This window comes from Pongo abelii, chromosome 2, assembly GCF_028885655.2.
Source record: "Pongo abelii isolate AG06213 chromosome 2, NHGRI_mPonAbe1-v2.0_pri, whole genome shotgun sequence".
Classification (NCBI taxonomy): Eukaryota; Metazoa; Chordata; class Mammalia; order Primates; family Hominidae; genus Pongo; species Pongo abelii.
The window spans coordinates 26,885,698-27,174,055 of NC_085928.1; the positions used below are offsets into that span (position 1 = coordinate 26,885,698).

At 36.9% G+C, this 288,358-nt stretch overlaps 1 protein-coding gene and 1 long non-coding RNA gene across 4 annotated transcripts in view; one reads left to right on the forward strand and one right to left on the reverse strand.

Moving 5' to 3' along the window:
- Nucleotides 1-55,075: 55,075 nt before the first annotated feature.
- NECTIN3 (nectin cell adhesion molecule 3) lies at nucleotides 55,076-188,242 on the reverse strand. Of its 3 annotated transcripts, none has more exons than XM_024244520.3 (9): nucleotides 187,616-188,242; nucleotides 147,464-147,805; nucleotides 140,916-141,212; nucleotides 137,631-137,748; nucleotides 133,549-133,700; nucleotides 114,830-114,968; nucleotides 112,690-112,771; nucleotides 64,052-64,114; nucleotides 55,076-63,264 (listed from the first exon to the last, which is right to left on the reverse strand). In XM_024244520.3, the coding sequence occupies exons 1-9, from the start codon at nucleotides 187,773-187,775 to the stop codon at nucleotides 63,085-63,087; spliced, it is 1,533 nt and encodes a 510-aa protein (XP_024100288.1). In that variant the 5' UTR covers nucleotides 187,776-188,242; the 3' UTR covers nucleotides 55,076-63,084. The 3 variants fall into 3 exon arrangements, with proteins under 3 accessions (XP_024100288.1, XP_054407517.1, XP_024100287.1); XM_054551542.2 differs by lacking the exon at nucleotides 187,616-188,242 and adding an exon at nucleotides 187,283-187,388; XM_024244519.3 differs by lacking the exons at nucleotides 55,076-63,264; nucleotides 64,052-64,114; nucleotides 112,690-112,771; nucleotides 114,830-114,968 and adding an exon at nucleotides 123,249-126,220.
- Nucleotides 188,243-285,557: 97,315 nt separating this feature from the next.
- The window catches only part of LOC134760991 (uncharacterized), a 3,129-nt gene continuing 328 nt past the window's right edge, over nucleotides 285,558-288,358 (forward strand). Inside the window, exon 1 of the long non-coding RNA XR_010139142.1 lies at nucleotides 285,558-286,149. This is a non-coding gene — a long non-coding RNA (uncharacterized LOC134760991). The remainder of the gene's footprint in view (nucleotides 286,150-288,358) is intronic.

Here is a 288,358-nt window from a genome sequence, read left to right on the forward strand (position 1 = left end):
CAGTAGTGGAAAGAGATGAAGCAGGCAACTGAAGACTCTTTAAAAAATGTAAACTTGTTCTAGCAATTATTTTTATCTTCTTTCCTACCAAACAGCTAACTATCAACCAAATAGACTGATCAGCAGTTTGCATGTTTACTCTGCCCTGATTTATTTAATCAATATATCACCTATTGATAAAAAGAAGAGAAGAAACACTCTTAGTAAGGGTAAATTTTAAACTGTCTATAGTATCCAGATTATCTTGATAATATTTGTACTTTGAAGCATAATGAATTCAAGAATTTATGAAACCAAAATTAAACTATGAATTACAGAATAAAAGAACACTGCATAACATGGAGAATATTATTTTTTAAATGAGATTCTGCTATTACTGCAGATGAAGTTATTACCCTAATGCAATGAAAAGAACATGGACATTAAAATTGACAAAATGTAGTCAAAACCCAAGCTCTACCACTTACTAGCTGTGTGACTTAAGGTATTACCAACCTCTCTAACTTGCCTTTTTTTTTTTCTTATTTGTGAAATTAGGATTAAAGTAACTATCTTGCTGGTAGCTGTGAATCAAGTGAGATCACGTGGATTATGTGACTACCTCAGTGCCTAGCTTATAGCAGGAGCTAAGGATAGTGTTAGGTCCTTTCCTTCTTCACCCTTGTATCTTTTGATTCTCTTGTGTTGTGGCTCATTATTATGCTCAAGTTATCCCCAGCTTTTGATAATGAAATTTCTTCTCAAAGACTGAACCCTGACATTTCATAGTAATACTTAAGGAACAAGTGATGCCTATCAAGCATAGATACTCCATTTCCAGGTTATTGTTGACAAATAAATCCTTCTGAATTAAATGCAACTCACACATACCAAAACTCATTTAATGTTTATTCTTTGGAATATTAATAAATGGAGAGGGATAGGTAAAGAAAATGGAGGTTGGAAAAGTGCTTATAACCACTGACAACACGTACTTCATAGATCTGTGGGTTCATTCTCATAATCTTGTAAAGTAAATTATCTCCCCTATAACCTTAAGCAAAATTCCCTGACTAATGAAGTGAAGCTCAAAAGTCTACTTTTAACCTAGTTTCAGCCACCAAAAAATTCAGAATAAAGGGAGCAGTAAAGTGGTTGTCTCCTTGAAAGAGAGAAGGGAAGTGGTAGCTATAGATCAAGAAGCAAGAATCTGGGTTTAAGCCAAGGTTGGAGGCTCTGCTGATTCCTTATCCATTTTGCCCTCACTTTTGTATTTTTTTTATGATTGGATAGAAGCAAAATATCATTTTAGGATGCATCTGATATATGACCAAACACTAATAATGTGCATGACACAGTACAGAGTCAGAAAACTCTAATCCATTTATAAGTTTCTGGTTGTTTGTTTATCACGGTGTATATGGTCGATTTGTTACAATAATGACTTTCAATGAATGACACCTCTCTATGTCCCCACCTCTTTGCAATGTGACTTGCCATTCCTCCCATCAAGAGTTAGTCTGTTTCCCCATTATTTGAAACTGAGCTGGCCTTGTAACTTGCTTTGACCAATAGAAAGTGGTGAAATTATTGTTTGTGACTTCCAGGGCCAAGCTTGAAGATACTTTCCAGCTTCTGCTTTGACTTTCTTGGAACACTTTTGCTGTCATGTAAAGATGTTTTTTCATATGGAAAATGAAATATGCATATTGACTATGATTCTCAGAATTATGTTTGACAAAACTGAAAACTTTTGGAAATCTCTTAAGGGGTCTTAATATCAAGAGATTTCCCACCTGACTGAAATTTTGCATATTAAATTCCACTCAAAGTATTTTACATCTTCACTGAGTAAAGCAAAAAGTGGGAGAGTACTATTCTTATTGCAAACTCAAAGATACCAGATGAATATAAAATTCAAGTTTGAATACTCACATATAACTTGCTGCTTAAATACCTTTTTGTGATCCTCACTTAAGTATTCAAGGATGCTTCTGCCAGTTCCAAATATGAATTTACATGTAACTCTGGGCTTCAAAGAGTGAAATAAAACAATAATTTCAATTTTATAAGTCCTTGGAGTGAAAACAACTGAGATGTAGCTTTTCTTTGGCTGTTGTGTCTTCCAATCCCTGCAGGCCAATTAAGTTCTTTCAAAGCCCCAGCAAAGGCTTGAAGGTTAATTAAAATGTGTGATTTTTTAAAAATAAGAAAAACCAAACTGAGAATAATATATAGTGCACATATTCCACAAGCTGCCTTGGAATCAACATTTAATTAACCAGCAGTGAGCCGCAGCACCTGTTTTTTCCTCCATTTCTGTACAAACACTGTGGGTGCAACCACCAAAGTCTCTGTGGCTGATGTTTGCAAAGACTCCTCTCAGTCTATTTCCTCCCCTTAGATGGGACCCTGCTTTTTGGTGACTTTATCATTGCACCATCTTAATACTCTCTCCCATAAATAGATTCTTCCCCGCTGTCCCTCCTCCCAAACTCCAAAGAAAATTTTTTCTTGTACCTCCTATCAACCCTCCACACACAACTTACCCATATATGCTCTGCTTTTCATGGTTGCAGCTACTTGGTTAATTACCAAATGTCCTGTGATATGCTAACCCTCTCTGGAAACACCTGCATTTTAACTGAAGATCCCATAGGATTGTAAAGTCCACCAACGGCAAATGTGGTAGCCAGCCTCAAAGATGACCCCATTGATTTCTGCTTTCTGATATTCACACCTTTGTAAAATCCCTTCCTGCATTTTTTGAGGGTTTATCTGGGTGACCGATAACATGACAGAAATAATGGTGTATGACTTCCAAGATTAGGTTATTATTTTAAATTCCATTTTATCCCCCTTCCTCTACCGCTGACACCCCCTTGTTACCTGATACTTGCTCTAGGGAAAACCATACTCCTGGTAGGTCCATGGAGAAGCCTCCATAGCAAGGAACTAAAATTCAAGTGCACGATCTTGGAAGTAGCTCCTTCATCTCATTAAGCCTTCAGAGACTGCAGACTTGATCAATTCCTTGGCCAGCTTCATGAGAGATCCTAATCCAGAACTACCCAGCTAACTCCCTCCCAGATTCCTAACCTACAGAAACTGTGAAATAAACATTTTGTTGTTTTAAGCCACTAAATTTTGAGGTAACTTGTTATACAGCAATAGATAACTAATATAGAAAGTTTGGGTCTTTCCCACATGATGGAGCCATTTAGCAGCACACTGAGGTGACCTGATGCAGTAGAGCAAGCTGTGCTCTCTTTTCTGGGTGATTCTAGTAAGAAAAGAGAAGGAAAGCAGGCATTTAAGGAAATGTACCACGTGGTGTGGAGACCAACAGGAGAGTGTTGCTGGGCAGACTCAGCTAGGACTGGAGAAGGGAGAGGGAGGTTGAGTGTTCGGGGGTCCAGGGATTTTGCCTTGTCAGGTTTGACTTTGAAGCCTCCTCTTTTCTACCTTTTCTCTCTTTCTCCCTCATAAATAGAATTAGAGCCATTATAAAAAAGACCCCAAAGAATGCCCTGATTTTTTCACCACACAAAGACACAGTCAGAAGATGGCCATCTATGAATCAGGAAGTGGGTCCTTATGAGATATGGAATCTGCCAGTGTCTTGATCTTGGATTTCCCAGCCTCTAGAACTATTTGAAATAAACTTTTGTTTTTTATACACCACCAGTATTTTGTTTATAGCAGCCTGAATGAACTAAGACAAGAGTAGAGAGTTTGTTGTCAGACTAGACAAATTTGCAGTCTCAATTGCATCATTAATAGCTGTTTCACTTTGGGCAATGTCTTAACTTCCCTGAAACTTTAATCCCTTTTCTATCAAATGGGGTTAATAACAGCATCTATCCCATAGGTGTATGGCAAGCACTCAATGAATTAAGGCATAGGAAGCCTTATCCCAGACCTGGTCACATGGTAAGTACTCCATAGAACACCAGCCCTAATTATTATTGCACAGCTCCTCTCTCTCAATATGGTTCATAGTCAGCCAACATCATTTTAGCCACTCTCAGGCTATAGATAGACCAAGTGTTGCTGTCAATCTGTTTAAGATGGCCAGTCTCATATAATCTCTGTTAAGGTGTGCGTCTCTTTTCTTTCTCTGAAAGTATTCTTAAAGGGCCAACAAGATAAAAAATAAACCCTGTGGTGCTCTTGGACTTGGTCAAACCCACAGTAGATACCCTAGTGTTTGTGTTTGAGAAATAATTTGCTACAGTTTGAAAAGCATGTTTTGGCACCAGATGCCTCTGAGTCCAAATGTAGCCTCTGCAACTTAATAGCAGTGTTAGGTGGGTTCCTCTGAGACTTAGTTTACTCATCTACAAAATGGGGATAATATCTAGCTCATTAGCTTGTTAAGTTCATTAAGTGATATAATATACATACATCTCCAAAGACCATTTCTGGCTTCCAGAAAAAGCTCACCAAATACCAGTATACTTTCCTTCTATTCTCCCATGTGAATTATTCAAATCAATGCTAATAATTCACAGAGATTAAATCAAGGTTGGCTGGGCGCGGTGGCTCACGCCTGTAATCCTAGCACTTTGGGAGGCCAAGGAGGGTGGATCACCTGAGGTCAGGAGTTTGAGACCAGCCTGACCAACATGGAGAAACCCCGTCTCTACTAAAAATACAAAATTAGCCGGGTGTGGTGGCGCATGCCTGTAATCCCAGTTACTCGGGAGGTTGAGGCAGGAGAATCACTTGAACCCAGGAGGCAGAGGTTGCAGTGAGCCGAGATCGTGCCATTGCACACTAGTCTGGGCAGCAAGAGGAAAACTCCATCTCAAAAAAAAAAAAGAAGAACTTCAAGGTTCACTGTGTGATTCAAGAGGGAGTAAGGGTATGTTACGACCAATTTGGATGTGCAGTAACTTGCAGAGAAAGAGGAAATCAATTTTATGCCCCAACTTGTATGTTACTTGTGCTCTACCACCAGATAGTACTTAAAATATGCATGATTCGAATAAGTCTTTACAAGGTATGTAAATCACAGATGAAGCACGGATGGATTTTTAACTGTTACTTTTGTAATAAGAATAATCTTTATTAAAAAGACTTAGAGGTGAAAGGCAACTCAAAATCTTGACCACCTTTTAGAGACAGATGGTAAAGAAATGCCTAGATTCAAATCCCAGCTCTGCCCCTAATTAGCTATATGACCTCGGGCAACAAACTCTCTGAGCCTCAGTCCCTTTACCTCTAAAATGGGAATAATGCTCATACCTGACTTCAAGAGTTGTTGTGAGAATTAGATAGATAGATAGATAGATAGATAGATAGATAGATAGATAGATGGATAGATAGATAGACAGATAGACAGATATGTAAAATGCTTATACCAATGCCTGACAATGACTAAATGTAAGGAGTCACTTTTAAGTGTCCCCTAGAGCTCTAGGTTGCAATTTTAGAGACAGGGAATTCAAGGCCCTAAAAGACAGACCTTTCATTGCTGGACAGTGCCAGTTCTGCCCTGTGGGTCAAAATAAAGCAAGGCTACTCTTTATCCAGCAAGGCAGACCTCCTGATAATCAGGGGCAACTAGGTCCTATCTGTCTTGTGCCTCTTACGGTGAAGGGTTTCTAGATCCTCCATTCTCTGGCTGCTGTCCTCTAATTGCTCCCAGTTTGTCAGTGATCTTTCTGGTGTGTTGCATGCAGAATTAATGCAGTGCCCCAGATGGGACAGGGTAAAATGGGACTAGGGTTTCCACTAACAAGGAATAACTTGTTCTTTAGTAACAGCATCTCAATGTGTTCATTTTTGTGTTGTTGTCTTGTTTGTTTATATATAATGTTATAAAATTAAGCTTATTTTGTACTGAATATAGGTGTTTGTCTCTTGAGTTTTACCTTATTGGTTTGATTTCAGCCTTCTGTCCATTCTATCTTACTAACAGCACTTTGAATTCTATTTTTCCCAATTTTGTGTCAGCCACAAAGCTACAAACCAGACAAGAAGTTTTCACTCAAGTCATGGGGAAAATAACATTTTCTTAAATTGCTGATAGTGGCTGGGAGTGAGGGGGAGGCAGGAATTGCTCTGTCTCAGTGGATTGAAGAGAATGAGGGTGTTGGGCATTTTTGAACCCAACTATCCATGTATGATGTGGCCCATACTGGCATAATCTCTATCAGCCAAGAAAAGCCATTGATCAATAGCAAAATGAATGAATGAATGAATAAATTGTTAGGAAGGCACTTGGAGGAAGAAATACTCAGGCTAAAATTTGCACAGAGCTAGGAATGACCAACATCAGATGCTCCTTGAGAAATGTTTTATGGGAAGAAGGTGGCTTGATTCCTTAACAGGGCAGGGGGGAATAAATCATACAAAACAAGATAACTGGAAACATTCAATAGAAACTTTAGTTATTTCACAATTCACTGGGCTCTACTAATACAAGCAAGACTTTTCTAGAAACCTTGGAAGCTTTTTATTATTATTATAATTGTTTTATTTTTTCTTTTCTTTTTTTTTTTTTTTTTTTGAGATGGAGTCTTGCTCTGTCGCCCAGGCTGGAGTGCAGTGGCGCGATCTCAGCTCACTGCAAGCTCTGCCTCCAGGGTTCACGCCATTCTTCTGCCTCAGCCTCCTCAGTAGCTGGGACTACAGGGGCTTGCCTCCACACCCGGCTAATTTTTTTGTATTTTTTACTAGAGACAGGGTTTCACCGTGTTAGCCAGGATGGTCTCAATCTCCTGACCTCATGATCTGCCTGCCTCAGCCTCCCAAAGTGCTGGGATTACAGGCATGGACCACGATGCCCGGCCAGGCTTTTTAAAAAATTTCATAATAGATATAGACTTCAGGTCACATAATTTAGGTCTTCTGTATATGCAGATAACTATGTTGATATAAAATGCATAGATTTTTTCCTTAAGGAATTTGCTTTAGAATTAAAGAGAGGGAATGAATACATGTAAGTAGAACATAGAAATATTAAACACAAGAAGAAGCTATGGGAGACAAAAAGAAAGAAAAATGGAAAGAAAACCAAAATATTATTGAGAGTGTATTGTGTACTGAGTACTTTCAATACGTGATCTCTTTTATTCTTCTGCAAGATTTTTCAGTGTAAATAACCCATTTTTTGTAGAGGCAAAAACTGATGCTCAGTGACTTTAAATAATTTTCTCAAGGCACACAGGTAATAAGAAGCTGAATATGATTCAAACCAAGTTTGTTTGTCTCCAAATCCTACACTCCCTTAATGCAACACATTGTCTCTTTGGTTTATAGTCTGTTTGGGGAGAATAGATATATATGTAAATTGAACAAAACAAATTATACCAGAGAAAATTGAATTGACAAATTGATGATTGATAATATTGATAATCTCATAATACAGATTGAAAATAGTTTTGGAGTTCAAAAGCAAAGAAAACCAAAGAAGTCTAGAGATGTCAGAGAAGTCACCTTTGCAGAAAAATTGGCCATGTTTTGTTAAGCCTTGAAGGATGGGGATGGAATTTGACTGGGGGTCAGGGGCTAAGAAAGTATGGGCCATTTTAGGAAGAAAAAATAGGAATTTCTTAAGAAAATGTGTTAAGACCAAATATGAAGCATGATATGGAATGTAAAGGATAAAGAAGTGTAATGGTGTAACCACTGGAAAGGGTCAAAGGAAATAAGAGAGAAAGATGATTTTAGGTGAAAGGCAATAAATTGTTTTTTTTAAATTGTTGAATCTAGGGTAACAGTGAATTGTACAAACTAAAGTATTAGTAAAATAAACAAAATAAAATTGATGAGAAAATAGGGCTTGGGGTAGAGACCTGAGAGGTGCTTCAACATTGAGATACTAATTGAATTTAAGCATCTTATTGATAAAGATAGGAGCATAGGACAAGAGACAGAGTATGCTGAAAATCCAGTTTCATAATTAGAGGATCTAGTGAAAGGTCATCAGAAACCTAGGAAGAGACTCAGAATGATGTGGAGACACAAAAGCCAAAGTAGGAGAGTGTGTTAGACATGACAGACTGAAGGAATGGCTTCAACTCTCCACCACTACCTACATCTACACTTTTACCTTGGCAATGGTTGTAGTGCTCCAACCTTAAACTTTGGGTTTATCCATGTGACTTGTTTTGGCCAATGTTGTGTGTAAAGAAGTGATTGTGCTAGCTCCATGCCTAGCCTTGTGAGGCTTTACATGTTTCCACTCAGTTTTTGTATCTCTACCATTTCCATGAGAAGAACATGCCCCAACTTGCTTGTTGGTCATAAAAAGAGGATGTGCAGAAGAGCCTCCCTGGATGGCATTAACATAAAGCAAAGCCACCCCAGCAGCCATGAGCTGAAGCAAGAGCCACCATAGAAAGTTATCCTATATCAACCAAATCCCAAGCAACCTACGAAAAGAATGAGCAGTAATATGTGATTGCTGTTTCATGTCACTGAGTTTAAGGTTGGTGTGCTATACAGTTACACTAAGCCTCAGGATAGTCGACTTTGGCAAATATGTCAGAAATGATATACAGAAAAGACTATTAAGTTTGTAAACAGGATAGTCACTATAGAGCTTAGAGAATGAATGATGACGTTTTAGGAAAGTAGCAAGTGCAAAAACTAGATTTCAAGGAATTAAGCACAGCAGAAGTGTCCAAGAAATAAAGTCATAAAAGGAGATCACATAGTTGAGGAATCCTGAGGTTAAAATAAACAAGAACATTTATATGTTAGTATCACATACTATTGGAAGTGTCCTAATGCAGAGGGAAGGATTCTTTGTGCAGGGGTGAACGGCTTAGGGAGGCTAATGACAGTTTAACGGAGAAGAGTTCTCAGAAATCAAATAGGAATAGAGTACAACACAGAGAATAAAATCAGTGACTTCTGCAATCACCAAGGCGATATAATAAAGGAACTGAAGTCAGGCAGTGTCAATAGGCCTCATTTCATGAAGGAGGTATTTTTTTCAGGAAAAGTATCCAACTCTGTTGATTGCCCATTACAAAGTGTAAAAGAGTATCATATGCTTGTCTCTGAAATTTCTGTTGTCCTTACATTGAAGAGGACCCTGAAGAATCAAATTTGTAATCAAGACATGCATTCAAAAAGTCATAATACAGTTTTTGTGATGAGAGAAGGAAATTGACATACTCTATAAAATTCAAGTCCGTTGCTCTGATTTTAGGATATTTCTAAGTGAGTAATCGTAATTTCAAATTGGAAAGTGAAAGATCAAGTTGGTCACTATGTGAGGAAAGACACATGTTGTGCTGGTATGTTGGGAGGAAGTATGGCGCACAGATGTTGTTTCCTGTTGCCGGGCCACTCCAGGCTAACTAGAATGCTGCAAACTTAATGTTTCTATTACCTGGAAGTTCAAGATATTTTCTTTTGTTGAACTGACTCACAATCTCCAGTCAAATATATGGGCAGTATCTGTCTGGAAGCCCTTTAACATGACATAGTAGGACTATGGAAAATGCCTATAAGCAATTTATAGATGAGGCTGGTTCTATTTTTGAACACTGGTTTCCAATGATGTGCCTCAAATGTATTACAGTCGTCTGTGCAAAATGGAATGAGAGCCGCCTTCCTAAGATGTATTCTCAGCAGGGCTGCTGCTGACTCACCAGGAGAGAGAGTGAGCCCCACATCAACCATGCCATCATTGGCAAGTTCTTCTGCCTCATTTCCTTTCTAATAGCAAGTCAGGATAATATTTACTTTGTCTGCTCTCTTCCCAGTGGGGAGTTATGAAACCTGCCCCATGGTGCAGCACCCCTTCCTGCCTACATACCTCAGGCTATATCTAGATCATCGGTGAAAACTGGAGACTCAGATGTATGGTGCCACTGGCCCACTGGCTTCAGCCACACCTGTAAGCAACTGAAACCTGGGTTAATGTATCCCCAGAGCATGGTCAGGTGGGAAGAGCATACTTGTTAGGGAATGGGAGAGAGTGTGGGAGGGTGAAGGAATCATCTCTTAGGAGTTCCAGTAAAGAAAATACAAATACATTCTGCAATTGAAAGAGATGAGAATTCAGCAATCTTGCATACTCCTAGACAGTCATCTCCAGAGGCACATTTGGAAGTATTACTTGGGGCAGGAGAGAGGAGTGCAGGATGGATCTTATGATGTTAGGTAGAATAACCCTAGGTCCCCCAGGATGAGATTTAAAATTTTTCCTTTGCAGATGTCAGATCGCTGATGACTGGCATGAATAAACTATATAAATCATAAAATGAGAGTAGTTTCCTAATCAATGAATAGATAATCTGTGCTGGATATTATCTGTTAAAAATCAGAACCACTCCATCCTTCTAAGCTCTGCTCTATAGTGCAGAGTTGAGAAGCTCAAAAACTGCAGTTCCCATACTCCTTTGGGAATCTAACTGTAGAGCCCAGTGAGATTTGGCCAATGAGAAGCACTTGTTTGAGATTTTGGGGATAGAAAATATGAGCTTTGTTCCCTAAGCTGTAGATCAGTGTGTAGATATCCGCAGATGGCAGTTGTGGCAGGGATTTTACCTGAGGCCTTCAGGCATTCTCCTGAGAGCCACCCAATTCTCCACACAGGAGTCAGCTGAGACCACTGATGACAGCTTCCTAAAGCCTGTTCTTCCAGGTTTCCTGGAAGCAACCTTTCTTACCTTTGCTTCCCCAGCCTCTCAACGTAAATCTCCAATTGTGCTGGACTTTGATTTCCTTGATTAAACTTCTTCTTACTTTAAATACCTAGAGTAACTTCTGTTTTACTGACTAAGCTCTGACTGGTAATCTATATGCTTCTGATTTTAAAATGTTTATAAATGTTAGAATATCCTGGTTCTTGACCCAAACTAAGTACAAGCAAGCCACATACTCATCTGGGTTGAAAAAGCACAGTTCATGCTCATGAATTCATGAGTACTATGCCTTCATTCATGCAAATAATATTTATTGAATGCCTCCTAGTGCCAGTGCCATTTTAGCAGTAGAAGGAGTTTACATTCTAGTGAGAGAAGAAAGATCGTAAACAAGTAAAAATACGATGCATCAGATGGTGATGGGTGCTATGGTTTAAAAGGGGAAGTAAAGGGGGCATGGTGCTGTGGGGAGGGGGTTCTTTAATATGTGGCAGTTGAGAAAGGCCTCATTGATAAGGTGATATTTGAGCAGAGATCTGCAAGAAATGAGATAGTCATGGAACTGTCTGGAAGAGGAGTTTTCTCTCAGTGTAAAGTCTTTGAGGCATGAACATGCATAGCCTAAGTGAGGAAACAACATGCCTGGGGCAGAGTGAGCAATAGGGAGAAGAGAAAGAGATTGGGTCAGAAAGGTGACAAAGTCTTATAGACCATGAGAAGGATTCTGGCTTTTACTCTAAGTGAGATGGGAAACTGCTTCACTGCATAGTTTCAAGTATGTATTGCTTTTATGTGAAGAAGACAACAAACTAAAAGACACCTTTATTTTAGAAAAATAGAGGTTGAGAAAATATAGATACTCCATTCTATCCTCAAAACTACACTGCACCATGGTACCCACTGGTCAACAACTCCTCAAACATAATCCTACCAGCTTCTTGATTTTTATTTGAAAATCCCAGTTTTGTCCATCCTAACAATCTGGCTTTTAAAGTGATTATAAAGGAATTTTCCATCTAACCTTTTCCATAATTTTCTGCAAACTGCAAAATAAAGGCTGAGTTCCTTGGAGGGATACAAGATAATGTTGGATTTAAGGAGAGACAGGAGGCTGAAAAATAATAATAACTTAAAGCTAAGAGAGAAACACATGTAATTTGGCTGAGATGACTTCCCCGGGAAGAGTGCCTACTTGATATTACAGTGTCTCACTGGAGGGAGCTGCGGCACAAGTAGCACCATGAAAGCTTTTCATAGCTGCACTCCACATTCCACTGTGCTGAAGAAGACATCAAGAGGCACTCCTCCCTTGGAAGAGTTCAGTTCAGTTCTTAAGGGCTAATCACAAATACTGCACTAAGACTTGTCCAAGCTCAGGGACTCCAAGCAAACCTCCTGAAACAAGCAGCTGAAAGCCAAATGGGTATTGGAAGAAAATGATGGAGGCATCTGGGGAGGAAGAAGAGGGGAGGGAAGGAGAAGAAGAGAAGAAAAAGAAACAGAATGTTTCCTGTCCGAGGCAATACTCAGCATCTATTGTGAGGGGGTGAAGGGAATCCCTCAGCAAAACACTGGGAGACAAAGAGAGAAAAATAGCTCAGTTTAATTAACTGAGCTTAGCTAGTAACACAAGAGGAATTCTAGTTTGGCTTTAGAAACATTTTTAACTCAAAAGAATGGAAGAGGTTATTAGAGCTCCTATTTGCTGTTTGGTTCAATCAAGCCCTTTTCCTCATAAACACCTCATCTAAAGCCTCATTTGGGAAAATAACATACATCCAATAAAAAATAAAAACCATCCATCTCTATGTAGACATGAGAATATTTTAAAATATCAATTGTACAGCCAGAATTCAGAGGGTTGTTAATATACAAATAACCATATTTTTAATAAAGGCACTCCTGTCTCTAATAGCTCACCACATCAAGACCCTCTTCCCTATCCCCAGCCTTTCTCCTCCCACCCTACACACACACACACACACAATGCACACCACACTTTTTCACTTCACTATCCACTTTGGGTGTCACATATTTACACATCCATACACACAAGGTTGTCTTTCTCTCATCTACTTCAGTACTGGACACATGTCGAATGGGGATGTTCAACCTCAGGGCCATTATTCTGCTTCAGTTATTCTGTTCCTGGCATGTATATTAGTCAGGTTCTCCGGAGAGACAGAACCAACAGGATGGACAGCTATACAGATGAATGGATAGATGATAGATAGATAGATAGATAGATAGATAGATGATAGATAATAATGATGGAGGTGATGGGATAGATGATAGATAGATAGATAGATAGATAGATAGATAGATAGATAGATAGATAGATAGATAGAAAGAGGGGATTTATCATGAGAATTGACTCATGAGATTATATAGAGTTTGAGAAGTCCCTTGATAGGCTGTCTGCAAGCTGGAGACCTTGGGATGCCAGTAATGTGGCTGAGATCAAGTCCAAAAGCCTCAAAACTGGGAGAGTTAAAGGCCTGAGAACTCAGGGGTACAAGTCCCAGAGTCCAAACACATGAGGACCTGGATTTTCAATGTCCAAGTGATGGCAGTAGCTGCTTCAGATGGCCTGTTGCTGCCATCAGGCCAACTGCAGCAGAGAGATGCAGTGAGGCTGCATGCTCCCTGGAGCTGGCAGGAGCCAGGGACAAGTGAGAGCCCTGCCCCTTCCAAGTTGGGGTGGGAGCTCCCCAGGTGCCACTGTAACCGCCCAAATCATGGCTGCAGACCTGGGTCTCCCAGTCCTTAGAGCCCAGGAAAGAGAGGCTGCAGCTGCCCAAGTTGTGGCTGCAGAAATGAGCCTCCCTGTGCTCTTGGGGGGCCGGGAGCAGGCAGGGCTGCCCCCACCACCCACAGCTGCACCCACTCAAACCATGGCATCACTGCACTCTTGGGGGGCCTTGGAAGGCCCCCCACCCTCACAGGCTTTGAAGCACCTGCCCCCACTGCCTGGCTTCCCCCTGCTGTCAGTGCCTGCTCCCATCTCCAGGTGAGGGGCACCATGAACAGCAGGAGGAGGTAGACAGATTCCTGGGTGGAAGCAGATGGGTCCCTGATGAGACCCCACCTTCAGGCCTAGGAGGGCCTGAAGGCCGAGGGTCAGGCTGCCTGTCCCAGGGACCAAAGTGGGAACTTGTGGTGCCTTTTCCAGGCCCACCCATGGCCACCAGTGGACCAATCAGCATGTTCCTCCTCCCCTCTGAGGCCCATAAAAGCCTGAGGCACAGCCAGAGAAGAGCAGATGATGGGCAGACCTGCTGCAGAGAGGAGCTACCCTGTCTGCTGATAGCAGGAGACATTAGGATGACCAGCAGCAGAGAGGAGCTACCACTTCAGGGCCTCCTCTCTGCTAGGAGCTGGGGGACAATGAGATGGATGGGATGGCTTGCCTGCAAAGAGGAAAAAACCACCCCAGGACCTCCTCTCTGCTGAGAGCTTCAGAGACCACAGGACAACCTGTCTGCAGAGAGGAACTTCCCGCTCCAGGGTTTCCTCTCTGCTAGGAGCTGAACACTCATAGGGACACCCTGGCTGCAAAAAGGAGCTGCCTCCTGCAGGTCTCCTGTGAGCTGTTCTATTGCTCCATAAATCTCTTCTTCATCTTGCTCACCCTCCACTTATCTGCATACCTAGTCACAGAACAAGAGCTCTGGACCTGCTGAATGGTGGAGCTAAAAGAGCTACAATACAAACAAGGCTGAAACATGCCCCTTGCTCCCCACATTGCAGGTGAAGAGACAAGGCTATGGCCTCTCAGGGAGCCCAGATTTGGGAGCTCCCAGAGCCAGGACTGTGACTCTTTCTTTGGGATCCTGCAGTACCTGGCATCTCTGAGATTCCAGGCTCCACTGCATTCCCCAGTGCCAACCAAGGAAGCTGCTTGCAGTTCACCTGGTCCAGCTGCAGCCTTGCAGAGAGCTGGCACCCATACTGGCACCTGGAGCTGCCCATCCAGCTGCAGCAGCCAGTGTGTCTGACTGTGCAGTGACCAGACTCCATGTTCACTCACACACCTCTCACGGCTCCATGCCTGACTTGCCCTTGGCAGGCGTGGGATCCAGGCTGGTAGCATGAGCCAAGTGCAGTTGTCAGACAGAGTGGGTGAAACAAGCCCAAGGGACCTGAGCAAAACTCAGGCAAGTGTACCACTGACCAGAGATTTCAGGCCAGAAAACTGTCACACCAAAGATCCTGTAACACATGGGCAGGAGAATGATGTGCTAGTTTCAGGAGACAGAGAATGTGAATTCACCTTCCCTCTGCTGTTTTATTCTGTCTTGTTCCTAGCCAATTGCATGATGCTCACACACAATGAAGAAGAATGTTCCCCACTCGGTCCACCAACTCATATGCCAACCTCCTTTGGAAACACCCCCACAAATACACCCAGTTATCTAGGTATCCCTTAACCCAGTGAAGCTGACACCTAAAATTCACCATTGCAGCATGACTTGAGAAGCATTGAAAGCCTCCCTCCCCAGGAGAAGGAAATAAAGGGTATTCAATTAGGAAAAGAGGAACTCAAATTGTCCCTGTTGCAGATGACATGATTGTATATCTAGAAAACCCCATCATCTCAGCCCAAAATCTCCTTAAGCTGATAAGCAACTTCAGCAAAGTCTCAGGATACAAAACCAATGTGCAAAAATCACAAGCATTCTTATACACGAATAACAGACAAACAGAGAGCCAAATCATGAGTGAACTCCCATTCACAATTGCTTCAAAGAGAATAATATACCCAGGAATCCAACTTACAAGGGATGTGAAAGACCTCTTCAAGGAGAACTACAAACCACTGCTCAATGAAATAAAAGAGGATACAAACAAATGGAAGAACACTCCATGCTCATGGGTAGGAAGAATCAATATCGTGAAAATGGCCATACTGCCCAAGGTAATTTATAGATTCAATGCCATCCCCATCAAGCTACCAATGACTTTCTTCACAGAATTGGAAAAAAACTACTTTAAAGTTCATATGGAACCAAAAATGAGCCCACATTGCCAAGTCAATCCTAAACCAAAAGAACAAAGCTGGAGGCATCACACAACCTGACTTCAAACTATACTACAAGGCTACAGTAAACAAAATAGCATGGTACTGGTACCAAAATAGAGATATAGACCAATGGAACAGAACAGAGCCCTCAGAAATAATGCTGCATATCTACAACCATCTGATCTTTGACAAACCTGACAAAAACAAGAAATGGGGAAAGGATTCCCTATTTAATAAATGGTGCTGGGAAAACTGGCTAGCCATACGTAGAAAGCTGAAACTGGATCCCTTCCTTACACTTTATACAAAAATTAATTGAAGATGGATTAAAGACTTTAATGTTAGACCTAAAACCACAAAAACCCTAGAAGAAAACCTAGGCAATACCATTCAGGACATAGGCATGGGCAAGGACTTCATGTCTAAAACACCAAAAGCAATGGCAACAAAAGCCAAAATTGACAAATGAGATCTAATTAAACTAAAGAGCTTCTGCACAGCAAAAGAAACTACCATCAGAGTGAACAGGCAACCTACAGAATGGGAGAAAATTTTTGCAATCTACTCGTCTGACAAAGGACTAATATCCAGAATCTACAAAGAACTCAAACAAATTTACAAGAAAAAAACAACCCCATCAACAAGTGGGTGAAGGAGATGAACAGACACTTCTCAAAAGAAGACATTTATGCAGCCAAAAGACACATGAAAAAAAAATGCTCATCATCACTGGCCATCAGAGAAATGCAAATCAAAACCACAATGAGATACCATCTCACACCAGTTAGAATGGAGATCATTAAAAAGTCAGGGAACGACAGGTGCTGGAGAGGATGTGGAGAAATAGGAACAGTTTTACACTGTTGGTGGGACTGTAAACTAGTTCAACCCTTGTGGAAGTCAGTGTGGCAATTCCTCAGGGATCTAGAACTAGAAATACCATTTGACCCAGCCATCCCATTACTGGGTATATACCCAAAGGACTATAAATCATGCTGCTATAAAGACACATGCACACGTATGTTTATTGCGGCACTATTCACAATAGCGAAGACTTGGAACCAACCCAAATGTCCAACGATGATAGACTGGATTAAGAAAATGTGGCACATATACACCATGGAATACTATGCAGCCATAAAAAATGATGAGTTCATGTCCTTTGTAGGGACATGGATGAAGCTGGAAACCATCATTCTCAGCAAACTATTGCAAGGACAAAAAACCAAACACCTCGTGTTCTCACTCATAGATGGGAATTGAACAATGAGAACATATGGACACAGGAAAGGGAACATCACACACTGGGGACTGTTGTGGGGTTGGGGGAGGGGTGAGGGATAGCATTAGGAGATATACCTAATGCTAAAGGATGAGTTAATGGGTGCAGCACACCAACATGGCACATGTATACATATGTAACAAACTTGCACGTTGTGCACATGTACCCTAAAACTTAAAGTATAATAAAAAAAAAGCCTCCCTGACCAAAACAACACATCTCAATTTTAGCTAGCCACATTTCAATTACTTAATAGCCACCTGTGACTAGTGGCGTCAGTCTTGCTCTGTCTCACAAGGTTGCTGTGTATAATATGATAACTTACGTGAACACATCCTATAAGCTCTGAAATGCTGCTATATGTATGGTAGTCACAAACTCAATGATCATTTCATTCTGACAGGTGCTATGTCAATGATGATGGGCTCTATTTCCCCATTCTACTTTCTTTATAATGGTGAGCCAAGATCAGGACACAAACAATGCCAATGCATTTGTAGTTGCTACTACATTTGTGGTCTCATGGAAAGAGCAGAGGATGTGGAATCAGTATGCACAGAGGTGAGTTCTTGACCACATCCTCACTATACAACTTTGGGAAAGTCTTGTTTCACTTTTCAGCCTGTTTCCTTATCTGTAAAAAGGAAAACAATACCTCTTCTATGTATACCACGAAACTGCTGTGGAGATAAATGAATATAATAGCGAGCAAGTAAATGATTATATATTATAAAAGGCTGGGTATTGTCATTCTTGTATTCTTTAAACCTAGGATACCCTCACATAATTATTGCTTAAGTACAAAGAACATAGATAACTACAAAAACTTCAAAATTTTATTTTTTAAATTTTTAAAAATATTTTAACTTTTATTTTAGGTTCAGGGGTACATGTGCATGTTTGTTATATATGTAAATTCATGACTCGGGGGTTTAGTATACAGATTATTTTGTCACTAAGTATAATACCTAATAGTTTTTTTTTCCCTGAACCTCTCCCTCCTCCACCCTCAAGTCGGCTCTAGTGTCATTGTTCCCCTTTTCTGTCCATGTGTTCTCATTGTTTAGCTCCCACTTATAAATAAGAACATGGGTATTTTGTTTTCTGTTCCTGTGTTAGTTTGCTAAGGATAATGGCGTCTAGTTCCATCCATGTTCCTGAAAAAGACATGACCTCATTCTTTTTTGTGGCTGCATAGTATTCCATGGTGTATATATACCACATTTTCTTTATCCAGTCTACCACTGATGGGCATTTAGGTTGATTCCATGTCTTTGTTACTGTGAATAGTGCTGCAATAAACATACATGTGTATGTGTCTTTGTGGCAGAATGATTTATATTCTTTCAGGAATATACCACAAAAAACAAACAACCTCATTAAAAAGTGGGCAAAGGCCATGAACATACAGTTTTCCAAAGAAGACATACATGTGGCCAACAAACATATAAAAAATGCTCCATATCGCTAATCATTAGAGAAATGCAAATTAAAACCACAATGAGATACCATCTCACACCAGTCACAATGGCTATTATTCAAAAAGCCAAAAACTAACAGATGCTGGCAAGGTTGTGGAGAAAAGGGAATGCTCACACACTGCTGGTGGGAGTGTAAATTAGTTCAACCATTGTGGAAAGCAGTGTGGTGATTCCTCAAAATTTTGAATATGTTTCCTATTCATTATCTTCTCTAACCCAGAACCACTTTCAAGGTTTGGTGTGCTGGGCTGTGCTCTCAGATGTGATACCCACAAATGTCCTCTATGCTGAAGAATGCATTGCTTTTGCAGGGAGTATGGGGACAGTGACCCAAGCAAATTCAGGTTAGAATGATGTTAAGAACATGGGATTGAGTGAGAAATAGCCAGTTGTGGATGTTTGTCCTGTTACTTGCTCTCTCGAGTTATTTTCCTTTTTGAACCCCAGTTCCCCATCTGTGAATAAAGCTACTGCCTGGCATTGTTATGAGGCCTACAGGAGAAAATCTAGTAAACACCTAGCACTGTACTTGGCCCATAGTGCACCCTCTTTAATCTGTAACTTTTTCTATCATCATCTTGGCATACCAGATGCCTGACACATCATGTTGGGAGAGTGAGACAGCTTTTGGTTCCAGAGTGGCCTGGCCATTTACCTAATTTGGTTTTTTTGTGTGTGCAGAGGCTGTTGGCAGATTTGTTTAGTGGGGACAGTCAGTTGGCACTCAGCTTTATAACTTCTAGTCATTTAGTCATATCCTGCTGGACGCTGGACACTCATTATTTCTGAAGAGCTAGAGAAGCAGCTCACAAGACTGATGGCTCCTTCCAGTCTGGCGCATTCTATGGGGTCTCTCTCACAGCACTTGGCTTCTCAGGGAGAAACTTTCTCTTTGATAAGCTTGGGCAGATTGAGCCCTGCCTCACATGTTCTCACATCTGCTATGCACTCTGTGAGGTTATTTTAGCAATGATCATGATTCTGGGTGGATAGTTGTATGAAGCGCTTTAATCCCATCAGATCTCAAATGACTTTCCATAGCTCACCTATTGTGAGGGGCCTCTTCTCTAGGAATGATATTGTTCCAGAGGCAGACACTGGGAGCACTGGAGGGAATGGCACAGGGCCAGAGCAATGACGTCTAGCAGATGTTTATCATTATGACCAACTGTGCCTTCAATGATAGAAGGTTGATCGATCTACCATCCCAGTTTGTCTGGCACTCAGGGGGTTGCTTGGAATGCAGGACTCTCTTCAGAATGTTGAGAAGCCCATCCTCAAGGGCAGTAGGGTAGAGAAGCGCTTTCCAAACTTTAATGTGCATAAGAATCACCCGAGGACCTTGATAAAATACAGATTCTGATGCAGAAGGTCTGAGGTGAGCCCTAAGATTACTCATGTCTAACAAGCTCCCAAAGTGAGCCACGCTTTGGACAGTGCTGGTTTAGTGGACCTACATGAGGCTTTGGAAAAACCTGGGTTGGCATCCTAGCTGCAGCTCTTCCCAGATATTATTCTCACTTTCCTTATTTGCTCCATCCTCCTGCCCTTGAGGATCCAATCACTTCCTACCAGGGCTCACTTCCAACATTGGGGATTATAATTTGACGAGATTTGGGTAGGGACATAGATTCAGACTATATCAGAAAGCCAAGAGTTTGGCCAAGCAAACATTTGCTAAGATTAGTATAGATAGAATAAAGGCAGATGCTGTAATTCATCAGGACAATGGAAAAAAAGACCCAGAAGGCATTTCTGAGAACTTTGTGGCTGCCACACCTATCACAGGCCCAGTGATCCAGGGTCTTGAGGACAGAATGGTTTCAAGGAGGAGCCCACATTGCTCTGGAGCCTTGAGGCTCACTGCCCAGGGTCACCTGAAGTTTCTTCTCCACACATTACGGAGGAGTTCCTTGGCCACCCCAACTATGGCTCATGTAGGCCAGGTTTAGCTCAGGCTGATCCTTTAGAAGGCGCAAGCACTAAACCTTAGTGACATCTACACAGTGCCAATTCTGCAGCTGTGCAGACTGCAAGAGCTGGGCAGGCATGGCTACCTCCACCTAGATTTCAAATTGATATCTCAGGGAGCCTAAGGACATAGGCTGAGAACTGCCACAGGATCAGGGCTGCCACAGAGAGCCCCCAGTAGAGAAATTCTTAATGGAGCCATGGGGCAGGGCTGCTCTCAAGATCCCAGACCTGTAGTCACAGCAGTGTGTAACTCCAGCCTGGGAGAGCCACAGGCACCACCAGACTCCAAAACCTGAGACCTGTGGCATAAGCTGTGTCCAGAAAACCTGGCTGTCTAGGGTCTCGGGGGCCCAGCTCTCACACCAGGGTGTCTAGAAGACAAGACATGGAGTCAAAGAAGATTATTCTCAAGCCTCGAGGTTGCCCTTTTGGGTTCTGAATTTGGTCAGGATCCATCAATCCTTTCTTCTTTCCTATTTACCCTTCCTGAAATGGAAATGTCTCTCCAAAGCCTGTCCAACTATTGTATTTTAGAAGCCTGTAACTTGTTTGATTTCACAGACTCACAGTTGAAGAGAAACTTGCCACAGGATGAATTATACCTAGAGTTTCACACATATCTGATTCAGATAAAATGTAATTGAGACTTTGGACTTGAACTTTAAAGTTGATGCTGAAATAAGTTAACACTTTTGGGGCTATTGAGATGGAGTGAACATATTTTGTAAGAAGGAAGGACGTGAACTACGGGAGGCCAAGAATGGAATGCTATGGTTTAAATGTTGTGTGCCCTTCAAAATCTATTTGGAAACTTTTCACTTAATCCCCAATGCTGCAGTATTAAGAAGTGAGACCTTTAGGAGATGATTAGGCCTTGAGGGCTTTGTCCTCATAAATGGAATTAGTGCTTTATAACTGGGTTGGAGGGAACTAGCTAGGACTTTTTTCCTTCCACCCTTCCACCATTTGAGGACACAGCATTCAACCCTCTGGAGGACATAGCAGCAAGGCACCCTGAAAACCAAAAATAAAATTCTAATCTCCTCAACTTATTGAATGGATCTCTCTCTTGGCCAAGGTGATCCCCAAGAAACCTGAAAAGCTAGTTCAATCCATGACTGGAAGTGGGGATTGAACATGCCTCATTATTTCCTTCTCCTTTATGAGTTTAGGCACAACTGATTAGCATTAACTTTAAAACAGAGATCTTGGCCAGGCGCGGTGGCTCACGCCTGTAATACCAGCACTTTGGGAGGCCGAGGTGGGTGGATCATGAGGTCAGGAGATGGAGACCATCCTGGCGAAACCCCATCTCTACTAAAAATACAAAAAATTAGCTGAGCATGGTGGTGGGCGCCTGTAGTCCCAGCTACTCAGGAGGCTGAGGCAGGAGAATAGTGTGAACCTGGGAGGTGGAGCTTGCAGTGAGCCAAGATCGCACCACTGCACTACAGCTTGGGCGACTGAGTGAGACTCCGTCTCAAAAAAAAACAACAACAACAACAACAGAGATCTTAAGGCTAACAAAGCAGGCTCTTCGTACCATAAATATACAAAATTCCAACTTGACTTTGGTATAGCATCACATGACAGATAGTAGGCCCTGAAGCAAATCACGTATTTTACCCTAAAATATATTTCTTTGACATATTTTGAAATGGCCCTGCAAAGCTGTCTCTTGTGGGAGAAATTTGCATCCTGTAGAGAATCGCCTCCTCTTACTAGGTCTTTTCCAGAGAGTCTGGCACCTTTTAAAGTCCAGTAAGTGACATTTACCGTCTATTCTCTCTGAAGTCTGCTACCTCAAGGTTTCATATACATGACAACAACCTTGGTTTCTACAACTTCCTCTTATCTTAACTCAAGCATTTCCTTATGCTGACTTCAAACACTTCAGGCAAAGTTTGACACTTTCAACTGACTGCAAATTGGGAAATCTTTGAATCCACCTATGACCTGGAAGGCCTCACTTTGAGATGTCCCATCTTTCCTGGCTGAACAAATGTATACCACACATATATTGATTTATATCTTGGCCTGTATCTTCTGTGCCCCTAAATGTATAAAACCAACCAATTGCCTTGGGCACATCTTCTCAAGACATCTTGAGGTTATGTCACAGGTCATGGTTCTAAACATTGCCAAAATAAACCTCTAAATTGACTGATACCTGTCTCAGATACTTTTTGGTTTACAACCCTCTTGGAAGCAGGCAGCAAGTACTTAACAGACACCAAATCTGCCAGAACCTTAGGATCTTTGGGTTTTCAGTCAAAATAATTTCATAGCTATCTCTCATAACTGTGAGAAATAAATTTCTGTTACTTACAAATGACCTAGTCTAAGATATTTTATTATAACAGCACAAACAACTAAGTCACCCACCAACACCTACTCACATCCATACAAACTTTCTGTTCCTCTTCCCTGCTTTATTGTCTCTCCCAAGCACTTATTAACATCTAAAATATTTTATTTATTTATTTTCTTTTTGTTTGCCTTTCTCTTCTGGAGAAAAAATTCTGGGAGGTCAGGCATTTTGTCTATTTGTTCAGTGTTCTAGCCCCAATACCTACTAGAGGTTCTGACACATAGTAGGCCCTGAATAAATATTAATAAATAGATAAATATTGTAAAATTTTTGATATATTAAAACCTTCTATATAACAAGATAATCAGAGTTAGCCAGATTGAGAAACATATTAACCACAAAACTAAAATGTATTCTGACTTCTATTCCCTTTATAATTTTTTTCTGTAGTATTTATGACTTGAGTTTGAATGCTTAAAAATGCCTAGGCAGGTGTCTATAAATTTTCACATGTGTACCTGGGCACAAATGCACACACATACACAGAAAGCTTAATACAGACTACAAAAAATATGCACTATAGATGCTTCTTTTGTGGGAAAGTGAATTCTTCATGAGTCCTGAAATGCAGCATGGTGCTAATTGCCTTAGCAGAAAGCAGGAGAAACTTGTCTTGAAAAGAAAGGTAGTCCTGATTTCTGTATAAAGCAGAAAGATAGAGAAGAAAGAGTATTTGTGTCTAAAAGGCTTCTTGACTGTTTCGTGATGGCCTTAATTTAGTGTTAGTGGTTTAATTTCCAGGTTACACCTCCTCCCTTCTTAAATAGCACTTAGTGTAATTGATGCCAAGTTGATCACTGTGCTGCCAAGAGAAATGTCCATAGGGTAGGAACCGCATGCTGTTTTACCTGTGCTTAAAGAGGAAAATGTCACGCATCTCTGAAGAAACAATGTTGACTGAAAAATAGCACCAAGTCTCAAGCAAGATCTTTGTGAAAAATAAAGCATGAAGCACAAAATGAGTAAATCTTACCATTATCTAAGAATTAAAATGATGATTAAGGTGATTATCTTTTTCTTCTTTATTTTTAAATAGTTTGTAAAATTATAACAATAGGTATGCATTATTTTATAATTATTGACAACATGGTGTTATGTAAAACAAAGTGTAAAACAAAGAATATTCTCAATTTTATTTGGAGCTATAAAAAACTATAAGACTATGCAGAAGCACAATAAAATGCTAACAGTGAATATCTCTGAATAGTGGGATTATTGCTAAATTTTATCCCATTCTCCTTTGCTTTTTATTGTTGTCTAAATTTTGAGCAGTGAGTGTATGCTACCTTTGTAATTTAAAAATAAAGTTGGTTAATTTTCTAAAAATTGTTACCACCCTCTATTTACAATGACAAAGCATTTTGTTTGTCTGCCTTGGGTTTATTTTTAAAAAGTTTCATCTTCTTTTCTTGTGTCATACTAATAAGAGGAGAAAAGGTTTAATTTAGGGGAAATAAAGGAGTATTTCCCTTAAAGTATATCACCTTTTAGAAGAAATCTTTCCATCCCACCTTTTCCTGTGATTCTCCATCACAGGTTGAGAAAGTGCAATCATGAAGCTTTGCACCCCAGGCTTACATTCTTTTGAATCTAGGGCTACAGCATACTTCAAGATCAACCAACACCATCTCTTTCACAGTGGAAGAAAGAGAGTTCCTGGGAGAGAATGGGATTTGTTCATGGTCACACAGTGTTATGGACATTATAACAAAGCCAGGTCTAGAACCCTGGCAAGAACATGCGTCTCTGTTTTCTATGTGTTTATTCTGCCTATTCTTTGCATTCAAAAATAGAATATGAAAAGAATTCCAAGTGTAGTGCCTTGTATATAGAATACTCAGTAAGTGAATAATGAATGAATAGGTAAATTAACTAAAAAAAAGTTGAACATCAATAATCACTACTTTATATAGTGAAAAAGAGGCTCTGGAAATAAACATCAATTCCTTTTTCTTGTCTTAATAAGAAAAAAGAAAACAGAGAAAGAGCTACCTTAAAAGTAGAAAGTCTGCCACTGTCTGTGGCACATGTTGGTAGTAGGTGCCCAGGATTACCCTCAGAGAGGCAGCCCAAATACCTCTAATGACAGAAATGCATGGAAAGACCCACATATATCCTTCCCTGAGTTTAAGTGGCCCAAAGAACTTGGAGGAAATATGAAAGTGTCTATATTTTCCTGGCAGGTAAAGAGAAAACTTGATTCGGTAGTCACAAGGGAGTTCCTGTAAGAAATTGATTGAAGCACCTCTAAAACCCAATGGGATGTTGCTTCACTCAGTGGAAACCAAAGTGGCTAACACATGACAAACTTCAGGTAGGAAAGGGAGGTTTAAATGCACCCTGGAGGCCTTAAAAGGAACAGAAAACATTTAGTCTTAAAAGCAGGGATGGTTTTAGAACCAAAGACAACATTTTCAGAATTTAGTAAGACTTACTAATAACAATGCACAGGCTTCTCAAATGATGGCTCTACATAAAATGCAGGGCTTGCTTTTCTTCTATCATATTCAAACCAATTAAATTTTCCTCAGTTGCTTGGCTTACTCTATAAGGCATACTCATTTCATACAACTTGGTAAGCCACATCATTCACAAAACATGGCAGCTGTCAGAGTTGACAGAAAATTCCCTACCATCCTCATTTCAAGATGCTCCAATACCACGCTTCATATTTGTCCATCCAGAGATACCTTTTCTGAAGATTTTAAATTGTCTTTTTTTCTTTTTTAGAGGAAAGGTCTTGCTCTGTTGCCCAGGCTGGAATATAGTTACATGATTACAGCTTTCTGCAGCCTCAGACTCCTGGGCTTAAGTGATCCTCCTGCCTTCGCATCTGGAGTAGCTAGACCTACAGGTGTGTATCATGAGGCCTGGCTGTATTTTTAAATTTTTTTGTAGAGAAGGGGGTCTTGCTGTGTTGCCCAGGCTGGTCTCAAACTCTTGGCCTAGAGTAATCCTCCTGCCTCAGTCTCCCAGGGCACTGGGATCACAGGCCCTTTTTTCATTTCTACAAATTATGGTTGTGTCAGTCTATTTGTGTTACTTGAAAGAAATACCTGAGACTGGGTAATTTATAAAGAAAAGAGGTTTATTTTGGTTCAGTTTTGAAGGCTGTACAATATGGCATCAACATCTGCTCAGATTCTGGTGAGGCCTCAGGAAGCTTACAATTATGGCAGAAGGCGAAGGGACAGCAGGTATATCACGTGGCGAGAAAGCAAGAGAGAAGGGGGAAGTAATCAGATCTCATGTGAACTCACAGAGTGAGGACTCATTTATTACCACAGGGAGGGCACAAAGCCATTCATGAAGGATCTGCCCCCATGACCCAAATACTTCCCACCAGGCCTCACCTCCAATATTGGGAATCAGATTTCAACATGAGATTTGGAGGAGACAAATATTCAAACCATATTATTTGCCCCTGGCCCCCAAAATCTCATGTCCTTAGTTTGCAAAATAGAAATTGTACCTTCTCAATAGTCCCTAAAGTCTTAACTCATTTCAACGTCAAGTCCAAAGTCTCATCTGAGACTCAAGACATGTTCCTCCCACCTATGAGCCTGTAAGATCAAAAACAAGTTATTTACTTCTGAGATACAATGGTGGTACAGCCATTGGGTAAACATTCCCATTCCAAAAGGGAAACATCAGTCAAAAGAAAGGAGTAACACACCCCATGGAAATGTGAAACTCAGCAGGGCAGACATTAAACCTTAAAGCTCCAAAGTAATCCTTGACTTGATGTCCTGCACCCAGGGCACACTGAGGTATGGGGTGAACCCCTCAGGTCTTGGACAGCTCGACCCCTGTGGCTTTCCAGGGTACGGCCCCCAAGGCTGCTCTCATGGGTTGGAGTTGAGTGCCTGCAGCTTTTCCAAGCTCAGGGTGCAAGCCATTGGTGGATCTACTGTCCTGGGGCCTGGAGGGCAGCAATGCCATTTCCACAGCTCCAGTAGGCAGTGCACCAGTGGCAGCTCTGTGTGGGGGCTCCAACTCCACATTTCCTCCAAGCATTGCCATAGGAGAGGCTCTCTGTGGGGGCCCTGCCACTGTGGCAGGCTTCTGCATGGGAACCCAGGCTTTTTAATACATCCTCTGAAATCTAAGTGAAAGCTGCCAAGTCTCCTTCACTCTTGCATTTCGTGTGTCCACAGACATAATACTGTGTGGAAGATGCCAAGGCTTATAGCTTGTGCCCTCCAAAGCAGCAGGTGGATCTGTACCTGGAACCATTTTAGCTGAGGCTGGAGCTGGAGTGGCCTGGATGTGGAGAGCAGTATCCCGAGGCTACACAGAGCAGCAGAGCCCTGGACCTGGCCCATGAAGCCATTCTTTACCCCTAGGTCTCTGGGCCTGTTATGGGAGTGGCCACCGCAAAGACTTGAAATGCCTTCAAGGTCTTTTTCCCATTGTCTTGGCTATTAGCATTTGGCTCCCTTGTAGTCATGCTGATCTCTCTAGCAAGTGGTTCTCCACAACCCACTTGAATTCCTCCCCTGAAAATGCTCCTTCCTTCTCCACCACAGGACCGGACTGCACATTTTCCAAACTTTTATGCTCTGCTTCCCTTTTAAATATAACTTTGAACTTAAAGTCATTTCTTTGCTCCTGTATCTGATCTAAGCTTTAGAAGTAGCTGTGGCCCATTAAGTTCAACCTTCCACAAAGCTCCAAGACATGGAAACAATGCAGCCAAGCTCTTTCCTAGGGCATAACATGGGTGACCTCTGCTCCAGTTCCCAGTAACTTCCTCATTTCTGTATAAGACCTCATCTTACAGGTCTTCATTTCAATAGACCTCACTGTTCATATTTCTATCGACCTTTTGGTCAAAATACTTAAAAACTCTCTAAAAAGTTCCAAACTCTCCCTCATCTTCCTGTCTTCCTCTGAACCCTCCAAACTCTTTCAACCTCTGCACCTTGCCCAGTTCCAAAGCTGCTTTCACATTTTCAGGTATCTTTATAGCAATGCCCAACTTCTTGGTACCAATTTTCTGTGTCGGTCTACTTGTGTTACTATAAAGGAAAACATAAGACTTGATTATTTATAAAGAAAAGATGTTTATTTTGGCTCATGGTTCTTCAGGCTGTACAATCATGGCACCAACATTTGTTCATCTTCTGGTGAGGCCTCAGAAGCTTACAATCATAACAGAAGGTGAAGGAGGAGCAGGCATATCACATGGTGAGACAATAAGAGAGAGAGGGACATGTCAGGCTCCTTTTCAAACAAGATCTCACATGACCTCACAGAGCAAGAACTCACTCATTACTGTAGGGAGAGCAGCAAGCCATTCGTGAAGGATCTGCCCCCATAACCCAAACACCTTCCACCAGGCTCCATCTCCAACATTGAAAATCACATTTCAACATAAGATTTGGAGGTGAAAAATATTCAAACCATATTAATGACACACGTGAGAAGTTTTGTTACATATACATAATGCATAGTGATCAAGTCAGGTTATTTAGGGTGTCTGTCTCCTGAGTACAATACATTTTTGTTAGGTATAGTCACTCTGCTCTTCTATAAATCATTGAATTTATTTATTCTATCTTACTGTATGTTTGTACCCTTTAAGTCACTTCTTTTCATTCACACTTTCCTCCCACTCACTCTTCCCAGTCTCTGTTATCTATCATTCTACACTCTATCTACATGTAATCAAATTTTTTAGTTCCCACATATAAATGAGAAATAACATTTGTCTTTTTTTGTGCCTGGATTATTTCAGTTAAGATAATAACCCCCAGTTCCACACATGTTGCTGCAAATGAGATGATTTCTTTTTTATGGGTACATAGTATTCCATTGTGTGTATGTGTGTGTGTGTGTGCATCACATTTTCTTTATCCATTCATCCACTGATGAACACTAAAGTTGATTCCATATTTTTGCTATTGTGAATAGTACTGCCATAAACCAGTGAGTGCAGGTATGCATTTGATATATTGAGTTCTTTTACTTTGGGTGGATACCCAGTGGTGGGATTGCTGGATAGTATAGTAGTTCTATTTTTGTTTTTTTGAGAACTCTTCATACTATTTTCTATAATGCTTGTACTAGTTAATATTCTCATCAACAGTGTATAAGAGTTCCTTTTTCTCTACATTCTCACCAACAAGTATTATTTTTTTGTCTTTTCAATAATAGCCATTCTGACTGGAGACTGGGGTAAGGTGATATCTCATTGTGGTTTTGATTTGCACTTTTCTGATGATTAGTGATGTTGAGCATTTTTTCTAATACTTGTTGGCCACTTGTATGTCCTCTTTTGAGAAATGTCTCCTCATGTCCTTTGCCCACATTTTACTGGGATTTTTTTTTCCTGTTGAGTCATTTGAGTTCTTTGTGGTTTTGGTCCATTTGCATCACTGTAAAGGAAAACAGTGCGATACTGAAGCCATTTAGATCTCAGAAAGGGTGTGGGCCAGAGCACAAGCTCCTTCCTTGGAGCAGTTCCATCCCATCCCAGAGTATCCCAGAATTGGGACTGCAAATCTGTTCTGTTTCCCAGAAGCTCCCTATGTTAGTAACAGGGGTAGGGAGAGTCAAGTGATTCTCTTGTGGCCCAGATCACATAACATCATAATGGGGATGTGAGCTGCTGGAAGTCTCTCATTCACCCTTTCCACATGTTGGAAGCCACCCCCAGCTCCCAGCCAATACTGGCCAAGCAGGCTACCTCTCTTTCTTCCCCTTTCCCACTTTTGATGTTTCTTGTCACTTTTGTGTTAAATTCCAGTATTCTCTTGGATAATGTATTCGAAGTGTGACTGTCCATATACTATTTTGGTTCTTCCAAGTGGAGGAAGTGGGCATGAAATACTTCTAGTCAGCCATCTTGAAGCCCCTCCCACAAATTACCTTTTTAGGAATATTTTAACTTCAACTTTGACCCAGGTGAACCAGAATGTGAACAAGATAATCAGGCTTGCTTTCTTTCTCTCTCTTTCTTTCTCTTTCTTTTCTTTTCTTTTGAACTTTTTCTCTCCCAATTCTGAGATTTTGGTCTTGGATTTTCTTTATGGGATGAGAAAACAAGAGGTCACTAAAGAATATTGTGGCATCACTGTCTTGCGTATTATCAGGTGGGTACAATGGGCAACAATATGCATCTAGTTCTCATAAAGCTTCAATTTACTTAGATGCCTCTGTTATTGAAAAATAGGCTCCTTTCCTCAAAATGGCCTCCACTTCTTTACATTTGCTAAAACCATTAACTAGATTTGTTTGTTTAAAAGATGTTTTCCAGACATAGTTGTCCGGGCTGGAAGAAAATCTATCATGAGCTTTCACCTTTTTAAAAAAAGCCTTATGCACAGAAATTGCTTAATATGCATCCATTAGATACATAACCCATAGAAGGCAGAATAACTACCTGACAAAAGTGTTCAGATCCTAATCCCTGGAACCTATGAAAATGTAACCTTACATGTCAAAAGAGACTTTGAAAATGAGATAGTTTAGGATATTGCAGGAGGGATATTATCCTGTATTTTGTGGAGGAATTCAATGTAATTTCAAGGGTTCTTATAAGCGAAAAATGGATTCAAGAAGGTCAGAGTAAGAGAAGGTTTGAAGATGCTACCCTGCTAGCTTTGAAGATGAAGGAAGGGCCATGAGCCAAGGTGTACAGTTTTTAGAAGCTGGAAGAACAAGGAAATAAATTTTCCCTTCAAGCCCCCGGAACAAATGCAGCTCGGCTGATGCCTTAATTTTGGCCCAGTAAGACCCATTTCAGACTTCTGCAGAGCTGTAAGATTCTAAATTTGTGTTGTTTTAAGCCACTAAATGTGTGGTAATTTGTTACAGCAGCAATTGGAAACTACTACATAATCCAATTGAAAAGAAATATTTGAGAATCACTTTTCAATATTCCTCACTCTTTTCTTTAAAGAGATGATTAAAAGATGGGAAAAGCAATCCCAGAGATTTCTGATATGGACTCTTCCACTAGACTCTTCCAACAAAACCATGCCCCTATGACCCACAAGAATAAGCACAAAGAACCATGCCCACCTTCACTTTGGCCAACATGCATTTCACAAAGCTATATGCAATCACAGCAATCAATTCTAAATTAGAGAGTATTTTGCTCTGAAAATCAGCTCTCTGGCCTCCTGTTTAACTCCAGATTATAACAAATTCAAATACCTCTGTAGCACATGAAACAAAGACATTGCCTAATGTGTAATTTGGGAGGGAATTTAATGATACATCTGTCTGTTTTGACAAAGCACAGCCTTGAAGTATCTATTTAAAATAAAATCAGCAGATTGGCAACAATTAAAAATGAAAGCCTATAAAAAGTTTAGGGAAAAAAAGCATTAAAGTCTAATAGCTCTTGGTTTATGTGCCAGCACTATAGTAAATATTTCCAGCACCAAATTTCTCTACTGAAATCTTGGCATTAGCTACTGCAAAAAATACCACCATTAAACACATACACAAAATCCATCTTTTATAAAGAATAGGCAGTGAGTCCATCTGGGATCCAATAAGACTGAGAATCCCTAATATTTCAAGGTATTTTATTGGATGTTGCTAAGCATTATCTTTCAAATCAGTAAGGTAGTAGAAACACGCTATTACTTTGTATAAAGTTCCTTGAAGCCTTTCGGATACTACACTAATGTTATTTTACCTGAGCAATTTACTAAGAAACTTTGGAAGTTTGTGAGTTTAGGATATTTTAAATGATCTTGGAAATATGCTATATAGCCATAAAATGTATCTATATTTTTTCTCAAAATCTTTAGAATAATTACACCTTGAAACAATATGCAATGACAAGAGACAGATACTGCAAAATGAACTTTTAAATGAAGTTGGTCATAAAATTGCAGAAATTGTCAGTGACTGAATGATACCTGTGAGAACTCTGGGGGCAAAAGTTACTGCCTATGCAGCAGCCCCAGCCCCAACACCTACTCTGCCGGCCTCTGAGACATGAATTATACCCCAATGGCAGACCTCTGTTCCCTCTTGACATTAATTCTTCTCTGCTGTCTGGCTCTCATCATACTTTGTGTCTCATTAGGTCTTCTGCTTCCTTTTCTCAAATTAACTTAATTAATTTACTAAAATTAACTTACTAAAATATATCTTATCTGGTGTCTACCTAGTGACGTAAATTCTCTTGGGTGGGCATGGCGGCTCATGCCTGTAATCCCACATTACTTTAGGAGGCCGAGGCGGGCGGATCACGAGCTCAGGAGATGGAGCCCATCCTGGCCATTATAGTGAAACCCCGTCTCTACTAAAATTACAAAAACTGGCTGGGCGTGGTGGCTTTCCCTTGTAATCCCAGCTACTTGGGAGGCTGAGGCAGGAGAATCTCTTGAACCCGGGAGGCAGAGATTGCAGTGAACGGATATTGCGCCACTGCACTCCAGCCTGGCAACAGAGCGAGACCCTGTCTCAAAAAAAAAAAAAAAAAAAAAAAAGTATCTTGCACAAGTTCCTTATGCTATGGTGAAGGCTTACACTCAGTGACTCTCCCAAGAATTACAAATGGGGACTTCCTAAGAATTCTGTAGTTTTATGGAGCTAATGAACTGTGTAAGTGGCTAGAGATGATTTGTGGCATGGCATAGGACTGCAAATGCAGACATTTATTATCTCTATTATCATACCTACTTCCTAAGAATATAATTGTCCAGGCCTCTCCAAGAAGAAAGTAGAAGTAGAAGAGAAACTGATAAAGGAAATCATGTGTATTCATTTTTTCAGTCAATATTTATTGTATACCTACTATGTTCCATGTCTTGTGCTGAGTATTGGAAATACAATGGAGGATAAGATGGACACAGTTGTGGCCCTTTTTTTCATGGTTAAAATAAATGCTAGAGATCCAGCCATTATATATACATTCCAAGAAGTAGGGAGGGATAAAAAAAAAAGTGCATATCTCTTCCCTTTAAGAGAGGAGTTGCCTACACTTTCACTTAAATTCCATTGACCAAAATGGAATTTTCTTAGCTTTGTTGCAGGACAGTGTGAATATTATCACATATTTTAGCTGTCGGTCTATGTCCAGCTCAAAATTGGTAATTTTATTTCTATGAAAGAAGAAATAGATTCTGGAAGTTCACTAGCATACTCTGACACTCCATCTTTATTTCTTTTGTATTGAATAGCATGTAACCTAACTATAAGCACAGAAAATATTTTGTTTGTATAATAATCAAATGTGACAATGAAATATATTTTGTAATCTATAAAGCGTCACATAAGTGTAGAGTATTATTACTGAAGATAAAAGTCTATTAGCTGTTAATTCAGAAAATTGGTACTTTCAACACCCATTGTCTGAAAGGTGTATAGTAGGGAAGGACAAAGATCAATTACATTATTTATCGACCTCTTCCCTGCTAAACTAGCAATTATTTCAATTTCAGATGTATTTGGTTGTTAATTTGTGTTATTTTTATTAACAGATTGTTTTTAAAATATTTAGTTAGTGTTTTCATGCAGAACATCTGTTCTCAGGAATTTCTGTCTAGAATGCACCACATACATTTCTTATTTGTTAAAATGATTCAGATATAAATTCATTCATTCACTCATTCAACATATGTCTACTGAATGCCTATTTTGGGCAGGTACTATTTTAGATCCCAGATGATAGAGCATTCAATATTTTAAAAATGCAGTGATGGTTAATTTTAGGTGCCAATTTGAATGGATTAAGAAATACTACCTAGAGAAGTGGTAAAGCATTAATTCTAGGTGTTTCCTGGAGGGTATTTCCAGGGTAGACTGGCATGTGAGTCAGTAGACTGAGTGAAGAAGATCTGCCTTCAGTGTGGGCAGGCAACATCCAACTGGCTGGGGGCCAGGATGAAACAAAGGGAGAGGATAGGATTTCCTCTCGCTCCTTGAGCTGAGACACAATCTTCTACTCCTGCCCTTGGACATCAGGACCCACAGCTCTTCAGCCTTGGGACTCCAGGACTTAATAACATCAGCAGTCCCAACTCCACCTAAGAAGGTTTTCAGGCCTTCAGCCTCAGACTGAGTGTTACACCATTGGTTTCCCTGGTTCTGAAGCTTTTGGACCTGGACTGAGCCACTATACCAGCATCCCAGGGTCTCCAGTTTGCAGTTTGCAGAAGACCTGTGGTGGGACTTCTCAGTCTCCATAATTGCATGAGCCAAATCCCCTAATAAATGCCTTCTTTTATATGTATCTATCTATATCTATATCTGTATCTATATCTATATCTATATCTATATCTATATCTATATCTATATATCTTACTGTTTCTGTCTTTCTAAAGAACCCTGACTAATACACATGCTTTTATATTTTAGTGGTGGAAGAGGGGGAAAAATTAGAAAAGATAATCTTTCTTTTTCTTGCTTTTCAATTTGTGTGGGTGATACGAAAACAAAGACACAAACAAGACCACTTAATGCCTCTTCTATAATGATAAAACAAGGATAACAATGGTAAAATTAAAGGCGATACCCAGAGACAGGCAAATTTGGAGGATTGCATGAACCAGTTGAACAAGTCACTACTTTATGGTAAGAACAGGAAAAACAGTAGAACAAGAGAAAAAAGTTGATAAATGTTAATTAAAGAAATAAGCCCCCCCACCCCCCAGCATCCCATTCCCAACAAATGGTAATAGTGCAGAATGTTTTGCTCATGTGGGCATGACTGGGGATGAGAACAGCTGGAAGAGCAATAGCTTGCTTTTATTGTCCTTTGATGTCCTACCCAGTTAAAAAGCTCATGGGCTAAGTGAGCAGAGGCAGTGCCACCCAATACAGAAAAGAGATGGCATCACCAAGTTGGATATGAATGGGAATTTATTTATCCATCTAATCATTGTGCTACTAGGGCTACAGATAAATAAAATAGACATAGTCCCTGTTCTCATGTAGTTTCTAGTCTAGAAAGATTATATACATTAAATAAGAACAAGTGTATATATATATATATATATTTGTGTATATATATATACTTGTATATATGTATATACACACTTGTATATATACATACACGTGTAAAAAATATATACTTGTTCTTATATATAATATATATTCAGAGAATTAGTTATAGGTATATATAATATATATAATATATATTCATAAATTATATGAATTATGTAAATATATGAATTATATATATTCATAAATTATATACAGTTCTCTGAAAGAAAAGACAGTGATAAAGAATTATAACATGTGGTTCTGACTTTAATTGGGGATGGAGAGTGGTCAGTGGAAACTTTTCTAAGAAAGAGATATCTGAGCACAGATACGGGTGAATAGATGTTAATGGGAGAAGAGTGGGCCGCTTCTGGGAAAGCAATAAACATTAGAGGTTACTGCTGAAAAAAATAGATTTTTGAGACCAAAGTCACTCAAAAACTCACAGTGTGTCCATATTACAGATGATTCATTTAAATTATATATTGTAGAGCATTTTCCATTAGTTCAGTTTAATATGTCCCTAGCACTGGTGTGCTGGAGCCAGCTCGTACGGACTCACCAGAACCTATTCTAAGTGTTTTTCCCAAAACCTGCATTCAGTGGCATCAAAATGGTAACATGAAATCGGCCATAGCAGGAGTATTTACATTATGGAAATAATTGTAAAATTGGCAAATGCTACAAATCAGGGCTTTTCTTTCCCCCTCCAGAAAGCTAGCTGTAAAACATTTATTCCAGGATGTCCAAGTGAGAATACCTGGAGAAAGGCAATAAAAAGCAGTAATTAAATTAAATAATTCTAATTAATAAGTTGATACAATATTTTTATATTTCCATAGTGGTTTAACATCTTTATAGAGAAAGCATCAAGGTGATTTTGGGAAGAAAATAGAATAATCAGACATTCAATTTGCTGTATCTATTGTAAACTGATTAATAAAAATGATTCTAGAGTATACCAAGTCTGATAATATCACTTCTAAAGAGAAAGTTGGTAATTTTTTGACAGTTTTCAAAACTGTCACTGATTCACGTTGCCTTTTATCTATTCAACTCTAATCATTCAAAAACCATTTTCTAATTACTAAATATTGTGCCAGGTTCTGTGAGGAAAATACCAAAGGAAAATAATCCTAGGATGCACAGAGTTTTCAATTTAGTTGGAATGAGACTTTAAAATAAAAAATAATATTTAAATATTAGAAGACCACAAATGTGAATGAATGGCTCAAATATTATGAAATATAAGATAGAACTGAGGACAGATAAAAGTAATGAGGGAAGGATAACCTCCCTGAGAACTTAAATTAAGCTGGGTTATCAAACATGTGTGGAATATCATTTTATTGTTATAAAAACAATATAACATATTGCTGGTAGAAATGTAAAATGGTGTAGCTATTCTGGAAAAGAGTTTGGAAGCTTCTTACAAAACTAAATATGTGCTCACCATAAAACCTAGCAATTGTATCTTTGGGCATTTGTTACTGAGAAATGAAAATTGATGTTTACCCAAATATCTGTACACAATTGTTTATAGTAGCTTTATCCATAATAGTCCAAAGCTAGAAATGAGCCATAGTTTGTTTAATCATTTACTCTTCAATGGAGTAATGATTAAACAAACTGTAATAGATCTATACCAAGGAATACAAATTGGTTAGATCTCAAGGGAATTTTACTGAGTTTAAAAGCCAGTCTCAAAAGATTACATATTATATGATTCCATTTATATAGCATTCAAAAAATGGCAAAATTATAGAGACGGAGAACAGATTAGTGGTTGTCAGGGGTTAGAGACTGCGGAGAAGGAGGGAAGTGGCTGCAGCTCTAGAAGGGTAGCCTTAGGAATCCTTCTGAGGAATTGTATTTGACTGTGGTAGTGATCACAGGAATCTATACATGTGATAAAACTGTATCAAACTAAATGCATAAACACACAAGTGAATACAAGTAAAGCTAGTGAAATCTGAATTAGGTCCATGAATTGTATCAATGTGAATTTTTTGTTTGTGATATTGTACTACAGTTTTTCAAGATGTTACCACTGGGGGAAAGGGGATAAAGGGTATATCTTCTGTATTGTTTCCTCCAACTGCTTGTGAACCTACAGTTATTTCAAAATAAAATGTTTATTAGAACGCCATAACATACCATAACATAATAGTAAATAGAAAAGAGAAAATAGTTTCCATAATGCTATTCCATCACAGTATTATAAAAAATATGGCCATTCCTTTTATTCATATGGATAATAGTCAGATAAACACAAAGAATGGGAGAGGGATTATTAGAATATCCAAATAATAATGTGTGATTCTAATAAGACAAAAAATTTCAGTCTTATTATGTACAAATATAGACTATGAGGAGAAAATAGTACAGAACTGCATTACTGACTCTGCTTTATTTCTTATTTGTCCTATCCCACCTTTGATCAGTATGCCATACTACCTGCATCATCCTTGGCTCTCCTGAGGGATACAATTTCAAGATTCATAGCTAGAACATCTGATTACCATTTAGAGCAGAATGCTATACAAACTGTTAGCTTCCTTCCCTGCCTCCTCTTAATTTTTAAAGATTCAGTGACAATCAATACCCCTATAGTGACTGAATCCCAAAGTCTTGGCCTGCTGTTGCGTTGGAATGTAAAATTTCAGGCTCAAAATGGCAGTGAACCATATTTTTTGTCAGATAACGTACAAACCTATGCATTAATCTGCCCGTTTAGTTGTAAATCAGAATCATGGGGATTGGATTTTTATATACGATACTCCCCTCCATCCTCTCCCAGCCACACATTCAAAACATGCATGTTTTATGTTCTTCTTATAAATGAATATAGAAAATTATATAAAACTTACTGATAAAAACCAAGCCATAAATTTGACATTTGAATGCTTTCTCCTGTGTAGCCCCAGGTAACATCCAAAAGTCACAATTTAATTTTAGACCCAGAGTGAAAGGTTTATGACTATGTTATTCAAACAAACACATGTTGCTGTGAAATACCACCCTGGCCAGGCCATCTGTTTATCTGGGCAATTTCATTTAGCACACAGATCTGACAGATAAATCAGCTGCTTTTTGGACTACCAGGAGACTATAGAGAAGCCCAAAGTCTGTAATTCAGCTTTGGCTCATCATTGGCCAAGTAAGAAGTTTTAACCAGAATCAGTGGCAAGTGGCTGATTTGAAACAGCAGGCACTATTTCTCTTTCTATTTCTGAAATCTCTATAGAAGATCCTTCAAGTTCAAGTTGACATAATAGTCATATGTGTGATCCAACCAGGTATTATGTTGAGAATATTAATTATATTATTTGTCCCTTCAGTTATTTTTTATGTGATTGTTTTCAAAGCAAATATGCGTACGGTCTTAGGTTAAAAGAAAGTAGTTAGGGTTAACTGACTATTATTTTGTTGTTTAATGAAGATCTCACAGGTAAATTTAATAAATATATCTAAAAACTAAAAATATGGAAAGCAAAATAAATTCAGATATTATTCATTTGCATTTCGTAGTGTAGAATAGTGAAAGGAATACACATTGAGCTCAGACACATATTCAAATATCCACTCTCTTTCTTAACTAGCCGTGTAGCCTTGGGCAAGTTACTTTACCTCTCTGAACATCACCTCTCTGAATCTGTTTCCTCACTTGTAAAACAGCAGTAAGGAAAACTATTCCTCAAAGTTTCATGAGAAGTGACTCAAATGAGTGTTCAATGAATGCTCACTGAAGTGTTTTCATTGAGATTTACTTGAGTAACAGAAGTTTTTGGATTGTTGTAAGAATTGGCCCAATTAACTGGCACACCATAGGTGTTCAATAAATGCTTGAGATGATTGAGATTTTTTTGGGTAACAGAGTGGAACCATTGAACAGGAACTACCTTCAATCCATGGTGTGTATGTATACTGGTTAAGAGTACAGATCCTGAAGCAAGACTGCTAAGCTGTAAATACCAGCTCTGCAACATCTTATTTATAGGCTTGGACAAGTTATTTCATCTGTCTATTCATCAGTGCCCTCATCTGTAAAGTCTGGATAATAATATCCTACTTACCTCATAAGAATTAAGTGACTTAATATAAACACAAATGTAAAGCACTCAGCACAAACTAGGTTTGTAGCAAACACTGGGTAAGTATTGATTCTCAGTATTATTATTACTGTATATTGTTTAAAATGCATATTTCATAGCTTATATCTATCACTAGTCAACTATTTTCAAAGACCTTATTTTGTTTCATTTCCTATCGATCATTTAATAAAACTACTTTTTTTTCTACCGATTTATATTTTTAAATGCTTGGGTAATTCTAGCTCTCTCCCTTCCTTTCCTGGTTCATCAAGTCTTCCTGGGTGATTACATTTCAAACGAGAGAATCAATGACCTTTATGAATCTCTCAGGAAGTAGAGCAGGTTCTAAGATTCTATTGAATGTCTGATTTTTTTTCTCCTGGTAAGCCTTAAGGCTTGACATTCTCTAGGGTTCCTTCCTGCATTAAAATTCAGTGGGGAAATTCCTTTCCACTCTTGGAGATGATTAGGGAGAAGGAAACAAGTTTATCTAAACCTCCATGGGAAATAAATGATGAAAATGGAACTAAGACATTGTTTCTCCCTCCTCTTCTTTAATGGTGACTCTATTAATATACTTCAAGGCCATTCTGTCACAATGGATTTAAAAAAGAAAACCTTTTATTTGGCTTTCCATTTTATAAAACAGAAAATTCAATGGTTTTAAATAAGAACTTCTAGAACCTAGCTTCACAGCAACGTTCTCCTTTGCAGTGAAAAAGGTGCCACTGCTGTTCTCCAGCAGCAGGACAAGTATTTTGAGTGAAGTTTACCCTGGGGGATGGATTTGCACTTCTCCTGAACACTCTTAACATTCTGTCTCTCTATGCTCTGTCTCTTTTTGGTTGCCTCAGGCTAGGAACATGGGCTTTCTCCATAGCCAGGGCACAAGGCACAGCTGCCAGCCTACACCATCATCAAGCCCCTGAGGTGGTTGCGACAGTTCTGTGCTTTATCGACCAGCTCAAAAACAGTATAAGCCAAAGGGAATGGGGCAACAGCTCATCTCAGTACATTTGGCTGAGAGCATCTTCATCTTCTAAAGTAAGGGGACCAAGATAAGAAACTATCTTTAAAAGAACATCCTGAGACGTTTCTCCTTCTTTCCTAAGAAAAATTCTTGAGTTCTCATTGTCTTTCAGATCCTGCGTCACATCACATCCAAGAGATATTTGAATCTTCCTGGAATTCAAGAAAGAACAGTTCATACTTTGAAGATCAAGATCTTAGAGATAAAGGAGACCTTATAAAGAAGAGGGGGTACTTACCCACCCAGTGTGGTTCAAAAGGCTCTGGGAAGCCCCCTGAAGTTTCTCCCTCTCTGCCTACTCCACAGTTAGAATTGATTATTTAGATATTTGCTGCAAGTAATTTGTAGTTTGAGATAAATTGTCTTTAATTGACCTTTGAAAAAAATGAAACTACCACTGATAAATAGGAGAGGACAGATCTAATTTTTAAAAATGGTCATCAAATATATAGAGTGTTTTAAAAGCTTAGAAGTGAAAACACTAAAGCTCCTTTAGGAGTAAGGTTAGAGATGGCTGAAAGCTGCCAGCCTGCTAGTCCATAGATGGTAAAGTAATTATGCACAAAGTTATCCAGGAGCAAGGGCATCAGAGGGAAGACTGCTGCCAAATTTAGGTTGGAGTAATTCAGCCTGAGTTGAGAGGGAATCCCGAGCAAGACTTCATGGATTCTCCAGGGCTTTCTCAGGACAGTCAGTCATAAGTACAGTGCTATAAGAAACAGATGTGCTGGGACAGCTTGATTTCATGCATTTTTTTTTTTTTTACTCAAAAGAAGCATTTTACTAAATATAAGTAAATATGATCTAATTTGTATATTTTAAAGACTTTTCCAAGACAAATTGAGGAAAAGTATCCTTATTCCACATGTTCTGGTTTGAGGTTAGGTAAATATAGCCTTTATAGTAAAGAATGCATAATTCAGAGCTGAGCAACTCTGTGCCAAGGGAAAAGGACTGATGTTGGGCTACAAGCTGAGGCAAGTGTGGGAGTCCTAGGGGTAGAGGATGCCTCACCTAACTAGAATGTGGGAGAGAGGCAAGGAGCTCAAAGCCTGCCTGCAAGGCCTTCCAACTGGAGCAAGTCAGCTGCAACAGGGAGGAAGGGAAGATCCTGGAGCAGTGTTTTACACTATAGTTGCACTGTGGCTCAAAACACCAGACCACATGTGGGCCCAACCCTGAAGGCATTTGAGGTTTGCCTCCTTTCTTACTTGAGGACCTGACTCCTCCATCCAAATATCCATTCTCTTACTCTTCACACAAAAGACTCCAGGGCAGTTTTTCTAGGATTTTACTTAAAAAAAGTTTGTTTCAGGGAAAATGAAATAACTTTAAAATAGTCAGAAGACACCTTTTGTTCTTGAAGTTCAAAATTACTTTCCGTCTTCCTGTGTATGTCTTGAGTCCATTTGCACTTCCTTTAGTGAGAAGCTCCACAGTTTATGCCAATATTTTCATATCCAGAGAGGGAGGACCTGATATAGTGAGCCTACTCTGTACACTTTTCTCTGGAACTCTAGCAAGAATCATGAGGACATGATGGTCAAAGTTAGCTGTTCAGTTTAAATTCTAGCACTCTTATTGCATGGGTGTGTTAGTCTGTTCTCACACTACTATAAAGACATACCTGAGACTGGGTAATTTACAAAGGAAAGGTTTAATTGACTCACATTTCTGCATGGCTAAGGAGGCCTCAGGAAACTTACAATCATGGCAGAAGGGGAAGCGAACACATCCTTCTTCACATGATGGCATGAAGGAGAAGTGCTGAGCAAAAGGGGGAAAAGCCCCTTATAAAACCATCAGGTCTCGTTAGAACTCACTATCACAAGAACAGCAGCATGGGGGTTACCACCCCTATGATTCAATTACTCCCACTGGATCCCTCTTATGACATGTGGGGATTACGGGATCTATAATTCAAGATGAGATTTGTGTGGGGACACAGCCAAACCATATCAATGGGTTCATCTCAACAAAGGCAATTTTATACCACTATGATTGTCATACTGAATCCCTTGATAGTTTCCCTTTAACACGAAAAAATAAGAGTTACATACATAAGCTAAGAAGCTGAAAGGTTGTAATAACCTCAAGCAGTGTAACAAGAAAACTCACTGGGAGATGGACATTACTATTTTACTTGACTATTTCTCCTATCAACCGCTGGAGGATCCATGACTCAACAGCTCCAGTAGCTAAAAATGCTTACATTGAATTCAAAGTCTAACTATCTATGTGTTTTTTATTCTATTTTTGAGGTTATAAATGTAATACATGTTTATTATAGAAAATATGAGAAAACATAGAAACATAAAAATAAAATAAAAATCTATTTTAACCCCATAAAGGAGTGCTGTTAATGTTTTAATGTAGGGACTTCAGCCTTATTTATAGAATATACACATACACAAACACATGAACACACTGTACCACTGTGACATAACCAACATCATAGAATATAGCATTTTGAATTTTACTGTTTTCACTTAATATTATTAATATTTCCCATGCTTTAAAATATTATTTGAAAACATTTCAATGGCTGCATAATGTTCCACAGTATAAATGTATCATTATATATTAACTTTTCCCTATTAATGAGTTTTTGTATTATTTCTCGATATTTGCTATTTTAAATAATAATTTAATAAACATCTTGATACATGAATCTTTGACTGTTTTGCTATATCCTTAGGGTAGGTTGCTAAGTGGGAAATTATTGGGTCAGAGAGTATGGGCTTTTCAGAAAAATGTGTTAGTTTATATTCCTAGAAGCAGTGTATGAGAGTTTATATTATCCCATTTTCAATACTTAATATTATAATATAAAAATTCTTTATTACTACAAGGAGTGAAAAATGGACAATTCATTATTGTTTAAAGCTTTTTAGTTTTAAAGAGGTTTCCTTTTCATAGAGGAGAGAGTATAGTTGAGTGTATAGCATATTTTCTTCAAACCATGTATAGTAGGCCTACCCATAGGGCTTCCCTTAAATATCATAAATGGAACCATTTGGTAGTAACTATGATACTCTCAGTGCAAAGCACACCCTCAGAGTTTCAAGAGAAACTTACCAGACTCTGAGAGTGTGCTTTGCAGAACCAACACATCAGAATGTCAGCTGCAAAAAAGAAGAAGATGGGGCAGTTCTCAAGCCCAGGGTATCACCATGGAAAGGCCAGACTGTAGTCAGAACTCCTGCTCTAGCAGGAGGACTTTGGACACTGAGAAAGAAGATGCTGGAGGATAGAAAATAGTCTTAGAAGATGTGGAAGGAATTGAAACAAACACTGTTTAGTAGCTCCTTTTGCTGAAGATGTTCCTATTGAGAAGAAAGCTTACGAAGTTTGCTAAAGTAGGCAGAAATCATCAAACACTCATATAGCAGTGGGTATCAGAGTGAGACGCTTGCTGGTAATGAAGCAGGTCAGACCTACTCATCTGGTGAGCCAGCCTCCTGTCAAGCAGCAGATGGTAGAAAGATGTCCATCAAGGAAGGCACAGCATTCCATCTGGAGGATAAGGTGGCAGCTCTTACTCAAGCAGACAGTACTTAGCAGGGAGGAGTATCTTGAGTGATCCCTGATGGGTGTATATGACCCTAATAGGGCATGGAGAGCTAAATACACTGTCTGCCCAAATGTGAATCTAGGTCAGGGTGTTTCAACATGCAAAAGCAGACCCTGAGCCCTTGTCTGTGGCTCACGAGAAGGACCAGCAAGGGTAAGGGGGACACTGGATAACCTGAAGATCTAGACCAGTTATCAGGTCAGGTCCTTGGGTCCAGGACATCCAAACAGTAGGCCAGTTACTAGTGTTCATGTCAAGCTACAGGCTGGCAGAGGATATCCTCAATACGTATGACATTGATTCAACACGTTCTACTGCCAAGGCCTGAGATTGGGCCCAGAGCCTGCAAACAGGTGAGGGATGAGAGGTCTCAGCTACGGTATCTGAGAAGACTGAGATGGCAAGACTTAGGACTGAGAAGACTGAATTGGCAGGGAGCCAGGAATGTCTTCAGAGAAAACAAGGAAGCTGCTATCAAGGACACCCCAGATGAAACTCAAAATATTGCATTTCATTGTCACCATTCGAGCTCCTGAAGAACTGCAAACTTCAAATGATAAAATAAATTTATGGGTGAGGAAAAAAAATAGGTATATTAGAAGAGGTCCAGGAGGGATTGAACAAAAACTGCAAATGTTTAGTAGATGAAGAGGAATGAAATGACCAGCCAAAATGAAGTGTGCATTAATACCAGCAAGGGGGGATTAAAAGCAGGAGATGGATTTGTAGGGACACATTTTTTTAAAAGCCTGCTAGCAAATCAAGAGCATGAGATTAATGATGACTTTAAAATGGCTAAAGTATTGAACTGATTTCCTTAATCTGTCTTTAATAAGAGAAATGGAACCAAACAGCTATTTCAATTAGGTGGTAATGTAGAGTTTGCAAAAATGTCCACAGCTGGTAGGGAAACCTGGAGCCTGTATAAATATACAGCTCAGCAGATGTTGATGAGATTCATCCTTGAAAGTGATGCCTGCAAATAATCCACACAAGGCAGAAAAGGGGTAGCCAGAGTGGGAGAGAGCAGGAAGAATGGGGAAGGAATGAGAAAGGCAGCCAGCTATTTGGCACCTACAGGAGTGCCATACAGGGTGCTGGAGGAGATAGTTATTATGTATGTGAAATCTATAAGATATCTTCATTACAGTCCTAGAAGGCAGGCATTAAAGTGTGTTACAATCCCAGGAAATACTCATTTGGAGAAGTAGTTCAGAACACAGGTAAGGAATTGTAGGTGGCAATTAGCATCACCATGTTTTTCTATGTGTCTTTAATATATTCAATAGGTTGCCAGGTCACTATGACAAAGCTTAGTTTTGAACACTATATGTTAGATTTTGTGCTTTCTAGCAAACACTTGCCAAACACATATTACATGTTTCATCTGTGTAGGGTGGATAAAGAATGCAAAAGTATATATCCAGTCCCAGCCTTTGTGAGCTTATGAACTTATGGAAGCACTAAATAATAAATCAGCAAATAGTGCAAAACGATGTAAGCCAAACTGTGAGCATGTGAGGTGCAGGTTCACAGGGCCAAGCCAAAGAACGAAGGTGCTCACACTGGCTTTCAACATTAGAGAAGATACAGAGCAGGTGGCACTTGAAATAGGCTTTCAGGATGGAAAGATCTAGGCAAAAAAGAGAGGGTGGGCTTTTCTTGCAGAGGTTAGATTAGCAGGTAGTATGTGTGGGGGAGGGAGGAATAAAATAAATGGACTGGAATAGAGAGTTCATGCTGGGAAGTGGAAGGGGACCAAGTAGAAAGGAAGACTGCCAAGCTGCAAGAGGAGTACTAGAAAAAACAACAGAACATGATTTGGTCAGCAAGGAGTTATCTGGTGTTCTGGAGTAGGAAAGCAACATGAGAAAAGTGGATTTTTAGGAAGACTGAATCAGCCCTTGGGAGGCAGAAAGGATTAGAGCATGGATTGTTAGGAGGGTATGCCTTCAAAGTAAACTCTTCCCTTTTTCTGCTGCCATTGTGATCTAAATTACCACAGTCTCAGCTAAATGCTTGAACTGGTCTCTTAACTGGACTCCCTGCCGCTGTCACTTCCACCTTTGGTCAATTTCAACAGGACAGCCAGAGTGATCCTGTTAAAGTATAAGTAGATTACATCCCTCCTCTGTTAAGAACCCTCCAATAGCTCCTCTCACACTCAAGGAGAAGCCCAAGTCCATACAATGCCCCTCAAAGGAGTACCTAACCCAGCTCCCACCTCCCATTCCTTCCCAGACCTCATCTGCTATTTGTCCCCTCAGTCCTTGCCATTCTTCAAATATAGTGGGCCTAGCCCTGCTGCAGGACTTTTGCACTTGCTGCTCTGCTTAGATAATTCATAATTCTTCCCTCAAATGCAGGACTCCTCCCCCTCTATCAGGTCTTCATTTAAAGATCAACTCATCAGTGAGGCCTGCCCTGACCGCCCACCCCCACCCCCCATCTAAAACTGTTTCCCCTTCCCTTGTTTTTTGCACTTATTACTCTCTAGCACTCTCCCATGAGTTTAAAAACTCCATAATCCATGGAACGACATATGCATGTGGTTACTCATATATATATATATATATATATATTTTTTTTTTTTATTAAACTGTTTACTGTCTCTTCCCTCCACTGCCCTGCTGAGACAGAGATTTTTGTTTGTTTTGTTTGTTGCCGTATTCTCAGTACCTAGACAGGAACTTTGCAGGCACTCAATCACATTTATTGAATTGATGGATGAATGAATGCAGGAAAATCACAGTAAGGTGAGAATGGTTGCAGATATAAAGTGGATGAGAGCTGAAGAAGGGAGGCAAGGGAGGTAACTACAGAGAGATTGCATAAAGATGCCAGAGGCTTTGAATGACTTCAGGAAGAATTAAGAAAATGCATGTCTCTTCAGCAGAAGCACTACCATTACTCAACACGTCTGAAAGATGGGCTGATAAGGCCAGAGTTTTATGAAGGGGAATCATCTCTGAAGCATGATAAACATCTGAATGAGACCCATTAAATGACTTGCTATATGAATAAATCTCAACTTTTTCTTTCCAGGATATTCCTAATGAGGTTTTGAAACACGTACTTTCCCCCATTCTATCTTTAATTCTGCTTGATATCACTGCACAAGCACTCATTTTAATACTAGTTAGAATTCTAAAATCAATATTAGTATGTTTTCACTTTGAGAGCTCATTTTTAAGGTAGCATTTTGAGGCTTTTTATTACAAGTATTATAATTCATTGTTTTACAGTTAGAAATGTCAAGGAACCTCACATATGTGGAACTTGAAAATAAAAAAATACATATATGAGATGAGTAATATGAAGGAAAGGAAAATGAATGTGAGAGTGAAAAATATTGAGAATAAAACTAAGAATGGATGGGGCCAATTATTTTTCCTAAAGTGCTGTTATAAACAAACACTTGTGGGACTGGAATTGAGGTTAGATCAATGCAAGAAAAAGCAAATGGGATGGGGGTGGGGGAAAGTGTGCTCTGAGATGGAAGGAGAGGACCTAGGGGGAGGCTCTGCATCAAATGCTTACCATCCTATCAGCATCTTCTGTCAATATATGGTCCAGATGGCCTAAAGACAGACTGGGAAGCTTAGAGGACCTGACGAATTAAGAGAAGGGGTAGGGATGGAGGTACCAGCACGATGGCGCCCTCTACGTATGTGAAGCAGGGTTTTAATCAGCCCATACACTTAGGTGTGCAGGAAATATCACATCTCTTTATTTTCTCCTACTAAACTTCTTCTAAATCCATGCCCCCATACAACAAAGTGAGCTGGAAATCCAAAGCTATTCTTGCAGCAATGTTCTTATGCTTACCTTTTCTATTTCAAGATTGTGCCAGAGTCCTGGGATCCCACATAACACGGTGGTGGGGTGGCAATTGGAAATTACTGCTCAGACACCTGTGTGTCAGCCCATGTGTCTCTTTAGGTCAACCACTGTGTAGTTTCCTGGCCAGGGACTAGAACATAGGACAGCCCAGCCTTCTATATTTACTCAGTAACCTCTCCCTCTGAGGCTCTGCTACATACACAAGGAAATAGGGAAATATGAGACAACATGCTTGTCTATATTTCTTGTGAGACCTTTTATTTAGTTCCAGAGAAATTGTTTTCTCTTCAAACTCTATTTTCAGGACAATGGCTTTAAGATCGGGGGGAAATTAAGAAAGGAATGGGACAAATATCTCCTAAGAGGAAACATAAAAGAGGGAACAGGTAGGGAGAAAACATAAGTTAATAAATTAAATGTCATTTTGCCATTTGTAGAATCTCCCTATCCTGTAAATAAATTAATAGTAGCCCAACAGAATGAAAGTAGCTCCAACCTCCTTGAGTTCCTCTACTGGTGTGGTAGACATGGAAATGCGCCAGCTCTCAGCCCTTCCTGTGGTAGCTCACATCCAGACTAAGGGAGGCAGGGGTATCAAAGTCTGGCTATTTCAGCCCAATGTGGAACAACTCAGATGGGCCATACCTGCTCCAGAACTCATTGCTGGGGTGGATCAGGGCCTCATGGACCTGTACCAGTTCTTCTGTCTCTCTGCCTAATCTTGCTTCCTGACCCTCCCTTCCACAATTGTTTATCTGTAGAAAAATATCCTTTGTGCCACACTCCATTTCCACATCTGCTTCTTGAGAACTCAACCTAAAAACATTTAAGAATGGCCCCAGAAAATAACTAAAATGATGGGATTTTGGAGCCAAATCCCTACCCACCTAACAGGCAATGAGGACCTAATCGATGATAGATAAAATACAGCCATCCCTTGGCACTAATTGACAGTCCAGTGGGTGGTCAAATGGAATAGTATGTCTACAGAAGAGAATGTACTAGCAGGTGAGATTTATCAGGTGTACGAGAAGTGAGAGGGAAATAGTAACTCTAAGGACAATGGGATTACATGAGTATTGCTGAGGGCCATTGATATCCTCGATAATAAAAAGATGCAGGCAATAGGCAACTGAGAGCTAAATATGTAAGCCATGAGATTTCCCTGGTAGTTTTCAGAGAGGTGTTCATATCCTACAGCAGGAGGGTAGAGGAGCTGAGGGTCGAGCTCAGAGCTAATACTGATTTCTAGATACAGTTAAACGCCCAACTATGGCAGAACTGTTACTCCAGCCATGGCTGGGGAAAAATAGGACCCTGACACTTGGGATAGGAACATCTAGGACGATTCCCTGAAAATGCTGAATATTAAGGTGACAAACTCTCTTGGTTTTCCAGTGACAGGGGAGTTTCCTGTGATGTGGGGCTTTCAGTGTTAAAACTGAGGCAGTACTGGGCAAACTAGGGCTGTTGTTCACTCTACAATGCCTCCGAATTCTGTGAGCCTAGAGAAGTGGCCTATCCTCCCTACTTAAAGCTAGCATTTCCTTCTTGCTTAAAAACAATGCTGTCTCTTTCCTCCAAGACAGCACATACCCCACTCTCAATATCCGCCCCCGCCTCCACCTCTCCTCCTGCCTACTAGGTGTATAAGTAGGATTAATTCATAATCAGCCCAGGACACGCTGAGCCTGACAAGGGAAAAAAGGCACTCTATTCCAAAGAAGCTGCAAGTCCGAGCCAATATATACTGGCAGATGCCAGGGCAGTACCAGTGGGGCTAGATTTTGAGACTGCTTGACCAAGAGGAGTTGGAACATAGGATTAGAGAAGGGAAAGTTTACTGATTTGGGAACACTCTCCGGAGACACAGGATTTACACCTTGGCCTTGGCAAGGCCCCAGGAAATGTTGTCACCTTGCTACTAGGATGGCTCCTAGCAGCATGGAAAAGGCAATGGCCCATACTAAGCAAAGACGGAGTGCCAGAATTTCCCTGGCAGATGGAAGAATGGCTTAAAAGGCTCAGGGAAGTGGATATATTAGACTGGAAGTATTATATATTTATGTGAGGCCCAAATACCATCCAAAGGACTATGTTTCACAGAAAGGCACAAAGGACACACCATTTACTAAGGCCATGAGGAATACACAGGTGAGGGGGTTCAGCCTCACTAAAATGTTAAGAAATGAGGAAAGGACCTCAAATGGATAACAAGCAGTGGTGATAGGACCCCAGTATAAGAGGCCAGGTAATGATGTGTAACTGCCTGAAGCAAGGCACGTGGATACAATTATCCTAATGAGTGGCAAGGTTGGGGTGGCAGCAAAAGGTGCCTGATGTGCAGTTATGGAGATGATTACAGTGGTTCCTAGACCAGCAGCATCACCACCTCCTGGGAACTACTTAGAAATGCAAATTCTCAGGATCCTCCCCAGGCCTATGGAATCAGAAACTCTGGGGCTAGGACCCAGCAATCTGTGGTTTAACAAGCTCTTTAGGTTATTCCAATGCAAGCTAGTTTGAGAACCACTGAATTAATAGAACATGGCCTCTCAAAGATTACAAAGGTAGACAGGTAACAGAATTTGTCATTTTGTACCATCAGAAGAAATTGAGGGATATTTAATAAGGAAGCTGGAAGCTGATAAATAAAAAGTTAAAAGGTTTTGCCATTTCTGAACTTGAGACAGTTTTCAGACCTATAATTTACTGAATGACCACAGGTCTCCACGATGAAGGACCTTGCAGAATCACAGCAAGTATTTATAACAAGAATTTCCCCTGTTCTTGTCCAAAGAAACATATGGCTATTTATTTAGGCAGCTGTACACTGTGGACGCCAAATATTTCAAGGACTCTTGGGCCCAAGTTGACATTGATAGTTGGAGTCCCTAAGTGTCATTACACCCTCCCTTCATTAGAATGAGCACATACAGGAAGCTGGTAATCAGTGCAGCCCTGAAGACCCACTTGATGGTCACTTCCCCAGTCAAAGGTATAGACACACCTGATAGTTGGCACAATATCCACATAGGTCCTTGGCCTGTGATTAAGAGTTAACATAATGAGGAAGTCAAAATGGAAGTCCCTAAAACTGCCTCCCTGCTGAGTCAAATAGTAGATATATAATAATATTGCCTCCCATGAGAGATGGCAGAAATTGTGCTACACCTAAGCCTTTAAAGGATGATGGTCCCTATCATATTTCCATCAAATTCACCAGTCCAGTTCTTGAAGAAACTAGATGGACCCTGGAGGATGACAGTAGACTCCCACGAACTCAGAGTAATATCCCCAATTATATCCATTGTGCTAAATGTGGTATCTTTACTAGAGCAGATTAATAAGGCATATGTGGCATATGTGGCCGTGGATATACCAAGTGTTATTTTCTATTCTGATCAAAAAAGAGGATCAAAAAGAGTTCACATCCATGTGGAATGGGTGACAATATACCTTCACAATTTTGACTCAGGACTATATCAACTCCACTGTCTGTTTCATAATGTAGTCAAGAGAAACCTGGAATCATTGAACATCCCAGGGAATACCTCATTGATCCACCATATCGATAGTGGGATGGGCTTAGAATTGGCATGACACATGTACTCCAGGGGGTGGGAGACAAATATTCCAGAGCCTGAAATGTCAGCAAAATATTCAGAAATGTGACCAGAGGTAGCTAGAATATTTCCTCTAAAGTGAAAAATAAATCATTGCCTCTTGCACCTTCCAGCATAAAAAAGCAAGTTCGAGGTGTGGGAGGCCTCTTTAGGTCCTGAAGGCGCATATTTCACACCTTGGAATACTGCTTTCAGCAGCTATAGGGAGTGGAATCCTCTGTGGCCAGAACAAAGAATGGGAGAGCGGTGGATGTTTCTGTAAACCAACTGCAGGAGAAAATAAGATTGCCTGAAAACACACCAATGCCACAGGCCATGCCTTCATATTACACTAAATCAAAAGTAGTGATTCTTTGGATTAGGGTGTAGGGCACAGACCTTGGGTGTTGAATTCAGCACGGTGACAATCACTCTGACATGCTCCAGTATTTACAGGGATAACAAGGCTGACTTTGGAAAGCAGGACTATGCCAGGAAATCCAGGACATCTGGCTGATTCACAGCAGGGCACATCTGTGCTAGAATGTCCTTTGCATTTTAGAAAAGACTTTGCTTTTTCTTTGGCCAAGAGAAGAACAGGATAGTTTGCAGATAAAATAACAAATTGTTCAAGTCCCTTTGCCCTGCATATTCCTACTTGGGAATTTACAAATTTGGGAAATCAGTAATTGAGTTCTGATTAAATGATCAGGATGTCTCTTGACAATAAATAGTTCTACCTCTTCTACACTGAACAAGGTAAGATAATACTTCTGCCCAGTAAAGCTGCTTCTATCTTTGCTTTAATTTAAATGGACAAATATAGGTGAAAGCATCAATCCTTCACTGAACTTTTGGCTTTAACACCAGTAGGAAGGGAAGTACTTAGAAAAGGTTGTGGGAGCCCCAAGAGATTGTGGATAAAAAGGATTGGTTATTCTTAAATACAGAATATGAATCTCCATTTAGAAACATATTAGACCAGAATTTCAAAGGGCTATTTAATTTTTATTTTTTAGAGATAGAGTCTCACTCTGTCACCCAGGCTGGGAGGCAGTGGAGAAATCACAGCTCACTGCAGCCTTGATCTCCTGGGCTCAAGTGATCCTTCCGAGTAGCTGGGACTACAGGTACATGCTCCCATACCTGGCTAATTTTTCTTTTTCTTTTTTTTTAAAGATGAGGTCTTACTATATTGCCCAGTGCCCAGGCACACCTTGACCTCTTGGGCTCAAGCGATCCTCCCGAGTAGCTGAGACTACAGGAACATACCTCCATACCTGGCCAATCCTTCCTTCCTCCCTCCCTTCCTTTTTTTTTTTTCAGAGATAGGGTCTCACTATATTGCCCAGGCACACCTTGAACTTCTGGGCTCAAGTGATCTTCCTGCCTTGGCCTCCTAAAGTGCTGGGATTACAGGTGTGAGCTACCTTGCCTGACTTCAAAAGGTTATTTAAAATATGAGATAAAAACTTTATTTTTTGGATAATTCACCCTCTAACCTCAGGAACTTTCTTGCAGCAATTTCAGAAGGTGTAGAACAATTTTTTTTCCATGCATATTGCTGTTTTGGTAGGAACAGAAGTCTAAAGTTGAGGCTTTTCCTGGAACCTCTGGAAAAAAGAAACTCACAGGCAAAATGTCTGACTGCATATTGCATATCTAACTGCTCAGACAAATCTTCTCCAACTTTTGACTCTCACTGTTGAACTCTTGCACAAACCATCCATATGTACGGAATGTCTGTTCTGTTGCTTGCATGGCCGTTTACCATCTATTCAACACCCAACTGCAGGGTAAATGCACATGAAAGCAATAACTTAGTGTACCCTGAGAATGACCATGTATGGCATATGTACCTGAATGTGTTTGCCAAGCTAGAAAATCCAAGAGTGGCCAACCTGGAGATTTGTTCCTTGTCTATGAGGAACATCTGAGCCCCTAACCCATCCTGTGGAACACCAGCCATACAGGGGATTGAGGCCCTAAGTTTGGGTTGAATGAATTTGACAGATGAAGGTCGTTAGGTAAAGGGTACTAAGTGAGAATGTTATATAAACACCTTTTGCAAGCAGTTGCAGTTCTTCTGCCCAGCCTGCCACTCTCTTCCCAGTATGTAAGCCCCAGTGAAACCCCCCGTCTTGTTTGTTGGCTCCAAGTCTCTTCTTCAGCCTCTTGAATGTGGTGCCATCTCCATTACAGTCAACAGGGGTTTGGCACAACACCAAGATACATGTTCCAGGAAGTTTTCTGGATGGATCAGAACACGTTAACTTCTGTTGCTTTGCCTTTATTCCAGTGTGGTTTTTTGTTTTTTAAACATTTTTGGGAGGATGCACGTTTATATACTTATTTTACCTTGTGGAAATGTAGTTATGATTCCAGAGTAATGAAGGCTGAGAAAAAGCAAAAGGCTATCTGGGAGTTTCATAATACAATGAGAAGAGGTAAATATTCTCCCTCCCACTGGATGCTTGTAGGAATGGAGAAGACCAACGACAGCTTTGAAGATGTTAGCTATGTTTAGTGATTACTATATGTCATGCAGTCAGAAGTGGTTACACCAATAATGTGCTAGAGTCAGCTGGGACCAGCTTGCAAGTGCTGATAGTGCACATCCCTTCTCAGCTTGAGGTTCAGTGATGTCAAGCTGGTAGCTTAAAACTGGCCCTGGTGATATCAGGTACACCATGGAAATCAGCAAATGATGCAACTCAAGGTTTTTGTTTTTAAACCCAGCAAGTCGATTTATCAGCACTCTACCTTGTACATTCTTTTTAGTCTTCCATATCTATCTTTAACAGGTTCATGCTTTCTTCTATATTTTTTAACATATAGAGTGTACTTATGATACCTATTTTAGTGTGTTTGTCTACTAATTCTATCCTCTAGGTCAGAGGTTGGCTAGCCATGGGCCAAATCCAGCTTACAGCCTGTTTTCATACAGTTTATATTTATAAGCTAAGAATGGCTTTATCTTCTTAATAGGTTGTAGAAAACAAACATCACTAGCCATCAGGAAAATTCAAATAAAAGACACAATGCAATACCACTTTCCACTTATTAGAATGGCTATAATAATAATTAAAAAAAGAGATAATAACACATGGTGAGAATGTGAAGAAAGTAGAGCCCCCATTCACCGTTGGTGGAAATATAAAATGGTACAGCAGCTTTGGAAGACAGTTTGGCAGTTCCTCAAAAAGTTAAACCACAGAGTTGCCATATGATCCAGCAATTAGATACCTAGGTATAGATGCAAGAGAAATAAAACATGTGTTTACCCCAAAACTGGTACACAAATGTTCATAGCAGCATTATTCATAATTCATAATTATTTCCAAAAAGTGAATGACCCAAAAGTCCACCAAGTGATGAGCAGATAAAATGTGATATATATCCATACAATGGAATATTCTTCAGCAATATAAAGAAATGATACATACTACAACATGGATGAACTTTAGAAATATTGAGTAAAAGATGCCAGTCACAAAGAATTATATAGTATCTGATCCCATTTATGTAACATGTCAAGAATAGGCAAATCCACAGAGATGGAAAGGAGATTAGTGGTTGCCAGGGACTTGAAGGAGAGGTGGATGACTGCTAATGTGCATGGGTTTCCTTCTGGAGTGATGAAAATATTTTAAAATTGATTGTGGTGATGGTTGTACAACTCTGTGAATATACCAAAACCACTGAATTTAACACTTTAAAAAGATGAATTCTATAGTATCTAAAAAGTTATTTTTAAAAAAGCAGTCCCTAGACTCTGGGATTTCTAAGACCAGTAAAACATCCCCAAATCAAAGTTCAGGAATCTATTATAGATGCCAACTTTTCTTTTTTGGGGGTTGGAGTGGGGGAGGGGGACCAGTAAATGAGAACATTTAATGATCATTAAGCACCAATATAATTTTATAAAAGAAAAGACATTTTAACTCCTAAGGATTAATCAGGAATAAGCAATAATTATTTAAGTGGAATAAATGTAGCTTCACTAAAAAGGTATTAATTGTAAGTAATTACAATAATAAGTAACATCATATTAAAAAAAATTTCCAATGCTCCTTGAAGCATAAAAGCATTTCTACTATTATTTTAAAAATCTTTTTAAAAAGGACTAAAGTATAGAAACTTGGTTGCCATAAAAGATGTTGTTTAAATCTTAAATTTAAATTTTATAGTCATGTAATTAGGTTAATTTTTACATGTATTTTAATTTACTGATAATAATGTAAATGAAAAATCTTAGTTGATAAAAACTTTATTTAAAACATGTAGAGAATCATATAGTTCAAAGCTGCAAAAATAAAAGACAATTTCTTGTAACTTAAAAATAAAGTATATATCTAGAAACCACCACATTAACATCTACTATTTATAGTACAATCTCCAATTCAAAGCTAATCTTTGTATTTCTGTATTTTGCAACTTTTGAGCTAGAATCTTCCTCCCTATCCAACTATACTGTTATGTAACCCCATTGTTTTAACATTTAACAATACAACTTGGGTATTCTCTGACAAGCAAGAATATATACTATTGATCACTTCTATACACCAAAATAAAAACAGTTCAAATGACTAGAAACTAATTTTACAAAAGAAAAAAAAACAGGTTAGTAAAACATTTCTTTTGAAAACAATGGGTGAATTAGTATTCTGAATTGAGCTAGAGCACATTTTTGCTTGAAGACTCTCCATATTAGGCACTATGCATTTATATAGTACAGAACACTTGCAAAATGCTTTTCACCATTTATTAGGACTCACAACACCTGGGCGCTGGGGAATAGCCAGATTACCTCAGTTTACACCGGGAGAACCAAGGCACACTGTGAGATATTGCCAGGGCCAGAGTGAGACTTCATTAGCTTCTGACTTCTTGTAGGAAGAGCCAGATGTTTCTTTGTGGAGGACATTAATTTGTTTAATGATAGGAGTAAAAGTATGTGGGATTTGTTGTGGGAAAATTAATTTGGGCTCCATAAATAAAAAGTTCAGAGCATGGATAAGGTAGAGATTTCACTGTGAAAAGGGTCAATGAGGAGAAGTTAAAACCAGATATAAGGCTCTTTTCAGACAGATCACTTTTCAGAAATAAAAATAGCAAAACGAGAATAGGAAAAAAAAATAGCTATAGAGTTTCTCATTTCTAACCCAAAGGGCTTTGATAAAATCACTTTAAAAGAAGGATCTCTCTCTTAAAACAACCCTTAAACATCTTATTTTTTCCTCCTCATAAAACTCCTGTGAGGTAGAGAGCACTTACAGGGATGAAGCTAAGAAGCAAAGAAGAGTTTAAAACCACATGGATAGTGAACAGGCTGGAGCAGATGTTATGTCTTAAAGCACTGGCTTAGAAATAGAAACAGAAGGTAGAGAATAAACAGGAACTTTTATGGATGGACAAGTGGAATAATCCAGGGATCTAGCAGCAACACCAGCTACTTAACATTTCTTTTAAAAAGGACTTGGAATTTCAAGTATGCAATGAGGCCTAAAATGACAAACACTTGTCTGGGTATTGAAATGCTCAGCTGAAGGGAATATATGCAATATGTTCTCATAAGACCATGTGGGAAAAAGCAGAGGCATAAAAGAGCTACAACCTGGACAAGTGCAACCTAACACATTTAGGACAAACTGCTGTTACCTCTAGTTAAAATATAATGGGCACTGAGCCATCAATAAGGCTTGAAAGAGGAACTTAATTTAGCCTGATCAACATGCTAGGATAGGTTTTTAAAAAATACCAGTCATTACTGGAAAGGGTATTTAAAACCAAAACAATGGCGCCCATTCACTTGGAAAATCACGTACAACTCTGGTATTCATGGATCCACTGTGAGTTATTAGGGGAAATTAACTTCTGGAAGAGACACATAAACATCTCTTCATGGCTGACAGACACATCTGTAGTAGGATAGGCCACAGTTCTAAGCCAGCATAGCAAATCTGATATTCTGGATCTCCAGGGAGGCTTTCCCTCAAGGTCTCTAATCAAATTCACAGTCAAATTCCACACCATGATAATAAATACAACCAATTTAGGTCATGGTACTAAGGATCCTGCTGGGTCATAGGGCACCTGATTATAGGAACTTTATAAATTGTATTGCTGGGAAAAACCACAAGAGGACAACTGTTTGGTTTCCCATCTTTTGATGCAGCAAAAGAATGATACAGCTCACCTGGGTTTTGTTTATTAAAGATTGTGTGGGATGGCATTTATAACCTAATCATCTTAAGTCCATGAGTATATCTCCTTGGGTCCAGCCGATATGCCTCTTCTATAAATCATGTGCTAGTGGCAGCTGTAAACACAGATACAGAATGGGAGCTTTTAGAGGACAGTACCCTGCCCATTTTCAACTCATGAAAATGTTGTTTTCAGTAAATATATATGGTAATAATATTCAAAACGTCTATTCCTCTGAAATTACGGAAGTTAATCCTAAACCTCACAACTTTAAGATACAGAATGTAACTAGTACTTTTTGACGTAGGGAGGCATGTTGTTTGATATATATCATAACCTCAGCCCCCAAACACTGACTAGAATATTCCAGGGGAAGGATTAATGGGATGGATTTATTCATAACTAACGGAATGGAGAATGTTTTTGTCAATGGTAGTTCCTCTCTCCTTGAGACCCAGAGGGAACTTATATGTCATTGCCCCAATTGAAAACATATGACAAAATTTTTTATGTTCTTCTGAATTGTTTATGTTCCCTTTTATCTTTAGTCTACTCTGCTTCAAACTTCTACAGTCAAATTAAAACTTGAGTAGAGAAGAAAAACTCAAAAATAGAAAAAAACATAGAAGTAACCTAATGTTTCAAGTATTGAGAGAAGTTTGCAGGAGTGGGATTCTCTTGTACACGTGAACTGCAAAATGTTTTTTTGAGCTGCAAATTTTAAGTAGACATTTCTTTCTCTCTTACACACACACACCTAAGAATGAACAGGCTATCTGTCACTAAGGATAAATGCCAGTTCACCTCTACGCAGCAGGTTGTTGAGTTTAGAGTGGTAAAGAGCTCCACCCCACCCTAGTGTGAGGGTATAATAACCTGTGAAATCTTTAACAAGTTCTGTTATACTTGATATAATTTTAAAAAATTATTTTGGCATATGTTAATCAGTCATAATAGTTACTCTGGGGGTGCCTGCTTAACGTGTGACATATCCTAATTGGGAATACAACTTCAGGGCTATTAGCATTTGAAAAAAATTCTAGTCACTTCAGACACTACCACAAAAGCTTTATCTGTAGCTTAACACAAGAGACTTTGTTAATACGTAAATATTTCCAATGATTCATATTAATGGTGTTAAAGATATGTGGATTGGCCCAAATATTGTAGGGCACCCTAGACCTTCCACGAGCAGTGTATAAGAATCTGACAAGCCCAGCAGTTTGGGATTTCTAACTTATTCTTTTAGAAGTGAAACTAAGAATTGACTCGGCTGACTGAATCTGCTAGAATATTGCTGGATTCACTTCTAATAACTCTTCTAGGTAGGATAATGTTGGGTTGCACAGAAGGACAGAATTGGGACTTTTTCAACTTTTTCAAGGACAGGTTGCATGACTGTTCTGGTGCCTGCTTGCTCATAAACACACATGACGCAGCACTTGGTCTAAGACCTGATTTCAGTGTAAAGTACCACCTGGTGAGGTTGGGAGCCCTATAGCCCTCACACATTTCTATCTACTGAAGGCTACCAAAACAACCTAATAATTGTGAATGCCCAAACTGGCAAAGGCCAGGTTATAATTTTCTCTAGCGGAGGAAACCCAATACTTTTATAGATATAACAACATTAATCCAGTCATAGTCTACAGTTGAAATAAGCTTGCAAATAGCAGCTTCTAGTTTAACGGGGATGAAAGTCCCTGGTCCTGCTATAAGGTCTGCAAATGACTTCGGAATGAAGGAAGGTCCTTGTCAGCCAAACACAGGAAGAAGAGAACCACAGAGCTGAGCCACGGGTGGGGACTGTGATGTTTCTATTTGACGCTTTTCTATTCTTCTGTCTTTTTGGATTCTTTCCAGTTGTCCAGTATAGGAGTGTCACCACTCCTGGGAGTTCAATAAAGGTGAAACAAACATAGCAATGAGCATATCGAGCACTAAATTGAGGGAGAGATGTTAGAGAGAAGTTTGTGCCCACTAAAATTGACCCAACTGAGATGGAGTGGTTATAATTATTTGGTTGGTTGTTTTTACAGCTATGGGTAATCTAATGAATATGAGAGTCTGAGCATTTGGCTTACCCATAGTAAAGTAAAAACAATGAGCATATGTACTTGCTTTTGTCTTAATAAACATTTCTCATGGTTTTATTCCATATACTGTCTTATATCTCTGCTTTAAAAATAATTTAAAAACTATATTCCCCACTCCCAAAAATAGATTTGAAAGAAGTAACAGCCAACTGATACTCAGCATGCCCTATGATTGTACAGCAGGGGAGTATGAGCCTGTCCGTCCCACAGGAGCTCCTGGGAAGAGGGCAAAACAGGAGTCTGGTTCTATTCTTTGAGACGATTCATGTAAGGTACTTGCCCTAGAACCCAATCCATACTACGTACTCAATGATGTTACTTGTTATTAGTAGAAATTTTTAAAATAAGAGCAAATACTGGTAATAGTAACATGCATTTTCAATTCTAGCTAAAGCCTAAGCAGCTAAGATTCAGACAAAAAGCTTTTCACATGACAATTATTTGTTATAGTAAAAGGAACTTCTCTAACTTGCACTTGGCTATACATGAATTTGATCAAACTGAATTTTTCATTTTGCCACTTGGTAATCCCTAGGGAAACTACAGTACTCTAAATGCTGGCAAGGGCCCTGGACGTTTAGGTTCAATATGCAACAATAACAGAGTCACAGGCATTTGTCAGTTTGAAGGAAAATTACAATTCTCCAATTTCCCATCCATTATCATCTTCTTTAACTCTCACCACAATTCTGAGAGGTTGCAAATGATACCCCGGACAGGTTAAGTGACTTGCCTGTTTGAATGGCTAGAAAGAGGTGAAGCTGGGAGTGCCTGTTTTGATTCTTGGTAAATGGTCTGTCTTCCAAACTCCAGGGAATGAGGCTTAAAGGAAGGCTCTACCGTATATAAAGAATAGCACCGGAAAACCAGCATAGTGCAGGAAAAGAGTGAAAAATGGAAAACCGAATAGTGAATTTTAGACTACTGTGAAAGAGGTCTTAGGAAATCATTTGCAATAGCAGGATGAAGAAACTATCTTGTCCCTTTAAGTAAACAAGCCCATAGGAAAGTAATGGGGAAACCAGTTCATTGTAGTTTTCAGCACATTTCTTAAGTATCTATTATTTACACGTTACACAGAAGCCTAGCCCAGGTAAGAATTTTATATTACATGCCCCAAAGAGCATGGACTTCCTATACCATTGCACGTGGTGTGCAAAGAACACAGTGATCTGCTACTGTAGCAACAATGCATACTCCTGGAGCTTGGGCTGCCTACAAAATAGGCAATAAAGGCTGTGCGTTTAAGGTAAGCATGCACACCCCACCCAGAAATGCAGAGCTGCAACCATAAGTAGATAAGCGCTCTGGGGATTTATTTCTGTTTCAGAGTGTTTTACTAAACAAGTTATGGAAAGAGTATCTAATATCAGCTATGGATTATTCCCTAAACCTCAGTCGCTGACCTTTAAGAACCTAACTTCCAAATTTAAATGGCATCATCAAGTAGTCTAGGCTCCAAATTTAGAGATCAACAGGCTACTTTTGGATGGCAATTTTTGGTAGAGAGGGCTGGTTATCAAACCCTTTTAAAGCTGCTTACTATTTAGCCCAGTTTTTAGAGAGAACAGATGGAAGGCACCAGGATAAGCTATTATAGAGCTTATATGACCTGTGTAAAGGGCCAAGAGCCATAACATCTATCAGTTTGTTAAAGAAGTATCATAGCTGACACAAAGGCAAAGAAGATATTGAACTCACTAGCTGCAGGAGAGGTGAGACTACATCCTGAAATTTCTTTTCCATAACTACACTGAGAATTTTAAAAGGTAGACAGTGGGTTCCTCAAGGTATGGAGGGTGCTGAAGACAGGCCACAGGGCTCCTGAGAACCAGCATTCCCAGATCCCTTTCTCTGGTGCAAATGAAGACAGCTACTCCCCTAGGTCTATAGTATGCTTTTGTGAACTAGTTCAACAATTTGCTTCCCAGCAGGACCCTGGAAACCATCCCCAACATGTAAGACATTGACATTTTTAAAGCTTTCTAAAGGAGCTGATGTACTCCCTTATTGCCTCCATAACATCTAGTGTTTATGAAACACTTCCCTGTCAAGCAGAGCTCTGATCACAGCCATCCTCCTATTGGAAAACAAATGCCAGGATTCCTACACCTTCAGTTATACTAACTCAGTGTTGGCCTTCCAAATAATAAAGTTGGATATTTTCTTTGCTACAAAGGGCAGTACTCTCCTACTCTGAGGTAGCACAGTAGCAATGGGCGTCCTCGAAATTCACCCTTTGATCCTTACAGCTACAGACTTTAAAACTGCTAATTACCTAGCTAAAGCATTGAGTTGAAATCTAAGCATCCTGTCTCCCAGAGTTGCTGGTCACTCGTGTAAATGGGGGAGAATATATTTCTGCTGTAGAACTACCTAGATAATTTGATAAAGCATGGCAACTAGAAAGAAGAAACAAACACACAAAGAAGAACTAGAGCCAGCACGACATAAATCATAACGTATCTTTGGCATCTCATTAGAAATCTATGCTAACATTCTCCTCTACCCTTGAAGTTAGGCTGGAAATATAATTTATGTATTTTATTGCTTATGTCACTCTTTCCTAAACACTCTGTAGTATTTTCTATACCTCTGACACACCTCTAACCTTCCAGAATACAAAGTGAGATGCTTTCCTTAAAACGTGAGAGAAGCGATGGACATTCATGTGAAACTACATTCCCTCCACCTCTGCTCTGTAATTACCTCACTGTAATTACTACTGTCAATCTCAGGAATGGAAAGCTGGCAAAGGGAGATGAGAAAACTCAAGACACATTTACAGACACTAAAGTGTTGCAGGATACCCTAGTAGATAAGTCATTATATTATTTACTTTTTAGCATCTCTTGACTCTTGGTGACCAGGTAAAGTAGGGGAGAAGGGATAAAAAACATGTCAGTTTAACATACATGCCATATTGAGTGCCTTTTAAGTTTTCTAAATTTTCACCTGGCTTTTAAGAGCAGAAATTATTTCATGGTGACTTGCCAGCAGGCTTTTCTGAGGTAGATAAAACATGGATGATAAGTAGTCTGAAGAATGCAGAAGGGGAGGTGAAGACTGTATGGCTGGGATTAGTTTGAAAGAAATCTCAGAAGTGAAAGCTGAGCCTGTCATGTACAATATTAGAGAAAAGAGGAACAAGGTTAAAGGCTGTACACCATTTAAACAAGGTTTTTAGAATTTAATAGGTGCAAAATAGGCTAATCTAGCTAGTAATGAACAGGACTGTAGGTACAGTGACAGAGCAAAAGAAGAGCCTTTGTTACATACAGCTAGTCAAAAGTAGGCAGAAAACAGCAAGAGATATGTATCCCTCAGGACCTCAGTGTTCAACAAGGAATATATATCATAATAACACGAAGGTTTAAAAGCAACCAACAGGCTTGAAGGTTTCAACTGCCTTTTGTTGCTGTTTGGATGAAGAGCAAATTTTGCCTCTTTCCTCAGGCCTCTGTTTGTACACAGGTATTGTAATTGTATTAAGCATGTCAGGGAAATCCAAATCCCAGCTAAATAATTAGTGAAATAGATTCTGAACTCATTTTTATGCCCGTGTGAATTACAGATGAACAGACTAGCATGCCTGAGACCCAATGAGGTTAATAGTACCAGCTGGGGCCTTTCTTTCTGGAGAATCACTGCAGTTATCACAGGCAGATGCCGTACTGTTAAATGAAAATGCCATTGTAGGCCAAATGTTAGCAGTTAAACACCATCGTCACAGAAACACACAAAGCTATAGTCAAGTTCACAAACACAGCTGGTGGTTAAGAAACCCTTAATGAAGAAAAGAAATTTGCTATTGGCTTTACGTCATTCATTAAGACTTCCAATACCCTTAGAGTGGGACTGTTCTTATATGAGAGACAGTAAAATAACTATTGGCCTTAGTTTCTCTCCCCAATGTAAGAATAAACATTTGTTAGAACGTCCATTGGAAAAAGAGAAAAGTCACACATAATGTTCTCGTGGGTCGATGTAGACTCTCTTAGGGTCGTTATTTTGATGATGTTTGCCAGGGCTCCGGTCTTGGTAGCACATCTGATTGTAAAGGGGGTACATCTGCTGAATGCCATCTTCCCCAACTGGATTCTCATCTTCATAGTCAAAACTCCTGCTATTTAGTCCATTCTAAAAAATTCAAACATTGCTTACATTAGCAGAGCAGCTGTTTGCATTTTTCTAGCACTGGTAAAAACAGGCAAGAATAGAATTCACTACAGTTTAGTGTCCCTGATTCATTACGCCAAAAACTATTGAATGGCAAGGTAAAGTTCAACAACTTATATTTTCCAGTCATTTGTTGCTTACAATACCCTGAATAAGAATAGTAGCATCTCCTAAATACAAAATTGTGACTAATGGGGACTGGGATCAGTTTCACATTTTAAAATTTGGAGTTGCTATCAGTTAAGGTAAACTGGAGAAGAACGGGGTTATAAACCTCAGGAGTCTCTCAAGCAAGGCTCAAGCTTGAAATGAACATATGAGACATACAGAGAATTAAGCCAACCAAACAAAAGAAACCTCACCTCAGCTCTGGGGAACTGGGGAAAGGACACAGCAAAATTAACTGGCATTTGAACATATGCCTGATAAAACTGAAAAGAAACTCTCCCAAAAATATCCTCTTGTCTTGACCTTTCCTTCTGGCTTGACCTTGCCACAGCTAGCACTTATAAAATGAACCCCCCATAATGTTCTGTGGTGTCTCTGGGACAGACTCTTCTGCCCGTTATTGGTTTCATAAAACTTGATTACTTCTAAGAGTAAAATTCAAGGACTACCAGATCTTAGCAGAGACACTCAAATAGGGGAAAGATGAATAAAATGAACTTGTATACAATTAAATGATATTTTAATAAGCATGTTAGCTACCAGCTCCACCTGGGCTGATACCCACAACATAGTTACTTACAGAGTGCTGAAGATTGCCAACTTCTCTTTCTTTGAACTGAGTCTGTAAAGGCAAGTGTTCAGGCTGGAAGAAAACACAAAAAGATGTGCACTGTAAAACACATGGCAAAACATATCAACCACTAAGATTCCTATTTTTAAAAGAGCCAATCATGTCTTGTTATAAATGTCTACCAACTAAGCAAAATGTTCCACATGAGAGTAAGAAAAGCAACCATATATATATTTTTTAAATTATACTTTAAGTTTTAGGGTACATGTGCACAGTTCTTACGGGGAATGCCAGACTCTTCCTTTTGTAACCTTGGGAGATGGTCAGTTTCTTATCAGGAATGCTAGAGTCCCACTTTAGCAACCTTGGGAGACATTGTTCAAGGAGGTAAACGTTAGGCTTTGCCTTTTATGGTTAGGAATTCAGCTTGGCTCGGTAAGTTAGGAGGGGGCAGCTTTCTGCTATGTGACTTGGGTCAGCTTGTTAAGGGAGGTAAGAGGGTAGGGGAGGAAATATGCCCGGACATGTGAGGCCCATGGAGATCCTGAGCTCTGTGTCTCGTCTACCGGGACCTGTGCTGTCTCAAGAGGAACACTGACAAAGCCCTGAAGGAGAAGACTGAAACCACTCATTTAGAGGAGAATGTAGGAGGGCTAACAGATTATTTGAATGTGTGATAGGGAGTAGATATAGCAAATTAGGGACATGTTGATTTTGAGATCCCTATAATAATTTAGAAGTAGAGATGTTCAGTGTTTTTAGGTCTCTGTGATATAGAAGTAGTATAAAAATATGGCTTGAGAGCTTAGAATGGGGTTTGTGTTGAAGATGTGGATTTTGCTAATCAACATATTGGTGCCAGTGTGATTCATGGATGTGGATGAGGTACTCTTGTGAGAGTACATGGGATAATAAGAAAAGAGCTCTGGGGGCAGACAGGCAATACTGGAAAATACTGATCAGTCTTTAGAGAGTCCAGAAGAGAATTGGGACAAAGTGGTATACTGGCAGCCAAGGGAGAAAAGAGGTTTGATATCTTTATAAAATTTCTTGCATGCTTTATAATACCTGTTGCATAGTCTTAGAGGGATTTAACAATCCAGTCATTAAAGGAAATTTCTTCTCTGAAATCGGCCACACTTGATGCTGATCCTCGTTCTGTCACCAACAATATTACTTTCCTTTTAGCAATTTATTTTTTTATTTTTATTTTTTATTATTATTATACTTTAAGTTTTAGGGTACATGTGCACAATGTGCAGGTTAGTTACATATGTATACATGTGCCATGCCGGTGTGCTGCACCCCTTAACTCGTCATTTAGCATTAGGTATATCTAATGCTATCCCTCCCCCCTCCCCCCACCCCACAACAGTCCCCAGAGTGTGATGTTCCCCTTCCTGTGTCCATGTGTTCTCATTGTTCAATTCCCATCTATGAGTGAGAACATGTGGTGTTTGGTTTTTTGTCCTTGCAATAGTTTACTGAGAACGATGATTTCCAATTTCATCCATGTCCCTACAAAGGACATGAACTCATCATTTTTTATGGCTGCATAGTATTCCATGGTGTACATATGCCACATTTTCTTAATCCAGTCTATCATTGTTGGACATTTGGGTTGGTTCCAAGTCTTTGCTATTGTGAATAGTGCCGCAACAAACACACATGTGCATGTGTCTTTATATTTATAGCAGCATGATTTTATAGTCCTTTGGGTATATACCCAGTAATGGGATGGCTGGGTCAAATGGATCTCTCGGCAGAAACTCTACAAGCCAGAAGAGAGTGGGGGCCAATATTCAACATTCTTAAAGAAAAGAATTTTCAACCCAGAATTTCATATCCAGCCAAACTAAGCTTCATAAGTGAAGGAGAAATAAAATACTTTACAGACAAGCAAATGCTAAGAGATTTTGTCACCACCAGGCCTGCCCTAAAAGAGCTCCTGAAGGAAGCACTAAACATGGAAAGGCACAACTGGTACCAGCTGCTGCAAAATCATGCCAAAATGTAAAGACCATCGAGACTAGGAAGAAACTGCATCAACTAATGAGCAAAATAACCAGCTAACATCATAATGACAGGATCAAATTCACACATAACAATATTAACTTTAAATGTAAATGGACTAAATGCTCCAATTAAAAGACACAGACTGGCAAATTGGATAAAGAGTCAAGACCCATCAGTGTGCTGTATTCAGGAAACCCATCTCACATGCAGAGACACACATAGGCTCAAAATAAAAGGATGGAGGAAGATCTACCAAGCAAATGGAAAACAAAAAAAGGCAGGGGTTGCAATCCTAGTCTCTGATAAAACAGACTTGAAACCAACAAAGATCAAAAGAGACAAAGAAGGCCATTACATAATGGTAAAGGGATCGATTCAACAAGAAGAGCTAACTATCCTAAATATATATGCACCCAATACAGGAGCACCCAGATTCATAAAGCAAGTCCTGAGTGACCTACAAAGAGACTTAGACTCCCGCACAATAACAATGGGAGACTTTAACACCCCACTGTCAACATTAGACAGATCAACGAGACAGAAAGTTAACAAGGATATCCAGGAATTGAACTCAGCTCTGCACCAAGCGGACCTAACAGACATCTACAGAACTCTCCACCCCAAATCAACAGAATATACATTCTTTTCAGCACCACACCACACCTATTCCAAAATTGACCACATACTTGGAAATAAAGCTCTCCTCAGCAAATGTAAAAGAACAGAAATTATAACAAACTGTCTCTCAGACCACAGTGCAATCAAACTAGAACTCAGGATTAAGAAACTCACTCAAAACCGCTCAACTACATGGAAACTGAACAACCTGCTCCTGAATGACCACTGGGTACATAACGAAATGAAGGCAGAAATAAAGATGTTCTTTGAAACCAATGAGAACAAAGACACAACATACCAGAATCTCTGGGACATATTCAAAGCAGTGCGTAGGGGGAAATTTATAGCACTAAATGCCCACAAGAGAAAGCAGGAAAGATCTAAAATTGACACCCTAACATCACAATTAAAAGAACTAGAAAAGCAAGAGCAAACACATTCAAAAGCTAGCAGAAGGCAAGAAATAACTAAAATCAGAGCAGAACTGAAGGAAATAGAGACATAAAAAACCCTTCAAAAAATTAATGAATCCTGGAGCTGGCTTTTTGAAAAGATCAACAAAATTGATAGGCCGCTAGCAAGACTAATAAAGAAAAAAAGAGAGATGAATCAAATAGATGCAATAAAAAATGATAAAGGGGATATCACCACCGATCCCACAGAAATACAAACTACCATCAGAGAATACTATAAACACCTCTACGCAAATAAAGTAGAAAATCTAGAAGAAATGGATAAATTCCTCGACACATACACTCTCCCAAGACTAAACCAGGAAGAAGTTGAATCTCTGAATAGACCAATAACAGGATCTGAAATTGTGGCAATAATCAATAGCTTACCAACCGAAAAGAGTCCAGGACCAGATGGATTCACAGCCGAATTCTACCAGAGGTACAAGGAGGAACTGGTACCATTCCTTCTGAAACTATTCCAATCAATAGAAAAAGAGGGAATCCTCCCTAACTCATTTTATGAGGCCAGCATCATCCTGATACCAAAGCCTGGCAGAGACACAACCAAAAAAGAGAATTTTAGACCAATATACTTGATGAACATTGATGCAAAAATCCGCAACCATATTTTTTTAAGAGTTTCACTCACTCTCTCCTGGCTCTTGACTTCTGGAGAGAAGAAAATATAGGGCTGGGCACAGTGGCTCTTGCCTGTAATCCTAGCACTTTGGGAGGCCAAGGCAGGTGGATAACTTGAAGCCAGAAGTTTGAGACCAACCTGATCAACATGGTGAAACTCCGTCTCTACTAAAAATACAAAAATTAGCCAGGCGTGGTGGTACACACCTGTAATCCCAGCTATTTGGGAGGCTGAGGCAGGAGAATTGTTTGAATTGGGGAAGCAGAGGTTACAGTGAGCCATGATCGTACCACTGTACTCCAGCCTGGGCTACAGAGCAACCGAGATTCGGTTTCAAAAAGAAAAGAAAATATAGACAACATCTGCTGCAGAAGTTCTCATGCAAACTTGTTTACATCTTACATGAGGGTGAGCTCACCACAGAAGGTCTCCTGTCTTTTCTCAGAAGGGTCTGATATTTTGAATCAGGTAAAAGTGGTTTGGGGTGGTAATGAGACATTATTTTTTGTCTTTATACATAGATTTAAAGGATATATGATCAACCTTTTCTTGCTTGCTACTCTCCCATCCTTATCCCCACCCTCACCCCCCACAGATTATAAAGGGAGTTCATTTTCAAACCTCACCCTAAGAAGAATTTTTTTCAGTTTTCCTCGGCTTACAAACACATGACTTACCCTTGAGACTTCAGTTCAAATATCATCTCTTTCATGAAGCCTTGCACAACACCCTTGAGCAGAGATGGCCACCCTTTTCTGTGCTTTCATAGCATTTATTATCACATTTATAAGTCTACTTGCTTTTCTCCTTTTCCAGATTGAGAGTGCTGGTTGAAGTGTTTCATAAACATTATCTTACCTAATCTTTATACATATAATACTTCAACAAAACTAGTATCTTTATTTTACAGATGACTAAAACTGAGGCTTAGTTACGCAAGTTGTCTCCAGTCACACAACTGGTAAGTGGTAAATAGTGATTCAAATGTGGCTTTGTCTAATTCCAAATTCTGTATTTTCACATCCCTGCTTTCATTTTAGTGTCTGGAAAATAGATGTTCAGTCAATATAATAAAATAATGCCTGAATGTCTCCACATGCAGGCATATCTATCAACAAGCTCTGCATTTCACTGTCTTTGCTCATACTGTCCCTTTTGGTTTGGAAGGACGAATCTCTGGGAGTAGAAATTCTACCTGTCCAACATGGCCTGACTAAAGTCATTCTTTTTTTCACAAGGCTTGTCCACATTGCCTGTCAAAGTTAATCTCTTTACTCCTAGGTTTTCCTATTGTTCTTGTTTTTATCTCTATTATAGCACACATCATGACTGTCTTGTTTTATAGTCCCTAATGTAACTTTCAACTCTAGTAAGTAGTGAGCCTTACTTAGCCATTGCTAATGGTCTGAATGTTTGTGTACTCTCAAAATTCGTATGTTGAAACCTAATCGCAATGTGATAGTACTAAAAGGTGGGGCCTTTGGGAGGTGAATAGGGTATAAAAGTGGAGCTGTCATAAATGGGATTAATGCCCTTACAAGGGATTGAAGAGATCAGAGCTCTTCCCTTCCTTTTTATGAAGTTATAGTGAGAAGACAGCCATCTATTAGGAATAAGGCCTTCGCCAGACACTAAGTCTGCTGATACCTTCACCTTGGACTTCCCATCCTCTAGAAGTATAAGAAATACATTTCTGTTGTTTGTTAGCTACCTAGTTTACAGTGTTTTGATACAGAAGCCTGAACAGACTAACATAGTCATCCTCCTCCATCCCTCTACCTTAATGTGGGTTTGTGCAATAAGAATAGTTCACTAATGAATTTATTGGAATCTAAACTATCATCAATTCTTGATGTCTTATGTCAAGGTTATCTATATCATAAATTATGTGACATGTTCACTCCTCCTGTCAAAGTCAGCTTAATTCTACAGTGCTTCCCACATGATCAGGTGATATTAACAGTACACACTGGTAAAAGTCCAAGGCAGGGGCAGTCATGGATGTATGGCCAATCACACAGGGCCCCTGGGGTTTAATGCTTTTAATACTTAGCAGTTGCCATCTAAGATTTCTTAATAATTTCACTGTTAATTTCTGTTGTAAGTGGTCTAATGAGACAAAAAAGCATGCTTCAGGGACTTGTAGGCTAGGCTCACAGGCATCCCTGCCTCCTGCTATCTGTGTGGTTCTTGGCCACTGCTACCCCATCTTGCTGCCCCAGGTCCTACCTGGCCTCCCCCTCCCTGTCCTCTCTCCAGTGACTGCTGCTGTCCTCAGCCCAGGCAGATATGCCTGGGCATTGGTTCAGGTGCACATGCCCACAGTCATGGTGCATATGGCAGGTGCCTGGAGGCCATGTCCCAGTGAAGATGAGACTCTCATTCACCCCCTATCTAGGTACCTAATAATGCCATCTTGACAGCCTTAATTTTTGAACATGGGGCCCAGCATTTTCATTTTGCAGTGTGCCTCAGGAATTATGTAGCTAGTCCTGGTCAAAGGAAAATAGACTTGGGAAAAAATACCTTATATTAAAATCAGCGTTTTCATTTGTTTCTTTGCCATTTATTATTCTCCATCCATTAATACAGATAATTAAGAAATGATTTCATATCACTCACTGCTGCATCTAACTTGACAAGAGGTGGTGTAATCAGAAGCTTCTCTGTAAAGGGGGTGGATGTGAATTTCCTAAGCCATGAGAAGAGTTAATCCATTTTTTTTACAGTGGTATCTGGATATCTTTAAAAAATCAATTTACAATCTCATTTTCTCCCACTTCAAGTTTCCCTTTATTATAATAATAAAACCTAAATACATTTGTGTTGATTCGTAGGACAAGTCAGTAGAAGCCATCATAACCCACTACCTCTTTTACCAGCATCAAGGAACCTCTGACAGACATGCCACAGTCTGCTCATACCATTTTCTTCAGCAGTCCCTCATGTCTAACAGTGTGACTTAATTTCTAAGTCTGACACTTGTAGAAGGAAAAGGCAATTTAAATGATGTTCTAAGCAACCTTGGCTTCCAAGAAGTAAACAGTAGCTACCAAATGGAGGGCAATCAAAGATTTCCGGTGGTTGTTTCCATTCCTTAACAGTAGTACAATCATGTTGAAAAGTTAAAAAAAAAAAAAGGAAAAGAAATCTTGAACATAGCCTCTGGTAACAACATAGTCCTTGCCTATTCCTTGTGGCAGTGTGGGGGAAAGCAGGGGTACAGTCAACACTGAAAGGCAGCATATTCTAGGAACACAGTGTTTATGGCCTCAAGAGTTCAAGGGAATATTTGGTTGGAAGATGTGCTGTTCTATGCTTTTATTTAAAATTCCAAATGGTAAATTTAACATGACCAGAAAATAAATGATCATTCACACTTTGCTGAACACCCTGGGTTAAGAACTGTATTTGGTCATCACCTATTAAATGTGGTAACAACTTTCAAGTCTCTGGAAGTCAGTAATGTAGTGTCATAAGTAACAATATAACAAGTATTAATAGTATTTGAGAACTACAGAGATAATCTGTCTATTCTGCTTCAATACAAACAGATTTTAAAAGCCATAGCTTTATGAGTAATAACAACATTGCTGTCTTTTTCTCATGGTAGAAGACTTTTTTAAATAGCCAGAAGTGGGTGCATTTGACAATAAAGGACAAGAAGCGAAAGTTCTCAGACCTGAACAGGAAAAAATGGTGCCTGGACACTACAAACAATCTTCATGTGCACTGATTGGACAATAAGTGAATGGGTTTCTTTTCTCTATCCCATATTCTGAATCTTCATCATTAAATCATTGTAACTTTTGTAATATAATATTTAGTAAAATTGTGTATGCAGAAAAGGACCCAACACACCCTAAAAAAGGCCCTGCATTAGGGAATTGGGCTATGGAAAGCATTATGTATCTGTTTCTGCACTGTGTGGCTATCTAATCTCTGACAAGATTTTGTGACATTGGCTCAATATATAAGGAACTTAAATCTAATGGCAGATGAGTACATGCTCTTTCTGTCAATCCACAGACCACCTGAAATGTTGCATATACTAGCGTCTCTTTTTATTTAATCAACTTTATTTTTTAGTGGTTTTAAGTTCACAGAAAAGTTCAGTGGAAAGTACAAATAATTCCCACATATTCCCTGCCCCCATGACACAAACTCCACAACTATGAACATACTTGCACCACAGTGGCACATTTGTTACCATTGATGCACCTTCTCACACATCATCACTTAAAGTTTATAGTTTACATTCGAGTTCACTCTTGGTGTTGTAACAAACGGATTTTAACAAATGGATCACGACACGATCTACTCTTCTAGTATCATGCAGAATAATTTAACGGGCCTGAAAATCTCCTGTGTTCCACCATCCTCCCTAGCCACCCAACCTATAGCAATAACTTATCTTTTTCCAGTCTCTATTGTTTTGCCTTTTCCACAGTATCATATAGTGGAAATCATTCAGCATGTAGCTTTTTCAGATCTTTCACTCTGTAATATGCATTTAACGTTACCCCATGTCTTTTCATGGCTTGATGGCTTATTCCTTTTTAGCACTAAATAATATTCCATTGTCTGAATATACCAGTTCATTTATTCATTTGCATATTGGTTACTTCCAAGTTTTGGAAATTATGAATTGAGCTGCTATAAACATTCATATGCAAGTTTTGCATGAACGTAAGTTTTCACATCATATGGGTAAATATTAAGGAGTGTGATTTGCTAGGTTATATGGTAAGAGTATGCTTAATTGTTGTTTTTATGTAAAGATAGAGTCTTGCTCTGTCACCCAGGCTGGAGAGTAGTGGTACAATCATGGTTCACTGCAGTCTCAAACACCTGAGTTCAAGCGATCCTCCTCCCTCAGCCTCCCAAGTAGCTGGGACTACAGGCACACACCACCATGCCTGGCTAATTTTTTCAATTTATTTTTTGTAGAGACAGGGTATTGCTATATTGCCCAGGCTCATCTCAAACTCCTGGTGTCAAATGATCCTCCCACAATGTTGGGATTACAGGCATGAGGTATATGCTTAGTTTTTTAAGAAAATGCCAAACTGTCTCCCAAAGCATCTATACCATTTTGTATTCCCACCAGTAATGAATGAGAGTCTCAGCTGCTCCATGTCCTCAACAGGATTTGGTATTTAAAAAAAAAAAAATTAACAAAATATCTATATTTGAAAAGTGTCTTAAGTAATACTGTACATATGTTTGGTGACTAATATATATGTACTGAATAAAACTATAATACTTTAACTGATGGATACACAGCATATATTATTCTATTATTCTTGTATCTTTTCCTAGAAAGCCTTGGGCTACTCTAAATCTGTAATACATATTTCAACTTCTCTACTTACATGTACTATATTATAGCAATTTCTATTGAGTTATAATCCATATTCACTCTCCTGATTTGCTAAAGTCACAGAGGCTTTCATCTCTAGTTTCTAAAGTGCTAATACTAGTTTTTTTCAGGCTTGTTTTTAACTTTTAAGTTCAGGGGTACATATGCAGGTTTGTTACATAGGTTAATTGTGTATCATGGGGATCTAATGTACAGATTATTTCATCACCCAGGTAACAGGCATAGTATCCAATAGGTAGGAGTTGACTTTTTGTATAACGTGTAAGGAAGGGGTCCAGTTTCGATTTTCTGTATATGGCTAGCCATTTACCCTAGCATCATTTATTGAATACAGAGTCCTTTCCTCCTTGCTTGTTTTTTGTTGACTTCGTCAAAGATCAGATGATGTTAGCTGCACAGCTTTATTTTTGGGCTCTCCATTCTGTTGTATTGGTCTATTATGTTTTTGTACCAGTACTACGCTGTTTTGGTTACTGTAGCCTTGTAATACAGTTTGAAGTTGGGTTAACATGATGCCCCTAGCTTTGTTCTTTTTGTTTATGATTGCCTTGGCTATTCAAACTTTTTTGGTTCCATATGAATTTTAAAATAGTTTTTCCTAATTCTAATTCCTTCCCAACTCAAGCAGTTTCCCAGCTTCCCTGTCACATCCTTGGGTAATTTCCCACTGCCACTCACCGCATACTAGACATAATTAAATATTTTAATGTGCACTCACTGTTTTTTTATGAAGTACAGAGTATATGAAGAAAGTATAAATAATGAATATGTTACTTAATTACTTTGATTCTGGTCTCGTGCCTTAGAAAAAAGGAACAAATTACTATATACTGCTCTCCTATGCCTGTCAAGAAACTCTGAATCCAAGTTATAATACAACATCTTATAATTACTCTTTCCTTTTTAGTTCACTTCTATTTGTGCTTCTGCTATTCTCCCAATTCCACTGTTGACCAGGGAATTGTATCTCTTTTCTTTACCCACCCACCAGAACTTGAGATTAATACCTAGGATTCTTGTTGAAATTATTTTTCATTCAACCCTAAACAAAGAGATTTCTGGAATTACTGGATCATAGAAAACCCAGTCATTTTCTCTGCTGAGTCTTTGTTCCATGACCTTCCTACTTCTCCCTTTCGTTTATTCTCTACAAGGTGGTCTGCATCTATCTGTTGGCATTTTCCCTCTCTTCTGCTTATAACTCCACAAGGCACTGTAAAAGTTTCATTTGATTGATATATCTTGCCTTAATGCTTCTTCCTTATACTGACAAGTGATACATTTTTACTTCTGCTTCCAGCCATGATGGAGAACTAATACCAGACTAACCTTCCTGTCATAAACTAATAAAAAATTGGACAAAATATATAAAACAACAGTTTTCAGACACTGGATAACTGTGTTGTATAGGACTGGGATCCCAGATCATGGAAAAATACATATACACAAAATATCCACACACACTCGCACACACACATGCACATGTGTTATCTTTTGATAACTCTTTTCTTTTTTGGTGGCGTAAGAAGAGAAAAATTCAAGAACAGCACAGGATCTTGCTGAACTGGGGAGACAGAGTTCGGCATTTAGGAAAGTTGAGGTGACTGAAATCTGTGGAACAGGGTCCTGAAGAAGAGAAAGACACACATAGAAAAAGGTCCAGAAATCTGCATGAGAGTTCCCTGGGCGGGATACTAGGCTGGGCATGCACAGAGCAAAGAATAACTGTTTGAGAAAGAAAATTTGCTAGGGAGCTGTTATCTTAACAATTACCAGAACTTGATTAGAGTTGAGTGACACTTATTGATCCAACCAGCTGAAGTAGAAAATCCTCACTGAACATGTGAGACATCCAGCAGAGACCCAGGTTCACACCTTAGAAGGCTAAAGTAGCTCTAGAGGATAGGCTATTCTATAACCATCCTAACAAAACTTAAAAACAAACTTCCAGAAGATCAGGTTCCAGAAGATCAGGTTGATCTTGAAGTAAATTAACTGACTTCCAGAAAATAACTGAATTCTTATTAAGAAATAAGAGCAAAATTCAAACAATTGAAAATATAACATTCACAGTGTCCAGCATCCAATTAAAATGTACTGACCATGATAAAACAAAAAAGTGGGAAAAAATAAGTATATAGAAACTAAACCAGAAATAACATGTCTTAGTCTGTTTTGTGTTGCTATAACAGAATACCACGGACTGGGTAATCTGTAAACAATAGAAGTTTATTTGGCTCATGAAGGCTGGGAAGTTCAATATTAAGGTGCTAGCATCTTGGCAAAGGCCTTCATGTTACATTATTCTACCGTGGAAAGCAGAAGGCCAGGCAAGCATACAACACAGAGAGAAAAGTGGGGCTGGAGTCTCGAGATAACTAGCCCACTCCAAAGATAATGGTATTAATCTATTAATGAAGGTAGAAGGTGATTAGATCAACAGTATTACAATGGCAATTAAATTTCAAAATGACTTTTCAAAGCATAACATAACATATGATGGAATTAGCAGAGAAAAACTTTAAAATGGCTATTATAAATATGTTTAAGGCTATAAAGGAAAACATGAACACAACATGAGAGTTGACAACTATAAAAAAGACCAAAAATAATTTTAGAGCTAGAAAAAAATACAATATCTGAAATGGAAAAAGTCACTGGATGGCCTTAGTAGCAGAGTAGACACTGCAGAAGAAAAAATCACTGTACTTAAAGGCAGAGTCTATCAATACAAAAGAACAGAGGGGGAAAAAGGCTGAAAAAATTGAATATAGCCTTAGTAATCTGTGAGATAATATCCAAAAATCTACCATTTGTATAACTGGAATCACAGAAGGAAGGGAAAACTATAATATTTGAAGAACTGCCAAAATTTTCCAAATTTTACGAAATATATAAACCTACAGTACTATGAAGCTCAATGAACCCCTAAAATGGTAAACATAAAGAAAGCCACTCTAACACCTTTCAAAATCTAATTGCTAAAAACTAACAATAAAGAGAAAATCAAAGATGTAGCTAAAGGGAAAAACAAGACATAGTTTAATCAGAGAAATAAAGCATTATCACTGGCTTCTCACTAGAAAAAAAAGGAGTACAGAAGACAATAAAACTATAATTTTAAAGTGCTAAATGAAAAAAAAAAAACTAGAATTCTATCCCACAAAATATTCAAAAATAGGCTGGGCATTGTGGCTCGTGCCTGTAATCCCAGCACTTCGGGAGGCTGAGGCGGGCAGATCACTTCAGGTCAAGAGTTTGAGACCAGCCTGGCCAACATGGTAAAATCCTGTCTCTAATAAAAATACAAAAAAATTAGCCAGGTGTGGTGGCGGGTGCCTCTAATCCCAGCTACTTGGGAGGCTAAGGCAGGAGAAATACTTGAACCTGGGAGGCAGAGGTTGCAGTGAACTGAGACCGAGCCATTGCACTCCAGCCTGGGCAACAAGAATTAAACTTTGTTTCCAAAAAAAAAAAAAAAAAACAGTGAAATAAAGAAAAAAATTGTTTTATCAGTAGATATGTACCATAAGAAATGTTATGGAAAAGGTATTCAGGTTGAAGAAAACAGACTTCAAACATAACTTTATCAGTTTGTAGTTTTAAAAAAAGATACATTATGGTTTAAAACAAAAATAGTAATAATGTATTGTCAGGTTTGTAATGCAGGGAGAAATAAAATGCATAAGATGATAAGAAAAGAAGGAAAGAAATTGAAATGTATATTAAAATTCATCTTATATATGAAGTAGCATTATGTAATATTAAGGTAGATAGTGATAAGTTAAAAATGTGTATGCTAAACTCTAGATAAATCACAATAACAGTAACAACAAAGTGGTACAGCTAATAATTCAATAGACTAAATAAATGTATTTAAATTAAAAAATACTAAAAATACTAAATCACTCAGCTAATTTAAAAGAAGGCAGGAAAAGTGAAAAAAAAGGACAAAGATCCAATGGGACAAACAGAAGACAAATAACAAGATGATGGACTTAAGCCCAACCACAGCAATAAATAAGTTAAGTAAAAATGGCAATAAACATAAACATAGCAATTTAAGGTAAGGATTTCCAGATTGGTAACAAGGCAATACCTAACTACATGTGACCAATATGAAAATTATTGTAAATATGTTAAGACATAGATTGGTTAAAAGCAAAGGGATGGAAAAACACACACTGTACACAAATCATAAAAAAAAAAAAAAAGAGAGTTTGAAAACCAGAGTAGCTATAGTAATATCAGACAAAGTAACTTCAGGACAAAGAAAATTATCAGAAATCAAAAAGGATCTTTCATAAATGATAAAAGGATCAGTTTATCAAGAAGACATAACAATCCTAAATGTGTACATATCCAATAAGAGAACTACAAAAATATATGAATAACCGACAGAACTGAAAGGAGAAATGGATATATTATATTCACAAACGTAGTAGAAAATAACATTCCAATCTTAGTTACTATAGAAATGAAAAAGGAAAATCAGTACATATTTATAAGACTTGAACAACACTATCAACCAACTTGACCTAAGTGTCATTTATAAACTACCACATCCAACAACTGCGTTAACATACATCAGTTTCAGTACACATAAGAACATTCACTAAGACAGACTATACGATGGGTTTTAAAAGAAGTCTCAATATACTTAAAAGATTGAAGTCAAACAGATATATTTTCTAACCATAAAAGAATTAACGAAAAATCAATAATTAAAACATTTGAAAATTTCAAAATGTTTGTAAAATAAATATACTTATAAATAACTCATTGAGCAAAGAAAAGATAAACTAGAAAATATTTAACTGAATAATATCTTAAAAAACCAAAGTTTGCATAATTTCAAACAAAGAAGTGCTCAAAGGAAACTTTGTATTTTTAAATGCTTGTATTAGAAAAGAAGTTTTCAAATTAATGATCTAAGCTTAAGAAACTGAAAAAAGAAGAACAACTTAAATCCAAAGGAAGTAGAAAAAAAGAGTGAAAAATCAACAAACAAGCAAAACAAACACACAAACAATGGAGAGAATTAATAAAACCAAAAGCTGTTTCTTTGAAAATATTAATACAATGGGAAAACCCCCTAGCAAGAAAAAGAGAAAACACAAATCAATATCAAAATGAAAAAGGTGACATTACTGCTGATCCCATATAAATTAAAAGGATAAAAAAGTGTATTATGAAAAATTTGATGCCAATTAATTTGACAACCTAGATGAAACCAACAAATATACTGAAAGGCACAATTAAAATCCTTCCACAAAGAAACTCCAGGCCCAGATGATTTCACTAGTAAATTCCACCAAACATTTTAAAGAAGTAATAACACTGCTCTTAAAAATTATTTCAGCAAATGGAGAAAAAGAGAAGACTTTGAAACTCCTTCTATGAGATTAACATCATCTGGATACTAAAACCAGACAAATATATTACAAAAAAAGGAAAAAGGTTTTTTTCTTCACAACATCCCAAAACTTTAAACCAAAATGGTCCTCAACAGATGAATGAATATAAAAAATTATAGTATACTCATAAAATGGGACACTTCTCAGCAATAAAAGAAAGTTTATTCATGCAATAACATGGGTGAATCTTAAAAACATTATACTGAGCAAAAGAAACTGGACGCAAAAGAGCACACTGGGATTCCATTCATGTGAGGTTCTTTTAAAATGGCATAACTAATATATTGTGATAGAAATCACAACAATGGTTGACAGAGAAAGGAGGTGTGTGGGATGACGGTGGTGGGAGTGGGGATAATGATGGTGGAGGGTATACATGAGAAATTTTTCAGGTGATGGAAAAGTTCTTGCTTGGGGCAATGGTTACATCCATGTACACATTTGGCAAGGCTATCAAAATGTACACTTAAAATATGGCATGGTATTACGTAAACTCCAACTCAATAAAGTTTTTTTAAAAAAACTCTAACTTGTCATTTTATTATAATTACTCCGTTTTGGAGAAACATGAGTAGGGAGATTAAGTAAACTGAGAAGTCACTGACATAGTCTGGAATCTGCTATGATAAAAGTACATATTAAATTCTTAATAAATACTTTACAACAGACTGTCCCTGATGCAGAAGTTTCTCCCTTAAAAAGTATCCAATTACTTATTTGGATGACTGAGTTTCTAATCTACAGAGATGATTTCTCCACACTAAAGGAGCAACACATTAAGAACTGGCCACCATATATAATTCACAAAATATGGATTCTTCAAGGCATGTAGGATATTACACTGATACCTATTAAGTACCTCTCTAAAAGAATTAATATAATATTATTAAAACTGTGAACCAAAGATTGATTTCCCTTTCACTTTTTTAAATAGTTATGAGAGAGGTCTACTTTGTTTCAGGATCAGCAACTATAAAGATTGTATCCTCATCAGGCAAAATTTACAACAACATTAATTAGGCAGCTGTTTAATGAGATACATAATTGTTATTATTCTCCAAGATAATTACACATATGGGTATGCTAGTCATATGAATGTCTCTTATTATTTTAGCAGACCCTTAGTATTCACAGATTTAACATCGCTGGTTCCAAGCATTCATGAGTAAGCTTAAAAGGTTTATGACAGGTAGTAATTTGTAATTTTGTTGAGACATAAATTGGAATCAAGACCTGGAAGGTTTTCAATATGAGGCTAATCATTTAGCTATATCCACCTCTCAAGGTGTCTTTCATTCTCAACTCTTATATATGAGTTTTATAAAAGACAGGGGTATTTAGTAATGCAGGGTTTCTCAAAATTCTATGAAGTATTCTCTGTGAATGTCAATGGGGTTGCTGTATTATTAATCAAGTTTTTTCTTTTAAATTTGAAATTTTGTCTTTGTTATTATTTAAGTTAATTATTAGTTCTCTAATATCTACAATCAGTTGTGATCAGTGCAGACTGCCACCACATATTATACAAGTTAAATGTGTAAAGTCTGCCTGGATCTTTTTTTTTTTTTTTTTTGAGACGGAGTCTTGCTCTGTCGCCCAGGCTGGAGTGCAGTGGTGCGACCTCGGCTCACTGCAAGCTCTGCCTCCCGGGTACACGCCATTCTTCTGCCTCAGCCTCCCGAGTAGCTTGGACTACAGGCGCCCGCCACCACACTCAGCTAATTTTTTGTATTTTTAGTAGAGACGGGGTTTCACCGTGTTAGCCAGGATGGTCTCGATCTCCTGACCTCGTGATCTGCCCGTCTTGGCCTCCCAAAGTGCTGGGATTACAGGCGTGAGCCACCACGCCCGGCCAGTCTGCCTGGATCTTATTCCCCAAGACTTGAGATTTATTTGCTTATAGTTCCTCTGTCCCAGTGTCTTCTGTCCATGTATTACATCCCATAAATCCTCTCCTGTTAACCCACTAAGAGAATGACAGATTTCTTCCAAACCACACATGCTGCTATTAGAGTAGGTGCTCAGTAAACACTTACTGAAAAGCTATAATTGCATAGAAACTGACTCTCACTTTTAGTCAGAGGTCCCCACAGATATCTTGGGTGCTAGATTTATTGAGAAACCTGTGTCAGCTGGACTAGAAATCTTGAGGTCTTAATTACTACTTGCAAAGAACAGGGCAGAGATAGGTCTGAGATGGCTCATAGGAAGGGAGTGAATGCTGTGAAAAGACGTTCTAGATCCTTGGGACTTAGATAGACTGGAGGAGAGGTTCTAGCATTTAAGAAAGAAGGCAAGAGAACATGAAAGTTGGCTCAATAATGGCAACATGATTAAAACAGACAGTATTAGGCTCAGCTTAGGTAAAACTACAATTACAACTTATAAGGACTGACAAAAGATTCTTCCCTTACTACCTGCCTTATCCATTAGCTAATACTCCTTTTTAATTTTTTACTATACAATCTCAGGCTAAAAGCTTCAAATACAAATGTCTCAGAGATTTAACATATCAATATAATTACATTTTCCTGAAAGTATAATACAGCCGAGTTTTATTACAGCCAAGATTTATAGTAAGACAAGCACTGTTTAAGATGCTTTCGTTATACTCATAGTCTTGCACTATGCCCTTGAGGCAATATCACTGTCCCCATATCACAGATGAAGAAACTGAGGCTTAGAATAATTGAGCAATGGTTCCAAGTATGTAGAGCTAAGATTCAAATTCATCTTTATGTAACTCCAAAGTCTGTGCCTTAAACCATCACATAAAACTTCTCATTTTGAGTATATCCAGTCTCTTAATCTGCTTGCAGAAGGGGGCTAAAAAATGGGAAGACAATGAACATTTGAGAGGGCAGATGGCATATAAGTGAGGAGAAAGACTAGTGACGCTCAAGACTGGCAAGCTTTGCCACATGCTCTGGTTTATTGTCATCTGTACGAGTCTAAGTTACTTCACCTCCTGCTTGAGCTCCAGCCTCAATTAGAGGAAAACAAAGGCAAGGCTTTTCTCAAGCAGTAATGAGACTCTGAGAGTTTCCCATTCTGCCCCAGACCAGGGCTGAACATACAGTGATCATTTGTTGTAGGATAATGCCTTAAAAATTTATTAGGAGGGCATTTCCCCTCTCTTTTTGAGTGTTTGTTTGTTTACACTCACAGTGATAAAATGCAGTACCTGAAAATGCAATGTCTAGTCCCCTAATTTATATTATAGATTGTAATGAGTCAGTTAAAGAAGAAATGACTATAGAAAGAAAGTCCTCATGGCAAACTTTCCAAACACGGGCTACTATCATGAGGTTTATTTGCAAGATAGAATATTGGATATTTTATCCCACAAGGTAGCATTGAATTTTTCTCAAGTCACCACAGAGTTGTAACAGCTTAGTTGTTGAAAATGCTGTCTTAACCAAAAGGAAGGCAGTGTTTCTTGTTATCACTGGTAAATAAATTTTATTACTTCTACTGAGTATACATTCTAGGTTTTAATTTTTCAAAGCAAAATTTGATATGACACATTTTAATGAAATTTCTTATCTTGGTTTATGGTCTTGCTTAATTCTCATATTAAAATACACAAGAAAGTGATACTTTACCTAAATTGTAATATATATGCAAAGCAAAGTATCTAATTAAAGCAGATAGATGGTAAAGGTGATGAATTATTTGCAGGCAAATGATACCCAAATATAATTCCAAGATGTTCTTAATCATAAATCCTAACCATTTCTGGGGTACAAATGCACATATGCACTGTTTTCCATAACTAATAAATGCCTACACATTTTAGCACCAGAAAACCATGCTGTCATTTTCACAAGGGGCATCTCTGCTCTTCAATGTGATGCCCTAACGCTGTACCTAATTACCCACTCATACCATCTTATCTCCAAATTTTCCCATAAGGTAAACCTTAGTTTCATCCACACACCCAAACACCCTCAAAGATGGTAGCTGTCTTTTCTGTATCAAGCACAGTATAGTCACAAAGCCATCAAGTACAGAAATATCACCTATCATCATACTACATAGTATCTTAAAAAATACATGTCTTGAAAGATGTGTTCTCAGAGAAGCTATGCCAAAAATCATTCCATTACTGCCTAGATGTTGTAATGATCAAAATTTTACATGCTAAAATAAGAACCAAAATTGAATTCCTCTCTAGAGATCATTAATATGGGCCTTCCCAAATCTCATATTTAATCTAGCATCTAAGTTCCTTCTTGCTTTCATGTCTTCCTTATCTACATGTATAATAAATATCGATTAGAGAAATATTAGATATATATTTTTAAATAATAAATGAATAAAAAGGTAAAGGTATAGATAAATGTGTGCTTCCTTAAAAATGCCACCTTATTTCATACATTAACTCAGTTCTTCTTTTTAAAAACTTAATTTTTATGTCTTTTTTAAATAACCATAAGTAATTTCAAAGCTGACTGCTGACCCTTAACTCAAAGAACTAGAAAAAGACACTCTGTTAAGATTTTCTATGTGGTTAATAATTTATGCCATTTTTGCAAAAATAAGAGTAAAAATTAAAACAGAAAAGGTCGGCTAAAATCTTCAATACTGAATGTATTTCAGATCCTAAAACAACAGGCTATATACTAAGTGAAGAATGCCAGTTCCCTTATATTCCTTCCTATTGAAAGATGAGACAATACAGAAATAATTTCCCTTGCCAACAATCTATTTTTCCTATTGAGGGTGTAATAGAAATGTAGAAAATGAAATACAAAAGGGTCTCTATCCATTTACCTAATGGTTACTTTCTAGAAGCCTTCTAAGTTATCTCTTGAACATACTTAGTTAATACTTACATGTATTTTTTTGGGGGATCTTAAATTTAATTGAATGATATTTTTCAACATTTTCCCAGAAGAAAAAAAGAAATAAATAAAGGTAACATATATAGTTTCTCCTTCTGAAGAAAAATAACCTAATAATGGTTAAGAAGGTAAAATACAAACAGAAACTGTCTGCTATGGAAAGTTAATATTAACTTTCAGGAACACCAATTTTGTAAATATAAAACCCAAAGAATATAGTTTTATTTGAATTGAGAATAACTGTAGTCTCAATTTGGCGTTTTCCCCCACAAAGACACTAAAGTTTTAAGTGACCTGCACAGAGGCAGCTTGAGCTAGAATTCAGTTTATGAGTTTAAGAGAGCCAGAGTGCATCAGTGATTAGAATGAAGGTTCACAGCACCAGTGACTTTAAAAGGAAAGTGAAGCAGATAATACAAAAGCTGGAGAATCCTTCCAGTGAAGGTAGGTTGCATGACTAATAAAATGAGTCAAGGATTTTTCTTATGTTTTCAATGCACCCTACAGTGTCACTATTTAATTTTTACATAGTGTTACTGACTTATGCTACTCCATGAGGCAAGAACAGTGAAAACTATTTTCTCTTCATGTACACGTAATTCATATGGCCAAATAGAGTTTGGATATTTTCTTCTGGACCCTAAAACAGGCTAATAACTACAAATAACAGGCCATCTACTTAGTGTGGAATTGGTAAATGTCATTGCAGGATGACATTCCTTGACCTGATGGTGAAAGGAGTCACTCTGTTAAGATAGGAACATTTTCACTGTAATAAATAACTAAATGCAGACTTTTGGAAAAATAGCAGAGGAAATAAATTTTTTAAAATACCAATGCAAAAAACATTTAACAGTTAAAAACATTATTTTACCTACTCCCTGAACAAACTGGATGGCCCCACCCTCTGGATGACCCTGGCTGGAATTGGTAATACCTATGGAGACCACCTTGGTAGCCATCAGAGGTGTTACTGAAGCAGAAGCAGCTCTTCACCCTGTCCCAGGAAGTTAGTTAAAACACAATGAGAAGTGTCATCATGTTTGCAATATCTAGTTTGAAATCTGATGAGAATTGTGGTTCTGTGTCTATGAGAACTGAGCTCTACAGAGGTGAATGGACTGAAAATTAATAATTTGATGTTCTGAAATAATCTCATCCTAAGTAATATCTACTTGTGAAAGAATGTATGGGCCCCTGTCCTCCAGGAATTTATAATCTTGTTTCATGTGGCTTGTCATTCAAACGGTTAAACAACAAAGCGAGGCAATTTGAACACAAGTGGGAGGTCTTTCTATGCTTTTACTTGTCTTTATCTCCCGTGGTACTGATACAAACAGAAGACACTGGGTAGAAGAGGGTGGTTTCCTGGCAAAGTTCCCACCCTCAAGCCTGGAGACCAGCGGCCCTATATGGGGACAGGCATTCCTGTTTTCATGCCCAAGAAGTTGCCTTTTGGCCCACCGTGCCCACTATCCTGTACCCGTATAAACCCGAACCCCAGGCTCCAGAAGCTGACCAGCAGGCAAGGAGAGGAGGGGACAAGCAGATGGACGGCGGAACAATGTAGCAGAGAAATAGAGAAGAGGAGCAACATCTGAACACTGGGAGGAGTTTGGCTGGGGGTGGTGGAAGAGGAGTTTGGCCGCTGGATGGCCAGGCTCCAGGGGAAGATCATCTTCCCACTCCATCCCCGCTGCCAGCTCCCCATCCATCCCATTGAGAGCCACCCCCACCACTCAATGAAATCCTGCATTCATCCTTCAAGTCCGCACTCATCCATTGAGTCCATGTGTGACCCAATTCTACCGGGACACTGGACAAGAGCTCAGGATACAGAAAGTTGTCACTCTGGCCTTCTGCCCTTGCAGAAAGGTAGAGGGTCCACTGAGCTGGTTAACACTCAAGCCGTCTACAGACAGCAGGGCTAAAAGGGCACACTGTAACACTTGCACACTTGGGCTCTTGCACCTGTCCGTCTGCATGTTTGCCCCACCCCCCACCCCCCAAACCTCAGTGGTTTGAGCAGCAGTGGCGATGGAACAGGCAAGCCACAACCCTGCTGTATGTCCTGCAAAGGGGATCAAGGAACCCTCCTGTTTCAGTACCCAGTACACTGTAGACATGTAACTATCTGCTGACCTAGTATTATTAAATGGCTAAATCACTACAAGTCCACAATCTCTCATCTGAAACTCTTAGGACCAGATGTGTTTTAGAATTCAGATTTTTTCTGATTTTAGAAAAGTGATAGGTACATATTCCATATATTTATAAAGCACCTCCCGCAGGATATGGTACAGAACCCCACGATCAAGCACATCAATATATCTGCAGTGGAAAATTGAATGTTCATATTAAGTGAGAAAAATGATTATAAATAACACTGTGAGAATCAGTAGTTCAGCTCAGATTTGAATGCAAAATGGGTTTGGAAAAACTTGATTTGCTTAGAGAATTTTGAAATTGTAGATAACACACTGAAGACTTATAATACAGACTACAGAAATGACAGGGGTTCAGAGGCTAGAGCAATCAACATAAGCTATGAAGAGGTAAAGGTTAACCAGTATTAGTGAGGACTCACACTTTATTGGTTGGATGGGAGAACTCACTTGAACATACTGGGAGTACTGGGTTAGGTATGGTGGAGTCAGATCACATAGGGCTTGACTGAGAGTCCCAAGCCTCCAGAGCCACCCAGATCCTAGGTGAAAGCAACACAGTGAGAGTAGGACTTGAGAAACATTAATCTGGATAATGATGATGATGATAATGATGATGATGATAGCTAGGTTCTCAAAGCCCAGGAGAATCCAGGATTTTACTATCAACAATAGGGAGTGAAGAAGGGGAAAAAAAACCATGCAAAAAATACCAATGGACTGTAATCAAGTATGCAGAAGCTGCAGGTGTACAAAAAAAAAAGAGAAGAAATAAGAATAAATGTAGGCTGTACACTTTACTAAAGGCTTGTGAGACAAAAGGATATTATTTGTCTATGAAAGGATAGCAGTGTGGATAATAAAAGAGATTATTACTATACAATGAGTCTAAGAGTGAGGAGGATCATATTCTACCCAGGAAATCAGAACACAGATTTTTCAAAACAACAATAGGCGGAGAAAGGAATACCAGCTCAACTGAAGAAAGGAATGTATTACAGGGGCTGACTACAGGGAGAAGTGATTGTTCTTCAAGAGAGGACAAAGACTGTAAATTCCCTGGGTGGTGAGTGAGCAGCTCATATTACAGACATTGAACCAATTGTGAGGTTCAGGGAGGTGGAGCAGAAGGTATAGGACTGCCATGAACTGAAACAGATGCGTAAGAGTTTATAAGCCCCTGCAGAGGATCTTGACTGAAAAAATCATGTATGATTACAGGTAAGAGATCCAGAAGAGGTGGAAGCTGTTCATGTCTTGATAATGAGATGTAAGAAAATGGGAGGGGCTAAATGTTATCACCTGGAGGAAAAGATCACTGGTCTTGTAAAGATGTGGAGCAGATGCAGGTTCAGAAATAGATCTTCCTTGTTCACAGAGATGAAGCATCTTGTATTAAAGGGGAGTGACATGCTCTTGGAATAGGAGTCATGTCTTCCTAACAGACCCAGAAAGGGTAACACATCAAAGAGAATATGTACCATCTGTGTATTAAAGAGAAAGGCACAATTGTTTACTTTTGATTGTTGCCCTGTTTCTAAATGAATGTGGCATTTGTATGAAAGTTGCTTGGAGGAAAAAATGGAAAGTCATACCGGATATGTGACTTCAAAAGCTGTAAAAAATCTTCTATCACTTTTTTTCCAAAGCAGCTTGGAATGATTTGCTGCAATCTCATGTTTAGCTCAAACCTGAGGAAACTGGATAATATAGGGTAGAACACAAAGGTTCTTAGAACAACGTGTGCAGGATTTCACAAATAAGTCTAGGTGCTATAAAGTTAGAAAACTGAGGCCTCCAACCAATGTGCATGGTAAATGGCAGATCAAGGAAACAGGCCAATAGGAAAAATATCCACTTGATAACAATTTGTGGGCGGAGAATTCTATAATGAGTATTATGTCACCATTAAGAACGAAAATTGGATTTGTTAGCATGTTCAATAATTCAACTTTAGGACCCACTTTCCTTTTCTTCCCTTCTATTAATAATATCATTTTTGAACTCAATACCATCTTACATTTAGTAAGGTTTGAAGAAATATAAGCTTTTAAAAAATGAGCACATAAAGAATCTGAGTTAATCCAAAGTTCTGTAAAACAAAATCCAAGACAACTCTAGACACTTTAAATGTGTAAAAGTAGATGGAAATGATATTATTTTTATTTCTATCCTTCCTCATCCAAGATCTAAACATGTTTATGACACCTCATATATATCTTAACATAGTATCATTAAGCCTTCTGCATCAAAGTGACAAGTGCCCAGAATAATATATGATGTGTGGGTATGCTTGTGTGCACATGCATGAGTGTATGTGGAGCTGGAAGTAGGGGAGTGATGGTGATGAGAGGCACTAAAATGAGGAAGTTAGAAGGAAGAAAGAGGATCATGAAAGGAAGCAGCTGCTACAAACACAAGGGAAAACGACAAGCACTAAGATTACAGGGCTTAAAAAATCTACTTGTAGAACTCATGGAGAAAAGTCTTAAAATATAGCAAGTGTCCATAAGAAAAAGGAGTTGTGACAGTACAAAGTATCCAATTTCTTTATTTTAAAATATCATTTTAGTTGAATCTGCCTATTGTTCAAAACAAGAAGATGCAGAATATTTAGGTAACTCTTGTCAGTAAAAATGCCTCAATGTTTCTTTATTTCATAAAATGTTGAAAATAATCTACTTCAAGTACTTGGCTACAAATCTGTGTAACAGACGTTTAGCAGGGCAAGTTGGATAATGAAGTGAATTGTTCTAAGAAAATATGTGAACTTTACATTGTAACTTTTTTTTTTTTTAACTTACCAGGAGATGACATGTGTATCTTTGAACTGTTTTGAAGAGTTTGTTTTTTTTTTTTAAATGAGGTCCCACCCACATGTGCAGTAGGGTCATATAATATCTCTATAAACAGGTTTCAAATGTCAATATGCACTGGTGTATGGAGCTCTGTCCCACAAAGATGTAAATGCACCTGATGTGTCGGGAAATGATGGTATATTAAATTGCAGAGGTGAGCATCTTCTGGGTACAATCCCAGAGGCTGTGGAATAACATAACTACTAAAGTCTAAGGTTATCCTCAACAACTGATGAATGAGAAGTAGCACACTTGCTCAACCCCTTTCATTGATGAACCTAAAATGTTAGTGCAAGTAGTCCCTCACGACTATGGAGAAACAAATGCCCTCCTTTTACATGAGGAAACAGAGTTGAGGTGAAAGGATTTCCCCCAAGGGTTCACTCATGACGGAGCTGGGACACAAATCCAAATCCATGCTCCTTGACTGGTAGGCCAATGATCTTTTCAGTACTTGAAACCCATTGTAGGCTCTTGAGCTAGACTGCATGGGTTCTAATTCTGCCTCAAATAGATGGTGGCACTAATGAAGTGATTAACTTTCTGAGCTTCAGTATGCTCATCTTAAAGGTGAAGATAATAATGGTATGTGCTTCACAACGTTGTTATGAGAATTTCATGAGGTAATATGTATAAAGAACTTAGAACAATGCCATACATTTAGAAAATGCTAAATAAATATAAGCTCTAATTAGTATTGACATATGTTCTCTTGGTTGGTATGCAGCAAGGAATAGAAGTTAAGAACCCAAATTCAGAAGCTGTATATTAAAGATGATCCTGGTAAAATTACTTAATCCTTGACAGATTCCTTGCTTGGCCAAACTTGAGTCTTCTGAACCTTCTTCAAGGCCCATCTGTCCACTTCCTCATAAAATCTGTGTTTCAGCAATCCCTGCTAAGTTAGTTTAGCAAGAATCTCCCACCCTCAATATATGATCATCCCAGATAGCTCATCAGGTGCTTCATCCTCCACTACCTCCCAGGTAATGTCTGATCACACTGCCCTGTCTTCAACAGGAATCCTGTTATGTTGGTTTAGTCAGAAGTTCCCCTTACCTCTGATGTTTCCTCTTAGTAATTTTTCATCCACTGACCCCCACTCTGCTCCTTTGCTATAAATGCCCACTTGTATATGCTGTATTCAGAATTAAGCCCAATCTTTCCCCCCTATTGCAAGACTCCCTATACCTATTTCTATGGTCCTGAATAAAGTCTGCCTTACTATGCTTTAATGAAAGTATCACTGAATGTTTTTTTTCCTTAATATCCCTCAGAGCCTTGGTTTCCTCACTGATAGAAGGGAGAAACAGTAATTCCTACCTGAGGGGTTGACTGTAAGGATTAAATGAGACAGTTCACATAAAGTGCTTGTAACAATGCCTACCATATAAGTAGCACTCAATAAATAATAGCTATTATTCACAATATAGTAATTCAATAAAAGCTTTAACTTTTTATCACCAACCTAATTCCATCCTACCCTCACTTACTGTCCCCCTCTACCTTTCACTTTTCTTCATCTTCATGCCTAATAAAGAAGAACAGAGCCGGAGATCTATGCTTCAACATTAAATATGGGAAGGAAGAATAAAAGTTTAAAGAGGATTTCACTTAATATGTAAACAGCCAAATTTATCCAACACATCAGTGGATAAGAGCTCACACTTTCGATAGAGACAAAGAGGGGCACACAACATTTTCAGCTGGCCAGTATATCACTTAGTAGCATAGCAATGGTTTTGTTAAATGCCAAGCTAGCTTAGTAACTAAAGAACATACTTTCCTCTCATGCTATCAGTGGCAGTGTACATTGGTACAAAGTATAAATTCATTAGCAATGACCATCAAAATTAAAATCTATGTATCCATGAGTTTTCACTTCTAAGGGATTCATCTGATTGGTATGCTTCCATATGCATTAATATTTATATTTGCAATTTCATTACTGCAGCTGAATATAACACTGTTGACCTAATTCTTAGTTTGAGATTTTAGGCATCTTTCCAGGCGTTAGTTAGGAGATAAATAGAATGTACTTGTCGCTGAGTGTTTTAATGGAGAAAGGACACCTTCACATTAGACCATGGAACTGAATGGAATAATCATCAACAACTTTAAAATGTGCTCTAGTAACTGTGCTTACAATCTATTAATTTTCTATGACAGTGCATTTTACTTATCCTTGAGCATAATTTAACAGGCAAAAATATTTATTGACAATATCCCAATATCATGTTGTATTATGCTTGATGTCAAATTTTGATTTAAAACATCAAGCATCTTGAATATCCAACTGTGCTCTTTAAAAAAAAAGTTTGCACTTGTAATCCCAGCACTTTGGGAGGCCGAGACGGGTGGATCACGAGGTCAGGAGATCGAGACCATCCTGGCTAACACGGTGAAACCCCGTCCTAATAAAAATTACAAAAAGTTAGCCAGGCGTGGTGGCGGGCACCTGTAGTCCCAGCTACTCGGGAGGCTGAGGCAGGAGAATGGCGTGAACCCGGGAGGTGGAGCTTGCAATGAGCCAAGATTGCGCCACTGCACTCGAGCCTGGGCAACAGAGTGAGACTCCGTCTCAAAAAAAAAAAAAAAAAAAAGTTTGAATAGTCCTGATATACTAGTATAAGCTACATTTGTCCTAGGATTTCCTTTCTTTGTGAATAAAGAAAAGTATATGTTTTCTTTTCCCTAATCATTATTCTAGTAATCCGAAACCCCAGTACAAGGTAATATAGGGAGGACTATAGAATTTAGAGCTAAATGATATAGATTTTTAATAACTGCAGATCTAACCATCTATCCACCAATGTACTGAATGCCTAATGTGTGCCAGACATATGCTAAAAGGCAGCAGTAGAGGATTCAAATAATTAAGGCATGCTCCTATCCTCAATTGTGATTAGCTTTGAAAACCTATACTCTTTTGGTAGTCCCTGAACTTTCCTTTGCCCAGAATCTGCTTCTGCAAATTATCCTTATAGCAGCTTGTGAATTGTCCTCCCAAAGTATAAGATGATGTCACTGCCCTTCTCAAACACCTTTGATTGATTAATCCACTCAATAAATATTTGAGCACCAACCATTTGCCAGACACTTTTGTAGATGCTTAAGACAGGGCAGTGCTGACAAAAAAATCCCTGTCCTACTGTATTCTAATAGTATAGAAAAACATTTATATATATATGTGTGTATATATATATATATACACGTGCACACACATATATGTTAGTAATAAGATATAAAAGGGAAAGGGGGGTAGGAAGTCTGTGTATGTATGTGTGTATGAACATATCTAGCTTATTCTTATCTTCCTGCCTCTGCTCACCTATTGGCTCTTTATGGGAATGTCTTCTGCTTCTTCTCTGCCTACTAAAATTCTTCCTATTTTAAAAACCTACTTCAAATTACTCTCTCTCTTTGCAAAGCCTTCGTAGATTCCTAACTAGAATTAATGACTCTATCTTCTCCTCTGTATTACCACAGCTCTTTGTATTTCTAGCATGTTATTTTTTCCCCTTATCTGGCTGTTCATCCAAGGTTACTACAAGTTGAGTATCACTAATATGAATATCTGAAATGCTCCAAAATTCTAAACTTTTCGAGCACTGACGTGACACTCAAAGAAAATGCTTTTTGGAGCGTTTCAGATTTTCAGATTAGGGATGCTCAACTGGTAAGCACAACACAAATATTCTGAAGTCTGAAATAAAAAATCTGAAATCCAAAACACTTCTAGTCCTGAGTGTTACCTGTATGGAGTGCCTAACACAGAAGCTGGTACATAATGTCCAAAAAAAAAAAAAAAAAAAAAAAAAAAAAAAAAAAAAGGTGAGTTGCCTAAGATTATAATGCTGTCCTAATCTTTTTGTTGTGAAAAGGGGGATTTTTCCCAATGACAAGTTACATACACTGATGTCTGTGGCCTCTCTGCTCACCCTGGAGCAGATGTGTATACAAAATTTAGACACAAGATACCACCAACAAAGGAGACCACTCACCTCCAAAGGTTCTAATGCCCATTTACCTACCAGTCCCCAGCATAGTCTCTCATTATTTCCCATAACTCACAGAATTATTTTCACCATCTTCATCAACCTACTCTAAGTTGTAACTACAACGCATCAGCTTTTATACTCAAATAAAAAATTGAGCTTTTATTGTTTCTTTTTGTGATTATAACAACAAATATAAAGAATAGGTCAGTTTTTGAGAGGAACTCACTTCATCCTTCTATTTATGGCTAGCATAGGCCCTTTTACTCAGGAACAGCTAGTGTCTTATTACAACTCTCAATATTAGAATAAATTGCATGTTGTCTCAGATAGTAATTATGTACTTAAAAGAGGAAAGGGGGCTAGATAATGTGCTTTCTGAGGTCCCTTCCAGCTGAAAATGCTGATTCTAATGCCTTTCTTAAAATAGTACTAACCAACTAGTCTGCTAGTCTTTATTCTTGAACTATTTCCCAGCTGCAGAAATATCTCCAGATGTAGAGTTATCTCTTTAAATATCTTTTGACTCGTTGCAAAAATTCACTTCTAATTGACGTTCAATTTTACAAAGTGAATGTGGTTACAAAATGCAAAAGTCACTTAGCTCAAATGGGTGAATCACCTACATGTGCAAAAATTCACTTCTAACTGACGTTCAATTTTACAAAGTGAATGTGGCTACAAAATGCAAAAATCACTTAGCTCAAATGGGTGAATCACCTACATGTACATCTGGTTCAGTCACTTATGGGTTCAAATCTATCTACCTACCTACCTACCTACCTATCTTTATTAAATATTATAAACACTATTTACTACTTATATATTATTCCTACATTACATGTATTCACATATACATAGTATATAGTTTTAGTGATAAAAATTCTAAATAGAAAGATTACTAAGGCTTGTGATATAGCCAAAGAGAATGGACCCAAAGCTTTCGATCATTACTGTTAAGCGAATATCATTTCCCTCAGGACTATCAAAGCCAATATTTATACACATCTAAGAATCCATATTCATGCTGCACCCAGGAGTTCTGTCTCTTAAAGGCAGACCTTAATCTAGATTGATACCAGATCTCAAATTAGATAAACATCAAGTAGGCACAGAAAACAGGATAATATAAGAAAGTCATTTATCTTAGGCTGATTTCCTAGTCTTAACTATTTCCCTTAACTCAGGGTCCTATCTGAGACTTCTGCAGGTTCTACAAAGGAATTAGGTAGATAATTATGAGTTTAGTTTGGGGATTATTCAATTTCCTTGCTGCTCATTGTTTTCTTCGGTTGTGTATCATGTCACAAGAAAGTGGACAGGGATCAGAAAAGGAGCACGGTGGACATAACATTGTCCACTGGTATGTTGTTCCCCTCTGTCTAGGTACTTGGGAGGATTATATAACCCATCCCCCTTGAAGTTGTGTGACGTGCTTGAGCCAATAGAATGGGAGAAAGACAGACAGCACTTGAAGCTTCAAGTATTTAATTGCTGGGGGTCAATTCTCCAGCCTTCCTTTGCCCATTCCAGTGACTGTGGAAGCATGTGTTGACATGAAACTGCTACTCTAAATTGGCAAATGGAGAGAAGCTACCCAGAAGCATCACCAAAACTTGCAGCAGACCTCAGGCATCAACTTGTTTTAAATCCCTGAAATTTGAGGATTGTTGGTTCTTGCAGCATAACCAAGCCTATCCTGACTGATACAAGAAGCACCTAATTTTGCCACATTTAGCAGCTCAGGAAAACTTTTTTGAAGAATGAGTTTAGGTTACTGGTTTCTGAATTACAGCTGGAATTCAGCTATCTCTCTTTTACTTATTTTATTCATATTTGGCTACAATTCAGACCAGGCAATTTCCCAAATATTGTTCTTGAAGTAGAGTATCTTAATAATTACTAATTCATTATTCTATAACTATAGCCTCCCATTGTGCAACTAATATAAGCTTATGGAATAGTGATACTCATGCAAAGTAGCCAAGTTACTTATCTGTGATGGCTTTTTAAATTTTACAGGCAGGGTGGGCATCCAAGTTTGCCCTCTGGGAAAATCAGAACTAAAAAGACTTCCTTTGTGCTTTGTCAATGGCTAGTCTGTCAATTCCACACCGTACTCAGGCAGTATGGGGCAGTTTCAATCTTCTCCTTACATTTCCTTATTATTTTCTCTACTCATACATATTCTGGTTCTTTCAGGAAAGTCATTTTGAAGAAATCCATCTCATTCTCTAAGTAGTAAAGATCTAACATGTCATGTGAACAACTTTTGGCTGAAGAATTTCATCAGTTCAGGTACCATAATGTGGACAGCAAAAAGAATGCTTTAAAAAAAAATCTGGCCGGGCACGATGGCTCATGCCTGTAATCCCAGCACTTTGGGAGGCCGAGGCGGGCGGATCATGAGGTCAGGAGATCGAGACCATCCTGGCTAACACAGTGAAACCCCATATCTACTAAAAATACAAAAAATTAGCTGGGCGTGGTGGTGGGCGCCTGTAGTCCCAGCTACTCGGGAGGCTGAGGCAGGAGAATGGTGTGAACCCGGGAGGCGGAGCTTGCAGTGAGCCGAGACCGAGTGGCACTCCAGCCTGGGCGACAGAGCAAAACTCTGTCTCAAAAAAATTAAATAAATAAAAAATAAAAAAATAAAAAAATCTGCATTCTGATTAAAGTTAAGCTTAGCTGTATTCAATAGTAAAATTTTGACAATAAAAGATGAAACAGGCATGAAATGTCCTGTCATTTCAACTTGCCTTTGGCATTAAGTCTAGTGCCTGAGTTACACGGTGGTGTGTGTTGAACTGTGTCCTCAAAAAAGTTATGTCTAAATTCTAATCCTGGGTACCTGTGAATGTGGCCTTATTTAGAAACAGGGAATTTTTGCCAATGTCATCAAGTCAAAATGAGGTCATGCTGATTCGGGTGGACCCTAGTCCAACGACTGGTGTTCTTGTAAGAAAAAGAAAATGTAGTTATAGAGAGGAAGAACACCATGTAAAGACTATAAGCCAGGGAATGCCAAGGATTCCCAGCAACCAACGGAAGCTAGAAGTGAGGCATGGAAAAGATCTCCCCTCAAGACCTTAGACACCTTGCCAACACCTTGATTTGGGATTTCTGCCTCCAGAATTGTGAGACAATAAATTTCCATTGTTTTAAGTCACTCAGTTTTTGGTACTTTGTTAAGGCAGTGTGGAAATATATATCATATTGTAATTTATTTCAGTCACAGTATTTGCTAATGGTAGTAACATGAGGAAAGAAACCCCCTTTGAAGGCTGACTATGCAAAACCAGCGCAGGACATGATAGTCTACAGTTGAGAGAAATAAAGTTGAAAGATTCCACATGGGAGATAGCTTCAATGCAAAGCGTCTAAATATTTAACAAATATAATTATATTTGAGGAAATTAAATATTTAAATTTGATATAAATGATATATCTTGGTAACCAGACTTTTAAAAGATGACAAATGGACACAAGGTAAAGATTGACAAAAACTGGCTCTTAAAACTATGGCATTTTGCTAACTTTCAAATCTTAATTCTAGTTAAAAATTTCACAAACATTTGACTGTCAATATATCAATTATGAAATAAAAATACTTCGCACATTTGGTACTTTTCTTTTGTACTTAAGTTTCCTTTTGGTTTCACAAATAGTAATTCTTGTTTCTTATTTGACTTTTTTTTTTTTTTCAGATTTACTTTGATAATATTCCCAGCTGTTACTTGTTTCACCTTGTCACTGGGAAATCTTTTCTTGATTCTGAATTCTGCATTTACTTTATAGATCTGATCTATCCATATATAAAAATTAGGAAATCCTCTTTCTCAAAATATTATTTATCCAAGTAACTGCAGTCATGACAATGCATAAAGAAAAAAAATCATTGTGACATAAAAATATTAATGTATTAACCACCTATAAAATGAATCTTCCCTCTCATAGCCTTCTCTAATTAATTCTTTCCTATTAGCATTAAAATTTTACTTTCAGTCTTTCATTGGTCAGCAGATGTTACGACCATCCAATGATGTATAACAATCCAATGCAAATAAGGTAAATGAATTATAAAGTGACATTACAAACCTTGCAAAGATTTACTGACCTCTATTGATATTTACCCTGCATTTTAGTTTTATATTTTCATGTTTCAAAACATTCTGGATATATGACAACACACAGAGGGCACAGATTGTATTTTCCAAAAACTGCTACAGCATTATTTCTAGTCACACAGACTTTCCAGGATACTGCCACTCCCCCATTAAGAAACGGAGTTTACATAACCTTGCCTTATGAGTGGGCCTTTGTAGTTGCTTCAACTATTAAAGTATGGTGGAAGTGATCTTTCACTCGCCTCTCTCTCTGGGAACATGCACCCCAGGAGTCCTGAGCTGCCACATAAGAAGTCTAGCTACTAGGAAGCTACCATGCTGGAGAGATCATGTAGAAAGACTATAAAGAAAGAGACCCTTGGGCAGTGGGAGTGTAAACTGTTCCAGCCCCCATCTGTTTGTGTTTTGTTATCCCAGGAACCAAACAAGTGAGTAAGCATTCAGATGACTACAGCCCCAGCCACCATCTGACTGCAACTTTGTGAGAAACCCTAAGCTGCCCAGGCTTCTCACAAAGCACCCTGTCAACTTCAGAATCATAAGAGAGAGTAATAAAATGGCTGCTGTTCATTTAAGCCACTAAATTTAGGTTGCTATACAGCAATAGAAAGCCAAAAGATTTTTACTCCAAGAAGTAGAGTGCTGCTATAACAAAACCTAAAACATGTGGCAATAGCTTTAAGACCAGGCTATGCGCAGATGTTGGAAGGGCCTTGAAGAGACAGCTAACAGAAGAAGCTTGATGGCTTTCAAGGAGGCTGTTGGTAAAAGCTTAAAGGAAGATCAGGAAAATATTAACTGGAAGCTGAGAGAAAGGGAATCCTTATTATATGGTAGGAGAAAGTTTAACAACACTGCTGGCTGTGGTTCTGTAAACAAAATTATATATATAATGAATTGGTGAATTTATCTGAGATTTCTAGGCAGTTTGATTGTATTAGTCCATTCTCACGCTGCTATAAAGGACTGCCCGACACTGCGTAATTTATAAAGGAAAGAGGTTTAATTGACTCGCAGTTCACATGGCTGGTGAGGTCTCGAGAAACTTATAATCATGGCAGAAAGGGAAGCAAACACATCCTTCTTCACATTAGCAAAAGGGGGAAAAGCCCCTTATAACACCGTCAGGTCTCATGAGAACTTACTACCACAAGAACAGCAGCATAGGGAAACCTGCCCCCATAATTCAGTTACCTCCCACCAGGTCCTTCCCATGATGTGGGGATTACGGGAACTACCACTTGAGATTTGGGTGGGGACACTGCCAAACCATATCAATGATATAAGTGCCAACTATTTCCTTTTAACTATGACTGAGATTTTTTTTTTAAAGGCAGTGTTTAATTTTCAAGGTCTATGTAACCCAGAGGTTAAATCACAAAGCGTGACCCACCCCCTAAGAAAACCCTGCAAAGATATTGCCAAATTAGAGACAGAAACCTTAAGAATCTACAAGGAAAGGGATCCTAAGGGGTTGGGATCAGAATGGAAGGATCATAATGTTGACTTAAAATTTGTGTATACAGATCTGCTAAGTTGCGATTCTCGATTCAATGTATTAGAGTGGCTGGTAGTGGCTGTAACAGGTTGGTTGGCTGACTGAAATCCAGGCCCAAAGGTGGACTACACTAAATGAAGGTGAAATTCTATTGATATACTGTAGAAGACACAATCCAAATGCTTAAGGAGATAAAATGCTAAGGTGGATTTCTCTTATGTAAGATCTGTTTAATCACCTGTTAACTTTGTCCCCCAGAAGAGTAGTCACCAATCTTTTTGGAATGAGGGATGGCTTTCATGGAAGACGATTTTTTCCATGGATCAGGGTACAGGGGATGGTTTTGGGATGAAATTGTTCCATAAGGAGCATGCAACCTAGATCCCTTGCATGCGCAGTTCACAGCAGAGTTTGCGCTCCTATGAGAATCGAATGCCACTGCTGATCTGACAGGAGGTGGAGCTTAGGCGGTAATGCTGACTCCCCTGCTGCTCACCTGCTGCTGTGTGGCCTGGTTCCTAACAAGCCACAGACCAATACTGGTCTGTGGCGTGGGGGTTGGGGACCCCTGCTCCAGAAGGTCTTGAGAACATTCCCTTTACCAATTCTGAGTGAAATACGTTCATGAGGGGAGATCTGGCATCCTTGAGAACTCACTGGTGGCTATTCTCTGTAGGCCCAAGCATGGCAGTGGGCTAAATTAAATAAATGGCACTTTGTGGTGACAAAGGCCAAGTGGCAGCATTTAACCACAAGAAACAAGGTGGATGTGGTGCCAGACTAACCCTGAGAGAGGAATTTCTGTTTGAAACTCTAATTACCTCATTAGTATAATATGCCTTATGTCTCCAGGTTGTGTTTGAAAAGCTTCAGAAGCTCACATATATCTAACATTTCTCCCTACTCTACTTTTACTCCATACCCTCACACCTATTCTTACTTTCAAGATTACTACAGATTTATTCATTCTCTAATTCTGTTCCCAAAACTCATCTTCCCTAAACTCCATCCTTTTTTTTTTTGAGACGGAGTCTCACTCTGTTGTCCAGGCTGGAGCGCAGTCGCGCAATCTCGGCTCACTGCAAGCTCTGCCTCCCGGGTTCACGCCATTCTGCCTCAGCCTCCTGAGTAGCTGGGACTACAGATGCCCACCACCACACCCGGCTAAGTTTTTGTATTTTTAGTAGAGACAGGGTTTCACTGTGTTAGCGATAATGGTCTCGATCTCCTGACCTCGTGATCCGCCTGCCTCAGCCTCCCAAAGTGCTGGGATTACAGGCATTAGCCACCGCGCCCAGCGCCTAAACTCCATTCTATTTTATTCTCCCATTAGTTCCAATTTTTCCATCAGAAATAATTTTTAAAATTGGAAAATATATGATCATCACTTTGGCTGCAAAAAGAAAAAAAATCTATACAGTGCGAAAAATACATAAAGTTAAAAAAACATGTAAAAAAGAGATGATGTGAAATATGGGTAAAAATAGCAAGATACTGTCTTATAACTGATTTTGATAATCCAATCCAACTGGGTTTGGCCATTTCCTTTTACTATTGTTTTGAGTCTCATCACTTTGGTTTCCCATTTTTCACATCAGTTCAGGGCACTAGAAAAATCAAAATTTATGAATCTTGACTGTAAAAAAAAAACTGGCAATAAAGGAACATTAATCTAAAAGAAAGGTTAAATTTAAGGGAGAGAAACACAATTGGGTTAACAAAATGAATATATCTGTATGGAAGATGTCTGAATTGACAGGGATTTTAAGATATTAGGAAGGTAGCTAGCTGTGAAATATATATACGTACATGCAGAAATGGAAGCAGATAATTTTAACAGAAGTACAGGGATTAGAAAAGAGAAGGTTATAAATTCATTTGGCACTTACCACCATGGAGTATTCTATTTTGTTCCAAACAACATATTTCATAAGGAATATTAGAATTCAATGAAATAGAGGGACCAGTGAGGGGAGATAAACTACATTATATAAGGAATGGTTAAAAATAATGGGAGTACTCAAGCTGGTTTAAAGAAAATAGTGAGAGCAAGTCAGAGAACTTTAAATATTTGAAAGGCTATCAAACAATTCCTGAAGGACTGTTGCAAGCATTTAAGGTATGTATAAAAAATGGGTTAAAAAATTTATGTTCTTAATAAATGTAGCTTAAAATGCTTAAGAGATTTTTAAAAATTACAGAGATCATAATCAGGGCTAATTAAGTTGAAAGGAAGGTAGAGTTCTAATTTGCTAGCAATTTGGCCTACCAAAAAGAAATATAATGTCTTGTGAGGTAGTAAAATTGTTAATCAAAGTGTTTTAAGCTGAAAGCTAGATGATGACATTTTAGGAATGATGTTGGAGGAAATTTCGCCTTGAGTAGAAGACTGAGCTTTGAGACCTCAAATGGTGTTTTCAACTCCAGGGCAATGACTCACACTTGCCATGTGCTGCCCTGACAACTCTCTCCCTTGTCAAGTTAGGTAATTCATAATATCACATTCCTCACTTAAAAAAAAAAAAAAAAACTACAGTGGATTACTTAATTAATTCCAGTTAGTTCATCATGGAAAATTACCATCAAGGATAGGATTACTCAGTTGCAGAGGACTTTAAAATAAAAATATAAACTTGAGTCACTTTTTGTGAGCCAAAAACCATATTCATTATAAATTTCTGTATACAAGAACTATAATGGGAGTGGAAGTGAAGGAATATTCCCTCAGAACAATATTGGTGTTTGGCCTTATAATTACATGCAGTATTTTGGGACATAAGAATAGAAAACAATAAAATATAAATCTACTAGAGCAAAAATAGAAAATAATAAAATTAAGTATAAAATGTAAACTAAGCAAATATAAAAATAGACTTACAAAAGATAAACTGGAAGCTATTAATTATAATATCAACAATTAATTCACTCAGTCTTAATGTTAGCAAATCTAATGGATGTGCAGTGGCAATTCGTTGTGGTTTAACTTGTATTTATCTGTTGACTAGTAATGTTGAGTATCTTTTCATGTGCTTATTGGCCATTAGTACATTTTCTTTGACAAAAAGTCTAAATAAATCTGCTCATTTTAAAAAACTGGGTTGTCTTCCTATTGAGTTGTAAGACTTCTTCATATATTCTGGAAGCAAGTCTTTTGTCTGATACAGCTGTTGCAAATTTTGTTTGCGTCTGTGGTTTGCCTTTGCTTTCTTAATGGTGTCTTTCAAAGACCTAATGTTTTTAATTTTAATGAAGTCTGACATCACTTTATGTTTTATGCTTTTATGTTCTGGTACAATTAATTTGTGTGTGTGTGTGTGTGTGTGAACATGCACACATGGTTTAACAATTATACATGCAGTTCATATCTCAATGGGAAATAACCATAGTAAAATTATTCAACTCTGTAAATACCTTTTCTTAAATATAGTCTGCAATTTCTCAGGTTCTACTTAAAAGTAAAGCTACTATTTTACATCATTTTTCTAAAAAGGTATTTGTGGTTTCCATGGGAACACATACATCAATAATAAGGCATTTGAAAGGTTTCAAACAAATACATTTACATGCCATTTCTTTTCATAAACAGGATTGATAGTCTAAAGAATTACTGCCTGCCAAACATCTGAAATTGAGATTATTACGTTCTGTAAAGTGCCAATGAATTTAAACTAGGAATCATCATAAAGCTAAGCATTTCCTTTTAAAGGCCTTTAACGAATCTCATTCTTCTAAAGTTACTTATATACAAGAAATATTCCACCAATAGCAAGTTTTATATCTCATCTAATATTCATTGTGGTTAAAGCTACTGTAAAGATATCATTCAAAGTGCATTTTAAGCTTCTAGTATCTATGTGAGCTGTCAGTCATAATTGTAAAGCAACCATAAGACAATGTTTAATTCACATTTTTAAGAAGAAAATCTTGTTCTTAAAAAAAGCAAAAAAAAAATTGAAGTAATTTTTGTTTACTGTTTTTTAAATTCAATGTTATGTGGATTGGCAACAGTTCTTAAAATGAAATTCAAAAACATCTACAGAATAGTGTTGGTTACTTCTACCGTGTGTGCTTTTATAATAACCCATTAGCTAACTAATCAACTGTATAGTTAAATGTTACACTAAGAATCACATGAAGATATCTATGTAGAACACTGGTCTCAAGTAATACCAATGTTACTTTTCAATTTACTATCTACATTATTTTCCCAGGGGAAAAAAAGGAGTCAAGATGTAGAACTGGAAGGGGCCTTAAAACTTAACTTTATTCCCAATGCAGAAATGCTTCCTATAACCTACTACAACAGACAACAGCTGAGTCCAATACACAATGTCAGTATTACTTTGCAAGGTATCAGGCCCACTATGAGACAAACCTAATTATTGGAAACATCATCTTTATACTGAATATTCTAGTCTACCTTCTTGTGACCTTCATCTTGCAGTTCAAGTTCTGTTTTTTAAAATTATAAAGAAAAACTACACTCCCCAATCAATGGAACAATAAGAAATCATCATGGAGTTTGGCTCTGTGGAAAAAACAGACAAACTATGTAGTCATAGAAATGTTAAATGAACTCAAGCTGGATCTCTTGAAAAACCAGAAGTAGGCCTAAAAGAACTTAATGTATTTTAAGTTCTAAGTTTTTTGTTTGGTTGTCATGGAAACTCATCATAAAGAATGATCCTGAATATGAATGTGTAACACATGTATTTTGCTATTAATCAAAGGTAAGGAAAGCAAGTTGTGACACGTTAGTAAATATGAAAATGATTTTAACAGGCCTAATGCGTTTTGAAAAATATTTGTAAAGCAGTATCAATGATTGAAACTAAAGTACCACTCCAGATAGGTCCCCTCACCTAAAACAGAGGGTCTTACTAACTTTTCAATAATAAAATGCTGTTTAGTCTGAATTTGCAGATTAACATTTTAATTTACCTGCCCAAGAATAAACATATGTCATTGTGGGGCTTATTTCTCAGAATAAGATTCCCAAGTAGCAAGTGATATATATATTTAAAAAGATGGAGTTACCAACTGGCTAACCGCTTGCCCTGAACACATTCCCAAATAACATACACCAATAAATCAAATAATGGGATGTTATTATACAAAAACCTAAGTGGATGAACATCTTGGTTTGAAAATATGTTCTAAGAAATCAGCAAAATAAATTTGGAATCATGCCACAACCAGATTTAGCCAGTGGTGAAAACATGTCTGTGGGGAAAGAGAGAGGTAACTGTGTCTATTATCATGCCTAGAACAGGAATTTGAACTATGGTAGCTTGGTAACTATGGAAACTTATTTGACAGGCTGCCAAGGCAAACTGGGTTAAAGATTCCCATTCTCATAAGAGAAAATGGAATAATTTGGTGGCTGCAGATAAGGTCAACTCAACCAAGAATAAACTGCGGTCATGACTACTTTGCCCAAAACAAATCCTTTTGAATGTTTTTCCATTTACTCAATTATTTTTAAAAATTTCTTAATTTTTGGCATTTTAAATCTTTCTAAACCAAAATGTATGTTGAATTTAATCTAGTATTTCTAACTTATTTGAAAACTGTAGCATTTTAAAGAGTTATGGTCTTTTTTTTTTAACCAATGAACTCTTCAGAAACATTTAAATTAATTCATTCTAACATGTCTTCAAACTTAAGATGTTTCTAAATAAAAATTTTATTTTAACAAAAATTTTAATTCTAATTTCATTTTATTTAAGGCATCTGAATAGATTCAAAAACAAAAGTGTGCTAAGTATTCAATAAATTTGTTCTAAGACACTTCCAGAGTACTAGAGAAGAACCTTAGAGAGCTTTAAGCACCAGTGAAGCTGGTTATTTGAGATAAAAGTCTAAAAGAAAAGTCATGTTTTCAGTGGAAATACTATCACAGGAGTTAATATAATACCACGATTATTCAGCAACTCAAAGTCAGGCTACATGGACTTAAATACATACTGGCACTAGGACATAAATATGTGAAAAATCAGGACAATCCTGGACATTCTAGGATATAAGATTACTGTGCTAATATATAAGGAGGGTATCAATAGCCTGAGATAAAGTCTCCCCATTGGTATTTTCATGTAAACAGGTAGTAACGGATATTATTAATCTGTAATCCTGGGAAGTAAGGCAGGGACTGAGGTCTCACTGGCATTGCTCATGTCACAATATGAAGATACCTACCTTGGACAACTCTCCATTTAGGGCAGCCTTAATTTAGCCTAATTTTTATTCTCTCAAAAGTCCATATATAGACCAATTTTCTATTTTTAACATATCAAAAGAACTTCAACAAAACCATCTATCCAGAATAAAATCAACACTAAATGGCCAAATTTAAAGTTAAATTAGATTGATACTGGCTATGTAAAATTTAATTCACAAATAATATGTCCATTCTCTGACAACAATTTAGTTGCTTTGTTCTAAACATTTATAATAGTTCAGCTCTCTGTCCGGACTTCTTTGTATTTACAAAGGAACTGCTCCCAATACATAAACATCGTGCTTTTATAAAGAAAGCTACCAGGTGCTGTGAAATTGGGAGGCAATTTCATTGTACTTGGCTTACCACATTAAACTTCAATAGTTCCTTATTTCTGTTTACTCATGAGTCAATCAAGTTTTAATTAAATAAAATGACAACTAAGAAAAATAGGTCCTCCACTCCCCCATTCCAGAGGTAAAAGCATGGCACTATATTGTTATCATATAATCTGAACATCATCAAAATTAAGATTTTCTCAAAAGTCACTGTTGGCTAGGCGTGGTGGCTCACACCTGTAATCCCAGCACTTTTGGGAGGCTGAGGTGGGCGGATCAGGAGGTCAAGAGATCAAGACTATCCTGGCCAACATGGTGAAACCCTGTCTCTCCTAAAAATACAAAAATTAGTTGGGCCTGGTGGCACGCACCTGTAGTCCCAGCTACTTGGGAGGCTGAGGCAGGAGAATCGCTTGAACCTGGGAGTAGGAGGTTGCAGTGAGCCAAGATTGCACCCACTGCACTCCAGTCTGGCAACAGAGCAAGACTTGTTTCAAAAAAAAAAAAAAGTCACTGTTAAAGAGAATGACAAGCAAAAGAATGGGAGAAAATATCTACTAATTATATAGCTGACAAAGGACTTGTATCTAAAATACATAAAGAACTCTCAAAACTCATCAATAAGAAAATGATCCAATAAAAAATGAAAAATTTGAACAGATATTTCACCAAAGAATATAAACTGATGACAAACCAGCAAATGAAAAAATGTTCTACATATTAGTAACTAGGAAAAATGCAAATTTAAACCTAAATAAAACATAACCACACAACTATTAGACTATCTAAAATTTTTAATGTCTGACCATAAGTGTTGGTAAGGGTATGAAGCAACTCACATGGCTAACAGGAACATAAATGGTAAAACCATTTAGGATGACAGTTTGGCATTTTCTTAGAAAGCTAAACACATACTTACCATATGATCCAGTCATTCTACTCCTAGGTGTTACCCAAGAGAAATGAAAGCACATATTTACACAGAGACTTGTACATAAATGTTCATAGCAACTTTGTCTGTAATAGTCCCAAACTGGAAACAAAAATGTGCATCAACAGATAAATATATAAACAAAATGCAGTACATTATAGCTACGTAAAGGGAATGAACTACTGATCAACACAACATGAATGAATCTCAAAATCACTATGAAAGAAGTAAGACCAAAAGAGAGAACATATTGTATAAAATTTGTGTAAAATTTGGGAATATGTAAACTAATACATGACAGAAAGCAGATCAGTGGTTAGTTTCCCAAGGATATGAAAGAGAAGCTGGTAAAGGACTAGAGGGGATTACAAAGGGACACTAGGACTTTTGGAAATGATAGATATGTACAATATTTTGATTGTGGTGATATTTGCCAGGTATATGTGTGTGTGCGCACAGTATACGTAAAACATATCAAATTTACATTCTTAATATCTGCAGTTTACTGTGTGCTAATACTTTAATAAAGCTCTTCTTAAAAAAGGAAGAAAGCTGTCATCATAGGTACTGTCCATTCATTAGTAAAATGTAAGCTTCACAGACAATTTTTTTTCATCTTTTATTAACTACATATTCTCAGTGCTGGCACATATTAACTATTCAAGAAATATTTATTTGATAAATGAATGATAAAGAAAAAAACTAAACACTACTATGAATCAAAAAATGTAGACTCCATATATTCTAGTTTCATTTCAAGCACTACTAAGCTTATAATAAAGGTATGGATATTTCTAAAAGAAACATATGCTAAGTTTAAATAAATCAAAGTAGCATCAGCTTTGTTTTTCTACTGAAATAATTTCACTGGTTAGCATCTTTAATATTTTTATCAAGAATTATACAGCTTCTTAAATAACAATAACAGCAAATGCACAGTAATTACTGTGTGTCAGGCACTATTCTAAGGATGTAGCATATATTAGTTGATTAATCCCTATAAAACCTTATAAAACAAGCTTATCTTTTTCTCATTTATAAAACAGACAGCAAAAGCTTTGATATGATGAAGACGTCAATCTTTTATACTTCACATATTACATCTGTATCTCCTTTAATTTTATGATTCTTGACAAATATTTTTAGATATTTAGATTTTTAATACTTCTTTTTGCTTTGAAGGGCCCTCCCCAACTAAAATTAGTTTATAAATCATTATTTTATCCAAGCTTTGTTGATCACAAAATTTTTTTTCCACCTCAGAGCAGAATAAAGCCCCACAATTCTTTCACTACTTGTCTCAATAATTGCCACTACTTACTAACTGAAGGCAATATAAAAGATGAAAACATTTTTCTACTCAAGGGGAAAACCATGCTAGAAATACTCAATCCTTATTTGAATAATCCACTCAGTCATATACTTCCCTATAATTTGGAAAAAAAATGTTAACTCTTCTATCATATTCTTCTCTCCCTTCCCTAATCCCAAAGATCATAACTACTGGTAGTGTCTGGAAACATGTTAAAATATTCAGATCCTGGGAGAAAATAAGACCATCAATGATTACTAACAAAAGCAGCCTACCTAAAAATTATTATTGGAAGATGGCAATGATGTATTAGATAAATGACTTTTAAAAAGATATAATGATGGGTTCAAGAAAGGTTTAAATGAAATATGGCCTGATTGTAACTGAATACCTGGAGAGACTTATCTCTTGAACTTACATCCTTAAAACCACAAAGTTTAGCAACATTTGAGCTCCAATCATAATTGTTTTGCTTTTCTAAATCTTCTTATAACATAAACCAGTGGAGATACATTATTCATCTTACTAAACTGTTTTTGCCACAGATTTGGATACCATGGAGCAATGCACATAAAATTCATGCTGGAATCAAAACAAAATATTTTCACATCTACTTATAAAACGTTTAGAAGTTCATCACAATTTTGTCCAATAAATAAAAAGACAAAAGAATAACAATTTGCAGGAAAACATGGCTTTTTAAACACTTGAAAAGATGCAGAAACCCACTAAAAAGACTGCAAAATTACAATTATATGTACATGCCATTCCTATCAGATTAGCAAGAATCAAGTGGTATACATATACATACTACTGGTGATGTTGTGGAGAAACAGGTATTTTTATATATTATTGGTAGAAGTGCAAAATAGTACAATTCTTATAGAGGATTATTTGGCAATATCTATCAAAACTATAAATACATTTACTGTTTGATGTAGCAAGATAAAATTTAAAAATTTACCCTGCAGATTATACTTGCATACATACAAAAGAGCATATATACCAGGCAATTCATTATAGCATTATTGGTTTATTAAAATCTTTTGACATTACAAACTATATAATATACACACATTACAATACTACGTAGACATAAAAAAGATTGAGAATGCTCTCTGCATCTCAGTAATAAAAGATCTCTAGTATATTTTAGGAGAAAATGGCAAGATATGTAACAAGGTATATGTATATATTACTTTTATACAGGGGGGAAATAAATTAAAATGCACCTGAGTGTGTGTGTGTGTGTGTGTGTGTGTGTGTGTGTGTGTGTGTGTGTGTGTGTGTGTGTGTGTGTGTGTGTGTGTGTGTGTGTGTGTGTGTGTGTGTGTGTGTGTGTGTGTGTGTGTGTGTGTGTGTGTGTGTGTGTGTGTTTTCTTGTCTATGCTTAAAGAAACAGTGCCAAGACATAAATTAATAGAAGTGGTTATCTGTAGATGGTGGGTAGGGTAACTAGGTATAAGAATGAGAAAACACCTCTTCATATTGTTTTGTATGTATTATCTATACACTTAAAAAAATGTAAAAACATTCTTTCTCTACTAACACTGTCATGAATATTTACAAACATTTACTAAAGAATGCAATATACTATAGTAAATTATTGGAAAGAAATTCAGTTTTTTCAGATAGTTAACGGTGCTGACACACTGCATAACCAATATGACCAGCTTAACATTCCAGGCCAGTGACTCAGGTGTTCAACAGATCTCTATTTTCTTATGCTAAAAGGCTACTTACAGAGGCGGGGAAAGGCATTGCAGAAAAAACAGAAACTACAGAAAATATAACAAAAATAATATTCACTGAGAAGTCTATTACAAAGATAACTGCTAACATTTAAAAATATTTCTATAGTCTCTTTTTCTCTGTTCTTTTTCATACATTATATATTGATATCTCATACTTGATACAGTGATATTATAGACACTGACATTAAATATACTGAAATATAGTATCTGTGATATGGATATTATAAATGATGCAGAAATTTTCACAGATTATAATCTGAAGAGAATATAAAAAAGGGCTTGATTCCTTTACCTACTCATTCAAAACCTGTTTATTGGAATATGTAAGGTAATGCATACGTTAATTTGCTTAATTTAGTTATTCCACATATATTAAAACATCACGCTGCATGTTGTATATCATAAAAATATACAATTTTGATCTATCAAATTAAAAAAAATTATCAGGTACTTATACGTGCCAAGCACTGTGTTATGCACTAAGAATATAGTACTAAACAACAGTGACATGACCCCTGCCTTCATACTGCTTACAGTTTACGACAGCAGTTCTCAAATTTTTGGCCCCAGGACCCCTTTATGAACTTTTACATTTTGAGGACCCCAAGCACTTTCACTTATAGGAATAATAGCTATCTATATTTATCATGTTATTCATTTAAACTAAGAGTTTTAAAAATTTTAATTCATTTAAAAAGAATAGGAAACCTATTACAGGTTAATATAAACAGTATCTCCTAAATTTTATAAATCTTTTAATATCTGGGTCAAAAGAGGAAAGTTTGATTTTCATATCTGCTACAGCATTCAGTCCACCATAATACGTTGTTTAGTTGAAGTACATAAAGAAAAAAAAAGCTTCACGCAAATACATTAGTTGGAAAAGGGAGACTATTTGAATAGTCCTGAGATAATTAGAAAAATACTTCTGCAATACTAAACTAAAATGTTACAAGTGGTAGTTTCTTAAGGTTGGCTGCTATGTGGAATCTAAAAACACACTAATAAGCTTTTTATATTCTGTGTCATTCATACAAGTACTTTATGCATATATTACATTTCATCACATAGAAAAATTATACACACATACACAAATATACATATTTGTGTATATATAAACCAAATGTCTTAAGTCATGAAAACTTATATGTGTTCTTATACATGAAATACTGTTCATAAAACGGTTTTAGGATTGTTAAAAATTAAAAATTTACCAAAAATCATCTGACAGATAACTACTGTGAAAATAGGTATCAGGAGAGAAAATCTCTTGATAGTTCAAGCGATTGAAAAGCTTTTATTAATATGATATGTCAGCACTGTAAAAATAACTTCAAAAGCCTCGTTCCCCATAATATTGCTGCTAGACTGAAATTCCTATTATCATTCTCAGTAGAGTCAAATAAATATCCATTTCACGGAATCTCCTGATCATGATTTCTAAGATTAAATACTATTTTAGCTGAAACACAGAATATTCTAAAAGATTTACATTTTCATTCAGATTTTTCCATATCGGAAATCCAACTATATTCAAAATACTAGATATGTTTTCCTGAAAATGTTCCCTAGATCATTTTAGTTGGTTTGGAAAATAGTTTTCACAATGTTTTTAATTCTTCAAAATCAAGGCTAAAAAACAGCATTATTCATAGAATGCAGTGTTTTCAAAAATTTTAATGCAAGGAAATTGTATACTAGTCTTCGATTATTTCATATCAGATTTAGAACTGAATGACATAAGGAAGCCCCTCATATTTATTCCCCTGAAAAATCACAATATGCAAGGGATAAAAAGGAGAACTGTCATTTGCAGCAGATAGATTATATTCCTAAGAAATGTAAAAAAAAATAAAATGAAAAACCATTAGAATGAATCAAAAATTTGATAAAAGAGGCTGCATAAGATTCATATTTTTAAACAGGCATTTCTATATGCTAATAGCCAATTTCAAAAGTCCATGGGAGGAGGGTGGAGAGAAATCCCAGTGACTATCAAAATACTTAAAATGCCTAAAGTAAACCTAATAGGCATGTGGAAAGCACATACCAGAAAAGAGATTCTATTCCAGCATGCATACATACATACATACATACACACCACACACACACACACACACACACACACACACACTACCTACCAGAATAGAGGTTTATCTGGTTTCTAGATGGGAAGAAATGACATTATTGTAAAGTTGTCAATTCTTACTAAATTAATTCAGGAGTTCAATAGAATTTTTATGGAATCCGGGAAGGTAATTCTGAAGTAGACAGAGAAAAGAAAAGTTAAGAAAAATTTTGAAAGAAGAACAGAGATAAGGGAATTTACTGAATATCAAATCATATTATAAAACAATAGTAATTGAAATAGCAGTATCTTGGTTTAGGAAGAGAAAGACATAGCAATACAACAGAATTAAGAGTTCAGAAACAGACCTAATATGTATGAGAATTTATTTTAGGATAAAAGTGCTCTCAAATCATAAAAAAGTATAGGTAATTCAAAAGTATTTGGACAACTGGTTATCCCATTGTGAAAAATGGGTCTCTACCTCTTTATCAAGTTTAATAAAGTTTCAGATTAAAATGAAACATAAACCATAAAACTATTAGTTTTCTAAGACTTTTTTCTACACTCTAGCTCAAGGAGAGAGAAGGAAATGAAAGGAAGCCATTTCAGACAATACAGAACTTCCAACAAATACAAGGAAAGAGACAAACAGATTTTTACCACATAAAAATGTAAAATTTTCTATATGACACTATAAGGTTAAAAAATAAGAGATGAATATAACACAAAAGATTACTATCCACATCAAAGAGTTCCTAAAAAACTAAGAAGCAAAGTTCAAAAAGTAACCAAAAATCTGAAAAATGATACAAAAAGATAATTTACAGAACTATTAATACCTATAGCCAATCGATCATGAAAAGCAGATCAACTTCATCTAGGAATCTACAAAACGTTTTAATGAGCTACTTTTTCAGTTATCTAACGGGCAAAAGAACAAATCCAGACCAAAATCAAAACGGAAACAAAACAAAACAAAATACAACAACAGCTCCAGCTAAGAATTTTATGACATTTCACACCGCTTGTCAATTTCATTTATTTGCCAAGAGATGAGACTACACTCTTTATGTGAGAACAAAAGGTCTGAAAACATGGCACATCTTCACCATCAGGACATCTAACTGTGTAAGATGACAAAGCTAGTGCCCACTGACAGTAAGCCCATGTGCCAGGGAATGCTCCTTCCTGCCCCATTCTTGGACAGTAGACTGACTATATGGTCAGCTGAGGAACAAAAGCTGAGAACATCTTGGCAGAAATTCCTTTAGAATTTTTCCACCAAATTAAATCAATGAATTGATGGGCTAATGATTTGCCTTATTCAGGCTGAAGATACAGGACATATTTTAGGAGGAAAGTATTATAGACTATGCCTCCAGAGGTTATACAACCCCAGTACAGCTTAGAGATCCAACATGTTGTATGGGTGATGGAGAAAAAGACAAAATGAACATGCAAACAGAACCACTAAAGTTGAGAATAAAAGAATTCAAATATTCTGATAGTTTACAACTTTCCCAAATACCAAATACAGCACATTAATCCAGGTATAGAACACAAGATAGAAGCACTGAATCAATACTTTCACATGAATTAATAATGTGAACTGATTCCAAAATAGAATAAAATATAGTACACTCCAAGGAAAAGAAGCCCTTCATGCTACTCAACAGATATTCACTTTCTACTTTATATTTTACAATAAATCTGTATGTCAATAAAACTGTATTAACAGTAAGTCTTCAACAAGTATTTAGTAAAAAGCCTAATATAATGTTGATTTGTCTTATCTATACTGGCCATAACTTCTTGTTTGTTGACAAAACTTGATCTCTTAAATGTTTCAGAGAATGACTGAGCATGTTAAAACTTAGGTATTGCTATGTAATCTTTAATGCATAATGACTAAACAACATTTTGAAAGAAATAATACAAATGGCTTAGTATTTTTTTTATTGTATCTTACATTACCTTAAGTGTACTCATGAACACATACCTGAAATAGGTCTTTCTGAGGCAAAGGTGGGGATCGTTCTTCATACACAGGAGGTGGTTTATGTGTGGGTGGAAGGTCAATCCTGCATTGCAAAGGTTAAAACATGTGATTGTCACATTTAGGAAAAAAAAAAAAGAAAAAGAAAATCAAGGTTCTCATAAGTTTTGAGAATATTTTCCTCATATTATATAGATAATATACACTCTAGCCTACCTGTTTAATTCAGTTCTTACATTGCCATTAATCTACCAAAGATCAAAAATAAAAGTAAACATTGGTGTTAAAGGTTGCCATATGGAGAACCAATCATGTTTAAAGAAGGAATTAAAATAGAAGAATTGAAATTAAGTAATCCAGTATATGACTTTACTTTAGTGCATGTTTTAATATTTGACTATGTCTATCACATTTATAGTCTCACTACACTTTCCTCCAAAGTGTCATAATGAGAAATGTTTACACTGTATTTTAGAAATACTTCTAAAACTGATTTTCAAAAGCTCTAGTCACTCTTACAATATTCACCAATTATATTTTCAACGTACAGACCATTATAAATCTTTCCATCTGAAATAAACAAAATAACCATTACATTTTTAGGGAACACATTTATTTTTTCCAAAGTTACATGAGCTATCAGAAAATCAACACTTTCATATATTTTAAATATTGTTTACTTATAACAAAGATAGTTTTAATATACCTTATAGCTCTCTGCATTTTACAAAATTTTATAAATATAGTCTCATGCTTTTGAAGATCACAGATAACATTTTCAGTACTTGTGCTTAGAAAATCAAAAAGTTATCTATATTAAAGGATAAAGGGAATGAAAGCTATAGATCCTGAAGTAATAAATTCTCTGTGGTCTAATAATGTCCCAATGAGCATAAACTAGTATTTTAAATGATTAAAACTTAAGTGATAAATAAAATCATTACATTAATTTGTTAACCTACCAGTAAATTATGTTTTTGAAATTATAGAAAAGCCAAGATAATCTGGGAATTAAGTTAACCACATGCTAGTCACTCTTGAAAGACTGAAGCACTCCAGTCCCACAAGTATTATACTGAAAGAGCATTTTATCATCTTTTATTTAAAATAATTGTTTTTTCTAATCTAACAAAAATCACAGCAAATTTCTAGCTCCAAGGTGCCATAGGCCATTTAGGTGAAAAAAATGAGGCTCATTGAGATAAAGTATTTGTTCACAGTCATAGTACTAATTTGATCATGACAGAGCTGTAACTGACACACAAATGTCTTTGATGCAAAGACTAGTGCTATAATTGTGCCAAATTAGAGAGCAAAGACATATACAAAGCGTTTATGAAGACAGAAGAACTATATTCTTTGAAAGTCAACCTTATGTCCTAACATAAAAACATTAATAAACTACATAAGAAATAATGCCGTTTGTAAAGAGCTTCACAGTTTATAAAATATTATCTTATTCTACTATCATCTCAACCATGTGAGGTAAGTAGGAAGAGCATTATTCGTATTTCTCAGATGAAGCAACAAAGCTGTTGATAGAATTAAGAGAACTGAGACACCGGTCATCTGATTCTACAGCAAGGTGCAATTTCTGCCTTACAACTCTATCTCAATGACTAGGTCAAAAATATTGCTTACTCTTTAAATAAGAAGATGTATATTTTATAAGTCACCAAAAAAAAGTATTTTTTTTAAGAAAAAATTTTTAAAATTCAATGTATTTAATAACTTGATAGTTCAGTTATATCTATACATAAGACATGCATATACAATATGAAGAAGCCATTAAAACTTCAAAGATATTTTTATATGTCTTTTGGTTACCACTTCATGAAAGGCCTACATTTCTATTCAGAAGGCAGGACAATATAAAGTATTACTATGTTACCCTTTAGAAAGATGTCTAATACGCTCTAGGTGAAAAATGTAAAGCTGTTCTATACTTCTAGCAGCCCCTTGACAATGTTCATTTACCAAGATATAGTTTGAGATATTCTGATGAAACCAGGGTCATCTAACAAAGGCCTAACATTATCCTTACTTCTATCCCTTAAGTTCTTTATGAGGAGCTGTAAAGGTAAACATAAAGATTGACACATACTGATATTCATAGTTGAACAAAGGCAAAAAAGTTACCTACACTTTGTCAAGATAGGATGGTCTTTTTTTTCGAGGAGTCAGCAGCACAGTCACAAAGATAGCAATGATGAAAAGGGCAAGAACAGCTCCAATTACCGCTCCAGCTACAGCTATGGAAGAGGTCTGCTTAAATGGAACATCTGTAAAGTAACAAAAATTAGGCTTTTCAAATAATCTTAAAAATAATTCTTGAAATTGCATACCTTTTCTACAATGTGCAAACTATTTGACTGAAGTATGTTATCCAAGAGCCAGGTTAGAGGAGCCCAAATTTCATTCATTAGGTTTAGTGGCATTATGCTAAAACCCTTCCTTCTTTCTTATATTACTTTAATACCTCAGCTTAACTTTTTAAAAATTATGTAAATATCCCCAAACATCACCAAGAGAATATATTCTTGATATGTAAAGAGTACCTGGAGAAGAAGAGAGAGAAAAAGATGAAAGTAATTTTAAGTTTGTACTCTAAAAGGTAATTTTAAAAATCAGTATTCTCTAATATAAACGACCAGTAATACAGATATTTAGCACTTTTATTCTATTAAAATAAAAAAATCTATTAACAAAATTGAAAAACAGGCGCAAAACAGAAAATATCTCAGATCAAAAAAACACTGACATTGGACACTGTAAAATTTGAAAAATATTTTTAAATATTAATATTAAAACAGGACTTGCACAAAATTTCCCTTAATTCATGCACATTTAATACAAAGTGCACTAAAAATAGCTTCTCTACTACAACATTTAAATAGAAATTCTTCCTATCTCCTGGCCATAGACATATGTCATTTCTGAATACCAACTTCTCTTTCCCACACTGCACCACAATTTTTTAAGAAAGGATTTAAAAAACATTTTTGGCTGTTAGCATTTCACATTTTCCCAAAAAATTGAATCACAATTTTATGAACTCCCAAATAAGGGAATGTACTAAAACTATTACAAGTACTACATACTTTCAAATGTTAAGTATTAAGGAATGTAACAAAATAATCTTTACGTGTAAGTATTACTTTGACAATTTCAGCTATATTAAATCCAGTAACTAAATTTTGTGGAATTTGTGAATTACAAAGTTCCTTCACACATCTGATTTTGTTTTTGTCTTTCTTACAAATAAAAAAATACTGAGATAACATTCTACAAAGATATTGCAGTTCTGAAGTTAAATAATCTGCCAAGACCATTCAATCAATGAATAGTAGAGAACACAGAGAGAAATAAAGTTAGGTTGGAGCAGGGTAGAAGCCTCCACTATTACCCCTTGTTGGAAGAGAAGAATGTTTTTGTTAACATATATAATGTAGACTAATGAAGAGGTCTCAGTTTTACTTAAATTGACATAATCTTCACATATACTCTTAAATAATTGCAATAATTGTTGGGACCCAGACACGGCAGAGTTACAGAACTAGCACTACTGGTTTTGAAATATGTTTCACCTACTTACCATGATAGTATTCCCATATAAATACATATTTATAAGTATTTTCCAATTCTGTTTTTATTTAAATGTGGGTAACATGGTAGTTTAGATTGCCAAAAAGAATGTTTTACTTTCTTTCAAATTATAAAAATGTCTTTAGAATACTAACAATCCTGAGTTTATTAATGGCTCATTTTGTTCAGCTCATTTTGAAATAAAAATCTAACAACCAGTAAGTGCAAGTCACTCATTTCAGTAACGTTTCCAATGAATAGATTCTGAAACATTATAACTCAGTCATTCATGGTGACCTTCATATGCTAATACCAGCCTGGTTTATCTATTGTTCCTCAATTTTCTAATCTATCTCCATTTGAATATGTACTAGATAAAAAAAAAATTTGAAACCCAGTACAGCCAAATATCATTCTGCACTTGTAAATGTGAGAGAGATTTGGGATGACTTATGGATAATCTATATTATCATTTTCCCCACCATATAGATTATGACTTTGACCACTGAACACAGCCATAAAGTAGATGGTCCTACTCAATCCTTAATAATAGGCCAGTTGAAACTATTAAGGTTATGCAATTTGACCAAGGTCATACATCTCTAGTCAGTGGCACAAATAAAAAATACTAATTGTCAAGTACGTTATTTACTCCACACCAGTTATTCTAAAGGTCTTCCTCTCTTGGAAATTTTTCTTTTGCTAAAGAAGACATATCATGTTTGCCCAACTGTACAGAATTTAAATTTTTGTTATTTTGATGACAATGTTAATACCGTAAGGGTTTTTTTTTTCAAAATTACTTTTGAAAAGTTCATGTTACTCTTTGAGTGGGGCTAAATTAAGATTCTCAATCTAGAGGTCATTATAAATTTTTTATCAAACTATACATCTCCTCTAAGAAAGCCTTTAACTTCAACAATAATCTGAGGTTTGGTAGTGCTCTGTAATAAAACCACATAATGTAGACTTTTAATCTCTTAATTCCCAACTTTAAATAGATACTATTTTTAATATCTTGAAGTAATGCTTGTCTAAATATATATTCTTAAACATTTTAATTACAATCTATCCAATTTTGTCACACCAGTCTTATAATTGCTAGCTCTAGGATTCTACGAGAGTTGACTATATGTATATCACAACACTTCCTTCTATCTTAATTTGGACATCTTCATTTCACCTGGTTCCATTCATTCTTTTCTCATATGTATCCTCTTTCTCCCATACCTCTTTGTAGTATTAGAATAGGCTGGTAGCTGCTGAAATGAGCAAATGGAGGAAAAACTAAGTATGAATCTATTTCCCCACTAGATAATCTACTTCACGTAGGTCAATTGATTACGCTAAATATGCATATGGGATATATTTCAGGTTTTCTTTTCTGATTCTAATTGAGAAAAAAAAGAGGTAAGTACTTAAAGTGTTAGTAATTTAAGGGTATTAACAGTTGATGAAAACCAGTATGAAAGCAAAGGAGCGCGAATCTTTTGCATTCAAGTATTTTGATGAAAATTGGTAATTTAGCCCCAACACTGTTTCGCACATATCCCAGCCCAAATAAACAAGTATTTTGATGAAAATTGAGAATTTAGCCTCAACACTGTTTCCCCCTTTTCCCAACCCAAATAAACACATACATACTACATAGACTCTACATCCCAATAAAACCACTACAGAGGAAAAAAAATTAAGTGACCAAATGTATAAACATGGCATTTTTGAACACTAAGGTAGTTTACTGAGTGAATGACATCAAACAGTACCATCGACCTAAGGAGATGATCTACTAAGAGCAATATATGCTTACAAGAGGCAGAAAACAAGAAAAAACTTATAAAAGATTTACCACTAAAAGACTGGTGCATGCATTTCTAAAAAAAGACCAGCTTGCTGTTATCACAGTAGTAATGGTAACTCATATTCACTGGAAACTTACCTCCAAAAATAGAAAAAGAGCATTCTCCAACACAACAAGAGTATACTGCCACACCTAATTAAAAGATAGCATGCACATGTCTTCTGGGGAAGATGTTTAAAAATCAACTAGTTATCAACCAAAAAAAAAATGAATATGGATATAAGAAATAACTTTCATTACTTTTTGGAAAAAAAGTACAAAAATATTATAAATAATAAATTGAAGTATTTTTATCATTCAAAAACAAATAATTTTTAAAGTAAAGCTATTGAAACATGTGTACACCTAATTCACATCTAAAACTGAAATATGCCCTATTTTTTCTCTTCAGACCCTTTGACAAAACTTTAGTGATGACATCACAGGTTTATGTGTTGGCCTACAAAGTTATCTTCCCACCTTTGATTCGCTCCCATACTATATATTATTGTATTACGAATTTTTCCCCATAAATAATCCCATTCTTCATTTGTAATAGCCCCTTTAATGTTTATTTTCTCAGTATGACTTATTAGCTTTTATATCCATACGAACATTTATGTCTCACTACTTTTTTATTAAAGTGCTCTATTTGGATCAGGTCAGTCTCCTCGGCCTCTCATCCAAAAAATTACCCCAAGCACCTAGTATGTGTCAGGCCTTGTGCTAAGTGCCAGGAATGCAGGAATGAATTTTACGTGGTAATAGACAGCAAAATCCCCCAAAGTAGAGTCAAAGAATCCATGAAATATATGTCACCCAGGAAGTATAGAAATATTACCACTTATCTTTAAAAAAGACATTTCATGAAAATAACTGTTTACTAGTATATAATACATGGATTGGCACTGGTTGCTCCTCTTGTCCAAGTATCAGGTGTTTTCCTGCCACACAGAGCACCCACTATATCTATGGGGAGAGTGAAATGAGAGAGTTCCACAAGAAAATTAAGTAGACAGCCCTTCACTTGGTTATTCCTTCACATCTTGTAACACGATTTATGAGAGCTCAGCTGAGTGAACTAATAACTTATCTAGATTTAATCAGTAGTCAAAAATGTAAAGGAAGAATTGTATGAGTGTCCCAAGTAACAGGTAAATAGCTAAGACACATGGACTCTGTGGAGATATCAGTGCTAATCTACATATTATATACTAGTAAGCGTTTATTTGTAGTATCATTCCTGCAAATAATTGGCAAAAAAACCCACATAACACTAATAATACTGGTACTAATAACTGGCAATACAAATATCTTACTCTTAATACACAAATTTTATCAGTTAGCTACAGTATGAAGTAAAATTTGCATGGCAATCTAACCAGATATAACAAGTTAACCAAAAAAAAAGATCAAATGCATCAGCAGACCAGTTAAAATATATTTACATTTACTAAACCTATAATGTGCTGAAAAACAGTAGCTAATGTGAAGGAGAAGTTATTGATTAGCAAGACATTGAACAACCAAATATCTAGAACTAAAGATAAACTCTAAAAATACTGGTTGGGATGAAAACTGTTAACATCCAAACAATCTACTTCTTCCATTTAAATCTATTTGTTTTTGAGAGGTGGCATTTTAGTTATCACATCTAAAAACCAAGTATCAACATGCACTGACCATGATATCAGACCTTTCAATCACTGAATCAAAAAGTATAAAATTGAAAATAAAAAATGCATGAAGAACATTCAATCATGTAGTTTTACCAAAAATGTTTTAGTAATAAAAAAGTTAACTTTTAAAATGAAATGCAATCATATTGTTTCCCCAAGTCTTAGTTTTAGTGAGAAAAAATTAACATGTTAAATATATTATCAGATAGCTAAAATTTCCACTTTTGAATATTTTATAATGCATGTAGGAAACTGCTGTAGTAGCACATGTATAATAGGAGTACAGACTAATTTTGAACTGGGAGGTACACTTAAAGGAGTTTTCACTGATCTGGAGAAGAGAAATAAAAACCAGAAGAAGATGTGAGGTTATGATAGATAAAGTTGATAGGAAGCAGCATGACAATTATTCAGACATCTAGGTATATGATATGGTAAAAGAACAGGGTTAATAGATCTAGGCATCGAGTACCAAACGGCAGCTAATATCACACACAAAAAAGTAGGCATGTGCTTTCTGATGGAAAAACAGCACCACTTATGTATGATGTAATCTTGCCCTCAAATTAAACTTCAATCTAACCAAGGCTCTAGATCTCACTATCAATTTACAGAAAATACAGAGGGATGTGTGTGGGATGCAAATGGCAGAATTTAAACTGGAAAAATTTAGAACAAATGAAGCAGTTTCTTTAAGAAATAAATTGCAAGGGAAAATGGGGTGGGGGTAAACAGAGTAAAAGCTATTTCCAGCAATCACATGAATGGATCATATTTGGAAAACCTGATTAAAACTGCAAAATACATATGATTAAAAATTTGAATGCTCACTTGACAGAATGTTAGGGAATTATTATTAATTTTGGTGTAATAATGATACTGTGGTTACTTTTTAAAAAGTCCTTATTTTTCAGAGCTATATAGTGATTTATTTACAGATGAAATAATATCAAGAGGGGTTATGTAGGTAGGGGTCTAAATTGAATAAGACTGACCAGGAACTGATGATAACTGAAGCTAGTACATGGAGGTCCATTTCATTATTCTGTCCTATTTTTATATAATTTTCCATAATAAGAAGTTTTTTGTTGTTGTTTTTTAAGAAAGGCCAAGTCACCTAGATCCTACCTTTGGCTTTTAGATAGAACTGTCACTTTACAATTAGGTTTTCCCTGGGATATTTCTCATAATTGAGACTGTACAACTTGCATATCATGTCTATGTAGCAATATTATGCACATAAGGAAATGAGGCTCTAAAACTATTCCCATGTTTTGAAGATTACATTTTAAAGTTATTGCTCTAAAAGGTCATTGCTCTAAAAGGTCACTTTCAATCAGCTTCATTAGCAACCAGCCAGAAAAAAACAGCAGCTATTAAAAGGCAAATGAAACAAGATATATCCCAAAACTGAATCATGTTTTATCCTTCTAAATTGAAATAAACATAACTGTCACGAACGTTCAAGAAAATAAATGATACCTAAGGGAATACAAGGTAAAACTTTTGTAAACAATTTTGGTTTCAAGCTCTTGATAAACACCTAACACTACTCAAGTCAAAGTGTCAAGTCAAAGTATATATGTACTTTACAAAAAAGCAGATCACTGGACTACAACAGAAAAAAAAACCCAGAAATATATAAACAGAAAGCATTTTAAAAAACAGATGAAAGTTGGTTTACTGTGCAAACCCCTCAAAGACTGTTTCATGCATGAATTTTTTTTTTTATTGGGATACCAAGAAGGGAACAAAACAACCCAGTCTAACTGTGTATTATCAAAGAAAAACCCAGGTCAAAAATCGTTTAAAAAATACAATTTAAAAAGCCAGAAATAGGAAACAAAGTGATGCATCACAAGGTGATTATAAACAATTCAAAGCAATGGCATTTCTAATCAGAGTAGCTCACAAAAAGTAATAAGTAAAAAAACACTAAATGTCAACTTAAGAAATACCTTATGAAATGTGTTAATTCCAAATTGAAAGCCAATATATAAAATTTGGCTTATGCCAAAGTAGTAGCAAAAACATCTAAAATGGGTTTTAACAGCTAGGGCTAAAGAGATAAGATAATTTATAACTATGGAGAATGTTAATTCATGATTGGGAAAGAAATGGTTAATTAAAAATATTATAGTTAATGCATGCTGGGCTTAATACCTAGGTGATGGGTTTGTGTAGTAAACCACCATGGCACATTACCTGTGTAACAACATGGCACATTACATGTACCCCTGAACTTCTGAACTTAAAAGTGGAAGAAAAAAACCCAACCACCAAAAAAAAAAAGGAAAAAATTTTATAAAATTTTATAGTGGCCAACATGCCAACTATCCTCAATCTGATATTACAGTCTTGTTTTAGGAAAACAGGTTTCTGATTCCCACAAATCATTAATTACATTTTGATAATTAAAATAAACTAAGTTACACACACATACACACACACTTTAGTAAATCTGAGGACAAAGAAGGTAACACAGAGCAATGAACTTATTATGGAAATATGCCTCTAAAGAACTTTTTTAACTTTTATTTAAAGATTTCATGCAAGGCTATTGGGGCTAACACCTAATACACAGGTTGGTTAAAAAAAGAAAACAAAAAACAAAAAACAAAAAAACACCAAACTCAACAAAACCAAAACTTAGCGCTGGTACAAACTAAAACACAAACACAAACACAATATACGAAAAATTTGAGAAAAGAGCTGTTTATGAAGGATGCATTTTCTAATCAACAAGTAAACAGGAAAGACAATTCAATCTACAATCTACTCCCCTATTAGAATTAAAAATTCAAAATGGGTACCATTTATTCCTTTCTTATATTTTACATTGATTACTTTCATACATAAACTTCTTACTTGTTCATATACTGTGTTTTAGCAGTATTTATCAAAAACTCAAATAAGATGTTTTCACATATAAAATGACTACATTTCTCTCAATTTCTGTACTTATACGCTGTACTCCTACAGCTCCTTAATGCAAAATATTTAGCTGTGGGTTATCTTATAAAACTTTCCTGTATATGGCTATTAGAAGCAACACTTACTACTGAAAACCTTAACAGTTTCCTCAATGTTAGAGTTAGCAAATAGAACCCTACTAGGCACGTGGTAAAATACTCAATCTTTCAACTCTAAAGCACTTCTCAAATATCACTTCTAAAGTTAACCCCTAGCCTACTTTAGTTTCAATGTATTTTAATAAAAAATAGCAGAAAAATAAGAGTTGCATTCATCTTCATTACATTATTGAAATATTTTAACCAGTATGAAAGAATACTCTCAAGTGAATTTACAAAAATGCTAAAACAGTTCAAACCATATGAAAGAAATAAATATAAATATGGCCAAAAATAGTACAAATATTCTTTCATTTTTTTTTCACGATAGTAGAATTTTCATATATACCTGTCAAATAGCTATGAATGTCACTGGTATTCAAAAACTAATTTAACAATATGTTTATTTAATGACTATTCATGTTTTCAAACAAGTCTCTATGTACAGTAAATATACATAAAGTTCTAATAAACAACAGTGCAATGCTTCCCAAAGTCTTAAGCACTAGTATCAGATTCTTAAAACACAGAAACCTTTTAGTTTGCCAAATGATTGGATTAAGGATACAGAATATGTCAAATACTCACTTGTGGCTTTCCAGGTCACCCTCTCCCACCAAACAAACACAAAAGAAACAAACAAAAAAACCTAATCGCACACATAACCACAATATAAAAGAAAGTTCATAATCAGTATTTATATTTTTCAAATATATTTCTTAAAATACATTGCTAATTTCCTTCAGATTATACTCCAGTTGAGATTTATATAGAATCCTAAATGTGATTATTCTGTTCAGATCCATACAGTATTTCAAACCATTATTTTAAAAGATGAAATTTTGATTTTAAGAAAAGCCATAGTTTTACATCTTTCATGGGAGAAATTTTAGACCCATCTTTCTTCTGGCCACCTCATCATTTAAATTAAAAATAAAGTCACATCAATCACAGTGTTTTATCAAAAAGTTTTCTTCCAAAAACTTGCACTAAAAAGTTGTAGTATTTGTATGTAAGTGATTAACCATATTAAAACCCAGACATTTGTAAGAAGATATAAGTGAACTTTATTTAACTGTATCCTTAACCTGATACTACAGTCTTATAATAAGTATTACTTTTGGGAAGAGAAATAAAAGAGGTTTCTAATTTCCACAAAATAGTGCTAGTTAAAATGAAGAAAACTAGTTTATAATCCTTCAGAATAAAGCTTTCACTATTTGCAAGACACCATGAACATGTTAGAATTTTGCCCCCTAAATGTTTTAGATTTGATGAATATTGAGAAAGGGCTGGTTGGGAGGGTTTAAAAAGTACCTACTACTTTGCCTTTTTATTAACAAAATAATATATTTAATTTATGATTCTCCTACTAACTTCCACTTCATTTCACTGGCAAAATAGTCACTTTTTCAAATGACTTGGCAATAGAAAATCTATCCTTTCGGCTTCAAAACAGTTGTCATAATAATTTTGTAAGCCTCCACTGTAGAAGCAATTTAATTACCTCACAAACAAAAAGCACATCTGAAGTTTAGGTAACATTTCTTTCTCAAAAGATAAATGATTCAGAAGGAATATATGTAATTATGTAAAAAACAAAAACAAAAACCTCATGTTTCCAGTTTTAATTGTAAAAACAGAAATCTTAAAATACATACATACACTTAGGAGGAAAAAGGAGATGAATGCCAATGTCCATTAGGAAGTGTTACCGACTAATTCTATAACCTAGATTTTTCTAGTTATATCCAATGTTTTCAAGTTTACTCTAAAATTTTCTTTCTGTACATTTACCCATTTGAACAACATCAACATTAAATAACTAAAACAAGATGGTCCAGAAAATTCTTTCTATAGATTGTTGGCTGAAAGTCTCATTTCTAAAACTAGTACTTCAGTATTCTGAAATGCTCTCTCTGAGTCTTTTCATTTCTATTAGTATGTTTAGGACATAAAACATTAAAATAAGGCTACTGCTAATGTACCAAAATCCACATTCCAGAAAGGAAAAAAAAACTAATAATTATCATGTTTGAAAGGTATGTATTTTATTACTCTTGCAGGTATTTGGACAAAAATATTGACCAGCTAATTATGCTCTTCCACACATCATGTTCACTGAGTTTACTACCACAGTTTTAGTGCAACAAAATATCTTTGAAAAGCCACTCTACAGTAATTATGGCAAGGCTCATTAATATGCAGAGGTAAAGATTTCATTTGTATAGAAACTTAGAAAATAATGTTTGAAAAGGAAAGCCATTCCATCAGGCTAAATATTTTTTGTATATTAAAAAATATATATAAATATTTCTTGAATTAGTTTTATAGTCAATTTTGATGCAGTGTCATTGAGTGGTGATAAATTTTGAGAGGTATATGTTAAACAAACATCATACTTGAGATTACAGTCTTAGGTAAACATTTAATACACAATGTCAAGGTAGTTCCCTTTTTTAAAAATTTTTGTACCAAATAAGTCATACATTTAATGTTGACATTTCTTCTTACCTGTGTGCCTCACACCAATAAAGTACTCTGCATTAAAATTTAAATCTTGAGACAGTAGTACAGCATTGAAAAAAAATTGTAAAGCAGCTTAGATACACTGAACTCAGATTTTACATTTTCATTTGTCAGATTAGAATATAAAAAGTAAGGTTGAAAATCAACTTGAAAAAGCTTATTCTTCCTCAAGAAAAAGTATGAACAATCTGAAAATGATCAACTAGTGTGAATGAACATTGTACATAGTTAAGTCACATTCAGTGGTTGCTAAACATACCACTCCCTCCTGGAAATTACGGAACCATCTACATGTGAAACTAAGTCATCTTCGTTTTCATCATAATGTTCATCACTGACGAACTTCATTCCCATTTTTAGATCTTCATAATAATCCATTGGTCTTTCAAACCTATTGAGATTTTCTACATTGTTCCACTGAGTTTTTTCAGGCTCTTCTAAATAGTCTTTACGTATTAGATTGTTCACTGGATTTTTGTTTTCTTTTTTTACACTGTCTGGGTAAGAATCAAGCTCATCTTGTTGAAGAACATCTATTTGTGATTCTTTTTGCATATCTGATGGTGGAATGTAGTTCTTGGCAAAGTAGTCTCCACGAAACGTCCGTCTTCTCCTATAGCAGAATATTCCAGCCAAAACACTTACAAGTACTATGAAGAGAGCCCCACCCACTACACTAGCAATGATCGTGGCAATTGTGTCATCCTTAATTGTTGCCAAAGTTGACAATGGGAAGGGCAATTTTTTAGGTTCTGTTGCTAGATCCTCGATGTCAGCAGTTGAGGGATGCCACTGAATTGTAGGCTGAAGGGTGGTAGTAGTAGGAGGATCTAATGGAAACAGTAAAGATAGAGAAGACACAGAAAGGCAAAGAATGTCAATGCAGGCTGATTCAGCAGCAAGTTGACAAGACAGCACAGTTAATGAATATATATTCATAGTAACAATAGTTTTTCATTCTTAATCTGATTAAGAGCAGAATGTAGTGGTACTTATCTATTTAAAAAGAAAACACTGACATTTAGTCAGTCACCAATAAAGAGAAAGGAATAAAACCTATGGTGTAAACCTATGTTGTAATTCTTCCATTCCAAGTTTATGAGTGATATTGTACTCCAGAAAAGAGGTCCTTATTTTTTTAATGAAGAGTATTACTTAAGTGTCCTATTACATAGCAAGCTTAATAATTACTATAATAAAAAAGTAAATCAAGTAATTCAAATGTACATTTTCTTAGCCAGTAGCTCAAGAAAATAAAAAGAATAAAAAAATTAAAGTTTTTCTTAATATCCATTTTACCTATTAATAATATGGTTCATTTTTATAAGAGATGAGCATATCTTTAAAAGAATGAAAAACTATAGACTCTTGTTAAGTGGGCACAGTATAAGCTGTTGGTTTAATAATTCTCTCAAAAATATTTTCTTTAAATAAAAAAGCTCAAAATTTTTGGAATGAGATATATAGTAAACACTATTATCTAGTAATTTAAAAAAATAAAAAAGCATATGTTTAAACTTATGTTAGCCTGATAGGCTATTACCAAAGGAAACTAACAGACAAAGTAGAAATATGTTATAAAGTAATAAAAATGTCATCACCATGTCTAACATCCTATGGGCAAGTTATCTAAACATTCAGAAATTTTAAAACCTCAACTATATCTGCAAAATTTAATGTCACTACTTTAGGATGGAGTCTCAAAAAGAACAGCTAATATTTTAGAGAGAACATTCTAATAATACTTAAATATTAGATGCAAATGAACCTGTGTATTGACATTAGATAACAGAGTAAATAGCCAGTAATATTAAAAAGCAACTAAACATAAATAGCAAAAATTAAAGACTGGTTAATTATCAATTAAGTAGTATTTATAGGTCATGTAACACAAAACTGTAGAGTTTGAAGAAAGGATAAGTTTAAAAATATTGTTTCCTTCACAGTGAAAGAAATAAATGACCCAAATGGTAATCTCCTATAATTAATTTTTAAATGAGTGGTACTGATAGAGCTTTAAAAAATGATTGTTAGAAAAATACTAAATCTACATGGGGTAAGTTATTCTAATATTACAAGCTAAACAAAAATACTTACTGAACAGGTTTCATCACGGAATGCCATATGTATAGAATGTGGTAAAAATTTAGCAAGTACAGTATAAAATTAAGTACAATATAACTAATTTTCTGAGTTTAAATTTATAACAGGTAACCCTGTCAAGTACTTTGAGATGAATATTAGTTATCAGAGTATATTTAAGTGAATCAAAGAAGTTTTAATTTATGAAAACATTCACTAATGGAACTAATTCAACCCCAAGAAAACAAGTGTAGAATTGAAGGATCGTGTCTAGTATAGAAGTAGTAAAGTCTCACGTAATTCAACTTCACAGCATTAGAACATTAAAAATATAGACTAAAAATTAAATAAGACAATTCATGTATTTTCTGAGGAAGCAGAAGTACCAGGAAAGTCAACTTTAATGCACTGAATGTCATCTTTATGATTCGCAAAGAAAAAAATATTATAATAAACTGGCATCAGCATATTTAAATTAAAGTAAAAATCATCTAATTATTTATACTTTAAATACTTTTCTGCCAGTAGAGTTTTAAAGTTTTTCATGGTTCTTTATATGCTAGTTTTTTTCAGAACAGTGACTATATTTGAGCTCTCACCAAATATGACGCATTTTTACCAAGTATCCTAAATAATGAAACCCTGACATTTATTACTTCTACTTGCAAATTTCTTTCTATGAACACAAATGGTCATCTATTGTCCATTTCACCCAGATTTAACAAAATATGGCTTTGAGAAAAATCTAACCAAAAGGGTTACTTTAAAATCTTATTTTTGTTGATGGTTCTAGAAATGTTTCAACCCACCATCCCACTCCTTAATCAGTGTTAAAAATAACTGAGCCTCACTAGTAATATCATTCCATGAAAGAGAGGCCATTTAATAGTTCATTATTTTGCATTTTAAGCAATGGAAATATGACAATGCATGCAAAATATTTTTTCTGTTTTCTAATTTACAATGACAGTCACAATTATTATAAGGCAGGATTATTTTTAATCACCATATCATGATTTTAAATCCTTCCCAAAAGTATTCCTCATTTTTCAGTTAGATATTATTTTTCATACTCTTTGCTGACTGTGTGATAAATGAGTATATAATGGATATAATGACTTTTATAGTTCTTCTCACCCAAATGAAGAACTTTAAGTTTCCTTTTCTAATGAGTTCTGCCAAACCGTAAAACAGTCATGTAATGCCCCGTAAAAGGCATATTTTAGTCTTCTAAGGTATATTTTTAGTGTCATAAAAATTAATTGGCTTATTTTTCTTTTAGACTTCATATGGGTTGTTTAAATATATGAAATAATGCATTTTAATGTTTAAGGATTGCTAAGTAAGCAAATTCTTAAGTTTGATACTACACTTGGATCCTAAAATCAATATGACCTGAAATTCAAGTTGTGCACAGGAATAAGGGTTTTAGACATGGGGCACTTATTTGACATATCAAAATTTGCTTTTCTAAATTTAAAGATAAGAAACAGGTATTAGTTAAGGGAAAAATATACATCAAAAGCAAACCAGAAAAACACAATTTCCAGTAGTCAGTAAGTACTAGTGAAAGAGCTACTATACCTCTTGAGAGTATTACTATTATATAATAGAGTACAATTTAATAACTGAGATTGAATATTGCAATCCTAAATCAAAAACCTGTTATCCAAAATCTTACATTTATCAATGTGGGAAAATGTGTAACAAAATTAAGAACAATTTCCCTCAGAGTTGCTTATTCTGTTCTGAGCAGAACTTTTCATCTCTAGTCCTAAGATGCATTTATTTTACATATATTAAAAATAATTTCTCAAATTTTTAAATATCTATTTTAATACTGAGGTAACATTTTTTTCCTACAGGAAAATGTGTACATGTAACAATGAAAAAGATTAACTGGTCATTTATTTTGTGAATTATGGCTTCTTACTCTTGTAAAAGCCTACTAGGTTTTACTAAATAGTCATTCTGGAAAAGCAGCATTATACCTAGGATACCTGACATACTCCAAGCCGTTGTTAGATGAGTTAACCAATCTCAGGATAGTATGCTATGTAACAGACTCTGGATAGAAAAGTAAAGTCTAACTACTGATTACCAAAAAAAAAACATTCTCGGCAGGGTGCGGTGGCTCATGCCTGTAATCCCAGCACTTTGGGAGGCCGAGGCAGGTGGATCATGAGGTCAGGAGATCGAGACCATCCTGGCTAATATGGTGAAACCACATCTCTACTAAAAATACAAAAAATTAGCCGGGCGTGGTGGCGGCCACCTGTAGTCCCAACTGCTTGGGAGGCTGAGGCAGGAAAGTGGCGTGAACCCAGGAGACGGAGCCTGCAGTGAGCCGAGATCACTCCACTGCACTCAAGCCTGGGCGACACAGCAAGACTCTGTCTCAAAAAAAAAAAAAAAAAAAATTCTCTGCTGGGTGCGGTGGCTCACACCTGTAATCCTAGCACACTGGGAGCCTGAGGTGGGTGGACTGCCTGAGCTCAGGAGTTCAAGACCAGCCTGGGAAACACGGTGAAACCCTGTCTCTTCTAAAATACAAAAAATTAGCCGAGCATGGCAGCGTGTGCCTGTAGTCTCAGCTACGTGGGAGGCTGAGGCAGGAGAACTGCTTGAATCCGGGAGGCAGAGGTTGCAGTGAGCCAAGATAGCGCCACTGTACTCCAGCCTGGGCGACAGAGCGAGACTCTGTCTCCAGAAAAAAAAAAAAAATTATCTCATATAATGCCACTTCTTCGAAAGTGCTGAAACTGTGATTTTGCTCATATTTACTCAAAATTTGATTTCCCTTTTTAAAGAGTTAAGTTACATAAAAGCAGATTCTGGATCTGTAAATTGATTCCTGATTGTTTTATTCCCAAATTTATTCATTCATGCAACAAAACTGTATTGAACGCCTATCATATGCTAAACATCATTGTAGATAATGGAAATATAGCAGTAAATTAAAGCAGCCTTTATGTTTAGACTTATGTTCTGAGGGTAAAAACAGACAAGCATATAAAACAATAAAATATGTAAACATTTTACATATTTACATGGCAATACATGGGGTTACATGGCAATACATGCTAAAGAGAAAAAGAAGAGGACCAATAGTAGCAAAGGGGTGAGAAGGGAGGGTATTTTATTTCAAATATAATCATGAAGGAAGACGTCACTGAAAAAGGTGAAGGTGAAGGCCTTAAGAAGTGAGGTAAAGAACTCTGATGATACCTGGTAAAAGCATTTCAGGCAGTGAAAACAGCAAATGCAAAAGACTCTGAGGTAGGAATGTGCCTGCTATGTTTGAAGAACAGCAAGGAGTCCAGTAGTGACTCAGCCAATGAGCAAAACATATAAGAAATGAAATTAGAGAGATCATCTGGAAGGAGGGCATGTACAGAGCCTTGCAAGTCATTGTAAGGATTTGGTTTTCATTGTGGGTAAAATGGGAAGCCCATGGAAGGTTTTGAGGAGAGGAGTGACATTAGCTGACATGTCCTTTAAAAGAACTACCCTAGCTGCTCATTTGCTGACAAACTGAAGGGGGACAGAGGCAAAGTAGGGAGATTAAATGGTTATTGTAATAGTGAAATAAGAGTGGCTTATGGCTTAGACTAGTGTAGTAGTAGTAGTAGAAGAGTTGAAGAACTGGTAAGATTCTATATTTAACATAATGGAAGAGCTGGTATTGATTTGTTAATGAATTAACTAGGGTGTGAGAGAAAAAGCAAAATCAAGAATAACTATCAAGGGTTGTATCCTGAACAAATGTAAGGAAAGAAGTACCAGTAACTGAAAGAAGGAAGATGAGTACAGAAATATGTTTGGTATCAAGGAGCAACAGAAAGATCAGGACCTCGGTTTTGAATATGTTAAGTTGTAAATACCTATTAGACTACTACATAGAGTTTATGATCATTAATAGGCAATTGGACACACAAGTCTAGAGTACTGAACACTGGACTCAGAATGATAAAAGAGTATAAATTTAGGATATTATCAATTTAATCAGTACATACAAGAGTGTCCAAAATGAGCCTTGATATTTATTTATTTTTTATTTTTTTTTATTTTTTTGAGACAGAGTTTTGCTCTGTCATCCATGGCACGATCTGGGCTCACTGCAATCTCTGCCTCCCGGATTCAAGCGATTCTCCTGCCTTAGACTCCTGAGTAGCTGGGATCACAGGTGCATACCACCATGCTGGCTAATTTTTGTATTTTTAGTAGAGACAGGTTTTCACCATAGTGGCCAGGCTGATCTCAAGCTCCTGATCTCAGGTGATCCACCTACCTCGGCCTCCCAAAGTGCTGGGATTACAGGTGTGAGCCACCACGCCCAGCCAAGCCTTGATATTTAAACGATTACATAGACATATTGAGTCTAAGGTTTACAAGTAATATCCCACACCAAATTGTGCAACAGAAACAAAATAAACAGTCCTTAAGTATATTTTAACGATGCATTTCCCTGGCTTATTCTCTAACTAAAGAGAGAGTAATATACTAATATGTAACCTCATTCAGATTTCCAGCCAAGCACAGTAGCTCACGCTTGTAATCCCAGCACTTTAGGAGGTTGAGGTGGGCAGATCACTTGAGCTCAGAAGTTCAAGACCAGTCTGGACAACAGAGAGAGACCACCCCCATCTCTACAAAAAATACAAAAATTAGCTGGGCTGGTGGTGCGTACCTGTAGTCTCAGCTACTGAAGGCTGAGGTGGGAGGACTGCTTGAGCCTGGGAGGCAGAGGTTGCAGTGAGCTGAAATCACACCACTGCACTCACTCCAGCCTGGGTGACACAGCGAGACCATGTCTCAAAATAAAAAAAAATACAGATTTCCACCAAAGTACTGATACTGGCAGAAAGGGCTAGGGATGTATACAGCTCTAAGCTTCTTTCTAGAGTCATGCGAAAAAAAAAAAAAAAAAAAAAGAAAGAAAGTTTGCACCTCTATCGTGTGCCAGGCACAATGCTCACTGCTAAGTATACAGTCGTGAATAAAGCAAGCACAAATTGCTGAATTGTGAAGATAAATAATAAGCAAAGAAATGAGCACACAACTAAAAACTGTGGTGAGTGCTGTAAGACAATATAATACGTGGTACTTTTCTTAGACTGATCACACAAGGACTGAGAATATAACACTTAAGCAAGCACAAAATTTCACCAAAACCTCTAATTTATCTAGTTTTAGATTTGAACAAAGATAAAACCCTTAACTATTTATTCCATAATTACCATACAAACCTGAGTTTCTTAGGTTCTCTTCCTTTTCCCTCTTAATTTTCCATTTGCTAGACAGGAAGATTGCTACATTCTTGTAATCAGTAAGGAGATGCTCAAAATATTTTATTGAATTTTTATAAATAAGCATTCTATTGATAATTTATTACTTGCAGCCGCAACCAGGAAAAGATGTATTTTTAGCTCTCTATTTTACGAATGCCAAAATTTACACTCAGCCAGATTAACAAAAATATTCACAGTGAAACAAACAGAATGTGAAAAATCTAAGCTATTAGTAGTTTTAGGACAATAAAAAACATCATAAATTTTATTTCATTAACACATTTTCAGTAGCATTCCTATTTCACCTCTCGGTAATACAATATGGTATAGTCCCATATTAAGTGGGGAACAATGCCATTTAACAAGCCAAGTCATCAAATTTAATATTCCATTTTATTTACCAGACAACTGTGTACAAAGTGGCCATCAAAGCAAAAGAAAAAATCACTATTTGTTCTTAGTGTAAAGATAAAAGAATCTAGAAAGTCATACTATGTATTAAAGAAACAGTACTGTTGAACTGAAAAATTAACTATATGTACAGGCATCAAAATGTAAATAAACTTGTTGCACAGACACTTTGACATTTCAATAAAGGATGCCACATTACATACCTATCTCAGGATAGGATTCTTTTATCATATTCCTTTTAGGTAATTTGGAAAAACTTCACACTGAGGAATCTGTATCTTTACAAGTATAAATTATTGCTTAGGATCATACTGTTATTATGATTATTCAGAAATGTTTTAAATAACTCATTTTGCAAGCAGATAGTAACTTACCTGATATGTAGATGACTTTTTGGTCACTTCTTTGACCAAGGGAATTGGTCACTTTACAGATATAAACACCAGAATAATTGAAAGTCAATGGATGGACAAAATGAAGAGTATTGTCTGAAGCCAATAAACCTTCAGGCCATTGTCCATCCAACCTAGATTTTAAAATGCATAAAATTATTTTAAATATCTTCAGACTATATTTATTGACAGCTAGTTAAAATGAGACATTATATGTTTGAGATGTTAGTCAAAATAAAAAAGCATCTCAGACAAAATTCACTATGAAAGTATAAAAAAAGCAACAAATTTTCATTTTAATAAAGATGAACGAATAAAGGCCATTAAGAACACCCATTCTTCCAAAATAGCAGTCCATGTAAGAGTGGCTCTGCCAACATAATAAAACGGGAGAAAAGCAGAGAAAAAATATAATTTAAAAAATTTTATTCAGAAAACTGGAAGTTAGAAAAATATATTATTTGAAGACATACATACAGTATCAAATAAATTAAAATTCTCATTGAATCAGAGATCTAGTCATGACATATCTACAATTTTCTTCATGCAAAGTCATCTCACTTAAATATGTAATGTTTTAGCACCCTCTATAATATATTTATAGAGCATCATTTAATGCTAATGCAAATAGACACTGTGCTCTATCCAAAGATAGTTTCTAAAACAGCAAAATGGGTCTTCCTATAAAATAATTTCATTTGTAAGGTGGGCATCTGCGACAATAAAAACCAAGACACCATTTGGTATCAATAACAACTCTCTAAAACAGTATTTACACTAATTTGGCTAAGAGGTCCTATACCTAGTATACATATTACTCTAAACCATGTAGAGTCCCACTATGAGAACTCTAAAGCCATTCACTGTAATGGAACTAAGCATACTGCTAAAAACCACTTTTCTAACCTGAGGGTAACAAAAAAAACAACAAATAAGTGTTTTTAAAGCTTAAATTTTTTTGCTTGTTTTTGGTTTTTTTAAAGAGGATAAGGCCAGGCACAGTGGCTCACACCTGTAATCCCAGCACTTTGGGAAGCCGAGGCAGGCACATCACTTGAGGTCAGGAGTTAGAGATCAGCCTGGCCACCATGGAGAAACCCTGTCTCTACTAAAAATACAAAAATTAGTTGGGCATGGTGGCGGGTGCCTGTAATCCCAGCTACTTGGGATGCTGAGGCAGGAGAATCACTTGAACCCAAGAAGGGGAGGTTGCAGTGAGATGAGATGGCACCACTGCACTCTAGCCTAGGTGACAGGGTGAGACTCTGTCTCAAAAAAAAAGAAAGAAAAGATTAAAAAGTCAAGTAAACCTAGGTGCTCAACTACTACAGTTTAGGCTAAGTAGATTTTCAAAAAGTTTATTCACTTATTCCTTCATTCAATTACTAGGAGCCCACTATTTGCCATACTCTGCTTTGCTGGTGATGCTGAGATACAGAAGTAAATAAAATGTAGTCTCTATATTCAATTATGTAAGCACATAGAACATTGACAAATGATTACACAGGGAATAAGAACAAACAATAATAAAAAGGTAGAAAGAAGCAAATCAACACTGAAGAATAGATAGAATAATTTTGTTTTGCAATCTCAACTGTAGTGAGTGGTAAAATAATCTGTAAAATCTTTTGGAGTTGGTAGTACTTCAATTCAGCACTGAAGGATAAAGATAATATGCTTACATGGTTTAAAAAACAAAAACAAAAGCACCTAACCTTTTTCTTTAGAAGGCTTTGGAAAGAAAATTTTTGCAAGTATCGGCTTTCAAAAGGTAAACTCTTTCTACAAGGATAACAATGAAAATAAACTATATATGTCTTAACAACTACCTTTGTACTTTGGGCTCAAAGTTTTAATCCCTTTAATTATCTGAGAAATTGTAAAATAACTTAGAGTTAGAAATATCTAAATATCACATTAAACCTACAACAAAAGCATCTTCTATGCCCTTGCGTCTATGTTACATGACTTATATTCATTGTCTGTACCTCACAAAAACTCTATGAAGTACTGTTACTGGCAAGGAAATTTAGGATTAGAGGGGTTAAATGACTTACTCAAAAAAGACATCGGAAGTTTAGACACTGGGATGAGAATCCAGAGTTGTACGGCTTTTAGAAACACTCTATCAAATAAAAATCTTAACTAATGACTGCTTCCCATTTAAAAAAAAATGTAAATGAAGAAGGTTTTCTCTACCTTTAAAATAGTATCCACGCTTAAAGACAACTGATTGACCAGATACAGTGCTTCCTAACTCCCATAAAATCCCACCAGAAAGAGTACAGAAATCAAAACGTTATTAAAAATCCTAGAGAAAACAGGAGGCAGAATTCAACAGACAAGATGTTTCAACACACTTTTAGAAGACAGAAAATAGATTTAAAAAACAATATATGCCTTAGGTCAGTGTTTCTCAACCCAGGGATGCTTCAAAACATCTTACAATTCACAGGATTGCCCACTACAAAAAATAATTATCGGCCTAAAATATCAATAGTGCCAAGGTTGAAAAGTTGTACTTTAGGGTGAAGAGTTGCTTATGAAAAACACATGGATGAGAAAGCAGCCAATTTGGTCCAAAGAATCCAAAAAAAAATTTGGAATTCAACTCACTGTACCTCAGAAAACTAGAAGGAGGCCAAGAGCAAGTTAAAAGATACACAACAAAACAACAGATTCCTCCCGACTCTGTACAAATATCAGACATTTATCTCTCGGGCAAAAAAATGCAGGTTAATTGTAGAAATAAACTGGCCACAAAATAGACTTCCACTCTTCTATTAGTGATATCTGGAGCCTCCCCAGGAAAATAATCACATCTCTACCTGATTACTCTAAGTGGAATCTAATGAGCAATCCTCGCTGCAGAGAGCGTCCACTAAGCATTTTATTTTAATGCTTCACTGTGAAAGACTAAACAACCAACAAGATTAAGAAATATCTACATAATGAAAGACCAAACCAAAAAATAAAAGAACTTGGAGGGAAAAGAGACAGTACGTAGAAAGCAGAAAAAAAATATCTGGGGAAGAAATAATTCCAGTATCCCTGGGAAGAAACAAGAAAGATACTACACTCATAAAATAAGAAAAGGGTGCTATGAAAATAACATATTTTTATTGTTGGCCTATTTTCAGTTTATAAGAGCATCTTCTCGTTCTCTAACGAATATTCAATGAGAAGATGCTCCGTCTCATGAGAAGATGCTCTTAAAAACTGAAAACAGGCCAAAAAAAGTTTTTATATCATTAAGTCAATGGAAAATTTTTTAAAAAATCAAGAAAACCTTCTAGGAAGAATAAGACCATCTGAAAATATAAAAGAAAGGATATTTATTATACAATAAACAAGAGTTCCAAAAAGAGTGAACAGGAATAAAAAAGAGGGAAATGACCAAAAAATAAGAAAATTATTCAAGTTGATAGATACATCTGGAGATCAAAATAGGCCCTAAATACTGACAAAATATGAATAAAAACCTTGGTATAACAGTTTGAAATTTCAGAGAAAGAAAAATATGCACATAGTAACTACACAAGTAAAAAGAGGCAAATATTAGCCATTAGGAAAACAAATGGCTATAGACTAGAGAAAACAGAAGTCTGGTATACTACTACTTAGCTCTTAGTAACATCTACCTGTCCTAGAGAAGCAAACAGTGGTTACTGAGTTTAACTAAAAATAGCTAAAATTTCGTTTGGACTATGAAAGGTAGGAATGTGTGTATATGGGTGTGTTTGTAAATGAAGGAGTAGACATAAAATTATAATTATTTATCTAAGAAGTCAATAGACAATGTTAAAAACTATTAAGTAGTAGCAGCTTAAAACCTCTGACTGTAAATAACCATAAGAAACTGCTAAAATTGCTAAAGTAGCCTCTAAAGATCAGAACTGAGGGGGTAGGAAGGTGGGGACAGGTGGGGCAGGATAAGACAGAAAATTTAATTAAAACTTTCTGCTATTACTATAATCATGTATTATATAGATAAAAACAATTTAGAATGGGGGTTTAAGAAGGTTTCACTTTTAGATAATTTCTTTCGAAGTATATAACATTACCTGCTCCACACAGATTTGAAGGGTGGTGGATTTGCATCAGCATTACATTTGAGATTAACACCTTTTCTTCCTACAAACCAATTTCCATCATATCCTGTTACCGAAACTTCAGGAGCATCTATAAAATAAATGCATAACAGGACAGATTACCTTTTGTTAATGATAAATGCAATATACATGATAAAATATTAAGATAATAGACAAAGCCTTAGAAGAACAGGAATCATTTTTCCTTAGTCTCAACATGTATAATCAATATGGAAGACACTACTCCATAAGTATTGGCTGACTGAAAGAATAAAATGGAGAATGAGTACCCCCTAAACAGGCAATTCTATTACATACAGTTTGAGTAATCAGAAATGCTGAATGTTAAGGAATATTCATAAACCTATAATCACCAAAAGCAAAATGTAAGAATCCTATTATGCGAGATGTAGAGATACAGGAACAAAGCAAATACATTATAGTATTTAATTAAATAAGACATGGCATTTAAGTACCATGTAGTACCAAGTAACCATATAAAACAGTCTTTAAAGAGATATTTAATCTAAAAGGAAATAACTTCTAAGAGATATCAGGTCAATTACAGTGACTAGATTCCCTATGTTACAATTAATTAATATATTGGGGGCATGCAGAGATGTGACACAGGCTTTTCATGACTACATACTTAAAACTGAAGTAAATTAGCTAGGGCTTCAAATGTACTAAAACATGAATTTTCATCCATTCCATGTACCCAAAAGTCTTTTAGCGTATGTGCAACGTAACTAGTTGAATGAGCAATTATCCATATCTACCAGCAATATAAATATATACTTCCAAACTACTAAGTCCAATACCTATCATTCATTCAACCATCATTCTGTTTAGCTCCTAATAAGTGCCAGGCATGGCACTTAGAAATAATACACTGTTTTGGCTCGGCGTGGTGGCTCACGCCTGTAATCCCAGCACTTTGGGAGGCCAAGGCGGGAGGATCATGAGGTCAGGAGATTGAGACCATCCTGGCTAACATGGTGAAACCCCGTCTCTACTAAAAAATACAAAAAAAAATTAGCCAGGCGTGATGGCGGGTGCCTGTAGTCCCAGTCACTCGGGAGGCTGAGACAGGAGAATGGCATGAACCCGGGAGGCAGAGCTTGCAGTGAGCCTAGTTCGTGCCACTGCACTCCAGACTGGGCGACAGAGTGAGACTCCGTCTCAAAAAAAAAAAAAAAAAGAAAAAAAAAGAAATAATACACTGTTTTAGGTGTTTGGTATACACACAGACTTTATATACATAAAATTTATATTCTAATAGTAATAGGGAAGATGACATTTAAAAATACTTAACTAAAACTCCTTATGAGGGCCAAGAAGAAAAAGAGTAGGATGCTAAGAGAGAATATAAAAAGAAAGGCCTAATTTAAGTTGGGGACGGGGCTGGAGGTGATAAAAGGCTTCCCCAAGGAAGTGCTAGTTATGTATGATGCAGAGACTCTCTAGCTTTCTGTGAGCTACATAGAAAACTAAGTTAGCAGCACATGATCTGATGAGAAGCTAGAGAGAGAGACCAGATCAGTCTTTACCTCTGCCAAGGAAGACTGTCCTACTGGAAAGCAAAATTTACAAAATAGTGGTAAAAAAATTGAACTTTTAATAAGGTACAATTATCTTAGAAATTAAAAAAAAACACCAAAGATTAACAAACATTTTTGTAACTTAAAAGTGGTACTAAAAAATGTTGCTGAAAAGAACAGTCCAGATATCTGTGAGTTTAGGCATTAAAGCATCCCAAGAGGATATCTCTAAATATTGAGGTATAAATTTGTGCTATAAGACAATATTTAAGTTTGTTTACATGTCTTATAGGTCTCCAATTTACAAAAGGAAAAATGTCATGACTATTCTAAGAACATTTTAGGAGTAAGCCAATAAATCAAAACCATGTTATAAACACTTACATTAGAAGAAAGATATCTAAGATTTCATTCAAGCAAACAAAAACAACCAAATTGAAAATATCAGTCATTATTAGACACTGGAAAGGTAAAGATATATGGATATGCAAAATACATTAACTTCCAATTGGGATCTGAATTTTATGAGAAAAAGAAAAAAGTTAACACTCTGTAAAAGCAAGGTAGGAAAAGGAAAAAGAAAAATTTTAACAGGATTCTCCAGAGAATTGAGAAAAGATGGTATTAGCATTTAAGAATGCAATGGTAGTAACATTTTGTAAACTATAGCTTTTCAAGTTAACCCTATAAAGGTTGAAAAAGATCCTGGGAATTAGCTTTAAAAACGATTACACCAAGTGTAATGAATATGTGTAATTTAAAACTCCATGCATGTCATATCAAAAAGCAAGTAAGTAGCAACAACAAAGAATAGAACTCCCTCAAAAACACCTAGATTTATAATTTGCACATGGATAGAAGTAAAAGCAGAACCTAAATACTTTTTCTAATGTTCCTAATTTTCATTATCTTTGCTATAAGCTATCTGCAGCCATCACCTTTTCTACTACTTGAAATTTTTAAATGGTATACAAATCACAAAGAATGTATTAAATACTAAGAAACTTCTCAAACTAATTAATATGCATATAGGAAAGTCAAAGAAAATAAGGCCACATGCAGTGGCTCACGCCTGTAATCCCAGCACTTTGGGAGACCAAGGCAGGAGGATCACAAGGTAAGGAGATGGAGACCATCCTGGCCAACATGGTGAAACCCCATCTGTACTAAAAATACAAAAATTAGCAGGGCGTGGCGGTGCACGCTTGTAATCCCAGCTACTTGGGAGGCTGAGGCAGGAGAATCACTTGAACCCGGGAGGCGGAAGTTGCAGTGAGCAGAGATCACGCCACTACACTCCAGCCTGGTGGCAGAGCAAGAGTCCATCTCAAAAACAACAACAACAAGGAAACAAGATGGGGAGCACTGGTGAAACTGAATAACAGCTCAATTAATTAGAATGTAGAAGTTGTTTGTCCTTCAGCATTGTACATTTTGAGGGACAAGTTGCCATAACTCCCTAAGTCCAGCCTACTTTTAAGATCTTAAAAGGAAATGGTTATATAATTTTAAGTTGGAGAGCAACTTTAAAGTCCTCTGTCCATCTTTACAAAAGTGATTAAAAATGTTTTGGTTAAATGAAATTTCCATGAAAACACAAACAAAATTAAAAGAAAAACAAAAATAAACAAGGAAAAGCTATTAAATATTCAAACTAAAAATAGTTTGATAAACATGCTGACAAATATTTAAAAAGTAAATGTTACCATTTACTTACACTGTATGTCTAATATGAAAGAGTATCGGATGTCCTTTTCCAAGGCTGGATGTTTTACAACACAAGTAATTCGCCTTCCTCTAGCAAATCTGGTTGGAAATAGCTTGTACTGGCTGATAATCGTTTCCGTTTCATTTGGAAAAGAAGTTGTAGTGGATTCCATTTCACCAAGATCACCTTCCCAGTCAATACGTGCAACGGGTTTTCCAGTGGCTGCGATGCAAATGGCTGCTACTGTTTCATTTCCTCCATCAATTAAAGAATCTGGCCCTTTTATCAGGCTCACAGTGGGTTCAACTGTTTAAATATTTTTTTAATAATTAGTTACAGTCAAACAAGAATATGTTTATATCTTTCCAAGTCCCATCTAAACATATTTCACAAGCTTAAGGACAACTGCATATAAAATCTACACACACTTTTTAGGTAATGCCATTGTCAATTACACTCTTGGAAAAACAAAAGATCATAAGCTAGGACAAATGAGACCACGAATTCATACCACCACTACAAAGATGGCTCTACCTGATAAAGATACACATTCCTTTAGGAACGATGAATTCCTTCCAGCTTAATATATACAAAAAATTTCTGTGAACGAGATCACAATTCCCTTTATGAGATTAAAGGTATTACTTCTCCGGAAGATAAGTTTTATATACATATTATATATATATATCTTCATTTTACAGCAAAAAAATTTTAAAGCAAATACTTTTAAAAATAAGTTATGATTATGACTTACTGTTAAAATGTTAAGAAATAAAAAAAGTTCCTCTGAGCATACCCATTGGAGATGAAATGTTTTTCTTGGCCCAGTAAGTGACTCAATAATTTCATTTAAAACACTGCCTTTTGAACTTTCAACCTTTAACTACTCATATATCCAAAAGAACCAATTAGGGCTGCTGAACGTGTTCAATTACTTTTACTTACAAAATATACTTTAAGCTCATCCTAACATGTACCATCACTAATAGTTAAGTTTACTGGAATGTACATACCACCTATTTTCTTCCAATATAAGAAAGTTCCTCAGCAGGGTAAAGTAACAATGTTAGAACCTCTCAAGCTACTCTGCCCCCAATATCTCTTAGTTATCTTTTCACATTTTCCAGCAATTGTTAGGTGCTTCTGTGTAAATTCCTCAGTACTGACTTCATAAATTTTGTGTCCAGTCTTTAGTTTACTGTGTGCATTGAGTTTTTATTTCAATGATTTTTTTTTCATTTCCAGGACTTCAAGTTGGTTCTTTCAATACCATCTGTTCTTGATGGTATTGAAAGAACCAATTTTTGTTTCACATTTTACTTGGAAACCTATTTTTATTTCACATTTTACTCTCATGGATAAGACTATTTTCCTTATGTAGTTCCTTTCATAAGATGCATTACTGTAAAATAACAAATGAAAAAGTACATGCAACACACACAATGAACAATTTTATAGCAAACATCCATATAACCACCACACATCTTAACAAACATTATTACTGGAACCTCACAAGTCCCTCATGTTCCTCTACTATATCTTAAAAACCTGCCTGCCTCAATGTGAAACTATTATATTGACTTTGGAGATCAATGGTTTATTTTTCATTATAGTTCTACAACCAACACATGCAAATCTAAACAACACAGTTTAGCCTGTTTCTGAACTTTTTAAGAATGGAATTGGACCACATGTATTTTTGTACTTTTTCTTTGACTCAACTTTATGTTCTGGAGATTCATTCATATTGGAACATTTAGCTTTAGCTTATTGTTTTTGGAATTCATTTTTTTACTTTTTTATTTTTAGATCATTTGGATTTACATACAATTGTATATATTATTAGTTTTAATTGCTTTATAGTTTATTAATGGACAATGGAGTTCCTGTTTCATCTGAACAATTTTACAAGAAACATTTCCATTCATGTATCTTAGCATATTTGTGCACAAGTATATCCCTAGAATTGCTACTACTTATTTTCAACTTTATCAGATAATTTCAAAAACCTTTCCACAGTACCAATTTACTCCCAATCTTAGAGCTCCTGCTGGTCTATATACTCACCAGCTGATATTGTCACCCAGCTGATATTATCACAGACTTCTCAATGTTTGCAATCTGATAGGTATATAACGGTATGCCACTGAGATTTTTAATATCTCAGATTATGAATGAGGTTGAAGATCTTTTCATATGTTTATGAGTCATTTGGAATCTTTTCTTCTGCAAAATGCCTATTATAGCCAGGTGTCTATTTTTTTCTTACTGGTGAGTAAAAGTCCTACATAAATTTGGGAAAACAGTCATTTGTGATTACACGTGGTGCAAATACTACATTCCTTAAATTTGGTTCTGCTACTACCACTCCATTGAAACTCTAATGTCATCAAAGACCCCTAATCTAAAACTCAACACTTTTATATCTAGTATCTTTAACTTTGTAGAATTTGATACTTCAGCACAGCTCTTCCCAATCAGTTGAAAAGAATTAAATCCTAATGTGTTAAAGTATTTGTTGTAAGTAATAAATTAATTCCTAGGCTATGGATTTAGAATGACACTAGCTAAGTGCTGTCGTTAAGAGAAACTAAAAAATAGTCAAAACATTTTCTGTAGGGCTTACTTCTTACTGTGGAAATGGCTGCTAGAATAACATTTTCTTAAAAACTTTCATATCTTTTCTTGATATGATATTACTCTGCCTGAGTTCTTCTCATAACTCTCTCTGAAAGCTCTTCCTATTTTTTCTAACCCCTTCCTTTAAATAAATAATCAGTCCTGGGCCTGCAATTACTTTTGTATCTCACTTAAAAACTTTTATCTGATAAACACTACTACCCAGATGATTCTGAACTTTCCCCAATTTTAATACAAGGCTTGATGCTTCAGCTTCTAACTACCTACACCTGGTTATTTCCACCTATAGACCCTCAAACTCAATAAACCTAACACCAAAATTATTTTATCCTCCCAATCACCAACACCTGTTTTTCACTCAGCTGTGCCCATTTAACTAGCAGTAACAGAATTTAATCACAAACTTTCAAAAGCTATTACTGTTCAAACTTTCCTTACTTCTTATATAGAATCAGTTACAAAATTGTGCTAATTATTCCTCTGTAATAGTTCTTATCTTCATTCATGTGGCAGAAATTACAAAATTAATTGCAAGTTTTCATGGCTTCATGGCTGAGACATTATGATTTAAGGACCTCTTCATTTCAATTGATCAAAAACACCAGACCCATCTTCCTAATCTTGTCATCACAGTACTCTCTAAATCAGGTCAGCCGTGAGTTAGGCATTCCTCTATGTGATGTGATCAAAGCGGTGTTTCTCAAACTTCACTGTGTACATAAGTCACTGGGGAATCTTGCTAAAATGCAGACTATCATTCAATAAGCCTAAGAGGGATCTGAAATTCTGTATTTCTAACAAGTTCCCAAGGGATGCCAATGCTGCTGGTCCAAGAACTACATTTTAAACAGCAAGGGGCTGAGAATAGAAGACAGGTGAGAGGCAGCACAACTCCTGAATACAAATATGAATTTCCAGTAATATAAAGCTCAAATTCCCTATCCCAGCATTTAAGTTACTTTAACGTGGTCCTACTCTATAATTCTAAACTTTAATTCTTGTACTTCATATAAATCCTTTGAACAATCAATAAATTACTTATTCAGTGTTCTACTAATACAGGGCTCTCAACAGGGGGTGATTCCCCACTAACTCCTGCTCTCCTCTTGAGGACACTTGGCAGTGTCTGGAGACATTATGAGTTTAACTGAGGAATGCTATTGGCATTTACTGGCATAGTGTTTAGAGGCCACGGATGCTGTCTACAACGAATAATACAGCTCACTACAACAAAGAATTCTGCCCCCAAATTTCAACAATACTGGGGTTAAGAAAACTTTCCCTTAATGTATAGTGGTCCCTTAGTATTCTGCGGTGGGGTAAGGGTTGGTTCCAGTGTCCCTGAGTATACCCAAATCCATGCATACTTAAGTCCTGCAGTTAGCCCTATGGAACCTGTGTACAGGAAAAGTCGGCCCTTCATATATGCAGGTTTCACATCCCACAAATACTCTATTCTCTATTTGCAGTTAGTTGAAAAAAAAATCCATGTATAAAGGGACCCACACAGCTCTAACCCATGATGTTCAAGGGTGAACTGCATATCATTTTCTGTTTTCCCTGCCTTGGTTCACATACTATCACAATCCTAGAATACCATTTTCATATTCTTTCATTTTTGCCTACCCAAAACCTACTCACACCACTGAGGACTGACTCAACTATTTATCCTACGAAATATTTCTTTACTACCAAGTTCACTAATCCATTCCTATATCCTACTCAAGTAACACCGTATGACTGCTATATATTGGAAACTCTTATTGGCTTTAGGGACATAAAATTAAATTTTTAAATGCACAGTTACTCTCCACTACATGTTTATAGTGGAGAAAACATAATAGTGTGGTAACTGCTACAATAAAGATATGTTCAACATAACAATGACAGCCAAAAAAGCATTAGATTTGGGGAAAGGGGTCAAGAATGGCTACTAAAAGGATGTGATTTGATGAATAATAGTTACATGGAAGAAAGAAAGGCCAGAAAAAAAGGCAATCCAGGCAGAAAGACAAACACCCATAAAAGCATAGGTTAAAAGAAATGCAAATAGTTTACAATGATGATAAGACTTGGGTTTTTGAAAAAAGAGAAGCAAGGAGAATAGATGAAGCGAAAGAAGTAGGTGTGGACAACATAACGCCTAATCTTGTAACAAACAGCCTGGATTTTAAGCCAATTAAAGTATTGTATTAATTTAGAGGGAACTACTAAAATTTAAAGCAAAATAAAAAGTGATTTGATCCCCATGAGCTTGCTCTTTCACATGCAAAGTACTTGTTATTTATTTATTTATTTATTTATTTTGAGACACAGTCTCATTCTGTTGCCCAGGATGGAGTGCAGTGGTATAATCTCGGCTCACTGCAACTTCCGCCTCCCAGGTACAGGTGATTCTCAAGACCCAGCCACCCCAGTAGCTGGGATTACAGGCATGTACTACCATGCCTGGCTAATTTTTGTATTTTTAGTAGAGATGGGGTTTTGCCATGTTGGCCAGGCTGGTCTTGTACTCCGGGCCTCAAGTGATCCACCTGCCTCAGCCTCCCAAAGTGCTGGGATTACAGGAGTGAGCCATACAGTACTTTGTGTTACCTTTTTTTTTACTGATGTCCTCCATGTGAGTTTTCAGATATTCATGCCTTGCCTTCTAATCAGAAAATTTCTCAAAAACATCAATCTCTTAAATGTAAGTTACATTTCCCCATAGCTCTTAGGGCAGTGTCTTAAATATACTAAGCCTCAAATATCTAATTAAAAGAATATTTCTCAACATGAAAAAATATATAATAAATTTGGACAAAATTGCTGTCCTATACTTCAGAGACACTAATATTATGACCTTAAACATTAGGAGCTATTAACTTGTTTGCTTCTCCAGGAAGCAGACACTGTGATGTGAGAAGTACAAAAGGTTTACCAGGGAGTGATAACTGGGAGAAAAGGGAGAAGGAAGAATGAATTGAGTAAGGGGAGCTATCAGTACCCTGACAAAGTCTCCATTCAGGCCAATGGGCATATTCCATTAAAGGAGTCCACTTTGGGTGAAACTCTTCACACCACTATCTTGTTCAATCACTGGCCCCAAGAAGAGCTTACCCCTGGCTACCACTGCCTCACTTAGTCACTGGCCTGAGGTCACTCACAAAAAGAATAGCCCTGAAAACTGAAGTAATCTTAAAGGACCTAACAGCTGGAAGCTGTCAGCTACCCACACTGCCAGTAGCTGTTTGAGTAAGAATCTAAGCAGTAGATCTTCATGTGAGCAGCCACCAGTTGCTATTGCTCCTCAATCTTCATTTCTATCATTTCAAAAGTACTTATCAGCATTTCCAAATTGGTTTACATTTCACTGCAAGTAGCTTAAAGTTAACGAGTTTTTTCAACATTTTACCATAAACTTTAACAGGTATCATACGAAATAGTGGAATATCACTATTATGAGCAAAAGCACCATATTCAGATAGCTATGCAAATCTAAAATAGCAGGAATAAAATGTGATATGAAATAGTAAAACGAGATGTCAATGGCTCCTAGATGCAAAACTCAATTTTTTAAAAATGAAAAAACTTAAGATGGTAATTTGATTAAAGGCTGAAAATTTGAGGGGAGGTAATGAAAAAGATGTCACAGAAACTCAGAACTTAGTATATAATTAAAACTCATCACTATCTTTCATAAAGAAACTAGCTAAAACTATGTAGCACTACATAGATAAGTGGGTATATATAGACAAGATTTTATTTAAAGGGAACCTAGAATCATAAATTTTAAGAAGGATCTTGAAAAATCATATTTGAATTATTTTACTTTAAACCTAAAGTTAAATCAAATTTCAACCATTTTAATTTCTTAAAAATATTTTTATTATAATCTTCACCACTATCACCAAAATACATAATTCAAGCATACCTACCTAACACAGTTACAGTTGTAGAGGACTGGGCATTTCCAAGCGGGAATGTAACAGCTTTGCAGATGTATTTTCCAGAATCAGAGAATCCTATGTTATGCAGAGTAATTGTTGCATCATTAAGTGAGTAATTTTTAAACAAGACTCTTCCCTGATATTCTCCTTGAACAGAGAATCCATATTGGGGATGGTGAACTGCAACAGTCTGTGAACTTTTGCCATGTATCTTCTCCCATGAAATTTGCGTTATGGTTTCATTTACTTCAATTAAACACTTTAATGAAACATTCTTTCCCCATACAGCTGTGACATGTGGCTCCACAATAATTGGTCCAGCTAAGGCACCTATGGAGGAAAAAAAAAGTACTACAATTTTTAAAATAGAAAAAAGTGGTCAACACTCTCCTCCCTTCCTGACCCCCTGTGTAACTATCTCTAGCTACACACACACACACACACACACACACGCACACACACACATGCACTCACACGCACCACACACAAAATGTACAACTGAGTAACAAAAAGAAATGAACTAGGTATTTTCTGGGCTTGATATGAGATCCAAATGTGACTGTCAAATAAATTAACAATACACCAATATGTGTTGCAGTGAAAAAAGCACTAGATTAGGACCGAGTTGACTTGGAAGTACAATCTATCCTCAATCAAGCCTTCACATGAGTTCCCAGCTCCGGCTGACACTTTGACTGCAGCCTTGTGAGAAAGACTGAGGTAGAAGATTCAGTTACGTCATGCCTGGATTCCTGGCACACAGAAACTGTGAGATAATAAATGGGTATTGTTTTAAAGCCATTATGTTTTGGGGTAAATTTTTTACACGGCAATACATAACCTATGCATGTAGGATCTCCCAAACCAAATATAATACCAAAGTATCTTCTTTTGGAGGGTCCCTATGTCAAGTATCTCTACTGAAAAGTCATTAAAGACAGATAAATTGCCAGAAAATATTAATGAAGAAATGCTTATATAAATGTAAAATAATTTTGTTTTTCCATTTCAGGGTTAAGAAAAAAAATTTCACAAGCAAAAGTTAAAATGACATCAAACTTCTTCAGTATAATACGTATTTCCTTCCTAAAAGCAATAGAGCAAAACTTACAATGTTTTGAGGGATATAAAACTAACATTCATGACTACTATAGTCAAGCAAGATGCTGCTCATTGACAAGTATATCAGAATATGTATAACAAGTCCTTGGAGGTCTACAACTCACGTATGTTCTCTAACAAAATGAGTGAACAAATACACAAACCAAGAAGTAAACCAAAATAAGCACTCAAAAATGGAAATCGCATAAACAATACCTTTAAAAGTTACATCTAATTAATATTTTTAAATGAATACAGAAATGCAGAAGGGCATCACCAGATAATCAAGAAAAATGCATTTAAACATGTTCAAACACATCCAAATATGTTAAAAAAAACTTTATGCAATATTATTTCCCTTAATCTTTTTTAGAGGAATAAACAAAAACAAAAAAGTAAATTAGAAGGCAAATTTTATCACCTAAGAGATGATTGAAGATATTACAATAAGGGACTGACAATTCACACTGACTACACTTAACAGCTACGAATTTAAGTTTCAGTTTTTTAACCATTGCTTCAAAAAAGTATCAGGCCCTGAAAATTTACTATCATGTTCTATAATCTCCTAGAGTACAGATAATTACTAAGCTTTTAAAATTACTCCAAGATATATGAAATGTGAAAGTATTCTAACGTATTTTAGCAACCTATCACAAGCTGGGTACTTTATAAACAAATAAAAAAGTAGTCTCATGAATATTAATAAAAAATTTCATTTATTATGAAATAATAGCTCTGTACTTAAGAAAACTACACAGCCAAGTAGGACTATTCTAAGAACAAAGGATATTTTTAGACTACTAATCACATTAAAAGCTCACATGACTTTCTTATTTGATGTTAAAAAGGTATTTAATAAAACTTAACATTTACTATCTGATTTAAAATGAAAATCTAACTAAGAAAAGGATTCTTAATAAAGTAGATTCTTCTCAAATCAGTGGCCATTATCAACACTAAACAGAAAGAGGCATGGGTATTAAAAAAAGATTAAGACAAGATGGTGCACTATCATTGTTCAACTGAGACTGGAAATTCAATCCAGTGTAATATGAAAAAGGAAAGGATAAATATTAGGAAGGAACAGAAAGAACTATTATTTGAAAAATCTATTACCTGAAAAATCCAAGAAGATGAAATGAAGGGCTATTAGAACCAATAATGTAGTTGCTTATAAACATATGCAAAATGTATATGAACTATATAATCAGTATGTTACAAAGGGTGATATCTTTACACATTTATTGCAGAAAAGGGTTTAAATTGTAAACATTAATATTTAAAACACTCATGAATAAAACTGTTAAAAACGTATAAACCTGACTTGAAAAAATAGAAGCTATGCCATATTCCTAGGTAGGAAAACTTATTTACATGTCAATTCTCCCCACATTAATACACAAATGCAATGCAATTATAGTGAAAACCCTGATAAAAATTGTTTAAAAACAGGGTAGAAATAACTGCCAAAAATATTTCAAAACAATAACAGACTACTGAAGAGGGAAAATATTAAAGTAAAAATAATAAAAATTTGGTATTAGTAACATAAAATAATTAAAAGTACACAAACAGACCTATATATAATAGGATGTGCTATATAATAAAGCTAATATTTTGTTTGAGTGGGAAAATAATACATTAGTCAAGAAATGCTGAAAGAGCATGAGCAAAATACTTGGAAAAATACGGATCCCTCTTTTATACTAAACACCGAAAGAAAAAAAAAAAACCCTAGATGGACTGAAGACCTAAAAGTAAAAAATTATTGCCTGTACATATGTATATAGACAAAACTTTCTGTGTATTTTGTCAAATAACACTAATTACCCTAGAAAGGTAAATTTAACATTACTGAGGACCAAAGAAAGAATTTCTAGTTTTTATTTTATCCCCTTCAAATGGAGGTAAAACAACAACAACAACAAAGGGATTAAGAGAAGTTTTATGGAATGAATGTTTGTGTCCTCCCTAAAATTCATTCTGAAGCTCTGACCTCAATGGTAGTATCTGGTAGGCCTCTGCATGATAATTAGGTTTAAATAAAGTCATACGGGTAGGCTCCCCATGATTGAACTGGTGTCCTTAAAACAAAGAAAGGAGAGCTCACTCCCTCACTTTTTCTAGGCCATGTGAGGAAACAGTGAGAAAGTGATTGTCTACAATCCAGGAAGAAGATCATCATGAAGAACTGGATCTGCTGGCTCATGGATCTTGGACTTCCCAACCTCCCCAAATGTGAGAAATAAATATCTGCTGTTTAAGCTGCCCAGTTTATGGTATTTTGTTATAGCAGCCTGCAATGGTTTGGATGTTTTGTCCCCTACAAATTTCATGTTGAAATGTGATCTCCCATATTGGAGGTGGACCTAATGAGAGGTATTTGGGTCATGGGAGTGGAGCCCTCATTAATAGCTTGGTGCTGTCCCTGTGGTAATGAGTGAGTTTCCACTCTCTGAGTTCACAGGAGAGGAGATCTGGCTGTTTAAAAGAGGCTGGCACTTCCCCGCTTTCTTTTGCTTTATGTAACATGTTGGCTCCCCTTCACCTTCTCCTATGATTCTAAGCTTCCTGAGGCTCTCACCAGAAACAGACACCAGCACCATGTTTCCTGTGCAGCCTGAAGAATGGCGAGCCAAAATAAGCCTGTTTCCTTTAAAATTACCAAGTATCAGGTATTCGTTTATAGCAACACAAATGGACTATAATACATACCCCAAGTTGACTAAGACAGGTAGTATTGGAATAACCTAATTATATCTCCTTACAATCCAGAAAAACCACAGCCTAGTGGGCCACCATTACCAAAAGGAGTATTGGGAGATACTGTTTGGGGGTGGAGGGAACTGACCCATTGGTTCAAAATTGTATTTTAAAAATTCTACAACATTTAGGTTGGGAAAGGCTCTCTCTCTTCATGACAGCAGAGACAGAAAAATCACCCAATAAAAAAGGCTGAGAGACTTAACCAGAAGGAGTTACCCCTAATGAACAAAGTTGATATTTACAAAAAAAAAAAAAAAAAAATTTAGAAGTGGCTATATTTTAAGGTGTTTGGCTTTACTAGTAAACAAATACTAATGTAACTATCAAGATTTATTTTTCATCTTTTATTTTAATTTCTAGGAACTAATAAGTGATTTTTACTTTCTAATTTTTCTGTATTCTGAGTTCTACTGCTTGTTACAAAAGTAAGTTTTGCTGTATTTTTTGTTTGATTCAACCCTTAAACCTTTCACCAAAGCTTCGTACTACTCTTCTAGTATTAATAAATTTGGCCCTCCCTTAGATTCCATAAGCCTCTAATTACATATCTCCTTTTTTATGTTTTAATTAGCCAGAGTTCTGTTGTTGCAAATAAAAGAATCTAATACATTTCCATTCCTGGACGAAATCCAAATGTTAAAAACCACTTCTGAATAAGATTTTCCCCCATGGAATCTTAAAACTGTGCAGAAACAGATTTTCTGTTGTAGTTCTTAAACGAAACTCCAAATTAGAATGCCTCACTACTCAGAGACTACCAATCTTTAAACCTACTACTATTTCTTCCCTCTACTTTCCCACATGAAGCTGAGTTTAACTGGAGAGCAGAAAGGTCCTGGAGAATAGTAAACGTTTATTATTAAAGAGCTAAATTATTTAAAGTTTAAGTTCATCACTACTGGTAATGTAAGTCTAGACTATAAAGAGGCAAAGGAACAGCAAATAATTGAATCTTCCGTATCTAGCAAGACTCTAACCTTGTCATAAGTTGGTCCTGGCTACTGCATACTCTAGACACATAGGAAAACCATAATAAAACAGGATACTCTGTTTCTACTCTGTCTTCCTGATTTAAAAGTTTCGTTTTGTATCATTAGCTAATTAATTAAATTGAACTTATTAGTCTTTCAGAGAAAGAGACAGACAGCATTTATTCCCCTATCTGTAGCTCCACAAAAACACTACAACCATGAAAACACAACTCTTTGGAGTCTTCATGTGTCTTTGAATAGTCATTCAGTCAATATTTACAGAGTGCCTGGGAGATACAAAACATTTGGAAATACACACATTCAAGAAGATGCTTGTGACAGAAAAGAAAATGTAATGACGTATATAACTACTATGGGTTATTTAAAAAAAATGAAGTGAGATCCATATTACAGATCACACTAAAAGTGTTTGAAATGAAAACATGAATGAAATTGCAACCACGCCCTTTCCTCCCTGACTCTCAGAAATGAACCAAGAAGAAACAGAAACCATCACAAACTTTTGATACTACACTTTTTAAAACTCTGATACTATCTTTTACCACATTTCACTTCTCAACCTACAGTAATGACATGCATATTGGACATTTCAGTTCCCAGGATCTTTCAAATGTTAAGATCTACACAATGGGTATATGCAAATATGCTATAAATGATACATTTATTTTAGTCTGTGTTCAACTAAACACCACCTTTGAAAATCTCTAAGATATGAATCCTTTCAGACTCCTCAAAATTTAGAATAATTTAGAGGCAACTAATAAAATACACATTAACAAACTAGCAAGGTAATAGCATATAGTTGTCCTCAAAAATTTCATCATACTTCAACAAAACACATTTTGGAAGAATCAAATTTATCACCAGCACATTCAGTAATTAACCTGATTTGTTTTAAACTGATAGGTAAGTCATGTCAACTCTGAAAATATAACAAAAAGGTTTTTCAATAAAATCTCCAAACAATACTCAAACAGAAATAACCATGTAAGAGTAAAGCCAGGTGAATTAAATAACATACTTAACACTATAAACTGCAAACAAATATTATCAGAGTATGAAAGAATCTCTAACTTCATCTCATGTCATAATTAGAAACGATAATTCTGGAATTAAAGGTTTCTATATTCTAAGGAGAAACCTGGGTCACATGCCAAAAACTGGTTGAGAAAACCAACCATTTCTTCATTCATTCATCAGAATGTGTTGGGTGAACAATTTGTGCCAGGCACTGCTCTAGGTGCTGAGCCATTAGACAGTTTGCATTTTAATGAGGAAACAGACAATTAGCAAGGAACTAATAATATAGAGAACAGAGGTGTAAATGTCAAGGATCCACAGTGCATTCTAACATTTAAATTGAGTAGCATCAGTAAAGCTGGCCAGGGAAGCAGGAAGGGAACCAAGAGGTATCCTATACATTAAGTGAAGAAAGTACCTACAGAGTGGTCAATTATTCCAAATGCTGCCAAGAAGTGGGGGGGGGGGGGGGGAGGGGAAGCACTGGTAAGTAACCACTGAATTTAGCAACTGTTTTGGTGGAGTGGTGAGAATAAAAGCTTGATTTGAAACAGAATAGAGACCACTCCTTACAGACATGAAGGGGTAACAAGATTTATCCTTTTGCCTGAAACAACCATTTCAAGTTAATAGTCAATAGGCAACAAAGTTCTGATCCCTCAGAGGCAGTAGACGAAGTGAAGCAACAGGACAGAGAAACTAAATAGAGCTAGGCAGTCTTTGAGTTATATCCAAAATTGTACTGAAGGTTCTAGCCAGTACAATCAAGCAAGAAAAAGAAATAAATTCCAAATCAGAAAGGAACAAATGAAATCTCTTTATTCACAGAAAACACAACTGTCTTTAGAGAAAATATGATGGAATCTACAATAAAGCTACTATGACAAGGGTGTTTAGTAGCAGCCCTTATGCAGGACCTAAGACCAATATATACATATCGATTGTATTTCTATGCATTAGCAGCAGAAAATTAGAAAATAAAAAATGTAAAACATTGCTACCTAGAATAGCATCAAAAGTAGAAAATAAGGGCTGGGTGCAGTGGCTCACATCTGTAATCTAAACACTTTGGGAGGCCGAGGCAGGTAAATTGCTTGAGGTCAGGAATTTAAGACCAGCCTGGGGAACATGGCCAAACCCCGTCTGTACAAAAAATATTAAGTTAGCCAGGCATGGTGGCTCACCCCAACTATTCAGGAGGCTGAGGTGGGAGGATCGCTTGAGCCTGGGAGGCAGAGGTTGCAATGAGCCAAGATCGTGCCACTGCACTCCAGCCTGGGTGACAGAGCAAGACCCTGTCTCAAAAAAAAAAAAAAAAAAAAAAAAAAAGAAAAAAGAAAAAAAAGAAAACAAGAAAGAAAAAGAAAAAAAGATGAAATACAGATAAATCTGACCAAAGGTGTGAAAAAACTGTACAGTTAGAACTGTAAAGTTTGCTGAGAGAAATTAAAGAATTATCTAAAGAAATGGAGAGACATACTTTATTCATGGATCAGAAGACACAACATTATTAACACAGTAATTCTCTCTAAATTGATCTACAGATTTAACACAATCAAATTCCCATCTTCATTCGAAACTGACAAGTTGTTCTAAAATTTATCTAGAAATGCAAATATTTGCAACCTTAAGTTAGGCAGGTATTTCTTACATATGTCACTAAAAGCACAATGAGTGGTCTTCATCAAAATAAAAAAAATTCTGCTCTTCAACACTTAAACCACTAATTAGGAGAAAATCCTTGTAAAACATGCATCTGGTAAAGGATTTATATCTGATAAGAACCAAAACACATAAAGAACTCCCAAAACTCCACAATAAAAAGACAAGCCAATAAAACATGAGCAAAAGAGGTCGGGTGCAGTGGCTCATGACTGTAATCCCAGCAACTTTGGGAAGCTATAGCAGGAGGACCGTTTGAGCTCAGGAGTTTGAGACCACCCTGGCCAACATAGTGAGAACCCATCTCTACGAAAAATAAAAAATTAGGCAGACATGTTGGTGCACGCCTGTAGTCCCAGCTATTCAGGAGTCTGAGATGGAAGAATCGCTTGAGCCTAGAAGGTCAAGGCTGCTGTAAGCTGCAGTCATGCCACTGCACTCCAGCCTTGTAGACAGAGCAAGACCCTCTCCCACAAAAAAATAAAAATAAAAATAAAAAAAATAAAGATCTGAACAGACATCACCAAAGATACATTAACAAGCACATGAAAAGATGATCAACATTATTAAGGAAATGTAAATTAAAACTAAAATAAGGTACTGCTACATAGCCATAAGAGTGGACAAAATCAAATGGGCTGACAATAACAAGTTTTGAAGAAAATATGGATGAATTAGAACTCTCCTACATTGCTGGTTAAACTGTAAAATGATAAAACCACAATGGAATATGCTTAGCAGTCTCTTAAACATACCATATGATCCAGCCATATCATTCCTGTGTCTTTACTCATCAGAAAAGAAAGCATGTGTCCATACAAAGACTTGTACACTTGTATACCAATGTTCACAGTGGCTTTATTTGTACACCCAAGAGGTAGAAACAATCCAAATGTCCATTAAGAGATGAATGAATATACAAATTGTGGTAAACCCATACAATGATATATTAGTCAGCAATACAAAGGGACATCCAACTAGCAATAGCGGCAACTTCCCCAGCTTGATAAAGAACATCTACAAAACAAAACACCCACAGCGAACATCATACTTAATGTCAAGAAACTAGAATCTTTCCAGTTAAGATCAGAAATAGGCAAGGATTTCCCCTCTCACTACTCCTTTTTCAACAGCATACCAGAAGTCCTTACTAAAAAGTAATAAGATATGAAAAGGCAATAAACGTATACTGATTAGAAAGGAAGAAATAAAACTGTCATTGTTTGTGGGTGATGAAAAAACTCCTGGAGCTAATAATCAATTACAGCAAGGTTACAGAATACAAAGTTAATTAAAAAAAAAAATTCAATCACTTTCTTACATATCAGTAATGATCAAGTGGAATTTGAAGTTAAAAACACAGTACTATTTACATAGCACCCACAGCAATAAAATGCTTAGGTATAAATCTAACAAAGTATGTACAAGATCTATATGCAGAAAACTATGCAATTCTGAGAAAATCAAATAACTAAGTAAATGGGGAGATATTTCATGTTCTTGAATAGGAAGACTCAATATTGTAAAGATGCTAGTTTTTCCCAACTTGATCTATAGATTCAACAACATTCCAATCAAAATCTCAGCAAGTTATTTTGTGGCTAGCAACAAACTGATTCTCAAATGTATATGGAGAGACAAAAGACCCAGAAGAGTCAACACAATGTTGAAGAAGGACAAAGTCAGAGGACTTACATTACCTGACTTTGAGACTTACCATAAAGTTACTGTGATCAAGACCATGTAGTATTGGCTAAAGAATAGACAGGTCAGTGGAACAGAATAGAGCCCAAAAACAGACTCATATAGTCTTTAACTATATGTTAACTTTGATCTTTAACAAAAGAGCAAGGGCAATGTAATAAAGAAAAGATCTTTTCAGCAAATGATGCTGGAACAACCAGACATCCACATACAAATAAATAATTCTAGACACAGATTTTATATCCTTCACAAAAATTAACTTGAAATAGATAACAAACCTAAGTATAAAATGCAAAACTATAAAAACCCTAGAAGACAACACAGCAAAAAAAATCTAGATGACCTTAGATACGACAATAATGTTTTAGATGAAACACCAAAGGCATGATCCATAAAAGAAACTCTTGATAAGCTAGGCTTCATTTAAATTAAAAATTTCTCCTCTGAAAAACACACTATAAAGAGAATAAAAAGACAAGCCATGCTTAAAGTTACTGATCTTGAATTATAGCAGCATCGACCAGCTTTCAGCTGCCTGAGTGGAGGCGTGAAGTCACAGAACAAGATTTAACCTGGGTTGGACATTTTACCAGGCATGCACAATTTAAAAGAGAAACAGGCAAGGGAGTTGATGTGGTTTTAATGATGGATTATGAACTTTAAGTTGGTCAAGAAGTGGGGGAGGAGGAAGTAGGATGAAAGGATTATAGAAACCAATATAGCTAAAGAATTATTGCAACTAAGGTACTAAGTGGGATGAGGTGGAAAATGGGAGATGATGGGTGGATAGAGGGAAAGTTAATTTCTCTGGGACTCAGTCTTAATGTTTATAAAATGTCTCATCACCTTAAAATGGTACATTCTTGAAAACTGCCAAAAAGCTTTTATATACACCATTTCTATTGATCTCCACATCCCAACCCTTGCCCCTAAAAAATAACCCTGCTAGGCGCAGGTAATTTATTTTCCATATGACGGATCAAGAATGAAAAAGGTCAAGACTTACCCTGGGCCATATAAATTATAAGGGACAGTATCATTTGCCATAGTCCAGAGGATCAAGGAAGACTCTGCTAGATGTGACATTTAAGCTATAACTTGAAGGCTCTTATTTTCATAGGCTGAGAAGACCATTCCATGCTAAGCAAAGATTCAGTATGAGGCCAAAATACATAAGTACAAATAAGGCTGGAAATGAAGGCTGAATACAAAATGGGAAAGGACAGTAATCTGAAATGGCACAAAGAACTAAAACTAAAGTCTTGTAATTATTCTCTGGTACATTGCTTAGCATTTTCTAAAACAGTACTGTCTCAGTCACTAGCCACATGTGGCTACTTAAATTTAAATTAAATTAGGTTTTCAGTTACAAGCCATATTTCAAGTACTCAATTTCCACAATTAGCTAGTGACAATCATACTGAACAGTATAGCTACATTACATTTGCATCACTGCAGAAAGTTCTAGATAACACAATTCTAAAATAGAAGTTCAATGAAAGTCAACTTCTTTTCTAAATAAAGGTTTACAGGTTCTATGAAGCTAAAAATTCAGCTTCAAATAATTTTTAAAAGTTTACGTTTCTATAATAACTTACACATAACCAATATAGTGAATAACAGGCATAGAAAATAGCAAATTTCTACAAAAATATTTTCTACACATTAACACTAACTATAAAGTTAATCCTACTGTATCATGATATTTTTAATAATCTTTAAGTAGCAATTTCAGGCTTTTATAAAATGTTCTTTCTAAAATGGGGTTTTCATCATCTATTCTCAAACAATTGCTATGTTTTAATTTCAAATAAGGACAGTATCTTGATTTAACCAACCAATATTAAGTAAGGGTTCTCTTCAGTTGAATTTACTGTATGGGTGAAAGCACAATTTCTTCATATTTTCAGAAGAGAAGCACAAAACTTTAGAACAGGAAGAGACCTTAGAGGGTATCTGATATAACCTCATTTTATAGAGATAGTGATCTGCTGTTATTACATGACTAGTTAAGGGCAAAACATAGATAAGAAGCAGCCTCCTGGCTTTCAACGGTTATCTTCCCAACTCCCTCATGTTGAGCACAAAATGAGTAAAATTGAATGTTTTATAGAAAGAAAATCTATAAAAGCTACTAGTCAGGACGTTCAAAATCTCAATGATTTTCAAACTACAAAGGTAGAGAGGTATTGCAGTTCTTAAACCAAGCACTATGCAAGCAAAATGCAGAGACAGAGTTTTCATAACAAGTATTCAGATTCTACTCTTTCCATTCCCACTTCAACCTGTGAAACTGTTGCAATTTTAAAATACTAATGAATTATTTTTAAAATAATTTCAAAATTAGTTTTTAAAAAAGTCTTAAAGTTAGTTTAAATTACTATTTAAATATTTAAATGAGTTTTAATCCTAATAAAATGTATTCCCAAAAATATCACAAAAATTATATTACAGGTTGAGTATCCCTTATCTGAAATGCTTAGGACAACACGAGTTTCAAATTTTGGCTGGCTTTTTTTTTTAATTTTGAAATATTTGCATATACATGATGAGATAACTTCGGAATAGGACTAAAGCCTAAACATAAAATTCATTTATGTTTCATACACACCTTACACATATAGCTTGAAAGTAATTTTACACAGTATTTTTTAAAATTTTGTGCATGAAAGCAAGTTTGTGTGCACTGAAACATCAGAGAACAAAGTTGTCAGCTATGGAAAGTTTCAAATTTTGGAACATTTCAAATTTTATGAACTTGTAAATATCTTCTTAGAAGTTGACAATGTAAGGAACTAGCACTTTAAAGACAAAAATCTACCAATTCTCATAAACAATAGCCTTCTATAATGGTCCAGGTAAAAATTTGTATACCCACATGTCAACATTCATTAATAATCCAAAAATCTCAAACTTGCTGTTTCAAATGAAGTACCTCTAAACAATTACATAGGGCTTATGGTTCAGTAACACATGTACTTCTAAGGCCTAAGAATGAGACTTAAAACTGTAGACGAGTAACAGAATAGAACAAAAAAAGCAAGAACTTTGGAGTTGGACTAACCTAGATTCAAGAACAGTGTGACTCTGGGTCCTTGAGCTGTTTTATCACCTATAAAACAAGACTATTATCACCTAATTAACAAGGTCTCAGTAAAATTTAAAAGGAAGCACTCAAACATGGAAATAGGTACTAACTAAGCACCAAAGGAAGAAGCACTAGAATTGTTTGAGATCCAGTTAAAACTAAAGCCTGATTCTGTACTGGCACTAATGTACAAGGCTATATGATTTCTGCCCCACTCCCCTAACCCCAGCATCACTAGCAGCTAAGAGGTAAGCACAGAGAATGTATAGAGCCAGACTGATCCAGTTAGATTTTGCAAGGCTGATGTGACTGCAAATTTTTGTTTGAGACACGTAGACACTCTAAGACAACTGAAGGTTAAGAAAAAAGGGTGCTAATACAGGCAAAATATAGGATGCATAGCACATATTAAGTGTTCAAATATTTATTGAGTTTCACTCATGGAATATAAAGTATTAATACTACATTCTACAACACAGAAGATTGTATAGCTACAACTTCCAAGAACTGATAATCTAGAAAAGAAAATAAGACATACAAGGCAATGAACGTTATGGCTACAGTGCCCACGTAATTTGTTAACCAAGCCAAAATATTGTTTAGAGAAACACTATTAATAATTTTACCACAATAGTTGTAAACCTAGATATTCCAAGGCAAACAGGGACGTATTATCCTAATGAGAGCCTCCTAGGTAAGACTACAAACTTAAAATGATACTTAGGAAAACCAATGAGAGAAGTGTGTAGAGTAAGAAAAGCTACATCTAGAAAGTAACATTTTCTTTCAGCTACAACTAAACTAGTAACTAATTTTGTCTGTAAGCTGTAGGAGATCAGTAGCATTTATGCTGGATGTTAGGTGAGGTGGGATTTTCCAGGCAGGGTAAAGGCACCAAAGGAAAAACAAAAGCAAAGAGACTCACACAAACAGAAAACACAAGGAAAGTTTACGAAACTCAGAAAAATCCAAGTATTGGTAACAAAATGACAGGAGATAAGGCCAGAAAGGCAAGTTCTTAATTAAGTTTGTTTGCTGATCCTTTTGTTTTAAAACTAACGTTTATTTAACAACCTACCTGTATGGGCCAGGCATTTATGCTGAGGAAGGACAAAGGAGATGAAGCATGCTCCTTACCTTGGGAAACTTCAAGTGTAGTCAGGAGGAGAAACAGAATATTGTAGGTTGAAAATACAGGAAGTCAAAAAATTAGCAAGAGTAAATAGAAAAACTGGTCTAACAGTTCACATATTGTACTGGAAAAAAGAGAGCACAGATGCAGAAAGAGTAATTAGGTGAAATGAACCTGTTATCTTATTTGGAAAAAGGAGTCTCTGAAGATGTAATTAAGTTAAAGGTCTCAGGATGAGATGACATTGGATTATCCAGGTAGATCCCAAATCCAATGACAAGCGTCCTTACAGAAAATACACACGGTGAGGTCAGAGAGAAGAGAAGGCCATGTAAAGACACAGGAAAAGACTGGAGTTATGCAGCCACAAGCCAAGGAATGCCTGTAGCCACCAAAGCTGAAAGAAGCACGGAACAAAATCTCCCTTAGAGCCTCTGGAGGGAACACAGCTTGATTTTGAAATAGGATGCATAGCACAAATTACAGACTTCTGCGCTCCAAAACTGTGTGAGAATATATTTAAGTCACTAGTTTATGATAATGTGTTATAGAAGCCCTAGGACACTAATATAAGAGAGTATCGCACTAAATTTGGCATAATACCCAGAACAACAGTAGTGATAACATGAACAAAAACAGGGAAGATGTTCAGACTTGCACACTGCTCAAGGGTCCTAGAATTAGTGTTAGTTTAGATGTATTTTTTTCTTCTCTGTTCTAAATCCAGATAACTTTACAGATTAAAACCAAAGAAAAGGACAATTATAAACTCAATAGGTTTCAGCTTCCTCATCTAGAAAAGGAAGAATCTAGACTAGAAAGTGGTTTTCAAATTGATCTCCATGTTCAATTCTAGTAATGTAACTCAAGGAAGAGGTGGGGGAAAGTACTACACAAGAGAATTTCAAAGCGCAAGGCTTACAGCTTCTGTCAGAGCAGCTTCACTTTTATACATGTAAAATTTTTATATATGTGTATTAGTCCATTTTCATGCTGCTGATAAAGACACACCCGAGACTGGACAATTTACAAAGGGAAGAGGTTTAATGGAGAACTCACAGCTCCACAGGGCTGGAGAAGCCTCACAATCAGGGAGGAAGGCAAGGAGAAAAGTCACATCTTACATGGATGGCAGCAGGCATAGAGAGCTTGTGCAAGGAATCTCCCCTTTTTAAAACCATCAGATCTTGTGAGACTTATTCACTATCACGAGAACAGCACAGGAAAGATCTGCCCCCATGATTCAATTACCTCCCACCAGGTCCCTCCCACAACATGTGGGAATTCAAGATGAGATTTGGGTGGGGACACAGTCAAACCATATCATTCCATCTCTGGCCCCTCCCAAATCTCATGTCCTCACATTTCAAAAACAATCATGCCTTCCCAACAGTCCCCCAAAGCCTTAATTCATTTCAGCATTAACTCAAAAGTCCACAGTCCAAAGTCTCATTCGAGACAAGGCAAGTCCCTTCTGCCTAAGAGCCTGTAAAGTCAAAAGCAAGTTAGTTACTTCCTAGATACAATGGGGGTACAGGTATTGGATAAATACAGCCATTCCAAATGAAAGACAGCGGCCAAAACAAACGGGATGAAATCCAGTGGGGCAGGCAAAACTTAAAGCTCCAAAATGATCTCCTTTGACTATGTGTCTCACATCCAGGTCACACTGATGTAAGAGATGGGCTCCCATGGTCTTGGGAAGCTCTGCCCCTGTGGCTTTGCAGGGTACAGCCTCCCTCCTGGCTTTCACAGGCTGGCATTGAGTGTCTGCAGCTTTTCCAGGTGAACAGTGCAAGCTGTCAGTGGATCTACAATTCTGGGGTCTGGAGGACAGTGGCCCTCTTCTCACAGCCCCACTAGGTGGTATCCCAGTAGGGACTCTGTGGGGGAGATCCAACCCCACATTTCCCTTCTGCACTGCCTTAACAGAGATTCTCCATGAGGGCCCCAACCCTGCAACAAACATTTGCCTGGGCATCCAGGCCTTTCCATACATCTTCTGAAATCTAGGTGGAGGTTCCTAAACCCAAATTCTTGACTTCTGTGTACCCGCAGGCTCAACAACACATGGAAGCTGCCAAGGCTTGGGGCTTCCACCCTCTGAAGCAACAGCTCGAGCTGTACCTTGGCCACTTTTAGTCACAGCTGGAGCGGCTAGGATGCAGGATACTAAGTCCTAGACTGCATACAGCAGAGGGACCCTGGGCCCAGCCCAAGAAACCATTTTTCCTCCTAAACCTCCAGGCCTGTGATGGGAGGGAGGGGCTGCTGCAGAGGTCTCTGACATGGCCTGGAGACATTTTCCCCATTGTCTTGATGATTAACATTTGGCTCCTCATTACTTATGCAAATGTATGCAGCCAGCTTGAATTTCTCCTCAGAAAATGGGATTTTCTTTTCTATCACATTGTCAAGTTGCAAATTTTCCAAACTTGCATGGTCTGTTTTCCTTTTAAAACTGAATGCCTTTAATAGCACCCAAGTCACCTCTTGAATGCTTTGCTGCCTAGAAATTTCTCCCACCAGATACTCTATATCAACTTTCTCAACTTCAAAGTTCTACATATCTCTAGGGTAGGGGCAAAATGCCACCAGACTCTTTGCAGAAACATGACAAGAGTCACCTTTGCTCCAGTTTCCAACAGGTTCCTCATCTCCATCTGAGACCACCTCAGCCTGGATTTTACTGTCCATATCATTATCAGCATTTTGGGCAAAGCCATTCAACAAGTCTCTAGGAAGTTTCAAACTTTCCCACATTTTCCTGTCTTCTTCTGAGCCCTCCACACTGTTCCAACCTCTGCCTGTTACCCAGTTCCAAAGTCACTTCCACATGTTCAGGTATCTTTTCAGTAATGCCCCACTCTACTGACACCAATTTACTATTTTAGTCCATTTTCATGGTGCTGATAAAGACATACCCGAGACTGAGCAATTTACAAAGGAAAGAGGCTTAATGAAGAACTCACAGTTCCAGCTGGCTGGGGAAGCCTCACAATCACAGTGGAAGGCAACAAGGAGCATCTTACATGGATGGCTACAGGCATAGAGGGCTTGTGCAGGGAAACTCCCTTTTGTAAAACCATCAGATCTCATGACACTTACTATCACAAGGAGAGCACAGGAAAGACCTGCCCCCATGATTCAATTACCTCCCATAGGGTGCCTCCCACAACACATGGGATGAGATTTGGGTAAGGACACCACCAAACCATATTAATATGTAAAGCTGTTGAAAAAATAAGGGGCAGGGGAACAGGAAGGAGGCTGAATATAACCAGATTAGATGTCTGGAGTCTTTTTCTGCACTATTTAGTAACTTGTTCTTTCTTCTGCCTTCTGAACAGAAGCTGATCAAAGGTAGACCCCAGAAATGTATACTATAATACTATAATCCAACCACACTCTTTTCTTCCACCATAATTTCCATTAAGTACCTCAAGAGCAAATATTCATTAGCCTTTGAATCTCTTTAAGTTCTTGAATATAAAACTCAATATAACATGGAACCTTTTTTGAAAAGCAAATTTAGGTTCCTTTTTTTCATTGACTCCAAGATGAAGATTTTTCCCCCATGTCTCTAAAACAGAGATATAGTTGGTCTGTGTATACGCAAACTTGGTTATTATTCCTAGTGGCATGACTGACAGTATGCAACACTATGACCTATGACTTTTAAGTCAATGAGAACCCTATGTTCCACTAATTTCTTCTGGTATGATGAGAATAGCACCAGAACGAAAACTTACAGAATGGCTCTTAAAGCCTTGTAAGAAAAATCTCAGTGACTATTATCTTTTGTGTACTAATGAGTTAACATAGCAATCATAACTGCTATCCTTGAAAAAAAGACTTCCTGCAAAATTAGCCCTTAACTGGCATTGGTGAACTTAGATTTGGGGAGGGGTTCTACCATTAACTGATGATAGTTCACTCTTTGTGCAAATATGGTTTATGCTGAATAACTACTTTCCTTCTAGGAGTCTGGAATTTGGGTATACGCTAGGGAGGGAGTACTTCACGATCAGCCCCAAATGAAAACCCTGTGCACTGTGTCACTAGTCTCTAATGAGCTTCTGTGGTTGGTAACATTTCATAAATGTCTCAACTTGTTCCTGAGGGAACTGAATCCATCTTGTGAGATTCTGGAAAAGGACTGTGGAATCTTGTTCCTGGTTTTTCCAAGACTTTGCCTCAGGCCCCACTGCTGATTGTGCTTGGTATCCTTTATATGTCATAAATCATAGCCTTGAGTATGACTCTTCTGAGTCCTGTAAGGCCCCAGAGAATTACTGAATCTGAGGGTAGTCTTGGTGATCTTTTAACGTATCTTTTATGAAAGACAGCATCAAATAACTCCTCATAGCACCGAGGAAAAAGCACAGAAAGGCAAAAAGCAATATAAAAAGGTAAGACTGAATATTAAAAATAGGAGTACCTTAAACATTATCCACTTATATTTCCATTTTCATGTATGCACACAAATTGTGATGATTTTTAAAACTATGCCTATGGGTGAAATATTGAGAAGTATAAGAGTATAGTAAATATAAAATAAGTCAACAGACATAAAATAAAAATTACAAGTGATATAAAAGTATTGTCACAGTTTTTTTTGTTTTGTCTTTTCCTTCCTTGTATGAAATAGAAGTATAGTAAATATAAAATAAGTCAATATATATAAAATAAAAATTATAAGTGATACAAAAGCATTGTCACAGTTTGTTTTTGTTGTCTTTTCCTTTCCTTAATAAAATCATAATATCTTTTAATCAATGACAATTTATATCCAATGAAATAAAGTAACTGTCACATTGTGATATTCTAAAGCAGTAGATCAGCATCTACAGAATAAGTGTTTCACATAAGTGACATGGCAATGCAAGTTATGACACACTAAAAGCGACTAATAGAGGTTTTAAAACAATTGTTTATGTTGTTTTTACATTCCATCCACTATCTAAATATTTAAATGTTTTAGTTACACGAATTAATATGTATAACTTGTTTCTAGAAAGGCAATAATATAAACATTTTTTCATTTCATTTGGTTTAAGAGATACATAAGGCCAGGCACGGTGGCTCATGCCTGTAATCCCAGCACTTTGGGAGGCTGAGGCAGGCAGATCACCTGAGGTTAGGAGTTCGAGGCCAGCCGGCTAACATGGTGAAACCCCGTTTCTACTAAAAATACAAAAAATTATCCAGGCATGGTGGCACGTGCCTGTAATCCTAGTTACTCAGGAGGCTGGGGTAGGAGAATTGCTTGAACCCGGGAGGTGGAGGTTGCAGTGAGCCAAGATCAGGCCATTGCACTCCAGCTTGGGTAAAACTGGGCAATAAGAGTGAAACTCTGTCTCAAAAAACAAACAAACAAACAAACAAAAAAACCAAAATAAAAAAAACACACACAATACTTAGCTTCTAATCTTGTGCATGAACACCTTTAAAATACGTTCACACTATGGAAATGTGTACATTATCAATGCATTGCCTCTCAGCTCCAAATGCATCCTTCTATATATGCTCTGTGATAAAATGGAATTCCTTAAAGTATTTCTCCTTTAATGTGAACAGTGTTGCATTGTCTTGGGAGAGGGGACTGAAAACATATCGCAGGAAGAAGAGGCTATTAGAACTAATAAAACAGTTCATCAGGGTTGAAGGATACAAGATCAATACACAAAATTCAACTGCATTTCTATAGACTAGGAATAAACAATCCACAAATGAAATTAAGAAAGCAGTGCCACTGACAATACCAACAAAAGTAAATATGAAAAAATTTAACAATGAAGTGTAAAGCTTACACTGAAAATTACAAAATAATGTTAAAAGAAATTAAAGAAAGCCTAAATAAATGTAAACTTATCCCATGTTCATGTATCAACAGAGTTAATACTGTTAAAATGGCAAGAATCTCCAAAATAATCTAGAGATTCAACCTACTCTCTTATCCAAATCCTACCTGGCACAACTGCTGAAATTGACAAATTAAACCTGAAATTTATATGGAAACTAAAGGGTCTAGTAATAACCAAACAAACTTGAAAAATAAAATAAAATTGGAGGACTAACGCTGCCCAATTTCAAGACTCTCTTCAAAACTACAGTGATTAAAACTGTGTGACTGAAACTAATCAAAACTGTGTGACACTAGAATAAGAAGACATATGAATCAACAGAACAGTACTGAGTCCAGATAAACCATCACATTTATCAATTTATTTTCAACAAGAGACCAAGTCAATTCAATGGGAAAAGAATAATCTTTTCAACAAATGGTCCTGCAACAACTAGATATCCATATTAAAAAATGATGTTAGACTCTTTCCTTGCAGCATACACAAAAATTATATCACAATGGATCATAAAGCTGAATATAAGAGGTAAAACTAAAAAACTCCTTGAAGAAAATACTGTAGTACATCTTCATGAACTTGTGTTAGGCAAAGCCTTCTAGATATGGCACAAGCATAAGCAATTGAAGGATAAAAAACAGATACAGTGTAGTTTATCAGAATGAAAAGCTTTTCTGTTAAAATAGACATCAATAGGGTGAAAGAAAACACAACCTACAGACTAAAAGAAATCATTTGCAGAACACGTACCTAAAATACTTGTCTCTAGAATGTATCTTGGGGTGGGGGGAACCTCTTACAGGTCAATTATAAAAATATAAATAACCCAATTGAAACATGGGCAAAGGGTCTGAACTGACATGCCTTCAGAGAACATATATAAATGGCCAATAAGCAAATGAAAATTTGCTCAACCTCATCAGCCATCACGGTAATGCAAATCAAAACGACGATACACCACCTCATACCCACTTGTGATGGTTACAATTAAAAAGGCAAATAACAAGTTTTTGTAAGAATGTGGGGAAGACTTTTCCAATGCTGGTGGGAACATAAAATGGTATAGCCCCTTTGGAAAACAGTTTGGTAGTTCTTCAAAAAGTAAAATATAATTAGCAAAACCTCCAGCAATTTCACTTGCAGGTAAATACCCAAGTGAAATAAAAATATATGTCCACACAAAAACCTGTACATGAATATTTACAGCAGCATTATTTATAATAACCCCAAAGCAGAAATAACCCAAATGTCTATCAACTAATGACTAAACAAATGTGATAGCTACATAACAGAATATTAGTTACAATAAAAAAGAATGAAATACTGACATATACAACAACATTGATGAACTTTGAAAACATTACACTAAATGAAATAATACAGATACAAAAGACTACATGTTGGCCGGGCACAGTGGCTCACGCTTGTTGTAATCCCAACACTCTGGAGGCCGAGGCGGGTGGATCACGAGGTCAGGAGATTGAGACCATCCAGGCTAACACAGTGAAACCCCATCTCTACTAAAAAATACAAAAAATTAGCCAGACATAGTGGGCACCTGTAGTCCCAGCTACTTGGGAGGGTGAGGCAGGAGATGGCGTGAACCTGGGAGGCGGAGCTTGCAGTGAGCTGAGATCGCACCACTGCACTCCAGCCTGGGCGACAAAGCAAGACTCCGTCTCAAAAAAAAATAAATAAACAAATAAAAGAAAAGAAAAAGACTACACATTTTGTGGTAACATTTAATGAAATATATAGAATAGTACATGTTTAAAGACAAAGAAGTAAATTAGTGTTGCATAGTGTTAGGAGCGGTGAGGTAAAATGGGAACTGACTTATTTTTGTGGAGGAAATAGTAAGATTGACCACAGTGATAGCTGCATAACTCTATAAATATACTAACAACCAATTATCTATACACACTTTAAATCAGTAAACTGTAAAGTATGTGAATTATATCAATAAAGCTTCTGTATTTACTGCATAAAACAATAAAAATGCTTATGAGATATACACACACACACACACACACACACACTAGCACTAATGGCAGAATGAGGATAAAGTTAAACAAATGGTTTTAAATAGGCTGGTGCAAAAGTGATTGTGGTTTCAATGACAAAAACCACAATCACTTTTGCACCAACCTATTTAAAAAGGTAAAATAAAGAAGTTTAAGGCAAAAAGAGAATTTTACAGACTTGCACTAAAGAAAATACAAAGGATGCTCTTCAGAGTAAGAAAAAGGATTCCAGATGGAAACTTTAAGAGGCCATGAAAAAACAAACTACAGAAAGGGTAAACACATATGAAAAAGAAATATTTACTGTATAAAAAAAAATGCCTTATGAGACACACACACACACACACACACTAGCACTAATGGCAGAATGAGGATAAGATAGTTAAATATTTGATGGTTCCTGTATTGCCTGGGAAGTAATAATATATGTACTAATTAATATGACTTTAATAAGTCAAGGATGCATCTTGTAATCTCTAGGGTAGTTAACAGTAGGGTAGTTCATGAAGTTAATATTAAAGAATATAACACCAGCAATCTAACAACAGGAAAATAGAATTACGAAGAATTACACAAACAAAAGCAATAAATGAATAAATGAATAAAACAAAGGACATATGGACCAGTAGAAAGCAAAATGTAAGATAGTAGAGCTAAACTCAAATATGTAAAGAAACTCTAATAACTAAATAGGCCAAACAAAAGACAAAGCCTAGTAGATTGATTTTCTAAAAAAAATCTGCTGCTCACAAAAGATACGTCTTAAATTTAAGGACACAGCAAGATTGAGAGTAAAGGTTGCAAAAAAGATAAAATGCAAACACTAATCGAAATAAACTTAGGTAGCTATATGAAAACTAGACAAAGTAAATGTTAAGGCAAGAAGTAATGCTAAAAATACAGTGCCATTTACTAATGATAAAAGAGCCATGTCCCAGGAAAATACCATTCGAAATTTGATTGCACCTCATAACCTAATATGCACAGAGCAAAAATTCACAGAATCGAAAGAAAAAATAGACAAATCTACATCATGGCATACAATTTTAATAAACTGCTCAGTAATTAACAGAAGCAAAAAAAAAATCAGAAAGGGTTAAGAAAATTTGAACAATGCAACCAACTTGATCTAACCCATATACACATACATACATAGACAGAGAACACTTCACCCAACAAAGGCAATTTTTTCAAGTGTACACAAAATTGCCAAAACTGACTGCATACTGGGCCCAAAGACTGAAATCCTACAGAGAAAATTCCTTGACACAATGTTAAAACAAAAATCAGTAAGAAAGATAACTTTAAAATCCCATTTACTTAAGCAAAAATCTCAAAATAATCCATGAGTCAAAAAGATGACACGGAAATTTCAAAATGTTCTGAACTGACTACACAAGGGATGCAGTTAAAGTCATGTCTAAAGGAAAAAAAAATTACATATATGTGTGTGTATATATATATATGTTTATACACACACACACGCACACACACACACGAGAAAGGCTAAAAATCAGTAATCTAACTATCCATCTGAAGAATGAGAAAAAGAATAAGAAATAAGCCCCTCTCCAAATAAAAATAAGCAGAAGAAAATAAGATACAAAAGAAAATAATGAAATAGAAACAAACATAAAATAGAATCAACAATGAACCAAAAGTGGATTCCTTGAAAAGTATAATAAAATTGAAAATCTCTTGGAAAGACTGATCCAGAAAATGAGAAAAGGCACAAAATACTAACATAAGAAATGAAAACATAGGGCATCACTACCTATCCTCCAAGCATTAAAAATAATAAGAAAATATTATGAACAATTTTTTTGTCAAAAGATTTGAAAGCATGAAGTTGACAAATTCCTACAAAAATGTTAAGTGCCAAAATGATACAATCAATTTGACTAGTACTATAATTATTAAAATATTAAATCTGTAATTAAAAATCCTTCCCTTAAAAAGAAAACTACATGCCCAGATGAATTCTGCAAAACAAAGAAAAAATTATCCATCTTAAACTCTTACACAAGACCAAAAAAAAGATGAACACTTCCCAACTTTTTAATGAGTCCAGCACCACCTTGACACCAAAAGGTGGCAAAAGCATTTTAAGGAAGAAAAATTTTGGGCCAATGCAATTCATAAACATATGTGGAAAGAAAATAAAATAGCAAATAGAATCCAGTGATATAATAAAGGATATATTCATCAAAACCAAACTGAGATTACTCCAGAAACACAATAATGGTTTAATGTTTTTATAAATGTAATTCACCATCAGTAGAGTTGTATAGCAGAAGCATGTTGGGCCCATAGAAATGTAATTTACCACATTATTAAAAAAATGGGGGAAAAATCATATCCTCAACTTTAAGATAAAACATTTGATAAAATTAAGTACCCAGTCACGATAAAAATTCTTAGAAAAAATGAGAACAGAAAGAAACTTCCTGCTTTAGTCCATTTTGTGTTGCAATGAAGGAATACCTGAGACTGGGTAATTTATAAAGAAAAAAGGTTTATTTAGCTCACAATTCCGATACCTGAAAAAGTTTAGGTCTGGGTATCTGAAGAGAGCCTTAGGACACTTTTGGCATGGCAGAAGGCAAAGGACAGCTGGGTTGTACAGAGATCACATGGCAATGGGAAGCAACAAAGCTAGAGAGGAGGTGCCAGACTCTTTTTAACAAACAGCTCTTGCAAGAATTAATAAGAGTGAGAACTCACTCTTCTCCCTCTACCACCCCAGGGAGGGCATTACTCTATTCATGAGGGGATCTGCCCTGCAACACAAACACCTTCCAACAGACCCCACCTCCAACGCTGAGGATCAAATTTCAACATGAGGCTTGGCAGGATCAAATTTCAACATGAGGCTTGGCAGAATCAAACATCCAAACTATATTACCTCCCTAACCTGAGAAAAAGGCTTCTTCTGCCAGACACAGTGGCTCACACCTATAATCCCAACACTTTGGGAGGCTGAGGAGGGTAAATTGCTTGAGGTCAGGAGTTCAAGACAAGCCTGCCCAACATGGTGAAACGCCATCTTTACTAAAAATACAAAAATTTGCCAGGCGTGGTGGTTGGGCGCCTGTAATCCCAGCTACTCAGGAGACTGAGGCAGGAGAATCACTTGAACTTGGAGGCGGACGATGCAGTGAGCTGGGATCATGCCATTGCACTCCAGCCTGGGCAACAGAACAAGACTCCGTCTCAAAATAAAAATTTAAAAAAAAAATTTAAATTAAAATAAATTTTTAAAAGGATGTTTTCTTTCTTTATTTTTTTTGAGATAGAGTCTCGCTCTGTTGCTCAGGCTGGAGTGCAGTGGCACAATCTCCGCTCACTGCAACCTCCACCTCCTGGGTTCAAGTGATTATCCTGCCTCAGCCTCCCAAGTAGCTGGGATTATAGGTGTGCACCACCACACCAGGTTAATTTTTGTATTTTTAATAGAGACAGGATTTCGCCATGTTGGCCAGGCTGGTCTTGAACTCCTGACCTCCAGTGATACGCCAGCCTTGGTCTCCCAAAGTGCTGGGATTACAGACGTGAGGCACAGCACCTGGCCTGGCGTCTTCCATTTTTTTAAAATGTTACAAAAAAATTATACTTAATTTTGAAATGCTGAACACTTTTACCTCTGAGATTACACATGTAACAATGCTTGTAGTCACCGCTTTAATATCACACTGGATGTCCTAGCCAGTGCAATAAGGAAAAGGAAAAGAAAAACAATACAATCATTGAAGAGAAACAGGCCTTCTTCATCATAGATGGCATGCTTATATAGATGGAAAATCCAAAAGATTCCACGAAGTATTAGAAATAAGTGAAATTAAGCAAGGTCTCTTTACATAAGGTCACAGTACCAAAATGGATTGCATTTTACATGCCACAAACAATGAGAAAACATTTTATAAATATTATTTATAATAACATCAGAAAGCCAAATAACTTGAAATAAATTTATAATTAAAATTAGATTAAGTTTAATCTTAAATTTACAGTTACATAAGACGTCTACACACAGAACAAACCAGAAGATTTTATTTAAGGAAAACCTCAATAAATAGATAAAACAGGTTCACGGATTGGAAGACTCAGCATTAGAAAGATGCCAAATCTAGCCCCACATTAATCCATATAAATTTAATGAACTGCCACTAAAAATCCTGCAGGCTTTTTATGAAAATTAGTAAACTGCCACTAAAATTTATGTGGAAAGGAAAAAGGAACAAGACTAAGTACAATAAACCTGAATAGGTGAGCCTACTCCACCCAATATGAGGATCTATTATAAAGCTATAATGAGACATTATGATACTTGTACAGAGATAGAAAAATGGACCACTGGAACAGAGTCCAAAAAACTCCAGGCATATATGGCTACTTGATTCATTATAAAGCCAGCAGTGCACAGCAGAGAGTCTTTTCCATAAATGGTGATGGCTGACTAAATAGTAAATGGGGGAAAAATATGAACCCTATCTTATATAATCACAAAAATAAATTTTAGATGTACTACACTAAAGGCAAATAATAAAGATTCTAGGGGGAAAAGATTTCATGATGGTGTACTGGAGAAAGATTTCCTAAACAAAAACACAACAAATTAATTGTAAAGAAAAAGACTGGTTTTGACTACACAGACAGATATTCAGGAACTGCTTTGTATCAACAGAAACCATTCATAGAGTGAAATGGCCAGAGTAGAAGATATTTGCAATACATATAATTAATAAAGGGTTCATATTTAGCAAATATAAACAATTCCTAGGAACCTATAAAAAGATGAAAGACAACCTAATTGAATAAGAAGGAAAAAGACTGAACAGGCACTTCACAAAAGAGGATATTCAAATGGCCCATAATCTTAAATCTCAATCATTAAGGAATTACAAATTAAAATCACAATCACCATTACATGCTGACCAGAATGGTTAAAAGAAAAATACTGATATTACAAAGGACTGGTGAGAATGTACAGCAATTGAAACTCTCAAACATTATTGGTGGGAGTATGAATTGTTATAAGCACTTTGGAAAATTATTCCAACAAAAATATGCATAATATGAACCAGCAATACCACCACCAAAAACAGGCACAATGATGTTCACAGTAGTACCATTCATAAAAGCCTCAAAGTGAAAATAACCCAAATGTCTGTCCAACATTAAAACTGATAAATTATGGAATAGTCATAGAACAAAATACTGTACAGTGGTAAAAAAAAAAAACAAAATACTGCTATATGCAACAACATGGATGAATCTCACAGTCTAAGCAAAGAAGTATTACAAAGTTCAAAAACAGGAAAAACTAATGTGTGGTGCTAGAAGTCAGAATTGTGGTTAAGAGAAAAGGATTTGTGACTGAGGAGTATGAGAGAAGGACTTCTGGAGCCAGGTAATGTTTTATTTTTTGACCAGGAAAATGGTTTCAGGAATATCCCCACATTTTAACAGTTCATCCAACTGCACATTTACGTATGTATTTTTCTGATGTATATGTCAATTTAAAAGTTCTAATATTTCATGAGTCTCTCTCAAGTTTCATTCAAACCACCTCATACCTCACATCCTCAAATGCTGCATTTAACTGGCACTTTGACTTTAATCAAGCCTAAAATCTCACAGCTTACACAGTCAAAACAAAAATCATCATCCCTGTATTACAGGCTGAATTGTGTGTTGAAGCCCTCACCTCTACTGTCTGTGAATGTGAACTTATTTGGAAATAGAGTGTCCACAGATGTATTTAAGATGTAAATTAAGATGTGGTCATACCTGAGCGGGGTAGCCTTTAATCCGATATGACTTTTGTCCTGTTGAGACATACAGGGAAAACATCATGTGACAACAGATCAGAGATTGTAGTAATGCAGCAGTAGGCCAAGAAACACTAAAGAGACACAGCCACAACCAGAAACTAGGCAGAAAAAGGTAAGGAAGGATTCTATCCAGAGTTTCAAAGGAAACATGGCCTTGCTTACACCTTGATTTCAGACTTCCAGGCTCCAGAACTGTGAGAGAATAAATTTATGCTGTTTTAAGCCACCCAGTTTGTGGTATTTTGTTATGGCAGCCCACCCTTCCATGTATGCAACATCTAATTCCTACATCAATCTTCCATTCAATAACCTTTACAGTATTTTCCCATCTGTCTGAAAACTCCACTGATTTTCCTCCATTTCTTATATCCTAGAATTATTAAGAGGTATTATTTTACCTTTTAATTATCTCGTTTCTAAACCTTTCCCTTCCATTTCTACCATTACAACCCTACTTTAGGCCTCAATAATATCTGTATTTCTTAAACCCTACCTTGCTTATATCACCCCTGTTCTCAAACTTTCAGACACCCTATCACATCACATCCAAAAAGCACTCAGTCTGACTCTATTCTACTTCTTTCCATAATAAACACAAGTGGTTCCCAGAACACATTTTGTTCTTTATCGGCTAGTCTTTCACAGTACCTAGAATAGTCTCTGGTAGACCTAGTGCTCAATTAAATATTAACATCCACACAACATAAACTTACTACTGCCTCCACACCATCTTTCACGTTTCACAAGTCCATGTTATGCCAATTCATGCCTTCAATACTGATTCATTTCATTCATCCTTAGTTGATGTCTTATTCCATTTTTCACCACCGGTTCTATCCTAAGTCCCAACATCACTCCACACTCATTCTAAAAGTTTATCACTTAAATCGCTAAAGAACAAGACCTTTTTGTAACTTCCCTCTCTCACACCTAGAAGTGTCTCAACATCTTCACCTATCATTTTCTTTTCCCTATCTAGTAGAAAGAAGTGTCTTCCATTTCTAATACTAGCGTCTCTCATCTGTGTTTTTAATGTTTCCACTTATCTCTCTTCCTGGACCTTGCCGTATCAATGAGCTTCTCCTGGTTCTCTCCCAAAGACACAGAAGTCTCATCATATAAATTAAATTTTTTTTAAAAAAGTTTTTCAACTTTCTATAGTGGACACTTGTGGACAATATATTTTCTTGGGCTATGGCAACAACAACATCCAGTTTCTATGAGCAGCAAAGCCAGTGTCAGAGACAAGGCTATAATATCCAGCATCCAGGAGACAGCAGATAATGACCTTAACAAACTGCCCCTCAATATAGTATCTTAGCTATGGTTCTGGATATAGTTCTAGATGCCTACCCTTCTTTCAGTTCTTGATTTCCATGCCTGAAGCATCCAATATCTTTCAAAAAACTGTCTTTTAACCACGGGGTCAAGTTTCTGATGTCTGTGAATAAAACTTTGACTGATGTCTTGGCTTGGGCTGCTGTAACAAAATACCATAGACTAGCTGGCTTCCACTCTTTGTTACAGCTCTGGAGCATGAAAGTCTGAGACAAGGGTGCCAGCATTATCAGGTTCCTGGTGACAGCCCTCTTTCTGGCATGCAGATGCCTGCTTTTCTGCTACATCCTTGCATGATGGACAGAAACAGCTCTAGTGTCTTCCTCTTCTTATAAGGACACTAATCACATCATAAGGCTCTACCCTCCTGACCTCATCTAAACCTAATTACTTCCCAAAGGCCCTATGCCCCCTGATACCATCATATTGAGGGTTGCGAGCTCAACATATGGATTTGGGGGAGAAGGGGAACATAAACTTTCAGTCCATAACAACTGACATAGTCTTCCTCCCTCACAAATTACTCTTTTTTCTCTTTCCTTTCTTTGCCAAGAGTTGTCCCTACTCTCCTTCTTCACTATCTCATCATTTCTTAATCCTTTAAGACAGGGGTCTCCAACCCCCGTACGAGTCTGTGGCCTGTCAGGAACTGGACCGCACAGCAGAAAGTGAGTGGTGGGCAAGCAAGTGAAGCTTCATCTGTATTTACCAGCCACTCCCCATCTCTCATCCGTATTTACAACGGATCCCCATTGCTTGTATTACCACCTGAGCTCTGCCTCCTATCAGATCAGCAGCAGTATTAGATTCTCACAGGAGCACGAACCCTACTGAGAACTGCACATGTGAGGGATCTATGTTGTGCACTCCTTACAAGAATCTAATGCCTGATGATCTGTCACTATCTCCCATCACCTCCAGACGGGACTGTCTAGTTGCAGGAAAACAAGCTCTGGGCTCCCACTGATTCTACGTTATGGTGAATTGTATAATTATTTCATTATATATTACAATCTAATAATAATAGACATAAACTACACAATAAATGTAATGCACTTCAATCATCCCAAAACCATCCACTGCCCCTAACTCCAGTCAATGGGAAAACTGTCTTCCACAAAACCGGTCCCTGGTGCCAAAAAAGTTGGAGACCTCTGCTTTAAGATGTGACACTTTTCTCCTAACCACTTTTATTAAAATTACTAAGAGACACGAATGCCCTTACCTCTACTAAAAGTATTCATTTATTTATCAACTAAGATTTTTCCTTGAACATTATTTTTCTTCTCTCTCCCTCCGATAGCTTATCCAATCAAAATACCTCAATCTAAAAAAAATTTCTGGCCCCATCTACTATTCCCTTCCCTCTCTCCACTTTTCTTTTCTTCTCTCCCTCTCTCTCTTCTGCCTGTGTTCTCTTGTCTCTCTGAAACAGCTCATTCAATGCAAATACCTCAATCCTGATAATTCCCAGTTTCACAACCTACCTCCTACCCCTCATACCTCACCCTTCTATCCCCACCTCTCACAAATTTCCAGCTACAGCTCAAAAGTACACCACAAATGCATGTGAAACCTTACTGGATTGATTAATCAATCCTCTCATCACCCTTTCCTAGTTATTCCAAGTTGGTTCATATCTAACTCCTCCTTCCTCACCCACAATGATATCCAAACACCATATCATCTACTTCTCAGATCCAAGCCTCCCTTCAAATCCCTTTGCAAAATTGCCATTTATCTCTGTAATCCTCTCTTTCCATGGAATATCACAATGGTTGTCACCTTCACTTGTCTGTCATAGCTCCAATATATTTTTTACATTTCTGCCAGAGCTATACAATCTATCAAGTCATGGATGGACTCAACAGTTGCCTGCCTTCAAAAGCTCCTCAGTGGCTACCACAGTCTAATCGCCTCAGCAAAGTATTTAAAAATCCATGACTTCCCTCCATAAAGTTCATGCTTGAGTCACATGGGAACACTAATTCCTTCTAGAGTCCTCATCTCAGTGGTCTTTAAGTTGGAACGCCTTCTTTTTCGCTGACCTTCCCTCACAAACGGAAATCAAAGCTATTCCTTCAAGATTCAGCTAGAAAATTAGCTCCTCTAAGTCTTCTTCCATCCCTAGTTAAATTGGTCCTCTTTCTATAATCCTACAATACTTTGTTTAAATTTCTAACATAAGACAAGTCATTTTTGTTCACTGTATTGTTTGTTGTATTTACATAGCACTTTATTGCAATTTAATTTCATAGCAATTCTGTGAAGAAAGTATTATTTAGCCAATTTAACAGGGGAGGAAACAGGCAGAGAAGTAACTGGGTTAATACACACACACACATATACACAGAAAAACATCTTTCATTCCAATCTCCTGACAATTAAGTTTTACATTTTTTAAGGACAAAGACTCCACGGAGCCTAGCAGAGTCCTTTCTACATAAGAGATGCTTTGTAGGGTTTTGGTTTTTTTTTGTTGTTTTGTTTTGTTTTTTGTTTTTACGGTGAGACAGAGTCTTGCCCTGTTGTCCAGGATGGAATGCAGAGGCAAAATCTTAGCTCACTACAGCCTCAACCTTCCGGGCTCAAGCAATCCTCCCACCTTAGCCTCCTGAGTAGTTGCTACTACAGGTGGACTCCACCATGCCTGACTTATTTATTTATTTATTTTTTGGTAGAGACGAGGTCTCACTGTGTTGCCCAGGCTGGTCTCAAAGAATTGGGCTCTAACAATCCTCCTGCCTCAGCCTCTCAGGGATTACAGGCATGAGCCACCGCACCCAGCCTGCTTTGTGTTTTACATATGTTTAAAACCACCCTGTTTTATCTGTCTGAACTCTTGAAGACATAGCTCAAAAGTCTCATTTTTAACTCTTCCAGCCCTAATATTTCTGTAAACTATATCATATCACTTGGCATGTTGTTACAAATGTCATTTGATATATAAGCATGCCATTAATCGTACTAATGAGTTCATAAGCTTTAGAGGGCCAACATGCCTCATTCCACCGTGGTATCCTTTATACTCCCTAGCACATGGTTGTTTCTCAATAGTCCCCAATTTATCCCTTGCTCAAATCTCTAAGTCCTTTTTTTTTTTTTGCATGACAGATATAGATCAACTGTGACTAAACTTTACTTTCATAACAGTAAATATTATTTAACCCATTCCTGAAATATAAAGTTCATACATAGGTCAGGGAAAAAGTATTCTAAGTATCCGAAGGGAGAAAAATCTAGAGTGACTATTTTAGATGACTGTAGAGGGCAGCAAAGCAACAGTAGTATCCTCAAAGAAAACCATGTATTTTTCTTAGGGAACTTCAAATTTGTTTTATATTTCAAGAAATGCTGTCAGGATTAAAGCTTCTGAAGGAAAAGGGGCTTTGGGGGATGTCAAATACAAATTTCACCAGCTACTTATATATTTAAACATTTTTACTATTAACTATAAATATAATGAAAATATATCAATGCCCAGATACTTTTACATGAAAAACAAGCTTGATAAACAATGCAGTTTCAAAATAGCCACAATTGCTGAGTACTTTAAGAATCCAGAAGTTGAAAATCTTTTCTCATTGAAAACTGCAAACATAATTTCTTAATTTTATTTTCTTAAATACAGAAAAGAATGTCAATAATCTAGATAGTCTTATTTCCTGTAATTAGTATTACTAATTCTAAACTTGATATGCCTTTTTGTTATTCAAAATCAGTCAACTGTAGGGTCTATACCAGTTTAAAAGAAAAAAATTATAAATCCTTTGGCACTGTACTAGTATACAACAATAAACAATGCAACACCTTGAAAAAGAACAGAAATTCCCTTACTGTTATTTCAATATTGAAGTTCACTCTGCTGTTAATATGAACTAGGCAGAAAAACTGCATCAAGATAATCATATAACCTCAGAAGTGTTTATAGGAATGGGGAAGCTACTATAAAAGTTGACATTAAATACAACTGTATTATTTGCATGTTTCTCAAAGATTGTGTTGGCAGTAATTTTTTACTTCCTTTAAATTTAACAAGCAGAAATGCAGAGTTTTAGAGTGACTGCAGTAGCCATTAACATAAGCAGGCTTATGATTTAGTGAGAAATGCTGCTATCATGTTTTAGCCCTGTGCCCTTAAAGACAAGTATAGAACTGTTAGCTATATGCCTTCTTCCACTTGATTCTCTTCCAAAAAATTAAAGGAATGCAGAAGGACTTTTTTATTTTGCATTTAAAATAAAGTAGGTAGGGCATCTCTAAGCAGGTTTTAAAAACTAGGCAGTTTATCATCAGGCTTAGTATCAAATTAAATGTATAGCCATGAATGATTATCTCTAAATCAAATTAGTAGGGAATCTGAGTCTATAATGAAAGGACATTTAAACATTTTTACTATTAACTACAAATATAATGAAAATATATCAATGCCCAGATCCTTTTACATGAAAAACAAGCTTGATAAACAATGCACAGTTTCAAAATAGCCACCATAATTGCTGAGTACTTTAAGAATCTAGCTACAACTAAATGAGAAATTTTATTAATAATCTTCAAAAACTAGGGCCTAAGATTTTCAGTAATAGCAATCATGTCTATCATGAATAATTCACAGTTACTATATTAAACTGATTTTACTACAGTTTACCAATACTAGCATTTCATTAATATTTTTTTCTTCTGAATTGAAGCAACAGAAGAGTCAAGCACACTCCTGACATTATATATAATGTTCTCAGACACTTAGTTGGAGTCCCAGCCCTGCACAGTTTCACATTAGCATACTTCCATTACAAAATAGACTATCTTAAATTTACCCACTTCATTCATAAAACTCAGTTCCAGAGTCAGATGTATCATACATAAAGTACAATACATCTCACAGAAGCTGCTTAAGCTAAACAGGTAAATAATATACAGCTGATTTTGAAATAACAAAGCAGAAGACCACTATTCTCATAGAAAGTCAATTCTGCAAACATCTCAAATTCAAAATGGGTGAGGCAATGGGAAACAGAACTGAAGAGAGGAAAAATAAGTTTTTAAAAAGGAAAAATCAGTGGAGAACTATCTCAAGTAACATCTTTAAGTCTATAACCTCTTCTAATCATCAAGAGTACAAATCTCTTTAAGAATATATTCCTATAGTGTATTCTGCATAACATAGCTTCAGCAACATAATATATATTACACCAAAGAATTTGTTTAGTTTGTTAAATGGGATATTTTACTGAAGAATTTCTTAGACCATTAATAAACTAATTCACATTGTAACTTTCCATGAGGGGGTATATCATTAGCTTTTCCTATTGCCAAATGTATTAAACCATGGTACTTTTTCTTCCAAAAACCTACCTTCTGAGACTAGTGTTTCACAGAAACACTTTAACAAAGACTGTTCTAAACCTGAAAGCATGAAAAAAATGAAAACAGAATTGCATGCTCACTGTATGCAAGAAGTGGTGAGGGAAGCCTTCCTGGAGAAAGTCAAAATTAAACCAAGCCCTTCAGAATTTGATTAGGTAGGAAGCGCAATGTCATTCTAGGCCTTATGGGTAAAGACCACAAAAGGGCATAACCCACTTTACAGAAAATTAAAAGTTTGGACTTGAACTATCCAAACTGGTAGCCACCAGGAATATCACACTTGACTACAAAGTGCATTAAATGTGGCTAGTCCAAATTGAAATGATCTATAAGTATAATATATCTACTTGATTTCAAAACATTACAATGAAGGAAAATGTAAAATATCTCAATTTTTAATAACAATTGCATGCTGAAATGATATTTTGGTTACACTGTGTTAAATAAAATAAGATTAATTTCACCTATTTCTTCTTCACTTTTTAAATGTGGCTTCAAGAAAACCTGAAATTACATGGCTTGCAATATATTTCTATTGAAACGTGCTGGTTTGGACTAACCTTGATTTCGCCATCAAACTCTTGAAATAAATATGAGTGCCTACTACATGCCAAGCACATGGGAATACAAATAGTGAACAAAACAGTGAAGCAGATTTCTTTCAGAAGATTGATAATATTTGGTCAAATCGTAAACGAAAATGCTATAATAAATAGCACTTGTCAAGAGAAAAAAGAATTATCTGATGTTGTCTTTCAAAACACAAATGTCCCAACCCTTGGACTCCACACCTCACCCGTCTTACAAAAATTGTTGATCTAGTAAGTCCATAGTGGGGCCTGGCCACATTGCTTCAAAAAAGATTCCCTAGTAACTATGATTTTAACTCACACATCCTATCTTTGCAGGCTCTAGCTATTTGAGAATAGCTATTTACAGCCCCACTCCCTTTTTCTGTTATTTTATTTCTTGTGATAAAACCTAGGCTGAGAGCCTAAAGGGCCTCTACTGGGTGCAACAGCCAACCTATTTAAAGTAAGAACAAGTTTGATCTTTTTTTTTTTTTTTTTTTTTACCATTAAAGTTGAAACCAAAGTTTTTTACACATGGCTCACATTCCAGTTTATGAATATCTACTCACAATGCAACAGGTCTTCCCTACTCAACTTATTTAGCAGAATGAATGGTGGGCAGTCAATAGTCTTGCAAGAAAAACAATCTCCTGGATGCTATACTAAAGAAAACAAGTAAAATTCAAAATATAAGTATATGATATCCTTTCTAAAATAACTATAGTACCTGCAATATGGCTATATCTAGACTCATAGGAGGCAGGCCTCATTAAAATTTGTAATTGATAAGTTACATTATAATTAGTAACTCTTTTAGAAAAAAACCTTGAAGCTACCCTTAATAAAGTTTCAGATTTTTTTTTTTTTTTTGAGATGGAGTCTCACTCCGTCACCCAGGCTGGAGTACAATGGTGCAGTCACAGTTCACTGAAGCCTCCTCCCCCTCGGGTTCAAGCAACTAGCCTGCCTCAGCCTCCCAAGTAGCTGGGATTACAGGCTCCTGCCACCATGCCCAGCTAATTTTTGTATTTTTGTTAAAGACGGGGTTTCGCCATGTTGGCCAGGCTGGTCTCAAACTCCTCACCCAAAGTGATCCGCCCTGAAGCAATCAGCCTCCCAAAGTGCTGGGATTACAGGCGTCAGCCACCGTGCCTGGCCTCACAACAGATTTTAAATAAATGATTAAACTATATCGGAGTTTATTCTAATAAATAAAAAGCATAAATTTTATAAAATTCAGTAAAGAATATAGATTCAACAACTTAAAGACCATTTTAGACAAAAATATATGAAGTAATCAAACATATGACAGATTAATGGTGCTCAGATTTTTGGATCTGTGTGCATGGTACACAAAATTGTCTTTAAAGTTTCATTATTGACTTAACTGTTATTTGATTTTTAACCTACATTTACATATTAATAGTAATTATTAACTGTCTCATCTTCTGCAAACCATGTAGTGCTTGTCAATTTTTATGAAGGTTTTAATAGATTACAGAATATGTTATAGCAATATATTATTTACTCACTAATTTTTAACGGTTAAGTTACAGAATGTCAAAGTGCTCTCTTTTAACAAGGATTTTCATAACCAGTTTCCCTTCAATAATTTTCAAGTAATTAACAATAACCCATTAAGTTTTATCCCTTAACTATACACATACAAAACATACATCAGAATTGCCAAATTACTAAATTGTAAATGATGAAAGTATAAGTGACATAAACAAGGTAAATATATATAATACACACAATTGCCCAGCTTTTCCAATTATTATTTCTGATGTTGTAGATAACTGCAAGAAAGGAAGATTTGATCTTTCTGCTTGCTTCTAAATTTGGGTTACTTTCCAAAAATATCTGTTTAGGATGCAGAAAGACTCATGCAGGCAATATGTACTATAGACCCCAACTGATACCATCAGTAACTTAAAGCAGAAGCAAATTGTGAGTCCCTTCTCCAATTCCTATCTTCAGTATAATCACTAACATTCTAAGTGACCTTATGGAACTGCCAAATCTTAAAATGCACTGGACATCACTAAGGGAATAGTCAACTAGTTTCCATACAATTATACAACTGAATTATTTTGACTATATTCTAATATTCTGAACACTCATCATCTGTATATTTATATAAAGTAACAAATATTTGAAGATCACTGGGCTAAGACTCAATATATAGATGTAAAGTACAAATACAGCAAGTCAACTTGAAAACTCAATTATTCAGCACATCGGTGTAGAATTTAAGAATCACTAATACCAGCCTGGTTAGTTTATGCTGTGCAATATAATAAATGCTAACATTTGAGTGTTACTATATTTCATGCACTCTCCTAATTGTTTTATTCTATTCTGTCATTTAGTTCTCACAAGATCTCCATCAGCAAGGTAGTAATCTCTTTTTAAAACAAGAGAAACTTCAAGTTTCCAAGGTTAAATAACCTGCCAATGATTTACACCTAGAGAGAGAAAGAGAAAGGGAGGAAGGGAGAGAAGGACAGAGAAGGAAGGAAGAAGACATCTCAATAAGATCTGACCCAAATGATGTTTTAAAAGTGACTATTTTTTTCATTGCACATTCATAAGTCTTTACCTAATGGGTTAGGTGTCCCATTTCCGGGCAAATCAGAATACCTCATAAACACCAAACTGTTCTACAAACATGTTTCCTTTAGGTCGAACCCAAACTTATAAGCATCTTGAAGCCAGGACTCTGTCTTATGCGTGTGTTATGTCCCCAAGTGCCTATCAAGTAGTCAAAGTGCTTTTAAAAGTTCCATATCATATCAGATCTTCTTTTCTGTGCTCTTTTAAACATCCATCTTAAGATGAAGCCTTGCTGAAAATGGAAAGAGGCATAGAATCCCAGAGCCAAATGGGACCTTACAAAGGTCAGTCGATCTTGTTATTCATCATTACCATACCCATGATAATATTCTCTATGTCCCCCCCAAAAAAAAACGGTGGGAAGTAAAAGTGAGATAAATCTAATCATCTATGAATTGATTATTGCCATCATAAAGAAACTTCAAATTTCATAATTAAATGACGTTTATCAAGTCAGATGATGATGTAAGCCCAGTCCCCTTGACACATACCTAGGAATTTCTTAGGCTTAAAAACAAAAAAAAAACTGGCAATTTGACAACCTGTAAAACTGTCATTTTAAAAGTTCAGTTCTCCAAATAAGATAATGCACACCCCCAAAACAAACGGCCAGCAAGTCTGAAATAAACATTTTTATAGCCTTCAGAATATCAGGTCCACCAGTTTTGATGGATATTTTTAACAGTTAAATTAACACGATAAAGTTAAGGCCACGTTATATATCAACCATATCAAAATATCAAAAATAGTAGCAAAAGGAAACATCTATATGTCATAAAACAAGTAAAGCATTCTCATCAACAAATCATTAGCTACAGTCATCTTTTTAAAGCTTAAAAATCTTTTCAACTCTAAAACTGGCTCCACGCAAATATTAATTACATGCCAAACCTTGTAAGCAGTACTATGAATGTCATTATAACTCTATTAACTAAAACAGTAGTTAAACCAACAACTTGTTAGACTAACAGCTTACTTGAAGAAAATTTTGCTTCCATACCACTAAGCTTCCATAAGTCACAACAACTGTGCCCTATTCAAAGACTTAATTCCAAAATAAAGGTTGATGGAAAAAACTCGTCGTAAGGGTTCACAAATTAGGGTGTCATAACACTATAAGCCAAAAAAGGAAGCTGTTTAAATGAGTAGCACACAGGAATACAAAACTAGTGTCTACCTCTACAACAAGAAGAGTTGACTCTAAACACTACACCTGCTCTAAAACACAGTCCATTTGCCTACACTGCTTAAGTTTTTAAGCTCTGAATTAAAAATCAAGTCCTTCCAATGCGACATTGAGATTTTTTAAAAACTGTTTTCTTCTTCCGTGTGAAAACCAATGTGTTCCTTCAAAAAGTAATCAACAATTCATTTTCACAACCACTAAGAAATCATCATGTAAATAATTCCTGCATCGGCTATGCATATTACCTGGCTTCGGTCTTCCACAGAGCTTTGCCTAACTAGAGCTGCCTCTGTGGAGGTATAAATATTCTCTCAGTCCTTAACATAAACGAAGTCAGGAGAGTAAACTGGTAAGGTCTCCTCCAACTGTCCTCTCACTCAACTGTAAGCAACATCCCCAATTCTCCTTCAGGGAATAGAACAGTACACAAATTCAATCTAGACTCTGGCATCAATTTAAAAAGGTATAGCATTAAGAACTTTGTCTTGGAACCAAGTATCTGGGGAGGCGGCATGCAGAAACAGCGTACAATTAATAACATTCCATTTATCATACTAGACTCTGTGTAAATCAGATTTCATTACAGTGCTGGAAACGTGGTGGTAAACTGTTAGTGGAAATTCTCAGCCCAGAAGAGACACTCAATCCCACCATGCAAACTTTGCTTCCCTCATAACCAGCTACCCTGACTCACCTACCGTGTAACAGGATTCTCCTCCTTCTAAATCACACTATTCAAGAAATGTGCACACATCTCTCCTTTTAATAAATACTAATAAAACTTCAGTTTACGGTTTTATGAAATACTGAAAACCAATCTTTGAGCAAGCTTAAGTTCTGCCCCTCTACTTTTCTTACCAAGAGCCCTCAAGTAAATAACGTCTCGCAGTGTTCTGATACTCCTCCTCCCACCAAAGACTGGTGTCCTTATTTTCCCAAATCACTGCCTCCCATTAATTACCACTTAAGTCCATTTCTCTTGCATGAGGCAGACTTTTTTTTTTTTTTTTTTTTTTTTTACCACGGTCCTTAATAAGCAGGCTTCTAGTCTGGCATACCTGGGAACAAAACTCAGAGACTAACTCCCAAATATGACAGGAAAACAGTAACATAACACGAAAGAAGAGATGGGAAACAGGCGCGTGACTGTTTTGGTTAGAACAGCCGGGGCACACAGTCCATGAAATCAGGTTTTTAACACGTAAATCTTGTTCCTGCGGATTGGTAAAATAAGCACGGGCAGTGTGAGAGACGTCCCACAAGCTGGAACGCAGGGACGAGGGTCAATCTAGAGAGCTCCAAAAGCTGCCAGGGCAGAGCCGGGGGAGGGGGGCACAAGACGGAAGAAAACTAGCTGTAGGGGATTCTGCGGCTGGGTGGGCTAAAATGGTGCCTTCTCCAGGCTGGAAGGCCATGAGAGGTGGACCGGGAGGCTTCATTCCATCGGGCTCCGGTCCCTAGGGTTTCTGGGCTCACAGCTCAAGTTTCACCGGGAAAAAAACAAAGCGGCAAACGTGCATCCCGGCACCTTAACCCACGAGGGTTCCCAAAGAATGAGCGAGGAAGTAACGGTCCCCGGAGCAAACCCGGAGTTCGGCGCACGAAGCACCATCGCCAACCCTCGGCCATCCGCACGGCGACCCGCGCGGCCGCGGGGGAGGGGAGCGGGCCGCCGGCTCAGCATTTGCTGGCCCGGCCCTTCCAGGGCCTCGCCCCGGGCGCGGCGAAAAGTTTCCAGCCAAAGTCCTCGGCACTCACTCGCACAGCCAACCGCCTCGCTGCCCCGGAGAACGGCTGGCAGAGCCGGCCGCGTCGCCCGCACCCTCAGTGGCGGCTCCCTCAGCCCACGCCGGCCGCCGAGGTTCACCTACCACAGAGCCTGGAGAAGAGCAGCAGCGGGAACAGCAGCAGCAGCAGCGGAGGTGGCGTCGGGGGCTGCAGCAGGAGCCCGGCTCCGAGAAGAGAAGCGGAGGAAAGTTGTGCTTTGCCGCCTGCAGGACACAGCGGGGACGGCCGCAGGGTCCGCGCCATCCCCCACCCTCCCCCCGGCCCGCTCGCCCGCCCGCCCCCCAGCTCCCCCGGCCCAGGCGCCTCAGGCTCTGGGCGGAGGCTGTGGAAGGTCCGGCGCGCGCGTCCCCAGCTCCCAGCTCTAGCGCCGTCGCTGCCGGCTGACACTCGGCCGAGCGCTAGCGGCTACCTCGACACCGCCGTCGCCGACGCCACTGCTGAGGCTGAAGCGGGAGCCGCCCGCCGCCGCCGCCGCCACTCCCCTCCCCCCGGCACCCGCCCGCCTCGAACTCCTGGGAACTCGGAACGCACCACCCCGCCCCACGCGAGAGGGGGAAAAGAAACCGACCCTCAGAGCGGGCGCCCGACTCGCCCGCCCTCCCCGCGCAACTACAGCTCCCGTCTGATCCCCGGGCGCAAGCCCTGTCTCCTCCCACCCCGCCCTCCTACACATGCTCCTCCCCTTTCAAAAAAAATACTCTTTTCATCCACTTTGATAACGGGGTTTCTCCCAAAGCAGAGATTTAAAAGGGACAGGAAAATCTGGAATAGTTTAGTCGGCCCTGCCCCTCGTTCCTGCCTGGTTTCCCCCCTTCCCTGCCTTTCCAATGGTCTCGCCCACTCCACCCCTCGCGGGTCCACGGAGGCCCCGGCGCCGACTGAGGCGAGGGCTGCGGGACGATCACGCTCGGCCCTCGCCTCTCCCGGGCGGCGCTCTCCCAGTGGCGGGGACCTGGGATGAGGGCGGGTGGGGAGGGGAAGGCAGGAGGGGGCTGCCCTTCCGTTGCCCATGCTAAAGGTCCCTGTGTAGGAAGCTGGACGCAGCTTGCTGGACTAGTAATCTTCCTCCTCGCTGGGGCGCGGGGGACTGAAGGGAGAGACTTTCTCCTCCTTCCTGTTCCCCGGGACAGCTGTGCTCTCCGAATCCCTCCCTTCTTCCCAGCCCACTTATCCCCCGCTCGCCAAGGCACGTTTGCACAGGCGTTTTTCCTGCTCTTTTCTCTGGGAGGGCGGCTTGGTAGAATGGTCGGCGGAGCTGGGCGAGGAGAGGGGTCTCAGAAGGTTTGCTTTCTTGCTCTTCCTTCTCACTGGCCGCTGCGCTGTCCACTTTCCGCGCCGGGCGACTGGCAACAGGAGGCCATGGATTTCCCCCAACGAGTGCGTTGGTGTTTTTCTTTGGTTTTGTTTCATTTGCATGTTCGTATGTGTAGTTTTATTTTCTTGCCCGTTTTCCTTTGATCGCAGAGAAGCGACCTCGGGAAGTATTAAACATTTGCCCTTATAAGAAGAGCGTCTGTGGTCCACCATGACCCTCGCTCACCCCGGGTGGCTGCCCGCTCTGCCCTCTCCATCCTCCCGCCTCGCACAGTACCGGCGGCTTGACCTTGGAGCCACTGCCACATCGGTTCCGCGGGGGGAGTAGGAGGGTGGACAATTTGGACTCTCCGGCGTAGGGGGCGAATTGAAGGCAGAGGACACCAGTCCTCAGGCCTGACACTATTAATTTTATGTAGGTCCTGTCATCTCCACGAGATAGCGATAAATGTGTTCCAGTAACAGGAAAGCTGAACAAGGATCAGCCGCTCAGAAATTAGCCTGTCGCAGCTAAACTAATGCATGCTTGCGGCCAAGACCACGCTGTCCTCGGCTTTCAGTCAATAGGGTCTTCCCACCTTCCGCCCGCTGGATTACAAGGCTTTATTCACCTCCAAGGCTACAAGCCATTCTACACCCTGCCCACCTCTTTTTTCTTTCTTAACTTCTGCCTCCCTTCCAGTCTCCCAGCGCTCGGTCTAGTGCCTTTTTCCCTCCATCCCTTTCCTCTTCCCTCCCTCCCTATGCCTGTCTGCCTCTGTCGTCCCCTGTAAGCTTGTCTCCTGCAGCCAAGGCTTTCTATCGCCTATCCTCAAGATGCACTTATGAATAAACCTTGTCCTGCATCGCTCCGGGAGATCCCCTGATGATGATCATAATTGACAAAATGTAGCTATTGTGACATTCCTCAGCTGTGCTGACACCACCGTTTCCCTTGAGAAAATTTTTTTCTATATTCGCATTCCCTAAACCTAATTTCACTGCTAAATTTAGACAGCCCACTGCGCAGCCACTAGCTAATTATCTGTTTAGATAGCACTTTAACACGTTGTTGAGACTCAGTTAAATGTTAAACAACCAAAATTTTAATATCACTAGCCAATTTCATTCCCCCAGGTTTTCCGTGATGGCTCCACATCTCCAAGAAAAGTAATTTAGCCAACATTTCAAAAAATACCAAAGGCTTAACTTGGGTGGGGGCCATCAGGCAATTGCTACAGAGACCATAAGGAATTAGCAGGTTTAGTTCGTCTCAAAAAGATGACATGGAGCTTTAACAAATATATTTCCTCCATACTTATAGAAATTGAATAGTGGTCTGCTATGATCTTCTCTGACCTAAAGTGAAGAGAGAGCATGGAAGAGCATTATTTATAGATGTTATATAAGCATTAAAAGAGCACCATGCTGGTGTTTTATGTGCATATATGTATTATATTCTAATAATAATAATTTGTGTTTATACAGCATCTTCAACTAAAGATGTCAAAGCACAAGCTCACTTCCCGCGGAAGGTAGCAGTTACTATTATCTACTTGACAGCTACAAGAACCTAGGCACAGAGGTTAAGTGCTCTGCAAATAATACCAGCCAGTGGTGGTAGTATTCGCCAGAACCAAGTTCTTGCCTTCCAGTGGACACCATTGACCTCTCAAGATTATTCTTTAAGTTAAAAAGTAAGATAACTCAAATTTCTACTTTCTATAATAAAAGTGCCCAATCTTAAATTACATTCTCCTCACATGAATGAATTTTAGACGTACTCACCCCAAGCTTTCCTGTTGGAAATTTTTACTGGCCACAGAAAAAGATTTTACATTACATATACAACTCATGTTTTTCAAGGGCAGAAATACTATTAATTTTTTAAAAACCTTTAGCATAAGAGTATTAGTGCGTTCTATGCCGTTTTTAGCCTTCTAACTTTATAGATAAGTTCACATTGTTGGAGTAACAAACTGTTTAAGGAATACTTAATTATAGCTAACTTATTAATATTTCTGACACCATGGAATAACAAAGTATACATGCATTTTTTGAGAAAAAAATTATCTGAACAGAAAGCAACGTAATCCTAATGCCAACAATAGTTTCATTGTTTTGGGTTAAGAGTACTGATGGTGTCCATCCTACTTTCGGCTCAAACATTGTTTGCCAATTATCAAGGTTCATTAACTCTTAACTAAAAAACAAAGGTTGACATCTTAACAAAGAAGTAATTATGTACAGTGCTGGGCATTTTACATTTACTCAAATAATCCAAGTGAAAGGTTTGAGACTATTATTAGAATTTCATAGCTGACTCTGAAACAAAGGAGGTGTTTTGTAGGAGAGGTAAGACATTATGTACTTCAGCTAATTCTTCTTAACATCAGCAAATTTTTTATAAACTGTTGTGTGAGGAAGCATAGCTTTTCCTCTAGTAGAAGAGGTGAACGATATTTTGTAGAATATTTGAACTTTGTACTATATTTGATAATAAGCTTATGTTACCCAGTTAGGATCACAGTTTTTGTAAAGAGAATTATGCAAATAATAAAAAACAAACTGCAAAACCACAGAAAAGTCCATCCACTTGCAAAATGTTCACCAACCTTACTCTTATTAAATGCAAGTCTTTCTTACCGAAGAGATCTTCCCTGTATGCTCATATGACTTTCTCCCTCCTATTTCCTTTGAATCTTTAATAAAATTTAACTTTATCATTGAGGCTCTCCAGGACCACATCGTATGAAAGAGCTGCCCCCACCCTAATTCCTATGCCCTTAACTTGCTTTATTTTCTTCATTGCCCTTACCATCTGACATATCTCTAATTTACTGTCTGTTCCCTTTCACTAGAATGAACATTCCACAAGGGCAAGCAAGTATCTATATTTTCACTGTTAAAACTCAAGTAGGCCAGGCACAGTGCCTCCTGCCTGAAATCCCACCACTTTGGGAGGCCAAGGCTGGCAGATTGCTTGGGTCCAGGAGTTCAAGACGAGCCTGGCAACATGGCTGTGTTAGTCTGCTCTCATGCTGCTAATAACGACATACTTGAGATTGTGTAATTTATAAAGGAAAGAGGTTTAATTGACTCACAGTTCCACATGGCTTGGGAGGCCTTAATCATGGAGGAAGGCAAGGAGGAGCAAAGTCACATCTTACGTGGTGGCAGGCAAGAGAGCATGTCCAGGAAAACTCCCCTTTATAAAGCCATCAGATCTCATGAGACTTATTCACTATCAGGAGAACAGCACAGGAAAGACCTGCCCCCATGATTCGATTACCTTCCACTGGGTCCCTTCCACAGCACGTGGGAATTGTGGGAGCTACAATTAAAGATGAGTTTTGGGTGGGGACACAGCCAAACCATATCAATAGCAAAACCTCCTCTCTACTATAAATACAAAAAAAAAAAAAAAAAAAATTAGCCGGGTGTGGTGACATGCTCCTGTAGTCCCAACTACTTTGGAGGCTGAGGTGAGAGAATCACCTGAGCCCAGGAGGTTGAGGCTGCAGTGAGCCAAGATCACATCACTGTACTCTAGCCTAGGCAGCTGCAGAAAGACCCTGTCCCCCCCAAAAAAACAAAACCAGAACAAAACAAAACAAAAACCCCAAGTACCTAGAATAATGTCTGCCATATAGATTCCAAACTGGGTGATTAAATGATTATTATGTCATAGCATACTCAAGTGCATGTCTCATTCAGTAGAGGTTTATACTTCTTTAAGGTCTTGAACATAGGATTGATCATGTATAGTTTTTTTAAGCTGGAAGGTGGTTACTCTGACGATTGCTTAACACTCTTGATATAATTGTTATTAGTGCTGTTTATTAAACTATTATCTCTCCACTCTGTATTAATAGTTCTGCCCTGGTTTTGTAAGGCTGGTGCTAGGACTCTGCAAACTGTGTATCTCCTTTACCGACTGGCTTCCTGACAGATTCTATCAATAGAGGTCACTGGAGGAAATGTGGACCCCTGGAGTAAGAGAAAAGGGACTTGTTCTTTTCCATTTGCTTCTTGCTATCAGCATCACCTCAACAGTAATAACCTGTCATCCTGTCTTTAGCAGCTGATTCCAGCCTCCCACTTCTTTTACACTCTAAGTCCCAGAGTCCTCAAGACTCCTCAAAAGTACCAGCCCCAGCTAGGCTGTTTCTACTTCTCAGAGGTCCAAGCCCCAGCTAAGGAGGATGGCTCCTCTAAACTGCTGAGTTCTAATAACACAACCCTTCCCCCTTGTCCTTCTAGCTCTAAGGGTAGTAACAGCTTCCCACAGCTTATATCTCTAGGTCACCACAGTGCTTCCCTTTTTGATCTGGAGAACCATCCCCACATCCCTGTGTAGCATTTTCATAATATTCCCTTGGTTACATAGTATAGTTTCTGTATTCCTGATTGGACCTCAACTTATTTTTCAGTGACTATTTCCCAAAATCTTCCCTTGTAACAGTGACTTTTTTTCTAAGTTGAACTGCTTAAAGTCACAGAGCTAACATAACTCCATCAATTAATGTAAATAAAAACAAGGCAAATGAACAAAATTTATTCTTTCATTGGCAGTAATCCAGGTTAGCAGAGATAGGTTGGAAATAAGTAAATTTGGAGGTAATTATGTTGTCATTTCAGCAATATATACATATGCTATGTATTTTTTTGTTGCTCCTCATCCAGGTCATGGTAAAACAAACATAAATTTCTCATTTTTAGATGGTTTAGGTGATTTTTTTTACGAACTTAGCACTTGAGAATTATTATGAAATTAAAAACAAAAGGAATATACAATTTGATAGAAGAAAGAAGACCTTGTGTTTGATAGGTCACTAGGGTGACTATAGTTTACTATAATCTATTATGTATTTCAAAATAGCTAGAAGAGAATAATTCAGCTGTTTCTAGCAGAAAGAAAAAAAAATATTTAAGGTGATGGATATCCCAATTATACTGATTTTATCTTTACAAATTACATGAATGTGTTGTCACATGTACCCCCCCAAAATATGTACATCTATTATGTATCAGTACAAACAAATGAAATTTTAAAAATTATTTGAGAAAAGATTATTTGGACTTTTCTCTTAAACTTACAATGAAAACAAACTTACAGTTTACATAACTATCTAAAGCTTAACTCTATTCATAGTATACAACTCCTGTAGAGGTGCTGGTGTTCCAAAAAATATAGTTTGAGAAACTGATATGCAGGCAGAAAGAAGAGCTATACTATATCATTATGGTGGGTAGGTTAAATAATAGGGTAGGTAGCTTTAATAAAGATGATTAAACTACTATATACTGGGGTCTATGTTAGGTACTGGATATAGAAAACCCCAAATCCTGACTCCAAATAGTAATAACAATATTCTTGCAAACATTGGAGGGATATACAGTATGTGAGAGAGCAGAGGAGGACTCTCAGGTCTGCCTAAAAGAGACTGGGAATCCTTCACAGCACAGATAATATTTGAACAGTCTTAAAGAATGACTAGAAATTTTACATATGGATGCAGGAAAAGTAGCAGAGGGAATAGGAGAATGATAGATGGAAAGTTACAGAGGCATGACCAAGTATGATGTGTTCTGTAACCCACAAGCATGCCTGTGCTGCTAGAGAGTACCACACAAAGGGGAATTGGGAGATAAGGTAAAAATGAAGTTAGATGGATAAGTAGGGATTGTTTGTACCTTGTAAGGGACTTTGGATTTTATCTGGTCGATCATAAGAACAAATGAATTTTGAGTAGGGGAATGACAAGATTAGATTTGCTGGAAAAGTCAGAGAAAAATGTGAAGACGGATATATTGTTGGGGGATTTGGGAGAATTATAAGTAGGAGTTTAGTAAAAAAAACTTGTTATAAGGAGCAGAGTGAATGAAGGTCTGAACTTTCATTCATGGATGAAATAAAGTGATAAAGCAGATGGAAAGGAGAAAATGAATTCAGTGGAATTTTAGTATTTTAAAATAAAATAGTTTATTTCCAGAGTGGGTTGAATATATGGTGTGGCTAGCTAGGAGGTAATAATCTAGGCAACTGAGAGAAGCAAAAAACAAAAGGCATGAGAGCAAAGTGATGAAAAAAAAGCACTCAAAGAAGGTAATGAAAATATGGGTAGAGGCAGAGAGATACTAGAAGACAGAACATAGAGAAGAAAATAGGGGTGGAAAAACCAAATGACAAAGGTTTACAATAATGCAACTAATGATTTTACAAATTATTGAGCAAAATTTTAGGGCAGATTTTATCATTTACTTCCACTAAATATTGTTCCTTGGAGTCTCATGTCTGAGTTAACCAGCTTTGTGTAATGTCCAGTACAGTTTATTTTAACATTGTCAATAACCAAAAAATATTTGTTGAAGAGAGGAAGAGAGGGAAAAGAAAAGAGTAGATGGTTTTGCTGTTGTATTTAGATTGAACTGAACTAAAGAAGTTGGTGTCTGTGTAGGTTCAGTACAGTAAAAAGCCACTTCTTCCCCCATGGGTATTTCAAAAGAGCCTGCCCTAATTGATCACCTAAAGCATTGTTTCTAACTTGTACCCTTTGATATCTAACCCAAAGCGGATATTCATCAGACACGCCATGTCCCCCAACCCAGAGAGACACACAGAAGGAGTCTGTATAATGTAATGGTAAAACCCCTGGAGCCACATTGCCTGGGTTTCAGTTCAAATCCTCACCTTATAACCCTGGGCAAGTTACTATCTTACTTTCCTCATGTGAAAATAGGGAAAATGATTATTTCTTCCTCACCATATTTCAGGAGAAAGTTAGTTCATATAATTAGTTTAAAAAGGGCCTAATACACAGAGCCCAAGAAATGTTAGGTGTGGTAGTAGTTTTATTATCAGTAATATTAATATTAGTATTTTATTATACTTCTGAGACAGGGTCTTGCTCTGTCACCCAGGCTGGAGGGCAGTGACACCAGCACAGCTCACTGCAGCCTCAATTTCCCCAACTCAAGTGATCCTCCCACTTCAGCTTCCCGAGTAGCTGGGACTAGCAGCATGTACCACCATACCTGCCGATTTTTTAATTTTTGTAGAGATGGGGGGGTCTCACTATGTTACCGAAGCTGAATTAGTATTTTAAACATATGTTTAGAAATTGCATATCAATCATAGCAGCCCGGGAGTGGAATTTTGATTAGGCTCATGTTGCCAACAATCCAATTGAAATCTCAAAACCAATTCTGATAAACTCTGACTTGCATTAACCAGATTATGTTAATTCAGCATCATTCTTTTTTGTTTACAAACCTCTGCAGTTTACCTCCTGAATAACACTCGCCAAGAGGTCTACATTTTAATCTCCCAAACCTGTGAACAATATATGGCAAAAGGGGATTAAGTTTGCAGATAGAATTAAGATTACTAATCAGCTGACCTTAAAAATAGGGAGATTATCCTGGATTATCCAGTTGGGCACAATGTAATCACAAGGGTCCTTAAAAGTCAGAGGAAGGTAGAAGACAAGAGTAAAAGAGATGTGACCACAGAAGAATGGTCAGTAAGACACAGGTTACTGGCTTTGAAGATAGAAGAAGGGAACAGTGAAGCAAGTAATATGGCACTATCTAGAAGATTGAAAAGGCAGGCTGGATGCAGTGCCTCATATCTGTAATCTTAGCATGTTGGGAGATCAGGGTGGGAGTCCAGGAGTTTGAGACCAGCCTGGGTAACATAACAAGACCCTGTCTCTACAAAAAATTTTTAAAAGTAGGTGAACATGGTGGTGCACACCTGTGGTCCCAGCTACTCTGGAGGCTGAGGTAGAAAGATCACTTGAGCCTGGGAGTCTGAGGTTGCAGTGAACTGAGATCTCGCCACTGCACCTCAGCCTGGACAACAGACGAAGACCCTATCTCAAAAAAAAAAAAAAAAAAAAAAAAGGGTAAAGACACATCTTCCCCTTAGAGCCTCCAGAAAGGAATACAACCCTGCCCATACCTTGATTTCAGCCAGTGATATCTGTGTTAGACTCCTAACCAACAGAACTATAAGATAATAAATTTGTGTTGTAAGCCATTGAATCTGTGGTAATGTTATAGCAGCAGTAGAAAACTAATCCATCCCCCAATCCCCTTACCTTAACTTCTTTAACCAACACTCAAGAACCTTAACATAAAACTCAGTTTATTTATTTTTATTATTATACTTTAAGTTTAATACATGTACAGAACGTGCACGTTGGTTACATAGGTTACATAGGTAACATGGTTACATGTGCCAGGGTGGTTTGCTGCACCCATCAACCTGTCATCTACATTAGGTTTTTCTCCTAATGCTATCCTTCCCCTGGCCCCCCATAACATGACAGGCCCCAGTGTGTGATGTTCCCCTGCTTGTGCCCATATGTGCTCATTGTTCAGCTCCCACTTATGAGTGAGAACATGCAGTATTCGGTTTTCTGTTCCTATGTTAGTTTTCTGAGAATGATGGTTTCCAGCTTCATCCATGTCCCTGCAGAAGACATGAACTCATTCTTTTTTATAGCTGCATAGTATTTTATGGTGTATATGTGCTACAGTTTGTTTATCCAGTCTATCATTGATGGGCATTTGGGTTGGTTCCAAGTCTTTGCTATTGTGAATAGTGCTGCAATAAACATACATGTGCATATGTCTTTGTAGTAGAATGATTTATAATTTTTTGGGTATATACCCAGTAATGGGATTGCTGGGTCAAATGGTATTTCTAGTTCTAGATCCTTGAGGAATCACCACACTGTTTTCCACAACAGTTAAACAAATTTACACTCCCACCAAGAGTGTAAAAGCGGTCCTAGTTCTCCACATCCTCTCCAGCATCTGTTATTTCCTGACATTTTAATGATAGCTATTTAACAGGCATGAGATGGTATCTTATTGTGGTTTTGATGTTCATTTCTCTAATGACCAGTGATGATGAGCTTGTTTTCACATGTTTATTGGCTGCATAAATGTCTTCTTTTGAAAAGTGTCTGTTCATATCCTTCACCCACTTTTTGATGGGCTTCTTTGTTTTTCTTTTCAATTTGTTTAAGTTCCTAGTAGATTCTTGATATTAGTCCTTTGTCAGATGAATATATTGTAAAATTTTTCTCCCATTCTGTAGGTTGCCTGTTCAGTCTGATGATAGTTTCTATTACTGTGCAGAAGCTGTTTAGTTTAATTAGATCCCACTTGTCAATTTTGGCTTTTGTTGCAATTGCTTTTGGTGTTTTAGTCATGAAGTCTTTGCCCATGCCTGTGTCCTGAATGGTATTGCCTAGGTTTTCTTCAAGGGTTTTTATGGTTTTAGGTCTTACATTTAAATCTTTAACCCATCGTGAGTTAATTTTTGTATACGGTGTAAGGAAGGAGCCCAGTTTCAGTTTTGTGCATATGGCTAGCCAGTTTTCCCAACACCATTTATTAAATAGGGAATCCTTTCCCCATTGCTTGTTTTTGTCCCGTTTGTCAAAGATCAGATGGTTGTAGATGTGTGATGTTATTTCTGAGGCCTCTGTTCTGTTCCATTGGTCTATATATCTGTTTTGGTACCAGTACCATGCTGTTTTGGTTACTGTAGGCTTGTCGTATAGTTTGAAGCCAGGTAGCATGATGACTCCAGCTTTGTTCTTTTTGCTTAAGATTGTCTTGGGTATATGGGCTCTTTTTGGATTTCATATGAAATTTAAAGTAGTTTTTTCTAATTCTGTGAAGAAAGTCAATGGTAGCTTGATGGGAATAGCATTGAATATATAAATTACTTTGGGCAGTATGGCCATTTTCATGATATTGATTCTTCCTACCCATGAGCATGGAATGTTTTCCCATTTGTTCGTGTCCTCTCTTATTTCCTTGAGCAGTGGTTTGTAGTTCTCCTAGAAGAGGTCCCTCATATCCCTTGTAAGTTGTATTCCTAGGTGTTTTATTCCCTTTGTAGCAATTGTTAATGGGAGTTCACTCATGATTTGGCTCTCTGTCTATTATTGCTCTATATGAATGCTTGTGATTTTTGCACATTGATTTTGTATCCTGAGACTTTGCTGAAGTTGCTTATTAGCTTAAGGAGTTTTTGGGCTGAGATGATGAGGTTTTCTAAATATACAATCATGTCATCTGCAAACAGAGACAAATTGACTTCCTCTCTTCCTATTTGAATACTCTTGATTTCTTTCTCTTGCCTGATTATCCTGGCCAGATCTTTCAATACTATGTTGAATACGAGTGGTGAGAGAGGGCATCCTTGTCTTCTGCCGGTTTTCAAAGGGAATGCTTCCAGCTTTTGCCTATTCAGTATGGTATTGGCTGTGGGTTTGTCATAAATAGTTCTCATTATTTTGAGGTACGGTCCATCATTACCTAGCTTATTGAGTGTTTTTAGCATGAAGGGTGTTGAATTTTATCCAAGGCCTTTTCTGCATGTATTGAGATAATCATGTGGTTTTTGTCATTGGTTCTGTTTATGATGGATTATGTATATTGATTTGCCTATGTTGAACGAGCCTTGCATCCCAGGGATGAAGCCGACTTGATTGTGGTGGATAAGTTTTATAATGTGCTGCTGGTTTCGGTTTGCCAGAATTTTATTGAATATTATCACATCGATGTTCATCAGGGATATTGGCCTGAAATTTTCTTTTTTGGTTGTGTCTCTGCCAGGTTTTGGTATCAGGATGATGCTGGCCTCATAAAATGAGTCAGGGAGGAGTCCCTCTTTTTCTTTTGTCTGGAATAGTTTCAGAAGGAAGTGTATCAGCTCTTCTTTGTACCTCTGGTATAATTCGGCTATGAATCCTTCTGGTCCTGGGCTTTTTTAGGTTGGGAGGCTATTAAGTACTGCCTCAATTTCAGAACTTGTTATTGGTCTATTCATGGATTCGACTTCTTCCTGGTTTAGTCTTGGGAGGGTGTGTTTATCCACACATTTATCAATTTCTTCTAGATTTTCTAGTTTATTAGCATAGAGGTGTTTATTAGTATTCTCTGATAGTAGTTTGTATTTCTGTGGGATCCATGGTGATATCCCCTTGATCATTTTTTATTGTGTCTATTTGATTCTTCTCTCTTTCCTTCTTTATTATTCTGGCTAGTGTTCTATCTATTTTGTTAATCTTTTTGAAAAACCAACTTCTAGATTCATTGATTTTTTGAAGAGTTTTTGTGTCTCTATCTCCTTCAGTTTGGCTCTAATCTTAGTTATTTCTTGTCTTCTGCTAGCTTTTGAATTTGTTGGCTCTTTCTTGCTTCTCTAGTTCTTATAATTGTGATGTTAGGGTGTCAGTTTTAGATCTTTCCTGCTTTCTGATGTGGGCATTTAGTGCTATAAATTTCCCTCTAAACACTGCTTTAGCTGTGTCCCAGAGATTCTGGTACATTGTGTCATTGTTCTCATTGGTTTCAAATAACTTATTTATTTCTGCCTTCAATTGCTTATTTACTCAGTAGTCATTCAGGAGCAGGTTGTTCAGTTTCCATGTAGTTGTGTGGTTTTGAGTAGGTTTCTTAATCCTGAGTTATAATTTGATTGCACTGTGGTCTGAGAGACTGTTATGGTTTTCATTATTTTGCATTTGCTAAGGAGTGTTTTACTTCCAATTATGTGGTCGATTTTAGAACAATTGCTGTGTGGTGCTGAGAAGAATGTATATTGTGTTGATTTGGGATGGAGAGTTCTGTAGATGTCTATTAGGTCTGCTTGGTCCAGAGCTAAGTTCAAGTCCTGAAAATCCTGGTTAATTTTCTGTCTCATTAATCTGTCTAATATTGACAGTGGGATGTTAAATTTCCCACTATTATTGTATGTGAGTCTAAGTTTCTTTGTAGGTCTCTAAGAACTTGCTTTATAAATCTGGGTTCTCCTGTATTGGGTGCATATATATTTAGGATAGTTAGCTCTTTTTGTTGCTTTGATCCCTTTACCATTATGTAATGCCTTTCTTTGTCTTTTTTGATCTTTGTTGGTTTAAAGTCTGTTTTATCAGAGACTAGGATTGCAACCCCTGCTTTTTTTTCTTCTTTCCATTTTCTTTGTAAATATTCTTTCATCCCTTTATTTTAACCCTATATGTGTCTCTGCATGTGAGATGAGTCTCCTGAATACAGCCCACCAATGGGTCTTGACTCTTTATCCAATTTGCTAGTCTGTGCCTTTTAATTGGGGCATTTATCCCGTCTACATTTAAGGTTAATATTGTTATGTGTGAATTCGATCCTGTCATTATGATGCTAGCTGGTTATTTTACTCATTAGCTGATGCAGTTTCCTCATAGTGTCAATGGTCTTTACATTTTGGTTTGTTTTTGCGTTGGCTGATACCGGTTTTTCCTTTCCATATTTAGTGCTTCCTTTAGGAGCTCTTGTAAGGCAGGCCTGGTGATGACAAAATCCCTCAGCATTTGCTTGTCTGTAAAGGATTTTGTTTCTCCTTCACTTATGAAGCTTAGTTTGGCTGGATACGAAATTCTGAGTTGAAAATTCTTTTCTTTAAGAATGTTGAATATCGGCCCTCACTCTCTTCTGGCTTGTAGTGTTTCTGCGGAGAGATCTGCTGTTAGTCTGATAGGCTTCACTTTGTGGGTAACCTGACCTTTCTCTCTGGCTGCCCTTGGCATTTTTTCCTTCATTTCAACCTTGGTGAATGTGATGATTACGTGTCTTGGGGTTGCTCTTCTTGAGGAGTATCTTTGTGGTGTTCTCTGTATTTCCTGAATTTGAATGTTGGCCTGTCTTGCTAGGTTGGGGAAGTTGTCCTGGATATTATCCTAAAGTGTGTTTTCCAACTTGCTTCCATTCTCCCCATCACTTTCAGGTACACCAATCAAACGTACGTTTGGTCTTTTTCACATAATCACATATTTCTTGGAGGCTTTATTCATTCCTTTTCATTCTTTTTTCTCTAATCTTGTCTTCATGCTTTATTTCATTAAATCGATCAACAGTCTCTGATAGCCTTTCTTCCATTTGGTCAATTCAGCTATTGATACTTGTGTATGCTTCATGAAGTTCTCATGCTGTGTTTTTCAGCTCTATCAGGTCATTTATGTTCTTCTGTAAACTGGTTATTCTAATTATCAATTTCTCTAACCTTTTATCAAGGTTATTAGTTTCCTTGCATTGGGTTAGAACATGCTCCTTTAGCTCAGGAGAGTTTGTTATTACCCACCTTCTGAAGCCTACTTCTGTCAATTCATCAAACTCATTCTCCATCAAGATTTGTTCCCTTGCTGGTGATGATTTGTGATCCTTTGGAAGAGAAGAGGCATTCTGGTTTTTGGAATTTCCAGCCTTTTTGCACTGGTTTTTCCTCATCTTCGTGGATTTATTTACCTTTGATCTTTGCTGTTGGTGATCTTTGGATGCAGTTTTTGTGTGGTTGTCCTTTTTGTTGATGCTGATGCTGTTGCTTTCTGTTTGTTAGTTTTCCTTCTAACAGTCAGGCCCCTCTGCTGCAGTTCTTCTGGAGTTTGCTGGGGGTTCACTCCAGACTCTTTTTGCCTGGGTATTACCAGCAGAGGCTGCAGAACAGCAAAGATTGATGCCTGTTCCTTCCTCTGGAATCTTCATCTCAGACAGGTACCCACCAGATGTCAGCCAGAGCTCTCCTGTATGAGGTGTCTGTTGGCCTCTGTTGGGAGATGTCCCCCCGTCAGGAGGCACAGGTGTCAGGGACCCACTTAAGGAGGCAGACTGTCCCTTAGCAGAGCTCGAGCACTGTGCTGGGAAATCCACTGCTCTCTTCCATGCCGGCAGGCAGGAACGTTTAAGTCTACTGAAACTGCACCCGCAGCCATCCCTTCCCCCAGGTGCTCTTTCCCAGGGAGATGGGAGTTTTATCTATAAGTCCCTGACTGGGGCTGCTGCCTTTTTTTCAGAGATGCCCCACCCAGAGAGGAGGAATCTAGAGAGGCAGTCTGGGTACATCGGCTTCGCGGCACTATGGTGAGCCCTGCCCAGTCTCAACTTCCTGGGGACTTTGTTTACACTGTAAGGGGAAAACTGCCTACTCAAGCCTCAGTAATGGCAGATGCTGCTCCCCTCACCAAACCTGAGCATCCCAGGTCGACTTCAGACTGCTGTGCTGACAGCAAGAATTTCAAGCCAGTGGATCTTAGCTTGCTGGGCTCTGTGGGAATGGGAGCTGCTGAGCTAGACCACTTGGCTCCCTGACTTCAGCCCTTTTTTTAGGGTCGTGAGCAGTTCTGTCTCACAGGCATTCCAGGCACCACTAGGGTACAAAAAAACAACTACTGCAGCTAACTTGGTGACCGCCCAAACAGCCGCCCAGTTTTGGGCTTGAAACCCAGGGCCATGTGCTGTAGGCACCTGAGGGAATCTCCTGGTCTATGGGTTGTGAAGACCGTGCGAAAAGTGTAGTATCTGGGCTGGATAGCACCCTCCCTCTTGGCACGGTCTCTCGTGGCTACCCTTGGCTAGGGAAGGGAGTTCCCCAACCCTTGCACTTCCCGGGTGAGCCAACACCCCACCCTGCTTCAGCTTGCCCTCCATGGGCTGCACCCACTGTCTAACCTGTCCCGGTGAGATGAACCAGATACCTCAGTTGGATATGCAGAAATCACCCGCCTTCTGCATTGATCTCACCGGGAGCTGCCGACCGGAGCTGTTCCTATTCGGCCATCATGCCTGGGAAATCAAAATTCAGTTTATTTCTAACTACCTTATCTAGCTTGCCTCCCTAGGCCCTAGGCCCACTCCATTCCTGAGTAGTCTCTTTTTTTTCCTCATAAGGCCCTTAAGGACCCTGTTCCACCATAAACAAACATCTCACTCTAGCTTCTCAAACTAAATGAAACATGAATTTTTATCTTAAAATTTAAGATCTTCGGCAGCCTTTTCTAAAATAAAGCTTCTGTTTATTCCACTTTCTTCAACCCATGTTGCTTGAAATAGGGCTGGGTAATCTACTTCTAGACCATTGTTTGTAGCCCTTCTTCAACAACCCCCCTCCCCTGCTTTGGACTTCTGTGTCTATTTTTTTAATTCTGCTTCTACTTGAAGTCCTTGACAAAATCAGTTGTTTTCAATCTCCTGAGAACTTCTGGTCTCAGTAGGAATTCTCATTTAAGAGTTTTTTCTATCCTAGCCTCCTATTTTCCTACCAATTTATCATCACTGTTAAATTTATTCCTTGTCTTCCAATTTTTGTCTTAGAATACTTATCTCCAAATCCATTACTCCCATTTAGCTTTTCTGCCTTTATATTCAGACTGGACTTCATGGTAAACTTTTCAATAATGTGCTCATCAGCCCTTGTGTGCTTTGCTAACCCTCACTAATGGCATTCAGCACTCCTGCCATACTTATCAGTAGTTTCATAAAATCTCAACAAGGTGCCAATTATAATTCCTGATATTTCATGGTGTCAAACTTCTCTTCAGGTTCTCAAAGCTATGCAAGAATCTATAGTCATCTTTTTGAAGCCTTTGCAGTGACTGCTTCAAATTTTTCCCTTTCTCCTCAAGCCTCCATCCATTTCCTTAGCGCATACAGTCTCATTGGATGACACTGCTTCTTATTTCCCTGAGAAAAAAGCATTCCTAGATGAACTACATCAATTACCTTCTAATGTGTTGGGGTGATCAGACCCAACACCAGGCCGTGGGGGCTACAAAGTCTGGTGGAGTCAAAGGAATGAGAAAAGACAAATTAAGAGTGCATAAGGTGGATCCAGGGGGCCAATGCTGGTATGGAGGCTGCGAAGGTCCTGAGCTCTGGGAGCCCACACTATTTATTGGTGATCAAAGAAGCAGGTGGTGAGGACGTGTGGATGTGGGGATAAACAGGTGATGACATGAGGACGTGGTGGTAGAAAGATAGTGGTGCATCAAGCGCAGCTGTGACGGTTTAGCATTTTCTTTGACGCATATGTAATATGCTCTGCTACCTGAGATAATGGAAAACATGTTTATGAGCCTGGGAGAGCAACCAACAAGTCTGTGCACATTTCAGAGGCCACGAGGAGTTTTATGCCCTGAGCCCTGGATTCCATCCAAGCCATGAGGGGTGCTATGCCCTGGGCTTAGATTTGTAATGTGGTAGGACAGCCTTCCACCCTTTGGCACAGAGCTTGGTGTCTAAAAGGCCACGAGGGGTTTTAGACCCTGGACTCCAAACATCTTCCAAGATTCTTTTATATTATGACAGACAAGCCAGTCTGGCCTCAGCTCTTCTACTAACACTAATGTAACTTCTCTTGTCACCCTTTCCTCTCTCTCAGCAATAATTTCAAAGTTCATTGACTGTAATATTATCTCCACCCTCCCCCACAAATCAGAACCTATAAATGGCTATATTATAAGTAGCTGAAGATGGAAGAGCATAGGTACAATTCACCTCTTAAAAATAGATCCAACACTGAATATTAGAATTCTTAAAATCTAATTTCAGAATCAGGAACCCAGCTTCAAAGATAACAGTCTGCTGATAGTTCAGCTGTCCTCTTGTACTACCCTAGAGTCTTTTTGTTATGGGAATAAAGAGCCAAAGGAGTTGACCTAATAGATAGAATTAAATTGGAGCACTATCAGCCAGCTTGTCAAAGGAATCAGTTCTATTTGTTTCATAATCAAATACTTTAATGCTCAGCTGTTGCCATTCACTATTTGAAAATATCATTATGGCATAAAATGTATGTGAATATTTGGGTAAACAGATTTTGTTGATTTCGTATTCCCAGTAGCTGGGACCAAGGTGTGCCCCACCATGTCCAACTAATTTTTTAAATTTTTTTGTAGAGACAGGATCTTGCTATGTTGCCCAGGCTGGTCTCAAACTCCTGGACTTGCACATTGACTTCCCAATGTGCTAACATTACAGATGTCATTGTTTTTATATTTTGTTGTCTTCAAATCTGTGAAAATCTGTTTTCACAGATTTTGTTGTGTTTCTGTAACTAGATGTGCTAGAACCTCAAGATTAGAGGGAATCTTTGCTCTCTAATTATTCTCTTTTTTGGGACTCCTTTCCTATCTATTTTCATAACTATCTTCATGGTTACTTAAATTAATGTGAAATATATTCAATTATTGAAAAATATCTAGGCATTCGTGCTTCCAATACAATTATATTAGTCAGGGTTTTCCAGAGAGATAGAACCAATAGGATACATACGTAGATAAGTAGGTAGGTAAATAGATAGGTAGATATATGGTTGATTTATAGATAGATAAATAGGTACATAGTAGATAGATAGATAGATAGATAGATAGGATTTATTAGAGGAATTGGCTCATGTGATTATGGAAGCTGAGAAGTCTCACCACAGGTTATCTGCAAGCTGAAGATTTTGGAATGCCAGCATCATGGCTCAGTATAAGTTTAAAAGCCTTGGAACCAGGGAAGTGGATGATGTAATTCTCAGTTTGAGGTCAAAGGCCTGAGAATCCAAGGTGGGGTTGCCACTGGTGTAAGTCCTGGAGTCCTAAGGCTAGAGAGCCTGGAGTTCTGATGTCCAAGGACAGAGAGAGGAGAGCATCCAACCTCCAGGAGAGAGAGAGGGGAAATCTTTTTCTATCCTTTTTTGTTCTGTTGGGCCTCCAGCCAATTGGATGGTGCCTGCCCAAATGGAGGCAGATTTTCTTCACTCTGTCCACTGACTTACAGGCCAATCTCCTTTGGAAGCACCCTCACAGACACACCCAGAAGTATTGCTTTACAAGTTCTGTGGGTATGCCTTAGTCCAGTCAAGTTGACACCTAAAATTAATCATCACAATGAATATGTCACTTTTTGGTAAATTTCTGTATAACATAAGAGAAATCCCTGAGAAAGGGACTCTTTTGCCTATGGTAAAATAACCATTCCAAACAGTTTTTATCCCTGAAGGGATTGTTAACAATAAATGAAGGAACTGCCTTTTTGAATACTCTAATAGAAGATACACTGCATTTATTCAGCAAATATTTATTCCACATCTTCCATGCTCCATCCAGTGGAGTTGTAGCAATGAATAAGTCATATATGTCTTTCATTTCTATGACTTTTCAGTTTGGCATGAATGGTAGATATTAAATGAATATCATGCATTTAATTATTTAGTCTCAATTTTATGAATGTTATGAGGAAAGGCACAGGGTGCCAGAAGATACATACTGAGGGAACAAAATTAATATGTTGGGGACAAAAATAGCTTTGTTGATGAACTGTTGTTTAGGCTAAGACCCAAAGGATAAATTAATATTAACCCTATGGAAAGTGCTTGTGTGTGTGTGTGTGTGTGTGTGTGTGTGTCTTGATAGAGGGGTTTAGAAGCGAAGTTTGGTTAATTTGAAAAAATTAGAGCAGGAACATATGCCTTTTATTTGTGTTCCCCTCTCAATCACAGGAGCTGAAAGCCTGCAGACTACATTTTGTTAAGTCTTTGGTAAACACATTTCATATTAATTTCTGTTACAAGGCAGCAGAAATAGGCACAGTGCCTCCAACATATCAAAGGAAAGTAAAGGCTAGTGGAAGGGGATAACAGCTTCCTGACCTCCAGGTAATATTTCATTCATTGAAACGGTTCTTGGATTCTGTTTTTCCAGCTGTACACTGACTAATACAGGATAGAATAATGGCATAAGAGCCTAATGATGTCAAAAGGGACCAGGAAAAAGATATTCTTATGGGTTGTATGAAGTATATTGGATTTCATTGTAACAGCAACGGGAACCCATTGAAGGATTCACAATAGAGAAGATATATCAATTTTCCATTTTTAAAAAGAGCAATTTGGCTGCCACGAAGAGAATGGATTTGGTGAAAATAAGAGTGAATTCAAGAGTGAATATAAGAATTCAAATAAGAAATTACGGTAGTTAAATCCAAAGTGATAAAAGTGGAGAAGTTGACAGAGCTGAAAAGAAATTGATAGGACTTGGGGCTTGGTTGGATTTAGGGGGTAAGATGGAAAAAGTGAAGGATGATTCTAAGATTTCTGACATGAGCACTGGGTAGATGATGATGTAATTCACTGAGATAAGACAATTTTAGGGACAAATATCATAACTTTGAGTTCGAATTGCATATGAGATATACAAGCAGATATGCTGAGTGTAGTTATATATGTAGATGTAGAACTCATAACATCAATCTATGCTGCAAAGTAAGTTTAGAAGTCATCAGCAAATTGATTATATTTTCAGCCATGTAAATATATGAGATCTGTTAGGACATGAGCATATTGTGAGAAGATAAGGTCTAATCCTAAGAAATGGGAATATTTAAATGACATGCTGAAGAAAAGGTAGTGCCAGAAAAAGAAAATGAGAAGTGGCCACAGAGGAAAAAGGGAAATTAAAATGTGGCATCATAGAAACTGAGAGACAAGAATATTTCTAGAAAGAGGAAGTAATTATGTTGAATACTATGATTGAATGAATACATTGGTAATCTCAGCAAGAGCAAGTAACAGAAAGCAAACAATTGCTAATATAAACAGACACTGAATTTGTTTAAAGGATGTTAGGTAATGTATTAAATCTCTGAGAGGTGTGGTAAACCACATTAGAGTCCAGCAGCGGAAACAATGCCCAACCAAATGTTGCAGACGTAATCAAGAGAAGATACTGTTGATGCAGTCAATGGACACTAGCTGCCACATTTGGCAGCAGGGAGACTTGAACTATGCATTAGACACGACTTTTTACACTGCTGCCATGATCACTTCTGAAGCTCAGTTTCCCTGCAACTGTCACTACCACAAAAGACTTTCTTGAGGACCACATTATTGACAGGTCAGTGCACCTGACCTACCTAGTAATGGAAACAGAAACTAGGTTGAAACTAATGGTGGAATAAATGGAAGACGAGAATTTGAGAAGAAGAAGAAAAAAAAGAATACAGTTGACGTTTGAATGATGCAGGAGTTGGGGTGCTGACTCCCTGCACCGTCAAAATTCCACATGTTATTTTTGACTTCCTGAAACTTAACTACTAATAGTCTACTGTTGGCATTACTGATAACATAAACAATTGATTTACAGGTATTTTGTGTGTTATATGTATGATATACTTTACTCTTACAAGAAAGTAAGCCAGATAAAAGAAAAGGTTATTAAGAAAATCATAAGGAAGATAAAGTATACTTACTATTTATTAACTGGAAGTGGATCGTCGTAAAGGTCTCCATCCTTATCATTTTCACATTAAGTAGGCTGAGGAGGAGGAAGAAGAGGACGGGTTGGTCTTGCTGTCTCTAAGTTAGCAGAGGCAGAAAATAATCCACATGTAAGTGAACCCATGGAGTCCAAACCCATGTTGTTCAAGGGTCAACTGTAGATAACTTTTCCAAGACATTTAAAAGAAAGGTGAGAGAGCAGTGGCTGCAAGTCAGCATGACATCCACAGAGAGTTTTTCAAGATTAAAAAGATCTAGCAAGTAGGGAGAAACTAATAATATTAGGAAGTTAGAAGGTGTTTTAAGATGTAAGATTACCTGAGTAACAAGACAAGAATGCTTACTATTACAATATTGTCTAACATTATTCTGAGGATACCAAACATAGAAAATGAAAAAGAATTTTGAGGTTTAAATATGAGAAAGGAAGAGGTTAGATTATTATGATTTGCAGGTAATATAATTATATTTGTGAAAATCTTAAGACAATTAACTTTTTTTTAAGATCAGAATTCAATAAGGTGACTGACTAAAAAATTTGTATGCAGAAATTAGCAGCCCTCATATATTGAAACAACAGTGAGTTAGGAGATCTAATAAAAGACAAAATCCACTTACAATACCAATAAAAATGATAAAATACCTAGAAATGATCTTAACAAGAAATACGTAAAATTTATATGAAGAAAACTTCAAAATATAAATTACAAAAGTAATAGAAGAAACCATAAGGTTTTTTTGTAATCATGGATTAGAAAAGGATTTTCCAAGTATATAACAAAAGCCAGAAGTCATCAAAGTAAAACTTTAATAAATCTGATTATAAAAAATTTCCTGCATGGCAAAAAAAAAAATACAACACACATTACAAAAGCCATCTTTACATATAAATAATGTCTACAATTCAATTTTCTAAAAGTATAACATGAGAAAATAGGAAAAGGATATGAACAGAGAAAAGCAATCACAAATGGATTTTAAATATTTGAAGAGACTCAATCTTATAATAGGCAAAATGTTAATTAAAATTATGAAATCAGCAAAACCTTTGTGATGGCCTTGTGTTGGGTGAGTTTTACTGCTTCTTGGGGCTTAGAAAATAATACCCCAAAATGAAGGCTTCAGGAGTAGCCTCAGAAGCAAAGGTGTTTCTTTGACCTTCTCCTACCCTCCTGTCTCTGGCCTTTCATTCTTCCTTGAGGCTAGCCACAACTAGAATCCATCTTTCCCAAGGCAGATCACAGAAACCAGAGCCCCTTTCCCCTAAAACCAGCCATAAAACTTAAAAATATTACTCCAGTTTGCCCCCATGCCCCCATTTTCTGTGTAAAAATTGGCCATAAAGAAATTATCTGACTTGTCTTGTTTGATTGTAGGTCATAAGACTTCCAGAGAGGGTCCTGCCCCATATCCAGAAGGAAGAAATGCATGATTGAGAGGTCAAGAATCTAGGCAGACAGGCCTTACTGGGTTTCCCTACTCAGTCTATTAGCATTAGATCATATCCTTTGTGTTCAGTCATATTTCTACATGGCTGTATATACTTCATTTAACCTGAGCGTAAAAATAGACAGTTTTTCCTGTTTCTTTGGGTATTCATTCTGAAAGCTCCCATATACATAAAAGTATAATCAAATAATTTTATATGCCTTTTCTCCTTTTAGCCTGCCTCTTAGTGATTTTCAGCAAACCTTCAGAGCGCAAAGGGGATGTTTTCCCATGGCCCCTACACTCTCATACATTTTTGGTGGGACTGTCATTTGATTTGATCTCTACAGAGGATAATTTGGCAATATTTATCATAATTACAACGGCGTTTACCCTTTAGCCAAGTAATCCCATTAATAGGAATTTAACTCATAAACATATTTTCAGATACGTGAAATAATGTACACAAATATTCATTGCAATGTTGCTTATAATATTAAAAGTTTGGAGACAATGTAAATGTCCATCAATAGGGTCAGATTAAATAAATTATGCAACATCCATAATTTATACTATGCAATTTAAAAAGAATGAATCAATACTTTGTGAATTAATATTGTGTCTAAGATATAGTTTAAGTGAAAAAAGCAAGATATGCCACAATGTATAAAGTGTGTTGCTTTTTTTTTAAGCTTGAGAAAATGTTTGTATGGATTTACTTAGGTGTGCATAGAATATCTCTGGCAGGACACCTGCCCCTAAGAGAAGATAGATGACTGGGGCTAGAAATAAAAAAGAAATTTTCTGTCTTAATCCCTTTGTAATTTTTGAATTTTAGACATTTAAATATGTTGCTTACTGAAAACAGTTAAAACTTGAGCAAAAAGCATGAGATTCCTGGAAATATATAAAGGAATAGATGCCAGAATAGTGGAGAGATTAGCCTTGCATGTAAGAGGAAACACTTCCTCCATTTTTACAGATCAGAAAGAATATAGGGGAGTTGTAGCATTGATTTGGTGCAGGAAGTTGAAGGGTTGAAGAAAGTTTTTGAATGACACTTTTTTTTTAAGGGAGGATGCAAAGTCATGAGAGTATAAGAGATGAGTAGATGTTTGAAATAATTATTGTGAATATAGGAGAGTGAGTTGACTACAGGAGTGTAAAATTGCAAGGCAGTATTAAGGGCCAAGTAAAGGTTAGGCATTAGAGATCAAAACTGATTTCTACTTGCTCAGTTGTCTGATATTTCACCATCAACTCTTAGCTGGCTGGGATGAGACAAAAAGGTTAATGAAAATGAGATGTTCACTTTTCTTGCTAAGAGGAAGACTGAAGGCAAAATTATCTCTATGAGTGGAAGAACACCCTAAAAATGGGTGATTAAGCTGCCAGGAAATGCCACCCTGGTAGGGAAGAGTACCATTTGACTGTTTGCCATCATCTGTCACAAAGAGACAAGAACAAATTTACAAAGATTTGCTTACGCAGAAGCAACACAAATCCTATTTGGTTTTCCTAAATTCTCAGAAGTTTTGTAAGATCCTGACTAGTTTAAGCTCTATCTGTAAAAACTATAAACAAGTTGTCAGCTTGCAAACTCCTTTTAACTCATTTGTTACTCATGTTAAATTCAGTATAATAAGAATCTATTTTGAGAGGTTTCTTAAAGGAACTTTAAAAAGAATAATATACTAAACTGGATTTAAAAAATATTACCATTTAAGCCAAACTTAGAAGTAGAACTGTTATATCCTGAATCATGCTGATTTATAATTATTACAATATTGAGTAGAAAGAATGTGTGTATCTGCTGTTCTTGACATATTAACTGTTAAAAATTGAAGGACATAAAACAAATAATGAATTATTATTTTTAAGCTTTTCAGCTTGAATATAGCACTCTATTTCTGTTCACTAGAAAGCCTTTTACAATACTAATTTTTAAGATTAAAAATAAATGTCATTTCTCAGTAATTTAATCTTCAGATATATTAAGTCCCTTTTGTTATTTAAAACTCTTAAAATTATAATATATGTGAGAAGATCCAATAGCTTATTTTTATTATGATAACATGGCCTCCTATTGAAAATGAAGGTAATATTCATTCCCAGAAAGTCTGTTTTTGCAAATCCTCTTAGAAAGTGCTTTAAAAAGCTCTTACTTTATTCATATGCTTATGGAGGTAGTTCCCAGTCAGTGCCCAAGCATTGCCTCCCACAGTGATATTGAAATAGCAACAATGAAAAGGCTGCTTCTTCAGGGTTCTCATTGAAAAAGAATTTTCTTTATGCTGGGTGCAGACTGAGGACTTGATTGATAGTCCTTTAGATATTCTTCAGTGATAGGCCAGTAGTTCCGTATGTATTAGTATGGGAGTATAAATTGTACATTCTTAAACAATGCAAAAAATTATTTGGCTTTCCATGTAGGTCCAATGGAAAAGTCCCATTACATTGACTAGGACCCACACTTCTGAAGAATTATGAAAACACAGCATTTTGCAACAAATTATATAATCATGTAAATAGTCAACTAATAATAAACAGTAAACTGATAACAGCAAAATATATTTAAAATTTGTACTGTTACATATCTTCATGACACATAAAGATAATGCTATTTTAAAAAATAAAATCAGAAGCTTGAAATGTGTACAGTACTTCTTTTATTGCTTATGAATATGATTAGGCCAATGTACTTTTTGAATCAGAGAATTTTTTGACCTAAATGGATTTAATCCTCTTCTTTATACTTTATACATAAGGAAACAGGCTTGTAGAGAAGAAAAGATTTCTTTTCTCACCCATTGCTAGTTTTATGGCTGAGGCCTCTATTAAAAAAAATAGGTTAACAAGAGAAAAATCACAAATATTTATTTACTATAAAGTTTATGTGACATGGGAGACTTCATAAAGAAATGAAGATCCAAAGAACAGGTAAACCTATGTGTATTGTATGCTAGGTTTAATGGAGAAGTGGATAGTCATGGAGAGGTATGATTGGACTAAGTGGGTTAGCAAGGCAGGTTTGTACAGATTCTTCTCTGTGTCACTGGGTCTTCAAAGACAAGGATGTTTGTTATTTCCAGGAATGGGAATGGTACTTCTAAGATGTGGGTCTTATGACCTTGCTTCAGGGAAGGAGGGTGGGAGAAGGTCAGAGAGTAACTTTCCTGCTTCTGCTATTTTCTCAAATGCCAAGGTGACATATTTTGGGGTAATATGTCCCTGGGTCTTCACAGACAAGGATGTTTGTTATCTCCAGGAACAGGAATGGTACTTCTAAGATGTGGGTCTTTTGACCTTGCTTCAGGGAAGGAGGGTGGGAGAAGGTCAGAGAGTAACTTTCCTGCTTCTGCTATTTTTCTCAAATGCCAAGGTGACATATTTTGGGGTAATATGTCCTGAACCCCATCGCTTGCAAGTTTTTGCCTTATTCAGGGACTTCTGTCCTCTTTCTTTTGCATTCTTTGTAATGAAATATACTCATGGCAGAAATGCATCTGTGAAACTGGGGGTTTCACCTTAGTCAAGTTTGTCTCCATAGGCATGAATCACAAAGGGCCTCAAAACCACATTAAAATTTAAGATTGATCTGCTCTTCTGCTTCTGAATGTGAGAGCCTATACTGGATCTCTGAAGAAAATAAAGATGAGATGAGGTTCTGATCCCTTGGACTTCATGAAGTTATGTGACAGAAAGTATGATTGTCTAGCCGACACTTGACTGTGTGTAACCTTCATCTTCTACCCCTGAATCCTGAGGGACAGACTCAGGGGCCCTCTGGCTCACGATTAGGGTTGTCAGGATGATACAACAGCAAGACCATAGCCTTTGGTGTCAGAATACCAAGTTTTGAAGCTCAGTTTCCCCACTCACTAATTTTCAATGAGCACATACATAATTTGAAATCTGAAAATGGACAATAATGCCTACCTACTTCAAAAATTTGGTTTGAGAATCAAGTGAAATATTAATATATATGTAAGCATTTTATGAACAAGGAAGCAAGTTATAAATGCATTATCTTGTTAATTTAGTCGTTTCACTAGGGGTGGGTCCAATGTGGGCCTCCTTGGGTAGACTGTATTTCATGAATTTATAACAAAATTCTAAAGTTTAACAAAGACAGTATCTGGAAAAATTACTTTTTCATGTTTTTATGTTTTGTGTTCACTCTGTTGCAGTAACAACACAGATATAAAAGGATTTGAGTCTGTTTATAGTATTAATCAGATTCCCACTTTCATTCATAGTGAGATTTTAAAACCTTTTCTTATACATCTAAAGGAAAGTGTATCTGACACAGTGGTTTTTTCTTTACCCTGTCACTTTATTTAGTATGCCTCATTAACATCAAATAATAAGGTATTTTATTTGGGGTCTTCTCTCATAGTACTAGAAAATGCAATTTTGCTAGATGAAATTGGTTTCAATCCTAAAAAAACTTAGTATTTCTTTTCTTACAAATAAATGTTTATACTTTTTTATAACATTCATTTTCCAGATAATGTAGACTTGCTCAGAGATAATATTGTATCAGAAGATATAGGAGAGTAATTTGTCGAGAATGTATAGAATCATCCTCAAATTTTTTTAATTTTTTAATTTTTTTTTGCTTTTTGCCTCCTTTTATTTATACATAATAATTTACATATTTATGGGGTACATTTGAGTGTTGAACTCACAGCATGTATAATGATCAAGTCAGGGTATTTGGAGTATTCACCACCTTGAATGTTTATCATTTTTACATGTTAGTATCATTTAAAGTCCTCTCCTCTAGTTACTTTGAAATATACATAATATTGTTGCTTAGTCACCCTAGTCTGTTATCAAACATTAGAACTTATTTATCTCATCTAACTCTATATTTGTACCCATAATCAACATCTCTTCATTTCCCCCAGCCTCCCTCCCAGTTTCTGTTATTGTTCTATTCTATATGTCCACAAGATCAAATATTTTAGCTCCCACCTATGAGTAAGAGCATGAGGTATTTGTCTTTCTGTGCCTGGCTTATTTCACTTAACATAATGACCTTCAGTTCAATACATGTTGCTGCAAATGACATGATCTTATTTTTTTTCTATGGATGAATAACATTTCATTGTATACATATGCCACATTTTCTTTATCCATTTGTCCATTGATGAGCACTTAGGCTAATTCCATATCTTTGCTATTGTGAATACTGCTATGATAACATGCAAGTGCAGATACCCTTTTGAAATATTGATTTCTTTCCCTTTGTGTAGATACCTAGTAGTGGGATTACTGGATAGTATATTAGTTCTATTTTTAGTTTTTTTGAAAAAATCTCTGTATTCTTTTCCATAGTGGTTGTACTAATTTACATTTTCACAAACAGTGTGTAAGAATTCTCTTTCCTCCACATCTGTGCCAGCATCTGATATATTTCGTCTTTTTAATAATCACTGTTCTAAATGGGGTGAGATGATATCTCATTGTGGTTTTGATTTGCATTTCCCTGATGATTAGTGATATTGAACATTTTTTCATATACCTGTTGGCTATCCAGATGTTTTCTTTTGAGAAATATCTATTCATATTCTTTGCCCATTTTTTAATGGGATTATTATTATTATTTTAACTGTTAATATATTTGAGTTCCTTGTATATCCTGGATATCAGTCTCTTGTCAGATGAGTAATTTTCAAATATTTTCTCCCATTCAAGAGGTTAGGGCCAGACACAGTGGCTCATGCCTGTAATCCCAGTGCATTGGGAGGCCAAGGTGAAAGGTTCACTTGAAGCCAGAGTTTGAGAGCAGCCTGGGCATTATAGCAAGATCCTGTCTCTACAAAAGTAAATAAATAAACTAGTTGGATGTGGTGACACACACTATACTCTCAGCTATTTCGGAGGCTGAGACATGAGAATCAGTTGAGCCCAGGAAGTTGAGGCTGCAGTGAGCTATGATTGTGCCACTGCACTCCAGCCTGGGTGACAGAGCAAGACCCTGTCTCTAAAACCAAACAAAAAAAAGGTGTTGTCTCTACTCTGTTTGTTATTTCTTTTGCAGTGCAGAGGCTTTTTAGTTTAATGTAGTCCTGTTATTTTTGTTTTTGTTGCCTGTGCTTTTGAGGTCTAAGCCATAAAATCTTTGCCTAGACCAATGTTCTGAAGAGCTTTTCCTATGTTTTCTCCTAGTAGTTTTATACGTTTGGGTCTTACATTTAAGTCTTCAATCCATCTTGATTGATTTTATATAAGGAGAGAGACAAAGGCCCAGTTTCATTCTTCCACGTGTGCTTATCCAGTTACCCCAGCACCATTTATTGAAGAGGGTACTCTTTCCCCAATGTATATTCTTGGCAGCTTTGTCAAAGATCAGTTGGCTGTAGATATGTGGCTTTATACCTGGGTTCTGTATTCTGTTCCATTGGTCTATGTGTCTATTTTTATACCAATACCGTGCTGTTTTGGTTACTTGTAATATGTTTTGAAGTCAGGTAATGTGATGCTTCCAGCTTTGTTCTTTTGGCTTAGGAATTGTTTTGGCTATTCAGGCTGTTTTTGGGTTCCATACTAATTTTAAAGTTCTTTTTCCATATCTTTGAAGAATTATATTGGCATTTTGATAGAGATTGCATTGAGTCTATAGATTACTTTGAGTAATATGGACATTTTAACCAACAGTCCTCGAACTTTTGGGCACCAGGGACCAGTTTTGTGAAAGACAATTTTTCCACGGACTAGGGTCAGGGGAGGGGGGATAGTTTCAGAATGAAACTGTTCCACCTCAGATCATCAGGCGTTAGATTCTCATAAGGAGCACACAACATAGATCCCTTGCATGTGCAGTTCACAATAAGGTTCGTGCTCCTGTGAGAATCTAATGCTGCTGCTGATCTGACAGAAGATGGAGCTCAGGTGGTAATGCTCGCTTGCCTGTGGCTTACCTCCTGCTGTGTGGCCTGGTTCCTAATAGCCCACGGACCAGTACTAGGGGTTGAGGACCCCTGATTTTAACAATAGTAATTCTTCAAACTATGAGAATGAGATGTCTTTCCATTTGTTCATGTCTTTCCAGTTTCTTTCCTCATTGTTTTGTAGTTTTCCTTGTAGAGATCTTTTAGCTCTGGTTAAATTTATTTCTAGGTGTTTCTTTTCTTTCTTTTTTTTGTAGCTATTGTGAATGGGATTGTCTTGATTTCTTTTTCAGCTATATTACCATTGGTATGTAGAAATGCTACTGACTTTTGTATATTGATTTAGCATCCTGCAACCTTAGTAAACCTGTTTATAAGTTCTGAGAGTTTTTTGAGTCATCTTTTGTTTTTTCTAGCTATAAGATTATGTCATCTGCAAAGAACAATTCGACTTTTTCTTTTGCAATTTTTGTGCTTTCTATTTCTTTTTCTTGTCTGGCTACTTTAGCTAGGACTTCCAGCACTGTGTTGGATAGGAGTGGTGAAAATGGGCATCCTAGTTTTCTAATTCTAGAGAAAAGGCTTTCAACTTTTTTGATTCAGTATGATGTTAGCTGTGGGGTTGTCGCATATGGTCTTTTTAATTTTGAGGTATGGTCCTTTCATGTCCAATTTGTTGAGAGTTTTTTCGTTTTTATCATAAAGGGTGCTGACTGTTGTCAAATGATTTTTCTGCATCTATTGAGATGATTATTTGGTTTTTGTTCTTCATTCTGTTGTTATGTCACATTTGATTTGCATATGTTGAACCATCCTTGCATCTCTGAAATCACACTTGATAATGGTATATTATCTTTTTGATGAGCTGTTGGATTTGGTTTGCTTGCATTGGTGAAGATTTTTGCATCTGTGTTCATCAGGGATATTAGGCTGTAGCTTTCTTCTTTCATTGTTGTGTCCGTGTTTGATTTTGGTGTCAGCGTAATGCTGGCGTCATAGATGAATTAATGAGAATTCCCTCCTCTTCAGTTTTTTAAAATAGCTTGAGGAGGATTGCTATTAGTTCTTCTTTATACATTTGATAGAATTCCACAGTGAATCAATCCAGTCCTGGGCTTTTATTTGCTGGGAGACTTTTTATTACTGATTCAATCTTGCTATTCATTATTGGTTGATTCAGGTTTTCTATTTCATTCTGATTCAATCTTGGTAGGTTTTATGTTTCCAGAAGTTTATCCATTTCATCTAGGTTTTCAAGTTTCCTAACATATAGTTGTTCATAATAGTCTGATCTTATGTCTTCTTGCGGCATCAGCTGTAATGTCTCTTTTTTCATTTCTGGTTTTGTTTATTTGGGTCTTTTCTTGGTTAGTCTAGTTAGTGGTTCGTATGGTGTATTAACCTGTTTTCACACTGCTGATAAGGGCATACATGAGACTGGGTAATTTACGAAAAAAAAGTTTCATGGACTCACAGGAGGTCCATGTGGCTGGGGAGACTTCACAATCATGGTCAAAGGTGAAAGGGACATCTTACATGGCAGCAGGAAAGAGAAAAATGAGAGCCAAGTGAAAGAGGAAACCCCTTGTAAAATGACCAGATCTTGTGAGACTTATTCACTATCACAAGAACAGTATGGGGGAAACTGCCCCCATGATTCAATTATCTCCCACCAGGTCCCTCCCACAACACATGGGAATTAAGGGAGCTAAAATTCAAGATGAGATTTGTAGTGGGGACAGAGCCAAACCATGTTATTCTTCCCCTGAGCCCACCTAAATCTCATGTCCTCACATTTCAAAAACAATCACACCTTCCCAACTGTCCCGCAAAGTCTTATCTCATTTCAGCATTAACTCAAAAGTCCACCGTCCAAAGTCGCATCTGAGACAAGGCAAATCCCTTCCACCTATGAGCCTGTAAAATAAAACACAAGTTAGTTACTTCCTAGATACAATAGGAGTACAGGCATTGGATAAATTGGAGAAACTGGCCAAAACAAAGGGGCTACAGGCCCCATGCGAGTCCAAAATCCAGTGGGCAATCAAATCTTAAAGATGATCTTCTTTGACTCCATATCTCACATTCAGGTCATGCTGACGCAAGAGGTGGGCTCCCACAGACTTGGGCATCTCCACCCCTATGGCTTTGCAGGGTATAACCCCCCTCCTGGCTGCTTTCACGAGATGGTGTTGAGTGCCTGTGGCTTTTCCAGGTGCCTGGTGCAGGCTGTCAGTGGATCTACCACTCTGGGGTCTGGAGGATGGTGACCCTCTTCTCACAGCTCCACTAGGCAGTGCCCCAGTGGGGACTCTGTGTGGAGGCTTGCATCCCACATTTCCATTTTGCACTGCACAGAGGTTCTCCATGAGGGCTCCACCTCTGCAGCACACCTCTGCCTGGACATCCAGGTGTTTCCATATATCCTCTGAAATCTAGGCGGAGGTTCCCTTGCCTCAATTCTTGACTTCTGTGCACCTGCATGCTCAACACCATGTGGAAGCTGCCAAGGCTTGGGGCTTGCACCCTCTGGACCCATGGCCTGAACTTTACCTTGGCCCTTTTTAGCCACAGCTGGGGCAGTTGGGATGCAGGGCACCAAGTCCCCAGGCTGCACACAGCAGAGGGGCCCTGGGCCTGGCCAACAAAACCATTTTTCCTCCTAGGCTCCCAGGCCTGTGATGGGAGGGGTTGCTGGAAAGGTCTCTGACCTGCCCTGGAGACATTTTCCCCATTGTCTTGGTGATTAACATTGGGCTCCTTGTTACTTACACAAATTCTGTAGCAGGCTTGTATTTCTCCCATTCTCTTCTGTTGCATTGTCAGGCTGCAAATTTTCCAAACTTTTATGCTCTTCTTCCTCTTGAACATTTGGCCACTTAGAAATTTCTTCTGCCGATACCCTAAGTCATCTCCCTCAAGTTCAAAGTTCCACAGATCTCAATTTGGGCAGAGGCAAAATGTTGCCATTCCTTTTGCTAAAACATAGAAAGAGTCACCTTTACTACAGTTCCATCAAGTTTCTCATCTCCATCTGAGACCACTTCAGCCTGGGTTTCATTGTCCATAGCATTATCAGCATTTTGGTCAAAGCCATTCAACAAATCTCTAGGAAGTTCCAAACTTTCCCACATTTTCCTGTCTTTTTCTGAGCCTTCCAAACTATTCCAACCTTTGCCTATTACCCATTTCCAAAGTCGCTTCCACATTTTTGGGTACTTTTATAGCAGTGCCCCACTATTTGGTACCAATTTACTGTATTAGTCCATTTTCATGCTGCTGATAAAGACATGCCCAAGACTGGGTAATTTATGAAGAAAAGAGGTTTATAAAGAAAAGAGGTAATTTATAAGGAAAAGAGGCTGGGGTGACCTCACACTCATGGTGGAAGACAAAAGACACCTCTTACATGGTGTCAGGCAAGAGAAAAATGAGAGCCAGTGAAAGGAGAAACCCCTTATAAAACCAGCAGAACTTGTGAGACTTATTCACTAACATGAGAAGAGTATGGGGAAAACCGCCCCCATGATTAAGTTATCTCCCAATGGGTCCTTCCCATAACACATGGGGATTATGGGAACTACAATTCAAGATGATAGTTGGGTGGGGACACACTCATCTTGAATTGTAGCTCCCATAATCCCCAAATGTCACGAGAGGGACCCAGTGGGAGGTAATTGAACCATGGGGGTGGTTACCCCTATGCTGGTGTTCTCATGATAGTGAGTGGGTTCTCACAAGATCTGATGGTTTCATAAGAGGGTTTTCCCCTTTTTGCTTGACACTTCTTTCTGCCACCAGGTGAAGAAGGTTGTGTTTGCTTCCTCTTCTGCCATGATTGTAAGTTTCCTTAGACCTCCTCAGCCACGCTGAAATGTGAGTCAATTAAACCTCTTTACTTTATAAATCACCCAGTCTCAGGTGTGTCTTTATTAGCAGTGTAAGAACAGACTAATACAGTGGTTTATCAATTTTGTTTATCTTTTTGAAGAAGCAACTTTTCATTTATTGATCCTTTATATTATTTTTTAGTCTTCATTTCATTTGGTTCTGCTCTGACTTTTTTCTTTCTTTTCTTTTGCTAATTTTGGGTTTGGTTTGTTCTTAATTTTCTAGTTCCTTGAAATGCATCATTAGATTATTTCAAAACTGTTTTTTTAAACTTAGGGGCTTATTTTTATAAACTTCTTTCTTAGTACTGCTTTTGCTGTGTGTCACATGTTTTGATATGTTATGTTTCCATTTTCATTTGTTTCAAGATTCTTTTTTTGATTTCCATGTTATTTGTTGACTCAATAGGTGTCAGGAGCAAGTTGTTTAATTTCCATATATTTATATACTTTCCAAAGTTCCTCTTGGTGTTGATTTCTTGTTTTATTTGATTGTAGTCTGAGAAGATACTTGATGTGATTTTTACATTTGTTGAGACTTGTTTTGTAGCCTAACATATGATCAATCTTAGAGAATGTTCCATGGGCTGATGTGAAGAATGTGTATTCTGCCATTGCTGGGTAGAATATTCTGTAAATGTCTATTAAACCCATTTGATCTAAAGTCCAGCTTATGTCCAATGTTTCTTTGTTCATTTTCTGTCTAGATGATTTGTCTAAAGCTGAGAGTGGGGCATTGAAGTTTCCCATTATTTCTGTATTGCAGTCTATCTCTCTTTTTAGATTTAATAATGTTTGCTTTATGCATCTGTGTGTTCCAGTGTTGGGTGCATATATATTTAGAATGGTTATATCCTCTTGCTGGACTAGTCTCTTTATCATATAATGACCTTCATTTTCATGGTTTTGTTGTTTGTTTTTGTTTTTTACTGTTTTTGACAGAAAGCCTGTTTCATCTGATATAAGTATAGCTACTCCTGCTCACTTTCGGTTTCTGTTTGCATGAAATATCTCTTCATCCCTTTACTTTCCATGTCTATGTGTTTTTACAGGTAATGTGCATTTCTTGTAGGCAGCATATAACTGGATGTTCGTTTTTTGAAAATTAATTCATCCAGTCTGTCTTTTAAGTAGAGAATTTAATTAATTTACATTCAGAGTTATTATTGATATGCAAGGGTTGTTTTCTGTTATATTTCTGTCATATTGTTGTTTTCTGGTTGTTTTTATATTCTTCATTTCTTTTTTTTTTCTCTTATCAATATTCCTTGTGTTTTGCTGATTTTCTGCAATGGTACCATTTGAGTCTACTGTCTTCCTTAGTTGTTTGTTTCCTTTACCAGTGAGTTTTATATTTTTGTGTGCTTTTTGATGGAAACTGTCATCCTTTTGCTTCAAGGTTTATAACTCCTATGAGAATTTCTTGTAAGGTCATTCTAGTGGTGATGAATTCCCTCGGAATTTGCTTATCTGGAATAGACCACATCTCTCCTTCATTTATGAAGAAGATTTTTGCTGGATATAGTATACTTGGGTGGCCATTTTTATCTTTCAGCACTTTGAATATATCCTTCCATTCTTTCCTGGCCTATAAAGTGTCTGCTACAAACTCTGTGCTTAATCTGATAGGGGCTTCTTTATATAATGAGACACTTTTCTCTTGGTGCTTTTAGAATGTTCCTTTGTCATTGATTTCAGACAATTTTATTATAATGTGCCATGGAGAAGAACCTTTTTCATTTTATCTGTTTGTGGATCACTGGGCCTCCTGTACATAGGTGTCTAAATCTCTTGCTAGACTTGGGAATTTTTCATCTGTTATTTTGTTAAATAGGTTTTCCAACCCTTTCATTCTCTCTTTGCCTGGAGATACTGATGATTTGTATATTTGGTTGCTTTATGATGTTCTGTATATCATGATGATTGTTATCATTCTTTTTTATTCTTTTTTCTTTTTTTTGTCTGACTGGGTTATTTCAAAAGACCCATCTTCAAGTTCTGATATACTTTCTTCTGCTTGATCTAGTCTATTGTTGAATCTTTTGGGTATATTTTTTATTTTGTTGAAGAAGTTCTTCAGTCCCAGAATTTCTGTTTGGTTCTTTTTTATAGCATCTACCTCTTTCGTAAATTTCTCATTTATATTCTTAATTGCTTTTTCTGATTTATTTGCATTGTTTTTCAGAATTCTCTTGTGTCCCACTGAATCTTAGTACCATAATTTTGAATTCTTTTTCTAGGATTTCAGGAATTTCTTTTTGATTGGGATCTATTACTAGGGAATTATTATATTCTTTTGAAGTTGTCATATATTCTTACTTTTTCATGTTTCCTCTTTCCTTACTTTGATATCTGCACATCTGGTATAATAGATACTTCTTTCAATTTTTTGGGTTGACTCCATAGGGGAGGACTTTTTCCGGAAGGTGTATCAATATTATTGATTGGGTAGGGTGCTCTGGCTTTGATTTTGGGTATATGTAGTAGAGTAGTCTCTGTATGGTTTCTTTGTCTATTATCAGTAACAGCGGTATCTGTGATTCCTCAGTGATTTCAGTTGGGGTTATTAACGGAGGCTGTAGTGAAGTTTTGCCAGGGACAGGGGTGCCAGGTGGGCCAGGCTTTGGGCCCCAGTTGTGACAGTGATTGGCTTAGTATGCCTGGCATTAGGCACCATGGTATTTATACTGGCACTGGGGATATTTGGATCAGGCAGGCAAATTCTTGGACCTACAGGTGGCTTGCTCAGATGCTGGTAGTGGCAGCAGTGGACCAAATGGGTGAGCAGGTTCTCAGATCCCTGAGTAGCTGGCGTGGATTGGGTGATGGCAGTAGAGTGGCATAATGACCCTCTGGGTCCTGAGCTTTACATGCTGATGTTGGCGGTTGCCATGGTGCAGGATCACCATCCACAGCCTTAGACACACAGCTCTCAGGTTCACTGCTCTTGACAACAGAAGTGCTGCAGCACCATGCAGAGGGGAGGTACCCAGTCCTTCATGTGCAAGTCCAGGCATGAAGGCCACACACCAGTGGGGATACAGTCACCACCCATAGGCTCAAACAGACAGTACGCTAATTCACCCACCTCAGCCTTCAGTGGCAGCAGTAGTGGCTGTGCCTACCAATCAATAATATTGTGGTGTACAAAGGAGGAGAAAGGGTTCTGCTATCTATGGGTGAGCCTGAGCACAGAGGCCACTCCTCTGGTGGGAGGAGATCTCACTCTCCATGGCTGAGCACAGAGTTTGTGCCACAGCTAGGGGTGAGGTCATTTCTCACAGCTACAGAGAGGGAGCTCTCACGCTCTGAAAAGTATGTATTTTGTTTTCCTTTGTCCCAGGGGCTGCCTTTTTTGTTCAGCATTGTCATTTCCCTGTGGGATAAGGTACTAGGGACCCTGCAGCACCTTTGGGTCCAGCCAGCATTATGGCACTGTAGCCCTCCAGGTAGATACTGGGATATGTCATTTGGAGCTCCCAATATGTAGATATATGAGATCTGTGGTTCCCAGGGCAGCATGTAGCCCCATCACTGCTGTGCTCTCACAATGACAGCCTGCTGCAGCTGCTTAGGTCTCAGGGAGGTGAGTGACCCAGCATGAGTTCCCTGTCTGGTGCAATGACCTCATGTGGAGTCTCCAAATCGCCACTCATGCTAGTGGCAGTGTTAGTGTGAATAGAGAAGCTCTCCCATGGTTCAGATCATAGCAGTGCATGGTGGGGATGTGGACAAGTAATCTTCTCTCACTTAATTTTTCTTTGCAATACCAGACCCACCTGGGCTCCCAGCCAGTTTGGCCAAGCTAGCCTTTTGCTTCCTTTTCCTTCTGTGCTTTAGGTATTTCTCGTGACTTATCTGTTGGACTCCAATGTTCTCTCCTAGATGTTCTGTTTGTGGTATGATTATCTATTTGTAATTTTGTTTTTGGTTTCTGGAGAGGGAAGATATTTGAAGTTGCTAGTCAGCCTTCTTTAAATAGTATCCCTTTTCAGATATTCACATGTGTCATTACCTCAGAAAATTTTTCCTTGACCTTACAGTCTAAATTAATTATACCTGATTATTTATTCACATAGCAAATGTTTATTTAATTTAATGTGTAACTCACAAGAGTATAAGCTTCATTATGACCTTGTCTATTTTGTTGACTACCATATACATACTCAGCATTTAGCTAATATTATACATTGATGAATTCAATAAATATTTGTTAAATGAACAAATAATAAAAGCAAATAGCTGATAGTGCTCTTAATGAAACATTCCATATTTATTTACATATGTCCCTCTTCCATAAAGCATGGTAGAAAAAAACATATAGAGAGAAGAGAAAAGAGTAATTTAAAAGGCATTCTTGTACTGAGATTTTCCTCTCTTTAGAAGTGCTAAACCTGAAAATTTGGTCCAGAGGAAGTGGTATCAAGCAGTTCTACAAAATCCGGTTTAATTTTTCAGTGTTTGTGGCAAGATTAGAAGTACTTTTTTTTGCCTATCTATACAAACAGTAAAGTTTAGAGGGAAAACACAAGGCAAAACAGTAAGAGACATCTGGGGATGGGAAGCAGGTGAAGGAGTGAGTGCTAGACAATTTTCCCTTAGCCTTCCCTTCCACGGAGAAAAGGCAGGCATTGCCGCCATCCTGTCTATTCAGTTCTCTTTGTCAGCTTTGCTCAGGACAAGGGCACATTCTACCTCAAAAAAAAAAAAAAAAAAAAAAAGCTTTCCAAAGAAAGGTGATGCTGCTAACTATGAAACTGGTTGATGCTTTCGAAGCTTCCTCATATGCTGTCCTACTAGTTGTGGTTATTATCTTGAAGTAAAAAAAGTAAATGTATTTGAAGCAATCTTTTCATGATTTTTTTTCTCTTGGAGTGCATGTGTGTGTAACATTGTGGAGTAAGTGAGATTAGTAATATTTTAGTAAATTCGGTTTCTAATTATATAAACTGTAACTTTGAGTTACTCTTTTAGTTTTATTACATAAACAATCTCAGATATGTGAATCATTAAGGGGATCCTGTTTAAAAAATGGTTTCTAGGTATTCAAGGAAATTGTAGCTCCAATTTCATTTTTTTCCTCAAGATACTGGATTTCCTGTTACATTATACAAACATTTAATACAGTCATGCATCACTTAACCATAGGAATATGTTCTGAGAAATGCATTGTCAGGTGGTTTTGTCACTGTGCAAACAAAGAATGTACTTACACAAACCTAGCCGGTATAGCCTACTACACACTTAGACTATATGGCATAGCCTATTGCTCCTAGACTACAAACCTGTAAAGCAAGTTACTGTACTGTAGGTAATTGTAACACAATGGTTAGTATTTGCGTGTCTAAACATACATAAACGTAGAAAAGGTACAGTGAAAATACAGTAAAAAGATAAAACATGGTACACCTGTATAGGGCTCTTACCATGAATGGAGCTTGTAAGAGTGGACATTGCTCTGGGTGAGTGAGTGACTGGTAAGTGAGTAGTAAGTGAATGGTAAAGGCCTAAGACATTGCTGTACACTACTGTAGACTTCAGAAACACTGTACACTTAGCCTACACTACATTTATAAAAAAATTTTCTTTATTCAATAATAAACTGAGCTTACTGTAACCTTTTAATTTTATACACTTTAAATATTTTTTCACTTTTGTCTCTTGTAATAATGCTTAGCTTAAAACACAAACATATTACACAACTGTACAAAAGTATTTTCTTCCTTTAATCCTTATGTTATGAGCTATTTGCTATTATTATTTTTTATTTTTTAATTTTAAAATTGTTTTGTTAAAAGTAGCACAAACATACACATTAGCCTAGGCCGACACAGCATCAGGATCATCAATATCACTATCTTCCATCTCTACCACTTGTCTTACTGGAAGGTCTTCAGGGGCAATAACATAAATGAAGCTGTTATCTCTTGTGATAACAATGCCTTCTGCTGGAATATCTCCTGAAGAACCTTCCTGAGGCTATTTTATAGCTAACATTAAAAAAAATAAGTATAAGGAGTACACTCCAAATGAACAATAGAAAGTATAGATAGTAAATTCATAAACCAGTAGTAGTAATTTATTATCATTATCAAGTATTTTGTGCTGTATATAATTGTATGTGTTGTACTTTTATACTACTGGCAGCATAGTAGCTTTGTTTATACCAGCATCCCCATAAATATGTGAGCAATGTATTTACCTATGACATCATGATGGCTCTGATGACTCCAGTGATAGAAATTTTTTAACAGTACTATAATCTTGTGGGGCCACCATATATGTGTTCCTTTATTGACAGAAACTTTGTTATGCTGCGCATGACTGTACTTGATGTTTGAGACGTACCTTTGTTTCTAAGAATTCCTGCCATATTCTTTGGCTCAGGGAATGACCAGAAATGTACACGTATCCAAAGGCCTTTTCTCAAGGCAAGACAACCCACAGTGACCTACTATGCCACTAATCTTCACAATTGCGAGGTACACAGAGAAACTAGAGTCAGAAGCCAGGAACTGCCTGTTGGCCACAGGGCAGCAATTTGGTTCCTGGAAGTTTGTTGTTTTTCTCAAAATTGGAAGTACACTGAAAAGGATTCTCCCTTGTAGTATGCAGGATATAAGCTATAGAGTTGAGGCAGGCACAAGATAGAGTAATTTATCAGGCTTCCCACAATTTCTCCCAGACCTGAAAAGCCTGAAAGGAACATGAGATCTTATCACCCTCATTGAGAGGGTAAGACAGCCATAAAGAAGCTATTTAATTTTTACAAGGAGAATTACCTAAAATTATATTCATGTTAAATAGAAATGGTGGCTCTAACAGCTATTTACTGTCTGAGTCCTCTGGAAATAAGCAGAACTTTAAGACTGAGCTTTCTTGTCAGTGTGTGTATTTTGCTAATTGAAAACTTTGGGGGAATAGCTGGGTGGAAGGTGAAAAGTTGTAGTCTAGTCTACCTGTAAAACATGAGATCTCATGAGAGCCTCACAGTGCCTGCAGTGATGTATAGGATGACTCTAGGAGTCACTTTTTGGACTAGCTACAGTCTAATTTCCATAGGTATGCTGGATCAAATATATTCAATTTCCTTGTTTGCTGTATAGTGAAGGGAAAGAGGAAGAAAACAATTGAAGCCAAATATTACCACCTCTTCCCCCTACATGTATTTCCTTATACCCACACACAGTTTACTGAAGGAATCTTAGAATTTATAAGGGTCTATAGCGATCAGCCCATTTTAATGTGTTGCTTTTTGCTGATACAGCACAAGTGTATGCAGAACTGAATCAATTGACCTAAGGTAACATGATATGAAAAGGAGGATGCTGTATAGAACAAGATAAATGGATTCAAGTCCAAGATCTGTCACTACAGAGCTTGACCAAATTAGCCAATCTCTTTGGGCCTCGGCTTCCTCATCTTAAAATAAAGCGTTTGGATTATAGCAATGGCTTTCAAAGAGTTGGGGATGGATGGAGCTTCCCAGTTGAGACCCACTGAAATTAAATAATTGAGTCAATCCTGGAAGTTCTAACACTCCAGTATTCTAAAGCTGTGGGATAACAAAGTCAGGGTCTAAATATGTTTTCATTCACTTCCCTGTAGTTATGTAGCAACTGATTTAAAAAACATAATAAAGAGAAAGGAGGAGGAGGAAAAGGGGAAAAAGAACTACTTTTGAAGTGTCAGTGGAGAGCAAACATGAAGTACAAGTCAATCTCCCTGTTTTAATATCATGAAAATGTGATTACATTATTATGTGAAGGTCATTCAACCCTGGGTTGATTTAATTACTCTGATTGTAATGACCCAAGTGGACTACCATATAATCAGTTTAGCTTTAGAAATAAATATTTAATTCCTAGGCATTTAAACATTTGGATTGGTGACAATATGATGAATGTCAGCAGGCTTGTACATATATTTTCCAGCCATTCATCATAGAATCAGTGAATATATGTTGTGTATGTTGCAATCTATGTTGTAGTACAAAACCTCTGTCAGGTACAAGACCAATCTCCCTAATAATGCTGATAACCAACAGGTCACATTTCAGCAGGAGAAAATGCTAAATAACCTGTATCAGTTTCAAGGTAATTCGCTTTTTAAAATTTAAGGTTTTAAAAAATTTCTCACGGATTTCTAAAAATTGATTTTTAAAGCATTCTCACTTTTTTTTCCAGAAGCAAAATTTAATATTCACTCTAAATCTGGGTTGGCACTTAGTCACTTGTGCCTTTTAAAGAAGATGTTTCTAGTGGAGCTTCATTGAGGGAGCAAACTGGTAATATGATGTTGTAGCCTCACAATAGGTTACTGGTGGATTTTTCCACCAGTATAATTTAAAACTAATTAATAGACTTCATTTTTTTGAACAGTTTTATGATCCAGAAAAACTAAGCAGAAAGTTCAGAGCATTTCTATTTTCCCTACCTCCCCAGTTTTTCCCTAGTATAAACATCTTGCATCTGTGACACATTTGTTAGAATTGATGAGCCAATATTGATACAGTATTATTATTAACTAAAGTCCATACTTTGCGGTTTGCTCTTTGTGTTATTCCATCTATGGTTGTAACAAATATATAATGACTATTCTCTTTTGTTATAACAGATGTAGTAGACTGAATAGATTAAATAGACATTAATTTATAGCAGTAATAAACTGAGGGATATCTTATGTAATTGCCTACTTGCAAAGATTTTCAGCTGCCCACTAGACATTGCCAAACACATGTTTCACTTTACCCACCATGTTTAAAACTCAAATTTATTGTATCCTCCTCTAGGAGAAATTATCTTTCCAACTCTCTAGTTCTGTCAGTGGCACTACTTTGCTTCCAGGCAGAGAAGCACCCGCTTTACATGTTGGGGACCCCATGACACAATTAGTCCTTATGTGGTTATGAGTGTTAAATCCTTTAACTAGTTTTGTCTTCGCCTGCCTACTGCAATCTCAAAACAATAAAATTTAGTGGTAATTAGATTAGATTAAGACCCAGAAAATTTAGATGATAATCTTAACCTTGATATTAACCAGATGTGAAACTGCAAATACACTCCTTTACCACTTTGAGCTTCAGTTTCTTGTAAAATGGGGACATGAGAGTAAATGATCTCTCAGGTTTTTTCCAGCTCTAATGTAGCAATTTCCCTCTCCTGCTGACTTTTCTTTCACTTTCTCTCCATCTTGCAGCCATCAGCCACCTGGTCAGTTTATCCCATGCCTATGTTAACCTAAACAAATATGTATTAGACTCTTTGGAATCGGGCTCTTCCACACTCCAAATTATCATCCATAAACTGGCAGGTTAATTTCCCTGAAACACTACTTTTATCATTGCACACTCATGCTCAAAATATTGAATAGTTTCCTATTACTTGTCATATTAAGCATCAAATATTAATTAGTTTGTTTCTCCCGGGCAGAAGTTGCAAACTTAAATGCTTACACATGCCAAGCAAAGCAAAGTGAAGCCAACTGAGCAGGTCTTGTAGCCAATCAGAGAATATGTCTTCCTGAAAAGGAGGTTGCTAAAACTTGGCTTCCTCAGGTGACTGCCACATGGGAAAGTAGACTCAGAAATACCAGCCAAATCTTTCAATAGTTCAAGAGAAAGAAAATTCAGATTTCTTTGAAATATCCCGATTTTTAAATGTTGACAACTAAATCAATTTTTTCTTTGTGATTTCATTTTTTGTTAATTATGTCAAAACTGTATCCCAAAGTCAAAATGATATTACCAGTTACATTCACAAGTCTTCCTTCCATTTCCTTTTACTGTAGTCTGTTTCATCCCTCTTATAAGTAATTTCTTTAATTAGTTTTTGTTTTATCCTCCATCCTATATTTTTGAAAATAAAAACATTGTGTATATTTACACCCATATTTCCTTCAATTTTTTAAACAATAGCATACTATAAACACTGTCTGCCCCTTGTTTTTTTCACTTACTACATTCTGGATCCATATTAGTATATGAGTATCCTCCTCATTTTTTGGGGCAACTATACAGGGTCCCATTATGGGGATGTACCATTGTTTATACCTATTTTTTATGAACTTCAAGCTAAGAATCAGTTTTATGTTTCTAAATGACTGAAAACAAAATTAAAATAACAGTATTTTTTAAAAATGAAAATTATTTAAAAGGCAAATTTCAGTGTTCACAAATAAAGTTATATTAAAACACAACCATGCTCATTTGTATATTGTCTATTGCTGCTTTTGTGCTGCAATGAGAAAGATGAGTAGTTGCAACAGAGACCATATAGACCACAGAGCCTAAAATATTTAGTATCTGGCCTTTTACAGAAAAATTTTGCCAAATCTAGTTTATTGAGCCGATCTACTATTAATAGATGTTTTGGTTGTTCCAGTTTACTAGAAATAATAAATAAATAAAGCTTTAAAGTATAGCCTTCGACATAAGTAATTTTGTATTTTTGCCAGTATGTCTTCACAACAGATGCCTAGAATTGGAATTGCTGTGCCAAAGGGCAATGCATAGGTAATTACAGTAGAATTTGGCAAATTCCTCTCTGTAGGAATTGTATGATTTTTGCTTCCCCACCAACAATGTGTGAGAGTACCTGTTTACCCAAGCCTAGCAACACAACATATTGCCAACTAATTTGTTAATTCAAGTGGTTTTAATGCAATAGAAGATGTCAACAAAATATGTCCAAACACAAGCTGCAGTTAGGGATCCACTCATTTGTAGATCTGCAATGTATTATTAGTTAGGTTGTGCTGTGCAAGAGTGTTCAGTTTTGGGGATGCAAAGGGAGACTGAAAGCCATCCTTCTTTACCTTATTGTGTGCCTAATATGGGTCTGCTTACATCGCTGGAGGAAAGTGTGCCTTCCCTCATGGGTCCAGCCAGAGAGAGTTGCCAATTTTTAGCCTACTCAGTGGGTGTGGCTTTTTGCAGTGTATTGCTACAGGAAGTGGGAGTTTGGGGAAGTGAGGCAGCTTCACAATTTGTGTCATATATTGTAGGTAGGTCATTCAAATATAGAACTCATTTCACCTACCTATTTATTTTTTCTGCTTTCCCCTAATATCTATTCTGCAAATCCACACTATCTTCAGCTAGCTTAGTTCTAATCTTCCCAGTGGAGTCTTTTTAAAAATTATTTCCATTCCACCTATCCATCTTTTATTTTTGAATTTCTATCATCTTGTCTGTAACTCACAGCCTATCACTAAACTGTTTCATTTTCTTGATAGTTTTATCTCACTACCTTTTTTTGTCCCTTTCTTTGTCCCCAAACTACCCTTCTCTCTACCTGCTATACCCCCTCCCTCTTACATACTAGAGTCTCAGGTATATAGCAGATGTGTAATATACATAGTGGGTGAGTGAAATGCACTAAATTTTCCAAAAGTGCATCCAGAATGCACTTGGAAATTCCCATTGGATTAACTTGCTGGAGTGGGGTTTCATATCTGAATGGGATCCAGTGGTCTCTTCCATCTGATTAGCAGGAGCTGATGTTATTGGAAGTAAATGTGAGTTGTGGTCAAAAGTGAGGTCAGAGCCGTCAGGGCAAATGCAGATATCAGGAGATGGATGAGGAATCAGGAGTTGGGAAGTCAGGATGGTTTGATGGTGGAATGTGAAGTGCTACAGGAGATCTGTTTCCAGACGGAGAAGCAAAAATGTGAGCGTACTAGAATGGTCTCATTGGATTGTGGCAATGTAGCAAGAAGTCAGGACTGGTCTAGTGGGGGTGGGGGTTCAGTAAACTTTTTCTGTTAAGATCTGGATACTAAACGTTTTAGCTTTGCAGGCCATAAGGTTTGTGTTGTAACAATTTAAGTGTTGTTATATCTCAACAGCAGCCATAGACAATATATAAATAAGTGAGTATGGCTGAGTTATGATGAGACAATTTATAGAAACTAAAATTTAAATTTCCTGAAATTTTCTCACAAAATTTTTTTTCAATCATTTAAAAGTATAAAAACTCTTTTTATCTCAAAAGCTGTATAAAAGCAGGCAGTGGGTCATAGTTTCAATGCCTGGTCTAAAAGCACAGGGCTGATCTATTAAGAAGCTGAGTACTAATTTCTGTCCATGAAATTATATATTAGAATGTTTGAATTGGGTTCTTTTGAAATAATTTTCTTGTATAAAAATTGATATGCTTGGTTATTTTAAAAATAAAATTACTATTCCTGTTGTTCTAACAAAATAATAACAATAGTGGCAACTGTTTGCTGAGTACCTTTTATGTGTCTGAAATTACACATATATTAGTTAGTCCTCACAAGAACCCTATGAAATTTGAAAGATTTTGTAATTTATTTGACGTCACACAGTTAGTTAGTAACTAATCCAGGATTCAAACACTGAAACAGAGCATCTGCACAAACTTACAAATGAATATAGCTTGAAATTGGGTAAAGGCCTATCATTTTAGCAGCATCACCAGGTGAAACACAGAGCACGAGGTAGATTGAGAATCCAAAATCCAAAAATCCGAAATCCGAAGTGCTTTAAAATCTGAAGCTTTTGAAGCACTCAACATGACACTCAAAAGAAATGCTCATTGGAGCATTTTGGATTTTGGATTTTCAGATTTGGGATGCTCAGTTGAATAATGCAAATATTTCAGAATCTGAAAAAAACCTGAAATCCAAATGCTTCTTGTCTGAAGCATTTTGGGTAAGGGATACTCGACCTGTTTAGTAAATCACACTGTGTTATCATTCATATTTCACAACTTAAGGCAGATTTAAGTGCTGACTAAAATGCCATTGGTAAGGTGAAATTATGCTAATTTCACCTTTTTTCCATAAAAAGTTTATTAGTTTTGGGTTTCAGATTATGATGTGATTTCAATAATGTGTTACAGCTTCAGTTCTACAAAACTCGTCTTGGGATAGCTCTAAAATATGTATTTGAAGTATTTGAAGCTGTGAAATGTCTGTACAGTAGTTATCCATCTGTAAAAGAGGGTACAATGAAGCACACATCAACCTAACTCTATCAATGATACAGGAAAGTATTCCACATATAATAACTATTTTTTACACTTTTATGATTTACATACTGCTCACACATATATTATTTTATCATATTATATATAAGCCAACACAATCCATGGTTGGAAGGGAAGATACCATTATCTTCCCTTGCTTTAGAATTGGAACTACAGAATTAGAACTATAGAATTGGAACTTCCTGCTTTAGAATTGGAACTATAAGGCTCAGTGAAATGAAGTGAGAGACTGAAGATTAAAGAGATGGTCTATATATCCACATCTTAAACCAAGGCCAGCTTCACAGGCATGTGACCTGTGCAGTTGAATAGGGCCTTGAACTTAAAAGGCCTTTGTGGGCTGGGCATGGTGGCTCATGCCTGTAATCCCAGCACTTTGAGAGGCAGAGGCAGGTGAATCACGAGGTCAGGAGTTTGAGACTAGCCTGATCAACATGGTAAAACCCTGTCTCTACTAAAGATACAAAAAATTAGCTGAGCATGGTGGTGGGTACCTGTAATTCCAGCTACTCGGGAGGCTGAGGCAGGAGAATCGCTTGAACCTGGAAGGCTCAGGTTGCAGTGAGCCAGGATCATGCCACTGCACTCCAGCCTGCTGGATGACAGTGCGAGACTCCATCCATCTCCAAAAAAAAAAAAAAAAAAAAAAAAAAGAAGCCCTGTGTTTGGTCTAATACTGTACTGTCAATATTTTGAAATTCCTCATAACTTATTAACAAGGGGCTCCACATCATCATTTTGCATTGGGCTCTGAAGATTATATAGCCAATCCTGCTTTAAACCAAAATCTTGTTAACATGGGATCTATACCATTTTTTTATCCTCCAAGAGTTATTTTTTTTCTTTCCCTTAAGGTTGTAGCGTATCAAAACATTCTCTAAGAATTCTTTACAATGTTTACATATGGGGGGTGCCAAACTAGACCATGGCATGTGTAATCCATTACCTTCTAGTGTATTCATTGTTAGTAATCTATTTTTTATATGTATATTTTATTATACTTTAAGTTCTAGGGTACATGTGTACAACGTGCAGGTTTGTTACATATGTATACATGTGCCATGTTGCTGTGCTGCACCCATTAACTTGTCATTTAGCATTAGGTATATCTCCTAATGCTATCCCTCCCCCGTCCCTCTACCCCACAACAGGCCCCAGTGTGTGATGTTCCCTTTCCTGTGTCCAAGTGTTCTCATTGTTCAATTCCCATGAGTGAGAACATGTGGTGTTTGGTATTTTGTCCTTGCAATAGTTTGTTGAGAATGACGGTTTCCAGCTTCATCCATGTCCCTACAAAGGACATGAACTCATCATTTTTTATGGCTGCATAGTATTCCATGGTGTATATGTGCCACATTTTCTTAATCCAGTCTATCATTGTTGGACATTTGGGTTGGTTCCAAGTCTTTGCTATTGTGAGTAGTGCTGCAATAAACATACGTGTGCATGTGTCTTTATAGCAGCATGATTTACATTCCTTTGGGTATATACCCAGTAATGGGATGGCTGGGTCAAATGGTATTTCTAGTTCTAAATCCCTAAGGAATTGCCACACTGTCTTCCACAATGGTTGAACTAGTTTACAGTCCCACCAACAGTGTAAAAGTGTTCCTATTTCTCCACATCCTCTCCAGCACCTGTTGTTTTCTGACTTTTTAATGATTGCCATTCTAACTGGTGTGAGATGATATCTCATTGTGGTTTTGATTTGCATTTCTCTGATGGCCAGTGATGATGAGCATTTTTTCATGTGTCTGTTGGCTGCATAAATGTCTTCTTTTAAGAAGCGTCTGTTCATATCCTTTGCCCACTTTTTGATGGGGTTGTTTTTTTCTTGTAAATTTGTTTGAGTTCTCTGTGGATTCTGGATATTAGCCCTTTGCCAGATGAGTAGATTGCAAAAATTTTCTCCCATTCTGTAGGTTGCCTGTTCACTCTGATGGTGGTTTCTTATGCTGTGCAGAAGCTCTATAGTTTAATTAGATCCAATTTGTCAGTTTTGGCTTTTGTTGCCATTGCCTTTGGTGTTTTAGACATGAAGTCCTTGCCCATACCAATGTCCTGAATGGTATTGCCTAGGTTTTCTTCTAGGGTTTTTAGGGTTTTAGGTCTAACATTTAAGTCTTTAATTCATCTTGAATTAATTTTTGTATAAGGTGTAAGGAAGGGATCCAGTTTCAGCTTTCTACGTATGGCTAGCCAGTCTTCCCAGCACCATTTGTTAAATAGTAATCTATTGTTTTTAAAATTCGGATGGGAAAATGATTTTCTACCTAGAATTCTATACTTATACAAAGTATCAAGTGTGAGGGTGGAGAAAAGAAAAACATTTTCAGTCAGCAAAGACTCAGAACATTTGCCTCCAGCAATACAGGTAGTAAATCGGAAGTAGGAAGACATGAAATCTAGGAAATTGTTGCTGCAAGCCAGAAGAGTAGTCAAGGGTAGTTGCAGGATACCTATGCAGCAGGTCTGGAGAGCAGCAGCCCCAAATGAAGCAGAAAATTGAGATAGAAACTTTCTGTGATTAGGGTTGGGGAGAGACAGGACTCATTTTATAAATACCTGATATTATGAGACTTCAGAAAAAAAAGTAAGAATGACTTTAAGAAATAATATATAAGAATAAAGTGAAATAATTAGGAATTCCAGAAACAAACCGAAAAAGCTGTGTAAGAAATAACTATAGTAAAACTGCTTGGGTGAGGGTCCAACTACTTGACTGCAGTGATATTTATGTATCTCCAAAATATAAACACTGTTAGGTTACTTAACTAAAAATTATATAACTATATTGGAAGGAATTGGGGAGAGATTGTGGTTTTGTTGTAAGAGCTAAATCCTCACATATTAGAGAAAGACGTAAATAGTGTCTAACATTGGTAAATCAAGAATAGCAATATAGGCTGCACGTGATGGCTCACGCCTGTAACCCCAGCACTTGGGAGGATGTGGTGGGAGGAAGGTTTGAGCCTAGGCTTTGGAGATCAGCCTAGACAACACAGTGGGACTTGATCTCTGCAAAAAATAAAAAAATTAGCCAGGCTTGGTGGCATGGCTGTGTTCTCAGTTACTTGGGAGGCTGAAGTGTGAGAATCGCTTGAGCCTGGAAGGTTGAGGCTGTAGGGAGCTGTGATGGTGTCACTGCATTCCAGCCTGAATAACAGAGCAAGACACTGTCACTAAAAAAAAAAATACCAATATAAACATATTATTTATAAATGCAGCAGCTTGTATTAAAAAGAGATTATCTCTAGGGAATAGAATCTGGTGTTGGAGAGATATGGAGAAAAAATGGTTGATATATTCATTATAACTTTTTCAGTACTATTTGATTTTTATAAGCATATATATTGCATTGCTTTTATATAAACAAGATTTTAAAAATTCTTTTCAAATGATTCTCAGAGTTCAAAAGTTTTCAAACCTCTTTTCAGTTATCAAAATGATGAGAATATACAGACTGGCTGTGCTGTAATCTATTCAGTTTACTTTGATTGATATAGTATGAGCCCCTATTTCTTAAACTAGCCTATGTGGTTTTAGTCTAGGTGTTCTCATTCTTACCTTACTGATGAAGGTGTCTTAAAAGTTAATTAGCTAATGCCTATAAAGGGATTTCAGGTACTTGGGTAAATGGCTTAGTCAATGTTGAAGCTATTTTTTCTAATGAGAAATTTTAAGGTACATTTAGCTATGACTTTTATTTGGCATCAAATGACAAGAAAATATAGAAAACGGAACATTAGAACAACCACTGTGACATTCTATTACAGTCTGTTGTAGTTTTTAAAACTTTAGATATTTTTTAAATCAAAGGAAATGTATTTTATACTTCTTAGAGGTCACCAAAATGAAGGAGGAATAAAATATAGAGGGTAAAGTTAAATCAAATTTTAAAAGTAACAAAAAAGCATCCTCACATCATTACCTGGTATCAGATGATATTAAAGAAAGAGAAAAAGGTTGTGATATAAAAATTTAAATCATATTTATTAAGCAACTACTGTAAGTCAGACCTTGTTGATAGCTTATTTCAAATAGAGCTGACTTTTGAACAATATGGGTTTGAGCTGTGTGGACGTGCTTTTATGTGTTCTTTTTCTCTAACCAAATGCAGACTGAAAATACAGTATTCTCAGATGCAACCCAAGTATATGGAGGACTGACTTTTCATATACATGGGTTGTAGGGAGTCGACAGTCGGACTTAAGTATGCATGGATTTGGTTATACGGGAATTACTCTGGAACTAACAGTCCTCCACGTGGATGACTGTACATAATCTCTTCCAATCCATGTCATTTTCATTGTGCAGATAAGGAAATGAACTTCAGAAATCTTAAGTGACTTGTTCAAAATTACCTAGGTAATGTAAATTTATAGCTTAGGCCTGTACAATCTAACTCAAAGTTGTACCCAATTCAACATGCTGTGAGGTTTTCTGATAAAGCATGTGAAGCAAAAATGAAGATAATGAGGGAGATAATACTAACAGGGTACAGTGGCAGTTGTTGTGTATTTCTATCAAATTTGAAAGGCTTTGAGTTCACAAGTTGGGCCTCAAACTTTCCAACAAACTTGGGTTTAGTTTGGAAAAGTAGAGAATGAGGATAAAAAATGATTTGGGGATGTTTAGACATAGGCTGTTGTTGAGTAACAGGGAAAAGAACTTAAACTTCTAGATTGGTGGTTCTCAAAGTGGGGTGTCTGGACTAGCAGCATCGACATTTCCTGAAAGCTTATTAGAAATGCAAATTCTTGGGCCCCAGTCTAGATCCAGACATGTTTCTCAGACCTTAGTTACATAGGAATTCCATGGGCAGCTAGTTACAAAAATTCCTGGGTCCCACCTTCAGAGATTCTGATTCAGTTGGTGTGAGGCGGGGACTAGAAATTTGTACCTCTAACAAACTTTCAGGTGACGTTGGTGCTGCCATTCTGCAGACCATGTTTTTACTTGAATTGTAGATCACCATATCCCATAATAGGTTATCAACTAATTATTGTTCAAAGAGTGAATATATGAATGTGTGAACTTTGCATCAGGACAAGGAATTGGTACAGTGTAGTGGGATGGGTAGAAAGGAGGGTAAGAATGGAAGAATCAGGTTGATAGGCAGAACAGACAGATCAGTCAAAAGGCCTAGTAGTTAGGTTTGTACCTAGAGTGGTTGATGTTTACATCAAGTACTTATGTTAGGGGATGATCTAGAATATTTCTTAGCAGCCCTAGTTTGGTTTTATTCATCCTCCATTTATTAGGTCTGAAACACGGCAAGAAAGGGGCTCTTTTTATTAGTGAATGCAATTACTTTTAACCAAAAGACCATGAATCATTAGAGGGAAGAAGCAGCAAGTAGCAATTAATATTTTAAGTTTTAGCATCATATTATTATTTTTTCTTCCAAGGCAACTCCTCAAATGGGATGTCTAACCAAGACCTTGTCAACATCCTCTAATCTTTCCCTTTCACATCAGGAGTAAGAAGTAGTGCTTGAGGATATATAATTTTTTTTTTTTAAATCAAGTTCCTTAGTATAAAAATTCTAAAATAAAGATTTAAAACTTAAAAAAATTAAGTATAAAACATATTTTCATCTCAAAAAAATCCCACACCCCCTATACCTTTACATCATTTCCGACTTCTTACCCAAATCTGGAAAGATATGTTGAAGTCACACTTACAGATTCAATGGAACATACTGTATTTGTTTTCAAGAACAAAGGTTCAGAAATACATTGTGTAGGTTGTTTGTAATTTGAGGGTCATACTTAACAAAAACAAACACCTCCATACAGAACTCAGAAATCCATAGAAAATTACTGTGTTTTGTGGTAATAGGTATAGGGCAACTTTTTCATTTCTTGTAGAGAAATACCAGAATATTCACTGAATTATAGAGTGGGGAGGAATCTTGGGAGACTCAAACCCTGTTCATTCAGACCAGGGGGTAAAATAAAGGGAAAAAATGTAGTTTGATTTTGTGTTCTACATACTAAAAGATAAACAAAAATACAAACTCTAAGTATTTGAATTAGAAGACTGAGGAGGAAAGGACCCACTATACTGGAGAAATCTATTTTTCAAGTAGTCAAGGGTATTAGAAATGTCTCTCTCAAATTTTAGCTTATGAATCTATATTATATTGAGTTTCTCCAGAAACAGACCCTGAGATAAGGATTCAAGTCCAAGTGGTTTACTTGAGAGCTGATTTCAGGAAAAACCAGTAGAGAAGTGAGGAAGAGAGATAGAGAAGGGAAGGCAGCCAATAAAGAGTGCATCATCATGCAAGTTACCACTGAGGATAGAAGGAGCTTCATCCTGCCGGAGAACACTGGAGACAATGTAGAACATGTGCCTCAAAAATTCTCCCACTAACTCCAACAACCAGTCATTAGTTAAGGGTAGGGTGAGGAGGGTGGGAATTGATTCTCTGGCACTGCTGGTCTGCCATGTGTATGGGCAAAGAGAGTTCCACTCAGGGTCAACTACAGGATTTTTGTGGCTTGGAGCAAAATCAAAATGAGAATGTGAGATCCCTTGTGGAAAAAGGCTTTTGCTATTTCTCTGTCTCTCTTTCTCTCTGTCTCTCTCTCTCTTCTCTCTCTCTCTTTCACACACACACACACACAAACACACACACACTCACACAGTGTGTGTTTACTCTTTAATGTCGTGCTCCCTCTGGCATGTAGATACATGCAGGGAGAGCGCAGATCCTCATAGTTGGCTGGTCCCTACCCCATTTTGTCCCAAAATTGGGCACATAGGGTATGCTGCACACATGTGTCTAACCCTGACTCTCATCACAACTTGTGTCCAGGCGCCCTCTATGGTAGGAAGGTAGCAGAAGTCACTGGGTCTGGGTAGGGAATAGGCAGGGAAGCAGCAGGAGCAGGGAGTGTGCAGAAGTGGTGGCTCCAAGCTCCCTGTGCAGTTCTATTGTCCCATTGAACTTCTCTTACAGAACGAAGATTCAAAGATAAACAGTAAGAATTTCAGTACAGCAAATGCAGAGAATCAAACCTCAAGCATGTGGTACCCACTTTTGAGTACAGGGCCCTGGGTGGCTGCACTGGTCATACACCCATGAAGTTAGCTCTGGTTCTGCCAGCTAGACGAGCCCTTTAGCAAAGAGATGAAGATTTGGTAGTTGGAGACTAGCGTGGACTACAATGGTTATAGTCCAAGTGAGTACGGATAGGACACAAACAGTACATGCTAGAGAGTCAAAGATTTAAACTGTAAACACCCATTCCTGTAATTAATTTTACTTTTCAAATGAGATCACAGGAAGTTCTTTAACTGACCCTGAATAAAGTTACTCCAACACTTCTGGATGATCTTTCCTTTTGGCTCATTCCCATATATTAGGGATTCAAGTCATATATCTTGCATTAGCAGCTGTGGAAACAAGTATGGTTTTCCCAAATAGGCTCAATCGTGTATTAAATATATTTGTTGACCTCCTAATATGTACCAGACACTGTGCTATGTACTATAGATACAGTGATGAACAAGACCAAAAAGCTCCCTACTATAGTGGTAATTATATTCCAAGTTTCACTTGAGGAGTCTGCTACTTGTATCTCACTGAAATTCTCCTCACATCTAGGAAGTAGTGCTAGTACTTGGAAAGAAAGAGAAGAAATATTGTTATTTCATGTCGATTGCAGCCTTTAAGAGTTATTCATGAAAATGCAATAGCTATATTCTTGCCTGCCTTTTAAATCCATTTAGAATCCTTGCTAAGCTACAAATTTGGTGGAAAGTCCCTTGGGTTAATCATAGATTTTGTAAAAATAGTTCTTTCTATTCCTTTTCACAATGACAAGCTCACCGGCATATCATCCAGGATAAACATATAAGCAGTCGTGTTTAGTATACTGTGGTTCCTAATTGTCCTAAGGTTGCTCTAAAGAGCAATGCTTTGTAATAAGTCATCTGTACTCCTGTCCTAACTCATGGGGTTCAGTTACTCTTATCAAAGTGAATGAAAGTGGAAACAGTCTTTCCTTTGGTACTTCACCAGTTATGATCTTAAAACTGCTCGTGAATATTTGGATCTTAACTTCTCTTCAGTGCTCCTTTACAACATGAAAGTAGCACTATATTGATGGCTTCCCTCCTTTTCTCTCTTTTTTACTTCATCTTTGGTGTGAAGAAGATTTTAAGAAATAACCACATCAACAAGGCTTTCAGAACTGTGAAAGAAAAATCACATCATGAAACAAAATAATTCTCACTTTGTTCTTGGAAGAAAATGACCATTGTTTCTTATCTCTGAGGTAGTTCTTGGGATGATGGCTGAAATGGAAAGAATAATTGAGAAAAATACCTATGTGCATCACAAAAGCCAAAATGCATCTTTTCTATTATACAAATAATCATCAGCTCTTACTGACAGTTGATATGTTCTATTCAGAGAAGAGGCATTTATCATATCTAGGAATCTAGGTATGATATGAAAAGCCTCTTATCTCTCCTTCACCATATTTGTAGTGATTTAAAACACCATTTGCAGCATGCTCTATGCATTCTGTACACATAGGGATGAAAAGTATCTTAGAACATACTTATTTCAAATGATGCTGTTGGTAGACTACTTTATACATCTGATTCTAAAAGATAACAAATATCTCGCATAAGAAATATTAAAATAAGGGAAATCACATAGAAGTCAACTTGGTTTTCAGCAGTGTTGAAATATATATTGATGGTATATGTATACTTTACTGATAAAACCATTTGGAAAGAAAGGTTTTAGACATCTTAAATGCCATTTTGTGTCACTTTAGGACTTGCATTTTCTATATCATAGTATAGAAAAATAATTCCAAAACATTCCACTAGCAAAAAAATGGCAATATGGGAGGCAATTTCCAATTTTTCATTTATAAAATCTCTAACACCACAGAAACATATAAGAAATTCTAGATGAGCCACACCCTATTTCAGTGAAATAAATATTAAATTGACTTTAACATCTGTTTATATGGCTTTTTTCCATACTTAGTGCAAAGCCTCCAGCTCCAGCCTCCTGCAAACTTGGCCACAGTTATTTCTAAAGGTTCCCCTGGGGAAGTTTTATTACTATTCAAAGTTTTATCAGCTATTATTATATGATGCTTTCCATTTTCTTTATCTGCATTTTCCTTATCTCTAACTCTGACCTGTAGCTGAGGGTGTCTGATGCTGAGGGATTTGTTGTCTACGAGGCTACAGGAAGGTGCCCGAAAACAGCTGTCTCTGTTTCCCACAAATGTTCTGTTGGTATCTTGCTCTGATAAGCTGCTATGATAGGAAGGACTCTTATTCTTTTGGGCATTGGTCTCTCCTGCCAGTTATTTCCTTCTCCTACTAAGTTCTTAATCAAGTGACTTGATAGAGTCCTCCAAGAAGTCAAAATTTCCGCTACTAATTAAAAACTTGTCTTGCTCTTGTCATAAGCATATATTCTCTGTTAAGCTTTCATACTTCCAGTGCTTAAGTTTCAAATCCTGAATCAACTTTGATTCCTTCATTTCCTTCACTCCCTACATCTAATCCATAATTAAGCCCACTTGAATCTACCTTTAAATCTATTCACAATCTGACCAGTTTTCACCCCATTTACCTTTATCACCTTAATCCAAGTCTCCATCACCACTTCTTGCTTGGGCTATTATAATAGTTTCCTAACTGATGTCCTTGTTTCCAACTTTGCAACTAATCCGGCAGCCAGAATGATCATTTAAAAACCTAGTTATAATTCTGCTCTAACCACTTCGATGGGTTCTATCTTAGAATGAAATACGAAAGATTTATCTTGTTTTGCACAGCCCTTAGTAATCTAGCTCCTGGCTTCCTAACACCTCTTCTTTACCTCCCCCTCGCTCATATCTCTCCTTCACCATATTTGTAGTGATTTAAAATACCATTTGCCACATGCACTATGCATACTGTACACATAAGGATGAAATGTATCTTAGAACACACTTATTTCAAATGATGCTGTTGGTAGTCTACTTCATACATCTGATAAAGTAGATGTAACTCACCTTAAACCCCCAACCCCTGTGTTCATAAAGCCCTCTTACTTTATTTTCTGCTCTATGCAAGTATCACCTTCTCAGAGAGGGCTTTCCTAAACTAACCACCTTACATTAAGAAAACTACCTTTCCCTGGCTAAGTGCAATGGCTCATGCCTGTAATCCTAGCACTTTGGGAGGCCGAGGCGGGTGGATTGCCTGAGCACAGGAGTTTGAGACCAGCCTGGGCAACACGGTGAAACCCTGTCTCTACTAAAAAAAAAAAAAAGAAAGAAAGAAAGAAAAAAAAAATTAGCTGGGCGTGGCAGCATGTGCCTGTAGTCACAGCTACTCAGGAGGCTGAGGCAGGAGAATTGCTTGAATCCAGGAGGCGGAGGTTGCAGTGAGCGGAGATCGTGCCACTGCACTCCGGCCTGGGTGACAGAATGAGATTCCGTCTCTAGAAAAAAGAAAACTACCTTTCCCTGTCTACTATATCCCACTTACTTTCTAGCCCCTTAATTGACTGTTTTTGTCACAGTACTTTTTGCCATCTGATATATTAAATGTTTCTTTGATATATTTATTTATGATCTGTCAGTCCAATTAGAATGTCTATTCTGTGAAAGTAGCAATGTGATTTGTTTTGCTCATTACTGTAACCCTAGAAGTTGGCAAATGGTAGGTGCTTAATATATTTGTTGACTGAAGGAATGGGTGTTTCACCCCTCCTATGTGAAAGGTGGCTACTGGGACAAAATTTGGTATTTCTGGATCTTTGGTTAAATATTATAATAACAGCACTGTATCCTAATTTCTTAGCTCATTTTGTGTTGCTGTAAAGAATTACCAGAGATTGGGTAATTTATTTTTTTAAAAAAAGGTTTATTTAATTCATGATTCTGATAGCTGAAAAGTTAACGACTGGGCATCTGTATCTGGTGAGGGCCTCAGGCTGCTTCTACTCATGGCAGAAGGTGAAGGAAGGCTGGCTTGTGCAGAAATCACATGGCAAGAGTGGAGGAAAAAGAAAGCGGGGAGGTGCCAAGCTCTTTTGAACAACCAGCACTCATGGGAACTAATGGAGTGAGAATTCACTCTCCCTCAGTGGAGCGAGGGCTGGCCCTCATGACCCAAACACCTCCCATTAGACCCCACCTCCAACACTGGGAATCAAATTTCTACATGAGGTTCAGAGGGGACAAACATCCAAACCATAGCACCCACTATTACTGCAAGTTATTATAGCCAACAATGATGTTGATTGAGAAATATGAATGAGAAATGTGATTGAAACATATATTTATATATATATAATATCTAAGGTTTTTCTCAAAAGTTACATTTTATATATTTTTTCTTTCAAAGTTAAAGAAATATAACTAGCTGGGTGCGGTGGCACACACATGTAATTCCAGCACTTTGGGAGGCCGAGACGGGCTGATCACAAGGTCAGGAGATCAAGACCATACTGGCCAACATGGTGAAACCCCGTCTTTACTAAATATACAAAAATTAGCTGGGATGGCAGCATGTGCCTGTAGTCCCAGCTACTTGGGAGGCTGAGGCAGGAGAATGGCGTGAACTCGGGAGGCAGAGGCTGCAGTGAGCCGAGATCGCACCACTGCACTCCAGCCTGGGTGACAGAGTGAGACTCCATTAAAAAAAAAACCAAAAAAACAAAAAAGAAAGAAAGAAAAAGAAAAATAACTAAGAATATATACTAAAGAGGAAGAGGTCTTAAAAAAGAAAATTTCTTAGTCTATTTATAAGCTTAAAAAGGAAAACATTTTGTAAATGAGTGGTGAACAGAGAAAATGCACTGAGCTCTCTGCTGTGTTTTTTCTTCTATACTCTATTACAATACTTAATACTTTGCTCTGGTTACCAAATGTGTGGGGGTTTCTCCTACACCAATCAATGCTCTGACACTAACTCTGTGTCTTAGAATTCAATTCAATTCTGACACTGACCAGTTAGCCCAGACCCCACTGGTTAAGGGCTGAGTCCCATAAGGCTGCCCTGCACTTAAGGTGCCTTTCACAGATAACTAGGTTCACAGGTTACCCACAACTTCTGTCTGACTTGACTACAAATGAGAGGTTCTCACAACCCCCTTTTCCGATTCAATCATTTATTCAAATGGCTGACAGAGCTTGGGAAAACACTTTACTTATTTTTACCTGTTTATTATTAAAGGATACAACTCTGGAACAGCCAGATGGAAGAGATGTATAGGACAAGGTATGGTAAAAGGAGTGGGGATCTCAGTACTTCCAAGTATTCATCAACCCAGAAGCTCTCCAAACCCTGTCCTTTTGGGTTTTATGGGCTTTGTTATGTAGTCACGATTGATTGAATCATTAATTATTGCTGATCCGTCCAACCTTCAGCTCTTCTCCTCTACCCAGAGGTGGGGTGCCATAATCTGTGGTTGAAAGGTCCAACCCTCTAATGATTGGTTCCCCTTGCAACCAGACTCCATCTGGAGGCTATTCAGGACCCTACAGCTATCAGTCATCTCATTATTCCAAGACTCCAAGGAGTTTAACAGCTGTGTGCCAGAAAACAGCGACAGACACCAAATATATATTTCTTGTTATATCAAAATGTCACAGACAAGAAGTTTTCTTTGTACATAGCTCATATGGATTTATGTAAGAGGGAATGTGTTTTCCTGCCTTTGTCTTCAAATGTCTTTCTCCTTTCTAATCAAAGTTATAATTTATTTTCTTTATAAATTGACAGCGCATTTAAAATCCTTCTTCAGAACAGTGTAATTTAAAATGAGCCTATTAGAAAGTGGGCCATTTGTGTGCAAGACGTTTGATTAGGCCTAAACAACTGTCCAAACACATATTTTGAAAGTTGTATAAAAGTGTTGTTAATATCCTCAGTAAGTCTAAACAGTTTTCTAATCTATAATTAGCTTCATTAATCTCTGGACAATATTACTAGCCTCTGAGAGCTCTGTAGACCAACAAGGAGTATCTGAGAAGCATGGAGAAGCATGTAGGAAAAAGAAACAAAGAAATTCAGTTATAAAATAGATAGTAATCAGTTCCATTATGTTAAATACCATTTGTAACATTTTTGAAGTCCTCAGAGGTTTCATGCTGGGAAAACTAGGAAGGTGAGAAAAATGAAATATGAATATAGAATGATCTTGAAACACGGAATAACAGTATAAAAACAATACTTAATACTTTGCTCTGGTTGCCAAATGTGTGGGGGTTTCTCCTACACCAATCAATGCTCTGACACTAACTCTGTGTCTTAGAATTCAATTCAATTCTGACACTGACCAGTTAGCCCAGACCCCACTGGTTAAGGACTGAGTCCCATAAGGCTGCCCCACACTTAAGATGCCTTTCAAAGATAACTGGGGGGGGGGGGGAGGGGGACTTTCTCTGAAATTTCAATTCATGTTCTTGAATTAAACAACCTCATTAAACCAGCATTCTCTGTCATTGCCACAGTATCATTTCTGTAGTGCTATGATTATGGAGAATGCCATAATTAGAATCTTCAATAGCAAAAGAAAAATTACTGTAATACTATTGCAATACTTTTCACCTGAAAAATGAAACTTGCCCGCTTTTATCTGAAATAATGTAATGCTTAAAATCTGCTAAATTGCCATTATTTTGGTTAACCTTTATCCTAGGCTGAATGATTAATCCATCAAGAATATGTTTTCTGGTGTTTTGATAAAGAATTCATTTTTATCAGTGGCCTAGATTTTCCCCTTTTTCCAATAAAAGTCATTAGATTAGAATGGTTTAAAGCTGTGGTTCTTAAACTGTAATGCATCTGAGTCACCTGGAAGTCTTGTTAAACTTGCTGGGCCCCACTCTCAGAATTTTTGACTCAGTAGGTTTGGCATGGAGACTAAAAACTTGTATTGCCAATTAAGTTTCTAAGTGGTTCTTGTGCTGCTGGTCTGGGAATTGTGTTTTGAGCACAATAAACCATTAGTTTAAATTAGGCAAGTAGTTACCCCACAGATAAATTTTTTTTTGAATTTATATTCTGTTCCTTTATTGAAATATATTATTGATCACCTAAGGAAAAATGTTTAAAATACCTTGTTCAGACATGGTTTTTAAAATGCACTGATCTCTCTGCTGTGTCTTTCCAAATATTACTTGGGGCTAGCCTACGATGCATGTTCTCAGGATTGGAGGCCTATGCAAAGTGTAAAGTTCTAGCCATAGAAGAACATCTATTTATTTAAAGTTATTGGCCCATGACTTCTTTCTCTTAATAACAATCAAACTAATTAAGAGAAGTATAGATAATGTTAAACTACAATAAAAATCTTCTAGTTTTGATTATATTCACTGATTGTCAGGTTCACAGTTTATTGACACTGCACCAATTTCTGGAACTCTTTAATAGTGCTCTGAACCTTCCTTACTTTGAAAGAGTCCTGGTCGGGCGCTGTGGCTCGTGCCTGTAATCCCAGCACTTTGGGAGGCCAAGGCAGGTGGATCACCTGAGGTCAGGAGTTCTAGACCAGCCTGGCCAACATGGTAAAACCCCGTCTCTACTAAAAATACAAAAATTAGCTGGGTGTGGTGGCAGGCACCTGTAATCCCAGCTACTCGGGGGGCTGAGGCAGGAGAATCTCTTGAACCTGGGAGGCAGAGGTTTCAGTGAGCCGAGATGGCACTTTCGCACTCCAGGCTGGGGGACAAGAGGGAGACTTCATCTCAAAAAAAAGAATGAAAGAGTCCTTCATCTAGTCTGTACTTTTTCATATCTCCCTTTCCTGAGAAAAAGTTTGTATGATTAGATGTGTGATGCCAAGCTATTAAGATATGATTCACAATAGATTCCTATTGGTAAATAAATTCCTCATACCTCAACTATCTTTTGGTTTAATTAAATATTCAGGTTGAAGGTTATGGAAGCTGCAATTGAAATAAAGATGAGAAACAAAAGAGTAAAAAATTCACTTCCAGGTCATGACAATAAAAAAGAAATTATTCTCTCAACAGGTTTTTCTTTTATTTGGCCAAACTGCATTTGTCTCTTTGTACATTGTTATGTTAAGTTTTATGTTAGAAACTGGTTTCTATTGTTCATTTTTTCACATATTATCTTCACAAATATACCTAATACATTGACTTCTTCTCTCAGCCTGTCTCTTTCCAGCAAAACACCAGAATTTCTCTTGTCTAGAGGAGACTGGCAGCATCTCCTTGGACATATTGCCAACAAGGTTATATGGAATCGATAACGTGTCATCTTCTTTACAACCCCAGAGTGACTTTTGTTATTTTCACCTTTCCTCATGGCATAGGTATTTTATGTTAAGTAGCCTTCTCAGGCTTCTGAGTTTGCAGAGATGTTTCTGATTTATAAAGCAATGCATACCCTTTTAAGTGTATCTTTTCTAGATAATATAAATACAAATTTCCATGGATAAAATAGTCTGATGAAAATTCAAATGTGATATTACTAAAACTATCATATATAAATATTATAAATAAATTTGACACTGAACTTTGGAACATATGGAGTGGACAGCATATTCCCAAAAGTCAAACTTTTGCACACTATTAGAGCAACATAGCACCCTTTTAGAAGAGATGCTATTCTTTCTTTCCTGCCTCCACCTTCCATATCTTAGAGAACTTGTCCATTTCACATTCTCAGAGATCACTCTCAATTAATGTCTGTGAACTGGAAAAAAATGGACACGTGAATCTAACACTCCGGTAAAGCTGACTGACATTAGGGGACAATCTGGGATTTAAAATGGGATTTAGAAATTTTATTTTAGTAAAATAAGGATTCATGTTTTATGGCTTCTCCCACTCTATAATGTTTACAAAGTAAAACTGCTAGTTCAGATATGAAGTTGTAAATTTCTTATTTGGAATTAAAATAAAGTAAGAACAAAATTGTGGGCACTAAACTAACAGTCACTCCTTCAATAAATACAAATTAAAAGCAGGATGAATGGCCCTTATATAAAGTACTGCACTGAAAATTACAAACAAAATATATTTTAGGAAACGTCTTACCTCATTATTTGAATGAGATATTGTTGGGAAAATTCTAAATAGCTTTTTGGATAAATTATCATTCCTTTCCATAAGTGCATTTGAGTAGAAACATAAACTATTTTTGATAATATTTATTTTTACAACATGTACTCGTTTGTATATTTTGTATTAAAAAAACTTCATAAAGCTCATATATATCTCATTCAATACAAGCCTAAAGTCTTTGAAGTGAAGGTTGACACATTCACAGAAAAAGCTACAAATCAGTCTTACCACTGTAAAGTAATGAAATGGTTATAGATTTCTGCTCACACAACTTCAGGAATTGTCCAATGAAACCCTCTGTAATTTGTGAAAAAAAGAAAGTTTAGGGAGTTGGCTATAAAAGCTAGTTTTAGAAAATAATGTAGATTCAGAAATGAAGGACACTATCTCTTATGCACAGAAAAATGAGGAAAATTGTTTACACGTAGAAAAAGAGAAGAGGAAAGCAAATAATCATAGAGGAGCAGAAAGAAGAGAGCATTTGGGATGGAGGGCTCCCGCCAGCTTTCTTTCCAGTTCCTGGCCATTCTTTTTCTTTTCTTTTCTTTTTTTTTTTAAATCTTTTTTTTTTTTTAATTATACTTTAAATTCTAAGATACATGTGCAGTATGTGCAGGTTTGTTACATAGATATACATGTGCCATGCTGGTTTGCTGCACCCATCAACCCGTCATCTACATTAGGTATTTCTCCTAATGCTATCCCTCCCCTTGCCCCTCACCCCCTGACAACCCCAGTGTGTGATGTTCCACTCCCAGGGTCCATGTGTTCTCATTGTTCAACTCCCACTTATGAGTGAGAACATATGGTGTTTGGTTTTCTGTTCCTGTGCTAGTTTGCTGAGAATGATGGTTTCCAGCATCATCCATGTCCCTGCCAAGGACATGAACTCATTCTTTTTTATGGCTGCATAGTATTCCATGGTATATATGTGCTACATTTTCTTTATCCAGTTATCATTGATGGGCATTTGTGTTGGTTCCAAGTCTTTGCTATTGTGAATAGTGCTGCAATAAGCATATGTGTGCATGTGTCTTTATAGAAAAATAATGTATAATCCTTTGGGAATATACCCAGTAATGGTATTGCTGAGTAAAATTGTATTTTTGGTTCTAGATCCTTGAGGAATCGCCACACTGTCTTCTACAATGGTTGAACTAATTTACACTCCCACCAAGAGTGTAAAAACATTCCTATTTCTCCACATCCTCTCCAGCATCTGTTGTTTTCTGACTTTTTAATGATCGCCATTCTAACAGGCGTGAGATGGTATCTCATTGTGGTTTTGACTTGCACTTCTCTAATGACCAGCGATAATGAGCTTGTTTCCATATGTTTGTTAGCTGCATAAATGTCTTCTTTTAAGAAGTGTCTGTTCATATCCTTTGCCCACTTTTTGATGGGGTTGTTTTTTTCTTCTAAATTTGCTTAAGCTCCTTATAGATTCTGGGTATTAGCCCTTTGTCAGATGGATAGGATGCAAAAATTTTCTCCCATTCTGTAAGTTGCTGGTTCACTCTGGTGATAGTTTCTTTTGCTGTCAGAAGCTCTTTAGTTTAATTAGATCCCATTTGTCAATTTTGGCCTTTGTTGTCATTGCTTTTGGGGTTTCAGTCATGAAGTCATTGCCCATGCCTATTTCCTGTATGGTATTGCCTAGCTTTTCTTCGAGGATTTTTATGATTTTAGATTTTATCGTCTTATGTTTAAATCTTTAATCAATTTTGAGTTAATTTTTATATAAGGAAGGGGTCCAGTTTCAGTTTTCTACATATGGCTAGCCAGTTTTCCCAACACTGTTTATTAAATAGGGAATCCTTTCCCCATTGCTTGTTTCTGTCACGTTTTTCAAAGATCAGATGGTTGTAGATGTGTAGTGTTATTTCTGAGGCCTCTGTTCTGTTCCATTGGTCTATGTATCTGTTTTGGTACCAGTACCATGCTGTTTTGGTTACTGCAGCCTTGTAGTATAGTTTGAAGTCAGGTAAGGTGATGCCTTCAGCTTTGTTCTTTTTGCTTAGGATTGTCTTGGCTATGCGGGCTCTTTTTTGATTCCATATGAAATTCAAAGTAATTTTTTAAATTCTGTGAAGAAACTCAATGGTAGTCTGATGGGAATAGCATTGAATCTATAAATTACTTTGGGTAGTATGGCCATTTAAACAATATTGATTCTTCCTATCCATGAGCATGGAATGTTTTTCCATTTATTTGTGTCCTCTCTTATTTCCTTGAGCAGTAGTTTGTATTTCTCCTTGAAGAGGTCCTTCACATCCCTTGTAAGTTGTATTCCTAGGTTATTTTATTCTCTTTGTAGCAATTGTTAATGGGAGTTCACTAATGATTTGGCTCTCTGTTTGTCTATTGTTGGTGTATAGGAATGCTCGTGATTTTTGCACACTGATTTTGTATCCTGAGACTTTGCTGAATTTGCTTATCAGCTTAAGGAGTTTTTGTGCTGAGACAATGTGGTTTTCTAAATATGCAATTATGTCATCTGCAAACAGAGACAATATGACTTCCTCTCTTCCTATTTGAATACCCTCTATTTCTTTCCCTTGCCTGATTTCCCTGGCCAGAAATTCCAATACTATGTTGAATAGGAGTGGTGAGAGGGCATCCTTGTCTTGTGCTGGTTTTCAAAGGGAATGCTTCTAGCTTTTGCCAATTCAATATGATATTGGCTGTGGGTTTGTCATAACCAGCTCTTATTATTTTGAGGTACGTTCCATTATTACCTAGTTTATTGAGTGTTTGTAGAATGAAGGGTGTTGAATTTTATCCAAGGCCTTTTCTGCATGTATTGAGATAATCATGTGGTTTTTGTCATTGGTTCTGTTTATGATGGATTATGTATATTGATTTGCCTATGTTGAACCAGCCTTGCATCCCAGGGATGAAGCCGACTTGATCGTGGTGGATAAGCTTTATAATGTGCTGCTGGGTTCAGTTTGCCAGTATTTTATTGAGGATTTTCACATTGATGTTCATCAGGGATATTGGTGTGACATTTTCTCTTTTTGCTGTGTCTCTGCCATGTTTTGGTATTAGGATGATGGTGGCCTCATAAAATGAGTTAGGGAGGAGTCCCTCTTTTTCTATTGTTTGGAATAGTTTCAGAAGAAATGGTACCAGCTCCTCTTTGTACCGCTGGTAGAATTCAGGTGTGAATCTGTTTGGTCCTGGGTTTTTTTTGGTTGGTAGATTATTAATTACTGCCTCAATTTCAGAACTTGTTATTGATCTGTTTAGGGATTCAAATTCTTCCTAGTTTAGTCTTGGGAGGGTGTACGTGTCCAGGAATTTATCCTTTTCTTCTAGATTTTCTAGTTTATTTGTGTAAAGGTGTTTATAGTATTCTCTGATGGTAGTTTGTATTTCTTTGGGATCTGATCCCCTTTATCATTTTTTATTGTGTATGTTTGATTCTTCTCTCTTTTCTTCTTTATTAGTCTGGCTAGTGGTCTATCTATTTTGTTAATCTTTTAAAAAAAGCCAGCTTCTGGATTCATTGATTTTTTGAAGGGTTTTTCGTGTTTCTATCTCTTTCAGTTCTTCTCTGATCTTAGTTATTTCTTGTCTTCTGCTAGCTTTTGAATTTGTTTGCTTTTGCTTCCCTAGTTCTTATAATTGTGATGTTAGTGTGTCCATTTTAGATCTTTCCCGCTTTCTCCTGTGGGTATTAAGTGCTGTAAATTTACCTCTAAACACTGCTTTAGCTGTGTCCCAGAGATTCTGGTATATTGTGTCTTTGTTCTCATTGGTTTTAAAGAACTTATTTATTTCTGTCTTAATTTTGTTATTTACCAGGTAGTCATTCAGGAGCAGGTTGTTCAGTTTCCCTGTAGTTTTGTGGTTTAGAGTGAGTTTCTTAATCCTGAGTTCTAATTTGATTGCACTGTGGTTGGAGAGACTGTTTGTTATGATTTCCATTCTTTTGCATTTGCTGAGGAGTGTTTTACTTCCAATTATGTGGTCAGTTTTAGAATAAGTACTATGTGTGCTGAGAAAATGTATTTTATGTTGATTTGGGGTGGAGGGTTCTGTAGATGTCTAACATGTCCACTTGGTCCAGAGCTGAGGTGAAGTTCTGAATATCCTTGTTAATTTTCTGTCTTGTTAATCTGTCTAATATTGACAGTGGGGTGTTAAAGTCTCCTACTATTATAGAGTGTGAGTCTAAGTCTTTTTAGGTCTCTAAGAACTTGCTTTATGAATCTGATTGCTCCTGTATTGGGTGCATATATATTTAGGATAGTTAGCTCTTTTTGTTGCATTGATCTCTTTACCATTATGTAATGCCCTTTTTTGTCTCTTTTGATATTTGTTGGTTTAATGTCTGTTATATCAGAGACTAGGATCGCAGTCCCTGCTTTTTTTTGCTTTCCATTTGCTTGGTAAATCTTCCTCCATCCCTTTATGTTGAGCCTATGTGTGTCTTTGCATGTGAAATGGGTCTCCTGAATATACACAGATAGGTCTTGACTCTATCCAATTTGCCAGTCTGTGTCTTTTAACTGGGGGCATTTATCCCATTTACATTTAAAGTTAGTATTGTTATGTGTGAATTTGATCCTGTCGTATAATGCTAGCTGGTTATTTTGCCCATTATTTGATGCAGTTTCTTCATAGTGTCGATGGTCATTATATTTTGGTATGTTTTTCCAGTGGCTGGTACCAGTTTTTCCTTTACATATTTGGTGCTTCCTTAAGGAGGTCTTGTAAGGCAGGCCTGGTGGTGACAAAATTCCTCAGCATTTGCTGGTCTGTAAAGGGTTTTATTTCTCCTTCACTTTTGAAACTTAGTTTGGCTGGTTATGAAAATCTGGGTTGAAAATTCTTTTCTTTAAGAATGTTGAATATTGGCCCCCACTCTCTTCTGGCTTGTAGGGTTTCTTCAGAGAGATCCTCTGTTAGTCTGATGGGCTTCCCTTTGTGGGTAACTTGACCTTTCTCTCTGTTTGCCCTTAAAATTTTTTCCTTCATTTCAACCTTGGTGAATCTGACGATTAAGTGTCTTGGGGTTGCACTTCTCGAGGAGTATCTTTGTGGTGTTCTCTGTATTTCCTGAATTGAATGTTGACCTGTCTTGCTGGGTTGCAGAAGTTCTCCTGGATAATATCCTGAAGTGTGTTTTCCTACTTGGTTCCATTCTCCCTGTCACTTTCAGGTACACCAATCAAACGTAGGTTTGGTCTTTTCACATAGGCCCATATTTTTTGGATGGTTTGTTTGTTGCTTTTCATTCTTTTTTCTCTAATCTTGTTTTCATGCTTTATTTCATTAAGTTGATCATCAATCTCTGATATCCTTTCTTCCACTTGATTGATTCAGCTATTGATACTTGAAGTTCTCGTGCTGTGTTTTTCAGCTACATCAGGTCCTTTATGTTCTTCTTTATACTGGTTATTCTAGTTAGCAGTTCCTCTAACCTTCTATCAAGTGTCTTAGCTTCCTTGCTTTGGGTTAGAACATGCTCCTTTAGCTTGGAGGAGTTTGTTATTACCCATGTTCTGAAGCCTACTTCTGTTAATTTGTCAAACTCATTCTCTTTCCAGTTTTGTTCTCTTGCTGGTGAGGAGTTGTGATCTTTTGGAGGAGAGGAGTCGTTCTGGTTTTTGGAATTTTCAGCCTTTTTTGTGCTGGTTTTTCCTCATCTTCGTGGATTTATCTACCTTTGGTCCTTAATTTTGGTGACGTTCAGATGGGGTTTGGGGGTAGGCATCGTTTTTGTTAATGTTGATGTTATTGCTTTCCGTATGTTAGTTTTTCTTTTAACAGTAAGGCCCCTCTTCTGCAGCTCTGCTGGAATTTGCTGGAGGTCCACTCCAGACCCTGTTTACCTGGGTATCACCAGCGGAGGCTGCAGAACAGCAAAGATTACTGCCTTGTCCTTCCTCTGGAAGCTTCATCCCAGAGAGGCACCCACCAGATGCCAGCCAGAGCTCTCCTGTATGAGGTGTCTGTCGACCCCTGCTGGGAGGTGTCCCCAGTCAGGAGGCATGGGGTTCAGGAACCCATTTGAGAAGGCAGTCTGTCCCCTAGCAGAGCTGAAGTGCTATGCTGGGAGATCCCCTACTCTCTTCAGAGCCTGCCGTCAGGAACGTTTAAATCTGCTGAAGCTGCACCCACAGCTGCCCTTTCCCCCATGTGCTCTGTCCTAGGGAGATGGGAGTTCTATATATAAGCCCCTGACTGGGGATGCTGCCTCTTTTTCAGAGATGCCCTGCCCAGAGAGGAGCAATCTAGAGAGGCAGTCTGGCTTCAGTGGGTTCTGACCAGTTTGAACTTTCTGGGGGTTTGTTTACACTGTGAAGGGAAAACTGCCTACTCAAACCTCAGTAATGGCAGACTCCCCTCCCCCCACCAAACTTGAGTGTCCCAGGTCAACCTCAGACTGCTATGCTGGCAGAAAGATTTTCAAGCCAGTGGACCTTAGCTTGTTGGGCTCCATGGGGGTGGGATCTACTGAGCAAGACCACTTGGCTCCCTGGCTTCAGCTTCCTTTCCAGGGGAGCGAACGGTTCTGTCTCACTGGTGTTCCTGGGGCCACTGTGGTACAAAAAAACAAAAACAAAAACAAAAAACTCCTGCAGCTAGCTCCGTGTCTGCTTAAATGGCCACCCAGTTTTGTGCTTAAAATCCCAGGGCCCTGGTGGTGTAGGTACCCGAGGGAATCTCATGGTCTCCAGGTTGCGAAGACAGTGAGAGTGGGACAAGTATACTATCTAGGCCAGATAGCACTGTCTCTCATGGCACATTCCCTCATGGCTTCCCTTGGCTAGGGGAGGTAGTTCCTCAACCCCTTCCACTTCCTGGGTGAGGTGATGCCTCACCCTGCTTCTGCTCACCCTCCGTGGGCTGCACCCACTGTCTAACCAGTCCCAATGGGATGAGCTGGGTACCTCAATTAGAAATGCAGAAATCACCTGCCTTCTGCATTGGTCTTGCTGGGAGATGCAGACCGAACCTGTTCCTATTTGGCCATCTTGCCTCACACATCGTTCCTGGCCATTCCATACTTCCTGTCCTCTGCAAGAGCTTTAAGTTAACTCAAGTGAATTTCTATTTCTTACAACTAAACAATGCTTGACTCAGACGATGCTTATGGTTAAAAGTTCTTTGTTTCCAATTGAAATAACAGAGATAACAGACTCAGAGCCATGATGCTGTCTAGTTCAAATGTTTTCTATTATAATTTTTTCTTTATTAATAATTTATTAATATTTGAGGTGATGGATATGTGTATCATTCCACACTGTGCTAAAAATCATAACATCACTTTGTAATCCACAAATATATAGAGCTATGTTTTTAATTTATAATCAAAATAATTTAAATTAGAAAAGTAAAAAGTAATATAGGCTCCATGTACAAAAACATCAAATAATATGGAAGAATAGAAGGTGAAGATGCATATTCCAAGTCTTACTCTCTCCTGATGACATTCCTCAGAAGAAAATTCCTGTTAAGTGTCGTTGCATATCCTTTCAGACATTTTAATGTATATTTATAAATAGAAAAACCTATATTAATATACATGTATATGTATGTATGCATGTATCTATCTATCTATCTCTCATCTATCTATCCTATTTCAATTTAAATGCGATATCTCCTGTTTGTTCTTCTCCAGCCACAGGAAACATCTGCTCAGTCTCTGTATAAGCCTTCAGGAGTCTGAGGTCAACCATTAAGGGCTTTTTAATTTTCCTTTCTCCTCGTCAAATAATCTCAACTCCATTAACTTTTCCTTGGTAAATCTATTTAAACACTATTTTTTCTCTTTCTCACTATAAAAGAGAAATTGGTTTGTGAATTAAGCGCCCTAATAAAAATTTTAAATATCTCTAATATTATGTTTTTAATACTGGCTAGCTCTGGATCAAAGTCTCACCATCTGTGTAAAGGGGTCATTGACCATCCAGTCAGTTTTGCAGCCTAATTTTGTTTGACATTCAGCCGATTACTCTCTGCTAATAGATATTACAGTTATGTAGAGTGGGATGTCATCTCAGTTAATTCATTGTCATTTTTTAAATTTATACTAAATAGTAACATGAGTTTCCTGTTTAACAAGATGTGACTACCTTAAAGCTGAAGATAGATGATAGATTTTCTTTACAGATATTCCTCATTTTTCCACATTTGCTCCACAATGGTGATCATCTAAATTATCTATTGTGCATCAATGTCTGAATACTTACCTAGAGAATACCTAGAGAAAGTTATTTTTAGTAGAGTAGCTAATTAATTTTTAAAATAGTTTTTATATTCCTGAGATATCGAAATAGAAAAAAATCTCCCAGTGGCTTCCATTTCATTTATTCTTTAAACCTCTGTGTAAAATTTTTCGAGATATAGGTACACACAGAAAAGTATATAAAACCTATCTGTAGGGCTTAAATAATAAAATAAATATCTCTGTACCCCCCACCCAGGGTTAAGAAACAGGATATAACCAGCACCTTGGAGGCACCTTGCCAACTGCATCCCTCAAACTCTCTCCCAGCGATTAATCTTGTTCTTACATTTTTATTCTCCTTGCTTTCTTTGAAGTTTTGCCATCTAGATATCTATCCTTAAACACTTTTATATTGTTTATTCTACATTTTATTGTTTTATTATTATATTTAAAATCTTTTAAACTTTATATAAATTGAATCCTACTCTATGAATTTTTGTGATTTCAGCAAGATGATTTTGAGATTCATTCATATTGATGAATATAAGTTGAATTAATTAATTTCAGTCACAAATAATGTTTCATTGTATAAATATTTTACAATATTTATTCATTATATTACTAATGAACTTTTGGGTTGCTTTCAGTTTTGCTATTATTGATAATGCTCATGAACATTCTTAGATATTTGCCCAGCACAGGGATTGCTTAGTTCCATCAAAAAAATTTATTTTAACATCATGAAAATCTTTGCACATAGTAGGCCCTGAGAAATGTTTGAATGAATTAATTTCAATAATTTGATAGTAGATTAAAGTCTCTTTAATATTCCCTAGCAAATATGTACTGGGGAACAAATACATAGGACATATTTGGAGATGGAATCCAAGGTAAAAACTTAGTAATTGTTTAATTTGATTTACGTGTTCCAGAAGGAACTAAACCCTTGTTGAAGAAAACACAGCACAACTAGAAAGGAATAACTCATTGTCATTAAGTGTGTTCATGCTAGACCACCAAGCAAGAACGTATTTGCCCAGCTAAGCTCTTTTAAAACCTTTAGGGGCAAGGACAGATAGAGACAAGCACAGTAAGTCAAATATTTGCCCAGCTGACTCTTCCTGTCATGTTGGTCTTATATAGGTGGCAGTAAATTTTCCCTTCAGGTCTCTTCATGGTCCTTCTATTCTGATTTACTACATTCCAATTCCCATCAAAAAGTATTTATTAAGTGCTTAGTTATTCATTGTATTGCAAATGAAATCATGGCTACAAAGTGGATTAGTATTCTTTGTTGCTGAAAAAGCTGAATAACTTTGTTTAACCTCTACCTTATATCAGAACTCCAGTTGTACTATCAATTCTTCCCGCACAGTTTGAATGATTTATATGATATGCAAAAGCCTACACATTTGGAACACAAGGGTAACTATGATGACATCCCTGTAGTCACTTGCAGCCCCAGGGAGACTAGTTTAGTCACCATCTCCCTCTGGCAGGAAATATTAAGAAATCAAGTACTTCCTGCCTTGGAATTAAGCTTTTCTGAGTTCTTGTGGCAGGGGTGTTGATTAAGACACAGTTTTATGGGTTCCACATTTGCTTGCCCTGACATCAGTTACTCATCTGATTTTTTTAGCTTCTTACCTGAATTCCTGGCTTCCAAAGCTTAGCTTATTTCTTTAATTTCTTAATAATTCTAATTCTTTATTTCCCAAGTGATCATTGTAGATGTAATTGGAGGTGTCCTGACTTATAGCTTGGGTGTGAATAACTGCTCCCAGCAGTGAACCACATTTCCAAGTATTATATTTGACTTTACTAATTTATATTAGTAGGAGAACAAGAAATCCAATCTCTTCCTGACACTCACCTAACCTCCCTTTTGTATTCCAAGGGCTGGGCCTATTTTTGTCTTTTGCTAGCTCTACTGCTTTTATTTTTCATGCAATTAAAATGCCCAAAACAATTCCTATGGTTAAAGTTCTCCTTTAAATCTAAGATACAATGACTCCTAGCTCAAGAGTAATAGGACCCCTCTTAAAAAGTGAGCTCAGCTGCCATCTGCTATCTTTTCTCTTTTTTGTAGTATCTACTTGACAAGGTGTTAAAGACACCATGAAGTCTAATGCTAATGTTTTCTATTATAATATTTTCCTTAGTAATATTTTAAGTTAGAAAAATGAGAAGTAATATATAATTACCCTGCTAGAGTGTGAATTTGGGTTCATCACCTGATAGAGTTGCTGGAAAATGGATGCCCAGTTAATCACGAATTTCAGATAAACAACAAATAATTTTTTAGTATAAGCATGTCCTATGCAAAGTTTGAGACATACTTACACTAACAAAATTATTCATTGTTTACCTAAATTCAAATTTAACTGAGCACTTTGTATTTTAGTTTGCTAAATCTGGCAATCCTACCTCTTGAGCTGGAGGATTTCGCAAATGCCAGTAGATGTTGGTTACTCTTAAAAACCACTACCTTCTCCAACGCATCCATCTGTGTACTTCCTTGTAAAATCCAGTTTTAGTAAAGAACCCAACTAAGTCAGTTTAGCAAGAACCACCCCCTCCAACATCTGATCATCCTCAATATCTGATTGGGTTCCTCATCCTTCACTGTTCCTCAAGTGATAAATGATCACTTCAGCCTGTCTTCAGCTAGAATCCTGTTAGGTCAGCTTAGCCAGAATCCCTCTAAGCCCTGATGTTTCCTTTTAGTAATTTTCTGTCAACTGACTCCCACTTTGCTCCTTGGCTATAAACTCCCACTTGCCCATGCTATTTTCAGAGTTGAGCCCAGTTTCTCTCTTTCACTGCAAGACCCAGGTGCAGTGGTCTCTATACCTATTATGATTGTCCTGAATAAAGTCTTCCTTACTGTGCTTTAACAAATATTATTGAATAAGTTTTAGCAATGTACCATAAGATGAAACTTATGATGATGAACTATAAAATCCAGTAACTTTTGTATCAACCATTGCAGATCACTGCCCAGTGATTCTTCAATATTTCTGAGAAGGATAACCTTTCTCCCTAACACCCTCCTAAGTACTCTCTGGAGACAGTGGTGTTCCATAATGAAATTGTCCTGAGGTCCCAATATTCTAGTTCTTTAGATTTATGCACATAGTTACTTCGGGAAGACATAAGGCTGCCCATGGAAAGACTAATTTGGGATATGACTGGGCCCCCTCACTTATGCAGAACCACTCTTCTCCCAACAGTCATGTGGCTTGGGCTTAGCTTTTTCTGCCCTCCTGGTGACCAAATTTCTGTGGCTTCTTTGCCTTTCATTGTCGCTGAATCACTGTTGGGGTTATCCTAATCTAACCAGTTTTAATAATCTTGAGTCTTGGGGGGAACATGGTTTAAGCTCCTATACTTTTACATATCTCAGGAAGCTCCTAATCTTATGCAAATATGTTTCCTTCAAGTAATCTCAAAGATATGGCTAGTAGCATTAGTTTATCTTGACAAATGAAGGAAGGCAAGAAGGACGGAAAAGGATGGGAAAGGCAAGAGGGAAAGAAGAAAGGGGGAGGGGGGAAGGAGGGAAGGAGAGAGAGCAGGAGAGAAAGAGGAAGAGAGAAATAGGGAGAAAGACAGAGGGATGGAACGTTCCACGTCTGGGCATACCAAAAAAGAAGAAAGGAAGAAAAAAGTATTTGAAGTTCTATTTCAATGGACACAGTTTAATTAGTATTAAACACAGTTTAATACTTAATCAATAATTATTAAAATTAGGGGAAAATGAAGCAACAATGATTCCCAAATGTAGCAGTGATCACTATTACTATAACGTCTTGGGACTTTCAAAGATTTTTCTATGCATGTTTGTGTAAGTGTATATGTGTATTTTTCTGTGGGAGTGTCTACATACACAAACAAATGGATTTATACTCTACAGACTATTTTTAAATATACATATATATAGATATTCACTTAATAGTATATTATATTTTTTCCATATCATTATACATCTAAAATATCATTGTAGTAACTATGGAATATTTCACTGATTGTAATGCTTAATGACTTTATGGATTGGATTCTTAACAGAAAAAAAAAAACTATTTTGTACTTTTATTTCCAATTAACATCTTGTGGCTAAATTTTTGCACATATCTTTATTTCCTTAGTGTAAATTATACAGTTGTAGAGTGTCTGGAACTGGGTAAAGGGTATTTTTCATATATATATATATATGTTTAATTTTATTTTGAAATAGTTTTAGATTTAGAGTTGCAAAGATAGTGCAGACAGTTTCTCTATACTCTACATCCAGCTTCCCGTAATGGTTAACCTCTTACCCATAGTACATTTATCAGTACTAGGAAATTAACACTGATAAATACTCTTAATTGAGCTACAATTAGTAGTATTATAAGAATAATGTCTTTTTTTCTGTTAAGAATCCAATCCATAAATGCATGTTACATTTAGTCGTCATTTTTTAAAATCTTTTTCAAATTGTTTTTCATGACCTTGAAACTTTTGAAAAGTACCAGTTAGCTAATTTGTAGAATGTCCTTCAATTGGAATTTGTGTGATTTTTTTTCATTATTAGGTTGGAAACGTGTTCATATTGTTTAAAGGTTTTTGACATATACATTAGAAGCCATCTCACCCAATATGAGTGATAGGTTAAAGAAGTTGTTTAAAGCAGGAGATCTTTTAAAATGATACATGTATATATGTGTATATATATATATATATATATATATAAAATTTGCTTTTTATGACTTCACTTAGCAATATTTTTATGTTGGGCCAAGGTTTTGTTTGTTTTTTGTTATTAGTAAATTCTACTACTTGGAGTTCTAAATCATCTTCCTTTCATAAATCACAAGTAGAATGAATAAATAATTCATGATTCTAGTTTCAATTTGTTTAAAATGGAGAGAGAACTTAAAGCACTTGAAATTCAAGATTTTTACAATTTTATTTTGAATTTGACTCACCCACATCTGACAATTTTCTTTTTCTATTTTCTTTTGAAATGCATATTCATTGAGCGTTTTCAAAGCACTTAGTTTTCATTAAAAAAATCACTTTTTAATCTCATCATACTGTATAATATTTATTAAATAAGCATTATAATAAAGAATACAACTGAAATGAGTAAGTTTAGGAAAAACAAAACTGACTCGGTAGATAAATCCCTTTGGTCACTAACCATTGAGAAAGCAGCAATTCTTAGGTGAACTTGAGAGAAGCCTGCTAGCTTCAAATGTTCTGCATGCAGAGAGTACCTGGTGCTTTGTAGAGGGAATGGTGAGTTCCGGTTAATCTAGAAAGCTGTTTAAGAAGAGACCAGTTAAGAGAGCTGCTGATGTATTTCCAATTGTCCTCCAGTGGAATTGTAACCTATTTATGTTCCCAATTACATGATAGGAGAATTCCTGTTCCTCTGTCTTTGGTAACAGTGAATAAGAGTATGTCAAACTTGTAGTATTTCAAAATAGATTATATAGAAATAATTTATCTTAATAGTAGAAAATTATTTCTTGGTGATGACCAAAAAGACTGATTCTCTTGGTTATTTTGCTTATTAACCACCTGCATTTCTCTATTTGTTTCTGATCTTAATGTGTTTTTACATAGATAGCAACCAAATTCTCTGACCTGCTTTTATTTCAAAGTTTCTAGACGGTGACCTGCTTCAAATACCTGGTAACAATTGTTCTATTAACTGCTGTATTATGAATCTGGGACAGAATTACGTTTCTTTGAATCACTCTTTGTCTGGTGACTTCCAGTATGAACATTATAAATATCTTCTGTATTTAAAAAGCCAGATAGAAAAAGAAAAGAATCATTCACCAACAAAGGGGGGATTTAACATGGGGATTAGAAACAACATGTCCAGATAAGCCATGCTACTTGCATTTATTTCATCTGTCACCTCTCTACATACACTCCTACTACTCTTCTTTCACTGGCCTTCCTACTGTTCTTGGAACGCACTGGGCACATTCCCACTCTGGGTCTTTCTGCTGGCTGTTCCCTTTGCCAGGAACATTCTTTTCCCAGTTATCTTCATGGCTAGCTCCCTTACCTCTTCCAAGTCTTTGCTCAAATGATATATTTGCACAGAAGTCTGCCCTGATTACGCTACTTAAAACTTACTACTCCAACCACTTTTGACTACCCTGACTTGTTGTTTATTTTTATAGCACTTACAACTTTCCTCATATTATACCATTTACTTTTTAGTCATATACATTAGTTTTTTAAAAAAATTATGAGTGTATAGTTGGTGTACATATTTATGGAGTACATGAGATATTTTGATAAAGGCATACGATGTGTACTAATCACATCAGGGTAAATGGAGTATCCATTATCTCAAGCATTTATAATTTCTTTGTGTTATAAACATTCCAATTATACTCTTAGTTTTTAAAAAATTTATTTATTTATTTATTTATTGTTTGAGATGGAGTCTCACTCTGTCGCCCAGGCTGGAGTGCAGTAGCATAATCTCATCTCACTGCAACCTCTGCTTCCTGGGTTTGAGCAACTCTCCTTCTTCAGCCTCCCGAGTAGCTGGGACTACAGGTGTGCACCACTATGCCTGGATAATTTTTGTATTTTTTAAATAGAGACAGGGTTTACCATGTTGGCCAGGCTGGTCTCAAACTCCTGACCTCGGGTGATCCACCCACCTCGGCCTCCCAAAGTGCTGGGATTACAGGCATGAGCCACCAAACCTGGTCACTCTTAGTTATTTTTAAACGTACAATAAATTATTGTTGACTGTGGTTACTCTGTTGTGCTATAAAATACTAGATCCCATTCATGCTATCTGTTATTGTACTCATTAACCATCCCCACTCCCCCTCCCCTTACTACCATTCCCAGCCTCTGGTAACAATCATTCTACCCTCAGTCTTCATCAGTTCAATTGTTTTAATTTTTAGATCCCACAAATGGGCGAGAATATGTGAAGTTCATCTTTCTGTACCTGCCTTATTTAACTTAGTGCAATGAGCATCCATGTGGTTGCAAATGACAGGATATCATTCTTTTTTATGGCTGAATAGTACTTCATTGTGTTTATATACCACATTTTCTTTATCCATTCATCTGTTGATGAACACTTAGGTCGCTTACAAATCTCTGCTCTTGCGAATAGTACTACAATAAACATGAGAGTGCAGATATCTCTTTGACATACTGACTTCATTTCCTTTGCATAAAGAACCAGTAGTGGAATTGCTGGGTCATATGATAGCTCTATTTTTATTTTCCTCTGGAAGCTCTATACTGTTCTCCATCTTGGCTGTACTAATTTACATTCCCACCAACAGTGTACGAGGATTCTCTTTTCTCCACATCCTCACCGGCATTTGTTATTGCATGACTTTTGGATAAATGCAAATTTTACTGTGGCGAGATGGTACCTCACTGTAGTTTTAATTTGCATTTCTCTCATGATTAGTGAAGTTGAACACCTTTCCATATGTCTGCCATTTGTGTGTCTTCTTTTGAGAAATGTCTATTCAGCTCTTTTAACCATTTTAAATTGGATTATTAGATCTTTTCCTATTGAGTTGTTTGAGCTTCTTGCATACTTTGCTTATTGATTCCTTGTCAGATGGATAGTTTCCAAATATTTTCTCCTATTCTGTGGGTTGTTTCTTCATTTTGTTTTTTCCTTGCTGTAGAGAAGCTTTTTAACTTGATGTGATCCCATTTATCCATTTTTTCTTTGGTTACCTGTGCTTTGGATGTATTAACTAATAAATCTTTGCCCATTCAGATTTCCTAAAGACTTCCCCCAATGTTTTCTTTTAGTAGTTTCATAGTTTTAGGTCTTGGATTTAAGTATATAATCCATTTTGTTTTGATTTTCGTATATTGTGAGAAATAGGGGTCTAGTTTCATTCTGCATATGGCTATCCAATTTTCCCTGCACCATTTATTGAAGAGACTGTCCTTTTCCCAATGTATGTTCTTGACACCTTTGTTGAAAATGAATTCACTGTAGATGTATAAATTTATTTCTGCGTTCTCTATTGTGTTCCATTGGTTTTTATGTCTGTTTTTTCTGCCTGTACCATGCTGTTTTGGTTATTATAGCTATGTAGTATAATTTGATGTCTGGTAATGTGATTCCTACACTGTTGTTCTTTTTGCTCAGGATGCCTTTGGCTTTCCTGGGTCTTTTGTGGCTCCACATACAGTTTAGGATTATTATTATTTTTATTTCTGTAGAGAATGTCATTGGTACTTTTATAGGGATTGCATTGAATCTGTAGATTGCTTTGGGTAGTATGAACACTTTAACAATATTGATTCTTCCAATCCATAAACATGGAATATCTTTCCACTTTTTTGTGTCCTCTTCAATTTCTTGCATCAATGTTTTATAGTTTTCATTGTAGATATCTTACACTTCTTTGGTTAAATTTATTCTTAGGTGTCTAATCTTATATGTAGCTATTGTAAATGGGATTACTTCCTTGATTTCTTTTTTAGATTGTTCATTGCATATAGAAATGCTACTGATTTTTGTATGTTGCCTTTGGTTTCCTGAAAATTTACCAAATATGTTTATCAGTTTTAATAGTGTTTTTGGTGGAGTCTTTAGGTTTTTCCAAATACAAAATCACATCATCTGCAAAGAAGAATAATTTGACTTCTTCCTTTCCAATCGGATGTCCTTTATTTCTTTTCTTGTGTGATTTGTATAGCAGTTGTGGGTCTGCGATTTATAGCTTATATTGTTTTGAAGTAAGGTCTTTCTATCCCCAGTTTTTTTTAGGGTTTTTATCATGATGGTATGTTGAATTTTATCAAATGCTTTTTCAGTATCAATGGAAATGATCATACCCTTTTTTTGTCCTGCATTCTGCTGACGTAATGTATCACATTCATTGATTGGTGTATGTTGAACTGTCCTTACATCCCTGGGATAAATCCCACTTGGTCATGCTGGATGTTATTTTTAACTTGTTATTGAATTTGGTTTGCTAGCATTTTGTGGAGACTTTTTGCATCAATGTTCACCGAGGATATTGTCTTTTTTTTAATGTGTTTTTTTCTGGTTTTGGTATCATGGTAATATTAGCCTTGTAGAATGAGTTTGGAACAATTACCTCCTTCTCTATTTTTGGAATAGTTTGAGTAGGATTGAATTTAGTTCTTTAAATATTTGATCAAATTCAGCAGTGACGCCATTGGGTCCTGGGCCTTTCTTTGCTGGGAGACGTTTTATATGATTTCAGTCTCATTACTTGTTATTGTTCTATTCAGATTTTGGATTTTTTCCTGGCTCAATCATTGTAGGCTGTATGTGTCTAGGAATTCATCCATTTCTTATAGGTTTTCCAATTTATTGTCATAAATTAGTAGTTGCTCATGGCAGCCTCTAATGATCCTTTGCATTTTTGCAGTATCAGTTGTAATGTCTCCTTTTTCATCTCTGATTGTATTTATTTGAGTCTTCTCTCTTTTTGTCTTATTTAGTATGGCTAAAGGTTTGCTAATTTTGTTTACCATTTCATAAAACTAACTTCTTGTTTTGTTGATCTTTGGTATTATTTTTGGTTTCAATTTCATTTATTCTTGCTCTGATATTTACTATTTCTTTTCTTCTGCTAATTTTGGGTTTGGTTTGCTCTTGCTTTTCTAGTTCTTTAAGATGCATTGTTAAGTTGTTTATTTGAATTTTTAAAAGCTTTTTCAATGTAAGGACTTATTGTTATTAACTTTCCTCTTGTTGCTGCTCTTGCTCTATCCCAAATGTTTTGGTATGATGTATTTCCATCTTCATTTGTTTCAAGAAATTTAAAATTTTCTTTTTAATGTCTTCATTGACTCACTGTTCAGAAGTCAGGAACATACTGTTTAATTTCCATGTGCTTGTATAGTTTCCAAAGTTTCTGTTGTTATTGACTTCTCCTTTTATTCCATTTTGGTCAAAGAAGATACTTGATATAACTTCAATTTTTTGAAATTTTAAAGACTTGTTTTGTGGCTTTACATATGGTCTATGCTTGAGAATGATCCGTGTGTTGAGGAGAAAATGTATTCTGCAGACATTGAATCACTATCACTATTGAATATCTATCAGGTTCATATGGTCTACAGTGTAGCTTAAGACTGATGTTTCTTTGTTGACTTTCTGTTTGGATGATCTGTCCAGTGCTAAAAGTGGGGTGCTGAAGTCTCCAACTGTTACTTTATTGAGGTCTATCTCTCTCATTAGCTCTAATAATATTTGCTTTATATATCTATGTGTTCCAATGTTGGGTGCATGTATATTTACAATTGTTATATTCTCTTTTTTGACAAAATTGACACTTTTATCATTGTATAATTACCTTCTTTGACTCCTTTTATAGTTTTTGTCTGGAAATCTGTTTTGTCTGATAGCTACTTCTGCTCTTTTCTGGTTTCCATTTACATGAAATATATTTTTCCATTCCTTTATGATACTTTCTGTTTGTATTTATAGGTGATATGGGTTTCTTGTAGACTACAGATCATTGGCTCTTGTTTTTTTTATCCATTAAGCCTTCTATCTCTTCTGATTGGACAATTTAGTCCATTTACATTCAGTGTTTTTATTGATAAGTAAGGGCTTACTCCTGCCACTTCATTATTTGTTTTCTAGTTGTTTTGTGCTCTTCTCTTCCTTCTCTCCCATCTTCCTTTTACTAAAGGTGATTTTCTCTGGTGGTATATTTTCACTTATTGCTTTTGATTTTTTATACATCTGTTGTAGGTTTTTTGATTTGAGTTACCATGAAGCTTGCAAATAATATCTTATAACCCATTATTTTAAACAGATGACAACCTAACACTGATTGGATAAAGAAACTAACAATGAGACAACTTATAAAAATTCTACACCATCCCCCACACAACTTTTTAACTTTTTATTGTTTCTATTTACATCTTATTATATATACTATGTCTTGAAAAGTTGTTTTTCAAGTTATTTTTGATAGGTTCATCTTTTAGTCTTTCTACTGTAGGTATGAATAATTGCACGCCACAATTACAGTGATATAATGTTTTCTGTGTACTTACTATTACCAGTGAGTTTTGCACCTTCAGATGACTTCTTATTTCTCCTTAACAGCCTTTTCTTTCAGATGGAGGAATTTTCTTTAGCATTTCTTATAGGACAGGTCTGGTATTGTTAAAGTGCCTCAGCTTTTGTATGGAAAAGTCTGTATTTCTCCTTCATGTTTGACAGATATTTTCACCAGATATATCATTCTAGGATAAAAGACTTTTTTCTTCAACACTTTAAATATGTTATGCCACTCTCTTCTGGCCTGAAGGTTTCTGCTCAGAAGTCTGCTGCCAGACAAAATGGAGCTCCTTTGTATGTTATTTTTTTTCTCTTGATGCTTTTAGGATCCTTTCTTTATCCTTGACCTTCGGGAGTCTAATGTATTGAGGTAAGTCTTATTTGCGTTAAATCTACTTGATGTTCTACAACCTTCTTGTACTTGAATATTAATATGTTTCTCTAGGTTTAGGAAATTCTCTGTTATTATCTCTTGAATAAACTTTCTACCCCTTTCTCTCTTTCTCTACCTCCTTTTTAAAGCCAATAACTCTTGAATTTGCTTCTTTGAGGCTATTTTCTAGATCTTGTAGGCATACGTTATTTATTTATTTAATTTTATTTTATTTTGTCTCTTCTGACTATATGTTTCCAAATAGCCTGCTATTTGCTTGTGATGGTTACTACGGTTCTGAATGAAAGGGGATGAATGCAGAAATGAAAACTAAGATAAAATAATCTGTTTTAAAGAAGGGGCCAGGCGGCTCCTTGTTTCTAGTGAGCAAGGGCCCTGAGCTTCCACAGCCCTTCATATTTATTGGGTAGAAAGAGCAGGGAGGAGGAGCTAATGTTGGCCAGCTGCTTGATTTATCACAGATTCACATGATTGCTAACAGGCTTCAGATGTGCCTGTAGATAATCACCAGAAACACTGCGCCTGGGGTGTGACTGCACTCAGTATTCCTTCTGGGTGGCAGACACAGTTTGCCAGCTTGCCAACATCCTGCTTTCATGAGAACAGTTTGCTGTTTGCTCATATAGCCTCCAGCGGTATGCTGAGTTGATCATGACCCTCATTCCTTCGGCCTCCAACATTTGCTCACGAATACTTTCTTCTGTTTGATGAATTCTGCTGTTAAGAGACTCTGATGCATTTTTCCATATGTCAATTGCATTTTTAGCTCCAGAAATTCAGCTTGACTCTTTCTAATTATTTCAATCTCTTTGTTAAATTTATCTGGTAGGATTCCGAATTCCTTGTCTGTGTTATCTTAAATTGTGTTGAGCTTCCTCAAACAGCTATTTTGAATTCTCTGTGTGAAAGGTCACATATCTCTCTCTCCAGGATTGGTCCTTGGTGCCTTATTTAGTTTATTTGGTGAGGTCATGTTTCCTAGATGGTCTTGATACTTGTGGATACTTGTCAGTTTCTGGGCATTGAAGAGTTAGGTATTTATTGTAGTCTTCACAGCCCGAGTTTGTTTGTACTTGTCCTTCTTGGGAAAGCTTTCCAAGAATTTAAAGGGACTTGGGGGTTGTGTTCTAAGTCTTTAGTCACTGTATTAGGAGCACCGTAAGCCCAGTAATACTGTGGTTATTGGGGACTTCTAGAAGTACTCCCCTGTTGGTCTTGAGTAAGAGCTGGCAGAATTCTCTGGATTAGCAGGCTGAGACTTTTGTTCTCTTCCCTTACTTTTCTCCAAAAGGAGTCTCATTCTCTGTGCTGAACTCCCTGAAGCTGGAGGAGGGGTGACATAAGCACCTCTGTGGCCAACACCACTAGGCCTCTGCTGGGTCAGATCTGAAGCCAACACAGCACTGGGTCTTGCCCGAGTCTGGTAGTGACCACTGTCTGGCTACTGCCTATGTTTACTCAAGGCCCATGGGCTCTACAGCCAGCAAGTGGGGAATCTAGGGAAGGCTTGTGTCCTTCTCTTCAGGGTGGAGAGTTCCTCTGGACACTGGGAAGTTCCAGAGATGCTGTCTGGGACCCAGGGCCTGGAGTTGAGACTCTGAGGACTACCTGTTGCCCTAGTCTACTGTGGCTAAACTGGTATCCAAGTTATAAAACAAAATCCTCTTTACTCTCCACTCTCCTCTCCTGAAGCAGAAAGAAGGATCCCTTGGAGCTGCAAGCTGAACTGCCTAAGGTTGAGGAAGGGTATCAGAAGCACTCCCTTGGCTTCCCTTGCTCGTGTCTCACTAGGTAATGTGCATCCCAATTCCACTGGCTCTGAGCCCAGCACAATACCAAGACTTGCCCAGGAATTGCAGTTCTTGTAGCCCAGACTGCTTTCAAGTTTATTTGGGACCCCAGAGCACTTTAGCACATGGCACTAGGGCTTCCCAGAACTCCAGTTCTGACTGGTGGCATGGACAACTTGCCTTTGGCCAGGGCTGGTTTAAATGCCCCCTCCATGGGGCATTTAGTGTGAATAGTTGTTCAATATTGTGTCACTGTGTGGGGAATGATTGCTGGAGGCTTCTGTTCAGCTATCTTGCTCTGCCCCCTCTATATACATTGTTTAATTCTGACTCCCATTACTAGAATGGAAACTCCATATCATAGGTAAGAATCTTGGTTTTGTGATCTGATATAGTCCAACATCCCAGGGCAGTGCCTAGAACATGGTAAATACTCAACATTATTTGTTAAATGAATAAATCAATTTAAAAAGAAGGTTTCTACACATGCAAAGGAGAGACACAGTAAAGGGACGTCCCTAGTAGGATACTCTATCTGGGAAAACGCTAAGTGTTTTAATCAGAATCTTTTGAAGATGTTGTCCCCTCTTTGTTGGCCATCTTCATAGGAGTGACTTTTGGATCTTTAAGGCACATAGGTCCATCCTACGTATCTCTTCTAATGGTTTGGTTTACCCAAGTAAGCCTATCTTGATGTTACACAAAAGCCACTTCATAACTAAAATCTCTCTAGATTAGAGATTTTCATAGTCCAGTGCCAAACTATCACAGTTTTTGTTGGTCTAAGGAATTTTTCTAGACAAAATTCTTGACTGTCAATACTGAGTGATCAGGACCCTGAGTTATGCAGGCCTGACTATGAGAAGCTAGAGGAAACACTTCTCACACTCATCTTTTAGAGCTTACCAGCAGGGTATTTGGCCTAAAGCAATAATGTTTTTTTCTAAGTCCTTTGAGGAAAAATCCAGAGAAAGTTCTGTAGGCAAAGACACTGTTGATCCTCATTTTCTTTCAATTCACTGTGAATATTAAAGTCTGATTTAAAAATTTTATAAGAAAGTTTTAAGAATGTTTTATTTTAGAAAATAGTGAAAAACTAGAGGTTCCACTTCTGCTTAAGGATGTAGAAAAACGCAAAAAAATCTTGCCCCCATACTAACAAGAAGAAAATTCCAGATATAATCTAAAAAATATCTTTTCTTAAATTCATCATATAACTGAAGTTGCAAAACAGCTAAGGGAATTGAATCCCAATAAGTATCAAGCCCCTCTGTGCAGGGATAGGGCACATGATCTGTTTCATCTTTAGCACAGTATGGGAGGAAGAGGTGGCTTCCATGAAAGCAGGGAAGAGAGCAGCTAAAATTTCACCACATTTCTAAATGCCAAGTGTGGGCTAGCATATCAATTTAGAATAACTGGGAGCTCCATTCACAGTCATTTACAAAATCTTCTCCATGGGCTTACACTGGATGCTCACAAGAAAGATTGGAGGTCAAGGAAAAAGAACAATAATAACTGTTCTTGGAGCTGCCAGAAACAAGAGGAGGTTTGTTTGCAAGGAGATAGAGGCAGGCATGCTAAGAGGGCCCTGTTTCCAAGGCCCAGGTGCACAGATTCTGCCTAACACTAAGGCTAGACCAGAAGTACGGGGCATTACTACAGTTCCCAGCATTAGCTTAGCACCAAATAATAAGCAATAAAAGTCTACTGCTGAGGGAGGGGGCAAGCATTTGGAGAGACATGCCCTCTGAGGCATGTGTGTTCAGGGTCTGATGAAATCTAGTGGTAGAGCAGGGACACTGAGAAGAGCCCTTCAGCACTTCCATACCCCACACTACACGCAAACGCATCACTGGAGAAATATGAAGATTGGTGTGCTGAGAAAATGACAGCAACAACAATATTCAAACAGGGCTTTCAGATTGGTTGCAGAAGAGTTAAGAAAACATAAATCTGATGGTATAATTTTTCAATATTTTCCACATTACATCTGGATCAACGCTTTTGATCTTAAAAAAAAAATAAGTGTTTGTGTTTGAGATTTTTGGTAACTCCACTGTTGGCAGTTGAGGCCCTCCCATAGGAGGTAACTAGGAAAACAGTAGGTTCAGGGGAGGAGGAATTAAGAAATTATCCTTCTGCACTCATCTCTTTGGTCCTCAGTTATATCAATCTTCAGCATTCTTTGGTTCTAAATCAAATGTTAAGGGAAGAATCTAATTTTTGGAGTCCCATGCCTGCTTTCACCTGTTGCTGCAGTTGTCGTGGTTTGATTTGGTATCTACTGCCTGGTCCTTGCACCAATATTCATGATATTGAAGCCAGACTAATGGCTATGGCCAGGGTGAATTATAAGATAATTCATTTGTCATCATTTCCAGTGGAATGATTTTTTTCAAATATTACATGCTGGAAAACATGTACAGGCAAATTTTGCTTTACAAAACTTCTGCTAAGGAAGTCAATACAACATAGACAATGTTAAATGTTAAGGTTATTTTTTAAAGCAATATTTCCCTAGATTTTCCAGCACATTCTCTAGCAATTCTTCTATAAGTTCTGTAAATATTCATAAAAGGCTGTAAATAGTTGAAGAGATCATTCATTTTTCAAGGTTAAATTTACTTAGAATGCCTTCTTTTTAGAAAGCTCTCCACTTTATATTCTGCATGTAAACATAATAGCACAGTTAGGAAACACAAACTCCAGTATGTTGATTACAATATAATTCCCATCACTTCATATATGAATTGCCCAAGATTTCAACTTCAACTTTAAATATAACATATTTAATATATAAAAGAGAGAGAGGAAGAAAACAGTAACAACATGTACTCATACTGTTCTTCAGAATTTCAAATGAAAATTTGTTGATTACTAAATCAAAGTTGGAATTCAAGATTACACTGAATGTGTACAGACACAATTTTTCTAAAAAAAGCAACAACCACCAAAAATAACTGTTTTGTATTCAAATAATGAGTTAAAAGCAACTGACAAATTTGGTTTGTTTATAAATTATAACATAGGCCTGTTATATGAAAAGCAGAAAAAATACCTCTATCTTAAATCAATTTCCTTCCTATTCTGAAGAAGCTGGAAAAAAGACAACATAAACAAATTAACATTTCTTTTGCTTGTGGTAATGATAGTCCTAAAAATAAAGTCAACTCTACCTATATTAGAACTTTAGTACAAGAATATGATGATTTGTCAGTGTTACAGAAGGTAGTCAGAAGAATAAAAGAAAAGAAAACCCATGGCATCCCTCCTCCTAGCCTATCTTCAGACATCAGTTTTCACCAAATAAAACTTGGAGTATACACTCTGTTTTTCTCATGTCCTTAGGGCAAGGCTGATCTTTTTCAATGTCTATATACCGACATAAGCAAAAATGTACAAATATATAGATATACAATATTTACATATTTATTTATTTTTGTTTCCTAAGATGGTCTTTGATTTTCTTGTTAAGGTATTTTAACCTGTAGAAAAATGTAGTAGACACTTGATTTTCTGAGGCCCACACAGTGCTTTAGAGCTAGCTCTTGTTATAAAAGCCATTTTCTTCAATAGCTAATTGTCACACAACTTCCGAATTAATAGAATTTCAACTTTATTCCAGTGTAATTTGAACATCTAGCAGATTGTATAAATCTTATCTTGTTTTTTTTTCCATGCTGTCTTTTTTTTTAAGTACAGGAGTAATACATATTCATTATATATAATTCAAATATTACAGAATTTGTCTCCTATATGCTTTCCCAAAGACATTAATAGTTTACACCAGTGGACTTTTAATTTTGTAGCTTAAAGCAATGTGATGATAGTCTGGGATATGGGGACAGATGGTATTCATAGACAATTAGAATATTTGTTAGGTTTCTAAGATGTTACCGCAATGTATGTGGCTCTAAAGTTAAATATCTATCTTCTGACCCTTCTTAGACCATATTTTGAGTATATTCTTTCCTTACAAATTATGATATGGCTATTTTCAATCCAGTGTAAAGAATAGCTTCAGGCTGAGCTCAAAATTTCAATGATGCTATTAGTAGTTTTCCCAAAGGAATCCATTTTGTTTGAATTTAGATCTTGGCTCACTAAAAATATCTTTAATTTACTTTCCAAATGATGAAAAAATATATAGGCCAAAAAGAAAACACTGGAACTGAAGGAGTTTTGGCTTAGTATCATTCATTTAAAATTTACTAAAGGTTATTTATTTAAATTAATTATATTTGGTAATTTTATTATACTACTTATGTACAGTAATACCTTACCTACTTATAACTTTGCCAGTAACCTCACCTCCCCAGAATGTAGACTGAAACAAAAAATAAAACCAAATGTATGACATGAACTAAAGCTCTTGCGGGAAGAACCGAAGTTTTCTTGTGGGAAGGTTTTAAATTAAATTTCCTTAATTTATATACCATTATTCAGATTTTCTTTCTTTCTTTCTTTTTTTTTTTTTTTTTTTGAGACGGAGTCTTACTCTGTCGCCCAGGCTGGAGTGCAGTGGTGCAATCTTGGCTCACTGCAACCTCTGCCTCCCGGGTTCAAGCAATTCTCTGCCTCAGCCTCCTGAGTAGCTAGGATTACAGGCGCCCACCACCACGCCCAGCTAATTTTTGTATTTTTAGTAGAGACAGGGTTTCACCATCTTGGCGAGGCTGGTCTTGAACTCCTGACCTTGTGATCCACCCACCTCAGCCTCCCAAAGTGCTGGGATTACAGACATGAGCCACCATGCCCGGCCCTCTTTTTTCTTTCTTTTTTGAGACAGGTTGTCACTCTGCCACCCAGGCTGGAGTGCAGTGGCATGATTACCACTCAATGTAGCCTCAACCTGCTGGGCTCAAGGGATCTTCCCTCCTTAGCCTCCTGAGTAGCTGGGATTCCCATTGCCTACCACCACACCTGGCAAATTTTTGTATTTTTTTTAGAGATGGGGTCTCATTATGTTGCCCAGCCTGGTGTCAAACTCCTGGGCTCAAGCGATCTTCTTGCTTCAGTCTCCCAAAGTGTTGGGATTACAGGTGTGAGCTACAGCGCCTAGCCAGATTTTCTTTTTTTTTTTTTGTATTAGTTCAGACTATCTGTCTTTCAAGAAATTAGTTCATTTCAATGATGTTATCCAAGTTATTGACATAAAGTTATTCATATTTCTGTCTTTTTTTTTTGTTTTTTTGTTTGAGACATGGTCTCATTCTCACACCCAGGCTGGAGAGCAGTGGTGCAATCATAGCTAACTGTAACTTTGAATTCCTGGGTTCAAGCAATCCTCCCACATCAGCCTCCTGAGTAGCTAGTACTACAGGCACCTGCCACCACACCCAGCTAATGTTTTTATTTTTTGTAGCTACAGGGTCTTTCTATGTTGCTCAGGCTGGTCTCAGACTCCTAGCTTCAAGGGATTCTGCTGCACCCGCTTCCCAAAGAACTGGGATTACAGGCATGATCTACCACAACTAACCTATAATATTTCTTTATTATAATTTTTATATCTGAGTTACCCCATGAGATATCCCTTAATATACACTTAATATACTCTTATACTTTGATATGGGTAATTAATGTTTTCTCTCTATTTTTTTCTTAATCAGTCTAACTAGAGATTTATTGGTTTTATTAATCCTGACAAAGAACCAAATTTGTTTTTGTTGAATTCATTTTTAAAAAATTGATTTCTCCTCGGTTTTTATTATGTTCTTTCTTCTACTCACATTAAATTCAATTTGTTCTTTAGCTCCTTAAGGTAGAAGCATAAATAATGAATTTTAAAATATCTTTCTTTTCTAATATAAATATTCAAGGCTCTTATTTTTTCTCCAAGCCCTGGTTTAATTATATTTCATACATTTGTGTATATTTTGTTTTCATTATCATTTAATTCAAAATGTAAAAAATTGCTCTTATAATTTCTTCTTTGCCCTAAAGGTTATTTAGAATTATGTTGTGTAATTTCTAAGCATATGCATCTACTTAAAGCATCTTAATTTTTTTTCTTCTAATTTAATTCTACTGTAGCCAGAGAATATGTGTATTGTTCTGATTCTTTGAAATGTATTTCTGTAAGGTCAAGTATATTCCTTGTCTTAGTAAATATTCCATCTGTACTTGTAAAGAATTTGTATCCTCCCGTTTTTGAATGCAGTGTTCTATAAAATCAATTAGTTTAAGTTGGTAGCTACTGTTGTTCAAATCTTCCATACACTTTACGCTTTCCTTTTGCCAATCTTACTTTTCTGTCAATGCCTTAGGAGAAGTTTTAGAACCTCCCACTCTAATTTAGCTATTTCTATTTCACTCTTTTGATTTTTGCTTTATTTTGAACCTTTGTTACTAGGTACATACACATTAACAATCATTATGTCTTTTTGGTAAATTAATTCCTTCTTAATTATCAAATGTCCCTCTATACCTCTACTACTTTTTGTCTCAATGTCTATTTTGTCTGCTATTAATATAGTCACTTAAACGGCAGCTTGTCACATTTTCATTTTTTTTTTCCTTATTCTTTTACTTTTAACCCTCTATGTCAACTTATTTCAGTGACATTTCCTTTAAACAGAATGTATTTTTATCTCACTTTTTAAATACAGTTGACAATCTCTGCTTTTAAATTTGTATGTTCAGTGCTACTACATTTAACATGTTTATTGATATTGATAGATATTGATATTATAACATTTAACTATGCCACTTCTCTTTTTATTTTCTATTTGTCCCATTTGTTCTTTGTTCATTTTTTCCTTCCCTCTCTTTTTTAGACTAATTTATATTTATAAGTATTTCATTTTATCTCATTTCTTGGCTATGGAGTTTTGATATAACTCTTTGGTTTCTTGTTTGTGTATGGTCTCTGCAAGATTTACTATATGCATCCATAACTTATAACAGTCTACCTGGAATTAATATGCTATCATAGGATGCATAATTTAAGACTCTTAGAATATACTTACATTTATCCTCTTCTAGATTATTGTGTCATTACTGTTATTCATTTTACTTGTACTTTTATATTTCCTACAATTAATTTTAATTATATTTTATTTTAAAAAGTAAATTTTCTTTCAAAGATATTGAGAAACAGGAAGAAAATGTTTTCTATTTACCTGCATATTTACCCTTTCTAGTGCTCTCATTCCTTGGTATAAGTCCGAGTTTTTATCTAGTCTCATTTCACTTCAGACTAAAGAACTTCTTTTAAGATTTCTTTTTTTTTTTTTTTCTTTTATTGTAATTATTATTATTATTATTATTATTATACTTTAGGTTTTATGGTACATGTGCCCAATGTGCAGTAAGTTACATATGTATACATGTGCCATGCTGGTGCACTGCACCCACCAACTCGTCATCTAGCATTAGGTATATCTCCCAATGTTTTGTAGTACAGATTTACTGATTTAAAAAATTTATCCCTTTCTTTTCATGCCCATAGCCATGGCCACACCTCCAGGGTCATTAGATCCTGCATTACCAGGAATCCTTCAGTTGGCCCCTAACTTGTCCTTTTATCACTAATGTCATTTTCTTGGTATCTACTCTTCACATTTCTGCCAGAATCATCCTTCCAAAATGTAAGTCTGATCCTATAAGTTTCTCCTTAAAATCTCCAGTGGCTTCCAATAGTCTTCAAACTCCTAATTTTGGCATTCAAAATTCTTTGTTTTCTAGTCTATGCCTACTTCTCCACTACTATCTCTTTTAATTCTATGACCTGTACTCCATTAAAGTGCCAAACCAACCCTTTGAGTTCCTAGAATTCCAGCTGTAACTTGTTTTTAGTTATGTAATTTTAGCAACAATGAAGACAACCATTTTGTTGTATACAATAGAAGAAAACCTTAGTTTATCAGGCAAAATTACAAAGTACTGTCTAAAATATAGAGCAGAAGGGAACAGAGATTTCTTGCAAAGAAATACGTCAACATTTCTTTTCGCTTAAATTATCTCCTTTAAGACAGGTAGGTTCTGCCATTTTGAGTAAGGATCAACAAGTCTTGACCCATTGTTAACTCTTACCTCTGTTACAAAAGTTAATTATAGTCTCCATTTGTTATTTGCCTTGATTTGGTACCTTTATAAAAATCAGTAAACTAAGAAGTGAAGCAATTTGCCTCAGGTAAAACAGAGGTGGTAGATAGTATTTAACCTCGGCCCTGTATGACTATAAACCCTATAAGTATCCTACTAAACACTCTGGAGTACCAGAACCCCTTCTGTTTTCATGCAGTAGACTATTGTTAACCTAGATAGTTGTCAAAACTGTCCTACTTTTGTTGATAACCATGGATCATAAACACAGAACCTAATGTAGGAATTGTTGCTACCTGTTTAGTTTTTTTACTAGTGAATAACTCCAGCAATATTCTAGTTTTCTTATTTGTAACATTTTATTCATAATCATTCCTTACAGGAGAGAATAAAAATTATTTGCGAGATATTATAAGATATTTCTAATACAAACAAATGCCTTATAAGCCCCTTTGAGTTGCTTGAAGAAATGTGTAATGTGAAGACAAGTTTTTAGTGGTTGAAATGTATTTTCCACAAGTCCCACCAGTTGTTTTAAACACAATCTCATGGTAACAGTTTGTTCATCCAAGATTAACATAAGCCAATATACACATTTGTAGAAAAATGTAACCCAATTAATTTGAGGAACACTGACATAATTTAGATCAAAATGCCAAAAAAAAGAATTTTCTTAATAATTAGTTTCAAAAATGACATTTTTAAGATAAAAACTGTTCTGAAAAACACCTCTATGCCCTTATGTTACATCTATTTTACCAGATATTGAGTAACATAAGTGGGCAAAAATAACAAGAGCAATTCATCTCAATAGTTATAGCTCACATTTTTTTTCTTGTTGACATATGAGGCAAATTGCCTTAAAGGTCATTAACCACGTGTTTTGCAGATAAATCTCACAACTGTTGCTGTTTATCTTGGCAGCACTGAAAAATATTAGAAAGCTTTGATTAAAATTCTAAGTTTCTGTAAAGCCCCAAAACTTTAAAATTTTAAGCTATGAAAGGATTTATTCAAGTTTTTATGTTGTAAAATCAAACAGTAGCAACTTCTGGCTCTTTCACCCGCTCAAATACAAGTATCCCTTTCTTGTTCTAGAGAAACATCTAAAGATATATAATGGCTAAGAATTCAATATGCATATGTGATATTTATTAGAACTTTGGGAAAAAGCCTCGAGAAATATACCCATTATATTACTTTACTTTGTTATTCAGAAGATTAAAGCAAAATTAACAAGACTATAAGGCTAGATGAGTAAATTTTAACAAAACATTTTGGAGATGAACACTAGGCAAGAACTAGCTAAAAATTATCATAATTTCAGATGTTGACTGCATGAAAAAAATTATAGCAAATGAATTAAAGCATTTTAGAAGTTATGAGAGCTGATAGGTAGAAGGAAATTTAGAATAGATCAATTCTAGCCTTAAATCATATGTGTAAAATGTGTTACAATTTGAAATTCTTATTTCATCACAACTTGGTGTAATCTTTCATACACATAGTTCTTCAGCTCCCTGGGCCTGGAACACAGTCTCAATTCTTCCTAAATTTTTAGAGCCTACTGATTCTTCAACATTGAGGTCACATATCACTCAATCCTTCATCTGAACAGTCATATTATTTCTTGTCTAGATCATTCATTTGGACTACCTGGGGTTACTCCTGAACTATTATCTAAGAGTCTAATTTAATTCTTCAGGTTTTCATGCAGAAAGCAAATCCTTTACTTATTGCTATGCCTCCTATCACCTAACCTAGTAGAGAAACTTTAAAATTCACTGAAACCTGTCAGGTAAACATGGCTGATTAAACGAATGTGTTAATCTCTGCTCCCTCTCAAATTTCCAGCAAAATTACAAGAAGGTATAGAAAATATACTGATTCAAACTATGACAAGACAATGAAAATTGAAGAGAAGACTGCAACAGGCAAGAAAGAGAAAAGTTAGGAATATGACAAGAGGATGAAAGAAACAATAAGGCACAGGAAAATGAATCTTAAAAGCAGGCAGAAGGAGATAAGGTGCAAACCTATTGATGTGTCAAACCATGGAAATATTGAGATATTAGAGGTACCAGTTATCAAGAAGGAGGGGTATGATGGGGATTAAAAACAAAGGAATTGGTTTGAAATATAAATAGATTTAAGATATGAATTAAAATTAGGCAGACATCCAGGCCTTCACCCCTATCTGAGAAGCATGTGCCCATCCTTCTGCCACCTCCAAAGGAGATGAAAGGTTTGATTTCACAGAAATGTCACCATAAGGACTAGACTTGTAGTTAGCAGTCACAAAGGGTAAGTTGTCTAAATCAAATCAGAATAGATTAAGTGAAAGTGTACAATATATGATGAGAACACATCTTTCCCCGTTTTCCTGCACAGCTCTCAGAAAATCAGCAGTCACCTCCTTCCTGAGGCAGGAACCTGGAGGGTACCTTTCTGAGGATATTGAAGAGCCAAAGTGAAACTAACCACAGATATTGACATGTTGTATACCCTAAAAAAGGAGCTAGCTGGCCAATCTGCACAGTGAAGTGAATATTCTTAAAAGACTCACCCACGTATGGAGTTTCCTATAAGCTTTATTGTATATCACTTTCAAATATGAATAAATCATAAAGGATAACCTGACATTTGAGGAACTCCTCCTAACAAGAAAGCAGATAAAACAAAGAAAAAGAAATTGACAAAAATAGAAGCAGTACAAGAATCAGAGAAAAACTAAAAACAAATTATGATTCTCATTCTCAGAAAAAAATGAAATGATGTCATTTTCATTAAAGAACTAGATGCTAAAAAGGTAAATTATTGAAAATTAAGAATGAAGTCATAGAAAATAAAACATGATACCTGAAATAATAAAAAAAATCAATATGCTACTTGGAAGTTAAATTAAGGAAATTTCTCAGAAAATCGAATGAAAAGGTAAAAAGGAGAGAAAAGCTTAGAAAAATCAAAGATCAATCCAGTAGTTTTTATAGTGGATGAGAACACATCCCCCATCTGTTATAGATGACTAATAGATGATCTATAAAGAGACAATAAATAAAATGGGAAAAAAATCTCCAGAAAATAATACAAGAACATTTCCATTAATAAAAGGCATGAATCTTGAGATTGAAAGGGACTTCTGAGGGATTAGAATAATTAATTTACAGAAACAAAAAGCAGAAGGAAAAAAGTAAAATAGACCCAAACCAAGGTATGCCCTCATGAAATTCATACCAGCAGGATAATGAGACAATCCTAAAATTATTCACAGAATGAAACAGATTGCATATAAAAGATTGGGATTAAGAATGCCATCATATTTTTCAACAGCCATCATCAGAAGGAATTCCTTAAAAACTCTGATAAAAACAATTTTCATTCCCCAGACTCAATCTACAAACAAATTATAAAGAAATTGTGAGAATACCATAATGTCTAAAAACATTTACTCTCCTACCCTATTTTTTAGGTGGTTACTCTAAAATGAGGGGTTAATTCCAAAACCACAACCACCAAACAAAAACAAGACAAAATCTGGAAATAGGAGATTCAACACTAGGGAGGTGAAAGCTCTTTCCATGATGATGGCAAAGAAAAGTGCCAGGATGAGAGTTTTTGTGCTTCAAACTTAGCAACAAGCTAAGAGAAGGTAGAGTGACTTTGGAAAAGCATAGAACTCATGGATATTTAAAAAAATAAATGTGACTGTGGAAAAGTGAAACAAGAAATTGTTGGAAGCTGCAAGTAAAGTTAAAAATGGACCAAAAAACGTTAAAGATGTACAAAAAAAAGAAGAAACTGTTAACTTTAGGGAAAACTGAAATTAAGAAAGAAAATTTAACAGTACATGGTCTTGCAGAAAACAATGGAGATACTAAATACCAACTTTATAAAAAATATATTTTTAATCATACTAGGTGGAGAAAGAGAAAGCAGAGTAAGACTGCTATTATCTTCAAATACCATAAAATCAGAAGCCTAACTTGATAAATCAGGACATAACAGATTAGGCATACTATTTTTTAACATGAAGTTAAATGTCAGAAAAAAGATCCACAACCTTGTAAGTGACTGTATGGTAGGATAAGTTAGAGGCAGGGGACTGCTGTTTCCATTACAAGCCTTTACATTCTGTGCATATATTACTCTGATAAATATAAGAATTAGAAATTAATTATTAAATATTGGGATTTAACTTATTTACAATAAGAAGGTTCATTCTATTTTACCTTGTTGCCTGTGGTGTCCAAAGGTCTCTGGTTCCCTAAAGGAGTGGCAAGGAAAAGAGAGGCACCTATTTCTCCTTTCACCCTGAAATATTGCTTGGAGTGTAAACTGCAGGCCTCCACACTACCTCCATACCATGATCTCAAACATCAACGCAGAGAGAGGGCCCTTTCTCCTTCCAAATATTCTTTAAAAAGGCCACACTGATGTTCTCAGAGGCAAGGCTCAGGATCTCTGTAAGGAACAATCTTCATTTTCAGCTCCTCTAGTTTCCCGGAGGAAGACTTTTCTTGTAACACTTACGGTATCCTCTACCTCTCACTGGCTCCTCCCTGAGCAAGGAAGAAGGACTTGATCATATTAAGGGATAGGAGAGGAGGAACTGGGCATGCCTGTTTCTGCTCCTTCCAGTCATCTTGGAAGTGCGCACTTCTAAGGATGTTCAAACCGAAGCCTGCTCCCCTGTGTTGTACCAGGTATCGTCTCTCACCCGGAAGGCTCTGAATGGGGAAGTCTAGCCGTTTATCCAGAGCTGCCAGTGACTGCGTGGGGTTAGTCTGCTCATTTCTGCAGTTCACAATTAGGAAGTCCATTACTGCCCCATACCTCTACTGGAGCTTTCAGTAGTAGTAAAGGTAATGTTTTGGTTCCATTAGCCAACTATCCAGTTGTCCATAGTTATTATTTATGGGGCCAGAGCTAATTCAACATTAACTCTGTCAAATATCTGACTGTGGTGTCTTTGTGTTTCTTGGTTCTCCCGTGGGATTTTCTGTGGTCAAGCTGGTGGCAGTATATAAATACCATTCTAGTAAATTTTAAATGCTATGGTCTTATGTAAAATTTCTTTGCATTATTGGGGTTGTAAAGTCAACTACTTAATGCAAAAAATGAAGGGATTAAGTTAAATTTTCTTTATTTGCAAGCAACCAACGTTGAAAATGTAAATAAAAGCTGTCAGTTGAAAGATAGAATAGCATTTACATTCTCCTCCTGGGAAAACATGAAAACTAGGAATTTGAGGACTCAGTTAAGGGAAAAGATAGTGAAAATGTCATATATTTTCATATTGTATCCCAAGAGAAGTTGGGATTGTAATATTTCATATTGTATCCAAGAGAAGTTGGTCATCTTAAATTAGGTAACTGATTTATATAACAAACATACTTTGTAACATAGAATTATTGAGCATCTCCTGTGTGCCAGGCATCTTCTGTGTACCAGGCACTGTTTTAATGTTAATGATACAAAATTTGATAGTGATAATACAATAGTGAACAAACAGACAAAAATCCCTGCCCTTGTGGAGATTACTTTCTAAGAGAATAAACCATAAGTAGGTAAAACATATGGTATGTTAGAAGATAATGAATGTTATGGAGCAAAAATAATTTATCTAATTTTGGTCATTGTAGAAAATAAAATAAGTAGAGGTTCCTCTTCAAAGGGACTTTCCTCCCAGTGTAATTGGGAATAGATAGTAACCTCTCTTAGAAGCAAAATTTACTCAAAGAATTGTGCTAATGTTCTTAAACATCTGCTAGCTGTAATAAAGAAATCAGTATACTCTGTGTTCTTAGCTCCCACATTTTAGCCTAGGTATTTGCCCTGGCATGCCTGAACCAGTCCAAGCAAGCATTAGGTCATAGCCTATTCCTCTTCCTTATTTGGAAGTGCGTTTGCCTCTCTCAGCATTCCACAAGTTACTTCCTCTCTTCCTTTGTTTTCCTCTGCCTTTGCCTCTTTTGGGAAGTTCTAAGTTGCTAGCCAGTTAGGGTCGAGTACAGAATGTAAGGTCCCGTTCCAGCCAATGGAAATTGGACACAGCAGTAAGGTGGACATGTCAGGTTATAAATGACCGTGTCTCCTTTGTTCATGTGTGCTTTCCTGGCAAGACTGCTAGTGAGCAGCACCCTTTCTGCAGAAAGTAAACTAGCCTTGCTGAGAGATTCTTTGTCTCAGTGCTGATTTTTGCAACACCGAGCACTGGTTCCCAACTATTTGGTGGCCCGTATGGGGTATAACATTCCCCTCTGGGACAGTCTTTGCCACTCTCTCATGGGGAGGCGCCCTGCCACCCGTTGTTGCAGCGGCCCCAGCAGGAGAGCCGGGACCTACCTGGTGCGAGGAATATACTTGGATTCTCAGCAACACGGGGAAAGAGAGAGGCTTGTGGGACCTTGGTGACCAGGTGACTCCATGTGTGGGCCAAGGTAGGAAAAGCTGCAAGAGGGTGGTAAAGTACTTCCTTGGTGGTCAGCTTTTGGAGGCTGAGTAATTGTGTGTATGTGTGAATGATTATCTGTGCTACGAGTCCTGCTGTTCGGCAGAATGTGTGAACACAGACGGAAAGAATGTAAGGGACCTCCAAAAGGGAGAGGGAGGAAGGTTAACCTCTTGGGAAAGAGAATCAGTGAGACATCTCTGGTTTGAGAGATTGAGCCTGTAGCAAGCTTTTAAAGACTGGACAGGTGAGAAATCTCCAGTCTGAAGGATCTGGGGGATTGGGCCTCCCCGGGAGAAAGATAGGTAAGACATCCCTAGTATGTGGGATTGGACTTACCTAGGATCAAACATGGGAAAAGGCCCTTGGCAAGCCTCCAGAGGAAGGGAGGATGAGAAGCCTCTAGTAGAAGAGGTTGAGCCCTCTTCTGTGCACCCAGGAGTGCTAGAAACCTCCAGCAAGGGGGGTTGAAAGTTCCAGGGAAAAGGCCTATTCTAGTTAGGCACCACCCCAAACCTTCAAGATAGGAAATGTTCCGAGTAAAACAGGGAAAATAAAGAGCTGCAGCTACGGAAGTATTAGTTGAAGAAGGTAGAAAATTAACCTTTTGGGGAGAAATTAATTGTAAGCATGCCCCAACAAGTTAGAGCTATTTTAAATCAAAAAGCAGGAAGATAGCTTACTGACTCCAGAATCTTAAAATATAAGGCTATTTTGCTAGGAAAAGATGATTTCATCTTGACTACTGATAATTCACTCAACCCAGCAGGTTTCTTGTCAGGAGACCCAAATCTTAAAAAAAAAAAAAAAAGAACACTTGTGTCTAGATTTGATTGATTACCAAACAAAAGTCAGGCCAGATCTAGGAGAGGCCCCTTTTAAATCAGGGCGACACTCGTTTATAGATGGTTCCTCCAAAATAGTCAAAGGAGAAAAACATAACAGGTTTTCAATAATTGGTGGAGAAACTCTTGAAGAAGTAGAGCCAGGAAGACTGCCCAATAATTAGTCTGCCCAAACCTGTGAACTGTTTGCACTCAACCAAGCTTTGAAATGCTTGCAGAACAAAGAAGGAACTGCTTATACTGATTCTAAGTATGCCTTTGGTGTAGCACAAACAGTTAGAAAACTTTGGGCTAAGCAAGGTCTTATTAACAGTAAAGACCAAGATCTAGTCCACAAAGAACTAATTGTTTGTGTTCTAGACAATCTCCAGTTGCCAGAAAAGATGGCTATTGTACATGTCCCAGGGCATAAAAAGGACTTTTTTTTTTTTTTTCCACAAGTTGGGGAAATAACCAAATGATCTTGCAGATCAGATAGCCAAACAAACTGCTGTTTCTTCTGAAATGTCTTTCACTTAACTCCTTGCCTTCCTTCCCCTACTGTAGTCCCCATCTTCTCTTCCACTGAAAAAGAAAAGCTAATAAAAATAGGAGCTAAAGAGAACACAGAAGGAAACTGGATATTACCAGATCAAAGGGAGATATTATCCAAACCTCTCATAAGGGAAGTCTTAACTACGGTTCTCAGAGTTTATAAGTGTATTGGAATTTATACCCTAGCCAAACAGGTCACAGACAATTGTCTAACATGCAGGAAAACTAAGAAACAAGCCCTAAGAAAATCACCCCTTGGGGGATGAGATCTGGAGCTAAGACCATTCCAAAGTGTTCAAATTGATTACACCGAAGTGCCTCCAATCGGTCGCCTGAAGTATTTATCAGTAATAGTAGATCATCTCACTCACTGGATCGAAGCTATCTCCTTTCCAAATGGAACAGCTAATAATGTAATTAAAGCATTAATTGAGAATATACTTCCCCTTGTGTTAATAGAGAATATTAACTCAGACAATGGAACCCATTTTATGGCACATATTATTAAGAAGCTGGCCCAAGTGCTAGACATAAAATGGGAATACCATATTCCCTGGCATCCCTCATCCTCCAGATGAGTAGAAAGAATGAATAAAACCCTTTTATTCATTCTGACTAAATTTCTGACTAAATTTCTGACTAAATTAATTCTAGAGACTCGTTTACCATGGACCAAATGTCTTCCCATTGCCTTATTGAGGATCAGGACAGCTTCTTGAAAGGATATAGGCCTGTCTCCATATGAAATGTTATATGGATTGCCCTATTTACATTCCTAGCTGATGTTCCTATGTTTGAAACTAAGAATCAGTTCCTCAG

Bases quoted from the DNA above. Each gene is read 5' to 3' on its own strand.
- NECTIN3 (XM_024244519.3), bottom strand. From the start codon at position 187,775: ATGGCGCGGACCCTGCGGCCGTCCCCGCTGTGTCCTGCAGGCGGCAAA. The intron at 147,806-187,615 runs GTAGGTGAACCT...TTTCCTCCATAG, and splicing joins GCTCTTCTCCAGGCTCTGTG to GTGCCTTAGCTGGACCAATT. The intron at 126,221-133,548 runs GTAAGTTACTAT...TGTTTCCATTAG, and splicing joins AAAAGTCATCTACATATCAG to ATCCTCCTACTACTACCACC.